Source organism: Microtus pennsylvanicus, chromosome 11, assembly GCF_037038515.1.
Source record: "Microtus pennsylvanicus isolate mMicPen1 chromosome 11, mMicPen1.hap1, whole genome shotgun sequence".
In the NCBI taxonomy this organism is placed as follows: Eukaryota; Metazoa; Chordata; class Mammalia; order Rodentia; family Cricetidae; genus Microtus; species Microtus pennsylvanicus.
This window is the reverse complement of record NC_134589.1, coordinates 89,354,290-89,606,719: the sequence shown is the minus strand read 5'-3', so window position 1 is coordinate 89,606,719 and position 252,430 is coordinate 89,354,290. Positions and strand designations below refer to the sequence as shown.

At 46.8% G+C, this 252,430-nt stretch overlaps 14 protein-coding genes and 1 non-coding gene across 28 annotated transcripts; 6 read left to right on the top strand and 9 right to left on the bottom strand.

Moving 5' to 3' along the window:
* Window positions 1-15,848: 15,848 nt before the first annotated feature.
* Decr2 (2,4-dienoyl-CoA reductase 2) lies at window positions 15,849-23,279 on the bottom strand. 4 transcript variants are annotated; one of them, XM_075941422.1, is made up of 9 exons: window positions 22,883-23,279; window positions 21,863-21,931; window positions 20,949-21,000; window positions 20,306-20,441; window positions 18,125-18,249; window positions 17,960-18,053; window positions 17,677-17,781; window positions 16,945-17,162; window positions 15,849-16,615 (listed from the first exon to the last, which is right to left on the bottom strand). In XM_075941422.1, exons 1-8 carry the CDS (start codon window positions 23,230-23,232, stop codon window positions 16,945-16,947), a joined length of 1,149 nt encoding a protein of 382 aa, XP_075797537.1. In that variant the 5' UTR covers window positions 23,233-23,279; the 3' UTR covers window positions 15,849-16,615. The 4 variants fall into 4 exon arrangements, with proteins under 4 accessions (XP_075797537.1, XP_075797536.1, XP_075797538.1 ...); XM_075941421.1 differs by having other exon boundaries at window positions 15,861-16,632; XM_075941420.1 differs by having other exon boundaries at window positions 15,862-16,637; window positions 22,883-23,278.
* Window positions 23,280-24,542: 1,263 nt separating this feature from the next.
* Window positions 24,543-29,023, bottom strand: Nme4 (NME/NM23 nucleoside diphosphate kinase 4). The gene is made up of 5 exons (XM_075941419.1): window positions 28,808-29,023; window positions 27,391-27,524; window positions 26,940-27,041; window positions 26,697-26,809; window positions 24,543-25,056 (listed from the first exon to the last, which is right to left on the bottom strand). Exons 1-5 carry the CDS (start codon window positions 28,890-28,892, stop codon window positions 24,933-24,935), a joined length of 558 nt encoding a protein of 185 aa, XP_075797534.1. The 5' UTR covers window positions 28,893-29,023; the 3' UTR covers window positions 24,543-24,932.
* Window positions 29,024-51,029: 22,006 nt separating this feature from the next.
* Window positions 51,030-51,160, top strand: LOC142832062 (small nucleolar RNA SNORA33). Its single transcript, XR_012907153.1, has one exon. It is a non-coding gene; the product is annotated as a small nucleolar RNA SNORA33 (small nucleolar RNA).
* An 11,401-nt stretch (window positions 51,161-62,561) lies between these two features.
* On the top strand, window positions 62,562-72,182 carry Pgap6 (post-GPI attachment to proteins 6). 3 transcript variants are annotated; one of them, XM_075941418.1, is made up of 13 exons: window positions 62,562-62,811; window positions 65,511-65,685; window positions 65,765-65,972; window positions 66,178-66,305; window positions 66,512-66,780; window positions 66,876-67,195; window positions 67,594-67,684; window positions 67,765-67,849; window positions 68,115-68,251; window positions 69,053-69,231; window positions 69,306-69,452; window positions 70,337-70,453; window positions 70,753-72,182. In XM_075941418.1, exons 1-13 carry the CDS (start codon window positions 62,700-62,702, stop codon window positions 71,047-71,049), a joined length of 2,265 nt encoding a protein of 754 aa, XP_075797533.1. In that variant the 5' UTR covers window positions 62,562-62,699; the 3' UTR covers window positions 71,050-72,182. The 3 variants fall into 3 exon arrangements, with proteins under 3 accessions (XP_075797533.1, XP_075797532.1, XP_075797531.1); XM_075941417.1 differs by having other exon boundaries at window positions 67,765-67,888; window positions 69,327-69,452; window positions 70,753-72,181; XM_075941416.1 differs by having other exon boundaries at window positions 67,765-67,888; window positions 70,753-72,180.
* A 108-nt stretch (window positions 72,183-72,290) lies between these two features.
* Mrpl28 (mitochondrial ribosomal protein L28) lies at window positions 72,291-75,426 on the top strand. Of its 2 annotated transcripts, XM_075941428.1 has the most exons (5): window positions 72,291-72,621; window positions 73,390-73,542; window positions 73,957-74,091; window positions 74,174-74,260; window positions 75,032-75,426. In XM_075941428.1, exons 1-5 carry the CDS (start codon window positions 72,334-72,336, stop codon window positions 75,140-75,142), a joined length of 774 nt encoding a protein of 257 aa, XP_075797543.1. In that variant the 5' UTR covers window positions 72,291-72,333; the 3' UTR covers window positions 75,143-75,426. The 2 variants fall into 2 exon arrangements, with proteins under 2 accessions (XP_075797543.1, XP_075797544.1); XM_075941429.1 differs by lacking the exon at window positions 73,390-73,542 and having other exon boundaries at window positions 75,032-75,285.
* A 5,148-nt stretch (window positions 75,427-80,574) lies between these two features.
* Window positions 80,575-144,879, top strand: Axin1 (axin 1). 3 transcript variants are annotated; one of them, XM_075941427.1, is made up of 11 exons: window positions 80,575-80,754; window positions 85,251-85,399; window positions 90,844-91,802; window positions 125,380-125,520; window positions 133,743-133,839; window positions 135,712-135,849; window positions 138,131-138,648; window positions 138,997-139,167; window positions 139,867-140,112; window positions 143,342-143,509; window positions 144,036-144,879. In XM_075941427.1, the coding sequence occupies exons 3-11, from the start codon at window positions 90,925-90,927 to the stop codon at window positions 144,160-144,162; spliced, it is 2,484 nt and encodes an 827-aa protein (XP_075797542.1). In that variant the 5' UTR covers window positions 80,575-80,754; window positions 85,251-85,399; window positions 90,844-90,924; the 3' UTR covers window positions 144,163-144,879. The 3 variants fall into 3 exon arrangements, with proteins under 3 accessions (XP_075797542.1, XP_075797540.1, XP_075797541.1); XM_075941425.1 differs by lacking the exons at window positions 80,575-80,754; window positions 85,251-85,399 and adding exons at window positions 86,899-87,255; window positions 141,963-142,070; XM_075941426.1 differs by lacking the exons at window positions 80,575-80,754; window positions 85,251-85,399 and adding an exon at window positions 86,899-87,255.
* Window positions 144,880-145,111: 232 nt separating this feature from the next.
* Pdia2 (protein disulfide isomerase family A member 2) lies at window positions 145,112-148,217 on the bottom strand. Its single transcript, XM_075941414.1, has 11 exons — window positions 147,995-148,217; window positions 147,166-147,372; window positions 146,924-147,057; window positions 146,710-146,847; window positions 146,521-146,637; window positions 146,288-146,413; window positions 146,021-146,218; window positions 145,811-145,931; window positions 145,550-145,731; window positions 145,337-145,441; window positions 145,112-145,239 (listed from the first exon to the last, which is right to left on the bottom strand). The coding sequence occupies exons 1-11, from the start codon at window positions 148,200-148,202 to the stop codon at window positions 145,195-145,197; spliced, it is 1,581 nt and encodes a 526-aa protein (XP_075797529.1). The 5' UTR covers window positions 148,203-148,217; the 3' UTR covers window positions 145,112-145,194.
* A 131-nt stretch (window positions 148,218-148,348) lies between these two features.
* On the bottom strand, window positions 148,349-150,477 carry Arhgdig (Rho GDP dissociation inhibitor gamma). The gene is made up of 6 exons (XM_075941415.1): window positions 150,153-150,477; window positions 149,359-149,538; window positions 149,182-149,265; window positions 148,914-148,990; window positions 148,773-148,836; window positions 148,349-148,695 (listed from the first exon to the last, which is right to left on the bottom strand). The coding sequence occupies exons 1-6, from the start codon at window positions 150,223-150,225 to the stop codon at window positions 148,496-148,498; spliced, it is 678 nt and encodes a 225-aa protein (XP_075797530.1). The 5' UTR covers window positions 150,226-150,477; the 3' UTR covers window positions 148,349-148,495.
* Window positions 150,478-151,442: 965 nt separating this feature from the next.
* On the top strand, window positions 151,443-159,989 carry Rgs11 (regulator of G protein signaling 11). 2 transcript variants are annotated; one of them, XM_075941413.1, is made up of 17 exons: window positions 151,443-151,629; window positions 151,874-151,970; window positions 152,040-152,090; window positions 152,169-152,275; window positions 152,833-152,884; window positions 152,989-153,047; window positions 153,550-153,626; window positions 153,744-153,825; window positions 154,308-154,376; window positions 155,920-155,943; window positions 156,018-156,079; window positions 156,175-156,288; window positions 156,381-156,496; window positions 156,623-156,710; window positions 156,789-156,927; window positions 159,002-159,084; window positions 159,171-159,989. In XM_075941413.1, exons 1-17 carry the CDS (start codon window positions 151,561-151,563, stop codon window positions 159,283-159,285), a joined length of 1,404 nt encoding a protein of 467 aa, XP_075797528.1. In that variant the 5' UTR covers window positions 151,443-151,560; the 3' UTR covers window positions 159,286-159,989. The 2 variants fall into 2 exon arrangements, with proteins under 2 accessions (XP_075797528.1, XP_075797527.1); XM_075941412.1 differs by having other exon boundaries at window positions 151,874-152,090.
* A 1,834-nt stretch (window positions 159,990-161,823) lies between these two features.
* Fam234a (family with sequence similarity 234 member A) lies at window positions 161,824-190,638 on the bottom strand. Of its 2 annotated transcripts, XM_075941409.1 has the most exons (13): window positions 190,414-190,638; window positions 172,224-172,335; window positions 169,599-169,895; window positions 167,622-167,738; window positions 167,103-167,297; window positions 166,255-166,385; window positions 165,124-165,256; window positions 164,748-164,877; window positions 164,226-164,366; window positions 163,857-163,932; window positions 163,516-163,671; window positions 162,982-163,084; window positions 161,824-162,893 (listed from the first exon to the last, which is right to left on the bottom strand). In XM_075941409.1, the coding sequence occupies exons 3-13, from the start codon at window positions 169,861-169,863 to the stop codon at window positions 162,682-162,684; spliced, it is 1,659 nt and encodes a 552-aa protein (XP_075797524.1). In that variant the 5' UTR covers window positions 169,864-169,895; window positions 172,224-172,335; window positions 190,414-190,638; the 3' UTR covers window positions 161,824-162,681. The 2 variants fall into 2 exon arrangements, with proteins under 2 accessions (XP_075797524.1, XP_075797525.1); XM_075941410.1 differs by lacking the exon at window positions 172,224-172,335 and having other exon boundaries at window positions 190,414-190,533.
* Window positions 190,639-196,244: 5,606 nt separating this feature from the next.
* Window positions 196,245-225,077, top strand: Luc7l (LUC7 like). 2 transcript variants are annotated; one of them, XM_075941408.1, is made up of 11 exons: window positions 196,260-196,425; window positions 197,310-197,380; window positions 198,340-198,434; window positions 202,755-202,853; window positions 208,394-208,504; window positions 209,647-209,790; window positions 214,844-215,020; window positions 216,934-217,022; window positions 218,722-218,751; window positions 219,325-219,492; window positions 220,853-225,077. In XM_075941408.1, the coding sequence occupies exons 4-11, from the start codon at window positions 202,758-202,760 to the stop codon at window positions 220,992-220,994; spliced, it is 957 nt and encodes a 318-aa protein (XP_075797523.1). In that variant the 5' UTR covers window positions 196,260-196,425; window positions 197,310-197,380; window positions 198,340-198,434; window positions 202,755-202,757; the 3' UTR covers window positions 220,995-225,077. The 2 variants fall into 2 exon arrangements, with proteins under 2 accessions (XP_075797522.1, XP_075797523.1); XM_075941407.1 differs by lacking the exon at window positions 197,310-197,380 and having other exon boundaries at window positions 196,245-196,425.
* A 4,094-nt stretch (window positions 225,078-229,171) lies between these two features.
* Window positions 229,172-230,153, bottom strand: LOC142859507 (hemoglobin subunit theta-1-like). 2 transcript variants are annotated; one of them, XM_075989674.1, is made up of 3 exons: window positions 229,836-230,153; window positions 229,521-229,725; window positions 229,172-229,409 (listed from the first exon to the last, which is right to left on the bottom strand). In XM_075989674.1, exons 1-3 carry the CDS (start codon window positions 229,928-229,930, stop codon window positions 229,281-229,283), a joined length of 429 nt encoding a protein of 142 aa, XP_075845789.1. In that variant the 5' UTR covers window positions 229,931-230,153; the 3' UTR covers window positions 229,172-229,280. The 2 variants fall into 2 exon arrangements, with proteins under 2 accessions (XP_075845789.1, XP_075845788.1); XM_075989673.1 differs by having other exon boundaries at window positions 229,521-229,936.
* Window positions 230,154-232,029: 1,876 nt separating this feature from the next.
* On the bottom strand, window positions 232,030-232,892 carry LOC142831384 (hemoglobin subunit alpha-like). Its single transcript, XM_075941406.1, has 3 exons — window positions 232,733-232,892; window positions 232,412-232,616; window positions 232,030-232,265 (listed from the first exon to the last, which is right to left on the bottom strand). Exons 1-3 carry the CDS (start codon window positions 232,825-232,827, stop codon window positions 232,137-232,139), a joined length of 429 nt encoding a protein of 142 aa, XP_075797521.1. The 5' UTR covers window positions 232,828-232,892; the 3' UTR covers window positions 232,030-232,136.
* Window positions 232,893-245,311: 12,419 nt separating this feature from the next.
* LOC142859506 (hemoglobin subunit theta-1-like) lies at window positions 245,312-246,054 on the bottom strand. Of its 2 annotated transcripts, XM_075989672.1 has the most exons (3): window positions 245,938-246,054; window positions 245,623-245,827; window positions 245,312-245,511 (listed from the first exon to the last, which is right to left on the bottom strand). In XM_075989672.1, the coding sequence occupies exons 1-3, from the start codon at window positions 246,030-246,032 to the stop codon at window positions 245,383-245,385; spliced, it is 429 nt and encodes a 142-aa protein (XP_075845787.1). In that variant the 5' UTR covers window positions 246,033-246,054; the 3' UTR covers window positions 245,312-245,382. The 2 variants fall into 2 exon arrangements, with proteins under 2 accessions (XP_075845787.1, XP_075845786.1); XM_075989671.1 differs by having other exon boundaries at window positions 245,623-246,054.
* A 2,727-nt stretch (window positions 246,055-248,781) lies between these two features.
* Window positions 248,782-249,638, bottom strand: LOC142831383 (hemoglobin subunit alpha). The gene is made up of 3 exons (XM_075941405.1): window positions 249,483-249,638; window positions 249,164-249,368; window positions 248,782-249,017 (listed from the first exon to the last, which is right to left on the bottom strand). Exons 1-3 carry the CDS (start codon window positions 249,575-249,577, stop codon window positions 248,889-248,891), a joined length of 429 nt encoding a protein of 142 aa, XP_075797520.1. The 5' UTR covers window positions 249,578-249,638; the 3' UTR covers window positions 248,782-248,888.
* Between the last annotated feature and the right edge of the window lie 2,792 nt (window positions 249,639-252,430).

Below are 252,430 nucleotides of genomic sequence, written 5' to 3'. Positions count from 1 at the left end.
CGGGCCGCCGCTCTGGGACGGGCAATGTTTCTGCTGCCTACTGCCGCGGGGATCTTGGAGCATTTTTAAAAAAGAACAACAAACACAAAGAAACCCTGTCTCAGAAAAAAAAATTAAGTTTTTGTACAGCCTTCTCCTCAGAGCAGAGCAACTGTCATCTTCATGAGAGCAGCTGTGTCAGCTTGCAAACCATCCATCTTCCATCGTCCATCGTGCTTGGCTTGCTGGCTGTTGCTGACATTTCATCTCCAATGAGGAGGAGGCCTGAGGGGAAGCCTTCTTCTGTGCTGGGAGCAGCAAGCCTAATAAACGCATTGGTTCTCTGTGGTGAACTGTGGTGGAATCCAGCTTTGGCTTGTCGTGGGAACCTTAGAAGGCTTAGATATTACCCTGCCACCACTGAGAGAAAGTCCTCGCACAAAAGGGGTTATTTATCAAAACATGGGCCGTTTACCAGTGACTACACCATTGAAAAATAATACCTTCTTTCTCTCCCTCAGGGAGCAGTGGGAATTGACAAGCCCCTGGCCCATCCATAGAATGTTGATGGGCACAATCTGTGCAGATAATCACAGCTGATCTGAGTCTGTGCACGCAGTGGTCAGGTCAGATCCGGAGAACAGCTTTCTACAGTACTCCTCCTCATCCTCTGGTTCTTAGACTCTTCCTGCCCTCTCCGCCGTATTTCTTGAACTTTGGAGGGGGTGAGATTTAGGGCTGAGCATTCAAAGGTAAGTTATCATCAACACTTTGACCAGTTAAGTGTCTCCAGTGACTACTATTTGCTGATAGATAAAGGAGGCTTCTTGAATCACTGCAGAGTGAGAACAGCACTTATCTGTGGGCATAGATGAAGGAAGTTTGACAGTCACGTGGCCATTTAGCAAAACAACAGAAGTGACTCCCCGCCACCCAACCCCAGGGCCCACAGCTACAGGCTTTATTTTGATTTTTGGGTTTGTTTGTTTGGTTGGTTGGTTGGTTTGGGTTTTGTGTGTGTATTTTGAAACAGGGTGTCACTACGTAGCTTTGGCTGTCCTAGAACTCATTATGTAGACCAGGCTGGCCTCAAACACACACTCAGAGATTCACCTGCCTCTGCCTCCTCGGTGCTGAAATCAAAGGTGTGCACCAATACGCCAACTTCAGCCACAGGCTTTAGACCAATTTATAGTACCGGATGTGAATTCCTTCCTGTGGGGTGGGTCTCAATTCCAATCAGAAAATAGTTGGTTATCCCCGCAACAGATTTGCCACAATTGTACTGGTGGGCCTATCTCATCTGTAGTATTCAGGACCCATGACTGAGAGAGACCACTCAGGACTTTCTCCCAAAGTAGCCTGCATAGACTTGCTGTTGTTACGAGAACTAGCCAGCATGGAAGACGCATCCACTCCATTCCAGCTTTACATCTCTCGGTCCTGGTTGCGTCTTCAACAAGGGGGTTCTTAGCATCTCGATCCTGTGAGTATTCAACTGCCTGTGTTGTTTGGATGCTTGGGGTTGGTCCTTGCTCTCATTTGTACTGGAACTAGAGATTACTCTAGATACCGGCTGGTTTCCTGTCAACCCGACAAGCTAGAGTCATCAGAGAGGATGGCGATTGGTTGAGGAATTGCCTGCAAGGGATCCAGCTGCAGGGTATTTTCTCAATTAGTGATTAATGGGGGAGGGCCCAGCTCGTGGTGAGTGGTACCGTCCCTGGGCTGGTGGTCCTGGGTTCTATAAGAGGGCAGGTTGAGCAAGCCAGAACAAGCAAACCAGTAAGCAGCTCCCCTCCATGGCCTCTGCATCACCTCCTGTCTCCAGGTTCCAGCCTTGCTTGAGTTCCTGTCCTGACTTTCTTTGGTAATGAACAGCAATGTGGAAGTGTAAGCCCAATAAACCCTTTCCTCTCCAACCTGCTGTTTGGTCAGGGGATTTCGTGGCGACAATAGAAACCATAAGACACTACTGGAATACTTAGGGTGTAAAATTATCAGCTGCCCTGCTGGCATAGTTAAGCACACCTGTAATCCCGTCTGCCTGTCTATCTTCCCCCTTCCCCCAGTCTGCCATGAGGTAAGAGTCTGTTTTGCTGCTGCTATGCTCTGCAGAGAGGAGAGCAAGGGACCAAACAACCCTGGGTTGAACCCTCTAAAAACATAACCCCAAATCTTCCCATCCTTAAGTTGTGTCTGTGAGGTATTCTCACAGAAATGAAAAAAAGTAACTCCTAGGGTATTGTGGTGGTTTGAATGGGAATGATCCCCCATAGGCTCATATGTTTGAATACCGGGTCCTTGGTTGGTGGAACTGTTTGGGAAGGATTGGGAGGTGTGGCCTTGTGAAAGGGGCTGTGTCTCTCTGCCTCATTGTTGCGCTCAAGATGTAAGCTCTCACTGCTGCTTCAGTGTATTCCTGCCTGTTTCATGCCTGCTGCCACGTTACCTGCCATGGTGGTAATGAAGTCTAACCCTCTGAAGCTGTGAGCCCCAAATTAAATACTTTCCTTTATACGTTGCCTTGCTCATCGTGTTTTATTGCAGCAATAAAAAAAAGTAAGACAGGTGTTTACCTTGTAGTTATCTGTTTTATTTGTACCTACATTGAGAAAACTTGTCTAAGGTGCTTGTTATAAATGTCTTTCTTCTTGGGGGATTGTGGGATGGCTCAGTGGGTAAGAGTACTTGTCACAAAACTTGGCAACCTATGTTAAATCCCCATGACCACATAGTGGAAGAAAAGAACTGACAGCTGCAAATTGTCCTCCACACACATCCCGTGACAGACACACGTGTGTGCACATACACAGAACACACAAGATAATAATGTAATGTTAGACTGTCATTCATTAGACAGAGGCAGGTGAGTCTCTAGGAGTTTGAAGTCAGCCTGGTGGTCTACATAGCAAGTTTTAGGCAAAGCAAGATTATGAAGCAAGTCTCTGCCCCCAAAACAAAAAATAAAAAAAATGCAAGTTTTATGTTTTTTGTTTGTTTTGTTTTGTTTTTTGAGACAGAGTCTCTCTCTACTGTCCTGGCTATATTATATAGTCCTGGCGGTATGCAGACCAGGCTGGCTCACAGAGATCTGCCTGCCTCTTTAAACAATATAATTTTTAGCCAGGTGGTGGTGGCACATGCCTTTAATCCCAGCACTCAGGAGGCAGAGGCAGGTGGATCTCTGTGAGTTTGAGGCCAGTCTGGTCAACAAGAGCTAGTTCCAGGACAGCTAGGACTGTTACACAGAGAAACCCTGACTTGGAAAAAGAAGTTACTTGGATTTACCAATTATATCAATAAATAAGAGCAGAGCTTTGTTGTAATAAGAGCGGTGGGCTACGTCCCCGGCACCCGGCTGCCCACACGGCTAGCTTTACCCGAAATAATTACACGGAAACTGTATTCTTTTAAACACCGCTTGGCCCATTAGTTCCAGCCTTTTCTCGGCTAACTCTCGCACCTGGACTAGCCCATTTCTAATAATCTGCTGTAGCCCACGAGCTGGCTTACCAGGAATGATCTTAACCTGCGTCTGTCTGGAGTGGAAGAACCATGTCGACTCCCTGACTCAGCTTCTTTCTCCCAGCATTCTGTTCTGTTTACTCCTCCCACCTATGTTTTAACCTATGAGGGCCAAACACTTTATTGCTTAACCAATGAAATCAACAGATAGAAAGATGACCCTCCTCCATCAGAGCTTTGGGTGCATTCAGTGGTAGAGAATATACTCGGCATGTATATTCTATGTTCAGTCACCAACAACATACACACAAGTAAAAAGCCAGCATATGGCCCACACTCAGCACAACATTCTGTTGATAATATGTTTTCAGGGCTGTTGACATGTTATCAGAATTCTATATATGTCCAGTTTACCACATGTTGTTCATATCTCTATAAGACTGTAAACAAATGATGCCTGACAAATACTTTTTTAAAAAATTTGTGTGGCCAGGCATGGTGGCACACGCCTTTGATCCCAACACTCTGGAGGCAGAGGCAGGCGGATCTCTACATGTTCAAGGCCAGCCTGGTCTACATGGCACCTTCCAGGCCAGTTAAGGGCTACATATTGAGTGCCTATCAATAAAAAGTAAATAAATGAATGTGTGTGTGTGTTTACATGCTACATACATGTGGGTTCCTCAAGTTCAGAAGAGGGTGTAGGATAGCCTGGCACTGAAGTTCCCAGTGAGCCACCTGAGTGGGTGATGGGAACTGAACTCAGGTCCTCGAGAAGAGCACAAGTACTCTTAGCCACACCATCTCTCCAACGTGAAATGCTTTTTATAATATTGACATCGTGTGTTTGACGAGCAACCGTAAGTGAGAAGTCAATTTTAGGTCCACCTGACACAGCCCTGGGGCCCCCAGCAGCCAAGGACACAGAGCCTGACATGTTTACTGATGTTTAATTTAGTTGGAAGGATTTTTTTTCTCACCTTTGAATTTGGCAAAGTACATTTCTTAGAGTAAAAATAGCGTGTGAGTTTGTAAAGCAGAGTTTAATTCCTCCTGACTCAGCCCGAGGAGTGGATGATTTTCTTATTTTAACATCTCATGCTGAAGTTGCTCACACCTGCCCCTGTCTCCCTGGGATGACAGTAACTCCAGCCCCCACATTTTCCACCCACCCCCGTGCCCCTCCCTCAGCACCCTTTCCCACACACACAGCCTGGGGCAGAGCTGCCTGCAGGAGAGGTGTATCCACAAATCACAAGTTCCTCTCAAGAGCACCAGTCAGTTTCTGCCCTGGCTGGAGAACGTTCCCATCCTCCTCATCTCCCAAATACCATGTAATTACATGTGCAAGGATTCTAAATTAATTCTTTTTGTTTGTTTTTTTAAAGCAGAGTCTTGCTATGTAGCCCTGACTGGCATGGTACTCTATGTTTAGCTCAGGCTGGCCTCAAAGGTCTCCCAAGTACTGGGAGTAAAGGCACCACCACACCTCATTTCATAGTCAATTTTATTATTTATTTATCTATATAATCTATTTATTTATTTACAGACAAGGTCTCAAGTAGCCCAGCTTGGCCTTGAACTGGCGACGTGGCTGAGAATAATCTCGAATGATCCTATTTCCTCCTTTGGAGATCTGGATCACAAGTGTGTACAGCCACGTCCAGCCATATTTCCTGTTTGTTCATATTTTTTTTTAGCTTTATTTCATGTGCATTGGTATAATGATGTCAGATTCTCTGGAACTGGAGTTACAGACACCTGCAAACTGTCACGTGGATGCTGGGAATTGAACCCGGGTCCTCTGGAAGAGCAGTCAGTACTCTTAACCACTGAGCCATCTTGCCAGCCCCAAGTCTTCATATTTTTAACAAATGTTCCTCCTGTTTTCTTTGGCTTCCATCTCACAGATGCATGTTGGCTTTCCATGCTTCCTTGGCGTCGGAGCAGGGGAACTGAGATCCATATGGTCACAAGAGAGGATGCAGAAGGAACACTGTATCCCTCCCTCAAAGCGAGGGCATAGCTTGTCAAGTGCCAGCGTGACTGAGGTCTGATTGAGGCTCTTCCATCCCAAACCTGGAGCTCTGCATCCTACACCTTCCCCGAGCTCTGATTTGTATAGTCCAGGGGCTATGAAGGATCCAGGGCTCTCCTTAGATCTACAGGAGTAGGGGAGCTCTGCCTGTATCCCCGTGAAAAACTGATCTATCCAGAAGACAGCTGGACAGGGGCCCACGCCCCGCTCACAGCTCTAGCCAGCCTGGGAAGTCCTGACGGTGGTCCACTTGTCCGGCGTTCTAGATGTTGCTGTGCACCCAGAACCTCAGCACAGAAGCAGGGACAGACAAGACGCCCATCACTGCCTGCCTACACACTCATTGGAGAGTTCACCAGGACAGAGCAGGTTTAATCTGTCCCACGGGAAGGATGGACTGACGCCGGGTTGATCCCACTGGCAAGAATAAGGCACTACCACAACTGTGAGCCAAATTAAAGCAAGCTTTATGAGATACTGGATGATGGACACTGACCAGACCCACACCTGGGTTTCCCAGAGTATGGCAGCAAATTACATTAGTCAGGGGCTTATAAAGGCAAAACCTACAAGGCTACATCTGTCCCGCCTTCATCCAAACAGGGCAAGCATACATCCTGACGTGCTTCCCACCTACCTGTGATCCACACATCCTCTGCAGGTGGGTCAACCAGGCTTGTTGACTAAATCAAAACCAAGTAGTTTTTTTTATCTTACCAGAACAACAGCTCCCAGCATTCCAGGAAGTTGTCTGTCCTTGGGCAGATGGGGCTTACCTATTAGAGGCATTTTTGTGTTACACGTTTCTTAAGCACAGTAATTTTTTTAATATTTATTTATTTATTAGGTATATAATAGTCTGTCTACATGTATGCTTGCAGGCCAGAAGAGGGCACCAGACCTCATTGCAGATGGTTGTGAGCCACCATGTGGTTGCTGGGAATTGAACTCAGGACCTTTGGAAGAGCAGGCAATGCTCCTAACCTCTGAGCCATCTCTCCAGCCCCAAGCACAGTAATTTAAACTTATCTCATGAGCTGTTAGAAGAATATTATTGGCCTTAAAATGTTATGGCTAAACCGGGCTGTGGTAGCGCCTGCCTTTAATCCCAGCACTCAGGGAGGCAGAGGCAGGTGAATCTCTGTGAGTTTGAGGTCAACCTAGTCTACAAAGTGAGTTCCAGGGCAGCCAGAGATACACAGAGAAACCCTGTCTCAAAGCCTAAAAGAAACAAAAAAAGTTATGGCTAACGTGGCTTTCTAGAAAATATCTTTATTTTTTTATATTTATATATTATGTATACAACATTCCTTCCTTGTATGCTTGTATGCCAGAAGAGGGCACCAGATCTCATTACAGATGGTTGTGAGCCACCATGTGGTTGCTGGGAATTGAACTCAGGACCTCTGGAAGAGCAGTCAGTGCTCTTAACCTCTGAGACATTTCTCCAGCCCCAGAAAATATATCTTTTTTTTTTTTTGGTTTGGTTTTTCAAGACTGGGGTTCTCTGTAGCTTTGGAGCCTGTCTCTTGTAGACCAGGTAGAAAATATCATTTTATCTTGTATCCCTTCCACTCAGTCAGTGAGCCCACATAGATACAGGCAGAGAGAAGATAAAAAAGTCAGATAATAATAAAAAGAACACTGGTTGCTTTTTCAAATGACCTGGGTTCAATTCCTAGCACCCACATGCTAACCTACTGTTAACTCCAATACCAGGGAGTCTGATGCTGTCTTCTGGCCTCTGTAGGTACTACATTCAGGCAACACATTCATACACTAAAATAAATTTAATCAAAAGCATTTAACGTTGAAGTGAAGAGGTCATCTTCAGGGGTCAACAAGATGGCTCAGTGGTAAAACCACTGCCAGACTCACAACCAGAGTGTGATCCCCGAAACCACACAAAGAAAGGCGAGAACTGACAGCACACCATTGTGGGATATTTGTACACTGTGTGAAGACACATTGCTGTGATTGGTTTAATAAAGAGCTGACCAGCCAAAGGCAGAGGTATAGGCAGGATTTCCAAGCAGAGCAAGAGGAAGTAGGAGAGGAATCTAGGTGCATGAGGGAAGCCAGGATACACAGAGAGGAAACAAGCTGCAGGATAGAAGAGAGGTAACACCATGTCATAAAACATAGATTAATATAAATGGGTTAATCAAAGTTGTAAGGGCTAGTTAGGAACAAGCCTAAGCTATAGGCTGAGTTTTCATAATTAATAAAAAATCTCTATGTCATTATTTGGAGCTGTCTGGCAGGACGGAGACAGACTCGTCACAGCACACAGCTGTCCTCTGAGCATGTGTGCTCCCTCCCCTCATGCACACACAGTAATATGGGCCACAAGATGGCTCAGCAGGTAAAGCCCACCAAACCTGCCTCCTGAATCCAATCCACAGGGTGGACGGAAAAAAACAAGTTTCAAAAGCTGTCCTCTGATTTCCACATGAGCACCCACACATATACATGCAAATAAATAACACAAATCTTTAAAAACCAAAAAAAAAAAATTTTTAATCCCAGCACTGGAGAAGCAGAGGTAGGCAGATCTCTGTGAGTTCGAGGCCAGTCTGGTCTACAGAGTGATTTCCAGGACAACCAGGGCTGTTTTACACAGAGAAACCCTGTCTCAAAAAAGAAAAAGAAAAGAAAACTCAGAGAGGTCACCTTCCCCCTGTCTCCCATGCTTCCGTGGCCCTGTCCTGGTAGACAGAGAGGAGGACCCAGAGCTTGGGAAAATCCCCCAATGAGAAAATGGATTCTGGTGCCAGATCTTGTAGCACACAGAAGCCACAGCTGGGTGCTCCAAGTTACCAAGGCAACAGAAATCAGTGGAAAGGAACCCCCTCCACATTAACACTGTTTATTTTGGGCAATTTTAAGGCTTCTGTTTTCAGGATAGGCAGAGATAAACACAGCCAGGCCTTCATTTGTAGTCTGTGGATAAGAAATCACCGGTACGGCTCAAACCAAGGCATAGCATGAATAAATACAGATTTGTTTATTTATTCAACAAATACAACCCGACAGGGTTTCTCTGGGTAGCCCTGGCTGTCCTGGAACTCCCTTTGTAAACCAGGCTGACCTCGAACTCACAGAGATCCACCTGCCTCTGTTTCTCGAGAGCTGAGTTTAAAGGTGTGTGTGCCCTCCCCCTACACATACTTTGTCCATTTTATTTTTATTATTTTTTAAATCTTTTTATGGCTTATTTAATTTTATTTTATGTGCATTGGTGTGAAGGTGTCAGATCCCCTGGAACTGGGTTTTCAGACAGTTGTGAGCTGCCATATGGGTGCTGGGAATTGAACCTGGGTCCTTGGGAAGAGCAGTCAAGTGCTCTTAACCACTGAGCCATCTCTCCAGCCCCCAGGTTGTCCATTTTAAGACAGGTTCTTAATTATGTAACCCTAGTGTCCAATAGTCAATTTGTTTTCTATTTTTGTTGTTGTTGTTGTTGTTTTTTAGTTTTTTGAGACGGGGTTTCTCTGTAGCTTTGGAGCCTGTCCCGGCACTAGCTCTGTAGACCAGGCTGGCCTCGAACTCACAGAGATCCTCCTGCCTCTGCCTCCCAAGTGCTGGGATTAAAGGCGTGCGCCTCCACCGCGCGGCTTCCAATAGTCAATTTGTAGCCAAGTTGGCGTTGAACTTGTGATAGCCATGCTAGTTCCAAGACAGCCAGGGCTACACAGAGAAGACTGCCTCAAAAACCAAACCAAAACAACAGCATTAAAAAACAAATGAACAGCTGGTCAGTAGTGGCACATGCCTTTAATTCCAGCACTCTGGAGGCAAAAAATAGAAGGATCTTTGTGAGTTCAAGGCCAGCCTGGTCTATGGAGCGAGTTCCAGGATAAGCTCCAAAGCTACAGAGAAACCCTGTCTTGAAAAAGCAAACAAATCCAAGATCCATGAAGCAGTTAATTGTGGATTTAGAACACACATGGTAGCAAAATTTTATAATCCTGGGACAAGGAGACTGAGGAAAAATCATGAATTCAAGGCCAGCCTGGGCTACATTGCAAGACCCTTCCTCAAACAAACATCATTCTCTGAAAGGCTCTGAATTATTTTTTTTTTTTTTGATTTTTCGAGACAGGGTTTCTCTGTGGTTTTGGAGCCTGTCCTGGAACTAGCTCTTGTAGACCAGGCTGGTCTCGAACTCACAGAGATCCGCCTGCCTCTGCCTCCCAAGTGCTGGGATTAAAGGCGTGCGCCACCACCGCCCGGCGGCTCTGAATTATTTTGTACTGGGGACCATCAAAGCCTTATGGACAGTGGGCAAGTGCTTTGCCTGTACCTCACGCCCAGCTCAGGAAGGGTATTTTTATGTGAACTAGGTCAGAAAGCTTTCTGGAGATGTTGAAGGGGATGTCTATACCTCCAGGACCTTCAGCTTCTACCTCTGATGTCTACAAGGGTGGTAAAGTTTCATCCTCTGAGGCTTGAGGTGTGGCTTAGTGGGCTAGCACTTGTCCAGCATGTGCCGGGCTCTGGATTTATTTCCTTCACACCACATACACACACACACACACGCATGCACGCATGCACACATGTGCACGCATGTGCACACACACAAAAACACACACAAAGCAGAAGATGCTTCATCGTTTGAAACTATGCATAAACAGAACAGGCAGGGCTGGAGAGATTAAGAGCACTGGCTGCTCTTCCAGAGGACCCGGGTTCAATTCCCAGCACCCACATGGGAACTCACAACTGCCTGTAACTCTAGTTCCAGGGAATCTGACACCTTCACACCAAAGCATATAAAATAAAATAAATCATTTGAAAAAAAAAGAAAAAGGCAGAGAGAGAGAGCTGCATTCACCCATCGCCTCAGGAATATTTCAGGAACAAACATTTAACTGCATAGAATATTTTAAATTCTTCTGGCAGCCAGGCCTAGTTGTAAAAACCAAAAAACAAAACAAAACAAAACAAAAAAACTGAGGCTGAGGAAAGAGAATTACAAGTTCAAGGCCAGTCTAGAGCACTGGTGAGATATGACTCAAAATAAGAAGTAAAAAAAAAAAGACCTAGGAGCATTGGAGAGATGGCTCAGTGGTTAAGTGCACTTGTTCAACCCAGCTTTTGTTCCCTGTACCTACATGGTGGTCATAACCACCTGTAACCTCAGTTCCAAGGGATCCAGTGTCCTCTTCTGGCCACCAGACATGCACATAAATACATGCAGGCAAAACACACTCACACATATACGTACATATGTATGTGTGTATATATATGTGATTAAATCAGTAAGAGCTGGGGCGAAGCTAAGCAGTAGTATGCTTGTCCAGCATGAATAAGTTCCTAGGTTCAACCCCTACTACCCCAAAATAATAAATAAAATTCTTCTGAAATTTTATTTTTGCCTTGTTGTTGTGTTGTTATTTTTTCTTACTCTGAAGCCCCAGCTGGCTTCAAATTTACCATCCTCCTAATTCAATGTCCTAAGTGCTGGGCCTGCGGGTACACACCATGACATTGTTAAGGGGTCTCAGAGATCGCTGACATGATCGTTGAAGATAATATAGTTCTTCACCAATTGCTATGTTGGAAAATATTTCCACAGGGTATAGCCAGGTCCATGAGTTGTAGATGGAGCTGCAGGCAGCCCTACTTTTTATCCCGCCCGGCTCCCGCATGGCTAGCTTTATACCCGAAATAACAACACACAAATTGTATTCATTTAAACACTGCCTGGCCCATTAGTTTCAGCCTCTTATTGCCTAATTCTCAATCTTGCTTTAACTAATATTTAGTAATCTGTGTAGCACCACAAGGTGGTGGCTTACCAGGAAAGTTTCAGCATGTCTGACCTGGCGGCTGGCTCCATGGCATCTGCCCTTGAGAGGAGAGGCATGGCATCTGCCTAACTTCCCTTCTTCCCAGCATTCTGTTCTGTTTACTCCACCCACTATGGGCTGGCCTATCAAATGGCCAAGGCAGTTTCTTTATTAACCAATGAAATCAACACAAAACAGAAGACCCTCCCACATCAGTGAGCTAGACGGGGTATGCTGGAGCTAATGCCACTACAAACCTGACCTTCTCAACCCGCTGTCTGCCTTTCTGATCTCGTCAATAGAAGAATGACCCCTGCTGAGAATGCCTGTGACCAAGGAAGTGCAGTCTGTTCCTCTGAGCCAAACTGAGCTCCATGCATGCAAGCAATTGACTCTGTAGAAAATGGTCTGAGCCAGGTGGTGGTAGTGCATGCCTTTAATCCCAGCACTTGGCGGATCTCTGAGTTCAAGGCCAACCTAGAAGGCAGCTTGAGTTCCAGGACAGACAGAGCTCCTCAGAGATACTTTGTCTCAAAAAAAAAGGAAAGGGCTGGAGAGATGGCTTAGTGGTTAAGAGCATTGCCTGCTCTTCCAAAGGTCCTGAGTTCAATTCCCAGCAGCCACATGATGGCTCACAACCACCTGTAATGAGGTCTGGTGCCCTCTTCTGGCATGCAGGCATACACGCAGACAGAATATTGTATACATAATAAATAAATAAGTAAATAAATAAATAAATATTAAAAAAAAAAGAAAGGGAGATGGCCTGGCTTTACGGTGCCTGCTCCATTGAAGGAACACTCACTAGAGAGCTGTATGACAGGGCCTTTAGACAGTTTCTATTTGGATAGGTGTGAACACACACACTTTTAATAATACTAGCACTTGGAGGGGAGATGCGGGCAGATCTCTATAAATTCCAGGCCAGCCAGGGCAAAGTACAGTCCTTGTCTAGCTGGGCGGTGGCAGCACCTGTCTTTAATCCCCGCACTTGGGAAGCAGAGGCAGGCGGATCTCTTTAAACTCAAGGTTAGCATGGTCCACAGAGTGAGCTCCAGGACAGCCAAGACTGTTACAGGGAGAAACGCTGTCTCAAACAAACAAACAAACAGAATTCTTATATGAAAATAAAATTAAATTTAGAACTAGAGGTGGCACATACTACAGTTGCAGGGACCCTGAGTTCAATTTCCAGCACCCATATTAGGTAGCTTTCAGCAGCTTGTAACCCCGTTCCAAGAGAGCCGATGTCTCTTTTGCACACACATTTGCACACGTTTTAAATTTTAAGACATTTAAATTTTTATTGTTTGTATGTGTGTGATGTGTGTATGGGCACGTGAACATTTGGAAGTCAGAGGTCATGTAAAGTCAGTTCCCGCCTTCCAGGTTTGTGTGGTTTACAAGGATCAAGACCTGGTCAGGCATTTCTCTGTGTGGCTCTGGCTGTCTGGAACTCACTCTGTAAAACAGGCTGGCTTTGAACTCACAATGATCTGCTACCTCTGCCTCCCAAGTGCTGGAATTAAAGGCATGTGCCACCACCACCCAGCTATTTCTGATTATTTCTTGTAATTGAACAAATAATAAGGTCAATTCTGGATCAGGAATAAGTTCAGCAGTTTCAATACATAAAACAACTCTGCATATTGACAGTCGGTAACTATATTAAGAAGTTTTGAAATTTTTCATAATACCCTGAGATTAGCATATAATTTTGAACAGAATCATAAAAGCTTTGAGCCACTTAAATTTCTTGATTTATAACCTAACTCTCCTGATTTGTTTGCATCGGTGTAGAATGTTGGGGCTCCAGATATTGGTGCTCCCTGTACAATGTGAGGAAGAACCCAATTGGCTCTTTTTATAAACTGAAATTTTTTGCTTTGGGGATATTTGTTGTTATTCTCTCTCAAGAAATCACTGCAAGCTCATTGCCAATGTTCATTTTTTTACCCACAAAGAGGAGTTTTTTTTTTTTAAGGAAATTTCAGCATTAGTAAAAAGGACTGGGACTTCTGTTGGGTCCATCCCTGTTAATTGACGAAGCTTCAATTTTTCTTTTTTAGAATCAATTCAGAAACCTTTTCTGCATAGATATTTAATTTTTGTTCTGTTTTTGTGCCAAAAATATCCATTCTGGAATATTATCTTCTCTTTGCACGAGTATCTCAGCAGGAGAATGGGTACAGGGCAGAATGACGAAGATACAGTCCAGTTCCGGATCCAAATGATCCACATGTGCATCTTGTAAGGTTTCAAACAGGCTCTTTAGTTCTTCCGTTGTTAATCCACTTGTGGTCTGTAGTCAGTTACTGTCTCCAAGTAATTTTTTGAAAATCATTCCTGCCGGGTGGTGGCAGCGCACGCCTTTAATCCCAGCACTTGGGAGGCAGAGCCAGGTGGATCTCTGTAAATTCGAGGTCAGCCTGGTCTACAGAGCTAGTTCCAGGACAGGCTCCAAAGCTACAGAGAAACCCTGTCTTGAAAAATCAAAAAATAAATAAATAAAAAGAAAGTCAATCCTGACTCTTCAGTCTTATGTCTGTATGGCATAGGGCCAAGGTGTGATGATCAAATCTAATCTGTCTTTCCACATCAACATAACGGTCCTCACCAAGGATTTGATCTTCGGAAATCTTATAACCTTAACACTACCTCACTGTTCGGTGACCCCTGCCTTCTTCTCTCCACCAGGTTCTCTACAGCAACTGAGGACCAGATTCCAATGCTGCTGTAACTAAATCTTTCCAGCCTTGCAGAATAATTCTGTTCTGAGTGACCCATGAATCTGACAACTGCTTCACAAAAGGTGGATGCATATCATATAAAACTACTGATTCCTTGGGCTGGAGAGATGGCTCAGACGTTAAGAGCACTGACTGCTCTTCCACAGGACTCAGGCTCAATTCCTAGCACCCACATGGCTGCTCATAACTGTCTGTAACTCCATTTCCAGGGGACCTGACACCCATGGAAAAACATCAATGTACATAAAATAAAAATAAATTTAAAAAAATCCAAGTGTTGACTTGGAAAAAAAATTAAAAAAACCAAACTATTGATTCCTTAAATCTCTTTAAATCTAACACTTCTTTGGAGCCTGTCCTGGAACTAGCTCTTGTAGACCAGGCTGGCTTCGAACTCACAGAGATCCGCCTGCCTCTGCCTCCCGAGTGCTGGGATTAAAGGCACGCGCCACCACTGTAGTACTCTTTTCCAAAGCCTGTATTTTATCAGTCAATTTCTCCTAATTGGCACAGTTATCAAACCACTCTTTTAATGATAAAATGTGAATTACCAGACTGATAATATTCATAACTGACATTATAACAATCCCATCAAAATTGTTTATCTCATCATTTATTTTTTTCTATTCTGCATCCCATCCATAACAGCAGTGAACAGGGTCCTAATTCCCTGCATTGTGATATTGCCAATCTTTAACATGGGAAAGGTTTTAAGATTGTCCTTCCCCCTTATTCTTTTACCTTTTTTAAAGTTTACTTGTTTATTTATTTAATAGTCTAGTTTACCGTTCAAAAGTTCCCTAGTATCTTACCTGTTGGGATGCTACTCCTCAGAGGGTTGGGCCGTGGACTTCCCTGGACGCATGAGTAGCATGAAGGTGTTTAGATGTAGTGACGATGTTTGAACACCAGGTGGAGCAGGTGCGGCGCGAAGATAGCTCAGGCTCAGTAAGCCGAAAGAATGCTCAGAGATGCTGGGCCAGACTCTACCCGGTTCTTGTGCAGAACCCCTGGGTGTGGGCATGAGGAGACACGCCAAGGGATGGATGCTCAAGGACTAGAACTTGCCCCAGCGCCTGTGGGAGCCGGGCAGAGTCAATTCGGGAGGACACCCAGTGGCTACAAGCGGCTAGACCATAGAGCAGGCAAGCGAAGAGAGCACCGGGGCCTCAGGGCAGGCTCCGGGCTAAGCGGCAAGTGCTGGGGGTGGGGTGGGCTGGTGGTGGTGGTGGATGCAGGGATGCTGGGAAAGCACACACAGGGAGCTCCGGGAAAGTGGGGAAGTACATGCGCGCCAGGAGCGCTGGAGCCATGGGATGCCCCACTTTGGGAACCAGATAATAAGAATTTCTTTATGGCCTATTAAAATGCAAAACGTTGTGCACAGATATTAAAAAACAAAAGAGGAACCTAAGCAAAATCACAAGCCGCTGTTTATACCCACTGTTACTTGCTTCCTCGAAACGTGGGCCTCTTTCTCAGTCAGACCCATCCCAATGAAAACCCAGTCTCTGGGACCAAATCGTTCCTCTCAATTGGCCAGCTGACCAGTGACAGAATCCCCCCTCCCCCAAAGATAGCCACAGTGCCACACTTCCCTCTGATCTGGAATCCCTTGGTAAGAAATCAGGAAGCTGTCAGGCGGTGGTAGTGGTGGTGTACACCTTTAATCCCAGCACACAGGAGACAGAAGCAGGCGGATCTCTGTGAGTTTGAGACCAGCCTGGTCTACAGAGATAGTTCCAGGACATCTAGGTTTGTTACACAGAGAAATCCCGTCTTGGAGGAAAAAAAGACAAAAAACACAGCTCCCTATTTCAGTGATAGAATTAAACTTTTAATTTTCTTTCTAGAAACTTACAAATTCCAAATGATAGATATTTTTATATTAAAAAGATTCTTCTTTTAAAAGATAACGCAATTTTCTCTGACAAAATCATAGGAACTCTTCAGACCCCATGAGCATTAGGCTAGGCTCACGACCTGGTCCCACCCACCCTGGGTGTGGGCTTTGGAGAGGAAAAGTATAACAGCTTGGTCACCAGAGTAAGGTTTAGATGGCTAGGATTTCCAAATTCACATTCAATATTTCTGCTGTGACTACAGGCCTCTGTGAGGAAGGAGGCAGTATTCCATGAAGAATACTGCCTTCTGGATACAATTTTAAAAATAAGCTGAGTGGTGGTGGTGCATGCCTTTAATCCCAGCACTTGGGAGGCAAAAGCAGGCAGATCTCTGTGGGTTCGAGGCCATCTAGTCCATAGAGTGAGTTCCAGGACAAGTTCCAAAGCTACAGAGAAATGCTGTCTTGAAACCCCCCCCCCCAAAAAAAAAAGAAAAAAGAAAAAAAAGAAAAGAAAAAACACAATGTTTGTGTGTCAAAACATGCATCCTGGGGCAGAGGATGTAGTCCATTTGATACAGTGTTGGTTTAGCAAACATGATACCTTGGGTGTGATCTTTAGCACTGCAAAAAGCAGGCGTGGTGGCTCTTTTCTAATTTTAACACTTGGGAGGTAGAGACAGGAGAATCAGAAGTGCAAAATCATCTTCATCTTCAGCTACATAGTGTGTTTGAAGATAGCCTGAGTTACAAGGGATCCTATCTTAAAAAGAAAGGAAAGAAAAGAAATTGTATCCCATTATGCACTCCTGTAACCTCCACACTCCAGAGACTATAGCAGCAAAATTGCAAGGCTAGAACCCTCCAAAAGGGAACAGATTAACCCTCTCTGAGGAAAACCCAGTGCCAGGAGCCCACTTCCTTCACAGCCTTGGAGACCGTCTCTGCCCACCAGACAGGTCCCCTCTGTGCAACAGAGGCAGGGTCCCAAGAAAACCTGCTGCACTTGACCCGGTAAACTGGGGGCATCCAAGGACATGCGGAACCCAAGAAGTGGGAATAGCTCGTTACCTAGAGCTTAGCAGAGGAAGATCCAAACTCTGCCAGTCCCTTGATGTCATTTGGGAATGTCATCCAGCTGCCACCATCAACCACCAACAAAATCCCTGAGACATAGGAAGCCAGAGGACTGGCCAGGTACAGCACGCTGTGGGCGATCTCCGTCTTGTTTCCAAGTCTTTGCAGAGGGCTTAAAAGACTCTTTAATTTCAAACTGTCCTGGGGGCCCCCTGGAAGGCAATATGAAGTGGGGACCCAGTCAGCCCCTAGAGCACAGTGTTCGCTGCTCCCCCAGTCAGCACTCTGCCCCACCCACATCTGGAAAAGGGAGTTGTTCTACCAGGACCTAGCAGAAGAGCAACAGAACCAGAGTGACACAGAATCCACAGGGGGGAGAGTGATACCTTCCAGGAAATGAGGGTATGGAGACCCTAAGAGGAGGCCAAGTTAGACAAGGGAGAAGGCCAAACATTTGGATAGCTTCTTGACTGGAATGAGACAAAATGTTTGTTGTTTTTGTTTGTTTGTTTTCCAAGAGAGGGTTTCTCTGTGTAGCCCTGGCCATCCTGGAACTCACTCTGTAGGCCAGGCTGTCCTCAAACTCTGAGATCTGCCTGCCTCTGCCTTCTGAGTGCTGGGATTAAAGGTGTGCAGCACCACTGCCTAGCTGAAGACAGAATGTTTTAAACCCTGCTACAATTCAAGAAGCTTTGATGGATGTCCCAAACTCCCAAAGAGACTTACCCAGTCGCCGGATCCCCTCGGTGCCACTGATGGGACCAGGAGCCAGGCTGTTGACACGGATATTCTGGGGACCCCACTCCACAGCCAAGTGTCGTGTCATAGCGTCTGCGTGGAAGAAATGCGCACAGGAGGGGAGATGGTCAGGCTGTGCTGCCTGCGAGGTGGCCTAAATGCCACAGGGAGCTCAGGATCAAGTCTAGCCTCTACAGTGCCCACAGCTAGGACCAAGTTCATGTGCAGATCATCAGCCTCCAGGAATCACCAAGAGGAAAATCGCTCATACCTACGGCTGCCTTGGCAGCGCCCGCATGGAGCTGTAGCACCTGGCCCCGCATACTGAGAGTGGCGGTAATGTTCACAATCACTCCTCCGTGGTCCTAAAACATGCAAGGGATGATGTTGAGTGGGTAACCACAGGAGGAAAGGCCCCTGCCAGAAGGATACCCACCCGGAAGAACTTCTCATAAACCACTCGCGACACATTGAAGGTGCCAATGGTGTCGATGTCAACCACAGTCCTAAAGGCATTGAAAGACAAGGCGCTGGCAGGGCACAGGAAATTTCCAGCTGCACCTGGAGAAGAGAAAGGGGAAAGCTGGTGGGTGTGGCCCTGAGAAGACAGGACGCTAGTGGGCAAGCCCTGTCAAGAGTACAGACAGGAGCCTGTTCGTTGTGGGCAATCAGAACGTGGAGACCTTCAAAGAGGTCTAAGCTGGCCAAGACAGGGCGCAGAGCACTTGAGGAAATTCTTGGGCAACAGGCACAGGATAGAAGAGTAGATGCCAAGAAGTTAAGTTCTAAAAGCAAGTTCGGAGACAGCACTTGGGGCAGAAGCAGAAGGATCAGGCGTTCAAGGGCAACTTCAAGTCCATAGTAAATCTAACCCCAGCCTGGGCTACAGGAAATTCTGTCTCACAAAAATAGATAGATAGTAGACCGGGGGCAGTGGTGACGCACGACTTTAATCCCAGCACTTGGGTGGCAGAAGCAGATGGATCTCTGTGAGTTTGAGGCCAGCCTGGTCGACAAGGCGAGTTCCAGAATAGCCAGAGCTAAATAGTGAAACCCTGTCTTGAAAACTAAAATAAATAAGTACAAAAAGAATTTAAAAATTAAAGAAAGATTTTTTAAAAGATTTATTTATTTATTGTGTATATAGTATTCTGCCTGTATGCCAGAAGAAAACACAAGATCTCATTACTGATGGTTGTAAGCCACCATGTGGTTGCTGGGAATTAAACTCAGGCAGTGCTCCTAACCACTGGGCCATCTATCCAGTCCCAATTTTTTTTTGTGTGTGTGTGTGTTTGTGAATGTGACCTTATTCGAAAATAGAGTCTTTAGCTGGCATGGTGCCCTAAGGCTTTAGTCTTGGTGGCACTTTGGAGGCAGAGTCAGGGGGAATCTCTGAGTTCAAGGCTAGCCTGGTCTACAGAGTGAGTTCCAGGACAGCCAGGGCTATACAGAGAAACCCTGTCTTAGGGGGAAAAAAAAGATTGAGCCGTAATATATGATAATAATATCAATTATTCAACAAATATAACATTTGAGTAATAGCAGATATTGTGAAGTGATTATACAGTTATGTAGTATTATACCTAAATTATTCTGTAAGGCTATGAAATCACCTTTTTTCTGGGCCAATGACAGTAACCAGGGCTTTTTACATGATGAGATCCATTCCCAACTCTATTACTTTGATTTAGTGTTTATTTATTTAGAGAAAGACAGGGTCTCTCTATGTAACTTTGGCTGTCCTGGAACTTATTATGTAGACCAGGCTGGCCTCAAAATTCTCTATGTTGACCAGGCTGGCCTCAGACTAAGAGATCTGCTTACATCTCTGCCAGAGTGCTCAGATTAAAGGCCTGTGCCACCATACATGGGGAGGCAGCCCCATACTTTTATAATGTTAACACTTATTATATATATATGTATATATATATATATACATATACATATATATATATACATAAACACACACACACACACAAAACGTGTGTGTGGGTGTGTGCGTGTGGTGTGTGTGGGTGTGCATGTGCCACGGCATTTATGTGGGGGTCAGGGGACAAATAATCTGTGGTAGTAAATACATTCTTTATTCTTTCCACCATGTGGGTCCCAGGAATATGATTGAGGTCTAAGCTACTGAGCCATCTCACCAACCCACTTTTGTTTGTTTGTTTTGTTCATCTTTTGTTTTTCCAAGACAGGGTTTCTCTGTGTAGCTTTGGAGCTTGTTCTGGAACTCCATTCTATAGACAAGGCTGGCCTTGAACTCACAGAGATCTGCTGGGATTAAAGGCGTGTGTCACTGCCACCCGGCTACCAGCCCGTTTTTTACAGTGGAAATCTCAGTACCTAAGAACACCCCTGAACTGTGACTTTCAGGTTCACAGGGCACCCGTGTAGATTAGGTTTACTGATCCACCATTCGGAAAGAGCAAAACTTGTCAGGCCAGAGCCTGCAGCCTGAGTCTTGCCTCCGGCAACTGTGAGGCCATAGTTGAGCCAGGACAAGCACCTAGGCTCTCTGGCACACCCCTGCCCCTGGCAACAGGGTTCTGGAGGTTCCAAGCAGCACTACCGACCTCTGAGAAGACTCTGACCTCACTTATTGCTGACTCACAGTTAATAAGGATGTCGATTTTGCCAAACTCCTTCAGTGCCTGGTCCACAGCAGTCATGACGGCTGGGGGAACTCGGACGTCCATAGACAGAGGGAGGCACCGCCTTCCAGTGGCAGCAACCAACTTTTCGGCAGCCTAGGCAGCAGAAAGCAAGAGGGTTGGCTAGCAGCCTCAGCCTGGAGAAGCAGCCTTCAGACCTCCCTGCCAACCAAGCCTTGGCTTGAAAACAGCCATCTCCTGGGCCATGACCCCTGGTGGACGTCGGTAAGACATCCCGAATTCTCTGTAACCTGTCATCTGTCCCAGATCCCACCATCTGCCTACCCTGTAGGCATTTCCCCTGGACCTACTGAAGAATTCTAAAACCATATTACTTCCAAAAACATGACCCAATAAGTACACTTTTGAAAAGGCAAAGGTATCTTTTTTTTTTTTTTTCGAGACAGGGTTTCTCTGTGGCTTTGGAGCCTGTCCTGGAACTAGCTCTTGTAGACCAGATTGGTCTCGAACAAGGCAAAGGTATCTATGAGGGTCCATTTTCACTGAGTTCCCTACACAAGAAGAAACAGATTTTGGTGGTTTTAGACCCTGGGCCTCAGGACTCTTCCCCACCCACGTTCAGAACCCCAGTCTTCCTCTCACCGAGGTCACTCTTGGCAGGCTCCTGCTGGCGATGACAGTGTGGCAGCCATGCCTGCAAAAGCAGATGGCAGCCTGAGGAGACAAGTAAGAGGGGCACACCCTGGGGGCGCCTACCAGGCAGAACTCTACAAGGAACACTCCGGAGAGCTTCTGAGGCCGAGGTATGAATCAAGGCTGAAACATGACTGGCAGGAGGCACAGGGACTCAGGCAGGGTTGGGTAATTCTGAAAGGACTGCTGGATACCATGGTTGCCCACTCCTAGGTTTCTGCGCTATGTCTCTGGCTTGGGGTATTCTGACCCAGATACCGTGTACATGGCAGAGAAGGTGTGGCGGGCTACTGGTGCCAATCCCAGACCTGTGCAGGGCCTGCTGGGGCACTGGCATGGAGGACAGAGAGCCCATTTTGAGAGAGGGAGCCTCATGGTGACAATGGGGACTACCCGCTACACAGGTTCCACAAAAACTACACTAACTTATCTAATCTTCATGATCAGATAACACACAGACCTTTGTTCTGCAGAGAAGGAATTGCATAAAGCCTCAAATAACAGGCCACTACCTGGAGTCAGAATCAATTCTTGTGGGATTCACTTCAGGTTGTGGAAAGGAGAGCACTGGGGAGTGCTGGAGAAGGGCTCTTCCGCCTCTGCCTCAGCCAGCTTCAGTAGCAAGTCCCTAAGCCTCTCCTGACGCCACAGACCTGTCCCAAGAGACACTCCGCCACCGCCACCGTAGCAGCCCCCTCACAGCCCGTGAAGCGCTGAGGCTAGTCACACAGTGTCACCCACCTCTAGGAGACTCCAAAGGTGCTGTCTTCCCCCCAGGGCAGCACGGAACCATTCCCCAAAATCCATTAGGGTCCAGTCAAAGGAAAGGAAAGTGGTAGGGAGGGTCCCAGAGCAGTGTGTACCTCATGAAAATCTCAGTGATCCGGAAGCCAATCCCAGAGCCACCACCCGTGATAAAGGCCACCTTGTCCCTTCATAAAAGGAAAATGTAGTCATTTTTAAGTTACTTATTTTGTCTCTATGAGTGTTTTGCCCATATGCCTACAGATGCTGTGGTCCTGTGTGAATGCTAGGGACCAAAGCTGAGTCTTCTGAAAGAGCCGTAAGTGCTCTGAGCCACTGAGCTATCTTTCTAGTCCTTAGAATCTACTTTAAAACCAATGTTTTAGCCGGATGGAGGATGCATGTTGGTAAGTTCAGTACTTGAGAGGTGGAGGCAGGGGAACCAGGAGTTGAAGGCCAGCATGAGCTACATGAGATTCTGCCTCAATAAAAAAATCACTGGCCAGGCAGTGGTGGTGCAGGCGTTTAATCCCAGAACTGGAGGCGCAGGGTAGTGGGGTGGGGTGGGGTGCAGAGACAGGCATTGATCATCTTCGTGAGTTGGAGGCCAGCCTGGTCTACAGAGTGAGTTTCAGGGCAGCCAGGTCTACACAGAGAAGCCCTGTCTAGAAAAACCAAAACTAAACAAATTAAGTAAATAAATAAATCAGTGTAAACAGAGGGTAAATGGGTAGCCAAAGGAGGACTTTGAGCCCATGGACATTCACCCAGTGCTGCTGTGAAAGGAATATGCTCCTGCAGAGGATGGAGTCTAACAGGTTTCGACGAAAATCCCTAGCCACAAATCTGCAATCTTTAAAGTCTTTTATTCTTGGCTAGAAGTTCGGGGCTGAAGGGGACTATTGAACCTAAAATGTCCTGTGTAGTAAGGTCTCAAGTGAGATGTTTTCAAAACGAACCGGCTTCCTCACTCAGTCCCTCATCCCATCCTTCCGGAACCCCAAGAAACTTCACGTCTATGATCGTCCAGAAGTAGGGTACTGAGCACCCGACCTCTGTGCTGTCGCATCAGCAGCAGTTCCATTCTGACCCTTGTTCCCCAACCCCGGATCGCTCCCTGGTTCCCTGCTTTAGCTCACTGGAGAAGGTCCGGGCAGAAGAGGTGGTGGTAGTCAGAAAGACAATCGTCTTCCTCAACGTCGGGCGGCTGCTGGGCCATGACGCTGGGTGCCGGCTGGAGTGGCGAGGGCAGTAAAACCGGGAACCAGATCCTACCTTCCAACGCTGGCTGCGAACTGCGCTCTGCAAGCGGCTCGCTCCGCCCAGAGCCCAGAAACATCCAGGACCAGAGTCCCACCCCCGCGTCACCCCGCCCACCGGGCTCTCCCTGCAAGGAGGCCCCGCCCACAAGGAGGCAACTGGTCCCTCCACGCCTTCCTATCCCCGCCCTCCAGCTCTTCCGATTCCACCCGGCGGACACCCCACCCATGGTGGCGCGCGGCCTGCTGGGACTGTGGGCGGAGGCGCTGACGCAGTGTGCTGCTCCGGCCTGTTAACCCGCCCGCCCCCCCCCCGCCCTCCGCTCGAGTCCTTTCCTAGTTGGACGTCTGTGCGGCCGCTTAATCCAAAAACCCAGGCTCGCTAGACGGTGTGGTTTCAGCTGTGGAAGTCGGAACTCCTGACGTGCACCGCTCTGCCGCTTGGACACTCCCTCCCAGTGCGAGAGGATGGGGAGCCTGCAAAGCCAATAGTTCCCTCGCGTGGCTCGTCCGGGTGAAAAAAATCCCAGAGTGACCCTCTTGGTGGCTGGCAAGGATCCAGATTGTCGTGAAGCTGCTCAGGCAGACCGGTGCTGAGAACCCAGGACTGGGTTCCATCGTCAAGATTTCGAAAAGTGAAATGACTTGTCAGCTAGCCTCCGAAGCGGTCATGTGTATCAGCTACTTGTGTTAGCCACTTCAGGATCCGGGGTGAGATGTGACGTGCTGTATCAAGCAGCAGTCGCTGTCACAGACCACACCAGGTCTGGCGTGCAGGTTGCTCTCTAGTGCCTGGATTGCATTGAGAGAAAGATGAGAGTAGCCGCTGAAGTATAAGCCTCTGCTGTTCCGACCACAGGAGACCTGACACAATACCCACAAGGACTGGGACCCCTACCCACAGGCTCCGTGCCTTGAAGAGGCCCTAGGCCCCACCTATCCCTTGCCACCACCGTCTCTCAAAAGAATCACACCATACAGGCAGAAGCTGCAACAATGCCAGCCAAGGAACTCCGTTTGGATTCTTGATCTCCTGGCCTCACACTCTTGCCTGGCTCATATATTTACCAAAGTTAAGGGCTCCTCATGGGAGAGTAAAACTATAACCTTCAAGCCTACTGTTTACACCATGTATTTAAAAAAAGCACTCATTAGGGTGCTGGAATAAAGCAGTTTTCTCCAGCTATGACTACTGGGCATCATGGAGCAGGCATTGCCGTGGTGACCTATAAGATGCTGGGCCCTGCAGTCATATCAGTAAAATAAGGAGAATACAGTGGTAGCTAGGAATGGGGTAGCGGACCCTTGCCTTAGATTCCCCACTCAGTTCTCCTTCCTACTCTCGGGGGTCTTGGGACAGGTTTGCTAGAGTATTTAAGAGGTAGGTTAACTGAAAGCAAGATTCTACCATGCAGTTTCCTTGATGTCATTACCCCTGTAGGGTGGGACTTTGTTGTGGTTCAGCTGTTCTCAAGTCATGCATGCTTCTGCAGCTAACCCCTCACCGTCATCCATGTCTCTGTCAGTGCAGTAAACTCACAGGTTCGCCAAGGCAGGAATGGATGGAGTTGTTATTCTTTCTTCACATCTCCCCAAGCAAGGGCACACAATGCTGAGATAGCAGAAATAAGCATACCATTCCCATTTAAAGCAGAAGATTTTAATGTCTCTTCTCTGGGGCAGGCAAAATCACCTCTGACAATGTCCAAAAGGTTGTCTGGCACTTAGGTATAGAAGGATATGATCCAATATTGTGCTGGCTTAGGATACAAGGCACATAAAGTTGAGGCTTGGACTCCTCTGGTCTGGAGTTGGACAAAAGGTGGACAGGGTGTGGTTTTGAAGATGGGAAGGGTATGGGCTTGGGTTCTTGTTGGCAGAGGTAGTTGGTCATGGATGAACCGTGAAGAACAGTGGGCAGTTCAAACCCTCAGGCTGGGCTGCAGCTGCTGTGGTGACCGCCATCTGCCCAGTTCAACAGTTCGCTGCTCTGAAACCACAGCTGGATCTCCCTCTGGGCACCCTCCACAGAATCGCTAGCATGAATGACATTCCTGTGGGAGGAGGAAAAGCATGCCTATGCTTCAGTGAGAGGGGTCCCAGGGACAATTCACCTCCAGCCTCCTGCCCTGTCAGGGAACAAGGTGACCGTACAGAAGAGAAAGGAATGGGCTATGGTGCCATGGTCTGTAATACCAGCATTGGAGGAGCTGAGACAGGAGGACAGTCTCGAGTTCTAGGCCAGACTGATTACAGAGGGAGACCCCGTCTCAGAAAGGAAAAGAGAGGGGGCTGGAGCGGTGGCTCAGCAGTGAAGAGTGCATTCTCTTGCAGAGAACCTGAGTTTGGTTCCCAGTACCCAAACAGGGCAGCTTCAAACTATCCATAACTCCAGCTCCAGGGCATCTTAAGACACCCTCTTCTGGCTTACACAGACATTGCAGACACATGCACAGACATTCATACACACACACACACACACACAAAGAAGGAAGATGAGAGATACAGCTCAGTTGACAGAGGGCTTGTCTAGCATGCAGAAAGCCCTGATTTTGATCCCCAGCTCCACATAAACCAGGCATGGCAGTGCATGTCTGTACTTGGGAGGTAGAGGCAGGAAGATTACAAGTTCATGGTCATCGTCAGCAAGAGGATCAGTTTGAGACCAGCCTGGATTACAAGATATCCTATTTGAAAAGAAAAAAAGAGGGAAAGGAGGAAGGAAAAGTGGGTGGGCAGTAACAGGGGCTGGAAATTTATATCTAGCCTGGCTTTGGTTTCTTGCAAGCTCAGAAGCCAGGCTATACACCAGCTTCCGAGAGTTGCCTTTTCCTACCGGTCATCAGAGCCAACCCCTTATGGTTGTTGACCAAAACAGAATACTAAACACCCAGTAAACACCCTGTGTGATTGTAGATGCCTTTAATCCCAGCACTCAGAAGGCAGAGGCAGGTGGATCTCTGTGAGGCCAGCCTAATCTACAAAGTGAGTTTCAGCAAGCCAGGGCTACACAGAGAAACCCTGTCTGGAAAGAAAAAGAGTTAGGGAAAAAGGTTTAATCAGACAAGGCAGCATACTGTAAGTTAACACTCAGGTTGGTAGAGGCCTGAAGATAAAGAGTTCAAGACACCTGAACTACTTAATAACCTCAAAGCTAGCTTGGCCTACCTGACAATTAATCAATCAATCAATCAATCTTATAGTAAACACCCAACTATCAAAAACTTTCAGCCCAGCAAGACACCCAGTTCTCAAGAATCTGTCTTCCTTTGCTCCCCTTCCCCCCCCCCCCAAAAAAAAAACCCCAAGGTTTCTCTTGTGTAGCCCTGGCTGTCTTGGAATTCACTCTGTACACCAGGCTGGTCTTGCACTCAGAGATCCACCTGCCTCTGCCTCCTGAGTACTGCACGCTCCCCCAGCTTCATGGCTCTGTCTTTTTTTTTTTTTTTTTTTTTTTTTTGGTTTTTCGAGACAGGATTTCTCTGTAGCTTTGGAGCCTGTCCTGGAACTCGCTCTGTAGACCAGTCTGGTCTCGAACTCACAGAGATCCGCCTGCCTCTGCCTCCCGAGTGCTGGGATTAAAGGCGTGCGCCAACACCGCCCAGCTCATGGCTCTGTCTTAAGTGCCAGCTGCCATCCTAAACTAGCCTTCTTTACCCTATATAGAGAGACAAGGGTGATGGGGCCTCCATACCTGCTGATGTGAACACTGAAGTCTCCCCTGATTGTCCCTGGGGCTGCCTCGGTTGAGTCAGTATGTCCTATCATGGTCCTTGAGATGTGGACCACATTGTGCCCTTCCCAGACCTGCAACACAGACATGTGGGTTGGAGAGAAGTTGGAGAGCCCCAAATGGGCTCAATCCAAGCCCTTTCTTTTGCTTAGGGGAAGACACCCCCCCACACACACCCATTCCATTGCCCCTGCCCTGCTGTACCATGGCCACCACAGGCCCAGAGCTCATGTAGCTGATAAGGGCTGGGTAGAATGGCTTCCTCTGCAGGTCCCGGTAATGCTCAGCAAGGATGCTTTCTGGTGCCTGTGTGGAAAGAGGGGTAAGATAAACCCTTGGAGAGTAAAGTCTCAGTTAGTGTCCTGAGTTTGGGGCACCTTTCAGACACAGCTACGGAAGTTAGCTCCCAGAATGGTTAAGTCGGGCGATGGTGGCGCATGCCTTTAATCCCAGCACTCGGAAGGCAGAGGCAGGCGGATCTCTGTGAGTTTGAGACCAGCCTGGTTTACAGAGCTAGTTCCAGGACAGGCTCCAAAGCCACAAAGAAACCCTGTCTTGAAATACCGAAAAAAAAAAAAAAGAATGGTTAACTCCCAACCCTTGCAAGTGCCAGTGCTAGGAGACCCTAGTGACAACACCGGCCAAAGGCTGGTACCTGCAACATCTTCATCCCCACCAGCTTGAAGCCCCGCCTCTCAAAGCGGTGTATCACAGTCCCCACGAGCCTCCGCTGCACCCCATCTGGCTTCACAGCAACCAGGGTACGCTCCTGGGGCCAGGAAGGCCCTCCTGTAAAAAAGAAAGAAAAAGTCAGGGGTGAAGAGACTCCACATTCTCAGTTCTGTCCCACCTAGATCCCCAACAGAGCTCAGACAGCACAGGACTGGAAAGTGCCTGCCACCAAGTAGGAAGGTCTGGATGAACAAAAACGACCGGGAGCTGCCTTGGTAGTAGCAGAAGCTGCCCAGGGTGGAGACGATTTCCCCCAATAGGCTCAGATAACTTCAGGAGCAACCTGGCCTGTTAATGATGACTCGGGGGTGCCACACTGTGTGACCCCCAGGCCTGTACGCTAGGAGCTCACTGTGGAGAAATAGCATGAAACCAAGGATAGTTAGTGGACCACTTCCAGGTGGCCTGAGCGCTGCGGACCAAGGAATAGGAATTGAGGACTTTGATGGGGAGTAAATCACATTGCAGGAAAGGAACTCAGCTGCCAGGGGATTCAGGTTGCCTCTCAAGAGAACACTGTTCTGATTCTGTGACCCCCATGCCACTGCCAGGACATTGAGTGTCTCCTCCAAGATGAAATGATACTTTGTTTTGTTTTTTGTTTTTGAGACAAGGTTTCTCTGAGTGAACTGTAACTCACTCTGTAAATCAAGCTGGCCTCGGACTCAGAGATCCATCTGCCTCTGCCTCCTGAGTGCTGCGATTAAGGGCTTAAATTCTACTTTTGAGAGGGTCCTAGTCCCCAGTAGTCTCACAAAGTGTACCAAAGAAAGAGGAAACATCAAGTTAAGTTAGAAAGGAGGGACCAGGCTCTATCTTCAGGCCACAATGGGTGTCCACTACAACTCAACAGGCTGAATTATACCCGTTTGTTCTCCTACCAGAGGTAACGGGGGACCCTGCGAGATGACAGGGGACCCTGGGTAGCCCAGAGCTCTGCTGCCATGTATCTTGATGAGACTATTCAATTCCCAGGGTGCATTATCTGGCTCTCAGAAAGCACCCCATAAATGGATTGCAAGCGCAGGGACCCCAGGAAGTGGCCGGGTTGTCTTGGGCCTGCTCTGGGGTAGGTTGGCTTTCAATACCTTGGGAACAACGGCTCTGTGGAGAGAACGTGATCCCCACCCACCCACCCACACGCACAGACCCTTAGGAGCCACGAGTGTGCTAGTCTCCCAGCCTGGGCTTTGGCTTTCTTCTGCTAAAAGCCCTGACCCCTTTTGGGGGTTGCGCTGGCACGATCCTCCGGGACAAAACCAAGCCTTGGGCTGTCGCACGTGCGCAAACAAAGGCCGCGCGGAACCCATCCGCCCAGCTCCCCACGGTGCAGGACTCACCGGAACTGGGGCGCACTAGCAGGCCTGGAATGCGTGGCCCGCACAACAACGCCCGCAGCACGGCGCGCCCAAAGAGGCAGCCCATGGCGCGGGCCGGCGGGCACAGAACGCAGCGCGCTCAGGGCAGAAGGCGGTACCACGCTTCGGCCCGCCCCTCCGCCCCTCCACCCCAAGGGGCCCGGTGGGGCCCCTCACCCTGTTCCCCAAGAGCCGGCAGGATCCGAGCTTTAATCTCCGTTTAAAAAAAAAAAAAGAGGAGGAAACCGGGTAGGGTACAGTTCAGTGATAGAGCGCTTGACTGCCATGCGCAGAGCCTTGTGCTCGACCTCCTCAATACTGCGGGGGGGGGGGGGGGGGGGAACAAAAAAAGAAAAAAAAAATGAAACTGACCATTCTCTGTTTAGATTATACGCCTTTTCATAACGCACGAACGTTGTTATACTTCATGGAGAATAGCCCTCGTAAATACCAATTGGCTCTGTTTGGCTGGGTTTAGCAGTTGGACTACTTGTCAGTTCTGTTCCCTCCTTAACTTTTCAAACTATTTATAATTCCTGCTGTTGTCCCTGAGCTCCATATATAGCAGAGGCATGGTCTTCATGCCTCTCATGTCCCTGCTCTCCCAGACCAGACTCAAATTATTTATTCATGCATGATGATGATGATGATGGGGGGTTATTTCTTTTTTTTTTAAATATTTATTTATTATGTATACAATATTCTGTCTGTGTGCATGTCTGCAGGCCAGAAGAGGGCACCAGACCTCTTTTTTTTTAAGATTTATTTATTTATTTATTTATTTATTTATTTATTTATGTGCACAGTGTTCAGCCTCCATGTATGCCAGAAGAGGGCACCAGACCTCATTACAGATGGTTGTGAGCCACCATGTGGTTGCTGGGAATTGAACTCAGGACCTTTGGAAGAGCAGGCAATGCTCTTAACCACTGAGCCATCTCTCCAGCCCATGGGGGGGGTATTTCAAGACAAATTTTCTCTGTATAGATTTGGAGACCGTCCTGGAACTTATTGTATAGACCAGGCTGGCCTCGAACGTACAGAGATCCACCTGCCTCTGCCTCCTGAGTGCTGGTATTACAGGTATATGCTGCCGCCTCCTGGCTAATTTATTATTTTTTGAAACAGGATCTCAAAAACTGTCTGAACTTGGAAAAATATTCTGCTGGGACTAGAGAGATGATTCGGGGTTAAGAGCACTGGCTGACCTTCCAGAAGTGTAGGGTTTGATTCTCAGTAGCTCACAACCATCTGTAACTCCAGATCTAGGAGATCTGACACCCTTCTCTGGCCTCCTTAGAGGCCAGGCACACAGGTAGTGTGTCCAGGTAAAATATACACAGGCAAAATACCTTTACACATAAACCAAATAAACAAAAGAAAAAAGTTCTGTTATAGCTAGGTTCAAGAACTGCCTGGATGCATAGTAGGAATTTGTGTTAAAGACCTTACATTCAGTCCCAGCACTGATGGGAAAAAGACAAAACAGAGAGGAATAATGAGGTCTCTTTCTGTTGCCCAGGCTGACTCCAACTCCTGGGCTTAAGCTATCTTCTTGCTTCAGCCTCTGGCCCATACTACTCTTCCTGTCTCTCTGCCTTTAATTTAAGTACTTAGTCCATTAATATTTAAATTTTATTGCTATGTTTGGATTCATGTCTATTTATTTATTTATTTAGGGTTTTTGTTTGTTTGTTTTTAGCAAGGCAGAGCTCATGTATCCCAGGTTTTTTATTTCTCCATTTTATTATTATTATTTAACATGTTTTTCTCCTTTCTTTCTTTCTTTCTTTCTTCTTTCTTTTCCTTTTCTTTCTTTAGATAGGGTCTTATGGTGTACCTGGCTGGCCTGGAACTAGCTATGTAGACCAGGCTGGCTTCCAACTCACAGAGTTCCATCCAAGTACTGGATTAAAAGGATTGGCACTCGGGGCTGCAGAGATGAGTGCTCTTCCTCCAGAGGACATGAGTTCAATTCCCAGCAACCACATGGTGGCTCACAACCATCTGTAATGAAATCTGGCGCCCTCTTCTGGCCTATAGGCATACATGAAGGCAGAACTCTCTCTCTCTCTCTCTCTCTCTCTCTCTCTCTCTCTCTCTCTATATATATATATATATATATATATATATATATATATATATATGTGTGTGTGTGTGTGTGTGTGTGTGTGTATACATACACACACATATATATATATATATATACATATATTTAAAAGAAAACGCATGGGTGTTGGGGGCACATGTCTTTAATCCCAGCACTCAGGAGGCAGAGGCAGGTAAGTCTCTCTGAATTCAAGGCCAGCCTGTTGATAAGAGCTAGTTCCAGGACAGGCTCCAAAGCTATAGAGAGACCCTGTCTCAAAAAACCAACCAACCAACCAACCAGCCAAACAAATACATAAATAAAAACAAATTAAAGTAATAGTTAATAATCATCAACATCATCATCAATGCAGGTCTTGACTGGTTTTGAAAGCCAGCACTCCCAACATTAAGGGGTCTTTTAAATCCAAGGACTACAAAGTGAGCTTTAGGTTAATCTAGGCTACAGTTTAAGACTCATCTCAAAATTGGGTGGTGATGATGCAACACCTTTAATCCCAGCTAGTCTTCAATTCTTGTTGAAACGCTGAGGAAACTGGAGTCTGGTGTTGGCCAGTGATGGGAGCAGCAGCAACACCACCAAAAAGAGGAGGCAAGCAAGTGAGGAACCCAGGTCTTGTCCCTGATCTTTTTATATTTGCCCCTCCCTCAACTAAGGTGCAGCCTCTGGGGGAAGTTCTTTCCTGTCTGTTAATCCTTCCTGAAAGTGCCTCACAGACCAGACCAGTTTATCTCTTAGATAACTTGAGTGAATCCTATTACACTGACTACCAAGGGCAGTGGTGGCACACTCCTTTTAATCCCAGCAGTCTGGAGGCAGAAGCAGGTGGATCTCTGTGAGTCTGAGGCCAGCCTGGTCTAAAGAGCTAGTTCCAGGTAGGGCTATTACACAGAGAAACCCTGTCTTGAAAGACCAAAAAGAAAAAAAAAAAACCATGAAGTGGACAAATGAACTATCATGTCCTGAATGTTGGGTACTGATAAACCAGAAGATGGAAGGTGTAGACAACAGCCTCAAGTGAACATTCCTGTCTGTGATGAGCTTGGGGTAAGGTCCATTTGTGCCAGAACATGGGGCCAGACAAGTGTCTTTGCCCCATTCCAAGCAGTTCAGCGACAGGGGTCATCAAGCATCGTACTTTGGCTTGAAGGCTCCCTTTGGTACCTCCCACCAGTGTACTGACCTGGCAGATGGGAGCAGCTACCCTGGGTCCTCCTCATGGAAGCAGCCCTCATTCCCGAACACTTCCTGCAATAACTTTAGCAGGGGTGGAAAGAAGGCTAAAGGGAAATCAGAGTTCCACGAGAATAGGAAAGAGAAGCAGGGAGAAAAATATTGGATGAAATGCCTATATTTCTCGATTTTGAAAAAGGCACTAATCAACCAATTCAAACAGCCCAGTGAACTTTAAAAATCAGCATAGACAGATGACTCAGAAGTTAATAGCATTTCCTGCAGTGCACACTGGATCAGATTTCAGTACCTATAAGGTGCCTTACAACCCTCTATAACTTGATATCCTCTGGTCTCTGAGAACCCCTGCACATATGTGATGTACACAAATTCACACAGGTACAAACACATACAAATACATAAAGAATAAATTAAAGGGGCTGGAGAGATGGCTCGGCAGTAAAGAGCAATGGTTGCTCTTCCAGTGGACCCGGGTTCAATTCTCAGCACCTACATGGCAGCTCACGCTGTCTGCAACTCCAGTTCTAGAAGATCCAACACCTTCACACAGACGTACACACAGGCAAAACACCAATGCACATAAAATAATAAACAAATCTTTAAAAAATAATTTAAAAAAACAGCCAGGCAGTGGTGGCACACACCTTTAATCCCATCACTCAGGAGGCAGAGGCAGGAGGATCTCTGTGAGTTTGAAGCCAGTCTGCTCTACAAAGCAACTTCCAGGACAGCTAGACCTAAACAGTGAAACACTGTCTTGGAAAAAAATTGTAGGGACTCTAAGAAATCTGTCAGACTGCCAGCACTGCTGTAGCACTAGCTTCGTGGACTGAACGTTCTTAACACTTCTGGTCTGCAAATGACCCCATTGGATTCCCTAGATGATCCCTATTGTTTCCCAGATGACCCCTATTGGATTCCCTAGATGACCCCTATTGATTCCCTAGGTGACCCCTATTGGATTCCCTAGATGACCCCTATTGATTCCCTAGATGACTCCTATTGATTCCCTAGATGATCCCTATTGTTTCCCAGATGACTCCTATTGGATTCCCTAGATGATCCCTATTGATTCCCTAGATGACCCGTATTGATTCCCTAGTTGACCCCTATGGATTCCCTAGATGACCCCTATTGGATTCCCTAGGTGACCCCTATTGGATTCCTTAGCCCCATCACTTATAAGCCACTCTTATAACCCCCTTCTCTCACACACACATCCTGTTACATTTTTAGTTATTTACTTTTTGTGCATGTGTGTGTATGTGTGTATAAAGGCAGGAAAATTGGAGGACATTATGCACAGCTGAAGGTTATGGGACAACTTGTAGGAATTGCTTCTTCCACCATGTGGGTCCTGGAGATTGAACTCAGGCCTTTAGGCTTAGCAGCAAGTTCCTTTACTTGACCCCATCATACATCTCACCAGTTCTGTTCCTGCAGAGAACCCTAATAAAACTACACAAAATGGGAATGAATAAGGAGCATAAGGACTTGAGGTGTGGCTCAGTGGTGCATAAGACCCTAAATTTTGGGCTGGAGAGATGGCTCAGTGGTTAAGAGCATTGCCTGCTCTTCCAAAGGTCCTGAGTTCAATTCCCAGCAACCACATGGTGGCTCACAACCATCTGTAGTGAGGTCTGATACCCTCTTCTGGCCTGCAGGCATACACACACAGATAGAATATTGATTGCATAATAAATAAATAAATATTAAAAAAAAAAGAAAAAAAAGACCCTAAATTTTAACCTTAGAATGGAGGTGGAGAGAGATGGCTCAGAGGTTAAGAGCACTGACTGCTCTTCCATAGGTCCTGAGTTCAATTCCCAGCAACTATATGGTGGCTCACAACCATCTGTAATAAGATCTGGTGCCCTCTTCAGAGGTCCAGGCAGAACATTGAATATATAATAAGCAAATCTTTAAAAAAAATCTTATAACAAGCTGGGCGGTGGTGGCGCACACCTTTAATCCCAACACTCAGGAAGTAGAGGCAGGCGGATCTCTGTGAGTTCGAGGCCAGCCTAGTCTACAGAGCGAGTTCCAGGAAAGGCTCCAAAGCTACAGAGAAACTCTGTCTCAAAACACAAACAAACAAACAAATTATATACTAAACAACAATAAAATCCTAGTGATTTTGCAAAATTACTTTTTATTTTTGAAGAAAACATGTTTTTGCGAAAGAGAGAAAACATGTTTTTGTGAACTAGTCGTGACCCCACCCTGCCTGTTGACTAGAACGTTAGGTGTTTTCCAACAGCCTGCAGGTGCTTCCCTGTCCTTTGCCTGACCCAGAAACCGCCCATCCCGCCTTCAACATAACCAATCATAGTAAATGCCCTTAAAATGAGCCAATTCCTGCATTTGGCAAACAACCCACTATACCCCCCTCCCTGAATATGTGTTTTTTTGCCTTTAAAAGTAGCCTGTAATAGCAAGTTGGGGCTTATCTCCCTGGCACGGCTGAGAAGCCTGTTTGCGCAAACAAGAATAAATTTCCTCTTGCTTTTGCATCAACCGGACTGTGAGTGGTTTCTTGGGGTGACCCTCCTGAGGAGTTAGCAGCCCAGAGTTGGGGTCTAACATTATCAACATTTCAATCATATTTATACTTATAAATAAAACAAGTTGGACAGTGGTGGCACACATCTTTAATCCCAGCATTCAGGAGGCAGAGGCAGGCAGATCTCTGAGTTCAGGCCCAGCCTGGTCTACAGAGCGAGTTTCAGAACAGGACTGTTATACATTGGAAACCCTATGTGGCAAACAAAAAAGTAAATAAATAAAATAAATGGCAATGTGTCAAGACATGGTGATGGGGATTCAGATTTGCTAGATGAGCACAGACATGCAAATGAGAGCAGTGAGTATCTAAAAGTGAAGAGAGAATGGAGAAAGGGGCTGGTGAGAAGCCAGCTGAGTAAAGGCCTTTGCTGCCAGAGGATGCAAACCTAATGGCCTGAGTTCAGTCCTCAGAATCCACATAAAGCTGCAAGCTGGGAACTGACTCCACGTTGTCTAAGGGCCTCCACAGGTGTACTGTGCTGTACACAGTCATGTCCACGTCATGCACACATAAGCACACACCAACAATCACAATAGATAGAAGCCTAAGAATGATGTCATACAATTTTCAACTCAACGCTCTGGAGAGGCACGTAGCTCTCTGTGAGTTCGCAGCCATCGTGGTCTAAAGAGTTAGGCCCAGCCAGGGCTATGCAGTGAGACCCTTTGAGAGAGAGTGTTCAACCTTGTTTAGTACACCAGTCTTTAAGGTTGGTTAGAGTTTGACTCGGTTTAGAGCAATCCTCCTGCCTTAGTCTGCCAAGTGCTGGGATTGCAGGTATGTAGCATCACACCCAAGGCTATCAACCTCTTAGACAAGAGGAGTCTACGGAATGATTATGGGAGAAAAGAGCTAGGTAACCTACAGTTTCACACTGAAATCCTTCCCCTATGGGACTAGCATCTTGGGGACACTGGCTGCCCCTGTGCTGGAGCAAAATCAGAACCAGAATAATGTCCCACAGGCATGGAGGCAGGAATCACTTTACAGGGGAAAAAACTTCTGGATTCAGCTGAGCTCAGATCATAAGCGCTTTTAAACTGGAACTTTCTGTTATTTTGGTAAGTAAGTGATACCTGCATACCCCAGAGAGGTCTTCCCAGAAATGGGTTGTCTTACTTAGGGTTTCTAGTACTGTGAAGAGACACTGTAGTGTGCGCCAGTTCTACGGCACTATGCCTATAGTGCACCTGCATTATGAGATGGTTTGCCTCTACCTCCTGAGTGCTGGGATTAAAGGTGTGCGGCACCACCTTCTACCCTCAGACATGTTTAACAATCTAAAGTTAAAATTCTCTTCTGAGATTCATACAATCTCTTAACTGCAGTCTCCTATAAAATCAAAATCAAAAGTCAAATTACATATTTCTAACATATATTGGCACAGGATATATGATATATGTTACCATTCCAAAACATAGAGAAGGGAGCACAGTGAGAAAATAGCTGACCAAAAACAAGCCCGAAAATCATCCGGGCAAACAACCAAACTCTGCAACTCCATGTCTGATGTCAAGTGCTCTTCAGATCTCCAACTCATTTCAGCTTTGTTGACTGCAATACACTTCTTTTTCTTGGACTGGTTCCACTCCCTGTTAGCCTCTCTCTTCGGCAGGTATCCCATGGCTCTGGCATCTCTAACATATTGGTCACCAAGGCAATCCAGACTTCAACTTCATGGCTTCGCACAATGGCCTCTCTGGTGTCCATGTAGGAACACCCCTGCCATACATCTGAACTCAGTGGTTTTCCTTAGTTTCAGAGAGAAATCCCATAATGCCTTTGAAGAGCCACTATCCTTGACTCTAAAGCCAGAACCACATGGTCAAAGCTGCTGAGTTCTGTTGCTTACTGGGGCTGAAACATGGCTCCCTCATTTAATTACAGCATTCAGTTTCACCAATTTTTTTCCTTCCTTCCTTCCTTCCTTCCTTCCTTCCTTCCTTCCTTCCTTCCTTCTTTCCTTCCTATGAAGTTTCCCTGTGTAACAGTCCTAGTTGTCTTAGAACTCCCTCTGTAGACCAGGCTGGCCTTGAACTCACAGAGATCCATCTGGCTCTGCTTCCCAAGTGCTGGGATTAAAGGTGTACACCACAACGGCGTAGCCAATTTTCTGTATTCAATGGTTTTCTTCACTTCCCAAGTTTGGCTGTCCTGTTGATGTGGGAATCCCCTCTGTGTTCTGTGATTCCATTAATGAATAAAGAAACTGCCTTGGCCTGTTGATAGGACAGAACTTAGGTGGGGAAGACAGAAATGAATGCTGGGAGGAAGAAGGATGGAGTTAGAGAGCCGCCATGGATCCACCATGAGATAGACATGCTGAAACTTTGCTGATAGGCCACAACCTCATGGTGATACACAGACTAATAGAAATGGGTTAAATTAAGATGTAAGAGTTAGCCAATAAGAAGCTAGAGCTAATGGGCCAAGCAGTGGTTTAATTAAGACAGTTTCTGTGTGGGTTATTTTGGGGATAAGCTAGCTGGGTGGCCAGAAACAAACAAGTGGGCTATTCTCCTACAGATTGGCACCCACGTAGCCAGCTAAATCCACTTAAAACCTGAGAGAGTTTGAAAAGGAATTATAGACACAAAAATACAGAGTTTAGGGGGCTGGAGAGATGGCTCAGCGGTTAAGAGCATTGCCCGCTCTTCCAAAGGTCCTGAGTTCAATTCCCAGCAACCACATGGTGGCCCACAACCATCTGTAATGAGGTCTGGTACCCTCTTCTGGCTAACTGTATAAAAAAAAAAATACAGAGTTTAACACAGCTTCTTGCTGTTTGCTGGCAGTGTGCCACAGCTCCTTTAAGAGAGATTTTCCTGATTTAGCTGTAGCAGGAAAAAAGTGGCAGTTTTAAAATGCCAGCTTTCTGGGCCACTGCCAGCACAAGCTCTGACACTTTTGGGCAGGAGGTCCGGCTACAGAGCATTTGACTGCCGCAGCTTGCTTAAGGGCGGCATAGACCGGCTGTGTACCTAGAGATGTGTCACTGTGCATGTCTCTCAGAGGCAGCAATGAGCAGCTCCACCATGCTGGAATGTGCTGAGTAAGCATGCAGTACCGTATATATCATACTATTGGCACCAATTAAGTTTTAGACTGCAGCAAGCAGGCACTGCCATATTTCTCCTAATAATGTCGCAGCTTAAGTTTTAAGAAGCGCTTATCATTTTAAGAAGCACTTGTGGTCAGAAAATAATTACAGATATGAAATAAAGACAAATCCAGATAAAAAGATCTGTAAATGAGTCATAGTGTTGGATAAATGTATGTAGGCTTGGAAGAGAAAGGAAAAGAAATATAGAGAGTCATAAAGTTAATGCTTAAAAAAAAGGGTAAAATCTCTAAAGAGACAGAGTACAGATAGTCATAGATTAAAAGGAGTAAGAAAAATAAGTCATGTAAAGATGAAAAATTCACAGAGTCTGGATTGTATATATTGTTGTGTTTTCCTTGATTTTTTTTTGACTGTGAAGGAGCTAAGTACGAAGAGACATTTTATTGTATGGGCTGCTTTGTTAAACCAGCATGTATATTATAAAGGTATCTTGACTTCAGAATTTGTGTCTAAAGATAAGTTGCTTTGGAAAAGAGATTCTTCTTTTATTTCCACAGAGGATGAGAACCTGTGGATTGCTTTCAGACTGGTGTGGTTTGATAGGCCACGCCCTCCTGAAACGTTGCCATGAACACCCTCAAAAAATTACTTCACTGAACTGCTGACTGAAATGAAACTAGCACATAGGATACACCATGAAAGACCTGATTAACAACTCCCCCAAACAGCAGGAAGTAGTATGGACAGAACTATGTCCATGTTCCCAAATATTGTCAGGAGCCATTTCAGGCTTCTCCTTTCTCACGTCTCACAGGGCCTTGAGGTGGAAATCTTGAGACAGAAAACTTAAAGTTAACTGAGACATTGTGTGCTGACCTTGTTGATTCAAGCTTCAGACAGCACCTCAGAGTGTCTTCTTTGTTTGCTGCTTATCACTAACAGCAGGTGCTCCAGCCACTGACCTTGCAACTGCCCAGCTTAGCTGCCTGGCCACCGAGCCCCTCCTTTCCTTCCCTCCTTTCCCCTTTCCTCAGTTCCTCCTTTCCTTCCCTCCTTTCCCTTTTCCTCAGTTCCCCCCGCCCGAGCTCCTCACTGAGGAGTATATAAGATGTAAAACTTGCTTCAATAAAGGGGATGCCTTGACAAGGAATACTGTTGGCGTCCATTTCTCTCTCCCCCCATGTCTTTCAGATAGTGCCTCTTCAAGACCCTGGAGTAACTTAAGACCTGCTGGGCGGGTCAAGTGGCTCCCGAACAGGGACTTGAAGCACGGCCTCCTATCCGGCGATGGAGCACACCCCGGGACCAGGAGAAAAAAGGAGATTCTGCAGCTGTAGGACTCGGACAGATTTGCAGGACAAGGTAGGTGCAGGATCATTGTCGCCCCATAGACACGGGCATTTTCAAAGGAATAGAAATTCAGACAAGAATTTAAGCAATCATTCAGGGAGAGAGTAATAAGAGTTAAAAAGAAAGATTTAATAAACTTCTTGTGTTTTATTGATGAGAAATGCCCTTGGTTGATGTTGACAGGGCCAGGAATTCACCCCCAGGCATGGGGCAAGCATTTGGTAAACAGGAGATCCTGAATGAGCTCATTTTTATGTCTGTTTGTGTATTGTGTTTCTGTTTCTGTGTAATTGTGAATCAGTAATTTAAAAATTGTACCTGCACAGGGTGTGTATTGAAACAGGACCAAGAGAGGGGACAGATGTGTCCCAGACCTCTGGCCCTGAGCCCTGAAAGACGTTTCATGGGCATTTGTGAGAGGGAGGAATGACCAGGTCGCTTGCCCTAGTCCCTGGGGGAGTCGTGATCCTCCATCTGTATTTTTAGATCTGCTGCTGCGCGGCTTCTGATTTTGAGTCTATGTCTGTCTATTTGTTCTTGTGATTTTCAGTTCTGCACCAGAGTGGTGGTGAGAGCACCAGCTTCTGGATTTGAGTTTGTGTTTGTCTCTTTGTGTTTTTGTTCTTTTTTTTTTTTTTTGGTTTTTTGAGACAGGGTTTCTCTGTGGTTTTGGAGCCTGTCCTGGAACTAGCTCTTGTAGACCAGGCTGGTCTCAAACTCACAGAGATCCGCCTGCCTCTGCCTCTGTATTTTTGTTCTTGTGTATCAGTTTGTCTTTGATAAAATGGGACAACAATTAACTACCCCTTTAGCCCTGACTTTAGGACATTGGAAGGAGGTTAAAGATCAAGCTCATAATTAATCTGTAAAAATCCAGAAGAAACGCTGGCAGACGTTCTGTTCCTCAGAATGGCCCTCTTTTGAGGTGAGCTGGCCGAGGGACTGGACATTTAACTTGGATACTATCTTACAGGTCAAGGAAAAAATCTTCCAAACCTGCCCACATGGCCACCCAGACCAGGTTCCCTACATTGTTACCTGGGAAAGCTAAATTTTTATACTGTGGTGCCTAAAAATATAAAACTACTGGGGATGCTTTATTAAAAACCTAGTTTTTCTTGGGACTGAATAACTGTTCATAAAAATTATACTTCCAAAGCAAAGCTCCATGTGGAGCACAGGAACCTGTGACATCTCCCACACTTGTCTCCCAGGGGCAAGCAGCAGGACTGTCTCCATGGGTGTCAGGAAGGACTTGGGGCATACAATGGTATTTCCCAAACAGGATACAGAAGCAAGATTTAGGTGCCACCTTCACCATTATGCTAAGGTAGAGAACCAAGTACTATCTGACCAGGGCCTGCTGCTGCTGGCTGGACTAAGCTACTCTCCCTGCTTCTTTGCCAGCACCTCCCACCACCAGCCAGGGACTATTCAGCCTTGTGTGGGGAGCCTTTTTCTTGCTAAATAGTACTGACCCCAGCTTGACACAATCTTGCTGGCTATGCCTGTCAGCAGGATCTCCCTATTATGAGAAAATAGCCTCATCCGGCAGTTTCAACAATATCACCTCTCATATGTCCTGTAGATGGGGGCAACAAAAAAGTTAACTTTAACAAAAGTATGTTTGGGGACTCCAACCCCTCAATATCAGTACCTGTGTAACCTAACTCTCCCAGATCCCAAGAGGACAGGAAACTGGTACCTGGTGCCCTCTATTGATCTATGATGAGCCTACAACATTGGTTTAACCCCTGTATCTCTGATGATACTGCTAATTTCTGTGTATTGATCCAATTAGTCCCCCGAATTTACTAATATCCCAGGATTGGAATATTTGACCAAATAAGAGGGGAAATGTAGAACTTTAAGAAAAATCTAAAGCCATTTCTGACGACTCTCAGTACTTCCCCACCTCCCCTGGGAACCAAGGACATAACAAATATACTTGCACGTACTGAGATGTTGGGAACTTTCCATCTCCCTGAATAGGGGCAAGATAACCCTTAGGTGTTGACTCAGTTCCTGATGTTATGACTTAGTCCCTGGGAAGGGGCAAAGTGACCTTCAGAAGTTTCCCTTTACTTCATCTGATCTGGCAACCACTCTCCAGCTAATTATTGGTAATAGCCTTTTTGAATAAGCCAATCATAATAGTTAAAGAACAACCCCCTGCCATACGGAGCAGAAGCTGCCAGTCAGGTTTGCAAGAAGGAAACTAGTCTCAAAAAACTACAGCTTCAGGACAGTAAAAGGAAGGTAAATATGCTTTTTTTCCATTTTAAAATTTTGCTTCTGGTAAAAAATCTTTAATTTGTAGGCATATAAATTTTTATCCAAGGTAGGTTAATTTCAATACTATGGTTCTAAAGAAAAGTTTTAAAATCAAAGATTGTAATACATTCAGAGGATTTTAAAAATTGTTTAGACTATCCTGAGTTCTTATCTTTTACTTATAAGTTGAGGATTGTTCTTTCGAGTTCTATGAGAAATATTGCTATAATTTTTAATGGGCATTTACACTGAATCTCTAGATTGCTTTCAGTGAGATTGTCATTTTTGCTGTGTTTCTTCTATTTTCCCAAGAAAATAGAAGATCTTTTTATTTTCTAATGTCTTAAATTTTTTCTTCTTAAAAGAGTTAAAGTTCTTGTCATACAAATTTTTCCATTTGTACTGTCTGCTCCTGTGTGGGAGTCGAGTTGTCTCAGCTTAAACTCCTTTCCTGCTGCCAGGTATTGCTTCAGGGTGGACTGCTGAGACTCGGACCTCTTACTAAATTTATCAAGGGCCAGAGTTATACGCTAACAGAGATAATGGTTAAAAATAAAAAACAAGCCGGGCGATGGTGGCGCACGCCTTTAATCCCAGCACTCGGGAGGCAGAGGCAGGCGGATCTCTGTGCGTTCGAGACCAGCCTGGTCTACAGAGCTAGTTCCAGGACAGGCTCCAAAGCCACAGAGAAACCCTGTCTCGAAAAACCAAAAAATAAAAAAAAATAAAAAACAGTTCCCCCTTCATAAGCAGGGATGACAGGACCCAAACTTCTGTCCTGCTTGCTTAGAGTTACTCCAAGATATTTTGTGGTATTCATGGGTATTTAAAAAGGAGAATGTCTCATTTATCCTAGGTGTAAAAGAGATACATTTGGGTTGTTTTCAAAATCTGGCTATGATAAAGTTATTCTGCTATAAGCATAGCTGAGCACAGGTCCTTATGGTATGGTTAAACAACTTTTGTATTTAGGCCCAAAAGGGGTATTGCTGAGTTTTAAGGTAGATATTTGCCTAATTTTAAAAAATAAAGATACTATGATCCAAAAGTGGCTATGCCAGTTTTCACTTCCAGCAATGGAGTTTTTTCTTTACCCACATTCTCTTAAGCGTAAATTGTCAAACAATATTTTTAATCTTGGTCATTTTTACAAGGATAAGATAAAATCTCAAAGTTTTAATTTGTATTTCTCTGATGGCTAAAAAATGTTATGTTTGAGCATTTTTTTAAAGATTTATTTATTTTATGTATGAGTGCTCTATCGACTTTAGGCCAGAAGTGGGCATCAGATCCCACTATAGATGGTTGTGAGCCATCATGTGGTTGCTGGGAATTGAACTCAGGACCGCTAGAAGAGCAGCCAATGCTCTTAATTGCTGAGCCATCTCTCCAGCCCCTGTTTGAGCATTTTTTAAGTGTCTCTCAGTCATTTTTAAGTTTGTCTGTTGAGAGTTTTCAGTTTATGTCTGTAACATATATTTTTATTGGATTAATTTTTTGATACTAATTTCCTGAGTTCTTCATATGTTTTTAAAATCGGCTTATGATAAGTACAGATCTTTTCCCACTCTATAGTCTTGTTATACAAAAGTTTCTCAGTTTAGGAGATCTAATTGTTTCTCCCAATGTTTATGCCACTGAGGCTATGTTTAAGATGTGGCAAATGTACTTCTAAGTTTTTCTCTATGAGGTTCAATGTAATTTTTACATGCTGAGGCCTTTGACTTATTTAAACTTGAGTTTTGTACATGGAGATGGATACGGATCTATTTTTATTCTTCTACATGTTGATGTCTAATAAGGCCAACATCATTAGTTAAAATGCTTCCTTTTTCCATTTTCCTATCTGCAAGGCAGACTTGAAACTTAAGAGAAAAATAGCTTACAAACTTTTAATTAGATATACAATGGTTAAAACCCTAGTTATTATATTTTTATGAGAGATATTGAGCCACTAGGTAAAATTCTTACAAAAAACAATGAGCCAATTTCCAATAGAGAGCTTAAAAAAACTGCCTAACAGGTACTCAAGCAGGTAAAGTATAAATCAACAGGTAAAGTAAACAATAATCAACAAGTACAGTATATTAATTATGATTCAACTATGGCAAATATTGTATTAAATATAAAACTTATTCTACAACAGTTTTATGAAAAAGCAAAATGCTGAGCCGGGCGATGGTGGCACACGCCTTTAATCCCAGCATTTGGGAGGCAGAGGCAGGCGGATCTCTGTGAGTTCGAGACCAGCCTGGTCTACAGAGCTAGTTCCAGGACAGGCTCCAAAGCCACAGAGAAACCCTGTCTCGAAAAACCAAAAAAAAAAAAAAAAAAAAAAGCAAAATGCTGTTTATGGCTAAACATTCCCAGTTTCGCCAATTAAGATATTAAACTCTTCACTTAAAACAGTAGCCTGTCTGGTACAAAAGGGCAGGATAAAATCTGGGAGATGGCTTAACAAAATATTGACTATGATCAATGTTTCTTATACTAAACAACAGATTCATTAATAATTTTAAGATTGATTCCTGGACAATTGCGTTTGCTCAATTCAAAGGCCAGAATAATAATTTTTTCCCAGATGATCATTGCTACAATTCACACAACTGTATTTTGCTAATGTTATAGCTAAAAATCCCTTAAAGGATTTTATGCTAAATTTTACAAAAAGCTCTTCCAATAAAAGAACTACATATATAATTAATAATAATAATTTAAAAAATATATTTATGGAGCATACCAAGGCTCCTTTAAAACAACTTATAAAAGTTGCAAACAGATCCTGGTACAAACAGATCTGCCATGATGACACCAAGCTGACCTTTACTAAGGCAAGGTGGAAAAGCCCTTGCAATGCATTAATGAAAAAACCCGGCCTACATATATTAGGGGTCGAGGATATGTTTGTGCTTTTTTTTTTTCACAGAAAGAAAATAAAAGCTAAACCTGATGATGTCTTTAGCTGCAAACATCCCATAAAGGAGTTCCAAAAACGAGTTGAGGAGGAGTCCTTGATCCATCTTCCCTGCCCCCACAGAGAGAAATGCCTGGTGGCTGGCCTGCTACACTGCTCTGAGGGTGTAGTTCTGCCTCCAAAGCGTCCAAGGAGACCCTGCTGGGATGGTTGCCAAAATGTGCTTCCAGTAGCTGGGTCCGGCTTGCCTCGCCCAGGAATTCCACCTGCCCTGAGACACTTTGGAGCTAACATGCAGACTAAACATCTGACTGTTTTAATCTTTGGGACACAAAACTCATTTTGATTAAAATATTAACCCCTCTTCACTTAAGGGGAAGATCGGGGTTTTAACTGTTGCTCAGAGACTAGAACTGATGATGTTTGATAACAACAATGTCTGTCATTGTACACTTACTGGAATTGACCTAACGGTATTTGTAACTGCTTATAGATGTTGGAAAAAGTTTGACACACCCTGTAAAATGTTTGGGTTTAATGTATATGATAAAAATTTTTAGATTTTGGGGCTGGAGAGATGGCTCAGTGGTTAAGAGCATTGCCTGCTCTTCCAAAGGTCCTGAGTTCAATTCCCAGCAACCACATGGTGGCTCACAACTATCTGTAATGGGGTCTGGTGCCCTCTTCTGGCATACACACAGGCAGAATATTATATACATAATAAATAAATAAATATTTTTAAAAAATTTTAGATTTTGACCCCTTCTCTAACCTTACTAACCCACCTCTTCAACCCTGGAACCCTTGGAGCAGGATCTTTGATAGAAAAAACAATATGTTAAAACATGTCTCATGACTCTCTGGCCCTCCCTCCTAAAAAAGCTCCTCACAATCTTTTCATTTATGATTCATGCAGAGGCCCAATGACGGGAATATTGTGGAGCCCTCCCCTGAACAGCACAACATACAGAGGTCATACAGGCCGGCTCAACAGGGCATGATGTCAGGGGAACAAGGATTGCCCTCCACATAGCCTAAGCCAGGGACCCTGTGGTCAAAGGTCAAAGACCTGCTTACTTTGGTCTTGCTGAGGAATGACAAAAAAAGGGGGGGGGGAGCATATGTCAGGAGCCATTTCAGGCTTCTCTTTTCTCACGTCTCACAGGGCCTTGAGGTGGAAATCTTGAGACAGAAAACTTAAAGTTAACTGAGACATTGTGTGCTGACCTTGGTGATTCAAGCTTCAGACAGCACCTCAGAGTGTCTTCTTTGTTTGCTGCTTATCACTAACAGCAGGTGCTCTAGCCACTGACCTTGCAACTGCCCAGCTTAGCTGCCTGGCCACCGAGCCCCTCCTTTCCTTCCCCCCTTTCCCCCTTCCTCAGTTCCCCCCTGCCCAAGCTCCTCACTGAGGAGTATATAAGACATGAAACTTGCTTCAATAAAGGGGATGCCTTGACAAGGAATACTGCTTGGCATCTGTTTCTCTCTCCCCCCACGTCTTTCAGATAGTGCCTCTTCAAGACCCTGGAGTAACTTAGGACCTGCTGGGCGTGTCAAAATATTGTCTATAAATGTTTGTTTACAATTAAAGGGGGATATGTGTTATATATATATATACATACATATATATACATACATATATATATATGAATAATTTGCATTGGTATAGCTCTTGGTTTATTGATACAAATTTAAGATCAATTTTGCTATATGTGCATGTATTTCTGATCTTAAGTAAGGTATTGTGTTTGTGTAGCTCATTTAAAAATGTAATGTAGGCCGGGCGGTGGTGGCGCACGCCTTTAATCCCAGCACTTGGGAGGCAGAGGCAGGCGGATCTCTGTGAGTTCGAGACCAGCCTGGTCTACAGAGCTAGTTCCAGGACAGGCTCCAAAGCCACAGAGAAACCCTGTCTCGAAAAACCAAAAAAAAAAATGTAATGTATAATTAAGAAATATAAGGGAGCTGGGCGTTGGTGGCTCACGCCTTTAATCTCAGCACTCGGGAGGCAGAGGCAGGCGGATCTCTGTGAGTTTGAGACCAGCCTGGTCTACAGAGCTAGTTCCAGGACAGGCTCCAAAGCCGCAGAGAAACCCTGTCTCGAAAAAAAAAAAAAAAAAAAAAAGGGTTTTTTGGTTTTTGTTTTTTTGGGTTTTTTTTGTTTTGTTTTGTTTTCGAGACAAGGTTTCTCTGTAGCTTTGGTGCCTGTCCTGGAACTAGCTCTTGTAGACCAGGCTGGTCTCGAACTCACAGAGATCTGCCTGCCTCTGCCCCCTGAGTGCTGGGATTAAAGGCGTGTGCCACCACTGCCCAGCTCAAGAAATATAAGTTAATAGATACTTATATATAATAGTCAAGCTTATAGTCGTGTTAGTTAGATTTTCTAGGTGTATAGAGATATATTTCCATTAGATAGGTATTCTTCAAATCTTTTAGAGACCTTCAGAATATGGCATTTAAAATGTTTTAATAACTTAGGACTTTTCATGACAATGAGACATGTCTGCTCCTGGCAGCACAAACTACTTCAAGAGGAAGATGGGCATCAAAGAGGCTCCTTATGGAGTTGGTTAGTCATTTAGGCAAAAAACTGCTCTTTCATTGACTGCTGAACTGGACAAGTAGGACCCACTGAGTAATGGCTGTTGGACTTGTCTAAAGGTGAGATGGTCCTTTAGGGTTCTTGCTACACAAAAGAGTCTGCTAGACATTCTGCAGGACACAGAAGAAAATGTCTGAAAACTGCCAATATAGGTGGAACTGTCTTTGAAATTTCCTGCTTCATGGAAAAGTCTGCTGGATATTATGGTCCTGTAGGCTGAAGATGGATGTCCCAATGATACAGAAGAACTTTGGGTGACTGTCCAGGCAATGAGATTTTTCTGTCAATTCTAGAGTTTTGAAAGTTGCTTACAATGTACCTTCTGTTTACTTAGGTAATGTTATATCCTTCTGGAGTCTTTGATGGGGTTGAAGAATTTATAGTTACAGTTAAGTTTTACTTAGTTATGATAAAAGATAAAGTAAATAGAAATATTGTAACTGTAATTCTTGCTTGATAACTGTTTTGTTATATGTAATTTTACTATGTTAAAGTTAAAACCTTCCTTTTTATTTAAGCAGAAAAGGCGAGGTGATGTGGCAGTCCCCTCTGTGTGCTGTGATTACCATTAATGAATAAAGAAACTGCCTTGGCCTCTTGATAGGACAGAACTTAGGTAGGTGGGGAAGACAGAAATGAATGCTGGGAGAAAGAAGGACGGAGTTAGAGAGCTGCCAAGGATGTGCTGCCAGAGATAGACATGCTGAAACATTGCTGACAGGCCACAACCTCGTGGTGATACACAGATTAATAGAAATGGGTTAAATTAAGAAGCTAGAGGTAATGGGCCAAATATTGATTTAATTAATACAGTTTCTGTATGGTTATTTCAGGGCTAAGCTAGCCAGGCAGCTGGGAACAAACAAGCGGGCCCTCCTCCTACATCCTGTAACTTGATCTGTAGACCAGATCTCTCAAGTTAGGTCTCTCAGACTCAGAGATCTGCCAGCTTCTCCTTTCTGAGTACTGGGATTAAAGGCACTCACCACCATGCGTAGATTTATGCTGCTCTTTATTTTCCCAAATTGGAAGTTGAGCTGCGTGGGGTCTTGTCCTGAGATCACTACTCCCTATATTCCATTTCTTAATCTGTTTATCTCTTTGAACACAGGGCATAGTTGCATTCTACTCCCTTTGCCCCCTTTCTCCTTAATCTGTACATTTTTTTTCTTGTTTTTTTTTTTCGAGACCGGGTTTCTCTGTAGCTTTGGTGCCCATCCCGGAACTAGGTCTTGTAGACCAGGCTGGCCTCAAACTTCCAGAGATCCACCTGCCTCTGCCTCCCGAGTGCTGGGATTAAAGGCGTGGGCTACCACCGCCCGGCAATCTGTACATTTTGTGCTTTTACTTGTTCAGTTCGCTCCTTTTCACTATAGATCTTCATTAGATTTATAATGAATAAATAACTGGGCAGTGGTAGCACAGGCCTTTAATCCCAGCACTCAGAAGTCAGAGGCAGGCAGATCTCTGTGAGTTCAAGGCCAGTCTGGTCTATAGAGCAAGTTCCAGGACAGGCAACAAAGCTACACAGAGAAACCGTGTCTCGAAACTCCCCCCCCCAAAAAAAAAAACCAAAAAACAAAATAAGACAAAACAAAATGTGTATAGTTAACACCAACAACCACATGACAGAGACTATACTAGGATGTTTTGAGAGTTCCTCTGCCAATGGAATTAATCCAAAACTCTTTAGCCACAAGCAGACACTTTGGACAGCGCAAAAAGCAACCAATTCACCAAACTATCACAAGAATGATCTTTAGACAACATACTAAAAGTCTTCTCCTCTGGAACCTCTTGACCCAGGCTCTCACAGTTCAAATCCCCCTTAGCACCATTGTCTTCAGTGGTCCTACTAGTATGGACCATTGAGCAGCACTTAAAAGCATTCCACTGCTTTCTTAACACAAACTCTCAAAGTTCAAATTTTTCCAAACAAAAACATGGTCAGGCCTATCATAGCAATACCCCACGCCTGGTACCAATTTCTTAGTTAGGCTTTTTCTTCCTTCCTTCCTTCCTTCCTTCCTTCCTTCCTTCCTTCCTTCCTGCCAGCCTGCCTGCCTGCCTTTCTTTCTGTCTTTTTTGATTTTTCGAGGCAGGGTTTCTCTGTAGCTTTGAGCCTGTCCTGGAACTAGCTCTTGTAGACCAGGCTGGCCTCAAACTCACAAAAATCTGCCTGCCTCTGCCTCCCGAGTGCTGGGATTAAAGGCTTGCGCCACCACCGCCCAGCATATAGTTAGGCTTTCTACTGCTGTGAAGAAACACTATGACCAATGACCATGGCAACTTTTATAAAGGAAAACATTTAATTGGGACTGGCTTGCAGTTTTAGGAGCTAGTGGATTATCGTCATGGTAGCATGCAGGCAGACATGATAATGAAGAACAGCTGGGAGTTCTACTTTTTTTCTTTTTTAGAATTTATGTATTTGACTGGAGAGATGGCTTAGAGGTTAAGAGCAATGGTTGATCTTCCAGATGCCCTAAGTTAAATTCCCAACAGCCACATGGTGGCTCACAACCATTTATAATGAGAACTGGTGCCCTCTTCTGGCAAGCAGGCATACATGCAGGCAGAACACTGTTTTTAAAAAGATTTATGTATTTATTTTATATATATGAATGCTCTATTGACTTCATGCCAAAAGAGGGCATCAAATCCCACTATAGATGGTTGTGAGCTACCATATGGTTGCTGGGAATTGAACTCAGGATCTCTAGAAGAGGACCAAGTGCTCTTAACCACTGAGTCATCTCTCCAGCCCCCGAGTTGTACATCTTGATCCACAGGAAGCAGAAGTAGCTGTGTGCCATAATGGGCATAGTTTAAGCATATATGACACCTCAACACCCACTCCACACAGTGACGAACTTCCTCCAACAAGGCTATACCTGTAAGGCCATATTATACAGGCCCATAGTCTATACTGTATGGCGGCCAGACTTTCAGGCCACAGTTTGCACCTGTCACACAGAAGGTGGTCACCAGCCTTTCCAGACAAACTGACACTATCCTAAACAAAGGGTCAGGATATGCTAATGTCGCTATCTCCTTTGTAATTTGGGAGGTCACCTGGGAAAGAGGTGTTAATTCAGTCTATGAGACAGAGCAGGCATAGATGGGAAGATGTGACAAAATGGGCATAGGAAGGTGTGGACGTGACCACAGTCATTCTCCCGGCTACCTAGGAAACATAATGCTAATGAGCTTCCCCCTCAGTTTACGTTTTGGTATAAAAGCTGTTTGTTTGGAGAATAAACGCAGATGATTTTCAGGATGAGAATTAAGGACTTCATGAGGGATCCCTGAAAACTCCCTCCCGATAAGGTCATATGAATTATGTCTTTATTCTCATGCCTTCCTGCTGGTCCGAGAGATAATTTGTGGTCCAGGCTGGTCTTGGACCATGACAGATACCCACTCCTACTAGGTCATATCTCCTAAGAGTGCCATTCCCTATGAGTCAAGTGCTCAAACACGTGAGTCCACGGGGGCCATACCTACTCAAACCACCACATGGGTACTTTTTGGGTTTTTTAAAAAGATTTATTTTATTCATATGAGTGCTTTGCCTATACATATGTCCATGTGCCACATGCATGCCTGGTGCTCAAGAAAGTGTAAGTCTCCACGTTCGTGCCGAGAATCCAATCAAGGTCTTTCAAAAGAACAAATATGCCGGGCGGTGGTAGCGCATGCCTTTAATCCCAGCACTTGGGAGGCAGAGGCAGGTGGATCTTTGTGAGATTGAGGCCAGCCTGGTCTACAAGAGCTAGTTCCAGGACAGGCTCCAAAGCTACAGAGAAACCCGTCTTGGAAAAAAAACAAACAAATAACTGCTCTTAACCATGGAACCAACTCCAACCCAGAAATGGGTTCTTTTAAGAGCTCCAGTAGGAAGCCTAGCGAGATGGCTCAGGGGTTAGGAGCACTGGCTGCTCGTTCAGAGGCCCTGGGTTTGACTCCCAGCACCTGCATGCTGGCTAACTGTCTTTATCTCCGGTTCCAGGGAATCCAATGCCATCTTCTTGCCTCCACTATCACCAGGCACTAGATATACATGTAGGCAAAATATCCATACATATTAAATAAAACACAAAAAGAAAGAAAAGAAGAAAGAAAGAGAACCAGCCAATTAATCTGCTTATCTCAGTGTGTTTCTGCAGAAATTTAGAAAATGCAGGCACTAGTGATGCTGTGTTGCAAGCCTTAAGGACAGCTGAAATCTTTAATATCCCTGAAAATGCCTACAGTATTATAAAGCTGGGAAGCACTTAAGACTGAATTATTTATAGTTAGAAGAACTTAATATTGAATAAATAATTTGCATCTATTTTTTTTTTTTTTTGGAGACAGGGTTTCTCTGTGGCTTTGGTTCCTGTCCTGGAACTAGCTCTTGTAGACCAGGCTGGTCTCGAATTCACAGAGATCCGCCTGCCTCTGCCTCCCAAGTGCTGGGATTAAAGGCGTGCGCCACCACCGCCCGGCTGCATCTAATTTTTTAAGAAAAAATGTGCGATAGGTAAGTGTGATACAAACTGCGGGAGTTTGAATGTAACTGACCTCCACGATCTCGCAGGGAGTGGCACTAGCAGGAGGTGTGGCTTTGTCGGGGTGGGTGTAGATTTGGAGGAAGTGTGTCACTGTGGGGCGAACTTTGAGGTCAAGCCTTGCTCAGTGTGGCTTTTTGTTTTGTTTTGCGAGACAGGGTTTCTCTGTAACTAGCTTTGTAAACCAGGCTGGCCTCGAACTCACAGAGATCCGCCTGCCTCTGCCTGTGAGTGCTGAGATTAAAGTCGTGTGCCACCACTGCCAAGCTACAGTGCAACTTTCAATCAACCTCCTGTTGCCTGCAAGATGTAGGACTCCTAGCTACCTCTCCAGTACCACGTCTGCTGTATGTCACCATGCTCCCCACCATGTTGATGATGAACTGAACCTCTGAACTGTAAGTTAGACTCTCCAATGAAATATTTTCTTTAAAGATGTGGTCTGGGCTGGAGAAATGGCTCAGAGGTTAAGAGCACTGGCTGATCCTCCAGAGGTTCTGAGTTCAATTCCTAGCAACCACATGGTGGCTCACAACCATCTATGAGATCTGGTGCCCTCTTCTGGCGGGCAGGCATACATGCAGGCAGAACATTGTATACATAATAAATGAATAAATTTAAAAAAAAAAAAAGAAAGCTGGAGAGACCTTAGACCTTGCTTTTTTGTTTCGTTTTGTTTTTCAAACAGGGTCTCACTGTGTAGTTCTGGCTCTCCTGAAACTCAGAGATTCAGATCTGCCTACCTCATCCTCCCAGGGGGCTGAGATTAAAATCACTTACCAACCATGTATGACAAAAAAAAAAAAAGAGCCAGACGGTGGTGGTACATGCCCTTAATCCCAGCACTCTGAAGGCAGAGGCAGGCGGATCTCTGTGAGTTTGAGGCCAGCCTGGTCTTGCAGGACAGGTTCCAAAGCCACAGAGAAATCCTATCTTGAAAAAACAAAAATCAACAACAACAAAAAGAAAAGCTAATAGAAGAATCTTTTAAAAAACCGGATGGTGAATCCCAGCACTCGGGAGGCAGAGGCAGGTGGATCTCTGTGAGTTTGAGACCAGCCTGGTCTACAAGAGCTAGTTCCAGGACAGGCTCCAAAACCACAGAGAAACCCTGTCTCGAAAAACAAAACAAAACAAAAAAAAAAAAAAAAAAAAAACGGATGGTGATGGCACAAGCCTTTAATCCCAGCATTCCAGAGGCAGAGGCAGGCAGATCTCTGTGAGTTCGGGGCCAGCCTGGTCTACAAGAGCTAGTTCCAGGGGCTGGAGAGATGGCTCAGATGTTAAGAGCATTGCCTGCTCTTCCAAAGGTTCTGAGTTCAATTCCCAGCAACCACATGGTGGCTCACAACCATCCGTAATGAGGTCTGGTGCCCTCTTCTGGCCTGCAGACATACACACAGACAGAATATTGTATACATAATAAATAAATAAAATGTTAAAAAAAAAAGCTAGTTCCAGAGCAGGCTCCAAAGTTACAGAGAAACCCTGCCTCTAAAAAAAACAAAAAAATATAAAATAAAATAAAGTGTTGTAGCAGAGTAGGGCATCCTCTGTGGTGGAAATCTCTGTGCTTAGAAGGGGGGCGGGCAGCGGGAAAGGGTCTGAAAAGCTAGCTCAGTGGTTAAGTATTTGCTGTGCAACCAGGAGGACCTGAGTTCATATCCTACCATCCACACACCAGGCCAGCTATTGTCTAATGTGTGCCAGTAATCCCAATGCTCTCTGAAGCTTGCTGACTGCCAGGGGAGAAAAAGAGCAGCAAGACCAGGACACACCCATGCACACACACACACACTTCAGAGGTATGGAGTAGAGAACACCTACACTTTTCTCTGTCCTCCATGCTGGCACACAGGTGCCTATACCCGCACACAAGCACATCTAACACACACATTCAGGAATTGAGGGGAGGAAGCAGTTTCTAAAAACAGAATAATCTGGGGCCAGTGAGATGGCTTAGCAGGGAAAGGCCTTGCAAGCTTGACAACCTGAGTTTCATCCTCTGACCTTGCATGAACGTGGAAGGAGAGAACCAAGCCTACAGAGTTGTCCTCTGATTACCACGTGCACTCTAAGACACATTCACCCCACCCATGGTGCATATATGAACGATGAAATGATTTAAGTCAGTCTTGTCATTTGAGTGCATGTGTGTCTGTATATGTGTGTGGGTATGTGCATGCCATGAGAGACCAGAGGAGTCTGAGCTCCATGGAACTGGAATCACAGCGATGAGCTGCCCAGCGCGGATTCTGGGGATTGAACACTGGTCCCTTTGCAACAGCAGCATGTGCTGTTAGCTACTGAGGCATCTCTCCGGCCCATAATGAACAATTTTTAAATTCTTTTTCATCAATATGACACAATATATATATTTCATATTTTCTTCTCAGAAAATGATCTTTTTTATGAAATAATAGACAGTATTTGGGTTTGGATGAATACGTTTGTTTTAGTAAAGCTAAGATTCAGAAATTTTTCTTATCTGTTTTGGAAATAGTCTCACAGTTACAGCCCAGGCTGGCCCTGAACTCTCAGCAGTTCTCCTGCCTCAGCCTCCTGAACACAATAGCCACAGGCATGAGCCAGAATGGCCACCGAGATTCAGAGATCTTATGCTGGTGAAGTAGGATAGGGCTAAAAAGATCAATTATTAGACACTGATTATTGGTTTATTTAGTGATTTACTTAAAGCCCTGCTTGTACTGCCTGTTTGCTAACTTCATTTGCTCCCTGGCACAGGATGGCCTGGAGACACAGCTGAAGCTATGGGCTGTTGCTCTTAACAAGCTGTTGAGAGCCGTGCACGCTTCTGTGAAATGTTTCTTGCTAGCCCGCCTCACCTTGTGGTTTTATTTATTTATTTATTTTTAAAGATTTGTTTATTGTGTATTCAGTGTTCTGCCTGCATGTATGCCTGCAGGTCATGAGAGGGCACCAGATCTCATTACAGTTGGCTGTGAGCCACCATGTGGTTGCTGAGAATTGAACCCAGGACCTCTGGAAGAGCAGCCAGTGCTCTTAACCTCTGAGCCATCTCTCCAGCCCCACCTTGTGGTTTTATAGTATAAAATGAGAGTGGAAACTGGACATGGGACCGAGGCCTTTCTGGAGCTATCCTGGCTTTCATCGACCAATGACATCCACTCTCTTTGGTACTTATTTCAGAAAGATTCCTGTGACACTGAAGAAACTGTTTCTGTTTATGAAACCTCAACATCTCAGCAGCCCTGGGATAATCCTAATTCATGCTAACGAGCTAGGGCACTGTGGAGGGAGAGGGCTATAGAGATAATATCTGCCCTCCCTTCTTGCTTCCAGGTCACCCAGAATATGGCTGGTGGCCTTGAATATCCCCTGGTTCCCTTACAGGGGCAGTCACGAGAGAGCTGTCTTCCTTTCCTTTTGCTCCACAGGGCAGGTTCAGGAGCTTGGAGTCATCCCTAAAATCAAAGCTCTACAATGCTTCTCCCTCTTGTTATTTGGTTCAAGTCAAACTAGAGAGGCCTTCTATTTCTCCTCCCTCCTCTTCCCTCTTCCCTTCTTCCTTTGCCCCCCCTTTTTCCTCCCCCCTTCTTCCCTCTCCTCCCTCCTTTCCTTTCTTTTGATACTGGAGGTTTTGTGCATACAAGCAGAGGACATTATGACCGAACTACTTCTTAGCTCTGGATCGGAATCTTTTGTTGTTGAGCTTTTGAAATCTGTACCCGAAGCATGGGGAGTCAGACTGAAGAGCACATTGTCTGGGAGAGCAGACACTGCGCTAGAGAGGGGGTCTACGGGTTCCCAGTCAGCCTGGAAGTAGGGCAGATTCATGTTTTTCAGCAACCAGATCCTACCAATGTAGCAATTCTTTGTCCAAAAGATCCTCAGATAGAGCGAAGAGTTTCACAAACATACCAAGTGTGGGTGCACACCTATACCCATGTAATGGGGGTACGAGCCCAGGGTCATCTGTCTAGGGGTCTGGCTCTTTCCCTGGGGTCATCTATCTAGGGGTTTGGGTTCTTTCACTAAGGTCAGCTGTCTAAGGGTTCGGGCTCTCTCCCAGAGGTGAACAGACAATTGGACACTCTAGAACAGAAGAAGTAGGGACTCAGAGAAAGCAAAACTTGGTGACTGAAGCAAGCAGTGAGCACTCCGGGGGGGGGAGTCTCTGAAGCATGGGGTCCCAGGGCTGCACCTCCTATAAAGCCCTGGGTCCTCCCCTCTTCTGGGTCTCCCTACTTCATTCTCATTTCCCCTTTGCCTTTCTCCTCTCCTGTCCCTTCATTTCCACCACCTGGACGGAGGCGTCATGGACAGATAACTGAGTTCCAACTGTTATATGAGGATGCTCTGTGCTCCTCTGCCCTCTGCCCTAACTCCTCACAGTCTCCTCTTCTGGGATAAGTTTAGATTTCTGTCTGAAGGGAAAAGGGCAGTGACTGATCTGTAGTTTTCAGGCTGTGCGTGTTGGAATTAGGGGCCCTGAGAAAGGCATTCTCTTAGAGGTTGGAAGATGGCAGGGCCCAGGAGCATGGTTATAGTAGGTTCCATGTGGACCACCATTTAGTGATTTCATGGCTTCAAAGTGCTGACACCCGATACTGCAGTTGAGGAGGTAAGGACAGACAACAAGGGCAATTGAAGACTAGAATCAGAAGTCCTAGGAGAAGCTGGGCAGTGGTGGCACACACCATTAATCCCAGCACTCAGGAGGCAGAGGCAGGTGGATCTCTATGAGACCCCTCTGTTATGGCTTAAAATAAAATGCTGCAGGTTCCCCAAGGGGTGCAGCGGCAGAAATGCCGCAGGTCCCCGAGTGGCAGCAGTGGGCAGCAGGCCATGAGACCACAGTGGGCCACGAAAGCAGCCGGGTCCCAGGCAGGGAGCCGCGTGGCGGGTGAGTGACCTGGGCAGGGCAGCCCTGGCGGGTGAGAGACAGATGGATAGGCATGCCATGCAGAGTGAAGGAGAGAGGGAGTAAGGGGGAAGAGGAGAGAGAGAGAGAGAGAGAGAGAGAAAGAGAGAGAGAGAGAGAGAGAGAGAGGAGAGAGAGAGACGGGGTAAGGGGAGAGGAGCCACAGCAGCAGCTACCTCTGGGAGAGAGACAGAAAAGGAGGGGAGACTCAGACTACAGGCAGGAAAGAAGATCTAGAAGATCTGCCTGCCTTGCGGGGGAAATTGGCAGGGCTTGTCTCTGAAAGAGACAGAACAGACCATTACACCCTCCTAGTCTAAGCATAAGTTTTATAGTATTTGATAGAAAAACTTGATTTTGATATTTCTTAGGGTTCCCACTATGATAAGTGTAACAGGCTCTTTTCTTTTTTTCTGTAAGACAGGGTTTTTCTGTGTAGCCCTGGGTGCCTGAGTGTCATGGCCAAGACTAGCCTCAAACTTGAACTCAGAGATGCACCTGCCTCTAGTGCTAGGATTATTAGCATTCATTTTGTTTCATTGACCTTGGATTGGACTCTGGTTTGATTACACAAACAGGTATCTATTCACTATTCACAGCCCTGAGGAGCCACTATCACCCCATTTCTTTCCCCTTGAAGGCCAAACAAAGGTCAAAAGAATCATTGTCCTAAACCTGCAGTCACCTCAGATTCAGAAACAGCGAGGCTTTGCCAGCAGCCAGACGTCCATTTCTAGATCCTCTTCCCGGTAGTGTGTATTGAGGGGGAATTCCCGTAAGGCATTAAGGGCCACCTGCAGAGGATGAATCTGGGAGGGGTGTCCTGAGATAGGGAGTGTTACCTGTGAAGAAGAAACTGCGTCCTGTGCAGATGATTTTGTTGGAACCGGTTTGGTTCTTTTAAGCAAAGGTGGTGATTAACAGAGCAGACAGCGATTAACACCTTTAAAAACCATCTTAATTTTTTTTTGTTTTATTTTTTCGAGACAGGGTTTCTCTGTAGCTTTGGTGCCTGTCCTGGAACTAGCTGTTGTAGACCAGGCTGGCCTCGAACTCACAGAGATCCGCCTGCCTCTGCCTCCCGAGTGCTCTTAATTTTTAATTATATGTGGTTCCCAAGTGCCAACAGAAACCAGAAGAAAGGGTTGGCTGGTGTTACAGGCAATTGTGACCCCCCCCAGTACAGGGGCTGGGACCTGAAATTGTGTCCTTTGCAAGAGCAGTACACACTCTGAAACACCAGGGCTGGCCGCCTCTCTTGCTCCGATGAACAACTTATCAGAACACCCTTCTCGACTGAAGTTGAGACAATGATGGTAGACCTGCTCTTGGACTAAAATGGCTTAATTATGTATATCTCTTGGCCCCAGTTTGAATTCTTCTATTTATCCCTGAAGTTAATATCAGTACCCTGAAATGACCCTGGGGTCACTGGGCCCCTTTACCTGCTCTGATTAAATTGCCTCTGTTTATCACCATTATATTGTTATTATTTTATTATTATTTTTGATAAAAAGGTCTCCTTGTGTAGCCCTGGCTAGTCTGGAACTTGCTTTGTAGACCTGAATAACCTTGAATTTACTGAGAACTGTTGTCTTTGGCTCCTAAGTGAGAGGATTAAAGGGATACAACGCACACCCATGACTGGCCTTCATCTTTTTTTTCCTTTTTCTTTTTTTCATTTTTTTGGTATTTTGAGACAGGGTTTCTCTGCAGCTTTGGTGTCTGTCCTGGAACTAGCTCTTGTAGACCAGGTTGGCCTCGAACTCACAAAGATCTGCCTGCCTCTGCCTCCCAAGTGCTGGGATTAAAGGCATGCGCCACCACCGCCCAGCTCTTTTTTTTTAAAGACTTAAACTTATTTTTTTTTAATTTTATGTGTATGGGTGTTTTGTCTGAATGAATGTATGTGTCCCAGGTGTATGCAGTGCCCAAAGGGGCCAGAAGCCAGTGTCAAATCTGGAGTGACAGATGGTTGTGAGCTGACATTTGGGTGCTAGAAACTGAAATCAGGCCCATTGCAAGAGCATGAAGTGCTTTTAACTTCCGAGCTATTTCTCCTGCTTGATTGTTCATCTTTTTAAGCTGCTGGAACAGGCCTTTTGCCTTAAAACTCTGGTTGCAAGGTAGTTCACAGTCCTGCAGAAAACTGTGCAGTGTGTGTTGATTTAGAGGCCAACATGACAAAGTACATTTTTGCATTTACGGTTCGCTAACCGCAAGTGCAATAGAGCTACATTTCCTGGTAGAGTTCCTGCCATTGCTCAGCTATTACTCAGCAGAGGCCCTGAAACTCCAGTCCTGGGCTGAGTGTCCTTCTACAACTCTATAACGTGGGCACCAGAGGGAGTTCTGCAGTCTCTTTCCCACCTGTAAGGCAGAGTAACCCTCCTCCACAGGGACACACTAAGGGAGGGCTTTGGAGTAGACAGAGAGAGATGAGGTGGTTCTAAACCCAGTCTGGGTCAGTCAATAGAACAAGCTATGGTACTGATTTATCTGCTGCCCATGAGGATTGTGGGTAACTTCAGCAGGCGCTGAGCAGCACACTGAAAACACAGCTCAGCAAAACTCCCAAATGACCTCTTGAAGTTGAGAACTGCCTGGGAACCCCCTGCAGCTGGGGTTAGAAGGACTCAGCCTGGAATCCAGAGCAACAAAGGGTGTTTTTTCCTCTGTGACCAACACCCTTCACCTGCCCTTCTTTGGCCTTCAATGCCTGGTTGCCCGCACCCTTAGCTCCCCCCCCTGCCAACTAAGTAAACATTCAAAAATTAAAGCAGGCACGGTCTAGTCTTCTGTTCCCTGTCACCTGTTTCCTTTCCCTAAGTGCCCAGCAGGGTGGCCAGATGCCAACTTCTTTCACAGACTTTCCAGGTAGGCATGAAACATTTTTAAATATTTTATTTATATGGGAGTGGCCTGGGGGGGGATCAGGAAGGAGCCCTCTGATGTGGGTGCTGGGAAGTGAACGTCAGTTCTCTAGAAGAGCAGCAAAGGCTCTTAAACCATGGGCTATCTTTCCAACCCAAGCTGTGAATTTCCCTACCCAGTTTTCTTTTTTTTTTCTTTTCTTTCTTTTTTTGTTTTTGTGGTTTTTCGAGACAGGGTTTCTCTGTGGTTTTGGAGCCTGTCCTGGAACTAGCTCTTGTAGACCAGGCTAGTCTCGAACTCACAGAGATCCGCCTGCCTCTGTCTACCCAGTTTTCTTTTTTCCCTTGGAGACAAGGTTTCTGTGAAGCCTTGTCTGTTCTAGAACTCACCCTATAGACCAGGCCGTCCTTGCCTCTGTCTCCTGCTGGTTTTAAGGCAGGTGCTACCATTGACCTACCCCCCCAACCCAAATTTTACCAAAACAGTTTTCCAAACACTGTTCTACCCATGCTCATTCTTTTTCTGTCTTCTTTCAAGGTTTTATTTATCTTTTTAATATTTTTAATTTTTGGTTTCTCTATGTAACAGCTCTGGCTGTCCTGGAACTTGCTTTGTAGACCAGGCTGACCTCGAACTCACAGAGATCTGCCTGTCTCTGCCTCCCCAGTGCTGGGATTAAAGGCGTGTGCCAGGGCAGTCCTACCCATTTTTTTTCTAAGCTAAAATTTCTGTATATGGTAGGTTATTCCCAAACATCACACAGTATTTTATTTTATTTTATTTTTTTGTGGGAGGTGGAGAGTTGTTGAGACAGACTTTCTCTGTGGTTCCTGGCTATCCTGGAACTCCCTCGGTGAAACAGACTGGCCTTGAAGCCTCTGCAGTTCCTGCTGCTGGGGATAAAGGTGTGGTCCACAGCACACCACCAGTTCCACCCTAATGACCAATTATATGCGCATCTACCGGAATAAGAGTGGGCACACGGCGGTGGAAACAGGCAGGGCAAACGGTAGGAAATACAGAGTCTGGCTGCTGGCTTTGGCTATTTCTAGAGTCCAGATGCTCCCTGGGGACATCCCTAATCTGGGTCCCATCTTCCCTTAAAGATCAGGCGTTTTGATCTTTGCTTTGTTTGGCAAAAGGATAAAAATGGCTTCACTATTTAACACAAAAGGAGGTCCGTTCTTCTAATTGCATCATAGTTTAGGAATTCTGTAGCGCCTTGGTCCTTATCCTTTTCTATGAGAAGGCTGGTGATACTGACATAGGGAGCACTTTATGATTGTCCTTTGAAGAATTGGCAGCAACCTGTGCTGCATAATTTGTATATAAATTTCATACATATATAAATTTATATATATATAATATATCAACATATAATTATATTTTTACCCAAGACAGGGTTTCTCTAGGTAGCCCTGGCTTTCCTGGAACTCTCTGTAAACCACATTGGCCTTGAAATCAGAGATCGGCCAGCCTCTGCCTTCCTACTGCTGGGATAAAGGTGTGGTCCATCACACCTGGCCATTTCTCATGTAACCACCAGTTCCACTCAATGTGGGTACTTCACGATTCTACGCCCAAACCCTAATGACCAATTATAGGTGCATCTACCGGAATAAGAGTGGGCACATGGCAGTGAAAACAGGCAGGGCAAACGATAGGAAATACAGAGTCTGGCCGCTGGCTTTGGCTATTTTTAGAGTCCAGATGCTCCCTGGGGACATCCCTAATCTGGGCCCCGTCTTCCCTTAAAGATCAGGACGTTTTGATCTTTGCTTTGTTTGGCAAAAGGATAAAAATGGCTTCACTGTTTAACACTGGAGGAGGCGCTGTTCTTCTAATTTGCATAATGTTTTAGGAATTCTGTAGCACCTTGGTCTTTATCATTTTCTATGAGAAGGCTGGTGATGGTGACATAGGGAGTACTTTACTAGCATCCGTAGCCCAGGCTGGCTTTGAACTCATGGCAATTTTCTTCTTTCAGCCTGGTCAGTACTGGGAGTTCAGTAGAGAGACACCACACTCAGTTTTCACGACTGCCCTTGGAAGAATTGGCTGCAACCTGCACTGCATAATTTAATTTATATATGTTATATAAACTTTATAAATATATAGATTTATATTTATAAAATCTCAATATAATATATATTTTTACCCCAAGACCGGGTTTCTCTGTGTAGCCCTGACTTTCTCGGAACTCACTCTGTAAACCAGGCTGGCCTTGAACTCAGAGATCTACCTGTCTCTGCCTCCTCTAAGGTGCGTGCCACCACCTCCTGGCTTGTATATATTCTTTAAAGCAGTTTGACTTGCTTCATCGGATGCCTACGTAGAAAAGCCTTCTCTTCCTTATGATTGCTTCCCCAAGTTCTTCTGTAGGGCTTTCAGTTTGCAACAATATCTGTAAGATGTTTGGAATATATTCCTTTGGTACCCAGAGGAGTGCATCCAATACTGACAAGAAACTCAGTTATCCAATTCTCAGGGGTGCAAAAAGAACACCTCCCTCTTCCATTTAGTCATTTATACCTTTGCCGCAGTGTGTGGTTACGGTGGATTGAGGAGGGGGGGACTTCGGGCAGCTGGAGGTTCAGTTCAAGTCAAGGTCAGCGTGCACCTTCCTGGGACGCTAATTCTGGCTTACTTATTACTGGGCTCGTACTACAGCCCTCCGGATTCAACATCCTACGGGTTCCAGTTCACACCTATGCTACCCTATGTTCCTTCGTTTTGCGTGGCCCCTCTGATCCGTTCCCATGTCTTGAATAATTCTGTCTCCTGCCCCCAAATGAGTCAAATGTAACTCTTCTGTAGTGCCCCAAGCCTTCGACAAGACTACTTAATCCATGAATCCTATGGCGCCTCCCCTACAAGTTTTCCCCACCTCCAATGCCTTGAGACTCCAGTCCTATGCTCTCTTACGTCCCGCAAGACCCCTCTGCCCTGACTCCACCCGAGTCCCATGTAGGTATCCCTCTCCTCCGTATCTCATCTTGTGTCCAGCGTGACCTTTGTGTCCCCTTTGCCCCGCGCGACCTTTGTCTTGTGTCCCACCTCATCCTGTGTCTACCACGTGACACCTGCCCTCTGTACCCCAAAGAGTTCTACAGGACCCTCCATCCTGTTCTTCCCATCCCTTGTCCCCTCAAGATGTGTGATCGCCCATCAGTCCGTGCCCCCCCCCCCAAAGGCGACCTTCCTGGGCCCCTGCTGCCCAACTCCCCTCTGGCCAAGGTGACGCGGTCCCGCACCCTCAGGGACCTAGACCGCCAGCCGGTTCCCTGCGGGGCGGGGCGGGGCCTCGGAGGCGGAAGTGCCCGGGGCGCTGGCTGCAGGTCTGGCCGAGCCATGGGAGCTCTGGACAGAGGCAGCGGCGCTGGCCGCAGAGGCGGCGGGGGCTGCCCAGGCGGGGGCGAGCGGCGCGGGACGCGGGCGGGGTAGCGCGGGCCGAGCGCGGAGTCATGGGCCGGGTTGGGGCCGGGGGCGCGGCGCGGGCTGTAGCGCCGCTGCTGTTGCTGCTGCTGCTCCTCGCTCGGCCCCCGCCTGCCGCCGCCGGCGACAGCAAGAAGAGCGGTGAGCCCGCACGGGCCTAAGGCGCCATCCGAGGCGCGGGCCGGGGGCAGGGGAAGCGGTGTGTGTGGGGGGGGTCCCGGGGCGGATTGTGACTCACGGGGGGCACCTGTGCGCTCACCTGGCGCGACGATGTATCTCTGTTCTCACTCTGGTTTGCGCCCCCTGTGGGGCGTCCGGGGCTAAGAAATCCCCACGCTTGCTTTTCTGTCTCCGGGCCCGCCGAGTTCGCTCACTTGCAGTGTACCCTCCCGGTCCCTTTCTCCTGTGCTTGGGGTAGCGATTGTGGCACCTAAGAGCTGGGAGGTAGAGGAACTTATCAATGAAGAATAGCTGAACCGTGGTGGGGCAAGGGCCATCATTTGTTCTGGTAGAAGGGAAGAACTGGAGAAAGTTGGCCAGACTCTGTACTAGGGGTCCAGCCAGCATTTTGTTCCTATTCCAGTCCCAGGAAGGTCACTCTTGATTACTGGCTTTGCTTCTCACCGATTATACTGTATTGCTGGCTGGCCCTAGAGATACTGGCTGACCAGAATGGATGTAACAAAAGGGGTCCTTCTTCTAGGGGAGTTTTCCAGCTACTCTTTGCATTTCTGCTCTCTAAGCCGGTACATCTTGGACTGTGGCTTGCTAGATCTTTGACCCTCTGGGCTGTGCTTGAGGCAGGACTGGTGGACAGTGAGACTCTAGACATTTGGAAATGGGCAAGATGGGTACCTGTCCAGTATTGCCTGAAACTCCCCAGTCCTTTGTGCTACCTGATGTTCCTGAGACAGTTCCTGTCTCTCTCGTCCCACTTTCCGATTCCACCCCTCCTGATCCCCACGCTTCTCTGAAGTACTGCTCCTCCGAGAGGTGCCTGGAGCAGACGAGAGTTTGTTCAGTTGGCCCTCTCCATCCTTCCAATTGTTGCTTGGGGCTCACCCTATCATGCCAATTGTCCAGGTCCAATACATTCAACAAAATAAGTGAGTGTTTCATCAAGGCAGCCTGGAGGGGTTGTTTAAATATGAGTATTTGGTACCTGGTCTTAAGGCAACCTTGAGTAGGTCTCATCTAAGTATTCAAACATCACAAATGTCAGCTCTATTCCAAGTGACCTTCCTCACAAAGGCTTCGTGGGGCCCGAAGACTTTTCCCTTAGCAGGCCAGCACATTGTAGGGTGACCTCTCTCACCTGGCTTCCTCAGAGGTCACAGTCCTAGGGGTGAGGACTCTGTCCTGCCTCAGCTGGGAAAGTAATATTCTGCCTCTCTGTTTTTCTCTGCTCCATTGCCGTGTCACCACCTTAGGGCCCTCAGCAGCTCCTGGTACTCAGGCCTCAACCTGATGAATGGGGCCTGCAGGTCCCTGAGAGCTAGGAATTTACTGAGGGAGCCTCACTCTGCCCTGCCCCCATGCCAGGCTCCTTGGCAGCTCCCTTAGCTTCCTTCCATCAGGCTGCTATCTTTTCTCCAGGTGCCTCTGTTGGGAGGAGTCACATGGCTGGCAAGAAAGCCAGCTGCTCACCTGACTCCCTTCTCCCCTCTCCTGGGGGAGCCAGGCAGGCACCACTTTCACAGTGGGGCAAAGGGAGGCTTTCTGAGTGGGAAGGATGCCAACAGTACTGTGTTTCTCTTAAAGCACTTTATTACTCATTAACCTCAAAGGGACAGCAGTCTACCTTAGCCTATCCGTAGGGATACCCAAGATCGGACAGGCACAAAGCCTGAGCTGGCACTAGGTAAGGGGTAGGAGCCTGGAAGGGTTCTTATAGGGCCTGAGGCCATGTGGTGCCCTAGTCTGGGAGCTTTATCTGTCTGGTTGTCTGCTTTGTCTTTGTCCCACCAAGCGTGGGTATGTGCCCTGAGGGCAGTTGGTGGTGCCAGCCATTTGGAACTGAGAAGCCATCTGGCCCTTGTTGTCTGTTTCTTAAGAGACAGGGTTCCTCTGTAACAGTCCTGGCTGTCCTGGAACTTGCTTTTTAGACCAGGCTGTCCTCAAACTCACAGGGATCTACCTGCCTCTGCCTCGCAATTACTGAGATTAAAGGCGTGCACCACCTCTGCCTGGCTGTTCCTTGGTTCTTATGGCTGTCCAGGCTTCTGGACAGAAGTCCCTCATCATGGTCTTTTTCTGAGTAGGGATCTGGCTGTGTCCTAAGTCATAACCGATTGGAGAGGCAACTACCTTCTGGACCAAGCCTCCCTACCTGCCCATGTGGTTAGGAGAGGTTCACAGGAGGTGAGGTGGGAGGGAGGAGCCTTTGCGATGGTCCAGTGATCAAGGCAGACATCAGTGTGTGTGTGTGTGTGTGTGGGAGGGGGTGGGACCACCTTCCTGACTACCCCCTGTTGTGTTGCAGTCTCCATCTCTTGGCCAGGATGCAGCAGGATATAATGCAAGGGGTGGAGCTAACTAACCAACAGAAAGAAAGAGAGCTTACCGGCCCTGGGTGGGTCCATCTGAAGGTGGTGGGTGCTAGGGGCTACTGACTTCAGTGTTGGCAGGATGCTGCCATGTGAGAAGGCAAAGTCCCTGGTAAATAGACAGTGGCCACCTAGGGAAAGGAGGCAGAGGAATAACTTCACTGTTAGGAGAAACTTGAGATTATTGCAGACGACATCTAGGTGCCAGAAGGTGTTTTCTGCCTTGGCTAAGGTTGACGTATGAGTGACAAAGTCATCTGCCCTACCTACCTGACTGTTACCTTTTCCTTATAGAGGCTGGGCTGGTATCTGAGCACTTCTCTCAGGCCCCACAGAAGCTGTCCTTCTACAGCTGGTATGGCAGCACCCGGCTCTTCCACTTCCGCGTGCCCCCAGACACAGTGCTGCTTCGCTGGCTACTGCACGTGTCCCAGAGCGGTCCCTCATGCACTGACGTAGAGATCACGGTGTAGGTACCCAGTGTTCTGTCCCTAGCACCCATGCCTGGCTAAAATCCTGTCCCTGACCCTTGACCTGATCTCTTCCAGGCATTTCCGCTATGGCGCCCCTCCTGTCATCAACCCGCTGGGCACTAGCTTCCCTGATAACACCTTGAGCCAGGCCTCCTTCCACATCAGGGCATTGCTGAGCACCATGCTACTGGGCAACACCTCTGTCAACATCTCTCACCCAGCCCCTGGGGACTGGTTCGTGGTGGCTCACCTCCCTCCCTCATCCCAGAAGATAGAGGTGAAGGTGAGGGAGCTGACTTCCTGGGATGAAGGCCAAACCCCCTGATGCATGGAGGACCACCAACCTCTTGTCCACCTCTGAGGCAGACCTTACTGTTCTCTTAGCTACCCGACTCTGGGTTCAACCCTGTTTCCCCTCAAAGCTCTTCTCCTTTGGCCTACATCCTGCATTCTCTGACCCCATCACTCCCTGCCTTGTTTTCTCCCAGGGCTCTGTTCCTACCTGTGCCTACTTCTTCCAGCCTGATATGCTGGCCATGAGGGTGGTTGAAGTCTCCATCCTAGAGCCTGATGTCCCCCTCCCACAGACGCTGCTCTCCCATGCCAGCTACCTCAAGTGAGTGGAGATGGGGAGGTCAAGCCTGGCCTGTAGCCCCAAGCTTTGGGTCTAGAGCGGGGGTAGTGCCACTGTCTCATCCTGCAGGTGAGAAGGCTGTACCTTAGAGACATGTTGGGAAGAGAGCCAGATACTTTCCCTAAGCAGATTAGAGGAAGTAAGTTCACAATATGAGCTAGTGAGTCTGAGTCACCACCTTGCCACAGGATCTTTGTCCCTGACTACACCCAGGAGCTTCGGTTGGACCTGCAGGGCTGTGTGTCCAGTGTGAGCCCCGGCTGCCCAGTGCGTCTCACAGTGGGTGCATCCACCCTGCCTAGAAACTTCCAAAAGGTGCTGAGTTGCACTGGCCTCACTCCGTCCTGCTATTTGCTGCTGTCCTCACCACCCTGGAGCCGGTGGCTACAAGTGACAGTTGAGAACCTGGCAGGACCTCATGTGTCAGTGGTCTTCAATGTTGAAGCTGCCTTTACAGGTGGGCTACATGGGAGGGAGGGGTGGACTGGCTCTGCTTACCTCCCCCCAAAACTCCAGACTTTCCTCTGGCTGAGGCCCTTGTCCTCTTGACAGTGTGCAGGCCATGGAGTGTGACCTTCCATCGTCTTATGCAAAACAACCCAAACCAGAGCCAGGACACCTCTATGGGCCGACTGTCCCAAAGCCCTGCCCACTGGGAACTGGGCAGGAGTGGTGGCGTAGGCAGTGCCCCCTCCTGTCTCCTGAACTATCCAGTCATGAGAGAAGACACGGACGTGGTGTCTGTACACTTCCAACCCCTGAATGGGGCCTTCGTGATGGTGCATGCAAACATACCTTCTGTAATGCGGCTCCGTCTTGACACAGGCATGGACAGCGGGGGCTCTCTCGTCATCAGTCTGAGGGCTAACCAGGTATCCTCTGGAAGCCCACCGAAGCAGTCTACAGTTGCTTGTGACCTGGGCTTATCTCGGGGTACAGAGTAACATCAGCATTGAGACTGGGATGGGGTGGCCTTTCAGGCCCTAGCGTGATACCAGCAGCATGGGCCAGAAGGGGATCCATTGGAGTAGTGTCCCTGTCAGAAGTTACCATAATTTTGTTTGTGCAAATTGGCAGGGGAATTGCTAGAACCAGAGACAACTGAAGGGAATTTAGACCATGATCAAGCAACCTTGAGCTAGCCGGAGGTTCCCTCCCCACCTCCCCACATAATAAATATTCATCATGACTGAGCTAACATGCAAGGTGGGCAGGCGAGATACCTTTTTAGGGGTTGACAGTGGCTAATCTGTGCTATTTCCCCTTCCAGACAGAGATCACAAATGGTACCTCGGTAGCAGCTTGTTTGAACGCTGGCTCGCCCTTTCTCAGCTTCAACACTTCACTCAAATGCACCACAGGTATTCTGGGCAGGCACTCTTGGTGGAGAGACTGACTGTCCCCTCTAGCCACCTCTGACAGGCCCTCCTACCCCGTGCAGCCTTCTTCCAGGGCCATTCCATGTTTCTGAGTGCCTCATCTCACATGGCCAACCTCATCATTCCCTACCCGGAGACAGACAACTGGTACCTCTCCTTGCAGCTTGTGTGCCCTGAGAGTTCTGAGTATGTGAATCTGGGCCTGGGCACCGTGACATGGGCTGGTAGCAGTGAAGGGAAGCATCTGTGTCTTAGGAGGGGTTTTCCTTTTCTACCCCCCAACAGCGCTAGTGGGGAAAATGAGTGTCTCAGCTGTTGGAGCCTGGAGGGCTTAGCACTGGGCTTGGGAGTCCTGGTGGTGGAAGAACCAGCAGAGCACTGCAACCAGCCCGCTCAGGCCCTTCCTTTGCAGGGAATGTGAACAGGCCGTAGCTCGTGTGGAAACCATCTTGTATCTGGTGCCCTGTTTGAATGACTGTGGGCCTTATGGCCAGTGCCTCCTGCTCCGTAGATACGGCTATCTGTATGCAGGCTGCAGCTGCAAAGCAGGTGAGAATAATGTGCAGAGCAAATCTCCCTCCCCTTTCTTCCCATGCTCCCCGTGTTCCCCGTGGTCTCCCCACCCCCACCCCACTCCAGGCATATGGACACTGAGGCATTTGCGGGGGAGGTGTTGCCTCCTGACCTTGGCATTGCTTGCCCTTGACTGCACACTACAACTGTTGCCCTTGCCTGTGCTTGTCTATGCCTAAAGCTGCTCACACTTTTCTTGTGACTACATGCTGGTCCACACTTTTCATGGCAGTTCCTGCATATTCATACTTGCTCCCATCTGTCCCTGCTTGCCACATTCGTCCTTACATGTCCACATATCTCTATATCTGTCCCTGCCAACTCATATCTATTCATACCTGCCCCTACCTACTCATACTTGCCCATTCATCCTTCTCCAAGCTCATGCCCACTCACAACTGGGCGTACTTGCTCTCACTTGCCAGTATCTACACACACTTGTCCATACCTGTTTCCCACTGCCCATGACTACCTGCGAGAGCTATGCTTCTCCTTACTTCTTCACACTTGCCCAGACCTGCTGTGAGTGCGCACGCTTGTCCAATGTCCGCATGCATCTTCCACATTCGACCCAGCTTGCCCACAGCTGTCCCCACTTGCCCATGCCTGCCCACTGTCTCTGCCAGTCCCTGTCGGTACCAATTTCCTCCTACCATGCCTGTGGATTCCATTAGGCTTGTGTCTATACCTCCTCCGTCTGGGTGAGGATGAGGCCTGAGAGTTCGGAAGCCGACTATCTGCTTCCAGCACACATGCAGGTATTGTGTGGCCCCCTAGGTTGGCGTGGGTGGAGCTGCACTGACAACAGCACAGCCCAGACTGTGGCCCAGCAGAGGGCAGCCGCGCTCCTGCTCACGCTCAGCAACCTCATGTTCCTGGCCCCCATTGCTGTGTCCCTGCACCGGTCCTTCCTGGTTGAGGCCTCTGTCTACTTTTACACCATGTTCTTCTCCACGGTAGGGTTGGCCCTAATCCCTTGGGGAAGTTGGGTGGGGTGGTCAGGGCTGCTGCTCACCGCTGTACCTCACAGTTCTACCACGCCTGTGACCAGCCGGGGGAGGCAGTGTTGTGTATCCTCAGCTATGACACACTCCAGTACTGCGACTTTCTGGGCTCGGGGGCGTCCACCTGGGTGACCATTCTTTGCATGGCCCGTCTGAAGACAATCCTGAAACAGGTGAGTGGCTTCTGACGCCAAGCCTGGGTCCAGGGAAGTAGAGGCCCTCACACACAGTATGTGGAGTGACAAAGAGGGACGAAACAGAAAGGGCTGGGAGCCATCTCAAATGATAACTAGCCACTCTTGGGGGAAGTCATGGAAAGCTGTGGGGGAAAGGTGTGCTCATCCGAGGACTCCAGGAAGGAGGATGGGGGTTCAGGACCCTAAGCTCAAAGAGGAGCCAGGCCATGCCTCCCTGAAAAGCCCCAACCATGCTCCTGGGGTCCTTGTTCTAGGGCACTCTGGGGACTTTATGCAGCAGCTGGACAGTGGAGATGACTCTGGCACTAGTGAACTATGTCCACTGTCTGCAGGCTGGGTACTCGCCAGGGGCATGCTTAGAAGCTCCACGATTATATGGAAAAAGTAGACAAGGAATATTCTGAAGAATCCTGCAGACTGAGTGCTAAGCATATGAACTGCCCCCTGGCTGTGGGCAGATGTGTTGATGGAGACTTAGGTTTGGGTCCTCTCCAAGGGAGCATCTAAGGTCATCCTGATAAGAGACTCTGGAAGGCTTGGTATGCAAGATCATGCGAGTATGGTCAAGACTGCCCATTAGGGGCGTTCATCACCACCTAGTCCTCAGAAGGTTCTGTGTTCACCTTTGGACTCAGTAAAGGCGCTAGAGGAAGGACACTTCCCTCTCAGGTGGCTAAGCGGGAATAGATCAAAATCGTCAAAACCTGCCAATAACTCCAAGAGGAGCAGTCAGAATGGTGAGAAACTGATAGTGGGTACCCAGCATACTTGACCACCAGTACTTTTGTCTTATGCCGTCATAGATGAGTTTAGCCAAAGGCTTCCCATGACCCCACAAACCATCCCCGTGTCTCTCCCAGGTCCTGTTTGTCCTGGGCACGCTGGTCATCGCCATGTCCTTGCAGATGGATCGCAGGGGCATCTGGAACTTGATGGGACCCTGCCTCTTTGCCTTTGTGATCATGGCCTCCATGTGGGTAAGGAACAGGGCCCATAGGTTCTTCTGTTTAGTCTTAGCAAGAAGAGAACTAGGCCCTCAATTTTGGTTATGATCCCAGTTTTGCTAGAAGGGCTCCAAAACTCCACACCTGCTCAGAGCTAGTAACAGCCACCCATAGAGCCCCAGAGTGGCTGTGCGCCTGAGGTCTTGACCTGAGGACCGCTAGCCATGCGTCTGTATGCAGTTTTGCTGCCTAGACCTAGATAGACTCTGTAACTCCTGGGAACTGTAGTTGCACTCGGCCGGCACTGACATTCTTGTGGCTATTCACTCCAGATGTATCGCTGTGGGCACCGGCGTCAGTGCTACCCCACCTCGTGGCAGCGCTGGGTCTTCTACCTCCTGCCTGGCATCTCCATGGCCTCTGTAGGTATCGCCATCTACACTTCCATGATGACCAGTGAGAATTACTACTACACGCACAGCATTTGGCACATGCTATTGGCTGGTAGTGCGGCTTTCCTCCTGCCACCACCAGAGGAGCCGGCCGAGCCGTGGGCTTGCTTGCACAAGTTCCCTTGTCACTATCAGATCTGCAGGAATGATCGGGATGAGCTGTACACAGTGACGTGATGTGGCTGGCTCAAGGACACCTGATACTCTGATGACCTCTTCAGCTAGGGCAGGAACAAGAGAGGTGCTTATCTAGCCCGACCAGGTTTCCACCTGAATAAAATTGTCCTGCGACCCTTGGCTTCTTTTCCCAGCGGAGAGGACTCCTCCATCCCTAAATCTTTGTGGCTGCTGCCACTGTCCTCTGTAGGTCCCAGCTGCTTTTACCTGGAGACCGCAGGTACCATTTGTGGGCAGATCACTATGTTAAGGTTGAAGATAGAGATAAGGGATCCCTATTGTCCCATTTGCTTGTGAAGCTGTAATGTGAGACATACAAGGCAAGGACTGAGTCCACAGAGACCACTGTCCCTAACAGCATGTACCATCCTGCCTTAGCATGGGGATGCCCTGTTGCTGCCATTGCTGTGGATGAGTCCAAGAGCTGATAAGGCCCTGGGGGGGGGGGGACATGCACTGTCCCTCATTCTCTGTTGGAGCCACAGATCCTGAGAAGAACCTGGAGTGGCAGGATACTCAGCTGTATGAGGAGTGGCCCCAGAAGGCACACACTACCCTCTTATGTGCCCTCCTCATCCTAAAGGTCCCGCCTAGGTCCTAGTCTAGTGAGCACTAATTTGTGTTGTCCCTAGGATGTTGACCCCCTACTGAATCAGCTGAGGCTTCAGGAGAGTTTCTGGAGCCCTGGCACAATCTTTCTGGAGCCTCCTGGGGGCTCTAAACTGATTGGTGCAGTGGTCCTGTTCCACTGCTCTGTGGCCTTGGACCTTCTGTCCTGGTTTTGTCGGGATATGGACTTTCTGGGCTGCTCCCCCAGCTACTGACACCCTTTATTTGGCCACCAAAGCACACTTCAGCCCCTGAAAGGGGAAACATGTATATACTGTTGGGGGGAAGTGGTAAAATGTTAAACTGTTCTATGAAGGCATATTTTTATGTAATTGATTAATTTAATAATCTATAATGATTTTTCAAACCAAACGAGTGTTTTACGTTTTTTTCTTGCGTCCCTGGAGGGAAAGGGAGGCTGGACCCCATTTCTAACAGACCTGCCAAAGATTCTAGGGAACTCCCGGGCTGCACTTGGTAGAAGGTACCTTAAACCATTGCTGTCTTAGATAATTTTCCACGGTCCCTAAAGAAGGCTGCGGCAAAGGGACTGTTTTAGATGGATGGGCATTGCTACCAATCGGCAGTGAGCAAAGGTACGCCTTCGGCGACGCTCTTCCGGATCCGGTTCCGGCGGACGCGAGCGCGCAACTTTCAGAGGTAGAGGGTCACGCAATGCCTCTGCACAAGTATCCTGTGTACCTGTGGCAGAAGCTGCGGCTGCGGCAGGGCATCTATGCGCGCTTGCCCGCCCATTTCTTGCGCTCGCTGGAAGAAGAACGAACACCCACCCCGGTACACTACAGACCTCACGGAGTCAAGTTCAAGATCAACCCGAAGAACGGGCAGCGCGAGCGAGTTGAGGACGTACCCATTTCAGTTCACTACCCCCCAGAGTCCCAGCAGGGGCTATGGGGTGGAGAGGGCCTGATTTTGGGCTACAGATATGCCAACAACGACAAGGTGGGTGCGGGCTGTTATGCGTGCTGTGTTGGGCAGGCTCTGCTCCGGGTGCTGCGGACCGTCTGCCTGGCTGACATAAGCGCTTGGCTTACGGATCATTGCTAACAAGTGGAGCGGCGAGAATTTGGAAAAAAACTCCAATGACAGCGTCAAGTGGGGTCCTGAAGTGGGGTGGTCCTGGTCAGTTAGCCATCAAGATTAAGGATGGAGGGGGGCTGCGACGGAACGGGGTGATTGCCTAGCTTATTTGAGGTCTTGGGTTCAAATCCCTAGCACCACAGAGATGAAAGGACAGATAGATTTGACGCTTGTGCTGAAGAGGAGGGAGAGGTGAAATCTGGTTGTCCTCTGCCAGTTTTTATGAGCATTTGCCTCATTCTTGTGACAGGAGATAAAATGATAAACTGAGATGTTTGGATTCAGGCAGCTTACAAAGTCCGGAGCCTGGAATCGATCATTCTGGTGGAACGCTACTCCTAGCTAAGTGTTGTGGGAGGAGAGTGTTTAACGCCTTCCAGGATGCCACTCGCTGGCCTGTGGCAGGTGTTCAGTTGTGCCAGCATCTGGAACACATACAAGCAGACAATCTATGTGATCGTCCAGGTCCAGCCCCAGGAGCCCTGCCTAGCAGCAGCGGTTCTGTGAAGCCTCCGAGGAGGGGAGAGGGCAAGCTCCCATAGCCCAGCTCCCAGAAGGGTGTTTTGGGGCTCACTTGGTCTGTAGTGAAGCACCCCAGCAGTCATCAACAGGTCTCTCTTGCACACTCAGCTCTCGGCGAAGGTGAAGAAGGTGTGGAAGCCTCAGCTGTTCACTCGGGAGCTTTACAGTGAAATCCTGGACAAGAAATTCACCGTGACTGTGACCATGAGGACCCTGGATCTCATTGATGAGGCCTACGGGTTCGACTTCTATATTCTCAAGGCAAGCAGGGGTTAGTGCACTACAGTCTTGTCAGTCAAGGGAGGTGCAGAGCAGAATGTATGGGGTGTGTGTGTGTGTATGTGTGTGTGTATATGTACGTGTGTGTGTGGTGGGGGGAAGTACATGGCACCCAGGCTACCCATTACAAGTCTTAGCAAAACACAGTGGGCCCGCTTGCTCTTTGGTGCAGCCCCAGTGGAAGCTTCCTGCCTTCAGGAAGGTCACTTGTGAATGGTTGTTCCACTGCTTACTCTGCTCTTGGCATTTGGCATTGTCTTGGGCTTGACCCATAAAGGCTTTCTTGCTGGTGCTGATTCCAATGCCTGATCTGCTCTGGTCTAGCTTAGGGTTATCAGCTGGTAGGGTGGGTGGGACCCTGCTATAGCACCTGGCCCTATGTGAATCTTCTGCTAGACCCCAAAGGAAGACCTGTGTTCCAAGTTTGGCATGGACCTGAAGCGAGGGATGCTGCTGAGGCTTGCTCGCCAGGACCCCCAGTTACACCCTGACGACCCCGAACGGAGACTAGCCATCTATGAGAAGTACAAGGTCAGAGTTTCCCCATCCTGCTCACTGCCTGAGCCTTCTGGCCTGGCCCGCGCTTCACCGAGCCTTTCTTCTGCTTGCTCAGAGTTTTGTCATCCCGGAGGCAGAAGCTGAGTGGGTTGGCCTGACGCTGGAGGAGGCTGTGGAGAAGCAGAGGCTCCTGGAGGAAAAGGTGAGCACCTGGGAACTGGCCACTGAGGTTGAGTAATGGGGGGCTGCTTTGGACAGAGACTAGCATTTGGGGACTGCCGCACCTAAATGATGCTGTATATTTGGCTCCTGCCACTTTGACAAAGCATGGCATGATTCCTCTCCTTAAGTCCTTTTTTTTCTTCCCCTGGATGTTTAGGGACCTTTGGCACTGGGTGTTTACTTGGCCACTCAGCATCTCCTAGGATCTTCCTTTTGTGTCATGTTTCCCAGAAAAGTCTAGAGCCTGTGGTAGCCATCAGGACAGGGAAGCCAGATTCACAGGAAGCCTGTGATTCTTGGTGTCAAGAGAAAGCAATCCTGTTCTGGTGGTTAGGCTCTCTGCCCTCTAGGATGGCAAGCAGTCTTTGTTTGTTTGTTTGTTTGTTTTTTGGTTTTTCGAGACAGGGTTTCTCTGTAGCTTTAGAGCCTGGCCTGGAACTAGCTCTATAGACCAGGAAACCTCAAACTCACAGAGATCCAACTGTCTCTGCCTCCCTAGTGCTGGGATTAAAGACGTGCACCACCACCACCCTGCTTATTTTTTTTTTGTTGTTTTTTTTTTTCCCTCAAGACTGAGTATCTGTAACCCTGGCTGTCCTGGAACACAAACAGTCTTATATGACTTTGGCTGTCTCCAGCTCTCCCATACCCCATTTTCTCCCCATGTTCAGCTAGAAGCGGCTGGCTACCACCCTCCCTAGCACTCCATCTCTGGGCTTCATTGAGCCTTACCATGACCTTTCCCCTTCAGGACCCTGTACCCCTGTTCAAGGTCTACGTAGAGGAGCTGGTCCAGCGGCTTCAGGAACAGGTTCTGTCCAGGCCAGCAGTGGTGCAGAAGAGAGCTGGTGACCGCGCCTGAACTCCGGGCTCAGCCTTCCCTGTGGGCTTTTAGCACCGTGGACACAGTTGGGGTGGGCACAAGGACCACCTGTGGACAGTGGGTGAACCCTGCTTGGCATGTGCTGACCACACAGCTCCTGTAGAAGACTGTTCAGAGAACCCTGTGTGCCAGGACTTTTGGCGGCCTGGAGTGGAGCTCATGCCTGTCCAAGCTGGTCAAGTACTTACAGCATTGTTGTTCTTGGGCTTGGAATAAGTCCGAGGCAGTCTGAGCCACAGTAAAGTGTGCTGGTTTGCGTGGGAGTCTGTAGTCCTTCTGTGTGTTCTCGGCCGGCCTGGTCATTCCCCTGTCACAGGAACCCAGGGGGACTATTTGCACTGTCCAGCTGTAGCTGTTGGCCCTGCTGAGCTGTGGAGACTGAGGTCCCCTGTGTTGCTTAACTTCCTTAGAGAAGAGGTCCCTCATGGTTGAGGCATCAAGTGTACAGCAAGATGGAGCTGCTTCTCTCCCAGTGTACATCCCTAGCTGTTCCGGAATGTTATCCAGGGCACAGGAAGGTAGTCTGGGGCCTGGCACAGGCCTCTGCAATATGTCCTGCAGAGCTAAAGGGGAATGCTTCCTGCGTTTAGAGCTTCAGTGATTCAGGAAATGGGGCTACGTGGGCTTAAAGGCCATGACTTCAGCATCCCCATACTTAACTGCTCCCCTCTACCTGGTGGTTGGGGCTGTGGCTTCGGGTTGGAAGGTAGGCCAATGACTTTGGGGCCTCTTTTGCCATGAGAGCTGGTGGCTCAAAGGCAGCAACACTGAAACCTATTCCTTTCTCTGGGGAAGACAGGGAGGGTCTCCTCAGCTGTGTGTGGAGGAAGATGCGGTGGTAGTGGGAGCTGAGTTCCCAGAGCACCATACCTAGCTGCTATAAAAGGGAACATTAACTACTTGCTTGACCTGGGCCTGGCCACTGGCTGTAGGACAATGGGATCCTCTGAGGGGGAGCAATAGGAGTGCTGGTGCTTGATTGTGTTCATTATGCCCAGTCCAAAACTGGCATGGAACCATTCTGCCAGCGTAAGAGGGCCTGCACAGAGAGTCATGAGGATCAGGGCTTGCCTTGGGGTCAGAGCCCAAGGGGTGCACTTCAGGTTTACTGTTTATTCTGGCCTCTGCCCCTGCGTAGGTGTAGCACATACTACTCTTGCTCTGTGTATAGTTCTTTTTTCTTTTTTTAAAAGATTTTATTTATTATGTATACAGTGTTCTGCCTGCTTGTATACCTGCTATCCAGAAGAGGGCACCAGACCCCATTACAGATGGTTGTGAGCCACCATGCGGTTGTTGGGAATTAAACTCAGGACCTTTGGAAGAGCAAGCAGTGCTCTTAACCTCTGAGCCATCTCTCCAGCCCCTGTGTATAATTCTTAGATTAAAAAGTTTTAATTACTTCTATTTAGTGTGCATGTGTGCTTGCATGTGCCCATGGCATGGATGTGGAGGTCAGGGGATAACCTGTGGGAGTTGATTTTTTTCTTTCTACCATGTGGGTTCTAGGGTTCAAAGTCAGGACATTAAGCTTGATGGCAAGTATCTTTCCTGGCTCTGCCATCTCGCTGACTGTAATTTAAATTTTTTTTTAGCTAGGCAGTGGTGACACACGCCTTTAATCCTAGCACTCAGAAGGCAGAGGCAGGCAGATCTCTGTGAGTTTGAGGTCAGCCTGATCTACAGAGTGAGTTCCAGGATAATTAGGGCTGTAACATAGAGAAGCCCTGTCTTGGGAAAAAAACAAAACAAAAAAAAAAAACAGTAAATAAATCATTTATTTTTTAGCAGCCGAGCAGTGGTGGTATTTGCCTTTAATCCCAGTACTTGGGAGGCAGTCAGGTGTATTTCTATGAGTTCAAGGCCAGCCTGGTCTACAGAGCTAGTTCCAGAACAGCCAGGGCTATACAGAGAAACTCTGTGTCCAAATATATATATGTAAATATGTATGTGTGTGTATATTGTGTTTGTATGTGTATATATATTAAACCTAAAGCAAACAATACTCGGACAGCTATGCCTTGGTGAACCCACAAGGCCTTACCTAGTAGTTAAAATTATTAGTGTGGTTCCCACATCACTGGCTTTAAATTTGAGTCTCCTAAATTAAACTAATCTCTTCCAGGTAGGACTAGGTCCTTGTTGGGTGTGTAGTTGTTGTCCTCACTGTCTGACTTGGTTCAGCTAGCTACCTGTCTGATTATCTCCTTTCTCACTGCCAAGGCCTGGGTCAAGCAGGACCTGTGTGAGTTTTTCTGTTGCTTATTCTTTTGGAGACAAAGTCCCACTAAGTAGCCCAGGTTGGCCTTGAATTCCAGATCCTCACGTCTTGTCTCTTCCAAGGGCTGGAATTGTAGATGTTCTACACCCTTAGGCTGGGCTGGGTCCTGTGGGATTTCTTGTTTTTTGTTTCCTGGGGCCTCAAGAGACCTGTAGCTGCCTTGAGGGATATAGTCAGAATAGGTCGGGTGCCAGACTCAACTCTGGCCCCGCCTGCCAGTTGGGAATTGTGTTCCAGGCAAGTGATCATATGCCAAATACGGTGACTCTTGAGGATATGGTTCTGGACCAGGGATTGGGGTTACTGAGAAACTGCTCAGGCTGGCCATCGGTGTATCAGGTGCTGAGTATGGCCTGAACAAGTCACTGTTAGTCTCTGCTACTGAAGTCTAAGGCTGTTCCATTTTCCTATAGAAGGCCAGGCAGAACTGAGGTGCACTCTAGTGTGGCCCTGGCCTTGATTCTCAGAATAGCCCATTGTAATGGAGTGTGGTGTTTATTTCTTCCTCACATCCTCACAAATAACTTTGTTTTACTTTTGCTTTTTTTTTGTTGTGTTGTTGCTGTTTTTTTTGTTTTTGTTTTTGTTTTTAAGACAGGGTCTCACTTTAGCCCAGGAAGGCTTTGAATTTGAGGCAAGCTTAATGCCTCACCCTCTTGAGTTCTGAGGTTATAGATGTGAGCCATGCCCACCTTTACAAACATTTTGAGTTAGAAAACTGATGATGCTCCATAGCAAATGATTGACTTATCTCCTCCCCCAGTAAAATGAGTCAGGTAGGTCCCAAACAGACCACTGTCCCGCCTTCTGGGTGTGATGAGGGGTTCCAGCTTGCTGCAGGATGGGGGTGGGGGAACATGGAGTGTCCCTGCTCACACATGCACGCACATACACACTGAGTCAAGCCTGTGTTAGTAATACAAACCACACATGGAATAGGGACTGAGATGCAAGCCGTGGGAAACTGGGAAATAGCTCTCCGCCCATTTCCTTGCCTCTTACGAGTCCTGAACCTCCACTTCAGCTGCCTTAGCCGTTCTCCCTGGTTCTTTCTGTACCCCAGGAACCATCCTGTCCGTCTGCTTGTGTCTCAGATCCTGCACTGGGTGTGTGTGTGTGGGGGGTAGTAAGACTAACCTGCAAAAGGCAGGGGTAACTCCCTGCCATGTTTTATGACAACAGGCTGAGGGCAGCCTTCATGTCAAAAGGACTGTAGCTGGCCGTGGTGACAAAGGCAGGAGGCTGTCCTGTTGCTGCTGTGACTCCTCACTGCTGCTGTTCCTGCACACGGGCTGGGCAGTGGAGACCTGAGCAGCTGTGACTTCATCATTCCATTTAGAGATGAGACCAAGTCTGGAAAGGACCTCTGGCACTCACAGGTGGAATGACATGAGGTGACCCAGCCCAGAGCTCTTCCTGTCTTGTCTGAGAGTCTCACCTGTATGCTGAATTGTGCAGAGGTATTTAGGGAGGAGGGGTGGGTGGGCAGGCCCTGAGGGGTTGGTTAGATACCTTTGACCCTGTTCTGTGCCCGGTCAGCACTCTGAGCCCAGGAAGCCACTGGAGGTTCACTCTGATTTCACCCCTGCCTGTGCATGTCAGTCTACCTATCTGCCTTGGTCTGTGCTAACACTATGGCTTCCTGGCAACTTGAACCCTTCCTGCCCTGCAAACACAGGTCAGGTTGTATAGTGCCCAGATCTTTTGTCCATTCTGAGCCAACCTAAGCTGGATCGCTGGACCAGAAGAGCTCAGCCAGCAGGAGGAGCTCCCACATCACCCCAGCTCACCTGCTGCAGCTCACGTCAATCTCCTTAGGTTCACACTGTGTTGTAGAATGGACTCTTTCCCACAGCCAGCTGGCCCAGGCTGCCTTCCCATTCATCACTCATACCCTGCCCATTGATGAGACTTTTCTACTGCTGGTCTCCAACGTGGTAAGGAGACCCTTCGAGTTCAGATACTATCCTGTGTCAGCAGCTCAGGAGACACTAACCTGACTTGTGTGAAGCAGTTGAGCCATGAACCATGCTGGGACTGGTCACTGAGTTACTATTCCAAGCTTGGATGCCTAAGACCAGCCCTGGTTGTTCTCAGCCGTGGATGTAAGAACTACTCCACCCATGTTTCAGGTTCTCTTGACCCTTTGATCTCTCTAGTCTTGGCAGGGCACTTTTCATTGGCCGCTTAGGTTCCTGGGACCTGCCAGGCTTTGGCGTTCTATCCTGGAAACCCTGAGGGTGTGGTCTGGCTTTACCTAGGAAGTGAGATGCAGTCTGAGAGTTCTCAAGAGACCTTTGCAGGGCTCTTAGCCAGACATTGCTATTCCCAGGGCTGTTTGAACAGACTAGGCTCTTTCTGAATGTCACAGAACTGGGATGTTGGTAACTTCAAGGTTTCTCAGAGGCCTCTAACCAGGATGGCCAGTCCATCGAGGGGTGATACAGCATACTCTTGCTGAGAATCTCTGTTCTTGGGGTATCCTTAAATGTGTTGCTGGCGACTATTATTAGTTAGGTCTGGGGGTACATTGTTTTCCAGAAGGCCCTGTACCCAGAGAAGGGTTCCAGAATTTTTCCAAGTAAAAATGTAGAGAGATTTGTAAGCAGAGATAGTGTTGACAAACTTCCATCTGAGGTAGGCCAAAAGCTTGGATCTTTTGACCTAGAACTGGGTGGGGTTCTCCCTGTTCTTCCTCCCATTGCCTACCATTCCCCGCTTCTCAATGTTTTGTTTTGTTTTTTAACCAGTGTAGGACTGGCCTTCAGCCCCTGGGGCAAGCCTGACCTGAAGTCCTTTTTTTAGTAGGAGCTCCAAATATCATTTGTACCTCAGCTAGGAAATCGAGTAGGACATGTTACATCTCAGGAAAGGCCATGAGGTGGACAGAGACCCCTTCACACGGGACATGTATGAAACATATAACAAAAATGCTTAATAGCTAGTGTGGGGACAGTTACTATATAGCCACTCCCAGTGCCCCTCTGAAGGGACACTGGCATGGGACCACTGGTAGCACTGCCTGCTCCCTCTGCAGATAGGAGTGGCTTGGGGGGTGGCGGTGTCTAAAGGGGCTGGTTGCCATGGCTACCATAGGGTTCTGAGGCCCGTCATCTGGTCCTTGCCTCAGCCAATAGGCGGCAGGAGCCTGAGCTGCAGCCTAGAGTCACGCTTCTGCCTCCCAGCCACACAGTGGCCAAGAGCAGGGACCCGCTTCCTGGAGTGGCTGAAAGTGCTCGGACGGACAGCCAAGCCCATCATGGCGGACAGCGGGACAGTGGGGCGCGATCAGGCACTTGGAGCCAGGCAGGTGAGGTAAGCCAGGCGGGTGGACGGATGAATGGAAGAATGGGTGGACAGGTGGATGTAGGTGGTCCTTGTAGCCCATTGTTCTTGTGGTTGTGGCCCTGCCCTCAGCCCACCCACCCTCAGCACACACACACTCTCCCACCGAACCTTCACTTTGGATCTTCACCCCACATGGTCTGTAGAAGGGTCAAGGGAGGAGACAAAAGAAAGACTTAGAGCAGAATGGAGCCACACCACACCACCACGGGCCCGAAAACCGCCTTGGTTGGTCTCTCATGTCAGATTCACACAGGCGGCTTCAAAGACCCCCTGACTAGCCCAGGCCCTTGGTGTCCTGACTACCATGCCTGGGCTCGGCGACAAGCCGCTTCAAATCGGCACGGTTTAAGGAGCAATTTTTTTTCAATAAGGGGAAAAAAGAAGCAACAGAAAAAAAAAATGTCCACCTATAACAGGGGGAGCAGCCAGCCCAGATAGATCAGAAGCACAAAATCCCATTACTCGGGACTTCAGAGCACAGCCCTGCACAGGCAGCTGCGATTAAGAGCTTGTCAATGGAGTCCCCTTCGGAGATCAAAGGGGCATGCCCGTGAGAGAGTGTGAGTGTGTGTGTGCCTGTGTGTGTGTGTGTGCGCGCGCGCGCGCGTGCGTGTGTGTACATATGTGTGCATGTGTATTGGAGCACATGCTGTGAGGTGACAGCGGAGGGGCCATGTGCCACAGCACAGAAGAGCCTGGTGTATCACCTGCCTCCTGTGGCCACCCTCCATGTTGCTTCTGTCCTTGCTACTATGTATGACATGCGTGAATGCATTGGGTGCCAGGCCAGGCACAGGAGAGGCCTGGTCCCTAATACATCCTCTGGGAGGCAGTCCTGGATAGACCTAGTCCCCGTTTCTGGGCCTCCACCTTTTACTTGCATCCTGTTCCTTCCCCTAAGTCTACCCGCAAGGAGCCTGCAGGAGCTGGGAAGCCATGCTGGGCCATGGCAATGCTGTGTGTGAGGATGGGCTGTGGCTGGGTATATTACTACTGCAGCCGGGTCCTGCTGCCCATAGGCCATGAACTCTCAGCTGGCTTGGTAAATGCATCCCGGGGGTTGAAAGCTGCTGTCGATGTGATTGGTAGCTTGTTAGGTAAACTCTGAGAGGCAAATCTTTTAATCCACTGTGGCTAATCCAGTGCACTTTTGTTTGCCAAGACAGATTCTGCAGCAACAAAGGGGCTGGAGGGACCCCAGCATACATAATCACATACTTAGAACTTGGCCGCTGCTGCCCACAAGGTTCCTAGGCAGCAGAGAGAGACATCTCAGGACAGCAGTGTAGAGGGTGGGTGGTTGAAGGAGGGGCCTAAATAGGCCGAAGGTGTGGGCCACTAGCCTCCCTAGGTGATATACCTTTTCACCTTTTCACCTGTCAGGATGTCCCCTAGCCACCTGCTGGATGGGTGGCTTCCAGCCACTGGGACTGTGCAAGTTTGTGGGGGTCACTGAGCTGAGTCAGACAGAAGGAAAACCAATACCCAATACAAGGTGCAGGAGTACCTGGGAACAGAAAGGCTTGTGAAGATGTGATGGGAAACTGGGAAGGATGACACAGGACATCCGGGGAGGGAACAGGAGGTAATGTGTGTCCAATATAGGAAGAGGAAGGGACCTGAGGCTGTGTGGGGAAGTATGAACGAGCACTCCGGAGTATCTTCAGGATCTGTCTCCGCTGCCTACTCTGGGAAACAGAGCTGAGGTTAGGGAGCACCAGGCTCCTTCCTCTTTCTAAGGTGTATACTAGGTCACAGCAGTGGACTTCCTCCTGCTACCTAGTTTATCCACGCAGAGTTGTACATGGAGCACTGAGAGGTCCTCACTTTGTCAAGGACATTCCACTCAGACACAGCAGGGACTCAAGTCTGCAGAGTAGCTGGTGCCATTCCTGAGTTCCTTAGTTGGGGAAGGTGTTGGGCTTGGTGGCAGGCTGCCTTCCCCTTCTGGGTCCTAGGGCTGGGGACTTAGACTCCCCACCCTCCATGCCTTACTGCTGACCCTGATCATCGACTTGGTGTCTATATTCACCTTTGCCCAGATGCTCTCAGACAAGTGGGATAGAGCCCACGAGAACAGCAGTGTGGATGACTCCCCTTAGGACAGTAGGGAGTCATATCCCAATAAGAAGGTGCCAATAGTATCCTGGAAGGGTTCCGTCATGCCTGTTTACACTTCTTTCCTGCCTTACTGGCCCTTGACTCCTGGAGGCTGCATCCTGAGGCCCTAGACTGGAGTGAGCACAGGAAATGGTATGCTGGGCCAGGTCTGCTGGAGGGAGGAGGGCATGGCCATGAGTACCGCTGGAGGCTAACCCAGGGGATAAGCATGATACCACCTGACTGGGCCGGGACATAGAATAACCCAGAGGGTACAAACTGACCCCAGTGTCCATCTCTGAAGAGACCATGCTAGCAAGGCAGAGTGATTCATTCTCTACTCCTCTGGGGATGAGTGCTCCTTACCTGGGAGGGGAAGGCAGATACTCAGCTGAAACAGCATTCTGAAGCAGGGCCCATCAGAACCCTCCATTGTGATGGTGGCTGGCGAATAACCCATTATTTAGAAGTGTCAACAGTGGTTAGCACAGCGGCCATGTTGAACCATATCATTTAGGACAGTTGTGCTCCTGTGGGCAAAATACAAACAGCAAGAGTAAAGCAACATGCTAGTTCAGAGCACATCACAGGAGTGATACAAGGGGGGGAAGAACCTGGGGCCAGCAAAATGGCTCCGGAGGTACAGGAGCTTGCTGCTGAGACTGATGACCTGAGTTCAGTCCTGGGGACCCACATTCAGAAGAAGAGAACCAACTTCCAAAGTTGTACTCTGACCTCTACATATAGGCCCCGAACATCTTATGCCCATGCGCATATAAACAAGCAAACAAATAAATGAACAAACAAATCCGTCAAGGGTCTTGCCAGTGCCAAGGTGGCTTCTGGTACAGTTAAGGCCTCCTGAAGCCCTAGACTGGAGTGAGCACAGGAACACACAAGCTAACACTGCCCATGGACAAGCAGTTGCATCCTTCAGGAGCTCACTTGGCTATTATGTTGTTCCTGTGGCTTGTTGTACATTGATGCCAACTGAAAGGTGGCAGCCACTACAGAGTTGTCGAGGCTTCCATGTAATTGTAATGGTAATGTTACTGTAGCACATTCATGAAGAATAAAGAATAAAGTAAAACTCATGCAGGACATACTGACACTTTCACTCCTGTATTTCTAGTACTTGGAAAGCTAGTACTTGGGCAGGAGGATCGCAAGTTCAAGGCCAGCCTGTACTATACAATGAGACTGTTTTGGAAGGGACGTGGGAGGAACCCTTTGATAATTCTGCTTCCTACCAGGGGCCTATATGAGTCTTCTTTGATAGACTCTTATTCCTCCTGCCTTCACAGACACATGTACTGTGACAGAAGAATTAGCATCTGTGTTTGTGGTACTGCAGTTTTTCTCCTCACTGCTGGGTCTCAAGCTCCTGTCCTCCATTAGGCAGAGAGGCCCTGGCCACCCCACCTCCACCCCAGCCCTCCAGCCCCAATCTTAGAAATGGTGGGAAAAGATGTGTGGGATGAGACAGAGGCCAGGATTGGGCTTAAGGCAGGAAAGCAGCTGGCCAACGGGGAGGGACCTGGGCCACCCAAGTCCTCTGAGCATTCTGAGCCATTTTGGCTATAGATGGCTGCCTTATTCCAGAATTGTAAATGAACCATTTAAAATTACATGTCTTCATTCTCCCTACTGGGAACTCAGTTGCCACGCCACCACTACCTGCTATACCTTTGCACTGGTAGAGGGGGTAAGGGACAGACAGCTGGAAACCAGCTGAGCCTGAGACTCCCCTCTTCCCCGAGAATTGGCTATCAGAATGGTCCCTTCTTGTTCTTTCTTCCTGAGCTGGGCATGAGCAGTGGCCATTCATTTCTGTAGTTGGCCCTGCCATGTATCACCGGGCCAGACACCGCAACACACATGCCAGCTGGTGCCAGATGACTTTCTTTGTATCTCTGTTCATAAACATGTTCCTCAATCATAGGGGCAAATAAAGGCTTCAAAAAAACATGTAGAGTATTTCTATGTCTACAGTGGAGAAAGTAATTTCTGCTCATGAGTTTGTTTTAAACCCTCTTTGGTTCCTGAGAAGAAGCCCGAACAAATGCCATGAAAGTTAAGTTAAAGCAGCTAGTGGAAATTCTGGGTGGACTGCCCCTGTGTATAGGAGGGCACCTATCTCTCAGAAGCAAGATTCCCAAGTGTTGTCCTCTGTTTCCTCACTGCAGGAATTCCCTCAAGGTCTCTATCATTTAGCCCTTGCTGGAATTCCCTCCTCTGGTCTACCCTCCTTAACATCCACCCCCTATCTGAAATTCTTCCTCCATGGCCACCCCACAGCCCACCTTAGCAGGCTGTTCATTTCCTCCAGGCTTCCTGATTCCCTTCCTGTCCCTGCAGGGCAGGGGCCCCGAGGAGCTGGAGGCCCGAGGCTCCTATTCTGGTCCCAGGGCTTGGGGATACCCACCACCGTGGGCTAGCAGGAGGATGGACGTGGACTTGATCCCGAGAGCCTGGCCTGGCCGCAGCAACAGCTCTACAGAATCAAGGCAAGCGTTGGGGCCCGGGTTTGGGAGTGGGGAGGCACTCCAATACCAAGGATACCTATGCTCAATCAGTGGCCCTAACTGTTTCTTCTAATGATCTGAGGCTGAAAGGTCTGGGGCAGGGGCTGCAAGGGGCCCTGGACCCTAGCTGGGACTGTGTTACTTGGGCACGTGTGAGCATGGAACCTGCTGCTGGGACCTGAATGGGGCTATGCTGGCTTAGCTGTACGGCACTGTCTATATCCCAGCCCCTGCCCGGAGGCTCAGTGATGGGTCTAGGATGCGAATTTGGTAGGCCAGGTTACTCTAGTTGCTATAGTTTAAGGGGTCCCTTCTCTATACATAGCAACCCCGAGCATTAGCACTATGCTAAGTCCTCCCCAGAGGCAGGAGGCAGGGTTAGAATCACCTCACGCAGCTGTGTGGAAGATGGTCCATGGGTTCAGAAGTCTTAAGCCTGGGAGCCATGAAGGATAAAGGACAGGCAAGGAGGGTGAACAGTGTCTAGGAGAAAGCACGGTAGTGGCATTAGTAATAGCATTGTGCACAGTGAAGATGCAGATGGCCAACTGCAGATGCAGCCCGGATAGGTGGTGTGGGGCGCCAACAGGAGAGGTTCTGAAGGAATGTGGGCGCCAGGAGTCCTTGGCCAGGGTGAGCCCTGGGTGGGTGTGCGCTGAGCCTGAGATGCAACCTCCTGTTGGCAAAATGGACTTCCTGAGAGGTGTGGGAAGCTCATCTGTGGGAGTCCGGATCAGCATGGTAGATGACATTCGCAAGGGCGATAATACGTCCTTCCCTTGGGGAGTGGCTGGCAGAAGGTTGAGGCCTGAACAATACCTTCCAGTTGTGCTGATCCTGACAGGGTAGTACCCCAGAGAAGTTGTAGGGGCTGCTGCCAAGTAGCGAGCTGGGCATCTATGCGCCTGATGCTGTGGCTTTGTGTCCTGAAGCCTGTGGTGAGGCAACATGGAGTTGGCCTGTTGGTTTTGCAGACTCAGGTCCGTAACCTCAGTGAGAGAAGTCTTAGAGACAGGATGTTTGTGTAAGTGTGTGAAGGGCGTCCGGATACCCAGAAGCCCTTTCAGGATTGCACCTGCGACTGGGCGTGTTAGTTCAGACTTGGGCGCTCTGTCCTCGGTGCACTAGTCCAGGGCTTGGTGATGGCCATAGTTGTTGAGCGCGCCCAGGGCTAAGTTTCCCATGCCACCTTTCGGGACAAGCTATAGTCGCCGTCCCATTGGGCGTCTTCCCAGACTAAGTCCCAGCAGTTCTCTTGGCCCACGCCCCGCCTCTACCACAGCAAGACCCTAACTGGCTCCTGTTTTCCACTCTGACTCTAGCTGCAGCCCCGCCTCCCGTTCAAGATCCTGCCCCTTACTCTTCTGGTCCTCTGCCTCCCATCCCGCCCCACGCCGCGGTCCTGCCTCCACACTGAGGCTCCGCCCACAAACCTCCCCGCCCCACACCGCGGCCCCGCCCCCGCACTTCCGGGCGGCGCCGGCGGGGGCGCTCGGGCCTGGGCTTCAGCGGTCTGGGCTCAGGCTCCCGGCTCAGGGAAGCGCTTGCGGCCGTTGCGGCCGCCGCCGCCGCCGCCGCAGGAGCCCGCTGGGATAGGGCTGGAGCTTCCTTCTAGAGCGGGCCGGTGAGAGTGAGCAGCCGGGGCTTGGCGGCGCTCTGCGGCCTGCCTCGCGCCTCCTCCGGGCCACGGGTCGCCGAGCTGCCGCCGCTGCCGCGATGGGGGTCCCCCAGGGCCGCGCCCCCGCCGTGGCCGGCCCGCCGAGCCGCCGCTGAGCGCATGGGCCTCGCCAGGCCAGGAGCCAGGCCCCGGGCCGCGCCTCCATAGCCGCCGCGCGCTGGTGAGTAGTGGGAGCCGGCGGGCGCGCTCCTGTGGCGCGGAGGCCTGCTGCCCGGGGCTGCGGGAGTAGGCCGCGCTAGGCCGGCGGACCCGGACCCGGAAGAGAGGGGCGCGCGGGTTGCGGGCGGGAGGCGTGTCGGAGCGCGGCCCGCGATGTGCGAGGTTGTGCTCTGCGCGGGGAGACCAGAGCTCCAAGGGGAAGCCGAGTAGGAGAGGTGCAGGCTCCGCAGTACGTGTAGAGGCGTGGGGGCTGCGTGATATGCTAGGCATGTGGGGTGAATGACTTTAGTGGCCGATGTGCCAGGGAAGGAAGGGGTGATAGTAGGGCACGGGGATAGTAGGCCTATGTGAACAGGACGAGGGAGTAAAGAAGACCAAGGATTCTAAGAATGATCTTCAGCTGGATGTGTCTCTGCTGAGTGTGGTGTGCTTGGGGTTGTTCACGGGTCTGGGACACGTTTAGGATGTGGGTGAGTTGGTGTTGAAGAGGTGCTGGTGGCAGACTGTGTGTGTCCTCCCTTTGCGTCATCCCCCAACCGCTGCAAAAAAGTAAAGGAAAGTAGGGATGAGTAAGAGAGCAAGGAGGGCACTCGGGGACTCTGCTGTGGTTCGACTTGCCAGACACCCTGTTGTCCAGGTGTCCCTTTCTTGTCTGGATGATGCCTTACTTACCCTCTCCCCCAAAACAAAGCAAATCCCCCAAAACCAAAACCCAGAGCTGCACATTTTTAGTTGGGCATGAAGACAATATAGAGAAAAAAAAATCCACCAGCCTTGGATTTTTTTCAGCTCATCTCCTGGATAACTTATAAAGGGTTCTCACAATGTGTGAGCTCCTAACTTTACTCTCAGACTAGTGGAGAACATGGAGTCCAGTGTTACCTGAGAGAGGCAGCCCTAGCTGGTTTCAATTTTAGACCATAGCTTCAGGGATTTTGTTTGATATCTCAGCAGGTGTTGACTTGTCCTGCATCTTTCAGAGAAACAAAGTGGGTTATGATGGCCCCTAAGACTTTATGTGATGGAGGACTGGAGTAAATAGGAAATTATAGCCCTGACCTCTCAAGAATTTAATCAGTGGATAGTTGGTATAATGCTAGTCACGTTATTACTTCCACATTCAGTCTAAATCATAAGCTTGGAAGTTATGCTTGAGTATAATAATATATACACACATACCCAGGGCTGTGTGTTTTGACAGTGTCAAAGGGAATTTTATATATGATATCAGAATTGTGGAGTCACTTTATAGGTGGTGGTTACATATTTGAGGCCATATTTGGTGCTACGGGTGTTGGACTCTTACTGAATTTTCATAGCTACTTTATGTGTGGTATTTCTGTGTGTGCCTTAAATGCTAGCTGTCCTCTGTGGGAACCCAGGGATTATTAGAAATTGGGCTGTTGCTAGCGTTAGTAATTTGTGGGAATGCTCATGTACTTCCAGAGACAGGTGGCCAGGGATGCAGGCCCTTTTTCCTGTGGTGATAGCCTAGATAAGAACATGATAGGCATGATGGTCTAGTGTGGTATGTCAGACATCCATTGTGCTTACTGCATGGAGACAGCTCCCAGAAAGTGACTGAGGTTAAAGAAAGGTGTGGGGAACTCTGAACAGCAGGAGACCACAGTCATAGGGGCTGTGACCTTAAGAAACAGGCTGGTCCTGCTGAGGCTGAGATTATAACCTACCTAAGAAGTCATTAGCTGTAGAAATGTCATAATTGTGACCCACCTTTTATTTGTACATGCCTCTTCCTTCAAGCTATTAGTAATCTAGTCATCAGCATTGTTAGCAGTTAAAGTGTGTATTGTGTGAGAATGAACACAAGATGGATTTCATGGACGTCAGGGCTCAGCACTATGGAGTGGTGACCAGGGAGAGCCACTCCCTTATTTTTAGTTGTAGATGTACATTGTGCTGTTTTTGTTTTGTGAGAGTCTCTTGTATCCCAGACTGGTCTCCAACTCTTATGTAGCCAAGAATAACTTTGAGTTCCTGATCTCCTGCTTCTTCCTCCTTTCAAAGGTGTGCACTGCCACTCAGTTTTTTGTTTTGTTTTGTTTCCAAGACGGATTTCTCAGTGTAGTTTTGGCTGTCCTGGAACTTGCTCTGGAGACCAAACTGGCCTCTAACTTATAGAGATCCACCTGCCTCTGCCTCCCGAGTGCTGGAATTAAAGGCGTGCGCCGCCACTGCCTGGCTACCATTCTATTTTATGCAGTATTGGGGGTGTGGAGATAGAACCCGCACCTTAGCTTTCTAAGGTAACACACTACCATCTAAACTACATCCCCAGCCCATGACCTTGATCTCTTGATTAAGATCTTGAACTCTTCACCTTGCAAGTTCTGGGGTTCCAGATGTATGCCAGTACATTGGCTTTATTTATTTATTAAGTTAGGTTCTCATTTTGTAGTCTAGGCTAGCTTTGACTCAGGATGATTCTTCCATTTTGTACCCTCTGGCTTGTTTAGTGTTCTGGACATCCTACTCTGCCAATATGCCTCTCTCCAGCTCACTTTTAGTGGGTATGTTTGGGACAAGGCCGACTGTTGTTATCTCCCCCTTTGAATAGGTTGAGAGGCATTGCTAGAGCTCAGGCTCCCATGGGATGTGGCAAAAAGGACCGAAGATCATAGCAGAGGTTCTTATCTAAATATGAACAGGTTTGGTTCCTTCTGCTTACTGTACACAGCAATAAAAACTATAGTTCTCTAATCTCTAAGAGTGTAGATTGTATAGTTTTCATCTGGTGGATCTAAACTGTATTTCCTGTATGCTTCTTTAGCAGAAGTGTTTACAATTTATTTATTTATTTATTGTACTTTTTCTGCCTCTCTTAAGTTCCTAGTCTGATTTGTTATCAGAAGGGAATCTCCTAAGAGAGAAATTAGCAGCCAAGTACAGTTTTTTGGATCTCTAAAGTTGTCCATGTTGATGATGCACAGAGAGATGCCTCTGTATGTGGACTGTGTCCTTCCATCTCTGTCCATGGTGTGGAAGGTGATCTCTTAGCTGTGGAGAGCAGGGAGGACATCTTGCTATATGATTGCTCATGTTATGAGACATGTCCAGGATGAAAAGTGATAGAGCAGACAGGTAATACAGAGACTGTTAACTTGGAATGTGCCTGTCCACCTGAGGATCTGTAATGTGCCTCGTTGTTTCTTAGTGTCACTAGGGCAAGTGAAGTTATTGTCTTCACGTGTGAGGGACCAGCTCACTGATGCTGGCAAATGGGGACAGAGTTACCCTTTCTTCTTCCAGCTTTCCTGTCCACTGGACAGTTATTTCTTTAGCCAGGATGGGTGATCTTCAGGCCTCACCACTGAAGGGCATCCCTTGAAGGGCAGCTGACCTCTGTGATCCAGGCTTTCACATAGTGTGAGAGGCATTCTTGTAAAGGTTTCCAGGAATTGTCTTAATGATAGAGCAAAACTTCTGGCCAAAATATATCTCTGCTGGAAGCCTGCACTGAGTCTCTGCTCCAAGTGGGAGTGGGAGGGCGTCACTGCACATCTCAAGAGAACCTCTGGTGTCCATGGACCACCTTTCCTAATCCTTGTCCTCTTAATGGTTTCAACAGGACAGATTGATTCCCTTGGGAGCTGTAAGTACTGAGGTATTAGGGTGCAGCGCTCATTGTTCACTGACGCAGAGTCCCAAAATGAATGTCCAGGAGCAGGGTTTCCCCTTGGACCTCGGAGCAAGTTTCACCGAAGATGCCCCTCGGCCCCCAGTGCCTGGAGAAGAGGGAGAACTGGTATCTACTGATTCGAGGCCTGTCAACCATAATTTCTGCTCTGGGAAAGGTGCCAGCACTAAAAGTGAGACCTCGACAGCTACCCCAAGACGTTCAGATCTGGATCTGGGATATGAGCCTGAGGGCAGTGCCTCCCCCACCCCACCATACTTGAGGTGGGCTGAGTCATTGCATTCCTTACTGGATGACCAAGATGGGATCAGCCTGTTCAGGACTTTCCTGAAGCAGGAGGGCTGTGCTGACTTGCTGGACTTCTGGTTTGCCTGCAGTGGCTTCAGGAAGCTTGAGCCCTGTGACTCAAATGAGGAGAAGAGGCTGAAGCTGGCAAGAGCCATCTACCGAAAGTACATCCTGGATAGCAATGGCATTGTGTCCAGACAAACCAAGCCAGCTACTAAAAGCTTCATAAAGGACTGTGTCATGAAGCAGCAGATTGATCCTGCCATGTTTGACCAGGCACAGACAGAAATCCAGTCCACCATGGAAGAGAATACCTACCCTTCCTTCCTTAAGTCTGACATTTATTTGGAATACACAAGGACAGGCTCAGAGAGTCCGAAGGTTTGCAGTGACCAGAGCTCAGGGTCTGGGACAGGGAAGGGCATGTCTGGATACCTGCCTACTTTGAATGAGGATGAAGAATGGAAATGTGACCAAGATGCAGATGAGGATGATGGCCGAGACTCTGTCCCCCCCAGCAGGCTCACCCAGAAGCTGCTATTGGAGACTGCTGCCCCGAGGGCCCCCTCAAGTAGACGGTACAGCGAAGGCAGAGAGCTCAGGTGAGTTCGGCACAAGGTGTCCATTTTCTATACACACCTCGGAGACCTGGCAAAGGAGCAAGGGAAAGGTGGTAACATGTGGCCTTGTTTTCAACCCCAACTGAAAACTCTACTGCTGCTGTTGTTGAATTATGGTTTTATTTCCTAAATAGATGCCGTCATACTTGTCATTAGATATCTTTTTATATTTGCGGAGTTGAGAATACAATGAACAGGACTTGCTAGATGTAATCCTACCTACTTGGGAAGCTGAGGCAGGAGAATCAAGAATTGTGTGTTAGTCTGGGCAACTGGTAGAGATTCAAAATGAAAAGGTGTGGAGGCTTATTGGAGTTTCTGCATAGCATGCTGGAAACCCTCCTGTAGTTCTCTCCTTAGTAACACTTGTACTATGAAACATATGGCTTTGTGAATTATTAGAAGCATGGAAATTCTTAATGTTTTTTTTTTTTTTTTTTGGTTTTTCGAGACAGGGTTTCTCTGTAGCTTTGGTGCCAATCCCAGAACTAGCTCTTGTAGACCAGGCTGGCCTCGAACTCCCAGAGATCCGCCTGCCTCTGCCTCCCGAGTGCTGGGATTAAAGGCGTGTGCCACCACCGCCCGGCGAAATTCTTAATGTTTAAACTTTACCCCGAGCATAAAATTCATGTCTTCTTGAGCATAGGAGAAGGACCTGATTGGAGACAAAGACTCTAACACTTAATAATGGGAGGGGAATACATTCAAACGCATAGAAGATTCTAATTGCTTTCTTTTAACTTTAGACTTATTTTATTTCATGTGTATGAGTGTTTTACATCTGTGTATATATACCACATGTGTGCCTGGTGTCCACAGAAGTCAGAAGAGAATTTCCGATCCCTTGAGACTGGAGTTAACAGATACTTGCCAGCCACCATGTGGGTGCTGGGATTCAAACTAAGACCCTCTAGAAAGACAAGTGCTCTTAACAGCTAAACCACCTCTCCAAACCCCACCCTCCTACACCTTGCTATTTTAATCTTTAGGATTCCTCCTGAAGAATGAGACAGTAGTGAGGCAGTTTCTGTGTAGTCAGTTGTTGGAGGGGTCAGAAACTCCTGATGTCTGTGCTTGGAATTCCAGAACTGGACATTTCCCCTCCACATATCAGCCCAAGGGTGCAACTTGAGGAACAGCAACAGTGCTCCCAAATGACTATAGCTTTGAAACTTGTTTTTTCACCTTTCTGTTTAATTTTTTTTTAATATTTACTAACGCACGTGTGTGTGTATGTGTGTATCACGCGCGCACCTCCAGTATGGTGGGGTTGGGGAGGGGTGTGTGTGTGTGTGTGTGTGTATGTGTAGGTATGCACGGGCCTCCAGTATGGTGGGGTGGGGAGGCATTGCCCTAAGGCTCATATTTGTGGAATATGTACGCATTTGTGGGGGTCACTTCTTATGGTTCTAGGGGTTAAACTCAGTCATTAGTATTGGTGGCAACCTCCTTACCTGCTTACCTGCCTTGCCAACCCAAGCTTTACCATTTTTTGAATTCAGTATCATGGTTATAGGAGGCTTGTTTGGTTGGTGCTTGTTTTACTGTGGGCGTAGTTTCCTGCTTATCCACTCCCCCCAAGCTGATGGCTAGAGACTTAGCTCATCATTGATCGCAACATGAAGACTTTTCCCACCTGCTGAGCTGGTTGTTGGTTGGGGTTCAGAACCCAGCTGAGTCTGGTGGCACAGGGATCCAATCAGGTGGATTGTCAAGAAAGCAGGTTCATTGAACTGTAAAGAAAAGCTACTTGAGACTTTGTCTTCAAAAAGACAAAAACAAAAAACAGTAAAAATTATGGGTATAGCTGGGTGATGGTGCTGCATGCCTTTTATCCCAATACTCAAGAAGCAGAAGCAGCTGGATCTTTTTTTTTTTTTTTTTGATTTTTCGGGACAGGGTTTCTCCATAGCTTTTGGTTCCTGTCCTGGAACTAGCTCTTGTAGACCAGGCTGGCCTCGAACTCACAGAGATCCGCCTGCCTCTGCCTCCCGAGTGCTGGGATTAAAGGCGTGCGCTACCACCGCCCGGCCAGGTGGATCTTTGAATTGGAGTTCAGCCTAGTCTATAGAGAAAGTTCCAGGACAGATGTGGTGGCACACACCTTTAACCCTGTCAGGGGAGGTAAAGGCAGACAGATCTCTGAGTTTGAGATCAGCCTGGTCTACAGAGGGAGAAACCAAAATTGGTCACTTATAAAGCTACAGAACTAACACTTCTTTAGTTTAGTGACACAGTTCAAAGTAGACTGTTGAACTGTGTTATTTTATTCATTGTCATTAACCAAGTGTTATTTACTTAGCAAGGTCTTCCTTCCCCCAATACAGGGTTTCTCTCTGTATCCCTGGCTGTCCTGGAACTTGTTCTGTAGATCAGGCTGGCCTTGAACTCAAGAGATACATCTGCCCTGCCTCCTGAATGCTGTTATTAAAGGCATACACCACCACAGGCCAACTATTTAGCAAGATTTTACAGGAATTTTTTTTTTGAGACAGGGTCTTATGCATCCTAGGTTGGCCTAAAAGTTTCCCTTTGAGCCAGGTGGTGGTGGCGTGCGCCTTTAATCCCAGCACTCGGGAGGCAGAGGCAGAAGAGGCAGGCAGATCTCTGAGAGTTCGAGGCCAGCCTGGCCTACAAGAGCTAGTTTAAAGAGCATTGGTTGTTCTTCCAGAGGTCCTGAGTTCAATTCCCAGCAACCACATGGTGGCTCACAACCATCTATAATAGGATCTGATGTCCTCTTCTAGTGTACAGGCATACATGTAGACCACTCATACATAAAATATAAATAAGTTTTTTTTTTGTTGTTGTTGTTGTTTTAAAGAGCTAGTTCCAGGAGAGGCCTCAAAGCTACAGAGAACCCCTGTCTCGGAGAACAAAAACAAAACAAAAATTCCCTCTATAGCTGAGAATGACTTGAGCTTCCTGTCCTCCTCCTCCACTCTAGAATTCTGGGATTACAGGAATGCACCACCAATTTATGCAGTCAAGGTTGAATTTGAGGCAATGGGTGTTGACAGATTTTTGACCAACTGTACTACATTCTTAGCAGTTGATTTATTTATTTATTTATTTATTTATTTTTTTTGGTTTTTCGAGACAGGGTTTCTCTGTAGCTTTGGAACCTGTCCTGGAACTCGCTCTGTAGACCAGGCTGGTCTCGAACTCACAGAGATCCGCCTGCCTCTGCCTCCCGAGTGCTAGGATTAAAGGCGTGCGCCACCATCGCCCGGCAGTTGATTTATTTTTTGAGGCAAGATCTCCTATAGCCCTCAGTCTAGCTGTGTAGTTGATGATGACTTTGAATTATTTATTCTCCTTTCAAGTGTTGAAATTACTGGCAAACTCCCCCACCTCATTTCCAACATGTTTTTTTTTTTTTTGCTGTTGTTGACTGTGGTATTTGTTCATGTTTTTTATTTACAATGTTAATGACCTAATTCAAAGCCTTATGCATTAGAGACAAGTTTATCAATAAATGACTTCCCTTCAACATTGTAATTTAGATACATTCTGCTTGTCGTGCAAGGGGCTATAGTTAGGAAGCACAAGGCGGGGAATAAGAAAATCCAACCCAACCACACACTGGGATTAAATTTTGACTGAATTGGCTACTGTTTCATGTGCTTTGAACAGAAATTCAACTTTTCTTTTTTTTTCTTTTCCTCCTTTGCTCTCTCCCTCCCTCCCACTTTCCTCTCCCCCCTTTTTTCTTTTTCTCTTAAGATAGGATCTCACGCCGGGTGGTGGTGGCACACGCCTTTAATCCCAGCACTCGGGAGGCAGAGGCAGGCGGATCTCTGTGAGTTTGAGACCAGCCTGGTCTACAAGAGCTAGTTCCAGGACAGGCTCCAAAACCACAGAGAAACCCTGTCTCAAAAAACCAAAAAAAAAAAAAAAAAAAAAAAAAAAAAAAAGATAGGATCTCACTATATAGTCCTTTCAAATTTAGACTCTGTAGACCAGGTTGGCCTCAAACTCCCAGAGATCCTCCTACTTCTGCCTCCCTAGTGCTGGTACTAAAAGATGTGCCACCACACCTGACTAGCACTTTCCTTTATGGTTCAGTGAACTTGCTTTCTTGACAACCCATTTGGTTGGATCCCGTGTGATGGAGGTGGAGGTGGATGCCTTGTGAACGTGTGCTCTAGCTACCCTTGTTTACTTGCGTTTCCCATAGCAATGAAGGAAGATTATTCATTGGCTCGTAGTGGGGAACATTGATGCTGCTATGTCCTGCTGGACCTTGAATGTTTAGAGCAGCGGTTTTCAACTTGTGAGTCATGACCTCTTGGGTTGTCAAATGACCCTTTCACAGGGATCACATGGCATTAGCAAAATTAAAGTTATTAAGTAGCAACGAAAATTCTATGCTTGGGTGTCACCATAACACGAGGAACTGTAGTAAAATCGCAGTGTTAGGATGGTTGAGAACCATTGGCTTAGAGCCTAATGAGGTACAAGTAGGACAATCCTGTAAGCAAAATGGGGCACCTTACCTAGACAGCATGACTATTTCCCAGTAGAGGGAGAGGAGTCCTCCGAAGGAAAATTGGGCTGATGAGAATTAGGAAAAGAAAAGTTGATGTTGAATAGATATGACTAGCAAGTGTTCACTAGGGAAGGAGGCCTCAGAACTGAATCTTGCTGAGTGATAACTTGTTTGTGAATGGCATGTTAGTGAGATACAAAGATCCAGAAATAGTGTAGCATGATACCAACAGACTTGGGTCACTGACCGCCTTGCCTTGTGTCTCTGATTTGGTGCTCTGCTGTGCTTTTGTTGGTGGCCATTCTGCCTTGACAGGAGTTGCCATTCCTGTGTGTCAGTGCATGTGCATAGTGATTTTCATATAGATGACTTGAAGCTTGGTTCTTTCAAAACTGAGAAGGCATGGTGCTCTCAGCTGAAACCAAGAGACACACTACTCTTGATTGGATTTTGAGTTTATTATACTTATGCAGGCACTGTGAGCTCTTAGGCCTAAGTGTCCCAGCACACTTTCGGCATTTGCTTTGCTTCCTCTCAATTTTTCTCTTTCTAATTTACCCTCTGTATTGGAGACTGAACCTAAACCACTGAGCTATGTACTCAGATCTCTCCTCTCTCTCTCTTTAATTTTGAGATGGTTCAGTGGGTAAAGGCACTTGCCACTCATCCTGGCACCAGAGTTTGATCCCTGGAACCTGTGTAAAATTGGAAAGAGAGAACTGACAGTAAAAGTTGTTCTTTGACCTCTACACACATGGTATACATACACCTCTTCTCAATAATAATAAATGAAAAATTCAAAGACTAGAATAAATTTGAGATGGTGTCACTAAGTTGCTCAGGCTGACCTTGAATTTGTGATCCTTTTCCCTTAGTCTCTTGAGCAGCTGGGATTACAGGTTTGGGCCACCAGGTCCTGGACCTCTGTTAATTCTTGAAGAAGACCTTTCTGTTTATTGCCTGTTGTGTGTGAATTTTGGACCTAACTTAGATTGGTTCATTACCTGCCCGTCTGCTCTCCTGTTCTTCCTTCCTTCCCAGTGCTGAGACTTACATCTGAGAAATAGGGCATGTTAGGTTGATGCTCTGCCACTGGGCTACATACATTCTTAGCTTGATTTTTTTTCTTTTGGCTCTTTGGGTTTTTTTTAGATAAGGTTTCTCTGTGTAGCTCTGGCTATCCTGGATAGTTCAGTAGACCAGACTGACCTTCAGTTTGGAGATCTGCCTGCCACTGCATCCTGAGTGCTGGGGTTAAAGGCATGCACCACCATCACCTGAAAATACCAGTACTTTTTAAAATTGTTTTTGTTTGTTTGTTTTTGTCCTTTTGAAAACAAGATCTCTCGTGTAGCCTAGACTGGCCTAGAACTTGCTATGTAGCCAAGGCTGGTCTTGAACTTCTTTCTCTCCTTCATCTTCCAAATCTTGAGATTTCAGGTATGTGTTCCTACACCTGGCCTCCTCTATTGTTACTTGTGTGTGTGTATGCAGTGTGTGGGGTGAGGCAGTGCCTACAGAGCCAGAGGGAGTTAGATACTCTGGAAATGGAGTTACAGAAAATTTTGTGAGCTACCTTACTTGGGTGTTGGGAACTGAACTTCATTCCTCTGTGAGAGCAGTATGGGCTCTTAACCCTGGAGTCATCTTCCCAGTCTCCTTTTTCTTTACTCCCTCCCTTTCTTTCTCTCTCTCTTCCTTTCACAGGGTCTCACCTCACTGCGCCTAGCCAACCTGAAACTCACTATGTAGACCAGGCTGGCCTTGAACTCACGGAGATCCACTTGCCTCTGCTTCCCCAGTGCTGCGATTAAAGGTGTACACCACACTGGATCCCTTTATTTCTTTTTGAGACAGGATCTTACTCTTTTGTTTTGTTTTTTGTTTTTTTGAGACAGGGTTTCTCTGTGTAGCCCTGGCTGTCTCACTTTGTAGATCAGACTGGCCTTGAACTCAGAGAGATCCACCTGCTTCTGCTTCCCAAACGCTGGGATTAAAGGTACGCACCACCACACCTGGCACTCTTTTTAGTTTATTTTTATTTTATGTGCATTAGTGTTTTGCCTGAATTATATCTGTATGAGGATGTTGGGTCCCCTGGAACTTGAGTTACAGATGGCTGTGAGCTGCCATGTTGGTGCTGGGAATTAAACCCGGGTCCTCTGGAAGGCAGTCAGTGTGCTCTTAACTGCTGAGCCATCTCTTGAGCTTCCTGCCATTTCTCAAGCCCTCCTGTTAGCCAAGTGGTCTTGAACTCAGCAATCCTATCTCATCCTCCCAAGTACTGGAATATTAAGTGTCTCCATATCCACTTACCAATAGTTTGTTATTGTTGTTTCATTTTATTTATGTCTTTGTGTTTGTGTATATGTGCACATGTGAAGGTCAGAGGACAACTTGCAAGAGTCTGTTCTCTCCCTCTACCACATGGATCCTGGGAATTGAACTCAGATTGGCATCCCTGGCAGCTAAGCTAGCTCCTTTACTCAAAGACTTGACAGCTACGGTGTTTTTGCATTGTTTTGTTTTAATTTTCATTTTTTTATTGTTTTTATTGAGGTATATATTTTTTCCTCTCCCTTTCCCTCCCCTCCCCTTCCCTTCCCTTCTACTCTTCCCATGGTCCACATGCTCCCAATTTACTCAGGAGATCCTGTTTTTTTTCTACTTTCCATGTAGATTAGATCCATGTATGTCTCTCTTAGGGTCCTCATTGTTGTTTAGGTTCTCTGGGATTGTGAATTGTAGGCTGGTTTTTCTTTGCTTTATGTCTAAAAGCCACTTAAGAGTGAGTACATATGATATTTGTCTTTCTGGGTTTGAGTTACTCACTCAGTACGATACTTTCCAGATCCATCCGTTTGTCCACAAATTTCCAGATGTCATTATTGTTTTCTCCTGTGTATAAATGTATACATTTATACACATTCTTCATTGTATAAATGCACCATATTTTCCTTATCCATTCTTTAGTCAAGGGGCATTTAGGTTGTTTTCAGGTTCTGGCTATAACAAACAATGCTGTCGTGAACATAGTTAAGCACATGTTCTTGTGGTAGGGTTGAATATCCTTTGAGTATATACCAAAAGTGGTTTTGCTGAGTCTTGAGGTAGGTTGTTTCCTAATTTTCTGAGGAATTGCCATACTGATATCCAAAGGGGCTGTACCAGCTTGCACTCCCACTAGCAATGCAGGAGTGTTCCCTTTACCCCACAACCTCTCCAGCATAAGTTGTCATTAGTGTTTTTGATCTTGGCCGTTCTTTTTTTTTTTAATTAATTTATTTATTATGTATACAATATTCTGTCTGTGTATATGCCTGAAGGGCAGAAGAGGGCACCAAACCCCATTACAGATGGTTGTGAGCCACCATGTGGTTGCTGGGAATTGAACTCATGACCTTTGGAAGAGCAGGCAATGCTCTTAACCTCTGAGCCATCTCTCCAGCCCCGATCTTGGGCGTTCTTATAGGTGTAAGATGGAATCTCACTCAGAGTTGTTTTGATTTGTATTTCTCTGATGACTAAGGATGTTGAGCATTTCCTTAAGTGTCTTTCAGCTATTTTAGATTCCTTTGTTGAGAGTTTTCTGTTTAGGTCTGTACCCTATTTTTGTATTGGATTATTTGTTCTTTTGATGATCACTCTTTTGAGTTCTTTGTATATTTTGGAGATCAGTCCTCTGTCCATTGTGGGGTTGGTGAAATTCTTTTCCCATTCCGTAGACTGCCGATTTGTCTTGTTGACCATGTCCTTTGCTTTACAGAAGCTTCTCAGTTTCAGGAGGTCCTGTTGTGCTCTCAGTGTCTGTGCTGCTGGGGTTATATTTAGGAAGTAGTCTCCTGTGCCAGTGCATTCAAGCATACTTCTCACTTTCTTCTGTAAGGTTCAGTGTGGTTGGTTTTATGTTGAGGTCTTTGATCCATTTGGACTTGAGTTTTGTGCATGGTGATAGAAATGGGTCTATGTTCATTCTTCTACATGCTGCTATCCAGTTAAGCCAGCACCATTTGTTGAATATGCTTTCTTTTTTCCATTTTATATTTTTTGCTTGTCAAAAAATCAGGTGTTCATAGGTGTGTGGATTGATATCTGGGTCTTCAATTTGGTTCCATTAGTCCTCCTGTCTGTTTTTATGCCAGTACCAGGCTGTTTTTAGTTCTGTAGCTCTGTAGTAGAGTTTGAAGTCAGGGATTGTGATGCCTCCAGAAGTTCCTTTTTGTACAGGATTGTTTTGGCTGTCCTGGGTTTTTGCTTTTCCATATGAAGTTGAGTATTGTTCTTTCAAGGTCTGTGAAGAATTTTGCTGGGCATTGATTTTCATTTTTTAGACTTACTGTTTTATGTGTTTGTGTGTGGGCGTAAGTGTATGAATGTATACCACATGTAGGAAGGTACTCTCAGAGGTCAGAAGAGGGTATAGAATTTTTTGGAACTAGAATTAACAGATGCTTGTGAGCCTGATGTACCATCTCTGCAGCCCCATAGTTTTAACAGGTAGGAATTAGGATCCTGGCAGTTTGGCTCTTAGGCCCAGGTATCGTGACACATTAACTGGCAGGCATGGGTATTACTCTCCTTGGTAGGTTAGCCTGACCCACAAGTGTCATTTGAAATTGGTCTGGGTTTCATTTGTCAGGTCTTAATGAGCAGGTTTGAGCCATTTGGCTGCTAGTTTTAACCTCAACTTCCCAAATGCTCTCTTTCATACATGTTTGCTACTTTTAGCATTCTTGTTATTTGTGTCCTTTGCTGTACATAGTAGAGTCTCCTAGATATTTTCCTATGTCTTTCTGGGCCAGCCCAGTAGTATACTCCTGGTCAGGCTTGGTTGCTGGTACCATTGACATTGAGTGGACTTTGGATGCCATTAACAGCGAGAGCTTGGCTGGGTTCCTGCCACACAGCCCTCTCCACTCAGAAAACAGATCTTTTAGACACGATGACCAGCCCTTGCTCTCCAGCCCTCTTGGAGTTTGCTTGAGGAACTGTTACACCTGTCAGTTTATTGACTGTTTCTGGTGATGGCTTAAGAAGTCAATAACAAGCCGGGCGGTGGTGGTGCACTCATGTAATCCCAGCACTTGGGAGGCAGAGACAGGCGGATCTCTGTGAGTTCGAGGCCAGCCTGGTCTACCAAGGGAGTTCCAGGACAGGCTCCAAAGCTACAGAGAAACCCTGTCTCGAAAAACAAAACAAAACAAAAAAAAGAAGTCAATAACAAAACAAAAAAAGAAAAAAGAAATTGTAAGAGGAAGCACCCAATAGGTGCAAAGTTCCGAAGGTTAGTTTTGCATCATGATTTGAGGCTCCAGTGAGAGCATCTAGTTTCACTTGATCTTAGCCAAAAGGCTAAGAAGCTATGAGAGATTTATTTAGTTTCAGAGGAAGGTGTAGTCTTCTAAGCCTGAATTCTTTTTTTTTAAGATTTATTTATTAATTATGTATACAGCGTTCTGCCTGCATGTACACCTGCAGGCCAGAAGAGGGCACCAAGTATCATTATAGATGCTTGTGAGCCACCATGTGGTTGCTGGGAATTGAACTCAGGACCTCTGGAAGAGCAGTCAGTGCTCTTAACCTTTGAGCCATCTCTCCAGCCCCTGAGCCTGAATTTGAAGACACAGGTACAAAGATGTCTTAGACTAACTTGACCTATGGTACTGTCTGTTCATGGTTATTTGTGGCAAAGACAGTTCATATTTTAGTCTGGCCTCCTTGCAGCCCTTCTGTATTCTCTTGCTGTTGCCTTTGGGCATGGGGCTGAGGGAGACAGCAAGTTCCCATTGCCATTCCTATCATTTTCCAGATGTCTGGATGGTTCTCTGAAGTGAACTCCCCTTCCCCCTCCCCCCCCCAGACAGGTGTAGACCAGGCTAGCCATGAACTCACTGAGATCTGCCTGGCCTGCCTTTGCTTCCCAAGTGCTGAGATTATAGGCGTGGGCTATAATGAACTCTTATTAGATGACCTCATAATGAGAAAACTGGAGACTCTTCTAGACAGTTTTAGTATACAGATTTGCGTTATCAGGATGAGACTCTGATCCTGAGTGACTGGGTAGCTTTCTGGGCCCTTTTGGAACCCATATTTCTCCCTGGGTTGTTACTAAGAAATACTTGGTATGGAGGTCAATGAGTAGCCCTGATGTTAAGTTCTCATGGGATATACACTTTATTTGATCCAGATCCAAAAACTGTTTTTTTTTTTTTTTAATTTTTGTTTTTGGGGATTTTGTTTTGTTTGTTTGAGGTTTTCAAGACAGGGTTTCTCTGTAGCTTTGGAGTCTGTCTCTGTAGATCAGGCTGGCCTCGAACTCAGAGATCCACCTGTCTCTGCCTCCCGAGTGCCAGGATTAAAGGTGTGTGCCAACACTGCCCGACCCCCAAAAAGTTTTTATAGTAATTAATTTTAGTTTATGTGCATTAGTGTCAGATCCCCTGGAACTGGAGTTACAGACAGTTGTGAGCTGCCATGTGAGTTCTGGGAACTAAACCTGGGTCCTCTGAAAGAGTAGCCAGTTCTGTGCTCTTAACCAATGAGCCATCTCTCCAGCCCAGATCCTGGAACTTTGTAGAACAAATTGGCCTCAAACTCACAGGGATCTACCTGCCTCTACCTTCTGAGAGTTGGGATTAAAGTCTGACAGTGTATTCTCTTTAATTGCTGAGCCATCCCATCCCTTCACTCCCTCTCCCTCAACCTAAGTGTTGTTATTATTTGTGTATGCATGCACACATGGTGTGTGTATGTCAAAGAACAGCTTTCTGGAGTCAGTTCTTCCCAGCATTGTGTGACTCTGGGGGTTTGAACTTAGATTGCCAGGCTTGTTCCATAAGTACCTTTACTAACCGAGTCATCTAGGCAGCACTCAAACAATGTGTTTTTTGTTTGTGGATATTCAATGAAAATGTAAAAATCATTTCTGAGCTAGTAAGTAGAACTACCTTTTCCCTTTAAATTGTTTTGATGTGCTTACACTTTTAATCCCAGCAGAGACAGAAGGATTTCTGAGTTCAAGGCCAGCCTGGTCTACACTGAGGGAGCCTGTCTTTTTTTTTTTCTTTTTCTTTTTTCTTCTTTTGAAGTAGAGTTTCTCTGTGTAACAGCCCTGGATTCTGTTCTGGAAGTAATTCACGCTCTGTAGACCAGGCTGGCCTCAGACTCACAGAAATCTGCCTGTCTCTGCTTCCAGAGTGCTGGAATTAAAAGTGTGGGCCACTATGCCTGGCTTGAGAAAGTCAAATAAAGAGAGGGAGAGAGAACGTTAGTTTTGTTTGGGGATGGTGAGATGAATCAGTAGTTAAGAGAGACTGCCTCTGAGCCTGAGGATCTGAGATCTGAGTTCCATCCCTGGGATCCACATAGTAATAGAGAGAAATGACGTCTATGAGTTGTTCTTTTTGATATCTGCAAACACACGATGGCACACACTCACCCACATACAAATAAATAAAAATGTAATAATAATAAGGAATTAGGTTCATGGTGAATTTTGAAACTTTAGCTTAAGCTGGGGGTGATGGTGGTACATGCCCTTAGTCTCAGTGGACTATGTGAGACCAGCCTGGTCTATAAATTGAGTTCTGGGATAGCCAGGGCTACCCGTAGAAATTCTGTCTTGAAAAACCAAAAAAGAAAGAAATTCTAGCTTAATAAGCTCCCAGACTGTAGTTTGTGGAATTGACTTCCTTCTTACTGTGTTGTGACAGTGGAGAATTTGCAGGACTTGCCTATTAAATGGAGAGATGAAATAAGGACCTGTAGAATGAGGTGTCGTGGAGAAGCCATAGATAATGAGTGGCAGGTGCTCAGATTCCCACCAGATACCTGTGGGTTTCAGTCTCTCTACCTGGGCATTTAGCCTCCTGAAGAAAACTTCTGTTAGATACTGTAGACACCTGTGGATTGCACATGATGAGGATGACACATTGAGAATTCCAACACTAGGTCTTCCTCTGCCCAACTTGTTCTTTTAAGCTTTTTTATATCAAAAGTGGCAGGATCATCCATGCCTCACCTACCCTCATCAGTCAACAGTAGCCCTGGTCCTACTATGTACAGAGGTGTTGATTCAAATCTCTCCTTGCTCTTCTCACTGCTCTCCTGCTGGGTCACCACAGGAGCCCTCTGACAAAGTTCTGCTTTCACAATTTCACAGCATTTTTTTTTCCCTTGAGACAGAGTTTCTCTGTGTTGCTATGGCTATCCTGGAAGTCACTGTGTAGACCAGGCTGGCCTCGAACTGAGAGATCCAACTGTCTCTGCCTCTCAAGAGCTAGGATTAAAGGCGTGCGCCCTCACCGTGACCCAGCTGGCAGAGCAGTTCATGAAAATACCATCTCTTCTACCAATGCTGCAGAGACATCCTATGAGCCCTAATGTGCCCACCATACTATCTGTATATGTACATGCCTGTCAAGAGGTGGCCTTCCCTGCTTTTGCCCTACAAAGCTCTACAGTCTGACAGAACTCCATGGTATTCATGAAGTGCTGTGGGTAGAAGTCAGACAGAGAGATGGGGATCAGCTCCAGTCCTGAACTCCTAGGCCTTGTGATGCTGTACATACTACTGCTTTGTGGGTTTATGAATGGGAAGCACTGACAGACAACACAGAATTGAACATTTTATGAAGCTGTCTGTGTAAACCATGTTAGCTTGGCTTTTACCCACAGCAGTGTTTAAAGAGAGCAAGGTTTATGTATTCAGCACAATTTGTTGGAGTGTGTGCATTTCATTGTGGCATCAATATGGTCTCTCCTGGAGGTCAGATGCTTGGTGACTCTGTCATTGTGTCAATGTGGGAGTCAGTTGTGAAAATTCAAGTTTGGACTGAGTGTGGTGGCACATGATTTAATCCCAACACTCAGGAGGCAGAGGCAGGTGGATCTGTAAGTTCAAGGCCCGCCTGGTCTATAGAGCAAATTCCAGGACAGCCGGGGCTCTTACACAGAGAAACCTTGTCTCAAAAAAGAAAAAAAGAAAAAGAAAATTCAAGTTTGGCCTGTGCTTTCTGATGCTGTCAATTTTTCTACAGTCTGGATTTCATATATATTAGTTTACCCTGCAGCTCTTGGTTGTGGCTGAGTTATGGGAGTTGGTTAATCTGATCCTGACAGTTCTTCTTCAACCCTGTCCAGTCTAAGGCTCTGTGACCTTGTGTGGGAGGAAATAGCTTTGCTTTTCCCACTGTATCTCACCAGTAAGAACCCACTATTTGTGAGTCATAGAGCCCTCTTAGAGTCAAGAATTTCAAAAAATGTGGGGCTGGAGAGATGACTCAGCAGTTAAGAGCACTGACTGCTCTACCAGAGGTCCTGAGTTCAATTCCCAGCAACCACATGGTGGCTCACAACCATCTATAATGAGATCTGGTGCCCTCTTCTGGGGAGCAGGTACGCATGCAGGCAGAACACTGTAAACATAATAAATAAATTTTTTTAAAAAGTTAAAAAAAAAATTCAAAAAGTGTGTGATAATTCCAAAAAGTATGTGATCTACAGAAGCATTCAGGATTCAGGTGTCTCTTCAGTTGCTTCTGTGGGTTATGCAGCTATCTGACATTAAATATGGGTAGCTTCCTACCCAGCCAGGCATGGTGACACACACCTTTAATCTCAGCACTCAGGAAGTAGATGCAGGGGAATCTACTTCCTAGTGAGTTTGAGGCCAGTTTGGGCTACAAAGCAAGTTCCAGGACAGCCAGAGCTGCTACACAGAGAAAACCTGTCTTGAAAAACAAAACAATTAAAAAAAAAAACCCAAATCTGAGCTAGTCCCCTAGTACTTAAGCATCTTTTTGTGGTGCTAGACATTTTACGCATGGGTCAAAGCCGTTGTCTTCCCCATCTCTACACCCCAGTCCCAGCCTTCTATATAAGTGTCATTGGCAAGCCTAGAAAATGAGTGCAGGGGCCTGGAGAGATGGCTCAGAGGTTAAGAGCACTAACTAATGGCATCAGATCCCATTAGAGATGGTTGTGAGCCACCATGTGTTTGCTGGGATTTGAACTCAGGACCTCTCGAAGAGCAGCCAGTGCTCTTAACTGCTGAGCCATCTCTCTAGCCCTATTTCTCAAATATGTGTTTATAATTTAAAAGTATGTTTTTTTTTCTTCTGTGTGTGTATGTTTGCATGTGTCTGCATGCATGTAGAGTCCTGAGATTGATATCGAGAGTCTTGATTGGTTTTTAACCTTACTCATTGAGGCTCAATCTCTCAGTTGAACCCAGAGTTTGCCAGTACAGCTAGTTTGACTAGCCAGCTTCTCTAAGGATCCCCTGTCTCTGCCTTCGAAACACTAAGAATATAGGCAGTCTGTTACATCCACTTGACATTTACATATGCTCTGGCGATCTGAACTTTTTCTCTCACTTTTGTGAACAAATGCTTTAACTTTTGAGCTATTTCCCCAGTATAAAAAGTACATTCTTAAAAAAATTCAGAAGACTGAGAGATGGCTCTTCCAGAGGACCTGGGATCAATTCCCAGCTCTCACAGCTTACAATATTTGTAACTCCAGTTCTAGGGGGATCTGATGCCCTCTTTTGGCCTCTATGAACACCAGGCATGCACATGATGCTCAGACATATATGTAGGCAAGATGCCCATATACATGAAATAAAATAAAGGTTAATGACTTAGATATAACTTTAATGTCATCCTAGCACTTGGGAGACTGAGACAGTATTGCTTCCTGCTCAAGACTACACTGGTCAACAGAGTGACACCCTGTCTTAAAAAGTTAAAACTAGGGGCTGGAGAGATAGCTCAGAGGTTAAGAGCACTGGCTGCTCTTCCAGAGGTCCTGAGTTCAATTCCCAGCAACCACATGGTGGCTCACAACCATCTGTACTGAGATCTGGCGCCCTCTTCTGGCATGTGGGCATACATCGAGGCAGAATGTTGTATACATAATAAATAAATAAATCTTTAAAAAAAAGTCAAAACTAAACAAACAAAAAGTTACAGGAGGCCTGTATTTTATTAAATTTATTCATTCATTTATTCATTTTGTGCATGCACCCATCCTCTACATTTTATGTATCTTACTCCCTCCTCTCCTCTACCACACATACAACACAGAGTTTCTCTATGTAGCCCTGACTGTCCTGAAACTCATTATGTAGACCAGTCTGGCCTCAGAGATTAGCTTACCTCTGCCTTCTGAGTTCTGGGATTAAAGAAGTATAATACCACTGCTGTTGAGACAGGATCTTTATTTAGTTTGGCTGTCCTGGAATTTGTTAAGTAGATTAGCCTGGCCTCAGATTTACAGGGATCCTCCCACCGCTAACCACCACCCGACTTGAAGTTATGTGTTTTTAACAGCATTAATACAATACTTACGTTTTTAAAAACCTAAGTACCTTTTTATATTTAAATTAAAAGAGTATGGTGATGCATGCCTTTAATCCCAGCACTATGTAGGCAGAAGTAGGTAGATCTCTGAGTTCGAGGCCAGACTGGTCTACAGAGAATTCCAGGACAGCCAAGGTTATACAGAGAAACCCTGTCTCAAAAAACAAAACAAACAAAAATTTAAAGGAATAACTTGCCAAGGTGGTGAGTAGTGTGTATGCCTTTAATCTCAGCTCTAGGGAAGCAGATGCAGTTGGATCTTTGTGAATCTAAGACTGGTCTGGTGTACATAGTGAGACCTGTCTCTAAATAAAGAATTTAAAAGTAAGACATTCAATACTTGAAAAAAGTATAGATTTTACACACACACACAGATGAGATTTATTTTTATTTATGTGTGTGACTATGCCAGAGAATAAAAGATACATGACTATAGGTGCCTGTTGAGGCCAGAGAGAATGTCAGATACTCAGGAACTAGAGTTATAGGTGTTGTGAACTATCTAATGTGGGTGCTGGGAACTGAGCTTGAGTCTTCTGTAAGAGCAGTGACTGCTCTTTAGTTGCTGAGCCATTTTTTCCCAGCCACTATAAAATGTTTATTCTGATACTAAGCACACTAGCATGAGTCTGGAGAGATGACTCAGTGATTGAGAGCACTGGCTGCTTTTACAGATAATCCAGGTTCCTTTCCATCACCAGTAGCTCACAACTTCTGTAACTCCAGTCCCAGGGTATCCAACTCCCTTTTCTGGTCTCCATTGGCACCAGGCTCTCAAGTAGCACACAAACATACTCACACACAGAACACCCATACATATTTTATAAAATAAAAGCAACAAAATACGTCAGCATTATATTCTTAGAAAAAATACAAACAGGATATATTACAAATTTATGTGCCAATAACTTTAGTTCACATCATACAAAAAGCAGTAGTTTAATCAACACACACAAGCTTTTGTAGGTTCTAAACTGAAGGATTTTTTTCTTTTTATTTCTCTTTAGAATCCTTCACACCTGTGACTCTTGCCTGTGACTCTGACACTTTCTTGCCTTTCTTTTGAGAGGTAAACTATATTAAAGCAGTGATAGCAAATATTAATAGACCAGTTGTTTAATTATGAATCGTTTCAATTTTGCTAAATAGTGACTAAAACTCTTCTCTCTCTCTCTCTCTCTCTCTCTCTCTCTCTCTCTCTCTCTCTCTCTCTCTCTCTCTCTCTTTTTCTTGATAAAACTGTGCTGCCTGGCTATTGGCTGGACTTTTTGTATTTGGTTCATTCATCAGAGATTGAACTGAAATTAAGATAGAAGATGTATTATATGTTGGAATTCATAAGCTTTGAAGACTATGTAAGCCTGTTACCATGGGTGTACACAATTGCATAAAACATATTTGGATTAAAAAAAAACCTAATAGTTCTGCTGGATGGTAGCTCACACCTTTAGTCCCAGCACTGGGGAGGCAGAGGCAAGCAGATATCTGTGAGTTTGAGGCCAGCCAGGTCTGCAGAGTGAGTTCCAAGGCAGCCAGGACACAGTAATCTTGTCTTGAAAAATCAAAACAAACAAAAACCTACCTAATAATTGTTTATTTGGTTATTCTTTAGAAATTCTATTATTACTTTAGAAAGTGTTGCTTTATAGAGCGTCTCTTCTGTTCCAAGTATAGCTGCACTCCACTGAATGATATTTTTAGATAGGGCACTACAGACCCCCCACAGGTGGGTCCTCTCTCCATTGCTTAAAATCCCTTAAGAACATGCTTTATTCAGATTAGAACTGGCATACTGTGTAGTTGCCTCATGGTTAGTCTGAAAGAAGTCCTCTACATTTACCATCCCACCACCCAGTGGTCAGATCACTGGGTCTTCACTGTTTCTGAGACTATATAAGCAACCCTTAGACTTTTATTTATTTATTTTGTTTTTTTAGAGGCAGGGTTTCTCTGTGTAGCCCTGACTGTCCTGGAATTCACCAGGCTGGCCTTGAACTCACAGAGATCCACCTGCCTCTGCCTCCCAAGTGCTGGGATTAAAGACGTGCTCCACTACTGCCCGGCTTCAGATTTTTTTTTTAATTAAAATATTATTATTTGGGCTGGAGAGATGGCTCAACAGTTAATACTGGCTGTTCTTCCAGAAAACCCAGCTTCAATTCCCAGCACCCACATGGCAGCTCACAACTGTCTGTAACTCCAGTTGCAGGGGATCTGGCACCCTTACTCAGACTTACATACAGGCAAAACATCAATGCACATAAAAATAAATAAATCCTTAAAAAATAATATTTTAGCCAGGTGGTGGTGGTGCACACCTTTAATCCCAACACGGGGGAGGCAGAGGCAGGTGGATCTCTGAGTTCAAAGCCACCTGGTCTACTGAGCGAGTTCCAGGACAGCCAGGGCTGTTACACAGAGAAACTGTGATTTTATGTGTATGAGCATTTTGTTACATGTATGTTTGTGCACCATGTATATGTGGATGCTAGGAATCTAACCCCGGGGTCTCTGGAAGAGTAGTCAGTGCTTTAACCTCTGAACCATTGCTCTCTAAGATTTTAATTTTAGTTATTTATTTAAAATTGTCTCTGTATATGTGTGCATACCCAAGGAGGTCTAAGGTGTTAGATCTCTAGAGGTGGAGTTACAGGTGGTTTTGAGCCACTTGACATAGGTTCTGGGAATACACTGTAGTCCTCTGCAAGAGCAGTAAGAGTTCTTTACTGCTAAGTCATCTTTCTAGCTCTCCCCTTTTAAAATTTATTTTAATGTATAGGTGTTTTGCCTGCATGTATGCATACACATAAAATCTGTGAGTGCCTGGTGCCTTTGCGAGCCTGAGAGCATCGGATTCCCCTGGAACTGGAGTTATAATTTCCATGTGGGTGCCGGGAAAATTGAATTTCGGTTCTTTACAAGAATAAGTGCTCAGCCGGGCGGTGGTGGCGCACGCCTTTAATCCCAGCACTCGGGAGGCAGAGGCAGGCGGATCTCTGTGAGTTCGAGACCAGCCTGGTCTACAAGAGCTAGTTCCAGGACAGGCTCCAACCCTGTCTCGAAAAACCAAAAAATAAATAAATAAATAAATAAATAAGTGCTTTAAACTGCTGAGCCATTTTTCTAGTCTCTTTGTGAAACTTCTTAACATTCTTCACTAGTTTAAAGTGTACTATGCACTATAATACATAAGTGATAAACTAGTTTTCCCTGAAGACCTGTTTCCCAAAGCCTTCTGTGTTCCTACTCTAGCTTAAAGAGTTCCCTTAGCCGGGCGATGGTGGCGCACGCCTTTAATCCCAGCACTCGGGAGGCAGAGGCAGGTGGATCTCTGTGACCAGCCTGGTCTACAGAGCTAGTTCCAGGACAGGCTCCAAAGCCACAGAGAAACCCTGTCTCGAAAAACCAAAAAAAAAAAAAAGAGTTCCCTTAGCATTTTGTGGTTCTGAGTACTAGGTGCTGTGTTGCCTTGGTTTGTGGTAGTGTGTGTGGTATCCAGAATTGTGGTCTGGGTGCACAGTGTTAGCAGTTTGGGTGGTCCTGGATGCTGTGTTCTTGAGACACTGTGTTATGCTGTGCTGTGGTCATTGCTGTGGTACTACTGGGTATTGGGTTAGTAATATGTGTGTGATACTACTGATGTTCTGTGCAAAGTTATCAAACCTGTTTTCTTTTTTGGTTTTTTAAGACAGGATTTCTTTGTGTAGTCCTGCTGTCCTGGAACTTGCTTTGCAGGCTGGCCTCAAACTCACAGAGATCCACCTGCCTCTGCCTCCCGAGTGCTAGGATTAAATAAAGGCATGTACCACTACTGCCCGGTTGTCAAACATTTTTTGTGGAGCCTAGTTAAGGAGGGTTTAATTGGGTGGAAAGGCTCTCAGGTTTTTGCCTTTTTGCTGGAGTTGATCTAAACCATTCTGTGGTTATGACTTGTTTTCCCAGGATGGTGTGTAGTGATAGGAGCGGCAGGCTATGTTCCTGTCACCCGGCCGCCCGCACGGCTAGCTTATACCGAAATAATTGCAAGGAAACTGTAATCTTTTAAACATTGCCTGGCCCATTAGTTCCAGCCTCTTATTGGCTAGCTCTTACATATTGATCTAACCCATTTTTAATATTCTGTGTAGCACCACGAGCTGGCTTACCAGGAAAGATCTTAACCTGCGTCTGTCTGGAGTGGGAGAATCATGGCAACTGCCTGACTCGGCTTCTTTCTCCCAGAATTCTGTTCAGTCTACTCCACCTACCTAATTTTCTGTCCTATCAGGGCCAAGGCAGTCTCTTTATTTAACCAATGAAATTAACACAAAACAGAAGACTCTCCCCCATCAATGGTGATGGTTTTTTGTTTTGTTTTGTTTTTGCAAAGTCTTGCTATGTGGCCCAGATTAGCCTGGGACTCAAGCTCTGTCCAGGCTGGCCTCAAACTTAACAGAGATCATCTTGATTCCACCTGAATAATATTACATATGTCAGCTACCACACTTGGCTTTCTTGTTTTCTTTAAGGTGCTGGGTATTGAATCTGGGGCCATATACGTGCTTAATAGGCACTCTTCCACTGAGCTGCATGCCTACCTTACTTACTGCCTTACCCGTAGGATCTTCTTGAATGTGTTCTTTGTTGTTAGCATTCTCTCATAATATTGCAGGCTTTTCCCTCTGAGGCTTCTCTCACTGCGAAGAAGAAACTTGTCTTTCAGTTATGGGTTGTTTTGATAATATGTTCTCTCTGTCATGGTTTTTTTTGATACTTTTGTTCCTTTTCATTTTCACTATTTAGAGAGCTTGAATTATAGATCCTGGACCCTATATTATGATATCTTCCACCTTTTTTTTTTTTGAGGTAGTGCCTTTTTTTTCTGGCCCTGGTTAGCCTGAAACTCACTGTGTATCCCAGGCTGGTCTTGGTCTTCCAGCAATCGTCCTCTCTCTGACTCTTGAGTATTAGAATTACAAGTTTATACCACCATACCTGGGTTTTAAAACATTTTTTTAAACATGAGAATTCAGAGGAAAAGACGTGTGACAAGCCAGTTAGAGGAGGTCTGGTGTGACACCCATGGAAACATGAAGTTGGTGGTGAAAGGTCATTTGTCATAGAAGTTTTTTTATGAGGTGCCTGTGACTGAAAATTGCATCCCTCTCAGGAACATAGTGTCTCTACATGAGACACAACTGAAGCCTTGGTGTATATGTGTTGTATGTGTGTGCTTCCCATTCTTGTACAACTCAGGGTTTCTTACCTCATTCTCTTGAGGACCTTTGCTCATCATAAGAAAATTGGGCCTAGGGGCTGGAGAGATAGCTCAGTGGTTAAGAGCACTAGCTGTTGTTCCAGAGGTCCTGAGTTTAATTCCCAGCAACCACATGGTGGCTCACAATCATCTGTAATGAGATCTAGCGCCCTCTTCTGGCGTGCGGGCATACATGGAGGCAGAATGTGTATACATAATAAATAAATAAATCTTAAAAGAAAAAAGAAAAAGAAAAGAGGGCTAGATGGAGAGATGGCTCAGAGATTAAGAGCATTGCCTGCTCTTCCAAAGGTCCTGAGTTCAATTCCCAGGAACCACATGGTGGCTCACAACCATCTGTAATGGGGTCTGGTACCCTCTTCTGGCCTTCAGGCATACACACAGACAGAATATTGTATACATAATAAATAAATAAATATTTAAAAAACTAAACGTGAAAAGAAAAGAAAATTGGGCTTAGCCATTGTGTTGCACAAATTTAATCCTAGTAGTTGCGAGGCAGAGGCAGCCAATCTCTATGAGTTTGAGGTACATGTAGTGGATAATACAGATTTTAATCTCACTGCTGAATTAAAAACTAGATTATGTATATATTAAGATAAATCTAGAGGAATCCAGGCCATATGGTGTTATCTCTGGCTGCTAAGGATAGAAACCTCTTTACTTTCACTTTTCCTTTTATGCCGCAAATGTATGTCTTTTGTGCATCTCTTAACATCAAAGTCAAAACTATGGGCTACTGTATGCCAAGAGGAATTTGAAGGAGAAAGCTCTGTACAACCACACATAGATAGGACTTGCTAGTGAGGGCTCAAAAGCTGTGAAGTCTGAAAACTAGAGACCCCTTTTCTTTCTGCTTGGACCTGAGTGATTACACAGCTTCCATCAGATTTCCTCAAGATCCTTACATGAAAGCCTGGACACATTAAAGGGTTTCAGAATACTTCTTTAGGTGTACAAAAATCTGATAAAGAAGCACTCTAACTGATGAAGTGAGGTTTAAATAGTGGGATTTTTAAAAAGTGGGATGGCTGTGTATTGGTGTAAACTTTTGTTTTTTGAGATAGGATCTCTCTGTATGTAGTAAGTAGCTCTGGCTGTTCTGGAACTTGCTCTGTAGACCATGCTGGCCTTGAACTCATGGTGATCTCTCTTCCTCTATCTTCTGAATGCTGGGATTAAAGGGGTGCACCACCATTGCCTGACTGCTACCTGTATTTTATCGGTTTAGTTATTTGTGTGTGTGTGCGCGCGCGTGCGTGTGTGTGCGTGTACACATATGTCATGCATGGCCCATATTTGACATTAGAGAACAACTTGCATTAGTCATTCTTTCCTGCCACATGTGTTTAATGATTAAGTAGATTGGCAGCAGGCACTTTACCATCTAAGCTATTTTGCATGCTCAGTAGCAGTTACTTTAAGTATTTGCTGATTTGATCAACACTGGAATGTGTAGAAATTGGGGTAGAGAGGATACGATGTCAGACATGGCTCTCACTTCCCCCCTTTCTCTTCTGTAGAACCATAGTAGAATTACCAGTACTTTGAGCTCATGGATCTGTTGTTCTGACTTCAGAATCTTTTGCATGTGTGGTTTAGCTGTGACCAGTAGCCAACCTCACCCCTTTCTCCTTCCAACTGACATGTGGGATACTGGGCCAGAGATAGTGTAGTCTATGTTGAGGTTCTTCTGCTTTGCAAGCTGAACCCTTCCCAAGCATTGTGAGTATTATTCACTAAGATGCTCAGAAGTCCTACAGAGTCTGCCATTGTCCCTCCCTTCTTCCTTTACTTTTTAAATTTTAGGTAGCATGCCGGGCGGTGGTGGCGCACGCTTTTAATCCCAGCACTTGGGAGGCAGAGGCAGGCGGATCTCTGTGAGTTCGAGGCCAGCCTGGACTACAAGAGCTAGTTCCAGGACAGGAACCAAAAGCTACAGAGAAACCCTGTCTCGAAAAACAAAAAAAAAACAAAAAACAAATAAATTTTAGGTAGCATCTTTCCATGTAACTATAGCTTACCTGGAACTCTCTGTGTAGACCAGACTGGCATTAGCCCACAGAGATCATCCTGCCTTTGCCTCCCAAGTGCTGTAATTAAAGGCCATGCTACCCACCTTGCTGACCATTGTCGTTTCTGCTTTATAAGGAATAAACGGTGACTCGGTGGTTAACAAAAAATTGGGACAGAATTCTTCAAGGTCACTTTTGTTGGGCAAGTTGTAATCATCCCATCTACTGTATTTGTATCAATGCAGAGTATGTCGGCCATGTACCCTCTTTGCCCCTACTTCTTGATTATAAAGAACATTTGATGCTGTTCAAAGGGGGTGTATCAGCAAATTATAAGAATAAACATAATGCCTTCTGGGGATTAAGCCCATGTGATCAACCTCCTAAACAGATGAGAAGTGCACATTCCTTGTCTCCTAGTGACTTATTCTCCCATCTTTTCATGTCTTAATATCCTGTGGGGTTTATGGAGCTTCAGTTAGTGGTACCCAGCTCAATCATGCTGCAAAGTAGGTCCACAATTAATGGCAGGCTTCTAATGTCACCTGCACCTGCCTCCAAGGGTTCTAACATCTGACTGACTGAGGTACTTACTGGTGGAGGGTGCCGGTGATTGTGATCCTCACAGGTGGATGTAGAGGCTGAGTTCCTGATTTTACATGAAGGAGATGAAGAGATTTTGGTAGCTGCTGGTGACTGATGTGTATTGCAGTTCACAGGATATTCTTCGCTTTAGGTGCAGAGGTGAGGCACTTGTTTTGTAAGTAGCTGTATGTATGTAGTATGGATATGTCCAAGATCTTGTGTGTAGGCCGGTGTTTTCCATTTTATACAGATGGTAAATAGAGTGAGGGATATTCCCTCTCACCCTTTTGGTACCTTCTTCACTGGATCTTCTGTAGTTCTGAAGCCTAGTGTGAAACGTTACAACTCTTGGAAGAGAAGTTATCTTGTGAAACTAGTCTCTTGTCCCCAAAGGGAATGTGTATGTAGTGAAAGGTACATTGGTGTCAATGTCATGGTGATCTAATAAGATGGACACAATCAGAATCCAGACATGTCATTGCCTTTCATGAATGGGTATGCATCATAACATGAATGGGTGGTAGATATCGTCCATAGGTAGACAAGATCAAGATATCAACAGCATGCTTTTTTGTTTTGTTTTGCTTTTGCCTTTTTTTGTTTCTCTGTGTATCCTTTCTGATTTTCTTGATTCAGGGTTTCCCTGTGTAGCCTTGGCTGTCCTGGAACTGTTTTGTAGAACAGGCTAACCTTAAACACACAGAGATCTGCCTGCCTCTGCCTCCCGAGTGTTGAGATTAAAGTCATGCACCAACATGTCTGGCACCAGCATGCTCTTTTCTGTGAGTAGATATGCCTTTCAGCATTGGTGTCATGCTGTCATTCATGAGTGAATAGTGTTGGGACATTAATGATATGCTGTAATGTCTTCTGTTCTTGGATGTTAGTTGCCTTCATATATCTGGGACCCTGGGTGTAGGACCCAAGAGTAAGTGTTATCTCTTTGTTATGGTGGGGCCACAGCTTGTCTGAGTTATTATATGGGTATAATGGGAATAATGGTTCTGCACCTGGGAGAAGAATGCTCATTATTTCTGGTTGTGCACCTTATATGTGTTGTTGGCTGTTCTCAGGGTGTTGAAGGTGCGAATGCAGCTGAGGGTCATCTCTTACCAAAGTCAAATATAGATCTAGGTTCAGGCAGAAGTTAGTCTGTAAATGATAAAGACAGTGCCTGTAGGTAGTGGGGCATGGTCGGTCTGTTCCCTGTTTGGCTTCAAGACTTGCTCCTGCACTGCGCTAAGACACAGTCCTCACCAATGCTGTCTGAGCTTCAAGGATGTCACAAAGAGCCAACAATTATTAGAGGAACTCACCCAGTTTGAGTTGTGTCTCTTGGATGTAGGTGACCAAAGACAGGACTGGGCGTGGGGGTCCTAAGAGACCATCTCCTTCAGCCTACAGTCATCTGTTCAACCCAGTATGCTCCCCCTCTCCCGTTTAATGTAGATTTGCCCCTAAGGAGCTGGGGAAGTAGGAACAAGCCCTTTGAGAGAATGTATTTGCTGGCTCTTGGCCTCTGACCATTTGGGCAACAAGGTTAGCCTGGCAGGAAGGACTCCATTGAAGCAGAATTCTGGCCAAGACTATTGGGAGAGGAGCTGAAAGCCTCTGACACTCAGGAGTATTCTGCCACAACAAATTAAAACCAGTAAAGCTCCTGCCTCTACCTGTGGGTATTAGGTTACTTCCTCAGAGTTCTCACTCTCAGCACTGGAGAAAAGAAAGGAAGAACAAAACCAAAACCAAACAAATAACCAGTGCTTCAAGCTGGGCCTGGTGGTAGTACATACCTCTTAGGAGACTGAGGCAGAAGGATAAATGTGAGTTGGAGGCTAGTTTGGGATGCATAGTGAAGCCTTGCCTCAAACAAAAACAAGGGGCTAAAGACATGGCTCAGCTGTTAAAAAAAGAGTATTGACTGCTATTCTAGAGGACCTGGGTTAAATTCCAAGTACCTACATATCAACTCATAACCATTTAAAACTCCAGTTCTAGGGAATTGACATCCCTTTCTGACTTCTTCAGACACCAGCTTTCGTGTAGTACACAGGCTTGCATGCAGGCAAAACACCCATACACGTAAATATAAATAATTATTTAAAAATTTAAAAATGTATGTGTACGCATCTCTTCACATGTCTAAGTCCCCTGGCACTGCCTTTTTTGTTTTGTTTTGTTTTGAGACTAAATCTCTGTTTGTAACCCTGGCTACCCTGGAAGTCATTATGTAGACTGGACCAGTCTGACCTTGCACTCACATAAATCCTTCTATCTGTACCTTCTGAGTGCTCTGATTAAAGGCATATGCCACCATGCTCAATTCTATCCCTGACATTTTCTGTGTGTGCAGTGAGTGATGAGCCTCAGGTCCTCATGCTTGCACAGCAGTCATTTTATAATTGAACTGTCTCCTTAGCCCAAGATAAGTATTTTCATTGACCCATGTTAGAAATTTTCCTAGGAAGCCTAAAGGGCATTTAGACACCAAGTAGCTTCTAGCTGGGAGACAAATGAACCACGATTGGAGATGCCATAACAATGTCGAATATGGGTTTGTTTTCTAACACCCACATCATAGCTGCTTGCACCTTCAGTTTCAGGAGTTACAGTGCCCTCTCCAGCCTCTGTAGGCACCAGGCATACACACGGTACACATACATAAATGATTATGATGGGTCCAGTCTGGGTTGGCTACAGGTGACCAGAGTACTTCTCGCAGTGGCCTGGATGCCAGCTGATATTTGATGCTACAGGGGTGAGAAAGAAGCACTGAGTGCCCAGGAGACCAGGGTAGCACGCCAGGGCATGTTGCTGGTCTGAGGTGTTGCAGAGGCCAAGTGAGTAGAATGCTGGAGCATCACTGTGGTTCTGAAAACATCCAGGAGCTACAGGAGTTGACCTGATATGAAATATGAGATATAAATTAAAGTTCATTCTTTGTGTGTCTACATGTCTAGGTGCCATGGCATCATTTATTGAAAAAGACTGCGTTTTCTCCATCCATTTGTTTTTGTACTTTTCTCAGGAGTAAGTTGGGCATGTTTGCATGGATCCCATTAGGTTTTTATTTTGAGAACTTAGAAAAGTACAGAGGGGGCCTGGAGAGATGGCTCAGATGTTAAGAGCATTGCCTGCTTTTCCAAAGGTCCTGAGTTCAATTCCCAGCAACTACATGGTGGCTCACAACCATCTGTAATGAGGTCTGGTGCCCTCTTCTGGCCTGCAGGCATACACACAGACAGAATATTGTATACATAATAAATAAATAATTATTAAAAAAAAAGAAAAGTCCAGAGACCTGTCTATAGTGATGCACACCTGCAAACCACCCCCCCCCCGGCCACACACACACTTGTAGGTGGATTAGGAGTTTAAAGGTCATCCTTAGCTACAAAGCAAATTTAAGGTCAGCCTGGGCTATATAAAATCCTGCCTCGGGCTGGAGAGATAGCTCAGAGGTTAAGAGCACTGGCTGCTCTTCCAGAGGTCCTGAGTTCAGTTCCCAGCAACCACATGGTGGTTCACAACCATCTGTACTGAGATCTGGCGCCCTCCTCTGGCGTGCGGGCATACATGGAGGCAGAATGTTGTATACATAATAAATAAATAAATCTTTAAAAAAAAATAAAATCCTGCTTCAAACACCCAAAAAATAGCAGGGTAGTGGCGGTGCATACCTTTAATACCCTTTAATCCCAGTACCCAGGAAACAGAAGCAGATCTCTGAATTTGAGGTCAGCCTGGTCTATAGGGTGAGTTCCAGGACAGCCAGGGCTACACAGAGAAACCCTGTCTTGAAAAACAAAAAAGCAACAAAATAAAAATAATAAATAACTAGGAAGAAAAAAAAAGCTGTAGAACTTTGAAAGGGGAATTTGAGGAGCCTCATGTGCTTTCTGTCTTTGTGCAGATGCACAAGTGCATGCACACCTGTTTTCAGGCATACCCAGTCCTCCTCTTTCTGGTTTCCAGCAATTCTAGGGATGGTCCTTCCACCTCTCTGTGACATTCTCTTGCACATCATTGACAGAGCATTCCTTATCACATCAGACAAATGGTCTGTGCTTTCAGTAGACCAGCTAGATGACTGACAGATTGATTCCTTGGAGCTAGTGCTGACGTATAGAAGTTTTAGATGGTGTGGGCAACTGGTAGCTCCCCTCCTCCCTTTGTTCTCTGTCATCTGAGTTCTTTCCTTCTCTTTGGACCTTAGGGATTGTATATACAGTAGTTACGGTCTTCATTGAATTGTGCGGAACACAGGCTTACCACACATGTGAAATACACACCTGGGACTGTAGAAAGGGAAGGGAGGTAGGGTGGTTGTGCACCAGGCTGTGGAGTGGGATGGGAGGCAATTGAATATGCTCAAGGAATTCGCCACCCTACTGGACTGTTCTGTTACTAAATAGAACAATGTTGACAGTCTGGAGGGCAGAGAGCAAATCAGAAAACTAACAAGTTTAAATTTTAATCTTTTGTCCTTATACTTTTTTCTTTTCTTTTTATTTCGTTTGTTTATTTATTTATTTTGTTTTTTGAGACAGGGCTTCTCTGTGTCGCTTTGGAGCCTTTCCTGGAACTTGCTCTGTAGAACAGGTTGACCTTGAGCTCACAGAAATTTGCCTTCCTCTGCCTCCCCTAGTGCCGGGATGAAAGGATGAGTCACTATCACCAGGCATTCTTTTTTTTTTCTCTTCTCTTCTCTTCTCTTCTCTTCTCTTCTCTTCTCTTCTCTTCTCTTCTCTTCTCTTCTCTTCTCTTCTCATCTGGTTTTTTCCATCAGTAACTGTCCTGGAACTCTCTCTGTAGACCAGATTGGCCTTGAACTCATAGATATCCACCTGCCTCTGCCTCCCTAAAGTTGGGATTAAAGGTATGCACCACCACTGCCCGGCTTATACTTTTCTTTTCTTAAAGATAGGGTGTCACTATATAGATTTGGTTAGCCTGGAACTCTGAATATAGATCATGCAGGCCTCCCTCAGTTTGTTGTAATTCTCCTATATCAGCCTCTTTTTGACTTGCTGGCATTACAGTCATGTGCCACCATGTGGCTTAATATTCTTAGTAGTTTTCAGCCAAATTCAAGAATGATTTAGCGTTAAGCAACATTCTGAGTTTTACTTCTGTGGTTGTGTGGTCGTGACAGTATTGGTTGACATAACTGTGCTGATTTTAAACTTAGAGGATAAAAGTGTTTTTGAAAAATGTTTCTGCACACTTCAGCAAAGAGCATAAAGTCATAGGCTGACCTGATCCATGGGGATAAGGGGCTGACCCAGATATCATGGCAGATACATGGTGCTGATTCCAAAGAGCTGGTTTCTCAAGCACCTAGTAGCCTCTTGGCAATTAACATACATCCCAGGTTGAGATTGCTGGTCTTGCCTTTCTCTGACCAGCCATGGCCCGTTAATGCCCAGTGCAAATAATTTGGGGCTGCAATGTGTTGAACAGAATGCTCTCTGACTGACAGATGGGTTCATTTTCTTAGCACTGCTGTCGCCCCTTGTATCCTTGCACTTCAAGAATGAGATGAGTGGGGCTGGAGAGATGGCTCAGAGGGTAAGAGCACTGGCTGCTCTTCCAGAGGTCCTGAGTTCAATTCCCAGCAACCACTTGATGGCTCACAGCCATCTGTAATGTAATGAGACCTGGTGCCTTCCTTGCCAGCAATACATTGTATGCTTAATAAATAAATAAATCTTAAAAAAAAAAAGAATGAGATGAGTGTTGGGATACACCGCTCTTACAAAATGTCACCTTCCTTCCTGAGTTTAGATGCTGGGCCTTCTGAAGTATAGGGACAAAGGATCAGGGTATGCCTTTTAAGGTCGAATGCTGTCTGGCCCACATATCCTAGGGTATAATAGTTTGGAATTCTGAGGTGCCCATCTAGCACATTGAAGGGCCCTTGCACAATTGATGGAGTTAGAATTTTCTCAAAGTTTCTGTTCACCTGGCAAATGGATGTCCAAAAGGAGGCCTAGTCCCTTAGATTTGGGTTTTCCTTCTACACCACGCTATGGTACAGAGTGCCTGGCAGTCAAGCATAGCCCATGACTTACCACTCAATGGAAGGGCTCTAACCCTAGGATCCAGTGTTCAAACAGCTGAACCTCTCAAATGCCCCCATCCTTGTTATTTCCTAATTTGCTGCCCTCAGGTGCTCTTGAGTGGTGCTGTTGAGGCCATCGCTGTATAGCCATGGCTGGCCAGGAATGCTATATCAATGATTCTCAACTTGTGGGTTGCAACCTATTTGACAAACTTCTTTTTTTTTTAAGATTTATTTATTAATTATGTATACAGCATTCTACCTGCATGTGTCCCTACAGGCCAGAAGAGGGCACCAGATCTCATTACAGATGGTTGTGAGCCATCATGTGGTTGCTGGGAATTGAACTCAGAACCTCTGGAAGAACAGTCAGTGCTCTTAACCTCTGAGCCATCTCTCCAGCCCCTTTGACAAGCTTCTATCTCAAAATGTTTACATTACACTTCCTAACAGTAGCAAAATTACAGTTATGAGTAGCAATGAAATAATTTTATGGTTGGGGTCAGCACAACATGAGGAACTGTAAAGGGTTACAGCATTAGGAAAGTGAGAACCACACTACTCTATATATACCCAGAATTCACCTTTGCCTCCCAAGTGCTGAAGTTAAAGGGATTCACCACATGCTCAGCTGAGGGCCAACCTTAAATAAGAGAATTGGCAGGAGACGCTACAGACTAATGGTTCTCAACCTTCCTAATGCTGTGACCATGTAATGCAGTTCCTCATGGGTGACCCCCAACCATAAAATTATTTTCATTGCTACTTGTAATTTTGCCACTGTTAGGAATCAAATGAAAATATATGATACGGGGGCTGGACAGATGGCTCAGCGGTTAAGAGCATTGTGTGCTCTTCCAAAGGTCCTGAGTTCAATTCCCAGCAATCACATGGTGGCTCACAACCATCTGTAATGAGCTCTGGTGCCCTCTTCTGGTCTTCAGGCATACACGCAGAAAGAATATTGCATACATAATAAATAAATAAATATAATATTTTTAAGAATATGTGATACGCTGAATATCTGATAGGGGGACCTTTGTGTGGAGGGATCATTTGACCCCAAAGGGATTGTGACTCACAGGTTTAGAACTACTGTTACAGATGTACAAGTGCTACAGGGTTAGTCTCAGTACAGCAATGTGGAATCCACATTCCTGTGTTACAAGTGAGGTTGGGGGCTGGAGAGATGGCTTAGTGATTAAGAGCACTAGCTGTTGTTCTTCCAGAGGTCCTGAGTTCAATTCCCAGCAACCACATGGTGGCTCACAACCATCTGTAATGAGATCTAGCACCCACTTCTGGCGTGCGGGCATACATGGAGGCAGAATGTTGTATACATAATAAATAAATCTTTTTTTTTTAAAGAAGTGAGGTTAGGATGTGGCCAAGGGTAGCGTTTAATTACCTATTATGTAGTATTTACTGCTAACAACTGGCCATCCATTGTGGGGTCAGCATCAGCTAAGTTTTATTTGTGCATATCTCCAATTCTGATAAAAATCAAAGAAAAATTTAAAACAGCTGTTAGAGGCCAGGGCACTAACTTAGTCGATAATGGACTTGTCATGCAAATTTGATGACTTGAGATTGATTCCCATCACTCACAGAAGCAGCCAGCTATAATAATCAACCCTCAGGAGATGGAGACAGGATCCTTGGGGCAGGCTGGCTCGATAGCCATTTTCCTGAAGAACACCCTTAAGGTTGATCTCTGACTTCCACTTGCACCTTTTCAAACACAGATACACACACACAATGGTATTGGAAGCCTTGATGGTAACAGATAGATGTAATCCCAGCATTTGAGGAGCTAAGGCAGAGGGAATGTGAATTGGAGGCCAACCTGAGCCTCTTCTTAAAACACAAGCAGAGCTGGGCGGTGGTGGCGTACTCCTTTAATCCCAGCACTAGGGAGGCAGAGGCAGGCGGATCTCTATGAGTTCGAGGCCAGCCTGGTCTGCAAGAGTTAGTTCCAGGACAGGCTGCGAAGCAACACAGAGAAACCCTGTCTCGGGGGAAAAAAACCACAAGCAGAAAATTAATGGAAGCTGGCTATGATATATCATGTTATATGCTTGGGAAAGCAGAGGCACAATCTCTGCAATTTCAAGATCAGCCAGTAATAAATCTTGCCTCAAAAAAAAATCTTTTAATGGTTTTAAATAATAATAGAATACTGTGTCTATAACCTAAAATGAAAAGGTCTGTCTGCACAATGCAAAAAGTTATAAGGATCAGGTATGATGGTACAATTCTATAATCTCAACTACTCAGGAAGACTGAGGCAGGATCATGCATTCAAGGGATCAGGATAAGAGGGCTTGGAATGTCAGAAAAAGTATATTGGAGCTGGAGAGATGGCCCATCAGTTAAAAGCACCGGCTCTTCCAGATACCCAGGTTAAATTCCCAGCACCCATATGGCGGCTCACAACTGTCTATAACACCAGTTCCAGAGGATACAATGCCCTCACACAGATACACATGCAGGCAAAACACCAATGAACATAAAATAAATTATTTTTTGAAAAAAGAAAAAGTATGTTTAAGGAGAAAATATTTTGTATGAATATATTATATAGGTAGGTACTAATATGTATGTATATTAATAGTAAAAATAGTTGGAGGACTAGAGAAATGATTCATTGGTTAAGAGCCCTAGCTGCTCTTGCAACAGACCCTGGTTCTGTTCCTAGCACCTAAACATCAACTCATAACCGTCCATAACTCCAGTTCCAGGAGATCCAGTGTCCTCTTCTGGCTTCCATGAGCACCAGGCATGCACATAGTACACTTATATGCATGCAGGCTAAACACTCATACGGTATTTTGTTTGTTTCTGTTTTTTTTAAACATGATTTCTTTGTGTAGCCCTGGCTATTCTGATACTAGCTCCATGTTGGCATCGAATTCATAGAGATCCACTTGTCTCTGCCTCCCGAATGCTGGGATAAAGGCATGCACAGCCACCACTTGGCAATCTTTTTTTAATTTGAGACAGTCTTTATAGTCCTGGCTGTCAAGAAACTCAGTATGTAGACAAGGCTGGCTTCAAACTCATAAGAAATCCACCTGCCTCTGCTTCCCAAATTCTGGACTTAAAGGCACATGGCACTATGCCCAGCTAAAATAATTTTGTAATTTGAAAACCGTTGTGAATTTATAAATCACATAGTAGGCAAGGACCAAATGCCAGAAAGAGATGAGAAAAGCAAACGACAAGTACCCAAAAGTATCTTTAGAGAAAATGCAGATTAAGTATATTGTGTTTTGACCAATTGTATAGCAATAACTGGATTCTGTTAGCCCTAGTAGTGGTGCTTTGACCCATCTCCCCATGACTACCCAGCAGCAGATTTCATCTGTGTGTTCTGTCCATGGGCTATGCCTGGAGCCTAGGGACCTAAGTTAGAGTCTTGGTGGCTCTGGCTGGCTGCTTCAGAAATACCTATTGGCATGGGCCAGAAGTGGGTTACTTTGTAGCTATAACAGGGATCATGGATCCTTTCTGGTTGTACTCTTAGGAGAAAGAGATGTTATTCTGCCTATGTATACTTTAATGCCTTTTAAAAAAAACGTAGTAAACATCTGGAAAGATGCCCATAGCTTAGACCCTTTTTAATCCTTTATTTCAAATTGAGAAGAATGGAATGAGAAGAGCAACGAGATGGAGACAGGACTTTTTTGCTCTGTTTTTCTCTGAATTTTTCATGTGGTAATCCAGAAAACTACAGTGGAGACTATTGCTCTGCTGCCACTCATGTGTCTTTCTTATTCACAGGTATGGATCTTGGAGGGAGCCCGTCAACCCCTACTATGTCAACTCTGGCTATGCCCTGGCCCCAGCCACCAGCGCCAATGACAGTGAACAGCAGAGCCTGTCCAGTGATGCTGACACCCTATCCCTTACGGACAGTAGCGTGTAAGTCCAAAACTTGCTGACTGTATGCTTCAGTGCTCTTTGCTTACCCCACTGGCTGGTCCTTACTGATTGATTCTTGTAGTAATAATGGCGGCGGGGCTGCGTCCCCAGCACCCCAGCCGCCTGCTCGGCTAGCTTTTGCCCCGAAATAACAACACACAAACTGTATTCATTTAAACACTGCTTGGCCCTTTAACTTTAGCCCTTACTGGCTAATTCTGATATACCGATCAACCCATCTCTAATAATCTGTGAGCACCGGTCTTACCGGGAAGATTCTAGGTCGGAGCTTCATCGCGTGTGTCTGCCTGGGAGCGGAGCATGGCGTCTCTCTGAGGCGTCTTCTCCAGAGAGGAGAGCTGTCGAGTCTGAGCTCACTTCCTCTTCCTCCCAGCATTCTGTTCTGTTTACTCCTCCCACCTATCTCCTAACCAATGAGAGCCAAGCAGTTTCTTTTTATTTAACCAATGACCTTCCTCCGTCACATTCTTGTAAAGCTTGACTTGAGTGTCCCCAAGGAACAAACACTAAGCTGGCCATGGTATCTTATATTTGCAAGCCCAGAACTTGTGATGCTGAAGCTGGAGAATTGTCATGATTGCAAACCAACCTGATCTATAGAATGAGGCTGTTAAAACAGAAACCCTAAAGAAAGAGGACAGACTGCCCTGTGAGTTACAGTATCCTTCAAAAACTAGCCCAAGGGCCAAGGTGTAATTAATTCAATGGCAGCCCTGGGTTTAATCCCTAGCACAACAGCAGCAAAATTGTTTAAAAATCCTGGAAAACTAGGTGGTAGTGGCACACGCCTTTATTCCCAGCACTCCCAAGGTAGAGGCAGGTGAATATCTTGGAGTTCAAGGCCAGCCCTGGTCTACAGAGAAGGTTACAGGACAGGCTCTAAAGCTACTGAGAAACCCTGTCTTGAAAAACAAACAAAAAATCCTGGTACGGAGCCGGGTGGTGGTGGCCCACGCCTTTAATCACAGCATTTGGGAGGGAGAGACTAGTGGATCTTTTTAGTTCAAGGCCAGCCTTGTCTACAGAGTTCTAGGACAGCTAGGACTGTTGCACAGAGAAACCCTGTATCAAAAGACAAAAACAAAACCAAAAAAAATCCTGGAACGGAATCCAAGCTAGAGTTGAAGTTTGTATTAGTTCTCTCTCCTAGAGGCCAAGCAGCTTTTAAGAGCAGAGGACTCAGAGAAACTGGAGGTTCATCCTCTACAGAGGATAGATTTCACTGGGAAGATGGGCCCAGGTAACAGGCAGCCTTCTCTCCAGGCAGGACTGGAGACAGTCCTGGGATCCATCAGGTTATATGAATGTGTTTCTTGCCCATGTTGTTCTGCCTTGGACTCTATTATATATACAATGTTCTGTCTGCATGTATGCTTACATACCATAAAAGGGCACCAGATCTCATTATAGATAGTTGTGAGCCACCGTGTGGTTGCTGGGAATTGAACTCAGGACCCCTGGAAGAGCAGCCAATGCTCTTAACCGCTGAGCCATCTCTCCAACCCCATGCATCTTGATATATCGTGAATAGTCCTGGGGAGCTGGGGAGACTGTATTCTGTGCTAAGACCAGTTCCCTGAGTGTCTGAGTTCCAAGCCATGGAGAGGCAGATCTGAGCCTCCACTTCCCTGATACTATGATCACAACTTAGGAGCTTGTTTTTTCTAATGTGGTCACATTCCCGGAAGTCCTTGTGGGAATAGACCTGTCATGAACCACCTCCTGCCGGTGGCTTTTTGGAGCTCAGGTGCATATTAAGTAATTAAATTAAGTAATTTAATGGCATAAAACATTTTGTTGAGTTAACCCTTCAGCCTGGAGTTTCTTGGAGTTCTAACTCAGTCACGCTTAGTCCAGGTTTGCCCCATTCCTTGGGCTCCCTCCAAAAGCACCCTAGTGTTGGATTAAGTCTTTGCTTATTACAGTGACCAGGAGCAAGTCTTCTAATCGCCACTAGATGTCCCTATTTCATGACTGCGCAGGGTTCCCAACAGGGTTCTTGGCCTAGCTCAGCAGTTCTGCTCTACCTGTGTGTCTCTTTGCGTGAAAGCTGGGAAATTGGTAGGTATAAATTAGAAGGAAGGAGAGTGCTCACCAATGGTATATATGGGGGTGTGTGTGTGTGTGTGTGTGTGTGTGTGTGTGTGTGTGTGTGTGTGTGTAGAAGCCAGAGGTCAGCACTAGGTGTTTTCCAGTGTTGATCTCCAGGCACACTCCTTTAATCCCAGCATCTGGGAGGCAGAGGCAAGTAGAGCTCTGTGAGTGTGAGGCCAGCTGGTCTACAGAGTGAGTTCCAGGACAGCCAGAGCTACATATTGAGACCCTGTCTTTAAAAAGGGGGATAAGCCGGGCGGTGGTGGCGCACACCTTTAATCCCAGCACTTGGGAGGCAGAGGCAGGCGGATCTCTGTGAGTTTGAGACCAGCCTGGTCTACAAGAGCTAGTTCCAGGACAGGCTCCAAAACCACAGAGAAACCCTGTCTCGAAAAACAAAACAAAACAAAAAAACAAACAAAGTATAAAAAGGGGGATAAATACACACACACACACACTGTGTTATATGTTCTGCCTGCATGTTTGGTTTTGGGGGATGTTTGGCATTTTGTTTTTTTGTTGTTGTTGTTGTTTTGTTTTTGTTTTTTTGTTTTTGATTTTTAAGACAGCGCTTCTCTGTGTGACAGTTCTGGCTATCCTGGAACTCAATGTGTAGACCAGGCTGTCCTTGAACTCACAGGATCTGCCTGCCTGCTTCTGTCCCTGAGTGCTGAAATTAAAGACGTGCAGCACCACCAGCCGGCTTGCATTTATGTATTTGTACAATGTGTGTGTCTAGTGCCCAGGAGGACAGATGAGGGTGTAAGATATCCTAGACCTAGAGTGGTTTTGAGCTACCATGTAGATGCTAGGTCCTCTGGAAGAACAAATGCTCTTAACCACAGAGCTGACTCCACAGCTCCCTAAAATTTTAAAAAATTTATTATGAGTGTGAAAAAAAGAATGTAGGTGTGTGTGTGTGTGTGCGCGCGCGCGCATTATAGCACATGTGGAGATCAGAGAGCAACTATAGAGTGGTTTTTGGTTTTCTCCTATTACCTTGTGGGATCCAGGAATTGAATTTCAATTATCAAGCCTACACACCTATTGTATTCCCAAACGACCTCTACCCACTGAACAATCTTGTTGACACTAAACCTGGAGGTCACTTATTCAGTAAAATTAGCTGAGCAGTGAGCATCAGGGACCTTCCAATGCTAGGACTGTAGGCATACACTTCCGTGCCCAGCTTTGTTTTATTTTTTAAGTGGATGCTGGGGAATCATGTTGTTGTAGCAAGTACTTTACAGCTGATCTAGCTCCCCAGCTCCCCACTTTCCACTATTGTGTGTCTGTGTAGTTGTGTAGTTTTACTTTTTGTTTTCATTTATATAAGTGAGCATTTCTTAGAGAAACTTAGCAGCATAGCAGGCCACATAATCTGGTTTCACTGTCATCTCATTTCTGTGTTCTAATCTAGACACTTCAATCACTTTTCACCCCCCCGCAGAAGATTCTGATTAAACAAATGCAGCACTGAAGACATAACTGTTAGCAGTTTACCAAATCTAATGGCTTAATTATAAAGGAGAATATTCCCTAAATATTTTAGACAGTTCACAAAAACTGAATAACATTGATACCAACAGGAGTCACGTGTCCTCCTACCAGATATCTCCCCCAGATAGAATTTCTGTGTTAACCCTAGCTGTCCCAAAGCTCACTCTGTAGACCAGTCTGACCTCTCAAAGATCCTCCTGCCTCTGCCTCCTGAGTGCTGGAACTAAATGCTTGAACCACCACTAACCGGCTGAAACCAGTTTCTAACTATCTATTATATAAAAGTCTTAGGGTTACAAGGAATAGCTTTCAGAGTACTTACGATAGCTGCTTTGGGACTATAGCATTTCTAATTACGTTCTAGCTTCCCAACCCTAGAATGTAAATTGTTTTAAGTAACATATTTTTAAAGCAACAGTATTTTTTAAAGTAAGCTTATTAAAGAATGATTTTTGTTATTGTTGTTTATTGGTGTGTCAAATCATGCCTAGATAGTAGTGAGGGGCCTAATAACCTGTTTGGTTGGTTAGTTGGGGTTTTTTTTGTTTGTTTGTTTTGTGCTTTTAATTTTTTCATTCATTTTATATACCAGCCACAATTCCGTTCCCACCCCCTACTCCCTCCCACCCCCCTCCACTTCCCATTGAAGGTAAGGCCTGCCACGGGGAGTCTACAAAGCCTGGTACATTCAGTTGTGACAGGACTAAGCCCCCCCCCCATTCAAGGCTGAGCAAAGGCATCCCACCATAGGGAAATATAAATATGCCCAGGGGGCCCTCAAGTAGACAAAGCTACACAACTGTCTCCCAAATGCACAGGGCCTAGTTGGGTCCCATGCAGGCTCCACAGCTGACCATCTAGAGTTCCCAGGAGGTTGGCTCATCAGTTCTCTGCAGATTTCCTCATCTGATCTTGACCTGTCCCTCTTCTAAAACTTGTTGAATGAGTAAATTCCACACTGATTTTGCTAAATTATTTGCTACAGGCATTATAGAAATACATGGTTTGTTTAGAGTTATATTAATTCATAATTAACAACTAATAACAAATTTGAGCTGAGGTAGTGGTAGTGCATGTCTTTAATCCCAGTACTTGGGAGGCAGAGGCAGGGCTACACAGAGAAACCCTATCTTGAAAATTAAAAAACAACAAAAAGAAAGAAAAAAACAAGTTTGAAGCACATGATACTATTTTAGGATGAGAAAGCATTTACAAGAAAATAAGGTTAGAGACTGGAGCGAAGGCTCAGTGGTTAAGAGTACCAGCTGCTCTTTGAGAGGACCTGGGTTCAATTCCCACCACCCACATGGCAGTTCACAACTGTCTATGACTCCAGGGGATTCTGCATCCTCACTAAGACATACATGTAGCAAAATACAAATGAAAATAAATAAGCTTGTGACTAGGATGTAGCTCAGTGGTAGAGTGCTTGCGTAGAAGGCTAGATTCAAGCCTCAGTGCAAAACTACATGCATGCATGCGTACGTACGTACATACATACATACATACATACATACATACATACATACATACATTGGGGGAAATAAAGAAGGCTGTAAGTTTGAAATTTTGCTGCTGAAAATTCTGTCTTTATCCAAGAAGTCTGTAGTAGTTTTTAGGGCTCACTCTAGAAGCCAAATTAACATCTCAGCAATCCATTCTGGCTGAGAGAGGTACACCAGCTCCAGGCCAGAAGGACAGAGCCAGAGATGCAGCCAGCAGGAGGAGTATTGTGGAAGCCCATTTGTCTAGGACTGAGGTACTTCATCCTAATTCTGTTTCCTCCTTCCATCTCCACACCAACTTCTCTGTCCCCAGCACAGATAGACCACTTGCTAGGCTAGGCACTCACCTCCATGTCTCTTTCACTACACTTACTGAATGTAGTTTTAGAGGATGGTCCCCTTTATGTTCATGGTTTTTGTTGTTTGTTTTATGTTTTGGAGACAAGGTCTTTCTGTGTGGCCCTGACTGTCCTGGAACTCACTGTGTAGACCAGGGTTGCCTCAACTTACCAAAATCTGCCTGCCTCTGCCTCCGGAGTGCTGGAATTAAAGGCGTGTGCTACCACTCCCGGCTTGTACCAGTTTTGTGGCTGGTTCTTTTCATTTGCCTGCCCTTAAACATTCCTCCAACACATGACTTTTTAAAATAGAGCATGCCATCTTCTGCTGCTCGGAACTGAGTTTGGCCAGTGCCATGTGGCATATATTGGACTGTTTCCTTTTCTACTCCAGTAATCATGTGGTAGTGATACCAGGATGGACTTTGTCTCTTTGTGTTTTGTTATATCTGAGGAATGTCTCATTTAATTCTCTCTTAATTAATTAATTTTGAGACAGGGTCTTACTCTGTAGCCCATGCTGGCCTGGAACTCACTGTGAAGACCAGGCCGGCTTTGAATTTAGAGATCCACTACCTCTGCCTCCTTAGTGCTGAGATTAAAAGTGTGTATACTTGGCTATATTTCGATTTTGAATCTTTGAATGTTGACATTTTCAGCAACACTCTTTTCCTGAAGTCCTTTGTGACCTCTCACTGCCAGAGTAGTTGCCATCATAGCCCCATCAGAAGAGGACCGCAGTTGTGTCTGTAGCACCTGGTCCTCCTCGTCCTATGGAACTCATAAGACTTAACCTCCAGCATAACCTTTTCTGCAGCCTCTGAATATTTTCTTAAGAAAAGAACATGTTGGGGCTAAAGAGGTGGCTCAGTGGTTAAGAGCATTGAACTTCTCTTCCAGAGGACCTGGGTTCAATTCCCAGTACCCACATGGCGCTCACAACTGTCTGTAATTACAGTTCCAGGGGACCCCACACATGGTAAAAAACACTTATATATAAAATAAAAAAAGAGAAAAGATCATATTATCAAAATGGAGACACTTAAAATACATGTAGATGGTTTTTGTTTTAGGGGTAAGATAGATCCTCATGTAAACAAGGCTGGCTTCCACTTCCCAAGTGCCAAGGCTATAGGCATGTACCACTCTACCCAGCTAATGCAATGCTTGCGTTAGACCCATGGCTTCGTGCATGCTAAGCAAACACTCTGTCAGCTGAGCTATGTCCACAGCCCCAAGCATAGGCAATTTTTCTTTGATAATCTGTTCATCTTAGATTTTATTGGGAGACTTAAGAAATTAGTATACAAAACTACCACCTGTATTTAAACATACATCTGAGGCAAAAAATGAAATGATGTTTCTCACTATACCTTTTGGGATAGCTTATGAGTTTCTCACGTTGGAGCCGTAATTGGATCATACAACTGTTCAACAAGGTGTTTCCTAATACGATGACACCCATCTTTAGATGTAGTGGGTTTTTTTTTTTTTGGTTTTTTTTTTTTTTGGTTTTTCGAGACAGGGTTTCTCTGTGGCTTTGGAGCCTGTCCTGGAACTAGCTCTGTAGACCAGGCTGGTCTCGAACTCACAGAGATCCACCTGCCTCTTTAGATGTAGTTTTTGAGGACAAGCCTAATCCGCAGAGGCTGGGATTTTAAAGTGTTGTGTCTAAGTATAGAAGAAACAGGTTTCAGCTGTTGGCTTTAGGCCACCTACTATCTTGAGTGCCTGGGAATCCAAGTCATAAGAATTTTAAACTCCCATTCCTCTATTCTCTATGTCCCCTTTGCATATGTAAAAGGAAAAACACTGTAATACTACCCTCTTGCCCAAGCACCTGGGAAGGTTGCCAGGGTAATCCTCTGATGGGGATGTGTCTTTTCTGCTGTCAAGCATAGTATGGTTGGGGTTCCGCTGTCCTTGATGACTTCCCACCTCCCCCAGAGGGGCAGGATACACAGATCACACACCTTAACTGCCCTGTGGACTCTTTGATTAGCAAGATAATTTAAAAACCTATCCTATTTGCCATGGAGATTGCAGTCTTCCCACCCACCTGTTTTCATGTAACTAGAGAACTGTAGTGAGAAGACCCAGCACTTTGATTTGTCAGCCTGTCTTTTCTGATTTGCTAGTTCCATTTGTTGCCATGATTGATTCCTAGAGCACTTTCTAGAACTATGGGATAGAGGCTGGGCAGTTTCACAAGATGTTGGATTTGTTGTCTATCTCAAATAAGCAAGAGTCTGGCCTTTTAGTGACCTTAGTCCTTGGATTTATGGCTGCTAAAGGCTGTTTATAGTTGGCCTTACATGTTTGCTTTGCTCTTCTAAAAGACTCACAGTGGCCTGGGTTCAGTCCCCAGAATCTACACATGTGCTGTGGTACATATACTTACCCATATACATGCATAAACTATATACATGGTGTGTGTGTAATAAAAATTTTTAATGTGAAAATGATTCTTAGCTATCAAACTTTCAGACTTTATAGACTCAGAGATAAATAAAGTAAGGGCAGCTGATCTTCATTGAAATGTTGATAAAATAGTAGCTAGAAGAATATTTTATGACTGAGTTCCTGGGCTTTTTTATATATGAATTTTATGTGTGTGTGTCATGAAGTGCATGTAAGTAACATATATGCATGCACATGGGATATATCATTGCTATCAGTAATGCCCATGGGCTGGTAAGTATATGGTACTCTGCTGTATCTTATTTTCTACTTGAGCTAATGGCTATATCTTTTGTCTATTCAGGGATGGAATCCCCCCATACAGGATCCGTAAGCAGCACCGAAGGGAGATGCAGGAGAGTGTCCAAGTTAATGGGCGGGTGCCTCTACCTCACATTCCTGTAAGTCCCACATATTCAGCAACACTATACCTTCTCTCCAGATGCCTAACTGGTTTCCTACACAGAGTTGGCCACCATGGCACCAATCAGTAGGAGAGATACTTGGTAGGCTTCTTAGGACCACAGCTTACCACTGGGCACAGCAGACAGTCTGTCTGAGTGATGTTGAGCTGAGAGATAACCATCAGAGTAGATAGTCTATGGTAGCTCCCAAATCTTGAACCGCTTCTTTTGCTCAGTAACAGGAAGTGACTTCCAGTTAGCACCCACCCTTCCCTGTATGGTTTCCCTGTAAAGTCAGATGTTCTTCTGTAGTAGTTCTGAGAAGATGGATTTCTACTTGTGACCCAGCCCTGGACATTGCAAGTCACCTGATCCCAGGGTATGTTAGATATCCATTCACAGGCTTTACTACTGAAGGAACTTGTCCTTTTTGTGGCTGAGCCGTGGGTGCTGCCGTGTAGACATCTTGGCTCAGAAGCTGCCTCAGCATTGCCTCTTGGGTAATACAGTAGCTTGTCCTGAGCCTGTTGACTCTGTGTTTGAGTAGGCATTTATAGCTCTCTCTACTTGCACTGACCACTAGTGGCACACAGAACAATTATTGTTCCTTCTGGCACACAGGCTTTGGGCAGAAAACTTGTAGGAGAACTTGGGGAGCTTGTAGCAGTGTTCTCCACCCATACCCGTGTAGGGAGGACGGGCAATTCAGAGCATCACACAGACATCGGCATTTGTTTTGATTCATTTTATTATTTTGAGACAGCAACTATGTAGCTCTGGCTTACCTTGAGCTCACTGTGTAGACCAGGGTGATCTTGAACTCACAGAAATCCACTTGTTTCTCCTGGGCACTGGGATTGAAGATATGCACCATCACACCCAGCCTCATCAGAATTTCTTAGTTGGAGTCTTTTAGCTTTTTGACTGCACCTTCAGTTCCCAAGTTAGGAAAGATTCATTTGTGATTGGAAAATCGTGTTCATTTTACATATGATGTATTTTGTGTCTCCCATTGCTGTAACAGAGCCTAGAATCCCAACCCTCCTGAGTGCAATTCTACTCTGATTACACTCAGCCATGCATCAGGACCAGGCACTGCTCCATCCAGGATTTCCTTTGAACTAGTGTATGCTGTGGGACTAGCCTGCTTCAGAACCAGAAGTTCACCCTAGGAGTTTTTAGTGACTGGTGCTGTACTTACTCAGCTTGATCCTGTGTTCCTAGTGCTGTTTACACTGAACCTCAGGAATTCCCCACCTTATGTCATGAATGTTTTTCTGTGACGAGTTGTGAATATTTAGTGTAGGGCATGTTGGTCAAGGTACTGACCACTATCTGTCTGGGAGCATGTATACCTGCTCACTCAGGGGTGCCACAACCTACGCATACCAGGACCATGCCCAGGCCTCCAGTAATTTAGTTGTGAGTGGCTAGAGAGAAGTCCACGTCTTCAGGTCAGTGCTCAGTGAAGGAAGAAAGGGAGCCAATGAGGATGTTAGTGTCTCTGTAAAAGGGAACCATAAATACCTGCTTTAAAATAGATGTAACCAGCAAGGTTACATAGTGGATAGATATACCTGCCTCCAAGCTTGATGATCTATGTTCTATCTGTAGAACCTACCTGGTGAAAGGGGAGAATAGAACCAACTCCTGCAAGTTATCCTCTGATCTCTACGTAGTGCCATTGTGCACATATCTACCATGTGCATGCTCACATATTCAAACAAATAAATGTATAAGAACTTTAAAATAACTAAGATCCAGTTTTCCTGTACACATCCTCTTACTAGGCTGTCACTGTGCTGCTCTATAAAGGATGCAGGACCGTCCTGTGAAGGCAACCCTACTGACTATTGTGTCTCTCTCCAGCGCACTTACCGAATGCCAAAGGAGATCCGGGTAGAACCACAGAAATTTGCTGAAGAGCTTATTCATCGTCTAGAGGCTGTCCAACGCACTCGAGAAGCTGAAGAGAAGCTGGAAGAACGGCTGAAGCGTGTACGGATGGTGAGTGGACTATATGCTTAGAACCGTGTCAAGGCCACTATTTCCTGTGGCTTGGAAGTCCTGCACTTAGGGTAGCCTCCATTCTGAAATGTTCTACTCAGCCTGCTTCTTACTATTTCTGGAGCCCACCTGCCTTTCTGTTCAGCACCTTGTTCCTCTCTCTTTTACTATGAACTGAGCTTAGTGTTTCCCCCAGCAATCTCTTCCTGCCAGGAGATGCCTAGGAGGAAGTTCCCAAGGCTCCCAACATTTGAAGAAGACAGGAAACTGACAAAACGGCTATGTGCCTAGCCTTGGCAGGTGGCAGGAACTGAGCTAAGGCACAATGGACCTATGGTAGTAGGCAGGCTGGGCAGGTGCCGGGCTCCTGCTCACTTAGGGGACACTACAGAGTATAGTAACTGTAATGGCTTCCTTGGGGCTCATTTTGGCTCATTGAGAAACCACTAACCACTATTTTGTTTATTTGGTTTGGTTTCAAAAGAGACAGGGTGGTGCATTCCCTTAATCCCAGTGCTGGGATTCCATTAATCCCAGCACTCCAGTGGCAGAGGCAGGCGAATCTCTGTGAGTTCAAGGCCAGCCTGGTTTACAAGAGCTAGTTCCAGGATAGGCATCAAAGCTACACAAAGAAACCCTGTCTCGAAAAAAAATAAAACAAAAATTTAGGGGGGGGGGGGAGTTCTCTCTATAGCCCTGGCTGTCCTGGAATTCACTCTGTAGATGAGGTTTGCTTCAAAGTCAGAGATCCACCTGCCTCTGCCTCCCATTAAAGGCGCCTGGCTAAGAAACCACTGCTTTTGTATATATTTTTGTTTTTTCTATGCTACTATAGAAAGACCTTCTTTATGTAGGGCCATGGCCTACCTATATGTGTCCTTCATTCTCCAGTGTTTTATGATAAACAGTTTAACACTTGCAAATTCAAGCCTGCCCTCCCTCCCTCTATACCTCCCTTCTTCTTTCCTTCCTAAGACACAGTCTTACTGTAGCCTGCCTGACCTGGTATTCACTATGCAGCCCAGGATGGTCTCTTGCAGCAATACTCTTGTTTAAGCCACCCAGATGCTGGCTTACAAGTGTGTGCCAATGCCTGGCTAAGATCAAACATTTTTATTTATGCAGGTTTTCATACTGGAAGTTCTAGAGTATAATGTTCAACTGTGGAGTATTTCTCTGTTACTTTACCTGATGTTTTTATTTGACATATGGAACCCAACCCTCTCCAAACTCAGAGCCCCAGTCTAGGCCCATCCCTACCCTCTCAGACTCCTTGTAAACTGTGTGCATTGTCTAAGAGTTACATCCTTAGCAGCAGATCTACATACTACTGTAGACACAGGGCTAATGGTGGCACCAGTTATAATCTTCACAGACTGGAGACTTAAGATTAAAAACAAACGGGCTTAAAATAATTTCTTTTTAATAACAAAACTGAGGAAATAAAATTCTGAGAAGGTCTGGAGAAATGGACAGATTCATGAAGACTGGAGTTCAGCCAGGCGGTAGTGGTGCATGCCTTTAATTCCAGCACTTGGGAGGCAGAGGCAGGGGGATCTCTGAGTTCGAGGCCAGCCTGGTCTATAGAGCAAGTTCCAGGACAGGCTCCAAAACTACACAAAGAAACACTGTCTCTCGAACAACCCTTCCCCCGCACCTCCAAAAGAAAATACTGGAGTTCAGATCCCAGTATCCATGAAACAAGATGGGAATCTACATAAGCCTATAACCCCAACTGGCAGGGGCAAGGGATAGAAACTGAGGCTCACCACAAATCCTACATTTTATTGCAACATATGAGGAATTGGTAAGAAAGGCTGGGTCATCCTTATGTAATGGTGCATACCTTTAATCCCAGCATCTAGGAGGTAGAGGAAGGTGAATCTCCGTGAGTTCAAGGCCAGCCAGGTCTACACAGTGAGTTCTAGGACAACCAGTAGCCCTGTCTCAAAAAACCAAGAGAGAGAACAAAAACAAAAACCTTCATTTACTGAGTCATAAAACTAAATCTATGCAGTGCCTTCTCAGTGGTCACAACTGACACCAGACCTTTAATCCCCCTCAACCTGTTTTTTCCTTGCCTGATAAGAACAGGTTGATGGGATCAGTTCAGGTTCCCAGGGCCTTTTGAAATTCAAGCACAGGGTATCCAGGAGTCAACACCTTTCCTTAGTTTGACTACATTGAAGTTAGGAAAGTCCTTGACTTGACTGTCAGGATTGTGGCTCACTTCCAGATCTATCCTCATTCTTGTCCTGACAATGCCGCTGTTTCTCCACAGGAAGAAGAAGGGGAGGATGGTGAATTGCCTTCTGGCCCCATGGCTAGTCACAAACTACCTTCTGTCCCAGCCTGGCACCATTTCCCACCCCGCTATGTGGATATGAGCTGCTCTGGACTGCGGGATGCTCATGAGGAGAATCCTGAGAGCATCCTGGATGAGCATGTGCAAAGGGTCATGAGGACACCTGGCTGCCAGTCACCTGGTCCAGGCCACCGTTCTCCCGATAATGGGCATGTAGCCAAGACTGCAGTACTAGGTGGTGTAGCCTCCGGGCACGGAAAGCACGTTCCTAAGTTGGGGTTGAAGCTTGATACAGCTGGCTTGCACCACCATAGGCATGTCCACCACCATGTTCACCATAATTCAGCTAGACCCAAGGAGCAAATGGAGGCTGAAGCTGCCCGCAGGGTCCAGAGCAACTTCTCATGGGGCCCAGAAACACATGGTCATGCCAAGCCCCGCAGCTATTCAGAGAGCACAGGCACCACCCCCAGTGCTGGAGACTTGGCCTTTGGGTGAGTCTTGACCCAGCCCTTTCACATGTTTCCTGTGTGGCCTTGTATCCAAGTTGTGGTCCAGAGGGGCCATGGCTCTATGGTGACTTGATCCTCCCTGATAAAAAACATATGGCACCAGGGTCAGGGGCCAGACAGGCTCCAGGCATTGCTATGACTGGGTGAGGAGGGGTGGTGGGTTTGTCTTGGGCTATGGTCAGCATGACTCCTACCATATCAAAGCAGACCCCAGACCCTAGACATCTGACCTTCACAGAGATCACTGCCTTCACAGTGGGTTACAGGCCCTCTTGTTGTGCTTGAAAGTTTAGGAAACAGCAAGTGACTTCATATATATTGATCTCACAGTGGTAAAGCTAGTACATCCTCCAAAAGAAACACCAAGAAGACTGAGTCTGGGAAGAATGCCAGTGCAGAGGTACCCAGTACCACAGAGGATGCAGAGAAGAACCAGAAGATCATGCAGTGGATCATTGAGGGGGAGAAGGAGATCAGTAGACATCGGAAGGCAGGCCATGGGTAAGTACACTACAGGGGCCTGTTCCCTAGCAACTAGCCACCTGTCTTGTTGCCAACACCCTTGCTTTTAGGAGTTTATTTTTGGCTACAAGGTCAGATGACTCCACCTAAGTCCCTGTCACCTATGAACTTACATAAGTGGCAGCTATGGGAGAGTCTTCTGCCTTTTTTACACCTACTTTCTTCAATTCTAAGGGTTTGAGACAGCTCAGGCCCATCGTGACCTCTCTGCATATCTCTCATCCATCTTGTCTCGTATTACTGTGTGTTTGCACATATTCCTGGCTCCACAGGGAGCAGGTGCCATCCCTGTGGTCCTCTGTATAACCCATTTCCTCAGTCCCAGACTACCCTAATGTGCTGCCTGCCCTCAACATACTCTGGAACACATATTGTAGGAGGGAACCCTTACGTTTTCCTCTGACATCCTTACAAAGACACGTACATGTGTGTTCATTCTCACACACAAAATTAATGTAATAAAATTTTCAAAAAGTAAGAACTAGAATGCAGCTCAGTGACATCACAGCATGAGCAAACTCCTGGTTCAATTTCAAATTACACAAAAAAAAGAACACTCTTCAAGAAGGAAAGAGTGAACTGTACGGGATCAGAGGAGACCCATGTGACTCCTGTAATTGGGTGGACATACTTTGTTGCTTCCACTGCTTATGCAGTCACTTGCCTTTGTCCCCCAAGGTCTTCTGGGATGAGGAAGCAGCAAGCCCATGAGAGCTCCAGGCCCTTGTCTATTGAGCGTCCTGGAGCCGTGCACCCCTGGGTCAGTGCTCAGCTCCGGAACTCTGTCCAACCGTCTCATCTTTTCATCCAAGATCCCACAATGCCACCCAATCCCGCCCCTAACCCCCTGACCCAGCTGGAAGAGGCCCGCAGGCGTTTAGAGGAAGAGGAGAAGAGAGCCAACAAACTGCCCTCCAAGCAGAGGTAGGCTCACGTGGTGTAGGTGACCTTACATGGCCCTAAGGCTCTTATAAGGCCCTTGAGGTAAGACACCCATTCTGGACTGCTTCTTCACTGAGAACCACAGAGGTAGCCCTGCTGCAGGACAGAGGCTATGAGGTGAATGTTCTCACCAGCACTTGGTCAGATGGACAACAGCTTTTGGGCATGCTCAGCTTAGTGGTGAATTCCTGACCATCTCTGATGACAGCCACACAAAGCACAGCCACAGGGAGAATGATGGACAATTCTGAAGCACAGACAGTTATAAAAGGATTTGTCTGGAGTGATCACAATATTGACCCCTTCACCATCACCGTTCAGCAAGCCTGTTCTGTTCCTTAGGGAATATATTCTGCTTAAACTCAAAAGATTTCTCTTTGGGTAGCAGTGTTCTTGGGAGCTAGAACATGCCTTCTAGAAACCTTTTATTTCGGCTTTCAGTCAGTTACTTGGACATTCTGACTCATTGGAATTCTCAAATGGTAATAATCTCCATCAAGGCTTAGAATCTGTTTCTTACCCAGTCCCTGGAACTATGGTTACACAAAGACCACTTGCCCTTTGAAACTATCGGCCCCATTATTAACTTAGGTTGTATAGATTCTGGGGTCTGACCTCACTTCTGAGGGTTCTCTTTCCCTGGGATGCTACGACTCATGACCAGCAGACTCTGCACTTGTGGTCTCTAATAGGATCAGGCTATAGTTTCCCTGGAAGCTTAGACATGTCCCCGCTCACTGAAAATCTCTACAGACCCATACCAAGCTCTGAACCTATTCTAACTTTGGTTCTAAAAGAAGTTGTAGCTACCTTGAACACAAGGGGCCACTTTGCCACCTGCTGTAAGCCATGTTATGCATTTGTGCTGCCTGTTCTGTGTAGGAAGTGTTCCTCCTGGTGCTGAAATAGTGTGTGTATCTGGCAGGGGTCGAGTCAGTGGAGGAGGATGTCATGTGGGATCTGCTAGGACTAATGCCCTCAGTGGTCTGGGAAGGGTGCTCTCAGTAGCGAAGTGTTCCTAAGAGGCAGGATTTTCTTGTGGAGTAGGGTACTTTGAGAGTTAGGATTCTCTTGTGTCACAGAGGTTGCATCTGTTCATCCTACCATTACCTGGCAAGCCCCACATGATGGTAACAGTTGTGGTTTTCTCCTGGCAAGTAGCATCAGCTAAACCCTTCTGGTTTGAGTTTTGGGGTATGAGAACACTATCACCACACACACATATATCAGGTCTTAACTGCTGCCTCCAAAATCTTCATGTGTGAGGAAATTGAATGTGTTGAGTCTGTTTGTCTGGAATTTTATAAGCAAATGTAGATGTATGAGGTGAAAGCCCCAGGCCATGGAAGGTCCTGGAAAGGTAGACGAGAGTAAAGTCACTGTTAGGTACCCATAGTGGCATACCCACATAGAGGACTTGCTTGGAAAAGGTTTGCTTTGCAGAGATTCTGGGGCATGCCTCAGTCGTGTCAACAGCTCCCCAAGGTACAGTATAACCACTGCTGCTGTTTATGTCTGGTATCATGATGAAGTCTGTGTAGAAAGAGCCACATCCCTGAGAGATGTACTGGCAGGCCCTCTCCAAGAATTTCTAGCCTGGGGAAGACATCTGTACAGGGGGTGAAGAGAGCCTGTAGCACTGAGACGAGCAGTACTCCAGAGTGTATTCTAAAGAACAGACTGGCATTGATCCTGTGTCTAGACACTTAGGGCAGGACCTCTGATATGTGAGTGGGAGTTCTTGGTAGCTAGTTCCTGCTGCTCACCCTGTCTGTGCTCACTGTCCACAACACTGGCTGAGCCCCATCCTCTTGATGCGGGTTGTTCCCTAGGTATGTGCAGGCAGTCATGCAGCGGGGACGCACCTGTGTCAGGCCAGCATGTGCACCGGTGCTGAGTGTGGTACCAGCCGTGTCGGACTTGGAACTCTCCGAGACAGAGTACGTGCGCCCTGTGGGTCCTCCTGGTTCTGCCCAGCCCAGCCCAGGCCAAATCCCAAAGTGGAGCACCTTTTTTGATAGGCTTTATCACTGAGCCAGGAAACATCAGGGCTGGAGAAAGGCCTGCTGGGGCTTCCCTTCCTGTCTCCCAATAGAGAAGATCATGCCTATTCGGTGTAGGGACATGATCCCTATACCTGTGTGTGGTCCATGCAGGCACCACAGCTTGCCTTTCATCTTGTCTTTACTCTTCCTGAGCTCCTGAGATAGGTTTGGGGACTGGTGGGTCAACCACCATTCTATACAGGATCAGGTCCACAGTCCTAGTCCCCTTGAAGTAGCACCAGGAGCATGAGCCAAGTTTATAGTAGGATCTAGGTGGTGTGACTACAGCCAAGACTTAGGCTCTGCACGTCTCGCTGCCACGGCCACATGTAGGTTAGGGACATTTCTGACTAAGCCCTTTCTGTGATTTTACTCAAGACAGGAAGATGAGGATCCCCCTTGGGCCTTGCTGCTGACCCAGCCCAAACTCCATTACCCACAACTCATAAGAGAGAGGGTATCCTGAGCTTAGGGCTCTACAGATGGCCCAGATCTCCCCAGTTCTACCTTCCCTTCAGAGTTTCAAAAGCCCACTGCTAGAAAGAGGTCTAAGAACTGGACAGTCCCACAACCAGAATGGCCCCAGGTATCTTACTTGGTCAAGGAAAAGCACTGGCATGGGTAAGGCCAGCTATGGAAGCTTCTGGGTTCCATTGAAAGGTATAGGAACATAGGAGCAGACTCGGAGCAGCTACACAGCATGTATAGGACCTGAGCAAGAAACAGCTCAAGCCTCCAGTCTGCTTTGGAGATCCTGGTCCTGAAACACTTCCCTTCCAGATCTGTTCAGCCCTGATTGGTCCATCCTTGAGAGTTTGGAGAGGTTGGGACTTGTCAGGGTCTAGGGACCGACTCCCTTATAACCTTGGTGGTGGGGCTTTGTGAACTGAGGACCTGACTTGGTCATTGTGGGTGTCTGTGCTGCTTTGTATAGCCTGGAGGGAAGTGCTTTTCTTAGAGCTTGACCTTTAGCTCATTTCCTAGTGAGTGATTTACACAGGACTGACATCCAGATTTTGGGTAGGTGGGTGGCAAGGTAAATACCACATTGCTGAGTGAGGTACTGACCCTGGGATGTCTTGTCCTCTGTTTATAAATGGTGCCTTTGAGGTACTCTGTGTGACCTTGGCCTGAGCCCACTACTTACCATTCTCTTTCTGTCCCAGGACAAAATCACAGAGAAAGGCAGGTGGCGGGAGTGCACCACCATGTGACAGCATCGTTGTTGCCTACTATTTCTGTGGAGAGCCCATCCCCTACCGGACCCTAGTGCGGGGCCGTGCTGTCACCCTGGGCCAGTTCAAGGAGCTGCTAACCAAAAAGGGGAGCTACAGGTGAGAAAAGCTGCAGCCTTAAAGCACACTTGCCCAGCATGCTTATGGGTTTAGTGTAGAAGGAAAGAGTTTTCTGTCCTACTGGTCTTTTATCTTTCCCTTCACCCCCCCCCCTTCTATCAGCCATGGTTGCTGCTTACTGCCCTATTTAGGGCACATCAGGATTGGGTGGCATCAGGACCCTGCCTCAAAGCTGGACTGGCCCTCTGTTCTAGCCTCAGACCTCTTCCTCCATGTCAGCCAACTCTAAACTCCAGTAGAAAGATTGCTGATACCTGAGAGACTGAGTCCTACTTGTATCAGCCCATGTGGATGGCAGGACTTCTGCTCTTCCTGGATTATAATCCCATCAGCACCTCCACACCCACCAGAAGCCAGGATTGGGGCTCCCAGGGGTTTTCTAGCAATTCTCAACATGATGTTAACTTAGCCCTTTCAGTGGTCCCAGCTCTACCCTAAGTGTGGCATTCCTCTCCTGGAGCTGGAGCTGGGTTTTCTCACTGTCTCCACAATTTTCTGCTCCTAGATACTACTTTAAGAAAGTGAGTGACGAGTTTGACTGTGGTGTGGTATTTGAAGAAGTGCGGGAGGACGAGGCAATCTTGCCTGTCTTTGAAGAGAAGATCATTGGCAAGGTGGAAAAGGTGGACTGAGCACTGGGCAACACACCCAGGTTACACCATCACTAAGGTGCACAGCCATCGGCCAGTGGGCAGCCGTGTCCTCAGGAGCCTGATGTGGGGAACAGCACAAGATTGTGTCACAAGCTCTTGGTGTGGGGGCTCAGGTGTCTGCCATACCTCTGTCCCTCTGGGTCTGGGAAGGAGGGGGTTCCTACTGAGTGGTTCCATGGGGTTCTCTGTTTTGCTTTTCAAAAAGGAAAGCCCCACCTACCCCCATATCACCCCCTGAAGCAATACCAGGAGCCATCTCATGACCCTCAGCAGCTCTTGCTTCTGAATGCAGACTGACCCAGGGATACCTTTACCTGGGCTTGTATTCCTGTGTCCTCCTCTCCCTCTGGGACCTATCCACTGCACCTGGCTGGGCTCAGGCCAAGGAGCAGGGGATCCTTTGGGGGCCTCTGTATATTGTACATGTCACTGAGTGCCTTCAACATGCTGTCTCTTGCCTGCCACTGTGTGAATCTGGTGGCTGAGTACCTCAGGCCCCTTTGCCTGTTTCCAGCCACCAGCTTGGTTCAGCAGGGGGCGGGGTCTGGTCCCTTCTAAGTGTCCATGTAAATATGTATATTTCTCAGGCCAGGGCCAGCAGGGGGTACCCTGAGCCCATTTTTCATGCGATGACTTGTACAATTATCTTTTCAAAGGTACTTGGATAATAATGAAATAAAACAGTTTTTGAACTGCTTTGGGTCTGTGATATATACTGTCTGCTGCCAATGGGGCAGGGCCAAGGGATGTGCTGCCCTCAAGCCAAGCAGTGGAGGCAACCCTGTATGCGTTACCCCTTCTTGCCCAGGCAAGCCTCAAAGTCAGGAGCACAAGAGAAAGGTCGGATCCCATGAGGTACTGAATTAGAGGTAAGCACCAGGGACCAGGCTAGGGAAACCAGCCAGCCCTGCTCATGAACCACACAAAGTCTGGGAAAACATTTTTATTCATAGTGCACATCTCCCCCCAGCGCTGGAGAACACCACTCCCTGGAATGCAGTGTGCAAATGGCTACAGCTCCTCCTTGGGCCCCACGGTGGAATTGGCTTGTATTTCCTAGAATGGATCACAGAAGCCCAGTTCAGACCTGCCTCTGCCCATGCTGCTGGGAGAGAACCTACTGAGGGACTGGAATCCTGAATGGAGTACCCACTGGGTTGGAGACTGCAGGCTCCTTGGGCTCCTCGGGCAGGTCACCTCCACTGTCCAGGAACTTGGAGAATGTCTCTAGGTCCCTGGTGCTTTTGTATTCTATCACCTGAGGAGAAAGAGAAGGACCTGAGGGCATGCTCACCAGCCACAAACTGATGCTAGCCAAGCCAGCTATGGAGTAGTAGTTCACTCCCCACCCCATCCATCCCTTCACCTTCCGGTCTGGCCCTGCCGGGAAGAACTTGAGGGTGGGATAGCCATGCACAGAGAAGGCCTCCAGCTCATTAGCTGTAGCATCGAATTCAGCAATGACAATGTCCTCACGATCTTTGTACTTCTCTGCCAGTGCCTCCCAGGCTGGAGCCATCTCCTTGCAGTGGCTGCACCATGGGGCATCTGGGGGAGGAGTCAGGCTTGGCTAGCTGACACCCCTGCCTCCCACCAGCCTGCCACCTTCCCCCTCTTCAGCACTCACAGAACTTGACAAACACACTCTTGGTTTCATCAAAAGCCACCTGCTCAAAATTCTTGCCCACAAGAGTCTTGACTGGCCGCTGGTCCCAGTCAGGGGGTATCTCCTGGCTCATCAGGTAGGGCTAGGGAAGCAAGCAGGCTTTCACTGGGGTCTTATGTAGGGTTAAGGTTGTAGGGCTACTTCTCCTTCCTACCTCTAAGAGCTACAGACCTTGACTTCCCCATGGAGGACTGCCTGGCAGAAGGCAGCTACAGAAGCGGCAGTGATGGGCGCCACACCTGAAGGTGCATACTTCTTGGTGGTCTCAATATTGATCAGGCGCAGGGTTGGGGCTTCCTCCGCCTTGAGGCCAAAATACTTTAGCACATGGTCGTTGTCAGCCGCCACATCCACCATCACGAACAACACCTACCAAAAGTCATACCACGTTGGGATCTCCCTTAGCCCTACCACTCTTCCCTCCTGGCCCCCCAGTACCTGCCCCCGGAATGGGGGAGCTGCCTCTCTGAATTCTGTCAGCAGCTCCCTGTGCTGAGCTAGTGTCTGGTTCACAAAAAGCAGCAGATGGTTGAGGATCTTGGCTGCAAAGATCTTCGGTGATGTCTGATGGGGTAGAAAACTCATAACTTCACTGGACCTCTGTTCAAGGTCCCCCAGCCCAAGGTTTCCGCACCCCACCCTACCTCACTGTGACCTATAGCTTTACTTGCCTGGCTGTTGAACTCTGTGACCAGGTGCATGCTGTGTGTGATGAGGAAGCGAGACAGGTCCGCCAGGTCCAGGCCAGTGTCCTTGTCCACTGGGAAGTCGGCCCTACCTTCGTCAAACTGGACACCAGCAAGGTTAGCAGGAGATATGGCCCTGACCCCAAACCAACCCTGTCCTCAGCCCTAACCCACCTTCTTGAAAAGGACCACAGTATCCTTGGTGAGGCCAAACTTCTGAAAGAGCCGTGACTGGTCAGTGAGGCCAAAGGTTATGTCCAGGGCATCTCTGGCCAAAGCCAGGAAGGTGGCCACATCCTCTTTCTGTAAGTCCTACAGACCCAGCCCTGTGAGAATGGTGGGTACCACCAGTGCTGTTCCCGTAGCCTGTCCACCCCTCCCAGTTTACCTGAAAGAAGCCAATGGCCACCACATCCCATTTGTCTATCAGTGCCTGGACACCTTCCTCATCTTCCAGATGTGTGGCACTGGGCCCTACTCGCCGCCTCAGCCACTCAGCAATGCCCTCAGCCTTCTGGGGTCCTACAGAGATATCCCCACTTCAGACTGGACTTCTGCCCCACCCATCCCTAGGCCACACCCACTCCTCATCGATGACCTTGCCCACCACCAGCCATACCCACCTCATACCTACATATTCTTCAGGGTTTGTGCGGTTTCCATTCTGGAAGAACTTGAGTGTAGGGTACCCTACCACGCCAAACTCCTTGGTCAGCTCTGGTTCTGCAGGCCCGTCCACCTTGGCCAAGGTGACAGGAGCTGACTCAGCTGCCAGCAGGGCAGCTGCCTTGCTGTACTCAGGAGCTAGTGCCTTGCAGTGACCACACCATGGGGCATCTGGGGGATGAGGCTGTGAGTACATCAGTCCTCAACAGCCCCAGCTGCAGCCCAGGACCAACAGGAAGCATGTTCTGTTCATCTCCTCCCTCAGGCCCACCCTAGGCGTTGATCACAACCACACCCGGGTGCCAGACCCCAGAGACTCCTAGGGCCCAGGCACAGTGAGGTTGGGGAGAGTTTGGGAAGAATCCTGCTTCCTGTCTCCAGGGCCACATGCAGCTGCTTTCTAAAGCCTGCCAGCTAAGAATGGCTTTGACATTTGTAAAGGGTTATAAGGAACCACAGACACATATGCCACAGGATATGGCATGAGCACCCAAACTGGACACTGCCCCCACAGAAGGACCGGTGACCAGTCATTTGGAATAGAGGCCCCAAAGGTAGTAACATCCGTATGTGGCCATGGCTTGACAGAGGAGAGGATTCTGGGCATCACATGTCCTCCAGCTGCTACTGCTCTTCCACCACACCTTGCCACCCAGACCAGACCACCACCAAGCCCAGCTCAACATCAGGGCCTCCGTCCAGGCACCCTCTCGCCAGAAAGGCCAAGTCTAGGAAGTAGACGCCTGAACTCGTAGGCCCCCAAGGTCCCCAAACAGCTGGCTGAAGCACTCACAAAACTCCACCATCAGGGCTGGATGCTCCTGTAGTGCCTGGCTCAGGGTGTTGTGGCTCAGGACCAAGATCCCATCATCCGTGGGGACTTCTTCCCCAGTGGACTCCTCAGGGAGCACCTCTGAAGGGCCCTCAGGTTCCTGTCCCTGTCCCCATGGGCCTGAGACACCCAGCAGGAGCAGCAACACTGGCAGGAGCCGACCATCCATGGCGTGCTGAGCCCTGAAGGCTGGAGTAGATAAAGGGACTGGGGACCAAGCAGCAACAGCCACGTGGCACCTGGCTGGGTCTCAGAGAAGATAAAGTGTGAAAGGCCCCTTAGGGGCGGAGATAGGCAGAAAGAGGCAACACGAGGGCAGCGAGACAGGGTAACATTTAATGGGCACCAGGCAGGGGGACACAGCAGAGTGAGGGACATCTGATCACCAACTGGGAGGTCTAGGGGATGCTTGCAGGTCCTTCTGCAACTGACAGAAACTGGGAACACAGGCCCCAAGGAGGTTCAGTCCTTCCAGTCCTGGCAGACGTGGAGGCACCACTCCCAGGACAGGTGGTCAAGCCTGTCATCATCAGTGAAGAGGGACCTGACCACGTAGAGGCCACGTGCCAATGCGCCCCTTGGTGCTTCCTCCACTGTCGTCACAAATTCATACTCCTGGGCCCGGGGGCCATAGCTGCCCACCATGAAGATGGCCTTGTCCACTGCAGAAGGAAGGTAGTCAGGAGCCACCCCTCTGCCCACCTCTCCCAGCCTACAGCTGCCCTCCACACTATCTCACCACGTAGTCCCCGACGGTAGGTGTGATGCAGACATTTGAGGCCACTGACAATCTCCTTGTTGACCTGGGGGAAAGGAGAATGTTAGGAGCCTTCTCTGGAAGGCTGGGACACGGCTGGCCCCCTACTGCAGCTGCCCTCACCTTGAAGGTGACCTTCACCTTGTATTCAATGCCCTCCTTCAGGACAAACACCTGGTTTTTCAGGGCAGCCAGGTCTCCTGTCAGAAAAATAACAGGTACACTCTAAATTTCCAAGATGTGCAAGACCCTGCCCCAGGAATGTCTATGTAGGGACTGGTGGTGCCCATGACGTCTGTGGCAGTGCACCCAAGGAAGTAGGATTCTGCACAGGGTCGAGTCTAGGATCGTCTTCATCCAAAGATGGGCTCTGGTCTGCAGAGGGGGTTACCTGTAAGGTCCATGACGAGAGGCCCTGGAGCCTGATCAGACAGCAGCGTCAGCCTGGTCACCTGCACGTTGGGCAGGCTGGGGTCTGAGGAGAAACAGCATCCACAGGGTACCCTGCTGGCCCCACCTTCCCCCACCCCCTGCTTGCGACCCCCCACATCCAGGCCCCAGGCCATACCCACAACGGGTGGCAGGGGCCCCAGCAGCGCCTGCTTGTACTTGACCAGGCTCACGTCCTCAGGGTCCAGCTGCCAGATTGCCAGCATGCTCTTCTTCCCAGGGGCCTGGTACTCTGGTACAGTTTCGTCCAGCACCTCATCTGTTGGGACTGACTCCCCCTCCTTGTCAGCCAAGAGGACTGGGAGTAGGGGAAGGGATTTAAGCACCTGCCACCTGCTGACTGGGACCCACACTCTCACCAGGTGTGCCTCCCCCTGCCCAGTGGAGCTGAGTCCCTAGAAGTCTCTAGGCTTGGTCTCCTCAGGAGGGGCTCTGGTGACTGGAAGAGATTCCTAACAGACCCTGGAGAGACCAGTTTGTTTCTGATTAGCCTTAAAGAGAGTGGCCCTGGGGAACTCTAGGGGCTCCCCAGTTCTGTGCTCTTCTCATAATGTCCTAGGCCCCTGCGGTGGTGCCCCAAACTAGGGGTCTCCATATCCGCTTTAGGTGTCTTGGGCAGGAGTCTCACTGAGATGCTGCCTACTGCCCTCCAACCTTAGGATTGCCTCTCACCGGAAGGAGCCCCAGCCCCACCTACGGGAGAGGCCGCAGCCTCCGGGCTGGACACACTCCTTTCCTCCTGGCTCCCTTCCCCAGAAGGGTCTGCGTGAACTGAAGTCCCACGCCCGGCCAGAATCCACGCCACGAGGTCCCCACGAACCCCCCAAAGTTGCCGCGGGGACTGACCCCCCAACCGCACGGCTCTCTTGCTGCCCCCGGCGCACGTGGCCGCCTCCCGGCCGGGCCACTCACCTCGGGCGCACAGCGCCAGCCGGAGCAGTTCCAGCAGCTGCGCCCCCAGCTCGCACGCGTCCAGGCCCAGCATGGTAGCCGCGGCCCGCCGCGGAGCCGCCGCCCGCTCGGCTCAGCCCCGGCGCGACTGCGGTGAGCTCATCCCGGCCGGGAGCGCCCCCCGCGCCCAGCGCCGCGCCCGCGCCGCGCGCCCCCAGCCGCTCCGCGGACCCCGCGCAGCCCGCAGAGACGCGCGTGTCGTCCGCACCGCGCCGGAACCCCGTCGTCCCTGCCGCGCCCCGCGCCGGGACGCGTCGCCAGGGACCCAGGGCCGCCCCACCCCCTCGGGGAGTCTGGTCCCCCGGGATCCCCTAGGCGGGGCGTGCCGGCCAGGGACGCCAAGTGGAACAGGTGCGACGCCCCCACGTCCCTGGACTCCCATTATCAGCAGGCGGCGCAGGGCACACCTGGAGCCCCGCAACCCTCCACCTGCTCCCTCCTTCTTGTCTGGGCAAAGGGGACTCCCAGGGCCTATTAGCCTCCAGCTGGGCCACACCCTGTTGGTTCTGGGCGCCCACACACTGAAGTGCAGTCTGGGCCACACAGAGTCAAGGATCCCTTAAAGCTTATTGGTGCAGACTGTGAATGTGGGGTGGGGGATGTGTTTGTGGGGACCTGGGACTCAGGCAATTCTGCAGGTTCCTATGACCGGGAAAAGAAAGGATGCTGAAGAAACAGAAAGTGGGTGCTGAGAGATTTTTTTAATCTTGACATCCAGAGGAGCTCTAGGGATGGGAGGGGATGTTGGTTAGCCAAGGCAGATGGCTGGTGAGCTGGGCCTTCAGCTGAAGACTGCAGAACTAAAGGCCTGGATTTGAGTAAGGAAGTTGTTGGAAGGAGTGTTTTTCCTCTCTGGAGAGAACCAGGGATCAACCCACCTTTGCTTTTCTGAGTAGCAGGGACCATGAACGCTGAAGCACTGGGCTAGTGGTCACACTGCCTACTACCTTTCCAAAGCAAAACCCTTCAAGAAGGCCCAGGATTCCAGGGAGACCCACCCCTGCCCTGCAGGGAGTGTGTAGTGTTAGACACTGAAATTACTTGTCCTTAGCTGGGGATGGCTTCAGCGGCCAGCAGCCTGAAACCTCCAGAGAATGCCTAATCATCCAGGGAGGACTGCTGTCCTTTGGTCAGCCTGACCTTATGTGTAGGTAAAGCAGGGGACAGGAGAAGGCTGGGACCACCAGACCAAGGCAGGTTCCTTGCTTGGCAGGTATCTGAGGTTTCAGGCTGCCCCCACGGCAGGCTATCCCAAGTCACAGCCTGAGAGAGCTCCGTTGACTTGGTCGTGCGGGAACCTGTGCTCACACGGTTAACCTTGGCGGGAGGGGCCGGCAAGAGGCGGGGCGTCTCCTCTAGGACATCCGCCATGGCCACGGTTGCGGGCTGCACACCCCACGGCCGGTCCTCCCGCACGCAGAGGCCACATCTCAGCAAGGTGCGTCCTTGGCCTGTGGGCATAAGGTTTGGCAGGAGGGGGTCGCGGAACGCGGCAGGAGAGGTGGGTGAAGAGCACTGGGGAGACCCGGGAAAGCACTGGGAGTTCAGAATAACAGCACTGGGTGGCCCTGGTCCGGGCCTTTGCTGCTTCAGTTTGTTATCCCCGCGCGGTGGCCTGGGGATCCTGGGGGCAACTGCGCGCGATCTGAGTTATTACCCCCACCTCCCGCGCTCGCTCTCAGATGGAGCGGGTGATCGTGAGTATGCAGGACCCTGACCAGGGCGTGAAGATGCGGAGCCAGCGCCTTTTGATCACCGCCATTCCCCACGCGGTAGCGGGTGAGACTCGTGGACACCCTGGGGGAGCAGGGCGCCGCGGTCTCCGCCCACTTCGCCTCTCCCGTGCAGGCAGAGATGTCGTGGAATGGCTGGTTCAGAAGTTCTGCATCTCCGAGGAGGGTGAGAGTCAAGGCACACCGCGAATCGGGGGGTGTGGAGGGGGAGGCTGGATGAGCGCTTAGTTTTCGTTCTCGTCAGAGGCCCTGCACCTGGGCACACTCCTGGCTCAGCATGGCTACATCTACCCACTGCGTGAGTCCCGAGACTTGACGCTCCGGCCCGATGAGACGCCCTACAGGTTCCAGGTCAGGCCCAGGGTAGCAGGGTGCACCGCCACCAGGGGAGGTGTGGGGCTTACTGGGGTTGGAGCGGGAACATTGAGACATACTAGACAGGACCCACACCCTCCCCCAAAAGATCTGGACAGAAGCAAGTCAAGGGAGCTTCAACTTTCTAGGGCAGCAGCAGCCATGCAAAGGGCAATGTGCGGAGCATTCAGCTGGAGTCCAGCAGCAGGTCCCAGCCTTGAAAGATAATCTGCTGATGTTAGGGGCCCTGCACCTCCCTCCATGTGTGAGTCCAGGCCACCCCACGCTCAGACCGTGACCACATCCTTGGGTTATCAGGCTCCACTTCTTCCCCAGTCAGCTGGGGAGGTGTTCAGAGTCACAGAAGCGGTCCCTTTACAAGACCCCAAGGAACAAAGTGGCCTCTGCTCAAGGTAGAAAGAATGGGCAGTGGTCAGCGGGAGCTTCCAGATCAGGATGCACCCTCTGAGGAGCCATAGCTAGGAACCATAAAGTAGCAGGGAGTAACTGGGAGAGAGATGAGAAGGTCTTGGACATCATTTTCCCTGCACAAGACACCCTACTTCTGGACAAGCACTCTGTGGCCAGCTGCTGAGCTGGACTATGGTGAGTGGGATGGCTAGAAATCCAGTCTGGGAACTGGGTACCAGGGCAGTGCCATAGGGTTTAGACCCTGATGGCTCCTGTGCACTATGTCCCTATCCTTCCAGCCATCTACCTGGCTAAGAAGAACATCCAAAAACAAGGGGCCCTGGTGGACTACGAGAAGGTGGGACCTCCAGAAGACTAAGGACTTCTAGCACAAGGCATACAGCCAAGGCCACTAGACAATGCACCTCTACTCAGCCCCTGCCGACTTACTGGGAAGCCCTCATTCCTCTAGGGGAGGCTTAAGGTTCCCAGAAGGGAAGGCAGCCCCAGTTTAGAATTCCCATGGGAGCCGGGCGGTGGTGGCGCACGCCTTTAATCCCAGCACTCGGGAGGCAGAGGCAGGCGGATCTCTGTGAGTTCGAGACCAGCCTGGTCTACAGAGCTAGTTCCAGGACAGGCTCCAAAACCACAGAGAAACTCTGTCTCGAAAAACCAAAAGAAAAAAAGTTAGAATTCCCATGGGGTGAGCTGGTTTCTGTACCAGGTGGACAGACACACCCACACACACACCATTTACACTAAATCCCTGCAGTGTCCCTGGGAGCTGGGGTCTATGTTCTAGAGCTAGGCCTGGGTGTGGGTTACCCACTTTACCCACTGAATACCCTACTGCCCTCCAGGAACATTATGCCCAGCTGCACAAGAAGATCAACCATGCCTGGGATCTAGTAGTGATGCAGGCTCGAGAGCAGCTGCGGTGAGACACCAAACCACAGCTAGTGGGACACTGAGCTCAGAGTGTTCAGGATGGCGAGCTGGGCACTGGCAGCCCCGGGGCTCTGTGTGGGGATCAACTTCCTTTCACCTCTCCCAGGGCAGCAAAGCAGCGCAGGAAGGGAGACAGGCTGGTCATTTCGTGTCAGGAGCAGACATACTGGCTGGTGAACAGGCCCCCTGTGAGTCCGCGTGTGGTGAGGGCAGAGTTCTCCTGGTTGTCAAAAAGGGTCTGTGTATGTTGCTAAAAAGTTCTCTCAAAACTGTCTACTTAGGTTGGTGTATTTCAGGGTCTGGGCAGTGACAGGCAGTTTGTTGCTTCTTGGTTGAGAATATATAGGTGACATGGTTAGGTTTGAGGCTGCCTCTTGTCCGGACCACAGAACAAGTCAGCTTCACTAGTGTATGGGAGACACACAAGCACTAACGCGGGACCAAGGTGGGGCTGAGCCCAGCTACAGCAGAGGGACTGGGTTTCGGGTGGCAGTGCCTGGGAATCTGAGGTCCTAGCATATGGCTTGAGGTCTGCCTACTATCTGAGTCAGGGTGGGCAGAGAGATGGGATTCAAAACCATGTCTGGACTCAGTTTCCACACCAAAGAATAAAGGGTGTTGAAGACTGTCAGGAGTAGGGGGCTTAGCACCCCATTTCATCCTTCTGCAGCCTGGGGCACCAAACATTCTGGAGCAGGGTCCTGAGAGGCGCTCTTACAACTCCAGCCAAGTACAGATGGTAAGAGCCTCATATTCAGCCCCAGCACCCCCACTCCCTGCTGCTTTAACGCTAACACACGCTCTTCCACTTAACCCGCATCAGAGATCATTGCTCTGCTCATCCATCTGTTTATCCTTTGATCCACCCCAAATGGACCTGACGCGGCAATGCCAAGGTCCCTGTTTCTCGCTGTGCCTGGTCTCAGTTCTGCCTGCGCTCCACCTCAGGCTCCCTTAGTAACTTTGTCCTTCTCCTTTCTCCCACCTGCTGCCTGGGTGCAAGTAAGTGGTGTCCCGGGGGAGAGGAGTGGGGGAGGCTCTTCCCCCAGGCTGAAACAGCATCAGGGTTCCCAGGGAGGTGAAAGGATAACAGACAAGGCTATGGCTTGGGGGACCTGGGTCCCCAGGCACCTCCCTCCAAAGCCTCTGGTAACATCCAACCTGGAGGAGGTGGGACCCAGTACAGACAGGTCCTAAGAATGCAGCAGCAGCAGGCAGCGAGGCGTCAGTCACCCCCACCTAAACCACATTCTAGAGCAGATCCTGTTTTTCACAGCACCTGGCTAACTCAGCCCCTAACCTTTTTTTCCGTTTAAAGCAGAGAGACTAGGATGAATGTTGGAAGCCAGGGGCTCATCCACCCCAGCCCCCGGGCCCAGTGTGGCTAAGGAGTTGGGAATAGTTGGCCAGTCTATTGCATGGCTCCTTCAGTCAGCCACACAGAGCTGCCTAGATGTGCCGTGACTTAGTTAAACCCGGCTCCCCTGAGAAGGATTGCTCAGTATACATGTTTTCAGGAAGACTTTAAAGACCAGGCATGGTGGTATGTGCTGTTACTTTCAGCACTTGACAAGCAGAGGCAGGTGGATCTCTGTGAGTTCAAGGGCAGCCTGGTCTACACAGCAAGTTCCAGGACAGGCAGGGCTACAGAAAGAGACACTGTCTCAAAACAAACAGCCAGGCACGAGGGCTCACGTCTTTAGTCCTTGCACTTGGGAGGCAGAGGCAGGTAGATGTCTATGTTCAAGGCCAGCCTGGTCTACAAAGGGAGTTCCAGGGCAGTCCAGCCAGCCAGGTCTATTACACAGAGAAATCCTGTCTTGAAAAAAACGAACCAAAACAAACAACAAACAAACAAAGCATGATGGCAGACGCCTCTAATCATCCTGCTTGGGAGGTGAAGGCAGAAGGACCAGAAGTATAAGGGCATCCTCAACTACACCGTGAGTTCAAGGCCAGCATGAACCAAAGAAAACCCTGTCGAAACAACAAAAAGACCTCAAGTCATCAGAAAGCATGACAGCTTACTAACAAGTGAAGGCTTTCTAGGTAGCTGGGCTTAGGGTTTGGTAGAGCATCAGAGTCTCTAGATAAAGGCTGTCGAGGCCTCCCCTAGGGCTAGAGCTACGAGGAAGGGACTCCAAAAGTTGGGGGCAGGTCTGAGCCACTCTTTGCTGCATCCTTGTGGGGCAAAGTCTCAGCCCTGGTTGGTGGCATAGAAGGATTCCTGAACCCCAGAAGGCTGCCTTGTAACTCAAGCCTCCCCTGTCTTCCAGACCTAGAGCTCGGATTTTTATAAGTGTGAGGTAGGTCCTAGAAACTTGGGGGGTAGGGACGCTCCTCCCCTACCACAGGTCCTGACTCAGCTCTGGTGTCTTAGATCGAGCGCTTCAGGAAGGCATTGGGCAGGAACCGGGTGAAGTCTTCTGTCTGCCTCGAGGCGTGAGTGAGGAGCAGCAAGGGACCCTCCCAACCCAGACCCTTTGTAGAGCTCCTTGTCCCTAAGGCTATCCTGCACCGGTCCCTGGAACCCCCAGGTACCTGAAGTTCAGCAGCCAGCATGGCCCGCACGATCCCATCTTGTCAGGATGCCTGCCCAGCAACCCTTGGATCACAGATGATGTCACCTACTGGGCCATGAATGCGCCCAAGTAAGCCCTGGGTGTTCGGGTAGTCAATCACTCCCAGACTGTTAGCAGGATCAGCAGCCCACTCTCTCTTGCTCTGCCCTCTCCCCTCCCAGGGTGGCTGCCCCCACAAAGCTCCGTGTGGAGCGATGGAGCTTCAGCTTCCGAGAGCTCCTGGATGACCCCGTGGGGCGTGGCCACTTCATGGACTTTCTCCAGAAGGAGTTCAGCGGTGAGGAGCCTACCTTCCTGCTATAGGCACCCTCGAGGTGGGGAGACCACTGCCTGGGACCGTGCCCCAGGCTTTCTCTAGCCTTCTCAGTGGGACCCCTAACTCTGATTGCTGCCCTGTCCTCAGCGGAAAACCTCAGCTTCTGGGAGGCTTGTGAGGAGCTGCGCTTTGGCAGGCAGGCCCAGGTCCCTGCCCTGGTGGATGCTGTCTACCAGTAAGTGTGTGGGAGGGGAAGCTAGTTGGCCATGGCTCAGGCCCAGCATGGGCCTGCTCTGTGCCATCTGTGTCCCAGGCAGTTCCTGGCCCCTGGAGCTGCCCGCTGGGTCAACATTGACAGCCGGACAATGGAGTGGACCCTGGAGGGGATGCGCCAGCCTCACCGCTATGTCCTCGATGCGGCCCAGCTGCATATCTACATGCTCATGAAGAAGGTGGGCACATCCTGGTGTCGCTGCTGTCACAACCCTGCCTGCGTTGCCTTCAGTTCTGTTGGCTTCATAAGGAGTGAGCACAGCCTGTGCAGCTCACTGCCGTGGTTTCAGTAAACCAGCGTGGTGGCATTCAGACCCCACCATTGCCTGCTGTCTTTTGCCTGGGCGTCCGTTCCCCACCCCACCCGTTTGTGTACTCTCTGGTCATCTAGTGGTATAGATGGAGTCAAAGCTCGATTCTTTACAGTGCTGATCAGTTTTATTTTTTTATTTTTTGGTTTTTCAAGACAGGGTTTCTCTGTGGTTTTGGAGCCTGTCCTGGAACTAGCTCTTGTAGACCAGGCTGGTCTCGAACTCACAGAGATCCGCCTGCCTCTGCCTCCCAAGTGCTGGGATTAAAGGCGTGCGCCACCACCGCCCAGCCAGTGCTGATCAGTTTTAAAACAATTACCTGGGTCCTTAGTATGTGTTCAGAGGGGTTAGCAAGTTTTTTGGTTTGTCTTGAGTCAGGGTCTCACTCTATAATCTCTAACTATGTATATATGTCCAGCTTGCCTTTGACTTGTAGGCGAGCCTCCTGCCTCAGCCTCCTGATGCCATTTAATACTATAATAAATAAATAGATTTCTTAGGGCATGGTGTCGCAAACCTTTAATCCTGGCACTAGGGAATCAGAGGCAGGTGGATCTCTGTAAATTCAAGGCCAGCCTGATCTACATAGTGAGATCCTGTCTCAAAAACAAAAACACATGGATTTCAACATATTTAATAAGTTTCAGGCCAGGCAGTGGTGGCGCACACCTTTAATCCCAGCACTCGGGAGGCAGAGGCAGGCAGATCTCTGTGAGTTTGAGGCCAGCCTGGTCTACAAGAGCTAGTTCCAGGACAGGCTCTAAAGCTACAGAGAAACCCTGTCTCGAAAAACCAAAAAAGAAAAAAAAAAGTTTCAACCTGTAACAATTGATTATCATCATCATCCTTGTCATTAGAGCCAGTCTCCTGTAGTGCAGACTGGCCTTGAATTTGCTATGGATGACTCTGAACTCCTGATCCTTCTGTTTCCCCCTAGACTGCTAGGATTTCAGGCATCCATCATCATACCATTAAAAAAACATCATTTTCTCAAAAAACAAAACAAGCAAACAAAACAAAAAAACCAAAAAACCAAAATCTAGGTGTGGTGGTGCACAGCTTTAACCCCAGCACTTGGGAGGCAGAGGCAGGTGGATTTCTGGGATCTCTGAATTTGAGGCTAACCTGGTCTATAAAGTGAGTTCCAGGGCAGTCAGGGCTACACAGAGAAACCCTGATTTGTGAGTTCTCCCACTTGAACTCAAGCTGACACTCCTGGCCTGGTCATCTTAATGATCATTCAGTGACACCCAGCCCTTGTTGGCCTCCTGCTCTCTGGTGTGTGTTTTGAGATGTGTCTTTTTTTTTTTTTTTTTTTGAGTCAGGGCCTTTCTATGTAGCTCTGGTTGTCTTGGGACTCACTATGTAGACTAGGCTGGCCTTGAACTCAGAGATCCACCTGCCCCTGCGTCCTGAGTGCTAATGGCATGTACCACCACACCTGGCCTTAGTGTGGGTTTTTGTAGTTTTTCTCTATTTTTCTAGTGCTCTGCCCTTTAAAGGACGATTCTTTCTTTATAACCTCACTATGTAGCCCAGGCTATCCATGAACTCATGCTCCTCCTCCCTTTGCCTCCCAAGGGTTGGGATTACAGGTGTGAGCCATCAAGCCTGGCTCCGCTGTGCAGTTACAACCCAGCATTCTTGCCCTGCCTCTACAGAGAGGTGGGAGCACTCTGGCTCCTCATCCCTGGCTGGAGATACTGGTTCATCCCTCCATGTGTGAATACGGTGCCTCTTGCCATGTTTCGCAGTCTGGTGGCCCCACCAGATGGGTGACAGGTCTCTCTAGGTCTTGTTCTGGGCTAGTGTTGGATGGTTGCCCCCACCCCCAGCACCCTGTCCTGAATGGCCTATGAGCAAGAAGATGGCTAGCCCCAGAAATGCCTGACTGGACCTGGCTAGGAAGTGGAAGAGTCAGACAGGATACTGTCTCCTGCAGGACTCCTACCCGAGGTTCCTGAAGTCTGACATATACAAGGGCCTGCTGGAGGAAGCTGTGATTCCACTGGAGACGAAGCGCCGGTGAGCCATGCCACCACCCAAACCCACGGAGCAGGGAGGACCCTGCAGAAAGACGACCCGGGTCCTCAGCACTTTCTTATCCCCAGGGCATTCCCATTCTTGCGGAAACCTCTGCACTCAAGCCCCAGCCCTGTTCTTCAATCTACCCCTGAGGAGCCTGCAGTGACCAGCACCCCTGCAGGTGGCAACGGGGAGCAGTAATTGGATATTGCCAGTCACCTCACTTTACTTGTGGGGTCATGCTCTCCTGGACATTGGGCCCCCAGCACTGGTATCGCCCTGTGTAGAGACCCTAGCCTAACCATAAGGCCCTTGGGCCTCCACTAAGGAAATCCTCCCCTGCCTAGGAGGGACTGGTCCAGACACTGATTCCTAGTGAAGAGATTTCATTGGCTGAACCCTACCAAGACAGGACTTATTCCTAGAAGGTAATTCTCAGAGTTTCTGGTATTCTGTCATCTTAAGTTCAAGACTAGGTAGCCATCTCTTCTCTAGAATGTCAAGTTGGTGACCCATGAAGAGATACTGGCCTCCGGTTATGCCATCCTATTCAGGAGGGCTCCAACACTGTGTGGGTTCCTTGTTCTGCTGGAGCTTCTTAGTAGACAGTATCTGCAGGTACCACATTCACCACTGTACATGGCTTCTCTCCCACCCGTCTTACCAGATCTGTAGAAAGGCAACTCCACGCTGCTGTCCTGATTGTGATGCTCCCAGAACCCCTAGGGAAGGTCTTTGCCAAGGAACAGTCTCCCTCTCCAGGCTGCCCCAAGCTGCTAGCATTGCCATCCCTGCCCCAGAACTAGAAACAGATGCCTCCTTCTGCCATGCAGCTCCCACCAGGGTTGTCCCCCAGTCTCTGCTCACAATTCATTTCTACAGAAATAAAAGATTCAAGCCCTTGCATGTGATGTGTGGCATTGTAGTGTAAGCATGTAAGCATGTCATATACTGGTGTGTGTGAAGAGCAGGGGGCGGGGATCAAGGGTGTGGTTCTGGTATAAAAAGCAGCTGGAGAGATGGCTCAGTGTTTAAGAGCATTGCCTGCTCTTCCAAAGGTTCTGAGTTCAATTCCCAGCAACCACATGGTGGCTCACAGCCATCTGTAATGAGATCTGGTGCCCTCTTCTGGCCTGCACGCAGGCAGAATATTGTCTACATAATAAATAAATAAATATTAAAAAAAAAAAGCTGGGCAGTAGTGGCACATGCCTTTAATCCCAGCACTTGGGAGGCAGAGGCAGGCGGATCTCTGTAGGTTCGAGACCAGCCTAGTCTACAAGAGCTAGTTCCAGGACAGGCTCCAAAACCACAGAGAAACCCTGTCTCGAAAAACAAAACAAAACAAAACAAAACAAAAAAAGCAGCCACAACAGGTCTGGCAGAATGATTCAGTGGGTAAAGGTGCTTGCTGTCAAGCCTGATGACCCGAGTTCAATCCCCAGGACCTACGTGGTAGAGAGAACCAATTCCCAGGCCATCTTATCTCTACCGTGGAGGGTGCCCATTGTGCTTGGGCTGCTGAGTGGCCCAGTCCCCTCAGGCTTCGGTGGTCTCAGTTGGCAGCCCTGAGGCCCTTGGTTGCATGAGTGCAAGAGAAAGCCAGAAACTTGTCAAAGAAGGTGTGAGCAGACAGGATGCTGCCATCTGTCCAGTGTCCCCTAGAGAAGGTATGCCCAGCTGCAGGAGACACAACCCAAAGCAAGCCCAGGGACCCTAAGAAACCTTGGGCAGGCTAGAGGGGAAACTGCCTGGTCCCTTAATGATCATAAACCACTGATCAACAGCCACTAGGTGGCCTTCGGGGAGCAGGGTAGAGAGTACAACCCAGCCTGACTGGTGTCTGCCCTTTGACCCTGCACCTCATCCTGTGCAGTGGAGAGCCTGGCTCCTGAAATCTGGAGGTACACCCTTCTCCCCCATCGCCATTTCTTCTCTGAGTGATATGTGTGCTGAGTTACCTTTACTTCTCAGGGTGAGGGACCAATTTCCTGCCTTGAAAACACCTATCCATCACCCTCAGCCTTGAAAACACCTATCCATCACCCTCAGCCTTGAAAACACCTATCCATCACCCTCAGCCTTGAAAACACCTATCCATCACCCTCAGCCTTGAAAACACCTATCCATCACCCTCAGCCTTGAAAACACCTATCCATCACCCTCAGCCTTGAAAACACCTATCCATCACCCTCAGCCTTGAAAACACCTATCCATCACCCTCAGCCTTGAAAACACCCATCCATCACCCTCAGCCTTGAAAACACCTATCCATCACCCTCAGCCCTCGTGCTGACACCTCAGGCTTTTGTGCACGCGCACACTTAAGATTTTTGAACATGAGCAGTTATGAGAACAAGTTTATGTTTAGCAAACTCCAAGGTTCTCAGAAGAACTGATACTCTCAGGTCAAGCCCTGAAACCCTTCCAGGTCCTCTTGTGTAGTGACAGCCAGAGCTGACCTGATCTTCCATTTCATTACACTGCATAGCAGAACACAGAGGACACGATGCTAGGGTAGAGATGCCTGCCGAGACAGCGGGAGCCGCGGTCCTGGTGACCATCCTAGAGGCTGTGCGGCCTACAGGCTTGTTCCCATCGGGCAGGCCTGTGGAGAGCTCTCATTTTAACTGCCCTCTTGGCTCCGAGACCTGGCAATTCCTGGTAATGACTTAGAATAATCCCTTTGTGTATTGCAAGCAGAGAGACATCCAGACAGACTGCAGGCTCACAATGAGCTCCTGGGGCTTTCCCCCATCAGTGCAAATCATTTATTATGTTGTTTTCCATGGTGGCTAGGGTCATGGGACTGCTTTGGCTACAGAGCTAGGGATCTGGTCTGAGCAGAGCTGTTCTGTTGCCCTTGGGCCTCAGGAGCAACAAGGCACAAGGTGAGACCTGTATCAGGTAAGCACCAGAGAGCAGGAAAAGGGACACACCTTTGCAAACAGCAGGTCCAGTGTACTGAAGAAGAGACAGACTCAACGTGTATTCCAGAGGTCCCTCAAGTGCACCCACAGGCTCCAGTCCAGACCCCTTCTGCTGGGAAAAAACTCTTGCTGCTCAGGAGACATGCTCCTTTCTGCTTTGGGAAAGCAGCTCAGAGACTCAGGTTCTAGCTGTAGCCCTGAAGTCGCCCAGGGCCTACCACCCTCTGAGCTCTGTGACTCCTGAGAGACAGTGCAGACAAGGGGAGAGCCAGGCTGGAAGGAGAGGGACGGACAGACACCACAGGCAGGGGCACCCCACAGCAGTGGCTTTTTCAGTGGAGTGTGAGAAGGTGCAGAGGCACTAAGTGGGGGGCTTCCTGAAGGGCTGGCTTGGCCCATATTGGCCCAGAGAGACCACAGGGAGGCCTACTGGCCTTGACCAGATCACATGAGTCACACAGTGAGACCTCTGAGGGAGGACATGGTATAGGCAGAAGACTGGAGGAGCCCCCAACATCCTTGGGTAGAGCTGGTAAGGCCATAGTTCTCAGAAGGCCAGAAAGACCAGGGCAAGCAGTGAGGCCAGCATGGAGGCTGAGGGTAGGCCAACTTTCCAGGAGGCTTTGTTTTCACAGTTGGAGTCTCCATCTGCTCCAGCCGCCACCACCTACACCTCACTTCGGTACCGCAGGCGGGAGAAGCGGTCGCGGATAGCCTGGTCGCTGTCTGAGCTGCCGCTGCCAAGGTGGACCACTCTGCTGCCAGGAACGAGGTCTCGCACTTTGTGTTTGGTCACAGAGACCAGGCCAGGCATGTCTGAGCTTGCTGGGCCTGTCAGGAGCACGTAGGCAGCATGGCGACTTGGCTCGAACAGGATGGCTGTGGGGGACAGTCAGTGGTGCTCAGGGCTGGCCAGAGCAAACTAGCACAGGGAAGGGCCGGACCCAGTGCCCGAGCCCATGCTCACCATCAAAGGCCACGATGTTGGCAGTCACGTTGGCTAGCTCCAGCAGGATGCCAGGCAGGGTGGGGTGGAACATGTATAGGCTGTGCTGCATGTCTTGGGGACCCTGAAGTGAGAACACAGTGCGCCTGACCTGCTGCACCCAGGCCACCGCCACGTCTAAGTGCACAGCCCTCAAGTTACCTTCAAAAGCGGTTATCCATGTGTTATCCCTATTTAGACTATGTCTACCAGGGTCCCCCAGAAAGCCACTTCCTGTTCCATGAATATCTGCTAGCCCCTGCTTCCCCCACCTGGACCTGGTCCTTCCTGGTGTTTATAAGCACCTGCCTCCCCAATTACAGGTCCACCCCATCTCCAAGATCCTTCTCTTGTAGCTCCAAGGCACATCATGATACCTCCTTCTTGGCCTGGACCCCCTTTCTACAGGTCTGCGCTCATGCAGTGGACTGCTGGTGGTCCAGTCCCTGGCAGCTTCCAGGGGGATCTGGCACCAGATCCCAACAAGTAGTATTCCCTGAACATATGACCCTGTACCATCTCATCGGCGCTGCCAAGCTCATGGAGGCCCCAGAAGAAGAAGGCTGAGCGGTGGTCTGCTGTCATCAGGCTTGTGGATGGTGGGCCCCCAGGTAGGCTTGGGAGGTGCTGGCTCCACAGCATAGACCCAGTACTGAGGTCCAGAAGTAGGATCTGGGGAGGGAGAGGACACTACTGGCAGCCCCAGCTTGCTCAGCCATGCCAGCCGTAAAGGCTGCTCTCTGAATCACCTCCCCATCTGAGGGCAGCAGCCTGGGGCTCAGCACTGTCTGCTTTCACAGTTTGTCATCAGCTGTTGGCAAGGTAGATGCCCAATCCACACAGGAAGCCCAGCCTACCTGTCTATCAATACTGGTTCCATTTTCAATGACCACAGCCAAAGTGTCTGGTTTGTAGTGGCCAAGGACGGGTTTTCTGGAAGGATTAAGGAAAAGGACATCACAGAAGGTCTTGGTACAGGAATCTGAGATGAAATGTCCATGGCCGCAGCTCCTGGGTTGGATGGGGCTACCCATATCTAGACCCGGGATGACCAGCAGCTTCAGAGGCCCCTCCAGTGACAAGGACAGATCCGAGGACAGCAAGGCCTCTAACAGAATCACACAGGCCTTCCAGTCCACTGTACACGCCCCCTGACAGTCAGCAGGACACACTGAGGTCCTCAGCAGGCATGCACCCCTCCCACGCTCAGCAGCAACTGCACATACCTCAGAACCTGAGTTGCACCAAGGGTCCACTTGGGCACCAGATCTTGTCCATCCAGCAGCATACAGGTCTCAGAGCTCACAAGCAGCACGTCCTGGCCAGCTTTCCCTGGGACATTCATCAGGTAGCGAACTGCTCCAGAGCTAGACGAGGAGAGTGGAGGTGGTGGGGGGAGCATATGGGTCCTGCCTCACCAAGACAGGCCTGTTGGGATTCTTCCCTCAGGCCCCCATGGTATATCTCCATGTTTCTCAGTTCCCTAGCTTGGAAGTATAAATGAGATGCTGTTTGTGGAACAAGGATGATCTCCCCATTCAATATTTTTCTCTACTACTGGGGGATGAAAGCTAGCCAAGCACACTATCACGGAGCCACCCCGGCCTTCTCAGTTTTTACTCTGCTTTTGCTTGCCCGTTTTTCAGTTCCAGAGACATGGCGGTCTAACAGTACTTCAAGGTTCTAGTTTGGTTGTCCTGTGCTCCACACAAGGTTGTCCCTAACTGAGACCTGTGTGTCAGACAAACCTGGGCAGAAGCCTCCGGTGGGCAGAGCTATTAAGTATATTCTCCCAGTAGGAGTCTTCCTTAAACTGGCCATCTCTCCCAGTGATTCTCTCATAGAGACCCTTCACAGAGACGCCGCAGAGAGCACTTGCTGTTCAAAACACAGAAGGACACAGTCACCATGGGGACCAGGTACACCCATCAGTCCCACCTCCGGAACCACACCCAGTCTAGCCTTTGGGCTTCCTGATTGTTGCTTGTCAGCTTACGAACCGGAGTGGCCACAAGATGGCCAGTCACCAATTTACATGCTCCTTGATCTAGCCCAGAACCCAGTGTTCTGTCTAGCATCACTCCAGGAGAAAAGCCCATCCCAAGAATGTGGCATCCAACATACCACAGGGCAGGAGAATATAGTGAGCACCCGTTCTGGTCACATGGAGGAGGGCGCCACCGTCTCCATCCACACCCAGGCTGTCTCTGTGGCCAATCTGGTACCCGGTGCTGCCTGAATAGATAGCCCCGCTGACCTGAAGTAACAAAGAACAGTAGGGAAAAGGAAGAACCTGCTCCATGGGAGGGCAGGGGAGCTTTAGGGAGTTACAGAGAAGGTGGTAAACACTCTTTGGGTCTGGGGGAAAAGTACTTTGAGGAGAGTGACCAACAGGGAGCATGTGTGATTGTGCTGCACAGCCTGCTGGGAAGTATGGGAGCTGTAGGTCATGGAGCTGCAGGCTCATGCCAACCCATACATAAGCCATGTGCGTTCTGCCACCCATGGGGAAGCCAGTAAGTTCCTGTAGAGATGGAGCCTCCCAGGATGCTGCACGTGTGGACCCCAGGATGCTGCACGTGTGGACCCCAGGATGCTGCATGTGTGGACCTCAGATGCTGCATGTGTGGACCCCAGGATGCTGCACTGTGGACCTCAGGATGCTGCATGTGTGGACCTCAGGATGCTGCATGTGTGGACCTCAGGATGCTGCATGTGTGGACCTCAGGATGCTGCATGTGTGGACCTCAGATGCTGCACGTGTGGACCCCAGGATGCTGCACGTGTGGACCCCAGGATGCTGCATGTGTGGACCTCAGATGCTGCATGTGTGGACCCCAGGATGCTGCACTGTGGACCTCAGGATGCTGCATGTGTGGACCTCAGGATGCTGCATGTGTGGACCTCAGGATGCTGCATGTGTGGACCTCAGGATGCTGCATGTGTGGACCTCAGATGCTGCACGTGTGGACCCCAGGATGCTGCATGTGTGGACCTCAGATGCTGCATGTGTGGACCCCAGGATGCTGCATGTGTGGACCTCAGGATGCTGCATGTGTGGACCCCAGGATGCTGCATGTGTGGACCTCAGATGCTGCATGTGTGGACCTCGGATGCTGGATGTGTGGACCTCAGGATACAGAGCCCTGGGAGAACCCCCTGCTGGGTGGTCACAGAAATTCTCTCTAGGGAAAAGTGGAAGAGGAAGAAAAGGGAGTAAGTGGGCCTGGGGTACTTGAGAACTACGCTTATCACCTCGTGCCCCTCCCGAGCGAGGATCAGTAGGTCTGGGGCGCCATCACCATCAACATCGGGCACCTGGAGCAGGGGGCTCAATACAGAAGCATTTCCACCCAAATTGCTGGAGTGGCTCCACAGGGTTTCCCCTAAAACCAAACACACAGAGGCTCCAATCATCTTGACGAGCCAATGATAGACTTACATGAGCCATTCTTGGCAGCCCACTTAGATACAGGAGTGTGTACAAGTGCTCTGAAATGTTGCAGAACAAGCACACACAGATGAGGGAGAAGATACTAGAAGATACTAGATAGCCTCTTGAAAAGGCAGCTGGGTACCACGGCTCAGGCCTGTAATGTCAGCATTAGGAAGCTGACCTAGGAGGTTTGCTGCAAGTGAAAAGCCAGCCTGGGATACAGGTCAGTCTGGACTACATAGTATGACCTTGCAAAAAACTGCAACATCATGGAGCAGGAGGATGGCTCAATGGTTAAAGCACTTGCTACACAAGTGTGATGGCCAGAGTTCAGATCCCCAGACGCTCACATAAAAGTTGGGTGTGTCTTTCTTCCTCTGGCCTGTTACATTAAGGCTCGGAGACTTGTTCTAGGAGAGCGGCATCAGTAGGCTCAGTCCGGCCCTCTAAGCCACCAGGAGCCAAGGCTGACCACTATTCCCTCATAGCAGGTGACACTAGTTGTCTGTTAGCATCCACAGCAAGATGCAAACTGTGTTTGCAAAGACACAAGGGCAACACGGCAGAGCAGCTGAAAGAGTTGACACCACTGGCTTCCAAGTGGTCACACCCTCATTTGAAAGGTTCCTACCCACTCAGCAACCCCCAGGAGAGAGCCAGGGCTGACCTGTGAATAAGCTGACCGCAATGAAAGAACCTAGTCTTCCCACAAGGATACAGGCAGAAGAAGACACCTCACTGTCCGACGTTAGTGGTACGGCACACTTTACAAGGGCGATATCTTGGGCCACAGGTCTCTCCCAGAGCACGCTGCCATTGGCCCCGGACACAGCAGCCACAAAGGCACAAGGAGTGGAAAAGCCTGGAGGGGAGAGGGGACAACCATTTGGTCAGTCTCAGACAGTGTTCTGCCACCTCCTGGCTCCCTTATTCTGTGTCTCAGCCACATGACTGAGCCCATTTCCCTTACTTCCCCTTAGACCAGAGTCTCAGAAGGCACTGGGGTTGGCCCCAGGTGGAGTGAGGGAACTGAAAGCCTTATCGAGCCTATTCTATTAGAAAGAAAAAAGGATGGGGTGGTTCCCTGAATCCCCTCCACTCGAATGCTCCAAATAAAAAGGTGGTGTGGACAAAGAGCCTTCATCCCATGGGGTGGGGGCTCCTTGTTAAAAGGAACAGGAATTACCTTCATCGGCACAGGATCTGGTGAAATTGTTACTGCTGTTGGTGTTTTTATAAAGAAAGAGAACGTCCTGGATCTTGTCCCTGTTTACGTCTCCCGTAGCCAGAAAGTCATACGGGACTGAAAAAGAAAGTCACAGACTATGCTCCGCGGGTCATGCCTGTCTTTGGGAAGGTCAAGTTGAATGCTCTGTGTGGTTTGGTGCTCCCAACGTACAACTTGCCACTGGGAGGTACTCCCCCTCCCCAGATAAGAGCAGGATCTTCCTCACTAAGACAAGCAGTTTCTTCAGAGGCAGGCAGATCTCTGTGAGTTTGAGGCCAGAATGATCTACACAGAGAGTTCCAGGACAGCCAAGGCTAAAAGAAAGACCTTGTCTCAAAAAGAAACAAACAAACAAACAAAGTAGAAAAAAAAATCTGAGTATCTGTACAGAAGACAGTCCTCAAGACCAGCATGGGATTCAGTCACACTCCACCCTTGTTAGTCCCTGTATCTCCGTCATCAAGGGTTCAAGTGAGAAGCTCTACGCTTAAAACCAAACCATAAGAGGTTGAATTTGGGCATTTATCATACTCAAAATGGATCAGACTCCTAGACAGAATTAGAACTAGAAAATATAGGCCTGGTGTGATGGTTCACACCTTTAATCTCAGCACTAAGGAGTAAAAGTAAGCCAATCTCTGCAAGTTCGAGGCCAGTCTGGTCTACAGTGCTAGTTCCAGGACATCCAAGACTACACAGAGAAACCCTGTCTCAAAAAAAAAAAAAGTGGGTGAAGGATTTCACAGCCATCTCTCCTAAGATGTCCAAGTGATGAACAGGCACATGCGAAGACGTTCAATGTGGCTACTTATCAACCAAGAGCAGTTTTCTGCATGAGAACTGGGAGCAGGAGGTTTAGGATGAGTTCATAGCCTCAGTGACATAACACGTCTGAGGCCAGCCTAGGCAATATAGTACATTCTAGGCCAGCAACAGTTCCATAGCCAGAACTTGTCTAAACAGCAGTGGCTGGAGTGGACAGCTCATTACTGATCCTCAGCTGTTGCAGAGGATCTTCCAGAGGCAGAGGCCAGCCTGGTCTACAGACTGAGTTCCAGGACAATCAAGGCTACCCAAAGAAACCCTGTCTGGAAAAACAAAAAACACAACAACCAAAAAGACAAAAAGAAAGAAATACATTCATTAAAAGAACAAGACGGGCTGGAAAGATGGCTCAGTAGTTAAAGAGCAGTGGCTGCTCTTCCAGAGGTCCTGAGTTCAATTCCCAGCAACCACATGGTGGCTCACAACCATCTATAATGAGATCTGATGCCCTCTTCTGGCCTGCAGTCCTAATGGAAGACAGAACACTCATATGCATAAATAAATAAGTCTTAAAAAAAAAAAGCAAGACTTGGGGAAGTAAGGATGCAGCTCAGGTGGTAGAGTGAGTTCCTAGCATTCATGGAGCCCCGGGTTCAGTCTCCTGGACCACAGGTATGGGAGCACACTCCCATAATCCTAGCAGTTAGGGTGTGAGGCAGGAGTTTAAGACCAGCCCAGCTCCACCGTACGTCTGAAGCCATCCTGAGGTTAAATGAGAACTTGTCTCTAAACAAACAAACAAACAAATAAAACTAAAAATGGAAAGGCTCTTCTGCTGCTTTTCATAAGGGCTAATTCATGGGGCAGATATAAACTGTGATTTGGTTTCCCACCCGGAGCACCTCGGGACACCTCCACATCTGCTGTTCCCTGCAGCGGAGTCACTGAACTGTTTCCATTAATCAGCCAATAAGCCTCCTTTTTCTTACCTACCTGACCAGGGCAGTGCTTCTGGTTCCAATAGAGGCTCCTAACATCTCCAAGTTCAGAGGCAAACCCAGCAGCCACTCAGGGCTGACTGCCAAAGACCACCAGGCTCCCATTTGTAACAGCGCCGGCCCAAGAGGGGTCTGGAACCCTGCTGGGGAAAGAGGCCCCTGGCAGGCTCACCTGCAGCGTTGTAGTCAAGCCTCCACATTCCCTGAGACGAGGGTCGGTCTGGACATGGGATGATGAAAGAGACGACAAACACCACGAAGAGACAGATAAACAAGGAAAGGAAAAATGCCACCGTGCGGCACCGGGACAGGCGGGACTGCTGAGGCTTGCTCTTCAAGTTCTCGCTTTTCGATTGGTTTCCCAGGTTTTCCTGTGGTTTTCTGTCCTCATTCTTCAAGGGGTGGATTTCAGCTTCTAGATCCTTGTTATCGCCCATTCTGAGCACATTCCAGAGCTTAACGATGGTCACTGCGCGGGAGAAGAAATGGGTACGGTCAGCAGTTCCATGAGCTGCTCACCATCTCGCTCAGTTTGTGTTCTGATTCTTAGGCATTGGTTACAGTTGCCACTCTGGACCACCAGCCCAAGAAAAAAGGACATGAATTTTTGGACTGTCCACAACACATGCTACCTAAGACGTCAATACAACAGGAAAAGGCAGGTTGGTTGTACAAACCAGCAAACCAGCAGCCAGTATATTTGTCCTCTAACACCAGGGCTTCACTAGGGGACACGGTGACCAGAACCAATGACAATAAACCCACGCATGACATTCATTAACCAAGCTCCCCCTGCTCACTTGTCAGACACACAGGTGGGAAAGGGGATGTGTGACAGTCGGATGCGGCCAACATTCTCACAAACGGACTCCCAAGAGATCCGTGGGAAGGCAGTTTTCTCTGAACTGAAAGATTCTCTCCAGGAAGTAGTGGGAGGCACAGTGGAACCTGAAAGATTCTGGAAGGACCCTTCCCAGCTTCACGGAAAGAGAAACAGCTCCTGGGAGGGAGACTGACCAGCCAAGTGCTCAGGGGAATCTCAGATCCAGAGGGTCTACCAAGCAGTGCAAAGAGAGAGCTCCTGGTCAGAGCTTCCTGAGGTAGGGTGCTACCTGAGTTAGGGTGCTTTCAGCTGCTTTGGGGTCTTCTCTGCTCCTGCAAGTGACCCTCACCCACATTCTTGTTAGTAAACACCCCCCCCCAAAATTTATCGGTTCACCAAGCTGGACTTTGTTCTGTCATGGGTTCCCATTCTGGGGTGAGTCGATGCCTTCCCAGGAAAAGTCTGCCACATAAGATCTAGACACTGGCTACTCTTCCATAGGACCCTGGTTTGATTCTAAGCACCCACATGGCAGCTCACAACGGTCCATAACTCTAGTTCCATGGGATCTGATGCTTTCTTCTGGATTCCGCAGGCATTGCACACACATGCTTTATGGACATACATGCAGGCAAAACACCCATACACATTAAAAATAAATTACACCCATACACATTAAAAATAAATTACACCCATACACATTAAAAATAAATTACACCCATACACATTAAAAATAAGTTAATTAATTAAAAAAAAAGATCTAGATTCCAACTTCAGAGAAACTTTTGTTGTTGTTGTTGAGACAGGTTCTTACAAGTTCTGGCTGACTGGGAACTTACTACGGGAGACTAGATTTACCCTGAACTCACAGAGATCCACCTGCCTGTGCCTCCCCCACTACCAACTTAAAACAATCTTAAATGAGCAGGGAGTGGCGGTGCACGCCTTTAATCCCAGCACCTGGGAGGCGGAGGCAGGCGGATCTCTGGCATCTCTGAGTATGAGGCCAGCCTGGTTTACAGACTGAGTTCCAGGACAGCCAGGGTTACATAGAGAAACCATCTCAAACTTTGGTCCTCTGGAAGGGCAGCAAGTTCTTTTAACTGCTGAGCCACCTCTCCAGCCCATGGTGTTTTTTTGTGTTTGTTTGTTTTGTTGTAGTTGTTGTTGTTCGCTTGTTTTTTGAGGTAGGGTCTAACTATGCACCCCAGGCTGGCCTCAAGCTCACAATCTCCTCAGTTTATGGCTACAGTCATGTGCCAGCATGCTGTCTCTTCTACCACAAACGAAGGTCAGAAGAGGTATTCCTATCAAAGGTAATGAGTCGGCCAAGGGAAAATCAAACATTGAGTCATCCAGGCCCCACATTAAGCCCAAGCCCCTGAGGTGGGTGGGGCAGCACAGCCGGGCTGTACGGGAGAGGTAACCAGGGGAAAAGTCAGCAGTGCACCTGGCAGGGGGCAGCAGCAAGGTGCAAGGTGCCGGGCGATGCCAGGCATAAAGAGAAGCCAAGCTGCAGCAAGCCCAGCGCTGCAGACACAAGGAAGGGACATCTGAATGTCTAAAGCACAACTGTTTGTGGCAAGGCAAGGAGAACCGAATGAGAAGCCACCTGCTAGCATTTTTGATCCTATCTTTAGAGCTCTGGAAGCCCTAAAGTCTAATTACGGGAAACTCCAGCCTGAGCCGAGCAGCCATCATTACCTGTTGGAAACCAGAGAATCTTTTGGTGCTGTGCAGGCAAGCACCTCTGAGCTTCATATTTCAAGTCAGGTGTGGTGGCTCACACCTGTCATACTGACATTTGGGAAGCTGGGATAGGAGGACTGTCCCGGTAGAAGGCCAGACTGAGCTACAGAACAAGACCCCGTCTCAACAACAGCAGAAACCTTCACCCACTGGGCATAAGGCAGGGTCCTAGGAGTTTGAAAACACAGCCCATCTGCCCTTAAGGTCCACATTTCCCAGACCTACCTGGCGGTGGGGGCACCTGAGGGCCTGTTCAATAGCAGAATCTCCTGGCCAGCAGCTGGGGCATCTGATCACTGGTCGCGGATGGTCTTCGCCTCCATAAGCCCAGGCAGACCTAAGGGTTTGTAAAGCCTTCAGTAAATGCACTTCAGGTCACCAATGACTGCAGCTGGTCCTGCCACAGCTATCTACACTCTCCACACTCGGGTGCCTACACAATGCTGGTCCCAGACCCCATACTGTCTAATAATTGCCCCTTAGGCGGGGGTCTGAGTCAGAGTCAGGACTAATGTTCTCCTAGAGGCTCCCAGGGGCAGCCAGGTGGAGGAGGAGTGCGGAGAACCTGCCCTTGTTTGTCTGTCTCATTAGCTACCACTAATTCAGCCACTGTGGCTCATCGAATCAGAGGACGGCCACAGTGCTCCTCACTCCCAAGTGGAGCCTCATCTTACTGCCAACCAGGAGAGGTGCAGAGAGAAGAGAACACTGCCTCGATCCGTGTAGAGAGCGTTCTTCTTTTGGGCAAATCTCAGGAGACTTAGTTGATCTAAGTACAGGTCTCAGGCTATTAAACTAGTGTCCAGCCGTCTGTGTGTCTGTCTGGGGACTGGACTTGCACCTAAACACTGAGCTACAGCATCATCCTGCTTTTCCTTTTATTTATTTAATTTGTTTTGTTTTGTGTTTTTGGAGTTGGTGGTAGTTTTGAGACAGGGTTGGTCTCACTATGAAATCCCGACTGGCCAGAATATCACTATATAGACCAGGCTGGCCCCAAACCCATCTGCCTGCCTCCCAAGTGCTGGGTTAAAGGCAGGTGCCACGACATCTGGCATTCTTTTGTATTTTGAGACAAAGTCTCATGTAGTCTAGGGTGGTCTTGAACTCACTTATGTGCCAGAGGTGACCCTGAACTCATCTTGCGTCCACGCCCCACGTGCTGGGAACACAGGAGTGAGCTGCCATGCACGCCCAGTCTATGCAGTCAGAGAGCCAGCCCAGGCCTCGTGTTCACTAGTGCACGCTACCATCCGAGCTACAGCCCCAGCTCCTGTTCTCCTTTTCTTAGTCATTCTCAAATTCCTAAGCCGCATGGACACCTCAACCTAAGAACAAAGGACCACGTAAAGCACTACAAGTTAGCTTGGTTTTCTGTTTATTTATTTTAATTTTTTTGTTTTTTTTTTTTGTTTTTTTTTTTTTTAGTTTTTTGAGACAGGGTTTCTCTGTAGCTTTGGAGCCTGTCCTGGCACTAGCTCTTGTAGACCAGGCTGGCCTCAAACTCCCAGAGACCCGCCTGCCTCTGCCTCCCGGCTTATTTTAATTTTTGAAATCAGCCTAAGTGACTCAGCATTTAAAAATGTTGCTGTCCAATCGTGAGGACTGAGTTCAGATCTGAGCACTCACGGTGGCTGGATCATTAATGCCTGTAAGTCCAGGTTCGCAGGTTTGATTCTCTCCTGCCTCCATCTGCATCTACACACATGTGTTCATACATTCACACAGATAACATACACACAGACACACGCACAAGAATAAAATAAATTATCCAGGCGGTGGTGGCACACACCTTTAATCCCAGCACTCGGGAGGCAGAGACAGGTGAATCTCTGTAAATTCGAGGCCAGTCTGGTCTACAGAGTGAGTTCCAGGACAGGCTCCAAAGCTACAGAGAAACCCTGTCTCAAAAAAACCGTAAATAAATAAATAAATGTGTGTTTAAAAAGGTCAGTAATATGTGGACATGGAGGCGCACTCCTGCAACCTAGTACTTTGGTGGTGAAGAAAGAAGATCAGAACGCAAAGTTACCTTCAGCTACATGTTAGATTTAAGGCCTGGCTTGGTTACATGCACCTGTACCCCCCGAAAAACCTCAGTAATGAACACATCTAATACAATCTTTGGAAGGCAAAAGAGGACAAATCTTAGGAGCAGAAGCATGCTACCAGTTTCTTACTGTCCTTTCAGAATAGCCCACGCATCTATGGAGATATGGCAAGGATACCTCCAGAAGGCCATTTTATAACTACGACCAGGAAAACAAAAGCTGGCCTGGCGGCACAAGTAAAAGTAAACAAAGTAAAATGAACGGAGTAGCTACGCTATAAAGGTGATCTCTCAAAGCTAAAGGAGCAGCAAACTCTTTATTCTTATGCTTAGCCGTTCATTCCTTCGTTCCTTCATTGTGAGCAGGCGCACGTGTATGTGTCCGCGTGAGTTCAGTCAAAAGACAACTTGCAGGAGTTGGTTCTCTCCTTCCCAGCAGAATTGAACTTAGGTCGGTAAGCTGAGCAGCAAAAGCCCTTCCCACAGCCATCCTATCACCCCGGGAATGGGAAGAGTTAATATACTTCGTGATTTATCATATGACATCACACCAGATGGGTCACCTGTGGCGGGAATGGAGCACTGCCAGTTTCTGTGAATGGCTTTCGTTGCTGTTTTGAAACATGGCTTCATGTAGTCCTGGATGGCCTCAAACTCACCACATGGTCAAAGCCGGCCTTGAACTCTAGTATTGGGAGTACAGGTGTACACCACTACGTCTGGGGATTTTGTTTTGTTTATTTGGGTTTGGATCTCACTATGCAGTCCAGGCTGGCTTGAACTTGTGATCTTCCTGCCTCTGCCTCCCAGGCACCAGGATATCACAGGTGTACATCACTCCCCCAGCGAGTTATCTGTTTTCTGATTTGGAGCCCAGTGGAAAAAAAAAAAAAACCTGCCCAGGCTCCCATCTCTGCCACAGGCTTAGAAGTAGTGAGTGGACACCACGAATGCTCCTGAGTGCTGGGTTAGCTAGGTCATCAGGTCATCAGGTCGTCAGGTCGTCAGGTCGTCAGGTCATCAGGTCGTCAGGTCATCAGGTCATCAGGTCATGGGAACAACTTGTGGGAATCAGTTCTTGCCTTGTTTCTTTTTTGTTTGTTTGTTTGTTTGTTTGTTTTTTCAAGACAAGATGTCTCTGTGTAGCTTTGGAGCCAGTCCTGGAACTCACTCTGTAGACCAGGCTGTCCTCGAACTCACAGAAAACAGAGGCCTAAGAAAGTGGGAATCACTCACTTGTTGCCCATCGTCCAGGAAGCAGCAGAGGCTGTGAATGAGCCATCTCCAGATTCCCAGGCCAAAGCCAAACCTTTGGAGAAGACTATTGGGTGAAGTGAGGATGGCCTGGGAACCCACCAGATCAGGAGACTGGGGATGGAGAGTGAAGGACACCCTATTTTATTTACTTGTGATACTAGAGACTGGTTTCCTGCATAAGAGCCAAGTGAACTCCACTGAGCTACATCCATTGTCCTTAATTTATTTTCTTTTTAAGTAAATAATAGGTTGGAGAGGTTCCATGGCTAAGAGCACTGGCTGCTATCCAGAAGACCTAGGTTCAATTTCCAGCACCCACATGCTGGCCCAGAACTATCTGTAACTCCAATCCCAGGGAGTCTGATGCCCTCTCCTGGCTTCCATAGGTACTGCATCCATGCAGTACACAGACATATATGCAGGCAAAACACCCATACAGAATAAAATAAAGCATAAAATTTAAAAAGATACATAAATGAATAAATCATTGATGACCCAGACAATGCATGTCTGCAATCCTAACTGACGGGTGTGGGGGAAATGACCAGGAGTGCAACATCAACACCATCTTTACATAGCAAGTCTGTAATGAGACCTGTGTCAAAGGAAACAAAGGGCCCAGGGGAAGGGGCCTGCACATAGACGCACTGGAAGTGTGGCCTGCAGAAAGAGACAGAGTACATGGCTGGCATGCTGCAAGCCCAGGCCTTAATCCTGGTGTTGCCACCAAAAGAAACAGCGATGATTCTGTTACTCAGTTTCCATCTACCGCTGAGGTGAATGTGAGCAGCCGCAGAGGGGCGGTCAAGACTGGCAGACATGGGGACCGTTTGGGCACAGCCTTGTAAACAAAGACCTAGAACTTCACCTCGACGTTTCTCCATCAGTTACTCAAGCGCTGTGCTAGGCATCTGGTGTGGAAGCATTGGTGAGGCTGCTGAAAACACCATAAGCAGCTTTTCCAGAAAATCCTGATTCGACAGAAAAGAGCACTAAAGATTCGCCCTAGTCAAGATTATGCGATAAAATGGCTGTAGGAAGTAGTGCAGAAATGGTTCTTTTTTTTTTTCCCTCGAGACAGGGTTTCTCAGTGTAGCTCTGACTATACTGGAACTTGTTCTGTAGATTAGGTTGGCCTCAAAATCACAGAGCTCCGCCTGCCTGTGCTCTGCCAGAGCTCCTGAGTGCTGGGATTAAAGGTGCAGGCTCGAAATGGTTCCATCTAAAAGGGTGAGAGAACTCGGGCGTGGCTGACTCACGTGATCCCAGCACTAGTTAAGCCTGGGCAGAAGTTCAAGGCTATGCTCGTCGACTAATGAGTTTAAGGTTAACTAAATACGTAAGACCCAGTCTGGAAAATTCAGGAAAAGCCAGGTGTGGTGGCTCATGCCTTATATCTCAACATCCAGAAAGCAGAGGCAGGTAGACCTCTGTGGGTCAAGGGCCAGCTCCTCTATATAGGGCTCTATATAACCCTTGAGCTGCCTGAGAGGCTGTCTCAAAAAAGAAAAGAATGGGAACTGGGTAGGCAGTCAAGGACTGGAGCTGACCCGCTGACCCTCAGGTCTGTGGAGAGCCTGAGCAGGCTGGTGAGCTTTGTGACCCGGCACTAGGGAGGCGGAGTCAGGTGGGAGGGAGGCGGAGTCAGATGGATGGGAGGCGGAGTCAGGTGGAAGGGAGGCGGAGTCAGGTGGAACCTGAGACTCTGGCTAGCCAGCCACGTCAAAATGGAGCCCACCAAGTCCCAGCCAAAGTCTTCAAAGAGGTGAACAGTTCCTGAAGAATGACGCCTGGTCTCCAAGCATGCACACACATGAACACATATGAGCCACACAGAAGGGTAAAACCGTGCTGTGGCTCACGCAGCCAGGTGGAGGCAGGTTTGAGAAACACTCTAATGCCTTATCACTTTGATATCTGCTTCCTTCCTTCCTTCCTTCCTTCCTTCCTTCCTTCCTTCCTTCCTTCCCTCCCTCCCTCCCTCCCTCCCTCCCTCCCTCCCTCCCTCCTTCCTTCCTTCCTTCCTTCCTTCCTTCCTTCCTTCTTCTTTGGGGAGGGGGTTTCAAGGCAGGGTTTCTCTGTAGCTTTGGAACTTGTAGTGAAACTCACTCTGTAGCCCAGGATGGCCTCAAACTCAGAGATCTGCCTGCCTCTGCCTCCCAAGTGCTGGGACTAAAAGTGTACGCCACCACTGCTGGGCCAGGAGATGCTTTTAAGAGACAGCTCAGCAGTTAAGAGCACCTGATGCTCTTGTAGAGAACCCCAGTTCAGTTTCCAGCACCCATATGGTGCCTAACAACTATACCTCCAGTTCAGGGAATCCACAACTCTCTTCTGACCTCCTTGGGCAATGCATGTGTGTGGGTCACAGACATACATGCAGGCAAAACACTCATACACATACATAATTATTAAAACACTCATACACATTATTAAATTATTAAAACACTCATACACATTATTAAATTATTAAAAACTTTAAAACTGGGCTGGAGAGACGGCTCAGAAGTTAAGAGCACTGGCTGTTCTTCCAGAGGTCCTGAGTTCAGTTCCCAGCAACCACATGGTGACTTACAACCACCTATATAGTGAGATCAAGTACCCCTTTCTGGCGTGCAGGCAGAAAACTATATAACAAAAAAAATTTAAAGTCAGGTGGTGGCGGCGGCATATGCCTTTAATCCCAGCACTTGGGAGGCAGAGGCAGAGGCAGAGGCAGATAGATCTCAGTGAGTTCAAGGCCAGCCTGATCTAAGAGCCAGTTCCAGAACAGCCAAGGCTGTTACACAGAGAATCCCTGTCTTGAAAAAAACAAACAAAAAAAATTGAAATCATATTTTATGTGGATGAGTGTCTTGCCTGTATGTAGTGTATGCATTGCACACCCTTGGAGGCCAGAGATGGTGTTGGGGCCTCTGGAACTGGAGCTACAGAGGGTTGCTAACTGCCATGTGGGTGCTGGAAATCAAACTTGGGTCTTCTGGGAAAGCATATGCTGTTTTGAATGATGGGGTCATCTCTCCAGTCCTATTTTTCTTTTTAATTAAAAAACAAAAGTAGATAGAAAAAAAATAGAAACAAAAAAAGGAGTTCTCTTCTACTGTGGCTTCTAGGGATTGAACACAGGTTGCCAGGCTTATATGACAAGTACTTTTACTTGCTGAGCAATCTTTTTACATTTTTCTTTTTTTGGTAAAGGTGCTCCTGTTAAGTTAGACTAGTCTGGAGTTGCTTATGTACTCAGGGTGACCTTAAGCTCCTGATCCTCCTAAGAGCTGCAATTAAAGGCACACCCACTAAGACCGGTTGAACTTTCCATTTCTAAATATTGTCTTCAGAGAACATTTTATAAGTGGATCATGGTATGCGAACTTTGAAGTTGTTTTTTTCCACTCAGTATGACGAGGTCCACCCAAGTTGTCACAGATATTATCAGTCTCTTCCCGTTCTGGGCTGAGCAGCCCATGTGTGGATGCTGCAGTTTGAACAGAGGCATACTAGAGGATATTTGAGTTGTTTCTACTTTGAGCTAGTACAAAAGAAGTCACAGCATATATACACATGTCAACCCTGGGTTTCTAAGTCCGAAAGAGCTAAAGAACTTTGTTTAAGTTCTGAAGAACTACCCACTTGGTCACAGGCCTCCTGCGGTGACCATTGGCCACGCCCCAAGGCCACAGTCCTCACCCCAGACAAAGGCTGGCTTCACAGGGCTGTTTTTATATTGGAATCCAGAACAAATGATCCACAGAAGGGAGATAGTAAATTCTACTGGGAAGCCTTTGGAAATTTGAAGGCATCCCGTGGAAAATAGCCAGTAGACAGAAACCTTGGTAGGTACTCAAGGGTAAAGCAAAGGAACTGAGAGTAGGCAGGATGGCCCAGTGGGTAAAGGCACTTGCTGTGTATGCCATGTGCCCGGAGAACTGAGTTCAATCCCTGGAAGTGAAAGGAAAGAAAAACTGACTTCACAAAACGTATTTTCTGACCTCCATGTGTAAGCCAGGGAATTTATGCTCCCCCTACACAGACACAGACACAGACACACACACACACACACACACACACACACACACACACAGAGTCATAATAAATAACAAGAACTTAACTAGCTTGCCTTCTAATTATTTTTTAAATTTAGTTATTTGTTTGCATTTTATGTACATTAGTGTTCTGCCTGTATGTATGTCTGTGTGAGAGTATCAGATCCCCTGGAAGTGGAGTTACAGACAGCTGTGAGCTGCCATGTGGGTGCTGGGAATTGAACCTGGGTTCTTTGTTTCTTGTTTTTGTTGCTTATTTATTATATATATATTTATTATATATATTCACTTTCCAAGAGACAGTGCCAGATCTCACTACAGATGGTTGTGATCCACCATATGGTTGCTGGGAATTGAACTCAGGGCCTTTGATGGCTCTGTCTGCACATATGCCTGCACTCCAGAAGAGGGCATCAGATTCCATTATAGATGGTTATGGGCTACTATGTGTTGCTGGGAATTGAACTCAGGACCTCTGGAAGAGAAGCCAGTGCTTTAACCCCTCAGCCATCTCTCCATCCCGCTTAAAAGTCTCTGCTGTCCGGGTGCTGGGATTAAAGGTGTATGCCACCAACACCAGTCTTAATTTTTTTTTTTAATTTTATGTGTATAAGTGTTTTACCTGCATGTATGTCTATATACAACATGCTTGCTTGATGCCCACAGAGACTAGAAGAGGGCATTGGATCCCCTTGGAATTGGAGTTGCAATGGTGGTGAGCTGCCCTGTGGGTGCTGGGAACTGAACGCAGGTCCTCTGCAAGGACAGCAAGTATTCTCCATCATCAAGCCGTCGCTCCAGTTCCACTGTAATCTTTCTTTATAGACTCCTGTTCTGACAGAACCAAGCCCTGGGGAAGACTGTGGGCCCAAATCAAATAAAAATAATGTCATTTATCCCCAAAGTGCACCTGAGCCAGACAGAAGAGATGACAGTTTCCTTCTCCCTCAGTAAAAGACAGTGTTCTATGCCCGGTGCTTGTTTCCCCGGGAATCACAGCCTACACTGAATCTCTGTGAGCAGATTGCACAGCTCCCCTGGGCATCTGCTTCTGCGGGACAAGACTTCCCATGCAGCCTGGGGTAAGAGGTAAGGTATAGCAGGGCAGGGCGTGTCTCTTCCGAGGTACGAACTGGCATCCTGATCGTAAGGCTGGCACATCAGTGTCACCTAGAGTGAAGGTTTATGCAGCTGGACCTGCGCGAAGACGGTAAAAGCTGGCAGGCTGATGAGACCAAGCTGGCCTCCAACTAACACACACTGTGCAACAAATAACTTTCTGTATAGGACAACGTTCGGTCCGGTCTGTGAGACCATTACCATCCAAGCGCGGGGAGCCAAGACACTACATGATTTTTACAATAGCTTTTGAATGCATCATTAGTTCAAAATAAAACACAAATAACAAAAGGAGGTGGGCAGGGCGGTGGTGGCGCACGCCTTTAATCCCAGCACTCGGGAGGCAGAGGCAGGGGGATCTCTGTGAGTCTGAGGCCAACCTGGTCTACAAGAGCTAGTTCCAGGACAGGCTCCAAAGCTACAAAGAAACCCTGTCTTGAAAAACCAAAAAAAAAAAAGTGAAGTCAGAGGTTCAAACAAGTTCAGGAGGGAGAACCAGCTCCCTTGGCGCCTTAGCCAACGCCTTCAAGCCCCCAGTTCTATGAAACTGCTTTTCTCCAAAGACAGGAACCTTTTGTTTGGCTTTGCTTGTGGATGGAAGAATATCATTACTGGAGGAGTTTTTCAGTAACTTAGGGACATACTCCAAGAACAGCCTAGCCACTGGCCTGTTGCAGCTGTTTCAGCAGAATTACTGGCTTCTTGAAGCCACCGCTGCAATCACTTCCCTTTTCAGAGTGGATAAAAACCATACAGCCTAAGTCATCAAAACTGAGATTACCAAATCCTCAGAGCAGAGAGCAAAGGCCACAGTCACCGAGGATCACGTAGGCCAGACCACAGTGACAGCCTAAACACCAAAGGGACAGATGGCCCATCCTCTCATTGCTAAGCACTCTCCACACAGGGCTTAATGCCTTACTGCAGAACGGGTGAGTGCAGGCTTAACTTGGAAAGGAAAGTCCAAAAATACTGTTGTGAAATTCCTTCATGGCACCCATAGGATCCCTAGGAAGAATATTCTGGGGACTCTACTCAGACATCAACAAAAAAGGTAGTTATTAAAGGCCCCAAGAGCAACAAACCAAAGCCAGGCAGTTCATATTTCACACAGGCAGCATGAGGCTGGTTCAGAAATTTGCTCGGCACTACCAGAAAGGTATTAACGTTTTCATTTGCTGTGGTCATTAAAAATACCTGGAGCAACAGACAAAGCATTACAAGGCCTGGCTGCCAAGGAAACCGAGCTTGGCACCGTCCCTGCCACACTGCGGCAATTACACTAACAACCAGAGTCAGTACATTTGGTCATTAGAAAAACAAGACCAGGCACGGTGGTAAACACTTGGAACCCCAGCAGTTGGGAGAGGGAGGCAGGAAGCACCAAGGATCAGGATCAGCCTTGGCTACATAGCAAGTTCAGGGTCTAACAGAGGTACCTTGCATTTAAAATGAAAACAATCCCCAAAGAATTCCATTTTAGAATTGGGACCAAATTTCTCATAATTTCTTAAATGACTTCTGGCACTTTTAATCATGCATTTATACAAAATAAAAACATCATCCAACTCAGAAAGTTCTGAAGATGCTGTCTTGTGCAGTATTGAATATTTGAGCTAACTTTATTTATTGAGACAGAGTCTCTACATTACCCTGGCTGTCCTGGAACTCGCTCTGTAGACCCGGCTAGTCTCAAATTCAGAGATCCTCCTTCGTCTGCCTCCCAAGTGCTGCGGTTAAAGGTGTGCACCACCACACTGGCTACTTATTTATTTTTGAGACAGGGTCTCACTGTGTATCCCTGGCTGGCCTCCAACTCACTCTGCAGACCAGGCTGGCCGAGACATCATGACATCACAGAGAGTCCACCTGCCTCCATCTCCCAAGCTCTGGGATTAAAGGCGTGTGGCGCCACCCCCAGCCTCAGCCTAACTTTAATTCTTAGGAAAGATAAACAAACACATCATTGGCCGGGCGATGGTGGCGCACGCCTTTAATCCCAGCACTCGGGAGGCAGAGGCAGGCGGATCTGTGAGTTCGAGACCAGCCTGGTCTACAAGAGCTAGTTCCAGGACAGGCTCCAAAGCCACAGAGAAACCCTGTCTCGAAAAAACCAAAAAAAAAACAAAAAAACAAAAAAAACACATCATTCTCACTAGTATGCAAATCTACCTGCATTTTAATAAGTGGCAAAAATACATGTAAACCAAAAAACTGTTTTAAAATAAACTTCTTAGTAATTTATTGTTAAGCCTGGAGAGATGGCTCAACATTTAAGAACACTTGTTGCTATTCCAGAGGACCCAGGTTCAATTGCTAGGACCCAGGTTCAATTGCTTGCCCCCACATGACAGCTCACAAATCTATAACTCCAGTTCCAAGGGACCCAATACTGCTTCTGACCTCCATGGGCACCAGAAACTCGGTGGTGCCCAAACATACACACAGAAAAAGCACTTGTATACAGAAAATAAATAAATAAATAAATAAATAAATAAGGTGGAGAACTGAGAAAGTTACCTGATGTCAATTTAGCCTCCCAATGCACACTCATGAACATGTACAAACACACATATACACACATACACGCACACACACAAGTTTTGCAGCACCAGGGATTGGGGATTGAAACTAAGACTTTTTTTTTAAAGATTTATTTATTTATTCTTTATGTATACAACATTCTGCCTCCATGTATGCCCGCATGCCAGAAGCGGGTGCCAGATCTTATTACAGATGGTTGTGAGCCACCATGTGGTTGCTGGGAATTGAACTCAGGATCTCTGGAAGAGCAGCCAGTGCTCTTAACCACTGAGCCATCTCTCCAGCCCTGAAACTAAGGCTTTATGTACGCCAAAAAGGCAAACATCTAATAGGTTATATCCCAACCCTATGATATATATCATTGTTGGGGGGAGACAAAACAAAAGATAGCTTGAAGCAAGACAACGCCTTTGATAGTTTTTCAGACAGATTGTCCCCTGGCTCCACGGACTATCAGGAAATTAGACACTCATTCTCTGTTCCATGGGCTGCCACACCTGTCCTCCAGTAGCATGCAGACTATCATGACCTGAGTGAAAACGCTGATTGTGGGGAAAGAACAATAAAATTGTGCCAGAGCTTGTGTAGTTCATAAACACAGTGGATGCAGAAAGGAAATGAAATACGCTTCCTCTAAGGGCTCTGAGTTTCTGAGTCAGAGACAATTAAAAATAAAAACGAATCTGATTATGTTTGCTTCAAATTTATGGGAGGTTTGAAATCCCCAGGATGGGCAGAGCAAATAATTTGCAATGGCAGTTCTACTGATCTGAAAGCAAAGGGTCATATATACATATACATAAACACAATCACATATATATATGTGTGTGTGTATATATATATATATTATATATATTCCTAGCACCTTATCAAAAATCTAAGTGTTGTGGTGTGTGTGTGTGCTATTGTGCATGTGTATCCATGCATGTGAAGGCCAGAGGTCAACATGGAGTCTACCTTCTGGGAATCCAAACTCAATTTCTCATTCTTTCACAGCAAGTCCTCTACTGTGACAAGGCCCCTTTTCTTTTCTGCACAGGCTGGCTTGGAACTTACCCTGAATTCCTCATCTTTTTGCCTCTACCTCCCAGGTGCTGGAATTATAGGCCCACACCACCATGGCAAACTCATTCTTTTAAGCAAAAGTTCTATGAATAAAGGAAGTTAGCCAAAAAGATCTAGCATTCAAAATTAAGCATTTTGATATAAAACACAGTTTATACATATATGTTTGTGTACCACATTTGTGCCTGGTGCCCACAGAAATCAGAAAAGAGTATTAGATCCCCTGTAACTGGAGTTACAGAAGGCTATGAGCTGTCACACAGGGGCTGGGAATCGAACTGGGTCCTTTCAAGAGCACCCTGTGCTCTTAACTGCTGAGCCATCTAACCCATGAGCCATTATCTCCAGCTGTTTTGAGACAGGGTTTCTCTGTGCAGCCCTGGCTGTCCCGGAACTCGCTGTGTAGACCAGGCTGGCACTGAACTCAGATATTCAGCTGGCTCTGCCTCCCAAGGGCTGAGTGCTGGGAATTAAAGATGTGTGCACCACTGCCTGGCTCCACTTTCTGTCTTCACATGTGTTCAGCTTGTGTCCTTCTTGGGAACTTCCTGATACTCATCATCTAACTATTCTCTCTCTCTCTCTCTCTCTCTCTCTCTCTCTCTCTCTCTCTCTCTCTCTCTCTCTCTCACACACACACACACACACACACACACACACACACGAGAGAGAGAGAGAGAGAGAGAGAGAGAGAGAGAGAGAGAGAGAGAGAGAGAGAACCTGAATCTACCCCTTCATTCATTTGTCAAGTCCCAGCTTGAGAAGCATAAAGTCCTAGAAAAGTTCAGTTTGTTAGAAAAGTTTGGTTTGACCCTTGTTAATCTCTTCTTGCCCCAGAAACTCAGTATATTTCTTTCATAACTTGTGTGTGTGGTACATCTCCAACTCAAAGCATTCTCTGCGTGCTCATCTTCTGCCAGATCAATTTTATGACACTGTCCCAAAAAGCACACACAGTGAACACTCAAATATAACTGAAATGGGCACAAGTTGTTTTTGTTTGTTTGTTTTTGTTTTTCAAGACAGGGTTTCTCTGTGTGGTTTTGGAAACTGTCCTAGAACTCACTCTGTAAACCAGGTTGGCCTCGAACTTACAGAGATCCACCTACCTCTGCCTCCCCAGTGCTGGGATTAAAGAAAGGCGTGTGCCCCCACTGCCCCTGGCTTGGGCCAATTTTTTTCACCCCTGAGACAGGGTTTCTCTGTCTGTAACCTTGGAGCCTGTCCTGGAACTAGCTCTTGTAGACCAGGCTGGCCTCGAACTCACAGAGATCTGCCTGCCTCTGCCTCCCTAGTGCTGGGATTAAAGGAGTGAGCCACCATCACCCAGCTCGGCACAAGATTTTAAGGAGCATGTCTCTGGACAAAAAGATGAGTATAACAACTCGGTCTCCTTGTTCCAGATCCTAAGTTTATTCCTGACCTACCATCACCAACCAATCTTACAACAAGAGTGAACAAAAGCTTGTCCCTAATATATATATATATATATATATATATATATATATATATATATATTAGGCTGGAGAGATGGCTCAGTGGTTAAGAGTACTGCCTGCTCTTCCAAAGGTCCTGAGTTCAATTCCCAGCAACCACATGGTGGCTCACAACCATCTGTAATTAGGTTTGGTGCCCTCTTCTGGCCTGTAGGCATACAAGCAGACAGAATACTGTATACATAATAATAAGTAAATATTTAAAATATATATATTTACATATACGGGCATGACCGTACATCAGTAATTAAAGGACTCAGGAGGCTAAAGCAGGGCATCACAGTGAGCTGAAATTCAGCCTTTTTTGGTTTTGTATTCAGCCTGGGCTATATACAAGAACAAAAACAGGAACAAACAAGAACAAAATCAGGCAGTGGTGGCAAATGCCTTTAATCTCAGCATTCAGGAGGCAGAGGCAGGAAGATCTCTGAGTTCAAAGCCAGCCTGGTCTACAAGAGCTAGTTCCAGGACAGTTAGGGCTGTAACACAGAGAAGCCCTGTCTCAAATAAACAAAACACAAGAACAAGGTGGGCATGGTTCTGAATACCTTTAATCCCAGCAGTTGGGAGGCAGGAGCAGGTGGATTTGAGTTCAAGGCTGGCCTCAAACTCAGAGAGTTCTAGAGCAGGCAAGGCTACATAGAGAAACCTGTCTCAAAACCACCCCCACCCCCCAAAAAAAGAACAAAAGAAAGTCTTTTACACTGCATGGCCTGCACCACCTCCAAGACTGGTCCCTGTAGTCTAACTGGGTTCAAATATGAGATGTTTGAGACAGACGCCCACAACAACCAACCAGGCAGCACCGGGTTTTCCAGCTGAGCCAAGCAGATGTGAGACAAAGATAGTTATAGTGTTCTGTTGTTTACAGCGAACACTACTGACTCTCTCCACAAAGCGGAATCTCAACACAAAGAACAGAGGCACAATAATTTCTCAAAGTGGAACAAATCTTAAGGTCATGGTTCCCTGACTAAGACAAAAACTATCACAGTGTACACAGACCATATTCAGCTCAGAAGGAAATCGGTCTCAGGTAAGTCTTACAGATTAGCCCAAGGGATAAACTTTTTTCCTGAAGTCTAGATTAGACTTATTTCCTGCAATTCCCCTATGAATCTGTATTATTCCTTTTCACCCCTACATTTAGTAGGGGACTATTAAGGTAAATTATAACTTTAATTTGCAAAAATTTACTTGAAGTTTTGCATCAATTCTTATCGCTATTTTTGTTGTTGTCTGTTTCTGGATTTTTTTAAAATTTTGTTTGTTTTTTACACGGGGTCTTATTACCCAGGCTGGCCTTCAATGTGCTATCTAGCTGATCTTGAACTTCTGATTCGTGTGCCTGTGACTCTCAAATTCTAAGATTACAGGCTTGTGCCACCATGCCTGACTGCCACATCATTTTTTTAAGACTTTCTTAATGGACACATCTATACATTCACAGACAAATAGAGAACACCAGCTCTGTGAATCAACTACCAAGACTGAGTGAGGTCAACAGAAAACCAACTGTTTTCACCAATGAACTAACACACGACTCCTGCATGCTCAACCTATGACCATTCTAAAACGTATTCCACTTCAGAGATAAATCACATGAGTGGTCAGCACCTACTTTCTGATTATTTAGTTAGGAGTCAGCATTTTTGTACATGTTATAGTCTAAAAACCTAAGTTCCATGAAGGTGCTTACAAATGAGATTGGGAGCGCATCACACCAAGAGCGTGGGTTTCAAGATCAATTTTGAGTGAGATGTGTGGTAAACTTCAGGACACTTAAGAAACCCTGTAGAGCCTAACTCACCTATCTTGTTGATCTAGTCCCTCCCTTTTATATTTTTCCTTTCATTTCATTTTATTTAATGAGTGTGTATATGTGTATGGGCACATGCATGCCACTGACAGCATTTGTGGGAGTCAGAGAACAACTTGCAGGAGCTGGTTCTCTCCTTACACCATGTGAGACCCAGGAATCCAACTCAGATCAGCAGACTTGGGGGCAGGTGTCTTTACAGGTTGAGCCATCTCAACAGCCCCAGGTCCTCCTCATGGCGACCGCTTAGGTTGTATTTTAAAACTTCTCACAGTGATTTCTGGAGCCCTCTCAGATGTTCCAAAAATATCTCCTGGTCGTGTTACGAGTCTAGAATGAGTCATGACCACTTCAGAACAAAGTCAAAACCTTGGTTAACACCAGGTCCTTCCATCCCTGGCTCCTGTCTGCCTGCCACCCTTCCCGCGTCTCACAGCCACAATCTGTCCCCATCACACTGTTGTTCTGCACTTGCCCCCACATCTGCCCCTCTTCCTCTACCTGCTCCTACAATGCAAGTAGAAAACAGATGTGCCAAAAACCCACCAGGACACTTCCCGTGATGCTTTATACCACGGTGGCTTAGGGTTCCCCTCTGGGTTCTCGTGACAGAGATTTCCAGAAATTTAACACACACTTATTGTTACTGCTCACCCTGTCCAAGGACAAAGCAGAGTGGTGGCCGGCAGAAAATACACATAAGCGTGCACATGTCTGAATGAATGTCTAATCTTTAATATGACCATCAGCCTCTCTTGGGAGAGTCACTTACTAACACGTGAGTTCATTAACCATTAAAAAAAAAGAAAGAAATCTATAGCTTGCAGGATCAGGTGGCTTTAAATGCCAACTGTAAACACGGGACACCAATCAGAAGTGACAACACTTGTGCCTTTTTTCTTTTCTTTTTTCTTTTTCTTTGTCTTTTTGAGACAGAGTTTCTCTGTGTAGCTTTTGGATCCTGTCCTGGAATTCACTCTGTAGACCAGGCTGGCCTGGAACTCACAGACATCCGCCTGCCTCTGCCTCCTGAGTGCTGGAACTAAAGGTGTGCGCCAATACCACCTGGCCCTGTGCCTTCTTTTTAGTACTGTGACCGTATTTTTCTCTAGTTAAGTCCACCGCAATGGTTTTGTTTGTTTATTTGTTATTTTTCGAGACAGGGTTTCTCTATGTATCTCTGGCTGTCCTGGAACTTGCTCTGCAGACCAGGCTGGCCTCAAACTCACAGAGATCCTCCTATCTCTGCATCCTGAGCGCTGCAATTAAAGGTGTACGCCACCACTGCCCAGCTGACCGCCTCAATTTTCTACAGGGAAATCTGCTTTCCCAAGTGCTCAACATCATCCTGGTGACTGAACACTTCTCTTCCCTTGGAAAAGCCCCGTCCCAAGACCAACTGTCTAGTCAGTCATTCTCACATGAAAGCCGTGTGAATGTTCGGTGTGGAACTCCAGCTTTAATTAGAGGAATGAGTAGGCGCTCTCTTCCCATAGGTGTGGTTAGCAGCATGGTTTTAAAATACAATCACAAGGGGCTAGAGAGTTGGCTCAGAAGTTAAGAGCATTTGCTGTTCTTGCAGAAGATCCAGGATCAACCCCAGCACCCACATGGTAGTTCACAAACATCTGTAACTTCTGGTGAATCCAATGACCTCTTTGGACCTCCACAGGCACCAAACATGATCACAGTGCACAAACATACTGGAATGGCAACACACACACTTCCAGCACCGGAGGACTGGAGAAGAGGATCCCTGGAGCCCCTACTCCTACAAGTTGTCTTCTCTGATACGCACCCCCCCGCACCCCCCCACATGCACACATACACACACACACACACGCACACATACACACACACGCACACATACACACACGCACACATACACACACACGCACACATACACACACGCACACATACACACACACACACACACACACACACACACAAATTTCACAAACTCTTTGCTGTACCTATTCCCAGAATGTGGAGGGGGTGTTAGACTTCAAAACTGAGTCACAAAAAGTACAGTAGTTCCTATCACACCCCCACCCCCATTTCCCTTATGAGGGAAGACAGCTACCAATAGAAAACAGGAAAGATTCCAGGGGCATCGATAACACTAGCCACTGGCCTTTTGAGTCAGTTGTCTTGGATTTAGATCCCCTCAACCTAGTGAGAGCCATCGGGCCATCATCACCTACGTCTGGTTCGCAGCCCACACAAAGTGCTGACTCGTAAATGTTGTTTTATTTTGTGCATTTAGTTGGACAAGACCTCATGTTGTAGCCTAGGCTGACCTCAAACTCAGAATTCTTAGGTCTTATCCTCAACTTCCGTATTCGAGGTATGCACCACCACACCTAGCATAAAGATTGTTTTAATCCATTAAATTTTGTGTTTCTTTGTTACAAAGCAATTGATAAGCAGCACAAGGAGGCAATTGGAAGGGGGAGTGAGAAAAATGCCAGTATGGAAGAAACAACGGCCCAGCACCCGAAATGCTCAAGCAGGAACATTGCTTCCAGTTCAAGGCAGCAGGAGGAGGCGGTGATCAGATTAAAGAAACAAGCAGCCGGGAGAACTGTGAGGGTGAAGAATGAAGACATCCCCATCACCATCCATGACGTTACCCACCACATTGCCTTGGCCCTGAACTTGAAGAATATAAACTGATTCTCACTATTGCCCTGCTGAGAGGGACAGAATTTAAGGAACTACACGAGACTAGCAGATGTCCTCCTGAGCCCAGGGTCTCTCAGGTAGGTCACTCCCTGTCGCTCTGGGTCAGCACTGCGCCCTCCAGGGAACACACAAGTGAACACAGATTTGTTTCGGCGAGTTCCGCGCGCCCGGAGGTGCCAGGCCCCTTGTATGACCCTGCTACTCTGGGAGCTCAGGCGGGGCCGACCCGAGCAGTGCGCCGCTCTCCAGGTGGCCGGACCGGCTCCAGGCCCCCACTAGCTCCTGGCAATCGAACGCAGCCGGCTTCGGCCCGAAAGAGGTCGCGAGTGAGAGTTACCTAGTTGGCTCTCGACCTGCTCTCAGACGCGTCCGGGAGATCCTGCTCCTCAGCAAGTGGTCCTGGACTGCCAGAGCTGGCTCAACTGCGGTCCCTGGAGTCCGGGATCCACATTCCAAGCAGCCGGGGTGGAGAGCACTGGAGCAGAAGGACGGACTGCGTAGGAGAGCGGCGCCCTTCCCCAGCCGCCCCGGGCCCGCCCCGGCCTGGAGGGCAGCGTGCCACGCCCCCACAGGGCCCGCCCCAGACCTGCCCTGCAGCAAGCCCCGCCCCAAAGAGGCTATGGTTTCCTCCTTAGTTCCACCCCACCAGCGCTGTGCGTCACTTCCTGTCGGCGGAAGGGGCGTACCAGCGTGACCTAGTCAAGCTACCTGAGTTAATTGCTTAGCAACGTGAATGTGGCGTCCGGTGTTGCTCCTTTCCAGCAAAGAGCCCACTAGTGCTGGAGCCGAGCATTTTGACATGGTACTGTTATGATAGCTTGGGTCTCATGTTGCAATACTGACCCCAGAAAACTGTGAAGGGAGACATTGGTCACCTGACCAGAAGGAGACCCTCTCTAAGGGTTCTTTTTTCTAGACCGCAAATCGTTCCGTGCACCTACTGTCCGCGGCATTTTCTTCCCTCTACGCACAGGCACGCACACCCAGACACGGGGAGGTCAAAGAACAACTCTGCAGTTGGTTCTCTTCTTCCACCTTTATGTGGGTTCCTGAGATCAAACGAAGGTTGCAAGGCTTGCACAATTGCTTAGCAAGGACCTTTACCCACTGAGTCTTCTTATCTCTATTGTTTTTGCGATAGGGTCTAATATAGCTCAGACTGGCCTTGAACTTGAAATCCTTATTCTGAAATATGCCTCCTGCCATCACAGGCATGTGACATTACACTATTCCACTGGTTTTATGCAGTGCTATTGTTAATCTAACTCATGGCTTTGTTCTTGGTAGGTAATGCACTCTACCAATTCAGGTACATCTCTAACTTCCTTTTTGTTTGTTTCTTTTTTTCTTTTTCTTTCTTTTTTCTTTTTAAAGGTGGAGTTGTCATTTACCCCTGGTGGCCTTGCATTTTTGCTTATTTATTTATTTTGGTTGTGTTTTTCAAGGCAAGTTTCTCTGTGTAGCCCTGGCTGCCCTGAAACTTGCTTTGTAGACTAGGCTGGCCTCAAACTTAGAGATCTGCCTATCTCTGCCTCCTGAATGCTGGAATTAAAGGTGTGTGTCACCACTACCTGACTAGCTTTTTTTTTTCTCTGTTTTTTTTTCGAGACAGGGTTTCTCTGTGTAACAGCCCTGGTTTTCCTGGAACTCCCTTTATAGACCAGGCTGACCTCAAACTCAGAGATCCACCTGCCTCTGCTTCCGGGGGGCTAGGATTAAAGGTGTGTGCCACCACTGCCCAGCTGCCTTGTCCTAGTGCATGTTAGGTAAACATTCTATCACTGAGCTATATCCCCAGCCCCCAATGCATTTAAAGTTGTTAATCTACTCATTGCTGATGGTGCAGCCTCACTACTATGGTAGTTGTTTGGATTGGGGAGAGCTGTCCTGCCAGATTCCTGGGATCTCATCTAAGAAAGGGTTAATGCTCAATATGTGCCTTCAGTTAAAGTAAAGGAGACAGACAGACACAAAATGAAGGCAGAAATACTAGGCTCTTAGCCTATTTTCATTTATCCTGTGGGCCCAAGTGAGGAGTCAAAACATTTTAACAGCCGGTTGTGGTGGCGCACGCCGGTAGGATTTGCTGAAGGAGGCAGAGGCAGGAGGATCACGAGTTCGAGGCCAGCCTGGGCTACACATTTAAAAAAAAACATTTTAACAAAAATAGCTGATATGGGCTTGTTGTAGTATGTCTCTAAGTGCCACTGCCCCTAAATATCTTGTTGCTCAAATTTGTCAAAAAATTTGTTGTTTGATTTTATTTTTATTTTTTATGGTTTATTTTAACTTTATTTTATGTGCATTGGTGTGAAGGTGTCAGATCCCCTACAACTGAATCTTCAGACAGTTGTGAGCTGCCATGTGGGTGCTGGGAATTGAACCCGGGTCCTGTGGAAGAGCAGTCAGTGCTTTTAACCACTGAGCTATCTCTCCAGCCCCTTTATTTTTATTTTTCAAATATTTTATTTTTAGTTATGTGTATGTCAGGGGAGAGAATATGTGTGTCACTGCATGTGCTTCCAAGGCCAGATGAGGGTGTCCAATTTCCTGGAGCTAGGGTTTCAGGAAGTTGTGGACAGTGGACGTGGGTGCTAGGAACCAGACTCTGGCTCTCTGCAGGAACAGTGTGCTCTTCTTACTACAGAACCACATCTTCAGCCACTTGTTTGGCTTTGACACTTACCGGTAATTTGCCAACACAAAGACATAGCTCTTGCCTAGAAAGGGATAAGAGATTTTTGTTCTTAAGTCAAATATGCAAGTGCCCATGGCACAGGAAAATAGAATCAGGTCGCCCCTTGTCTTAGTTAGGGTTTTGTTGCTGTGAAGAGATCCATGAACACAGCAACTTTTTATAAAGGAAAACATTTTATTGGGGCTGTGTGAGAGCCAAAGTTACATTTTAAGTTTTAATTAGTATGCCTTGGAGATCCATGAAACAACAACAAAAAATTGCCTCTGACTTGCAAGCCCCTTGCCCCAGGACAGACAGTCCCTGATATGCTGGAAGCTATTGTTTATGGGAGATAATGAGCCACCTGTTTTCACTCCCTTGGTTTGACCATTCTGCACCAAATGTGCTGGATCACAGGTGGGCAGGAGGTTCAGAGGCAGAAATATGCCAAGATGTATGCTTGCCCCTGGTTGCATGTAGGCTGGAAGACATAAGTCAGGATGTATGCTTGTTCCTGATTGGACCTGATGGGAAATACTTAAGCTGCTGCAAAACCTGATTGGGGCCATCTGCTGGACACCCAAAGATGGACCTGGCCAGAATCCATACATCTGGCCAGTATTTCATTAAAACTTGCTTCAAATTGTTGGGCCAAAAGTATCTCAGGGCCTGTACCTCAAGGCCTATAGGACAGAGAAAAGCCTGGCTCGAGTTTGAGGGAACTGAGTGAGGATGAGACAGCAAAATCTAGGTAGATGCCCCTCAGCTAGAGGGAGGGCTTGACTGTCTCTCATTGGCTGGAGGTACACCCACATCACACGATGTCACTTAAGCTATTTAAGCTGACGCTCACAGTAATAAACTTAGTTTCTGCTTTGACTTGACTCCCTATCACGTCTGATTGTCCTGTGTCGTGGGGCCGTGGAATGGTACTCACCTTTCCCTGGGGAATAAGGAGGCTAAGGAGGCCTGGCACAAATTTGGCTTTAAATTGTGGTAGTGGTCTTATTCTCGACCAGCGGGATTAACACCTGGCTCACAGTTCAGAGGTTTAGTCCGTTATCATCATGGTGGGGAGCATGACGGCCTGCAGGGTGGCATGCAGGCTGACATTATGCCAAAGGTAGCTGAGACTCCTACATCTGGATTGGCAGGCAACAGGAAGAGCAAGTAAGACACTGTCCTGGCTTGAGCATCTGAGACCTCAAAACCTGACCCAGTGACAGACTTTCTCCAACACCTCACCTACACCAACAAGGTCACATCTCCTAATGGTACCACTTCCCATGAGCCTATGGGGCGCCATTTTCTTTCAAACCATCATGTCTCAACATTCCTGCTGAATACCGTGCCCCAATGTGGGAAAGATTTTATGAAGTTTTAATTTGTATTCTTTTTCTTTTCGGACAGGGTTTCTCTACATAACTGCAGCTGTACTGGAAGTCACTCTGTAGACCAGGCTGGCCTTGAGTACACAGATGTAGTTCAATTGTCTTTGGGCCACCAACCAGCTCCCAAATAAAGACATGGAGACTTATTATTATTTTTTTTTATTTTTGAGACAGGGTTTCTCTGTAGCTTTTTGTTTCCTGTCCTGGAACTAGCTTTTCTAGACCAGGCTGGCCTCGAACTCACAGAGATCTGCCTGCCTCTGCCTCCCGAGTGCTGGGATTAAAGGCGTGCGCCATCACCGCCCGGCTTGGAGACTTATTATTAATTATGAATGCTTGGACTTAGCTTAGACTTGTCCCACTAGCTCTTCTAACTAATTTTACCTGTTTCTATTCATCTACATTTTGTCTCAGAGCTTTTTTTTTTTTTTAAAAAATCTTTCTTTCATTCTCTGTGTCCTTTATAGCTCATGATAATTTGGCTCCAGATCAGCAACATTCTAACGCTCCATTTTCTTTCCTTCCTTCTTTCCTTCTTTCCTTCTTTCCTTCCTTCCTTCCTTCCTTCCTTCCTTCCTTCCTTCCTTCCTTCCTTCCTTCCTTCTCTTTCTTTCTAGACAAGGGTTCATATAGTCCAGGCTGGCCTTGAACTATGTAGTTAAAGATGAACTTGAACTTTTGATCCTCCTGCCCCTACCTCCCAATTGCTATAATAACATGTGAACACCACTATGTCTGGTTTTATGCTGTGCAGGGGGTAGAACCCAGGGCACACTAGGCAAGCACACTATCAGCCAAGCCACATCCTCAGTCCCTCCCCTTTTTCCTTTCATACAGCCATAACCAGTAAATTGGCCTTGTAGAATCGTTAGCATAGGTGTGGGCTTTTCTGGAAACTTGAATTCACATCATCTATCACCTAGTGTAAGATCAGACTGGGGTGTTATGAGTGATGGACCAGAGCAAAGACTGGTTAATCAGCCATGCCTTTGGAGGAAAAAAAAAAGTTCGTTGAGAGACGAGAGAGGAAACAACAGTATCGGAATAGAGCCATTTGTGTCATCCCTCTCAAAAGCAAGTGAGCAGAGCCAACGGAAATCATTAACAAGGGAGATGTAGACTGGAGAAATGGCTCAGGGGTTAAGAGAACTTGCTGTTCCTGCACAGGATTCGGATTTAGTCTCCAGTACCCAGATGGAAGCTCACAAACATTTAAACTCCAGTTCCATGGGAATTGGAATATATAATAATATAAATACTGTACTATTGCGAGTCTTTGTGAAGTGGAAACTCCTACCACATAAATATTCAGAGAAAGAGAGAACTCTTTAATACATATATGGGCTAGTTCCTCAAAAAGGTCTAGTCTCAGCCAGGCGGTGGTGGCACACGCCTTTAATCCCAGCACTTGGGAGGCAGAGGCAGGTGGATCTCTGTGAGTTCGAGACCAGCCTGGTCTACAAGAGCTAGTTCCAGGACAGGCTCCAAAACCACAGAGAAACCCTGTCTCGAAAAACCAAAAAAAAAAAAGAAAAAAGTCTAGTTTCGTTTTTTTTTTTTTTTGTTTTTTTTTGTTTTTTCGAGACAGGGTTTCTCTGTGGCTTTGGAGCCTATCCTGGAACTAGCTCTGTAGACCAGGCTGGTCTCGAACTCACAGAGATCCGCCTGCCTCTGCCTCCCGAGTGCTGGGATTAAAGGCGTGCGCCACCACCGCCCGGCAAAAAGTCTAGTTTCATGCTGGAAAATTTTACAGTTTATATAGGGTAAGCAGCATTGTCACAAATTTGTCTACCATCCTAGGGTGGGTGGTCTTTTCATTCTTGTCTCAAAAGAAATCTTTAGCTTAAACTTTATGGATCCAAAGAGAAACCCTGTGTCTAAAAACCAAAAAGGGAAAGGAAGGAAGGAAGGAAGGAAGGAAGAAAAAAAGAAAGAAAGAAAGACAGACAGACAACAGAATTTGATGTTTTAGGGATCAGGGTTGGAGTTTTAATTTAGCCTTTAGGACAATTTGTGGCCGCCCCACCTAGCGACTCTGGTTTTTTCGAACTACATTTCCCGGCAGGCCCTCCAACATCGTTGACGAACTTCCTCCCAGCATTCCCCGCGGCGGGAAAGCGCCGAGCGGGCTTCAGGCCGACTGGACCATCTTTCGCTGCCGCTGTTCCCGCTGCTGCCGTTGAGTTGTGAGAAGCTTCGCGGCCGTCCCCACTGGCCACCATGTCCGCCCAAGCGCAGATGCGGGCCCTGCTGGACCAGCTCATGGGCACGGCTCGGGACGGTGAGTCTGAGCGGCCGTCCAGGCTCTGGGCGGGGGCGGGAGTAAGGCGAGGCCGCCTGGCATCCTGAGGCGAGGGCCGTGACATTGTGCGCCTGCGCGGGGCGCCATTCCTTTTTCCCCCCTACTCGCCGACCCCAGGCGCTGGGCCTTTGTCTGATCCGCTTGGCTTGCGAGGCTGCTGCGGCCGCCGTGTCCTTCTCGTCCGGGCGGCCTCCTTTCTGAGAGTCCGATCCGACGGTGGGGCTCTGTCCCCCTCCCATTTTCCGTCATGCGAATTCCTCTTGGTCGGCACCGCGGTTCGGCGCCGCCCGGCGTACTGGAGCGTCGGCGGAGGGCTGGAACCAGCGCGGCTCCCGGGCGCTGGCTGCCGTGTGGCAGAATTCCTCTGATACTCCTCGGAGGAGAGGCGACCCCCGAGGAGCTGGACGGGTTTCGAAAACCCCGGGCGTTCCTGCTCCATACGGTCACAAGGGGAGCCGTAAATGAGCATTTCTAACGTGGGTTCCTCCGTGCACTTTCCTAGTCTTCCCACCCCTCACTCCCCAGCCTTCCAGACTAGCCCTGGTTTTAGTCAGCTCTTGGCATTCTTTAGGTAGGTGTGTAGGGAGGCGTGCAAGATCACGGTGGTGTCTCAGGAGAAAGCAGTTGCATCCCAGCAAAGCTAGATCCCTGCTGTGGTTGGTGTTTTCATTTTTACTAAAGTAATGAAGTTGTAATTTCACACTGGCACATTTCGCAGGGCTGTGCAGATTCTTTGCACCTTATTTCATAGGTCAATAAGTGCTTTTAGCTTTCTTTGTATGTTGAGTTGCTTTTGAATTGCTTCCCATATTTTTATTTCATACAAACTGAACAATTGTGGCCCCTCTATTTTATTTATAAAGGTTCAGTGTATCTTTGCCTGCCTACATCAATCTGCAAGGGAGTTGCAGAAAAGCCTCATGTTCATCGAGCCGTGAGTCACAACCAATTTCTAAGCTGTTATAACAAAAAAGTGTTTGCTTTTTTTCCACAAGTAACTTTAAAAGTGTAGTTTAGAAAGAAAACATTTTCAGTAAAAAGACACTACATTAATCCTGGATGCTTGCAAATCCTGAAATATATTCCTCCTTGACTATTACACAGCACTGTGTCCTCTACACAGATTAGCCTTAAAATTTGTCACATACCACTTTGCCTTTACTTTTATGTATCATTCCCCCTGACTTCCTTACTGCAGGTGTGGGCAAGAAAACTTTTCCTTTAAAACTTTTCAACAGCGGGCATAAAATTCTGCAGCTGAGTTCTTGAAGAATGCAGATGGGTACAGTATGTGTTGGAGTTCACAGTGTGTATTGACTAACCTGATTCCTTTTTGCTTTCTTTGGTATTGTCTTGTTAAAAGTGACTCCCAGGTGCCAACTTCCCTTTGTAAGGGTGGGGATGAAAGGGGCATAACAAGAAAAGGTCTAGAGATATTTAAGAGTCAGTGATAGAGCTTGAAAACTTCCTCCTTCCTCTTGGCAGTTTTCTATAATAAAACACTGCCTGTTTGACTGCAACAAAAAGATTAATAAATAGCTTTGTTTGGTGGGAATTGCCAGCTCTAAGTCATATGTGGTAGATTACCTGCTTCTTAGTTCTCATGCCCACACTGATTTGGGCTGATTCCTTTTGATACTCACTCTTATTTCTGACTCCTTGACTTAATGATGGAGTTAGATGTGATTAAGTGTGCGTCTTCATAAAATACTTAGCTTGAAAAAAATCTGCATTCCATTCCAATTGTCAGTATCTTTAGATCAGTTTCTTAGTGTGTGTGATGGGGGAATACAGAAATATTAGTCTGCAAATCATCTGAGTGTATTGTTTTGCCAGATAGCCTTGTGTAGTTAGTGAGATACTACTTTATTTAAAACCACAAATGAATTTCAGGAGATGAAACCAGACAGAGGGTCAAGTTTACAGATGACCGTGTCTGCAAGAGTCACCTTTTGGATTGCTGCCCCCATGACATCCTTGCTGGGACGGTAGGTGCATTCCAGAACCTTATGGATTACTCAGGGTGGGGTGGGACAGTAGATGTAATATTTTTCTTTAACCCAAGAGTAATGTTTTATTTTTTAAAATTACATAATAGGAGCTAGTGAGGTAGCTCAGTAGTTAAGAGCATTTGTTGCTCTTGTGGACGACCAGTGTTTGATTCCCAGTACTCACATGGTGGCTTATTAGCATCTGTAACTCCATTTCCAGAGGATCTGACTGACAGCCACTTCTAAATGTGGGGCAGCTACATTCATGTGCACATAACCCCTACACAGGCACATACATAATTTTAAAATAATCAAAATAAACCTTAAAAATTAATGTTTAAGAAAACAACTTTTAGGATTAGAATTGCTGAAACCCCCACTTTATTCTGTGTATAAAGAGGGGGCTGGAGAGCTGGCTCAGAGACTAAAAGCATTGACTGCTCTGGTGCCCTCTTCTGGCATGCAAGCATACATGGAAGGAATGTTGTATACATAATAAATAAATAAATCTTTTTTTTTAAATGAGTTACAGGGCTGGAGAGATGGCTCAGTGGTTAAGAGCACTCACTGATTGTCTTTCTAGAGGACCCAGGCTCAATTTCTAGGACCCATACAGTAGCTCACAGCTGTCTTAACTTCAGTTCCAGGGTCTTTTTGGGCAGCAGGCATGTACATGGTATACAGACATACATGCAGCCAAACTATCCATCCTTATACATAAAAATAAAATAAATAAAAATGTAAATAAATCACAGGAGAATTGGTGTCCATCTTTTTTTAAATATTTATTTATTTATTATGTATACAATATTCTGTCTGTGTGTATGCCTGCAGGCCAGAAGAGGGCACCAGAGCTCATTACATGTGGTTGTGAGCCACCATGTGGTTGCTGGGAATTGAACTCAGGACCTTTGGAAGAGCAGGCAATGCTATTAACTGCTGAGCCATCTCTCTAGCCCCCTGGAACATGCTTTATAGACCAGGCTTGCCTTGAACCTACTGAGGTCCACCTGCTTCTACCTTCCAAGTGCTGGGATAACAGGCATGCGCCACCACTGCCCAGCTCTTTTGAAGATTTTATTTTACTTAATTATGTATGCCTTCATGCTAGAAGAGGGCACCGGATCATATTACAGATGGTTGTGAGCCAACATGTGGTTGCTGGGAATTGAATTCAGGACCTTTAAAATAAGAGCAGCTAGTTCTCTTAACCTCTGAGCCATCTTTCCAGCTCCTACAGGAATGATTGTTTCCACGAATGAACTCAGACTGTCAAGTGGCTTTTCCTGCTGAGACATCTTTTCAGTCCCTAAAATAGAATAAAAATCAATGAGATCATATTGATTGCATTTTTTGTAAGTTTTTAAATTATTTTTTTGATTTATTTTTATTATGTATACAACATTCCTTCTATGTATGCTTGCATGCCAGAAGAGGGCACACCAGATCTCATTACAGATGGTTATGAGCCACGATGTGGTTGCTGGGAATTGAACTCAGGACCTCTGGAAGAGTAGTCAGTGCTCTTAACCTCTGAGCCATCTCTCCAGCCCATATTTTTGTAGCTCTTTGAAGAAATCTATACTGCCCAATTACTATAGTCTCTGAGCAGTACAGATAAATGCTAGTTTTGTAGGATGTGCTTTCATTTAAAATTAAGTTAAATGTCAGACTATAAACTGAAGAAAATCATCTGTTATATTTCAGCTACTTAGAGTGAAAGTGTTTTACAAAGGACCAGTTTAAGGCTTCATAGCTATTATGAAGAAAGTAAAAATCAACCACTCATTGTATGAATATTTGTGCGCAAGAAAACATTTCACAGTGAATCATGGATTTAAAAATTTTGTGTAGTTATATTTATGCACTCAATCAGATGCTGGAGGATAGTTTTACCATCTTATCTCTGGTCTCCTAGTCCCTTGAGACTTTCTTTTTCTTTTTTTGGTTTTGTTTTGTTTTGTTTTGAAACAAGGTTTCTCTGTGTAGCCCTGGCTGTTCTGGGACTTGTTCTGTAGACAGGCTATCCTCCAACTCACAGATCTGCCTGCTTTTGCTGCCTCCTGTGCTCCTGTGTTCTGGGATTATAGTGTACCTCACCACCACCTGGCACAGAGTTTTACTTAGTCTAAAGCTCATTGTACCCAGAGTTTATGGAGTTTTGACTGGGTTAGCAATCAGTAAAACAGTGCTGTGGTTACAGATATGTGTAATCATGCCTGGATAATTAAATGGGTGCTGGGTTCTGAACATTCATGTTTGAGCAGCAAGCATTCTTACCAATGGAGCCATCTCTCCTGCCAACCCTACCCACTTTTTGTGTATGAGTCAGGGTCATATGCTCACCTCAGAATCACAATGCAGTAGAATCTGGCCCTGAACTCCTGATCTTCCTACCTCTCCTTGTGATTTTGTTAACTTGCGCTTTGATTTAATGCCATAAGTTTTAGGACAAAAATTTTCTGTTGCTGTTTAGACAGCCAGAGCAGGAGATATCTGCACAGTCCTGTACTCAGGATTAACATAAACATTACAAACTGCAGTATGATTGTTTTACATGTGATTAGAATACATAATACATTGTGACTAGTCTTATTGACAGCACACCACTTACAGGGATAAAGCCTCAAAAACCAAAAAAATAAAAAAAAAAAAAAAAAAAGAAAATGTTGGCTTACAAAACAGTTACACAATAGCCCGGAATGGGATATAACAAAGGTTTATTTATTTGGGGATAAACTCAAAGTAAGGGTACCGATCTGCAGTCCTCTGCCTGCACTGGGAACTGGAACCGAATCCCCCAGCTAACAGAGTCCTGCACATGCTTTTTTGTCTGCATTTATGAGACCATATCCAAAGTGGGTCAGTATCTTAAAGCCTATTGGCTGAAGGAGTTCCCACAGCACTGCCCACTTTTGTCTAATACAAAACTATATATAAAGGAACAAATATCAGGTATCATCCAGGGAAAAGAAGAGGCAAAAGTATACATAAAAATTAGAATTACAACCAGCACCCACAACATCAAACAGGGAAACACATGTTAAATGTTTCAATAGTTATCCTATCTTAAAGAGTCAAAGTCTTATATTAAAAATGGCTAAGTCATGAGAGGAAAGTAACTATGACTATCTAGCCTTCAATCTCATCGAAGACTTGAGAAGGGAAATAATATTACTTGAGTACGCAGGAAGTACAATTAAGCAACTCGCAAAAGGTGCAGGAAATGACAGAGACAACCAGCTACCTGGGCAATCACCCAAAGTCTCATTTGTACCGTGGGACATCCAACTTTGACTAAGGCCTTGAGTATCTGACAGACTTTTTGCAGAGGCAGGAAAATTTGAAAAACTATCTTACCCTTTCTTGACAAGGTCTGGCAATCTTTTTGCTTGTATCCTGCTTGTCTAGTCTGGACATCGTGCATTTTGTCAGTGGTCGAGGCAGGGGCAGTTTTTTGCCCAAAGACCAGTTTTGCCAAGAAGAAAACAAGCTCCAAGTGGAGTGTCTGGTGTTGCCACAGCAAGAACAAAGAAGGAAAGAAAAATACAGGGACTGGAGAGGTGGCTCAGTGGTTAAGAGCATTTGCTGCTTTTATAGAGGATTCCAGTTCAGTTTCTAGCACCCACATGATGGTTTATAACTGTGTAATTTCAGTTCCAGGAGATCTGATTTGCCTTCTGACCTCTGAAGGCACCAGGCAAAACACTCACAAATAAATTTTTTTTCCCCGAAATGGGTTTTTCTATGTGTGGCTTTGGCTGTCCTGGAATTCGCTCTATAGACCAGGCTGGCCTTAAACTCAGAGATTCTCCTGCCTCTGCCACCTGAGTGTTGGGATTAAAGGCATGAGCCACCACTGCCCAGCTAAATAAATCTAAAAAATAAATTTAAAAAATGCATTTTTAGGATATATCTCGTTTCTTTTTTGTTTATGTGATACGATCTCGTTGCCCATGCTGACCTTGGACTTACTATGTAGCTGAAGGTGAAGTTAACTTTACATTCCTGACCCTCCTGCCAAGGGCACCGATTACAGAAATGTGTCAGTCAGTGTGCCTGGCTTTATTTCTTTTGTTGGAAACTAGGCTACGTAAGTCCAAGTTGGTCTTTAACTTACTACCCTGTTGCCCCTCAAACTCTTTAACTGTTGAGATTATCATATGCCATTACACTTGATCCATTTCTTATTTATTATCTGTAAAACTATATTGTTTACTTCAGTGAAAGTTGAAATGCTAAATCATATTAACTTCATGCTTACTATAATGAATAGGTGTTAATGTTTTAATTTTTTTTTTTTTTGATTTCCCACAGCGCATGGATTTAGGAGAATGTACCAAAATCCACGACTTGGCCCTCCGAGCAGATTATGAAATTGCAAGTAAAGAAAGAGACCTGTTTTTTGAATTAGATGTAAGATTTTTTTGGATGTTTATTTATCCATGCTACAAAGTATCAATTACTATTGAAAGTAGTGTAATGTCTGTGAGTTATAAAGCAAAGTAATTAAATAAGCACTTGTTAAGAATCTTAAGTTCTAGAACACAGCAGATGCCATCTTATGTGTGTGTGACTCCCAACTTATTGTATTGAATTTCATTTCATTGTTTGCTTTTTTTATGTGTCTATTATAATATATACTGATAGCACATGCTATGTATAGCAAAGGAAGATCTTGAACTCCTGAGCCTCTTTCTGAGAGCTGATATTACAAGGCCATATGCCATCATGATAGATTTGTATAGTGTTGGCAGTTGAACTCAAGATACCGTTATTTTTTCTACTGTGTAGTACTCCATTGTGTAATTGTACCACATTTTCCTTATCCATTCCTCGGTTGAGGGGCATTTAGGTTGTTTCCAGGTTCTGGCTATGACAAACAATGCTGCTATGAACATAGCTGAGCACATGTCCTTGTGGCACGATTGAGCATCCTTTGGATATATACCCAAAAGTGGTATTACTGGGTCTTGAGGAAGGTTGTTTCCTAATTTTCTGAGAAATCCTGTTCTCACATGTGGGGCCTCCAGCTCCACCGTCCCCTCCCTAAATTGGTTACAGTAACATGAGCAATACAGGCACAAAGTATTTTTTTTAAAAAAATTGTGTATGTGTATGTATGTGGGTATGTGTATATGAGTTCGGGTACCTGTGGAGGCCAGAGACATCAGATCCCTTTTATGTTGAAATTATCTGCGGTTGTGAGTCACCTGACAAACTTGGGTCTTTTTTTTAAGATTTATTTTATGTATGTGAGTGCTCTACACCATTATGTCTTCAGAAGAGGGCATCAGATCTCATTACAGATGGTTGTAAGCCACCATGTGGTTGCTGGGAATTGAGCTCAGAACCTCTGGAAGAACAGCCAGTGCTCTTAACCACTGAGCCATCTCTACAATTCCCCAAACTTGGATCTTATTCAAGAGCAGCTTTGGTTTTAACCACTGAGTCATCTCTCCAGTGCCACAAAGCACTTTTGGTTCTTTTTTGTGGTCATGTATTTGTAAATTCAGGAATGCATAGCTTGTCTATAAGTATACATACCTTCCTTGTCCTCTGGAGACAGCCAAAGAATCAGGTTAATATTACTGCTGCAGACATGCCTGGGTGATCTCCTTTTAGTCATATTTCAGAGCAGTTCCCAAAAGGGGCATGTCCTTGAGAAATTCTAGCAAAAGAGCAAGAGCGGGGGTGGGGGGTGGGGAGTGTTGGATGTTGTATTAATAGAAAATTGCTAGAATTATGTCACAGGTTTATTCAAACATTGCATGGAAGTTCTTTATATATATATATATATATATATATATATATATATATATATATATATATATATTTTGGATTGTTGTTATTTGATACAAGGTCTTGCAATGTAGCCATGGCTGTCCTAGATCTCACTAGGTAGACCAGGCTGGCCTTGAACTCACTATGTGAGTATCCCCTGAGCACTGGTATGGCAGGGGATGCATGCCCAACTTGCCTTCAAAAGGTTTAAAGCTCCTTTTTGGGGGGTTGGGGGTTGAGGGGTTCATGTAGCCAAGGCTAATTTCTTTTTATTTATTTATTTATTTTATTTATTTATTTATTTTTAGCTAAGGCTAATTTCAAACTTTCTTTGTAGCTATGGATTGATTCTCTCTCCGAAGTGTTAAAATTATAGACATTTACCTAAAGTTAAGTAGATACTTTTCTGTAAGAATAGTAAAGATGAGACTTTATCTATACTCCCAGCACTCAAGAGTTTAAAGCAAGAGGTTTGTGGTTATAGGCAGGCATAGCAAAGTTGAGAGCTAGCCAGGATACATAGTGTAACCCTATTTTCTGTTCTACCCCAAAACAAAGCAACCTAAAATGTAAAGCAAGTTACTTGAATTTACTGGTACTTTTGTATATTCTTTAATTTTTTTTTTTTTTTTTTTTGGTTTTTCGAGACAGGGTTTCTCTGTGGCTTTGGAGCCTGTCCTGGAACTAGCTCTGTAGACCAGGCTGGTCTCGAACTCACAGAGATCCGCCTGCCTCTGCCTCCTGAGTGCTGGGATTAAAGGCGTGCGCCACCATCGCCCGGCTTCTTTAATTTTTTTTTAATGTTTATTTTAATGTGTAGAAATATTTCATTTGCATTTATGTCTGTGGACCACATGCATACCTGGTGCCCATGAAAGCCAGACAGGGCATTAGACCCCCTAAAACTGGCGTTAGATAGTTAAGAACTGCCATGTGGCTACTGGAAACAGAACCTGAGTTCTCTGGAAGAGCAGCTGGTGCCCTTCACTGCTTGAGACATCTCTTCAACCCCCTACCCCCCTTTTTTCTTTTAGAAGCCTACTTACCTTCGTTACTCTTTTTGATGCTAGAATTAAAAATGTGTTGTACTATGCCTGCTCAACTTTGCTCTCTCTTGCTCTCTCTTTTTTAGAAAGACAGTGCTGGGAATTGAACTTGCCCTTAACACATACTGGGCAACACTTCATTGGTGAAGTGTTTTTACTCTGTCCTGTGGCCTTGTTTCTATCTAGGCTCTGAGCATGGAAGGAAGAGAGCATAGTTATTTGGGTATCATGCAGGGATGAATATGCCTGGGTGCTCTTAGAAGTTGGTTTCATTGTACCATTATGTGGGACCACTGTACACATTCTCGTAAAGGGTAGATTGTGATTAGAATCTGAGTTTTTGCCTGTGGTGGTGGCACATACCTTTAATCCCAACACTTGGGAGACAGAGAGGCAGATAGATCTTCGTGTTTGAGGCCAGTCTGGTTTACATTGTGAGTTCCAAGACAGCCAGGGCTGCATAGAGAAACTTTTTCTTGAAAACCACCCTCCAAAAAAAAAAAAAAGAATTTGAGTTTTAGACTCATCTTTTTCTGTTATGTAAATTTGTCCTTTTGTAACTAATCTACACTTGAAACACTTTGAAAGGAGAGAAAGGGACAGCAAAACAGACTTAGTTTTTAAAGAACATGCCTGTTTGAAGACACTCCATGATCTGGGTTGCTTGTTTTGTTGTGTAACCATTTCGTTTTTAGATTTTTAGACATTTGAGTCCATTACTTCTGTAGAAGGAGCTGCGGGCTGTGTTTCTGCCGCCCGGCTCCTGGTTGCCTGGCTAGCTTATGCTCCAAAATAAGGACACACAAACTGTATTCATATAAACACTGCTTGGCCCATTGCTATTAATGTGTGTAGCACCACGAGGTGCGCTTACCAGGAAGATTCTAGCCTACGCCCATCCTGGGTCGGAGCTTCACCGCGTCTGCCTCAGAGAGCAGAGCTATGGCGTCTGAGCTCACTTCCTCTTCCTCCCAGCATTCTGTTCTGTTTACTCTGCCTACCTATGTTCTAACCTATCAGGCTAAGCAGTTTCTTTATAAACCAATGACCTTCCTCTATCACATTACCATTGGACTAAGAATCTGCTTAAAATAGAGGCATTTTAGTTGATAAAGGTGTGGCTCTGCATGACTGCTTTGAGTGAGTCATTGATCTTCCCTATATATATAATGCTGAGTATACAGTAGGGGAGCACTACTTGAGTGGGCTTAAGGATACCTCAGGATCCTGTATTGGGGCTGTTATTCTGGGTAAGGACAGGTGACCAGCTCTTCATCTTTCCAGAGGTACAGTTTGCAACTGTGGTAGCAAACATAGGTCACACCCTTTCTCCTTTTCTTTCTCCCCTCCCTTCTTCCTTCCTCTTTTGGGGTAGAGCTTCACAGTGTATGTATCCTTGACTGCCTTGGAACTTGCTTTGTAGACCTGGCTAGCCTGCCTCTTGAGTGCTGGGATTAAAGGTGTTGGCTACACTGCCTGGCTGTCTCTTACTACTTTTTCTTTTACATACTAATCCCAGTTCCTCCCTCCCCTCCCCCCTTCCCCATCTGTTTCTCAGTGAGGGTGAGGCCTCTTACTATTTTTATGTGAGTTCTAGGACTCAGATTCAGTCTTTTTTTTTTTTTTAAGATTTATTTATTATGTATACAGTGTTCTGTCTGCATGTATGCCTGCACACCAGAAGAGAGCACCATATCCCATATCATTACAGATGGTTGTGAGCCACCACTTGGTTGTTGGGACTTGAACTCAGGACCTCTGGAAGAGTAGCCAGTGCTCTTAATCTCTGAGCCATCTCTTCAGCCCCAGATTCAGTCTTAATACTAACTTGCTTTCTCAACAAAGTCTTTATTATTCACTGAACCACCTTCACACTGAATTTCTCCTCTACGTGTGGGTTGCCTCTCTTTATTCTACAATATAGCCCCAAACTGGCCTCCAACTCATAATAATCTTCCTGCCTCAGCCTCCTGCTGTGTGCCTGTGAAGGCCAGAGGACAGCCTTGGTTGTTTTTTTGTAGGTGCTGCCCACTTGTCAATTTTTTTTTGTTTTTATTTTAACCTTTTTTTATATTTATTTGCTTGTATGTATATATACACACAATTATGGGAATGGGTTTTCTCTTTCCATCATGCAGGTTCCAAAAGAGTAAATTCAGATTAATCAGGTTTGGCCTCTAGTATGTTTACCCACTGAACTATCTTGCTAGCCCCTCACCTGTTATTTGAGACAGTGTTTCTCTGTCAGTGGCCTAGGATGTGCCAAGTAGATAAGACTGGCTGATGGAGAAGCCCAAGAGACCTACCTATCCCCACCTCCCCAATACTGGAATCATAAAGGCTCACTGCCACATGTAGATTTTGGAGGGATTGAACTCAGGTCCTTATGTTTGCATGACTAACACCTTACTAAGCAATTCCCTCAGTCCATTTTCTTGGTAATTTTAACAGAGAGTTGGAGATCTTTCTACAGATTTTGGAAATAAGTAAATGAGATAGCAATTTGGTTTAAGATGACTCTAATTATGTTAATTATGATAAATTTTTAAGCAGAGTATCAGCTCATGCTGTCCCTATAGATGCCATAGCAGAGATAGGAATTGCAATTTAATTTCTTTTTATTTATTTTTTATGAGGCCAGGTTTCATATGTAACCCTGGAACTCCCAGAGATGTGCCTATCTCTTCCTCCTGAGTGATGGGATTAAGGGCATGTGTCTGCCTGATATACATAGGGAGTATTTTAAGTCCAAAAGGACTACATAGTATGACTCTCAAAACAAAGAAAAAAACGTAAGCTTGTGTTCCTATTACATATATAGGTGCCAAGACTATGCAGTGTGCAAAGTGTGATGTGCACACCTCTCATCTAGCACTTTGGAGGCTAAGGGAAGAAGATTGTGAGTTCAAAGCCAGCCCAGAGTACATGGCAAGTTTTGGGCCAGCCTGATCTGTGGGACTTTATCTGGAGAAACTGGTCTGCAGGTGTAATTTAGAAGAGTTCCTTTCTAGCATACTTGTAGTTTTGGGTTTAATCTTAAGCACTTCTCTTCGCAAATAAAAGACATAACAATGACAAAAAAAACTATGCGGTATTGATCATAGTTGTTTGCTTTCTCCGAACTAGGCAATGGATCACTTAGAGTCCTTCATTGCAGAGTGTGATCGGAGAACTGAGCTTGCCAAGAAGAGGCTGGCAGAAACTCAGGAAGAGATCAGTGCGGAAGTTTCTGCAAAGGTATATTAAGTGACTGGTATAACTCTCTTTTTGTCTCACCCTCACACTAGTTGGGAATTCTGTGTAGATGGTGCTTTCTAAACTGATTGTTCCCAGTGGAGATGGACTGTGGCCAAGGCATTTGGAGCCTGCTTTCCTTTCTTTTCTTTGACCTCACAGAGATTTGCCTGCCTCTTGAATGCTGAGATTAAAGGCATACATCACAAGATGTGAGCCAGTACTAATTTACTGTGCATATTACTTCTTAACCTAGAAATGGATATGAAAATGCCTTCAATTTATCCTAGCTGCTGGTAAAGATACATAAACAGGTTCAATCAGTTGTACATTTGGAAAAATAAAACTTTTTTAAATCAAAAAAAGATGTGGCGGTGTGGCGCATGCTTTTAATCCCAGCACTTGGGAGGCAGAGGCAGGTCTCTATGAGTTTGAAGCTAGTCTGGTCTACAGAGTGAGTTTCAGGACAGCCAAGGCTACACAGAGAAACCCTGTCTTGAAAAAAACCTAAAAAAAAAAAAAAGAAAAGATGCATGTGTGCTGGGAAGTTCTAGTAATTAGATTATTTTGCTTGCAGCCTACGTTTGTATGTTAAACCTTGAATTTTACTACTCCTTCCCAGAGGACATAAAGAGACACAGAAAATAACCAACATGTTTTCGGGGAGGAGGCCTTTTGTTTTGAGGCAGTGTTTCTCTGTGTATCTTTGGAGCCTATCTTGTCCTGGAACTAGCTCTGTAGATAGACCAGGCTGGCCTTAAACTCACGGAGATCCACCTGCCTCTGCCTTCTGATTGCTGTGATTAAAGGTGTGCGCCACCAGTACCCAACTAACGTGTCAGTTCTAAAGTGAACGGCATGTGCTCCATTGCAAAACAAAAATACCATGCAATGGAGTAAATGGCTTGCTTAGAATCTGGTGTAATGATAGTAAGGCTGTCATAGTTTTGTTTTGAAGTGGTCTTTTGTGGTTTAGGATGACCTTGAACTGACATCCCCACTCCAAGCTTCCATCCAAAAGTTACTGAGTCTGGATATTTTCAGAGGAATAGGATAGGCATACAGCAAGAAGAAGAGAAATACTTATTTTCTTTGTAACTCAAGGTATTGATGTTTGGTGTTTTTATCTGATTTTCTGTCCTTAGGCAGAAAAAGTGCATGAGTTGAATGAAGAAATAGGAAAACTCCTTGCTAAAGCAGAGCAGCTAGGAGCTGAAGGAAATGTGGATGAATCTCAGAAGATCCTTATGGAAGTGGAGAAAGTTCGTGCAAAGAAAAAAGAAGCAGAGGTTGGTTGTTGCTTATTTTTGAGACATGGAACTTGGTTATCCTGGAACTTGGTATGCAGACTGTCCTTAAACTTTAAATCCTTAAAGATTTTCTTGCTTCTCCTTTCCAGGTACTGGGATTAAAGGCATGCATTTCTCAACGTCTATTTATTTATTTATTTATTTATTCATTCATTTATTTATTTGTGTGTGTGTGTCTGTGTCAGTATTTTGCTTACATATATGTGCGCTTTGTACATGTGTTCAATGTCTGGTACCCCTGGAGAGCAAAAGAGGGGATTGATTCCTCTGAAACTGGATTACCCATGTTTGTAAACTGCCGTGTGTGAGTGCTGGGAACCAAATCCAGGTTCTCTGGAATAGCAGCAATATCCCCCCCCCTCCAAAAAAAAATAGGGTTTCTCTGGGTAACATGCCTGGCTGTCCTGGAACTCACTTTGCAGACCAGGCTGGCCTCGATCCGCCTGACTCTTGAGTCCTGAGTGCTGGGATTAAATGCATGTACTATTAGCGCCCAGCTTTTTTTGTTTGCTTGTTTTTTTTGGCTTTTTGGGTTTTTTGAGACAGGGTTTCTCTGTGTAGCCCTGGCTGTTCTACAACTAGCTATGTAGACCAGGCTGATCTTGAACTCACAGGGAGCGTCCTGCCTGTGCCTCCTGAGTACTAGTATTAAAGGTGTGCAATATCACCACCCAGCTTTTGTTTTTTGTTTTTTAAACATGCTGTCTGACTTTATAGTCTTGGCTGACCATGAACTCCTTGTGCCACCAAGACTGGTCTGTAATTTTTTTTTTTTTGGTTTTTCGAGACAGGGTTTCTCTGCAGCTTTGGAGCCTGTCCTGGAACTAGCTCTTGTAGACCAGGCTGGTCTTGAACTCACAGAGATCCGCCTGCCTCTGCCTCCCGAGTGCTAGGATTAAAGGCGTGCGCACCACCGCCCGGCTGGTCTGTAATTTAAAGTAGTCCCTCTACCTGAGCCTCCCAGTTAAAATAATAATAAAAGTATAATAATTCCGGCATAATAAATACACCTATAATCCCAGTTCTTCACTGGGGAGTAGGGACAGGACACGGGACATGGATGACACACAGAATACAGACCAAAAAAAGGATGAGGAATTCAAAACCGGTCTTGACTACATAGTGAGTTTGAGGCCAATCTGGGCTTCAACAAGAAATGTAATGATAGGGAAGTAAGTGATGGTAATTCAGTAATGTTGAACATTTTACTATTAAACCATGTCTACATTCTTTTTATTCCACATAATAGTCTTTGTGACGACTGTAGTAAAAAGTTCACAGGTAGGGACAGAAATTTCCAAATTATCCTCTACAGCTCTCCCATTATCAGCACCCTCCCACCAGAGTCGTATGTTTATTGCCAAAATTTAGACATTGTCACCCCAAAGCTCATAGTTTACTTTTAGTATTGAATATTCTATGGGTATGAGAAAGTTAAAAGAACTTGTATCCATCTTTTATATAGCTTACCTAGACATTTGTTCCTAAAACTCCTTTTTGATCCATTTGTTAGGGTGTGTGTGCGCGCGCGCTGTGTCCATGGAGGATAGAAGATGGTGTCAGATTCCCTAGAACTGGAATTGCAGACAGTTGTGAGGTGTTGAGTTGGTGCTAGGAATCAAATCTGAATCCTCTGGAAGAACAACAAGTGCTTTTGACTTCTGAATGATCTTTCTAGGTCCTCCTCCTCCCATTGATATTGATGAAGATAGATTCATAAGAGAGATGACTTTGGGATGGTCTATAGGTAGGTTGGGGATAGCCTTCAAAGCTATAGCTTAGACCTTTAATAAAAGCAAAAAGTCCAGGGGTGGGGAGGAGATAAGAAAATGGTGTTTGGTGCATGGCTGGTGCCTGCTTAACTTTTAAGTATTATTGTGCCTCTTGTTCTTATAGCTGACCTGTATAGTGTCAGGGTTTTGTTGGGTGTTAGAGCAATGCTCATTGAACCGAGCAACAGGGGGAGAAGGTTGAGACCATCAGGATTATGCTTTTCTGTAGTTCTCCAAAAGTGATTGGAATTAAAGTTTGCAGCAAAGGTCGGATAGGCAGAACAGGCTAGTTCCGATCTAATGTCTCATACTCCCAGTGGACACTTACCCCACTTCTACTTGGTGGTGGCATTGTTTTGTTGTGTCTAAGCTTATGTAATTGCTTAGCTTGAAATACAAAAGAGATTTATAACACAGCTGAGATGTCTAGATAGAATTACCCTAAAAGACTGGAACCAGTGCTTGGACTGTACCTTCTACATAAGCTCCAAGTGTGACAGTTGGAAGTATCTTCTGATGACAAGTGCTCCCTAGGCTAGAGAGGAGGGATCTCTGCATCTTTTTTTTTTTTTTTTGTATTGCCTGCATGTATATCTGTGTGAGGGTATTGTTGGGTCCCCTGAAACCGGAGTTACAGACAGTTGTGAGCTGTCATATGGGTGCTGGGAATTGAACCTAGATCCTCTGGAAGAGCAGCCAGTGCTCTTAACCGCTGAGTTATATTTCCAGCCCTAAAGGGGGTCTATAGTCTCTTAGGACAGGTTGGGGAATCACGTCAGTTGATGAGTTCCTTCTGTGAAAGATGACGACGTGCAAGTGTAAGCCAGATAAAATAAACTTGTTTCTCTCCAACTTGCTTTTGGTCTTGGTGTTTTTTATAACCAAGTTAGTGATAGTAACTAAGAGAAGATTTTACTCAGTTTATTGCTACAGGCTTCCTTTTTTTTTTTTAATCTACACAGAACATATAAATGGTAGTTTCTCAGTTTTTTCTGAGTTTTCACATTAAATCCTTCTATAGTGGTGACCTTGCTTTTTGTTTTTTATTTTCATTTTTTGAGACAGGTTATCTCTACTTAACAGGCTGTCCTGGAACTCGCTTTAGACCAGGCTGTGTTCTAACTCTCAGAGATCCACCTGCCTCTACCTCTAGAGTGCTGAGATTAAAGATGTGCCACCATCACCTGGCTAGTAACCTTGTTCTTAATACATGGTGGCACGGGGGCACATTTACCTGGAAGAATTCCTGGTTAATGATGCATACATAAATGATCATTCTGTTTGGTTGGGGTTTTATTGTTGTTTGGTTGGTTTGCTTTTATTTCTATACAGGGTCTCACTTTGTAGGTCTTGCTGGCTTGGAACTCACAATGTAGACCAGGCTGGCTTTGTTCTTACAGAGATCTGTTGACCTCTTCTCTTCCTCTACCTCCTAAGTACTGTGATTAAAGGAGTAGGTCACCATACCCAGCTAAATGCCTTATTTTAACATCAGAACATGTTAGGGTTATTATAACCAGCGGTACGTGAGAGTGTATTTAAACTTGCATTTAATGTAAGCAGTTACATATGCATTCAAGCCTTTCCTTCCAAAATGAACAAAGAAGGGAGTAGTGGCACACACCTTTAAATCCAGCACTCAGAAGGCTGAGACAATTAACATCTCCACAAGTTCCAGATAAGGGCTGTATAAGTGTGATCAGTCTTTTTTTAAAAAATAGGACAAAGGAATGATTTTCTTCAGTATAGAATTTACAGCAGTGTTCTAACTGGAGTTCAAGTACCAGAAGCAGTGTGCCAAGCCTCTTTCCTTTTGTTTGATATATTTTACTTTGAGCAGAATGAGCGATTTTTTTTTCTATAAACATTTTAGTGTTTATGGAGGGTACATATGTGTTGGGTACTTTTCTCTTCAAGGAAAGTGTTAATGATGTGGCCTTTCAGAATATCTTTTAGACGTGCATTACGTATTTTCTGTATATCAGGACCCAGTTGCTGTGACTGTGCTAGTTTTTGTTTACTTTTTAAAAATATTTATTTTAGGGCTGGAGAGATGGCTCAGCGGTTAAGATCACTGACTACTTTTCCAGAGGTCCTGAGCTCAATTCCCAGCAATCGCATGGTGGCTCACAAACATCTAGAATGAGATCTGGTGCCCTCTTCAGGTCTGTAGGCACACGTGCAGGCAGAACACTGTATACATAATAAATAAAAATTAAAAAATATTTTAAATTGTGTGTGTATGTATCAATGTGAGTGTAAGTGGCTGAGGTAGCCTAGAGGCATTAGATCTTGTTTGAGTTAGAATTTTTGTAGGTTGTGAACTGCTTGACCTAGGTGCTGGGAATTGAACTCAGGTCTAATGCATGAGCAGTGTATATTCTTTAAAGCCATCTTTCCAACCCTATTTCAAAAAAATTATATATATATGTGGGGGGGTGGTATTTTGCCTACATGGATTCACTTGCTTGTGTTTAGTGCTCACAGAAGCCAGACGAAAGCACCAGAAAACATCCTGTATCTAGACTTATAGATGATTGCAATTTCCTGTGTAGATGCTGGGAACCAAACTACGGGCCTCTGAAAGAACAAGTGCTCTTAACTGCTGAGTCATCCCACTCCATCTTGTTTTTGTTTATTTCTGAAGTCTTCTCTTCCCTGCTTATCTTAGAACAGTCATTCTTTTTTTTTTAAAAAAAAATATTTATTTATTTATTTATTTATTTATTTATTTATTTATTTATTTATTTATTGTGTATGCCGTATTCTGCCTGCATATATGCACCAGATCTCATTACAGATGGTTGTGAGCCATCATGTGGTTGCTGGGAATTGAACTCAGGACCTCTGGAAGAGCAGTCAGTGCTCTTAACCACTGAGCCATCTCTCCAGCCCCCAGAACAGTCATTCTTATCTCCGTGATTTGAATGTTCCTTGTTGTTCTTGATAAGACATACATAAATGCTAGTTTTTTTAATTTATCTTTTTTCTCTTGAGATAATGTTTCTGTGTGTAGCTCTGGCTGTCCTGGAACTCAGAAAACCTCCTGCCACCAAATGTTAATTCTTTTAAAATAAACAACGAAATTGAAGTTCTTAATATACCTAAAGCTGAGCAATCTAGTTTTCATCATGATAAAATGTTGCCTATATTTCAGGTTGTTGCATTCTGGGGTCTGCATGGTGACAGTTTTGAAATGCCTCCACTTCATCTTTTATATTTTATTTGTTTGTTTGTCTGTTTTATCTGTCTAACCATAGGAAGAATATAGAAATTCTATGCCTGCATCCAGTTTTCAGCAGCAAAAGCTTCGTGTCTGTGAGGTTTGTTCGGCTTATCTTGGTCTCCATGACAATGACCGTCGTCTAGCAGACCACTTCGGGGGCAAGTTACACTTGGGGTTCATTCAGATCCGAGAGAAGCTTGATCAGTTGAGGGTATGTTGATAATATTCTTTCTGGTTTTTTTTGTACGACAGGATTGCTCTGTAACAGCTCTGACTGTACTGGAACTACTTTGTAGACCAGGCTAACTCTGAATTCAAAGATCCACCTGCCTCTGCCTCCCAAGTGCAGAGATTAAAGGAACGAGCCACAGCTTCCCTCCCCTTTTTTAAAAATTTACACTGTGTTCTGCTTGCATGTATACGTGCAGTCCAGAAGAGGGCACCAGATCTCTTTATGGCCTTGTCTATATTCTTTTTTGGGGGGGCAGTGGGAGAGGGTTTGGTTTTTTCGAGACAGGATTTCTCTGTGGCTTTGGAGCCTGTCCTGGAACTAGCTCTGTAGACCAGGCTGGTCTCGAACTCACAGAGATCCGCCTGCCTCTGCCTCCCGAGTGCTGGGATTAAAGGCGTGCGCCACCATCGCCCGGCCATTAAAATATTCTTAATATTGCAGTCTTTAGGAAGACTCAGAGGGTGAAGCATTCATCAGGAAGTAGACGTTCTAAGAAGGGCCCCACAGGTAGAAAAAGCCACCACCGCCCGGCCCTTGTCTATATTCTTTAAGTTGGATTTGAACATGTTTCTGGTTTTTTTTTGTTTGTTTGTTTGTTTTTTCAGGCAGGGTTTCTCTGTGTAGCCCTTGCTGTCCTGGAACTTGCTCTGTAGACCAAACTGGCATTGAATTCAAATAGATCTGCTTGGCTCTATCTAAGTGCTGGAATTAAAAGTGTCTCCACCACTGCCTAGCAGAAGATCAGAATTTTAAGATCATCTTCAGCTAACTGGGCAGTTTAAGATCCATCTGTTGAAACCTTGCCTTAACAAAAACATTTGCTTCTGCCTTTCCCAGTAGCATTTTAATGTACTACTTTGCATCTTTGCCAGTATGAGTTTGATATGCTGGTCATGTGAGGTGAATTGTAGATGTGGGGAAGGAAGTGATGCCACACCTAGGGGTCTATTCTCAGCCATACCTGCTTTAGGAAGGTGTGAAAAGAAACTGATAACCTGTATGCCTAGCTCAGATGAAGGATGACCCGAGTTGGAGGTGTAGAGGTGTGGTGATGGACAGGACAGTTTGCCTGGGCCTTCCTGTGTCCTCTCATCTAGAGGGTACTTGCTTTACTCACTGGGCATAGAGATTTTCTATGCTATCCCAGGCTCTAAGCAGGGAGGACTGGTAGGTTTTTGTATCATGGGGTATGACTTACTCTCCCTTTCAGGACTGTGTTTTCATCCACTCTGCCCAGATGGTGTATTACAGGATTTGTTAGTGTTAGTGGTGGGTTATAAAGGTTCTTAGCCCTTTTCAGCTGGCTTGAGTTGATGCTGATTTGATGGTAAAGTGTATCAGAGCCTTCTGGCTTCTGTCACATTTAGGATCAAGCCTGATGAATTGAATATGCAATTGTGCTGATGCACTTACCACATTAGAAGTGAGTTGCTTCTAGCTACCTAAGAGTTCCACTCCCAGCAGCAGCGTGTATGTTGTCTGACTCATGTTTCTTTTTTTATTACAATGCTTATAGAGAGGCTGTAGGATAAACAGCTAACTTGATGGTTTGGTTTGAAGCATTGTGATCAATTCCCTGTGACTTAAAAGTTCAGCCCTCCTTCGTAATTTGTAACCAAATGTATAAAATGATTTAATTTTTCTTTTTCATTTGTTCTGTTAGGGATATTTTGGTTTTTTTGAGCCAGGTGTCTCTGTAACAGCCCTAACTATCCTGAAATTAGCTCTTGTAGACCAGGCTAACCTAGAACTCACAGAGAGATTCACCTGCCTCTGTCTCCTGAGTACTGAGATTGTGTGTGCCACCACCGCCCGGCTTCCGTTAGTTTTAAAAATGAATATATTGTTTCCTAAAAGTTGTTGCTCCCCCCACCCATTTTTCATTTATTTAGAAAACTGTGGCTGAAAAGCAGGAAAAGAGAAATCAGGATCGCTTGAGGAGAAGAGAGGAGAGAGAGCGAGAGGAGCGGCTGAGCAGGAGGTAAGTGTGGGCCAGCCTTAGGAAACTGCTGTTTGCCATGTTGTGACCTGGAATAGTCAGTGTTTACCATACAAAGAATCGGGAGTTATTTACTTGTGTGTGTGTTTTTCTTTTTTTAATTTAGAGATAGGGTATCTTAGTGGTTCTATTGCTGTGAAGAGACACTGTGACCACGTTAACTCTTACAAAGGAAAATATTTGATTGTGGTTCACTTGCAGTTTAGAGGTTTAGTCAATTTATCATTGTGGTGGGAAGTAAGGCAGCATGCAGACAGACATGGTACTGGCAAAAGTGTTGAGGGTTTCTCTGTCTTGACCCACAGGCAGTAAGAAGTCTGAGACCCTGGGTGGTGTGTTGAGCATAGGAGACCTCAAAGCCAACCCTCCTGGTCCCCTTCTACACACACAGTGACAGACTTCTTCCAACAAGGCCATACTTCTTAATAGTGCCACTCCCTTTGGGGATACCACATAGGGCTGGCCTAGAATTTGCAGAGATGTGCCTGTGTCTGCCTTCTAATAGCTGAGATTAGGGCATGTGCCATCAACCTGGCTCTGGGGTGGCCTTTAAAAGAAAAATTATTACATCTATAACATACTCAGTCTGGTGAGGTATGACATTGATTTAAACAAGGGAGGAAGAAACTAGGGAGAGTTACTCTCCCCTCTTCCCCCCAAGACAGAGTTTTTGTGTTGACTTGGCTGTCCTGTAGCTAGCTCTGTAGACCAGGCTGTCCTCAAACTCACAGAGATGCACTTGCCTCTGCCTTCTGGGTACTAGGATTAAAGGTGTGGGCCACCCACCCCAGCCATCCTTGGACCCCACAGAGCCGGCTCTGACAGCTGGGCAAATAGGGACAGCTTCAGCAAATAGGGAAGGCAACAATGGATCTGCTGCTAAGCTGTAGTCTCATGGCAGTGCATTGCTATGGGAAAAATTCTCAGCTTTGAAGTGAAGGGGTGGAGGCTTTGTATGTCTCCTCCCCCTTTATTTTTTTGAATTGGTCACATGGGGCCACAGGACAGAGTTTCCTATAAGACATGTAGTTGGAATATGTTCCTGCTTGAGAAGCAGAGTGTTAAGGTGTTGAGCAAAAGCCTCCCCTGCCCCCCACACACCAGTGAGGTTCTGATTTTCGAGGCAGGAAGAGTGTGAGTGGTGTGATCTGGGCTAAGGTATTTGGGGTAGAACTGACTGGACCTGGGGTCGTGTGAGGAGGAGTGCAGCTGGCCTCGTGGTCTCTTTTCTTTTTGTTTTGTTGCTTATATATCCCTGGCTGTCATAAAACTTATTCTGTAGCCTCAGGCATCCGCCTGTCTTTTCTTCTCTGTGCTGAGATCAAAGGTGTGCACCCAGTACCGTGCTCAGTTGGCCTCTTGGTTTCTAATCTAGAATTTTCCCTTACCTTGGACAGGGAGGATGGAATGAGGAATAGGAGTAGAATTTGGCTATATTCAGTTTGAGGTACCTGAGACGTACTCAGATAGATGTATTGGATCTAATTTGAGTTGAAAGAAGAGATGAGAGCCAGAAGTAACTATGCTATCTTGAGGGACACTTTTTTTGTTTTTATAGGATCTTACTATGTTGCTTTGACTGGCCTAGAACTCTGTAGACCAGGCTGGCTTTAAACTCATAGTGATCCATCTGCCTCGGCTCCTTAGTGGTGGGATTAATGGTGTTTATTTTCCTGTTTAGGTCTGGATCAAGAACCCGCGATCGCAGGAGGTAGGTTTTCAGATCTATCACAGGGTTTTCAAGTTGAATACTTTCTTATGCAGAAACATTTAATAACTGATGTTTACAGCTTCACAACTTAGGTAGGCAAGATTGATTTGTGAAGAGCATTGCTTAGGATTTAGCACAACAGAAACACACATTCCATTACCACCACCACAAGGAAAGAAGGCCTGGAGCTTCTGCTGAGGCCTACAGACCAACTAGGAGTGTCTAAATCCTGTGTTTTGGTTTTTTGAGACATGTTTTCTCTGTGTATTCCTGACTTTGTAGACCAGTCTGGCCTCAATTTTAGAGACCTGTCTACTTGCCTTTGCCTCCCAAGTGCTGGAATAGGCATGCGCCACCACGTCTGGCCAAGTACTGTACTCTTTAGAGATATTATTTAGGGGAAAGCTTTTGCCATCAGACTAATTCAGGGGACTCTTTAGTCCAAAATTGTACATTTACGGGAGGAAAGAGAGAAATCCCAGGAAAGCTTAAAAGCCAAAAGATGCTAAGAGGAGAGAAATGGGAGGTTGACCTCAGTGATGTCTTGCTCTCAAAATCATCTGGATTTTCCAGGTCACGATCTCGGGATCGGCGACGGAGGCGATCTAGATCTACCTCCCGAGAGCGACGGAAGTTTTCCCGTTCCAGGTCCCGAGATAGACACCGGCGCCATCGCAGTCGTTCCCGGAGCCACAGCCGGGGCCACCGCCGGGCTTCCAGGGACCGGAGTACAAAATACAAGTAACTACTCTGACTTCCTCAGTAGCTGCAGCCAGGAACAAGCCTTTTCTCTTTGTGTTCCCAAGTCTGCTGGGGTCTGTCATGCTGGCCTTTTGGCCACTGCATCTGGTAGGGACAAGGTTGGGTTTATGGGAAGACAGGCTCTGGGTGACTAGCACCCTGTGTTGGTACCCTGAGAGATAGAGAGCGTCACCTAGTGCTTGGAATAGTATAAGGCTGTTGAGCTCTCATGGCCCTCTGGGTAGCACTGCACTTGGCTGGGCTTTTTGTACTTTAACTTGGTAAAGAGCAGCTAAGGTTTTTGTCTTAAAAAGGTTATGCTTACTTACCTCTCTTGTAATTTTGTTTTGTTTTGAGACCGGCCCTCACTTTGTAACCTGGGTTGGCTTGAACTCAAGGTCCTCCTGCTTCAGCCTCCCAAGTGGTGAAATGAAATGTGTATACCACCATGCTTGACATATGTGGTTTTTCCATTTTACTCTTTTTCCATTGTCTTTACATACTGCATCATACTCCACATGCATAACTTTATTGTATTCCCATTTGCTTTGTTTCTGTTACACCAAAAACTTTCCTTATTAAAGTCTTTCCTTTTATTTATTTATTTTTAAAGATTTATTTTTATTATGTGTATGTTAATGTATTGTGTCACAAATGTTAGTGTAAGTGTATATTGTGTGTGTGTGTATGTATGTGAGTGTTCGTACGTGTGTATTCTTACTGTTGGAGGACAAAACTTGTCTTGAATCCTCTAGAGCTGGAGTTACTGGTGATTCTGATGCCCTACAAATGGGTTCTCCACAAGAACATCATATCCTGACCTATTGCTCCACCCCCTTAAACTTTTCAAATGTTACTTTTTATCAGTTACTTTTAAGACCAAACCTCATCCTGTAGCACAGTCTGGCCTCTGACTTAATCACTGCTGTCTCACCTTCTTAAGTGTGAGGATTACAGGTATAAGCCACTATCCCTAAATCAAAGGGTTACCTTAATTTTTTTCTTTTTTCAATTATTATCTGTGTGATCAGTTAGATACAGATGGAATCAGGCTTGGTTGGCTGTCTTCTGGTATGTTAAGAGGCACATGAGCACCTGAGGCCAGGCAGCAGTGGAAGCAAGGGCAGGTGGATCTCTTGAGTTTAAGGCCTGGTCTATAGAGTGAATTCCAAGACAGCCACGGCTACTCAGAGAAACCCTGTCTTGAAACATCTCCCCCAGCCCATATAAAAAGGCACCTGAGCCTAGAAGGGAAATGGCCTTCTGTAGTCTAGGGCTGAGGGTCTACCTTAATGGTTCCTGTGCAGCCAGCCAGAAGGAGATGGCAGCCTCTGCTGAGCCTCTGGTTCCACTTTCCCAGGTTCTCCAGGGAGCGCTCATTGAGAGAGGAATCCTGGGAGTACGGGCGGAGTGAGCGAGGGCCCACTGACTGGAGGCTGGAGAGCTCCAATGGCAAGACTGCATCGCGGAGGTCGGAGGAGAAGGAGGCTGGCGAGATCTGAACCTGGCTCTGGCACTGTAAATAGTCTGACAAATGTTCAGCACAGCCTAAATTACCCTTTATATTTGCTGGATACAACTCATCTTTTGTAGTTAAAATTTCTATTGTTTGGCCCTAGCTGTGAGTTTCTAGAGTTGTTCAGAGCTGCTCCTGTGTTTGGGGTTATGTTGTATAGGAACAAATAAATTTGGCGGCTGCCTCGTGACAGCTGTGTTGGGGTGTGTGCTGTCCTCTACTCTAGAGGCACTTCACTAGGACCCTGCACCTGTGGAGATAAAGGCTGGTGCTGCCATTACCTTAGGAAATTGTCCAGATGTCTGACCACTTTAACTTTAGCATCCTGTGTGCCAGGGCACTCCAACACACTTAACTGAGCCAGATATTTGTGACTTCTCTGCCTGGCTCACATGCTGCGTCTCAGCTACTCAATGCAGACCATAGAGCCGGCTCTGGGTGTGAGGGGGCGGCCATACTGCACACTCATTTCCTTAGGGAGAGCTATAGCTATCGCAACCTTAGCTTAGGGAAGCAGTTCCACTTAGATGGAAAAAAGACATAGATGGCCTCTAACTGCCACTCAGGAGGTCCTTGGGAAAGGCTTGCGGCTTAGGTCAGGTATCTTGGGTGGTTTACTCTCAGGGTGGACTTATTGTCAACCCCTGAGTATATGTTGTTCACAGAGGACCAATGCCTTAAGACCAAAGTGAAACCTAAATAGAAAGGATATCTGAATAGGAGCTTCTTCCCTTCACTTCTCGGGGGGGGGGGGGCTAGAGTTTGTTTTCAGAAGGAGCTTTAGTTGGTTGTGTTAAACATAAAAGCTTCCCCTCTCCCTGCCATGCTTGTAAAAGTTTAGGTGCTGTCTTGAACTGTTGGTTTGATGGTCACACATAGGATCTTGAGATCTTGTAGTGTGGCTCCTGGTGCTGCCCTGGGTTCTCTTTTACAGAGGATGTGTGTGGGTACTTGCTATGCTGGTGTGTGAAACAGACTTTACCTTGTCAACTGTCTCCATACGAAAGAAGGTAGGGTGGAATATCTGTGAAGGACCCACTGGGTCTCAGTGCTATGCACAGGTGCCATTGTAGGTTTCATCTCTAGCCCCTTGGCCTTTAGGTGGGAATCAGTTTAGCTCTGCTCTGTTGTCTTCCTAGAGTAAAACTGTACCTGGTCCCAGGTGAAAATTTTGACTAGCTGTGGACTCTTACTAGGAACATTTTGCTTCCTGGACTCTTTGGGAGCTTACCTGGACAGTTCTCCTCAGAGCCAACATCAGCATGTCTGGTTTGGATCCTTTTCTGTCTACATATAAATTTGTATGTGGAGAAACAACTGTTTTGTTTTATCAGGGTGTAAAGTTACTAAAAACATTTCTGTGCCCTGGCCTTTGGTACCCACAGAGGATAATTTCTGGGCTCATGTGGCAGACTGCAGCTACTGGGGTACAGTAGGCAGACCCTCTGCATAAGTAGAATCCTTTGGGTGGTCAGTGTCCCTAGAGTTGCAGAAAGGCTGCTTGCTTCAGTCTCTTGTGAGGTTTTTGTTTGTTTGTTTTTTTTGGGTTGTGTGGGGGGAACAATCTTGCCCTGTTAATCATGCTATTGAACTTCAGGGCTCAAGATATTCGTGTTTCTGTTCCCAAATAGCTGGCACAGTTGACTGTGCCAACACATCTGGATGCTTTGTTTTATTGTTTTGTTTTGTGATTGTTGTTGGGTTTTTTGTTTGTTTTTCTAGACGGGGTTTATGTGAATATCCTGGAACCTATTTTACAGAACCAATTGGCCTCAAACTCAAAGATCTGCCTACCTTTGTCTCCTGATGTTTTGTTTTCTTAATTGGAATTTTCATGGAGAAAGGGAACTAGGACAGATGACCAGAGATTTGTTGTGTGTGTTTGTGGGGGTGGCTCAGGGCATTATGCAAAAAGTTATGGAATCTACTATATGCAACCTGAGGGCCCCAGGTACTGATTAGGTTCCAGGCCCAAGAATTTGAAGAACCAGTAGTTTTCATCCTGGCCCTTTGTGAAGCCCAACAACCAATACCATCCACAGGCCAGGGCATAGGAGAGAAGGTGGATGTCCAGCTCAGAAAGAGGATATATGCCCTTCTTGGATCCTGTTATTCTTTCCAGGTCCTTGGTGCATGGGTGATACCAGTGTATTGGGCAGGGAGGTCCTGTCTTTGGCTGGTGATTCTAATGCTTCTCAAATCCACACTTTTTCCCATGTCATATAATGTGTGTCATGCATGTGCTTTGGGGATGATTTTACAGGTTTTTTTTTTCTTGCTTATACAAGACATAGATTACTTTACAGGTTCTTGCACTTGTTCATACAGGACATAATTTGCCTTATGTTGAGTAAGAACTGAAGGACATGGATGTGCAGGACATATTCCTGTGCCTGGGACATAGCAAATAGGGCAGCAGGTTAAAATCAGGTTTCTGTGATGACCCTGATTGATTTTAAGGCAGGAAAAAGGCATTATCTTCTCTCTGAAATCAGATGAAAACAGGGTTTAGTAGCCCCTGGTCCCTTGACTACATGAGCAGCACTTGTACTGGGGACCCTATTTCTATCCTAGGTGGCCTATCAATGAATTAGGCCCAGCCAATATGTATCTGAAAAAAGTCAGGAGGATGAAAGTGAAGCATCCCTAGAGAGTGTCTGACCAAGGCTGCTCCTGCAGTTATAGAAACTGTGATACTGTTATTCTCTGAGGGATAAAAGCTGCAGGTATTTCCCAGAATAGCCAAATCTGGTCTCAATATTTGTGACGAATAACCCTAGGCCTGCCAGGTTAGAGGCCTCTTGAATCTCCTAATGTCCCATGGTCATTTTAACAGGTAAAAAGATTGGACCTTTATCATATTAACTTGGGGATCTGTGACTCTTGGTCCTTGATCCGTGTACTGGAAGGGTAAGCCCTTTGAACTCAGAGGATGTGAGAGAGAGGAGATGCAGGATATGCCTCCTTAGAGAACGCATCTCCGGTTCAGCAATACTTGTTTACCTTGATAGGGACCCCTCCAACAACAGCAGGGTCAGTCCGCCACTGGTTGTGAGCTTTATTCTGTAGTTTGGTCTTGGGATATATGAGCTCTGGATTCCAGAATTAGCTATGACCTGGGAGCTTTATGTTTCCCTGGGCTCCCAAGCCTTAGGTTTTTCCTACTTGGCATGCATTATTAGAATACACTGAATTTTAGTGTGTGTTTTATCTTTGTCAGTGCCCTCTTGAGTCGTTAAAACACTTCCTAGGGTCTGCTTACTGCTGAAATGAAAGCAATTGCTTCTCAGATAATTCAGTGGACAGCTGTTGGGTGTCTTGACTCCTAGCACATGTTCCTTTCAGAACAGTGACATTTGTGGAATGCCCGTGATGTGTTCCTGAGATGACAGCAAAATGCAACAAAGCTTTCTATATAAACCATCATTATAGCCATTTCTGATGTGTATGTCAGTGATGTTTATGTATCCACAGTATTAGTCATCATCACTGTTAGCAAGTTGCAGAATGTTTTCATCCAGACAGAAACTCCAGCCCACTCCCAAAACTATTCAGCTCCTTCCTGAAGCCCTTGGCAATCTGGAACCTGTTTTCTGTCCCTATAGTTTGCTTATTTGGATATTTCACAAACTTGGACTCATGCACTGTATGGCCTTTGGTGTGTTGGCTTCTGCTCAAGGTTTTTGCAAAACTCAGCGGCATGATGTAATCTCGTTACTTTTATGGGTAAAAAAAATTCCATTCTGAGTGTGAGCTACATGTTTTTACTCACTCTGATGGTTAATATCAACTTGATGGGTTTTAGAATCACCCCATGAATGTGTCTGTGAAGGTGTTTCCAGAGGTTTTAGTGAGAAGACCTACCCAGATATAGGCTGCATTATCCTATACTCTGAGGTCCAAGACTGAATAAAAAAGAGGAAAAGAGCTGAGCACCAGCCGTCATCTCTGCTTCCTGACTGCAGATGCAGTGTGACCAGCTGCCTTAAGTTCCTGCAACCGTGACTTCCCCACCACACAAGGACTGTACCCTTCTACTGTGAACCAAAATAAAACTGCTTCTCTCAGTTGCTTTTGTGAGGTCTTTTGTCACAGCATTGAGAAACCAATCTAATATACACTCACTTTCTAATTCTTACAGTGTGCTGCAGCTGGGATTATCACTGATGCTCTGCCATGACTATTTTCCAAAAATTTTTCATGGGCCCAGAGGAAAAGACACTGACTGCTATTTCTGTCCAGAATTCCTAATAATTCCTGACTTTGTAGTTCCTGGCTAGGTTCATTCCTACCCAGCATTTGTTTTTGTCTTTTTCTTTTGAGACAGCCTCACTATACAACCCTTGAAATCACAGAGGTCTGTCTCAACCCAGGGTTTTATAAGAGAACTGGGGATGTATTGATGCCAAGCCTGATACATCATACCCACACTCTGCTCTGCAAGGTGCGTGTGTGTCTAGGGGAGCATTTGGTTAAGCCTTCCAGCTCTCTCTCTAGCTTACATTGTGGTGGGTGCTGAGGTGGGCCATGTATATGTGTCTGCATGGTATGGAAGGTAGCAGTAATGAAAGATATTGTATTCCAGCAAATGTGTGTTGTACCCCGCTGGGAAACCCATGATAAAAGTAAATGTAGTCAGGACACAGGATTGTCCAGAAATCCTGGGCAGAAGTCTCTGCTTGACCCCTCTTCCCTACACTTCAACATCTCTCTGCTCCCTGCTCTTGTCTGACCTTGTGCCTCAGCACAAGTCCCAGCCTAGGGATATGCCCCATTCTAGACCCTAGAGGCATTGCTGCCAGTTGTGACCCCCTTGGGGATCATATATCAGATACCCTGTATATCAGATAATTAATTCACAACAGTAGCAAAATTACAGTTATGGAGTAGCAGCAAAATAATTTCATATCACCACAGTGTGCAAAACTATTAAAGAGTCACATTAGGAAGATTGAGAACCACTGCTTAGGTCCTAAAGGCTTCCATAAAACAGCACAAGTCGTGGCACCTGTGCAGATGCAGACAACCCAGGCACACAGGCTTCTTCCTACATAGGCTTTATTCAAAGACCAAGAAGTATGGATGCCAGGGAGGGAGGACAGCCAGGAGACTCCAGTTTATTAGTACTTGGAGGTCAGCACTGTTCACAGAGGCAAGGAATTTGTCTAGAGATGCCTGAACCACAGGGGTGGACTCAGCCTGAATGTGGCAAGCAAGGGTCACTGGCAGGCAGTGGCTCAGGAGCAGCTGCAGAGACAGGAAGTTTCAGATCCTGACTGTAGACACCTAGACACTGGGCTGAAAATTTTGAAACCACTGTACTCACTGCTCTGGGCTCAAGGGGTCCCACGCCCTTCCTGCTGGTCCTAGATCCTGCTCCCCACCCCTGAACACCTCCCACTGCCGCCTCCATCAGGTCCCAGCACATACTTTGAAGTTCACAGGTTATACACGCAGCTTGTGGGCCTGCAGGTCGATCAGAGCAGACAGGGCACCGGGCAAGTCATCCAGGTCTCTAACTGCTGTGGTCAGGGCGTCTTTAACTATTTTATTCACTAAACTGGGTGGGTGTCCATCATCTGGGGAGTCTATTGGCACCGTTCCAGTTCCTATGGATACTCTGTATTTATATGTCCCTGGAAAAACCACACTGGAGCCTTAGTGTCAGAAAATGGCAAGTCACCTGGGTCCTGGCCCTTCAGCTCAAGAGATGCACCAAGAAGGAAAGATACTGTGCTTTGGATTTCCCAGAAATACCCGGTGCTGTAGGTCTTCCAACAAGCTGACCTGCTTTCTGGGGTCTGTATTGGGAGGTCCTGGACTTGTCCAGCAAAAAAGGGGCAGGAATCAGAGTATTTCTGGCACTGTCTCTTCAGAAGTCTAGTTTGTGGTTGTGATCCTGGCCTAGGTAGTAACTGAGCTAAATGTCAAGCCAATAGCCTATTTTTATGTTTTTACTTTGCTTTTTGTTTGTTATTTTGTGTTACTAAAGATCAAACCTTTGCCTATCCAAGATAGGGGCCCAAGTCTTGAGTTCTATACCCTGGCCTGTCTTTTAGTGTGTGTGTGTGTGTGTGTGTGTGTGTGTGTGTGTGTGTGTGTGTGTGTGTGTGTTTTATAGGTGAGTGTGTATACAGCTCCGGGAGTTTTTTGTACCTAAGATTTCCCTGCCTCAGATTAGGAAGTAGCTCGGACCCAAATGAGTGCAGCCACCAACTCTTGTTGTGTTTGATCTGTGGCTGTAGGCTTAGATGGTACTGGGCAGTCTTGTTTATTCACAGCATGGAAAGCCCAGGAAACCTTGTGAGAGTATCCTTTTCATGTGAACCTGAAGGATCATGAGCCTGAGATGTAGCCAGTGGGCAGTAGTGATGGAGGAGGGTCATATGTCTATTGGTTAATAAAGTGCTTTGGCCCTTTTGATAGGACAGCAGCTTAGGTAGGTGGAGTAAACAGAACAGAATGCTGGGAAAAAGAAGCCAAGTCAGTGAGTCACCATGATTCTCTCACCTGATACAGACACAGGTTAAGATCTCTCTGGTAAGCCACCAGCTCGTGGTGCTACACAGATTATTTAAAATGGGTTAATCGAGATGTAAAAATTAGCCAATAAGAGACTAAAACTAATGGGCCTGGCAGTGTTTAAAAGAATACAGTTTACATGTAATTATTCTGGGTAAAGTTAGTTGTGCAGGAGCTGGGCGTCAGGAAGCGGCCCGCAGCTCCTTACAAGACAGTAGGTTAAAATCAGGTTTCTGCCACAGTCATGATGGATCTTAGGTAGCCAAAGAAACTTCGATCCCTCTTTGAAAACCAGTGAAGGCCGGGTTGGAGGTCCTATCGTCCCTTTTCTACATGACAGCCTACAGTGCAATCATCCTATCCCAAGCAGTTGAGTCTTGCACAGAATGCTTTAACCACAGCCTCCCTGATACCCGAAATTACACACCCACATACCCACATACCCTGGGCATGGCTGGGCTGAGCAGGCAGGAGTTCGTGACTGTGAGTTTCTCTGGCACAGTGCCCAGTGTGTCCTGGGCATCCATGCTCACCCTCATTGACCAGCATCTAAAGCTGTGATCTCCATGTATGGATCTAGGCAGGTGACTGCCTTGCAATAAGACTTGGCCCTGAGCAGAGTCTAGAAACAGACCAGAAGCCTAGGAGGAGGGCACAGTTTTCTGTCCTGACTGCCACTCTCTGTCCTGGCCACTGTCTCCAAATTACCACACAGAAACTAATATTACTTGTAAATGCTCGGCCAATAGCTCAGGTTGTTACTAGCTAACTCTTACATTTAGATTAACCTATGTCTACTAATCTATGTATTGTCACGTGGCTGGTGGCTTTACTTGTCCTCTAGCATGTCTTGCTTTCTGGGCAGCTCCTCACTCTGCCCTCCTTCTTCCCTACTTTCTCAGTTTGACTTTCCAGCCTGACTTCCTGCCCAGCCACCAGCCTGTCAGCTTCTTATTAGCAATGGCAATAGTAAATAGTCATAGTGTAGAAAAGGATTCTTCCACAGCACCCCGGGGAGGGTGATGCCTGGGAAATAGGGTTGTTTTTAACATTGTCCTTTATGCTGACCTGTGACCTTTGTACCTGTCACCCCTTTGAGACACAAAAGTGACCATTCTGCAACTGATGCGGCCAAGGCTAAAGGCATGCATTTGTGAGTAGGGGCCATAGATGCTCCAAGGTGGAGATGGCCTGAGGCTCCCCTGGTGCCTGGGGACTTGTGGAGGTACAGGCCCTCCAGCTGCAGGTGGTCTTCCTGCTACCACCTGGCTCTTTACTCTTCGCAGTGTGTTACACAGATCCTGTCTTCCTGCTCTAAAGATTGAATTCATCACTACCTGCCCGTATTTTCTCTGGCAGCTACACTTTCTACAGCGTAGAGCACTTCTGCATGCAGGAGGCCCCTCTTCCCACCTCCAACACAGAACACAGACAAAGGGTTAAATTAAAAAGAGTCTCTGTGGAGCCAGGTGTGGTGGGGCAGGCATGCTTTGTAATCCATGGTGGGTGGGCATAGGGCAAGGGGTAGGTTGGAGATGGGAGTTCAAAACCAGCCTAGTCTAAATTATGGATCTGAGAGGCCAGGCTGGGTTACACAAGACCATTAATCCTATCTCAAAACAAAAACAAAACAAACTAAAAACAAAACCACAATACAAAGACCTGCCCGCTTTCATGGGAGGTCTATGACTCCAGCTTGGCTGAAATTCCAGCCTCTTGGAACCTTGCTTTGGGATCCCAGGATTCATCCTCAGCGATATTTGGAGACCAGTGCCAAAGTCACAAGGCCCAGGAACTTGTCTAGGGAGGCGTGCATCATTGGGCTGAAGTCTCCAGGATAGTGTCGGGCAAGAGTCACCAGCAGACAGTGGCTGAAGAACTGGATTAGAGAAAGAATCGCCCCGCCTTGCTTTTATCTCTCCCTGACACCCAGACTTGAAGGCACCCTCCTCTGCAGCAGCCACCAGAGCAGCTCCGTCCCAGAACCCACCTGAAAGTTGGCGGGGTCTACGCGGAGCTTGTGAGCATGCAGGTCGCTGAGAGCAGAGAGAGAACCAGGCAGGTCGTCCAGGTGGTGGGCAGCGAGAGTCAGAGCATCAGCCACCTTTTGGCCATGGGCTTTAACCTGCCTAGAGCCGGGACTCAGGTCGAAGTGTGGGAAGTAGGTTTTGGTGGCAGGGAAAGCCATGAAGGTCCTGTGGGAAAACTGAGTTGGGTGCATCCTGGCCGGGAGGTGTAGAGAACCCGCCTTTGCCCGGCCGTCCATTGGAAGGTGAGCCCGAGGGCGCCCGACGGGGGCCCTTACCTCTCCAAGGCCTCGGTCGTGTAGATTCCAACATTGGTGCTCATCTTTTTCCATAGCGCGAGAACCAGAGCGCGCTCAGTCTGGGACAGAGACATCTTCACTGAGCTGTGTCCTCGATCTTGGCTTCCCGGCTGTGGGTAGATTCCCGGAAACCCAGGGTGCCGCCAGGGGGCGCCGCTGCGTTCGAGCTCGCCTAGGTGCTGGGTTTATCTTGGACTTACAGCCCTTTGTCCCCCTGAGCCCCAAAGCTCTATGGACAAATGTATCTAATATGTACTACCACATTACAATTTATGTGTATTTTGGCTCTGCCAATTTAACCTGCCTCCCGAGTCCTTAGGATATTTCATAGGTGTCCGTCCCTTTCTCATTCAGTAGTGAAAAGGATTTCTTCTTGGCTTAACTTTCCCTCGAGTAGTCCCCGTAGCCTTACTTGGGTCTACCTTAGTTTTCCCCTGGAGCACGTCTCTTTTTATTAAATTTCACGTAGTTCAATCTACATTTAAAGGGGCTGGAGAGATGTCTCAGCAGTTGAGAGCCCTGGCTGTTTTCCCAGAGGACCTGGGTTTCATATCTACCACCTACAGGGCAGGTCACAATTGTGTGTAACTCCAGATCCAGCGGATATGAAGCCTGTTTCTGTCCTCCGCGGGCTGCAAGTGGTGGGCACACATTCATGCAGTCAAAACACCCATGCGGATAAATATAGAATATAACAAATTCAAATCTACCTTAAAAAGCCCTTTAAACTTGGTTGGTGGCAGAGGCACAGGTTAATCCCAGCACCCAGGAGTGAGAGGCAAAGAGATCTCTGTGAGTTCAAGACCATCCCGGTCTACATAGGCATTTCAGACCAGCTGGAATTACATAATGAGATCCTGGCTCTACACTCCCTTCCCCCCCAATGCATTCCTTTTTAATAAATTCCAAATTTATTAAAATTTAAAAATATATTCTTCTTAGAGTTACAATAATAAAGTGGATGAGAAGTAATATATGCCTGGATCCCAGGACAAGTTCCTTTGGGGACAATAACTTTATGGATGCCTATACTGTGTCAATGATGATAGCAAGGGTAGTGGCTCACTCACTTGGTGCTCTGTGTCAGTCTACACTAAATGTGTGTGTCTGTGTGTGGATATGCTCTACCTCCCAAGTTCTGGGATTGCAGTCACATGCCACAAAGCCCCATGTATTCTGCTGTCTTTGATGTGTACAAGTCACTGATCTTATGTCATTTCCAATGTTATGCAGTCATCCCTTATACCCATTTCTTGAATTTTTCCTCACCTAAATAGAGCCTCCAGCCCCCTAGCGTTAGTTGTCCAACCCTTCCTAAAGCCCCTGCCAACCGGGAGGGTGTTTGCTGTCCCTATAGATTTGCTCACTTTGATATTTTACAAACATAAAATCATGTGCTGTGTGGTCTTTGCTTCATTGCTTCTTCTGCTCAACATTTTCTTTCTTTCCTCCCTCTGCTGCAGGCCATGAACATCATTTTTTTTTTTTTGCTCAGTCACTAAAGAAATTACTCTTTAGTGTCCATGGCTGAAGAATATTCTACTGTGAGGTAAATGGGTGCAAAGCCTGTCCCAATGATTAAGTTTTCACCTCTTTATGGTCCTCAGACATGACTGCCCAAAGTGTAGACATGAGGTGTGGCCACCTACCCAGACTTGTGTCTGCAGTGGCACCATTCAAACACCCCCCACCCCCAGTTTCATTTTTGTTTCTGATCTTCAAAGGGAGTCTAAGGGGTGGGTGAATGAGGATTCAATATCACTCTGAAAAAAGGGAGGACTGGAGCAGTCACCTGATGGGGAGTCCTGGAAATTCTGGTTGTGTGTGTGTGTGTGTGTGTCTGTGTGTGTGTCTGTGTGTCTGTGTGTGTAATGAAAGGTAGCAGTAGGGAGGACATCGTAGTCCAGCAAATTCATGTTGAACCCGGTGGGATACCCAGGGTAAGAGTAACCCAGCCAGGGACTGCAAAACAAGAGGTTGTCCAGAGACCCTGGGCAGGAGACTCTGCTTGCCCCTCTTCCCTCCACTTCTCCTTCTTTTTCCTCCCTAGTCTAGTCTGGCATTCTGCCTCAGCACAGGGGACCTGATTCCCAGGCTGGGCATATGACCTCCCCCAGGCTTCCCCGTGTCAGTCGGGCACCTGTGCAGATGCAGACAACCCAGGCACACAGGCTTCTTCCTACTTAGGCTTTATTCAAAGACCAAGAGGTACAGGTGCAAGGGAGGGGAGACTGCCTGTCCAGAAGGCAAGCCTGGCAGGAGACGCCCTGAAGCTCCAGTTTAACGGTACTTGGAGGTCAGCACGGTGCTCACAGAGGCAAAGAATTTGTCCAGAGAGGCGTGCACTGCAGGGGTGAAGTCGGCAGGAATGTGGTTGGCCAGGGTCACCTGCAGGCAGTGGCTCAGGAGCTGTGGAGACAGGAAGTTTCAGACCATGGAGTAGACACCTAGTCCCCTTGTCATGAGGGGCCCCATGACCTCCTTGCTTGTCCCAGATGCTGCCCTATCAGCCGCCGCTCCCCCCATTGCTGCCACCATTCAGCCCCAGCCCATACCTTGAAGTTGACAGGGTCCACACGCAGCTTGTGGGCGTGCAGGTCACTCAGATCAGACAGAGCACCGGGCAGGTCATCCAGGTGTTCAACTGCTTTGGTCAGGGCATCGGCAACTTTCTTGCCGTGGGCCTTGACCTGGGCAGAGCCGTGGCTCACATCGAAGTGAGGGAAGTAGGTCTTGGTGGTGGGGTATGCCACGAACATCCTGTGAGAAGAAGGTGGGGGGAGGAGTTGAGGTCACAGGAAAGCACAGTTAAGGGCTGTCCTCTGTGCACCCTGTCTGCTTTGGATTCCATGGCCCTTACAGAGCAGAGGTCTCACCTCTCCAGGGCCTCGGCGCCATATTCACCAGCGTGGCCGCCAATCTTGCCCCAGGCAGTCTTGATGTTGCTCTTGTCGGTCCCAGAGAGCACCATGATGAATTTCTTATGTGTCTGTCAGAATCCGGAGTGTGTTGAACTTGCAGCTGCTGCTCTTATATACCTGCTGTGTCTGGGACACGCCCTTGGGGTGGCCCTCATTGGCTGACTAGGGTGGTTCACTGCAGAGCAAAGCAGGCAGGGGGTGCCCGGAGTTGGGGAGATGGTGATAGGCTTCCACTGCCTGTAGACAATCCTTATCACCCATTGGGGTGCTCCTTGATAACTTCCTTTGCCTTCAGTGATGGGTTTTTGGGAAAGAGGTAAGAGTCCCAAAGCCTTGTGCAGAGAAGGCAGTTACTCAGACCAGCCTGAGCAGTGCCCACTCCTCCACCTTGCTCTGGGTCCCAGCTTCTCACTCTCCTTCCTAACCCACACACTCCCTGCTCTGCCCCACACTCTTCTTTTGGGAACAAGAAGGGTAGATGCTGGGGTCCCACAGAGAAACCCTCTCCCTGTCTTTTCTCCCTCCTCCCTCTCGTCCCTTTGTCTACTCTCTCCTCTCCTGGCTCCTCCTGGCTTTTCTTTTCCCTCTCTCCTTTTCCTCCTTTTGTGTGAACAAGTTTTGCTCTGATGACCAGGCTGACCTGGATCCTCTGGCTCAAGTCACTCCCCTGGTCAGCCTTCTAAGTGCAGGGAACTGCAGGAACAGGGCACCAGACTCTCTGACTTGCATCTCAGCTGCCCAGGGCTCCCATGGATGCAAAGGAAAGATGCTGAGAGCTGACTTTGGTGTTGTACAGGAGGAACCTCGGGTCCTAGCAGGCTGAGGCAGGAGGCTTGCTTGATCCCAGGAATTCAACGTCAGTCTCTGCAAAGAGAGACCCCATCTTTCTAATATGAGCAAACAATAGCAAAGAAGCTGGGGTGTAACTGGATGGCAAAATGTTTACCCAGTTTGAAGAAGGTTCTGGATTCAGTTCTAGCACTGCAGAAATAAATGTATGATAACACAGAGCATGAAGCAATAGCCAACTGAAACTCCTGGGCTCAGTTCCAACTTTTTTGACTTGGGGTGAGGGTGACTGAGCATAGGAACTGACTTCTTACTAGAATAACAGAAAACTAGCTGTGAAGTCTTAATGGCCTCCATTTCTTCTTTCTTTTTTTCTTATTCTTTCTGATTTTTTATCTTCCCCCCTTCCTTTATTATTTCTCTTCTTCTGTGTGTGAGTGTGTATGTGTGTGTGTTTCTAAACAAGTGTTTTGTGGTGATCTTTGTTTTGTGCTTAGGGGGTATGGGTCAAATGATATTACAAAAAGGTGGCATGTATTATTAGGACTTCCTGGGAGCTGGAGAGATGGCTAGTAGGTTAAGAGAACTGACTGATGTTCTGGAGGTCCTGAGTTCAATTTCCAGCAACCACATGACGGCTCACACCCATCTATAATGAGATCTGGTGCCCAGAGCACTATATACATAATAAATAAATTTAAAAATAAATAAATAAATCTTTTTTAAAAAAGACTTCTTTCTCTGTCTCCTGGGAGGACTTCTTGAAGGCTAGTCTTCCCCAGGATATCTCTTCAACTCTTTCTTATGCTATCCTCCTCTAGTGCAGGTACAGAAAGATCCTGGGCCAAGGCAGTAGGTCCATGCTCTCTGTCGACATGTCAGGGATATAAAAGTTCAAGTGTACACACTTCTTGTTTAGACCAAGAGTTGCGGGTGTGGACAGGCATGAGGGCCTGGTGCTGCAGCTCTGAGGTTCTAGTGTTTGGAGATCAGCACTGTACTCACAAGAGCAAATAGCTTGTCGGTGTTGTCCTGACCCCAGCCTCAGATTTAGATGCTTCGTCCTCTTTCCTGCTCCCCTCCCTCCAGACAGGTGTCTGGGAAGATGCAGGGTCCTATTCCCTGCGGCACAGAAGTTCAGCCTTTGGCAGAACTGCCCCCTGGCATGCTTCCTTCTCTTTCCCAAGCTTCACAGCTCTTGGCTCTGAGGACAGAAAAGATAAGATGCTGGGGACTTAGAGGCATATGGGATGCTTGACACTTGTGTGTAAGGTGCCCCTCTGTAGGTACCATTTCAGTCTCTCCTCCCTGAGATCCTCAAAGGGTAAGTCTTAGACTTAGGGAGCATGGAAATTCCTCTGTTCTTTTCTCCTTTCTCCTCCTCCGCCCTTCTCCTCCTCTCATTCCCCCTCCCCTCCCCTTCTTCTCTTTACCTTTCCTCCCTTCTCCATCCTCCTTCCTCCCTTCTTTCTTCTTTCCTCTCTTCATCCCTCCTTCCCTCCAGATATGTCTTTGTTTAGACTTAATGAAGGCTCAGTCCCAGACTTCTTCAGCCTTTCTCTGGGTGGAGAGATACGACCTAGACTGTCTCCCATTGATAACACAGCAGGGTGTGAATGCTTTGATCGACTTTAGCTTATTTCCTAGGTGATTTCCTTTTTTTTAAATATTTGTTTGTTTGTTTGTTTATTTATTTATTTATTATGTATACAATATTCTGTCTGTGTGTATGTATGTCTGCAGGCCAGAAGAGGGCACCTTATTACAGATGGTTGTGAGCCACCATGTGGTTGCCGGGAATTGAACTCAGGACCTTTGGAAGAGCAGGCAATGCTCTTAACCACTGAGCCATCTCTCCAGCCCCCCCCTAGGTGATTTCCTACATGTGAATAAAAATGAAGGCTGGAGAGATGGCAGAGGGAAGGGAAATTCCTCCAGGGAGGGTTCTGTAGGGAAACCAGTGCTCAGACTCCCTTCAGAGCAACTGCATCTGGCTACAACCTGCTGCTTAGCTGGTCTCTCTGCTAGACCACAGCTACTCAAACCATCCTTCCCCAGCCTGGGTTTGCACAGGCTGTTAGAATCTGAGCAATTGAAGGAGGGAGTAGACAAGCATATATACTCAGTGTTTTGTTTGATTTTAATTTTTTTTTCGAGACAGATTTTTTTCTGTGTAACAGCCCTAGCTGTCCTAGAACTAGCTCTTGTAGACCAGGCTGGCATCAAACTCACAGAGATCTGCCTGCCTCTGCCCCCTGAGTGGAGGGATTAAAGGCGTGCGCCACTTCTCTCTGGCACTATATTTGATTTTTTTAAGACTGGATCTTACTCTTCTGGAACCTGCTCTGTAGACCAAGCTGGCCTTGAAATGACAGAGATCTCTCTGCCTTTGCTTTGATTAAAACCATGCAACACCACACCAGTCCCACATACTCACTTTTTTAAATATTTATTTATTTATTATGTATACAATATTCTGTCTGTGTGTATGCCTGGAGGCCCGAAGAGGGCATGAGACCCCATTACAGATGGTTGTGAGCCACCATGTAGTTGCTGGGAATTGAACTCAGGACCTTTGGAAGAGCATGCAATGCTCTTAACCTCTGAGCCATCTCTCCAGCCCCCCACATACTCGCTTTTGAGAAGATTTCTTTCTTGCCATTTGTTTCTGTAGTGCCCTTTACTAATTTTAGAGACATTTATTCCTTTTTTTAGTTTTATTTATTTTTATTTTATGTGCATTGGTGTTTTTCCATGGGTGTCAGTTTTCTTGGAACTGAAATTACAGAAAGTTGTGAGTAGTCATGTGGGTGCTGGGAATTGATTCTGGGCAATCAGTGCCCCCAACCACTGATCCACCTCACCAGTCCCTAGAGATTATTTTTATTTAATTAAAAAATATATATAGTCGAGTGTGGTAGTTTAAATGTAATTGGCCCCCATAATCTCATAGGAAGTGGCACTCTTAGGAGGTGTGACTTTGTTGGAAGGGGCATGGCCTTGTGTTGTGGAGGGAGTGTGTCACTGTAGGGGCAGGCTTTGAGGTTTCCTGTGTTCAGGATACTGCCTAGAGTCTCGTTCCACTTCCTGTGGCCATCTGGCCAAGATGTAACCAGCACCACATCTGCCTGCACACTGCCATACTCCCTGCCCTGATGATAATAGGTTGAACCTCTGAACTCTAAGATATCCACCCCAAATAAATGTTTTCTTTTTTTTTTAATTATAAACTGATTGGCCTAATATCTCAGGCTTCTCTTATTTTCTTTTATAACTTATATTAACCCATAATTCTTGTCTATGTTGGCCATGTGGCTTTGTACCTTTTTTGGCAAGGCAGTCACAGTTTGCTTCCCAGCAGCTAAGTCACTACTCAAATGTTTTCATTATAAGAGTTGCCATAGTCATAGCGTCTCTTCACAGCAACAGAAAGTGTAAGATGGCTGAGGTGTGCTGGCGCAAGGTTTAAAGCCCAGCCAACGGGGAGGCAGAGGCAAGCAGATCTCAGTTAGTTCAAGGTTAGTTCCAGGACAGCCAGGCAGTTACAGAGAGAAATCCTATCCTATATATGAGGCTGGATATTTAACTCAGCTGTTTAGAGCAGTCCTTGCTCTTGCGGAGGTCTTGGGTTCAGTTTCTAACACCTATACGGTGGCTCATAACCATCTGTAACTACAGTTCCAGGGGATCTGATACCCTCTTCTGACCATGGTCTCCAGGCACAAATGTGGTACACAGATGTGTCCATGCAGGCAAAACATTCATACTCATAAAAACATTAAAATATTATTAAAGTATTTCTTTGTATTTTTTTATTTCAAGACAGCGTTTCTCTCTATAACAGCCAAGGCAGTCCTGGGCCTTGTTCTGCAGACCAGGCTGTCCTGGAACTCAGAGAACCTCCTGCCTCAGCCTCCAAAGTGCTGGAATTAAAGGAATGTGCCATCATCACCCAGCATTTAAATTAATTTTTTAATTATTTTTATTCTTGTATATATTTCTATGTGCCTGTATGAAGTGTCCACGTTTGGTGTAGGAGATCCTTCTGTTTGTGTGTTGCTTTCATTGGTTAATTAATAAAGAAACTGCTTGGCCTGATAGGGCAGAACTTAGGTAGGTGTCGTAGACAGAACTGAATGGTGGAAAGAAGGGCAGACAGAGAGCCGCCATAGAGTTTCCTGGTCAGACATGCTGAATCTTTCCCGGTAAGCCATGACCTCATGGTGATATACAGATTATTAGAAATGGGTTAAAATAAGATGTGAGAATTAGCCAATAAGACGCCAGAGATAATGGGCCAGGCAGTGATTTAAATGAATACAGTTTCTGTGTGGTTATTTCAGTTGTAAGCTATCCAGGCAGCTGGAACAAAGTGTCTCCTGCTCCCTACTACAGTTTGGCTGCCCAACGTGGCCAGCTAAGTCCACGTAAAACCTGAGAGGGCTTTAAAAAGTAATTCTAGATGAAAAAATAAAATATATAGAGAGTTTAACACAGCTTGCTGTTTGCTGGTGCATGCCACAGTTACTTTAAGAGACATTTTCCTGACTCAGCAGCAGTAGCAGGAAAAAAAAGCCACACGTTTTAAAAACGTGGCTTCCTGGGCTGTGCCGCCAGTACAAACGCCAGCTATTAAGTATTTCAATGGCATTTGTGGGCCCAGGTGTTTCTACGCCCACTTGGGGTTGAGAGCATGCCCGTGGCTCTGCTCTTCCTTCCTGGGAAGAAGGCAGGATCAGTCTACTAGGCTTGGGCAGGCAGGAGAGCATGGCAGATTCCTGCCGCCATACACAGAGATGTTTCCAGGCTGCACAGTGCTCTGCGTGGCAGATTTGGCTATAACTCAGATAAAAAGAATTTATGTGCTGCACGCTCATTCTCACAGTTAAAGTGCTGAGTGCGGCTCCGACCTGGCGCCCCTAGAGCTAGCAGAAATAGTACGTCCACCATTTTAAAATTGGAGAGAGGTGGAGCCAACATCCAAAGCAGCTGCAACCAAGCTGCTTAGCATTTTAAAAGCTCTTCAAGACAGTAGAGAATTAAAGGCAATGCAATAGGACAGATTCAAACATAAAAAACCTCTAAATGGGTCATAATGTAAGATAAACATACATAGGCTTGGGAGAGAGAAGAAAAAGAGTATAAAAAGTCATAAAATAAAGTTAATACTTTAAAAAAAGGAGTAAAGTCTTTAAAGAGACAGAGTACAAATAGTCATAGATTAAAATAAGTAAAGAAAAATAAGCCACATAAAAATAGAAAATTCACAGAGAGTATGGATTCTGTATATTATTGTGTTTTTAAGTTTTTGACTCTGAAGGAGCTAAGTACAGAGAGACGTTTCATTGTATGGGCTGCTAGGCTAAACCACCATGTATATTATAAAAGTATTATGAGCTGGGCGGTGGTGGCGCACGCCTTTAATCCCAACACTCGGGAGGCAGAGGCAGGTGGATCTCTGTGAGTTCGAGGCCAGCCTGGTCTACAAGAGCTAGTTCCAGGACAGGAACCAAAAAGCTACAGAGAAACCCTGTCTCAAAAAATCAAAAAAAAAAGTATTATGACTTCAAAATTTGGGTCTAAGGATATAGTGTTTTAGAAAAGAGGATCTTCTTTTGTTTTCACAGAAGATGAGATCCTGTGGTTTGCTTCTAGACCAATATGGTATGATAGACCACGCCCTCCTAAAAGGTCGCCGTAAACACTCTCAGAAAATTACTTCACTCAATTGCTGACTCAGATGAACCTAGCACATAGGATATACCATGAAGGACCTGATTAACAGTGCCCCCATACAGCAGGAAGAAGTTTGGAGAGAAATAACTATGTCCATATTCCCAAATATTGTTTATAACTGTTTACATTTAAAGGGGGATATGATATAGATATGAATAATTTGCATTGGTATGAATCTTGCTTTATTGATATAAATTTAAGGTCAATCTTGTTATATGTATATTTCTGCTCTCAATTAAGGTATTGTAATTGTGTAGTTCATTTTAAAATGTAATGTATAATTAGGAAATATAGGTTGTTAATGGATAGTCAAGCTTGTAGTCATGTTAGTTAGATTCTTTAGTTATATAGAGATATATTTCAGTTAGATAGGCATTCTTCATATCTTTCAAAGACTACAGAATATGACATTTAAAATGTTTTAATAATTTTGTACTTTTCATGACAATGAGTCACACCTGCTCCTGGCAGCACCAAACTACTTCCTGAACAAGATTAGCCATTTGGGCAAGAAACTGCTCTTGTCTGGACTGATGCATCAACTAGACATGAAGAACCCACAGAGAAAGGACTGCTGAACTTGCCTAATGGTGAGATGATCCTTCAGGGTTTCTGATTCATGAAAGAGTCTGTGAGACATTCTGTAGAACACAGAAAAAAAGTGACCGAACTGTCTTTGGAATTTCCTGCTTCATGGAAAAGTCTGCTGGATACTATAGGCATGTAGGCTGAAGATGGATGCCCCAATGGTACAAAATAACTTTGGGTGACTGTACAGGCAGCAAGATGTCTCTGTCATTTCTAGTTTTGGAAGTTGCTTACTTCTTGTTTATTTAGGTAATATAATATCCTTCTGGAGTCTTTGATAGAGTTGAAGAATAAATAGATAGTTATAGTTTTCCTTTGTTATGGTAAAAGATAAAATAGAGGGGCTGGAGAGATGGCTCAGTGGTTAAGAGCACTGACTATTCTTCCAGAGGTCCTGAGTTCAATTCCCAGCAACCACATCTGTACTGAGATCTGGTGTCCTCTTCTTGTCTGCAGGCATATATGCAGGCAGAACACTGTATACACAATAAATAAATAAATAAATATTTTTTTAAAAGATAAAAAAGATATAAATAATGTAACTGTAATTCTTGCTTGATAACTGTTTTCTTACATGTAATTTTACTTATTAAAGTTAAAGCCTTCCTTTCATTTTTAAACAGAAAAGGGGAAATGGTGTAGGAGGTCCTTTTGTTTGTGTGTTGCTTTCATTTAATTAATAAAGAAACTACTTTGCCTGATAGGACAGAACTTAGGTAGGCAGAGAAGACAGAACTGAATTCTGGGAGGAAGAAAGCTGAGTGAGAGAGCCGCCATGGAGACGCCATAGGTGTCCAGCCTGAGAAGGACGCTGGTTAGAATCTTGCTGGTAAGCCACAATCATGTGGCGATACAAAGATGAACAGAAATGGGTTAAATTAAGATGTAAGAATTAGCCAATAAGAAGTTAGAGCTAATAGGCCAGGCAGTGTTTAAATGAATGTAGTTTCTGTGTGATTATTTCATGTGTAAGCTAGCTGGGCGGCCAGGATGGAACAAAGCTCCCCCCCCCCCCCCCGCTCCCTACAACATATGGAAGCCAAAGGTATCAGATCTTTTTGCTTGCATGTATTCCTGCATGAGGATATTGCATCCCCCGGAATTGGAGTTCCAGACAGTTGTGAGCTGCCACGTTTGTCTGGGAATTGATCCCACATCCTTTGGAAGAGCAGCCAGTGCTCTTATCCACTGAGCCATCTACCCAAGCTATCAAATCTCATTCCAACTGAGCTTTCAGGTTCTCGAGAGCTTCCTGATGTGGATACTGAGAATCTGCCTGGGTCCTGGGTAGGAGCAGAACATGTTCATAGTTGCGAACCCATCACTCCAGCCTTATTTGCTTGTTTCTTCCCTTACTTTGAATTTGGCAAGGCCTCACCATGGGTCCTCACTGACCTGGTACCCACTATGTAGAACAGGCTGGTTTTGAACTTGCAGAGATCCACCTGCCTCAGTCTCCAGAACACTGAGGTTAAAAGACTTATTCCACCGTACATCGTTCTATGATTTTTGTTTAGTTTTGTCGTTTTGTTTTTGTTTGTCTATTTAAAAATTTGTAATAGGCAGAGTTACAGAGATAGCTCAGCATTTAGGAGAATTGACTGCTTTCCACAGGACCTGGGTTTGACATCCAGAACTCACATAGCAATTCACAACCATCTGTAACTCCAGTTCCAGGAGATCTAAGCCCCTCTTCTGTGCTCCAAGGACACTGCATGCACATGATATGCAATAGACAAACAAAACACCATACAAGTAAAAAACAAAACAAAACTCTATCAATCAATCAATCCATTTATCTATCTATCTATAGATATAGCTGGGCATAGAGGCACACACCTCTAATTCTAGTGCTGGAAAACAGAGACAGGTGGGTCTCTAAGTTTGAAGCCAGCCTGGTCTATATGGTGAGTTCCAGGTCAGCCAGAGCTAATTATAAGAAATAGGTATCAGTCTAAGTGTTCGTCTGTGCACATGTGAAAGCCTATGGAGTTCTGAGGGGACATGGGGTCAGTGCCTTTGAATCTGGAGTTATAGGTGGCTATTGAGCAGCTGATGTTCAATTCTGGGAGCTGAACCCAGGTCCTCTGCAACAGCTGTCCATGTTCTTCACTGCTGAACCATCTCTCCAACACCCTCTCCTGCCATTTTGACTCTGTGATTATCTAAGTGCGTTTGTGCTACAGACACAACTGTATCTCTGTGTAGATGAGTTCAGACACTTGCTTAGATGAATGTGGTCGTATAATTCCCCACTGCTGGTTAGGAGTCTCAGTTAATTGTATTTTATTCACTAAACTGTGTGGGTGTCCATCTTTTGGGGAGTCTCTTGGTGCCATTCCAGTTCCTATGGATACTCTGTATTTATATGTCCCTGGAAAAACCACACTTGAGCCTTAGTGTCAGAAAATGGGAACAGTCACCTGGGTACCGGCGCTGGGGACCCACAGCTCAAGAGATGCACCAAGAAGGAAAGATACTGTGCTTTGAATTTCCCAGAAATACCCGGTGCTGAGGCCAGCCTAGCCTCTCTCTCCCAACAAGCTGCTCTACTCTCTGGGGGTCAGTGTATTGGCAGGTCCTGGACTTGTCCAGCTGAAAAAGGCACGAATTAGAGAGCATTTCTGGCACTGTCTCTGTGTCTTCAGCAGTCTAGTTTGTGGTTGTGAGCCTGGCCTAGGTAATGCCTGAGCTAAATGTCCAGCCAACAGCCTATTGTTATGTTTTTACTTTGCTTTTTGTTTGTTTGTTATTTTGTGCTACTAAAGATCAAACCTTTGCCTATGCAAGATAGGGACCCCATTTCTGAGTTCTATCCCCAGGCCTGTCTTTATGTGTGTGTGTATGTGTGTGTTTCTGTTTCAAAGGTGAGTGTGTTTACAGCTCCAGGAGTTTTTGTACCTAAGATTTCCCTGACTCATGTTAGGAAGTAGCTCGAATCCAATGTTTTGATCTGTGGCTGTAGGTTTAGCTGGTACTGGTCAGTCTTGTTTCTTCACAGCATGGAAAGCCCTAGGATTTGCTCCCTGTGACCTGGGTGGCCAGGAAACCTTCTGACAGGATCAATTCCATGTGAACCTGAAGGACCATGAGCCAGGGGCCAATGATCTTCATACTGCCTCATGTCAGAGTGCCCAAGGCCATGGCACAAGACATGGAAGGGTTCCTGCTGGCCTGGTACTAGAGAGTTAGCAAGCACTGCCCCCCTTTACCGCCCCTACCTGTGTGTGTGTGTCTGCTGCTAGTCATAACCCACCCACACACTCGGCCATACCTGGCCTAGCTATGGAGTTAGCACCCAGCCAGAATCCATCCTGTGTGTTGTAGATGTGAATCTTGTTGTAGAGTATCCCGTGGATACAAAGCCCATGAAAGTCTTGGTTGGGGCAGTGGGCAAAATGGCGTTACCTCCTGAATCAGTTATTTGCACTTAGCATTATAATTTTGGAATCTTCATTCAGATTTTTTTGAGCATATGGACACCTACTAGATAAAGTGTAAATATAGGGAAAAATAAAAATGCCATGGGTTGAGGGAAAGCTTTAGTCCAGCGAGGCGGGGACTCCTGAGGCCGCAAAGGCTCAAAGTGTCTCTGAGTCTTCATTTCAAGGACCCACACGAACCCACACATCTGTGCTGCAACATCCACGAAACACAGATGTCCAGGTTAAGAAAATCTGACCCTTTTCTTCTTCCTGGCCCCTGGTGGATGGGCGAGCACCAGTATTGTTCTAGGAAGTGTCACTATGGGTGCCAGTTCAAATGCTTCTGTTTTGGTCCTTCCCAGACATTCTAGAAACAGTTCTTCCTCAGCCTCCTGCGTCTACCCGGCCCAGCAGTCTCAGGTATGACTAACCATTATGTGTCTATGGTTTGTTCTTGATGTAGTTCCGCTGTCAGCATTTCCCCCATGTCACAGAATGTGTGTCCTGCATGTGCTTTGGGAGATGACGTCACTGTGTCTTCTGTTTATTAATTCAGGAGTTTCCCTTATGTCGAATAAGAACTAAAAGACTGAGAGACTTAGAAAACCAGTGAAGGCCAGGTTGGAGGTCCTCTCGTCCCTTTTCTACATGACAGCCTACAGTGCAATCACCTCATCCCAGGCAGTTGACTCTTGCACAGAATGCTTTAACCACAGCCTCCCTGATACCCGAAATTACACACCCACATACCCACATACCCTGGGCATGGCTGGGCTGAGCAGGCAGGAGTTCGTGACTGTGAGTTTCTCTGGCACAGTGCCCAGTGTGTCCTGGGCATCCATGCTCACCCTCATTGACCAGCATCTAAAGCTGTGATCTCCATGTATGGATCTAGGCAGGTGACTGCCTTGCAATAAGACTTGGCCCTGAGCAGAGTCTAGAAACAGACCAGAAGCCTAGGAGGAGGGCACAGTTTTCTGTCCTGACTGCCACTCTCTGTCCTGGCCACTGTCTCCAAATTACCACACAGAAACTAATATTACTTGTAAATGCTCAGCCAATAGCTCAGGTTGTTACCAGCTAACTCTTACATTTAGATTAACCTATGTCTACTAATCTATGTATTGTCACGTGGCTGGTGGCTTTACTTGTCCTCTAGCATGTCTTGCTTTCTGGGCAGCTGGCTGGTGTCTCCTCACTCTGCCCTCCTTCTTCCCTACTTTCTCAGTTTGACTTTCCAGCCTGACTTCCTGCCCAGCTACCAGCCTGTCAGCTTTTTATTAGCAATGGCAATAGTAAATAGTCATAGTGTAGAAAAGGATTCTTCCACAGCACCCCGGGGAGGGTGATGCCTGGGAAATAGGGTTGTTTTTAACATTGTCCTTTATGCTGACCTGTGACCTTTGTACCTGTCACCCCTTTGAGACACAAACGTGACCATTCTGCAACTGATGCGGCCAAGGCTAAAGGCATGCATTTGTGAGTAGGGGCCATAGATGCTCCAAGGTGGAGATAGCCTGAGGCTCCCCTGGTGCCTGGAGACGTGTGGAGGTACAGGCCCTCCAGCTGCAGGTGGTCTTCCTGCTACCACCCGGCTCTTTACTCTTCGCAGTGTGTTACACAGATCCTGTCTTCCTGCTCTAAAGATTGAATTCATCACTACCTGCCCGTATTTTCTCTGGCAGCTACACTTTCTACAGCGTAGAGCACTTCTGCATGCAGGAGGCCCCTCTTCCCACCTCCAACACAGAACACAGACAAAGGGTTAAATAAAAAAAAGAGTCTCTGTGGAGCCAGGTGTGGTGGGGCAGGCATGCTTTGTAATCCATGGTGGGTGGGCATAGGGCAAGGGGTAGGTTGGAGATGGGAGTTCAAAACCAGCCTAGTCTAAATTATGGATCTGAGAGGCCAGGCTGGGTTACACAAGACCATTAAACCTATCTCAAAACAAACTAAAAACAAAACCACAATACAAAGACCTGCCCGCTTTCACGAGAGGTCTATGACTCCAGCTTGGCTGAAATTCCAGCCTCTTGGAACCTTGCTTTGGGATCCCAGGATTCATCCTCAGCGATATTTGGAGACCAGTGCCAAAGTCACAAGGCCCAGGAACTTGTCTAGGGAGGCGTGCATCATTGGGCTGAAGTCTCCAGGATAGTGTCGGGCAAGAGTCACCAGCAGACAGTGGCTGAAGAACTGGATTAGAGAAAGAATCGCCCCGCCTTGCTTTTATCTCTCCCTGACACCCAGACTTGAAGGCACCCTCCTCTGCAGCAGCCACCAGAGCAGCTCCGTCCCAGAACCCACCTGAAAGTTGGCGGGGTCTACGCGGAGCTTGTGAGCATGCAGGTCGCTGAGAGCAGAGAGAGAACCAGGCAGGTCGTCCAGGTGGTGGGCAGCGAGAGTCAGAGCATCAGCCACCTTTTGGCCATGGGCTTTAACCTGCCTAGAGCCGGGACTCAGGTCGAAGTGTGGGAAGTAGGTTTTGGTGGCAGGGAAAGCCATGAAGGTCCTGTGGGAAAACTGAGTAGGGTGCATCCTGGCCGGGAGGTGTAGAGAACCCGCCTTTGCCCGGCCGTCCATTGGAAGGTGAGCCCGAGGGCGCCCGACGGGGGCCCTTACCTCTCCAAGGCCTCGGTCGTGTAGATTCCAACATTGGTGCTCATCTTTTTCCATAGCGCGAGAACCAGAGCGCGCTCAGTCTGGGACAGAGACATCTTCACTGAGCTGTGTCCTCGATCTTGGCTTCCCGGCTGTGGGTAGATTCCCGGAAACCCAGGGTGCCGCCAGGGGGCGCCGCTGCATTCGAGCTCGCCTAGGTGCTGGGTTTATCTCGGACTTACAGCCCTTTGTCCCCCTGAGCCCCAAAGCTCTATGGACAAATGTATCTAATATGTACTACCACATTACAATTTATGTGTATTTTGGCTCTGCCAATTTAACCTGCCTCCCGAGTCCTTAGGATATTTCATAGGTGTCCGTCCCTTTCTCATTCAGTAGTGAAAAGGATTTCTTCTTGGCGTAACTTTCCCTCGAGTAGTCCCCATAGCCTTACTTGGGTCTACCTTAGTTTTCCCCTGGAGCACGTCTCTTTTTATTAAATTTCACTTAGTTCAATCTACATTTAAAGGGGCTGGAGAGATGTCTCAGCAGTTGAGAGCCCTGGCTGTTTTCCCGGAGGACCTGGGTTTCATATCTACCACCTACAGGGCAGGTCACAATTGTGTGTAACTCCAGATCCAGCGGATATGAAGCCTGTTTCTGTCCTCCGCGGGCTGCAAGTGGTGCGCACACATTCATGCAGTCAAAACACCCATGCGGATATATATAAAATATAACAAATTCAAATTTACCTAAAAAAGCCCTTTAAACCTGGTGTGGTGGCAGAGGCACGGGTTAATTCCAGCACCCAGGAGTGAGAGGCAAAGAGATCTCTGTGAGTTCAAGACCATCCCGGTCTACATAGGCATTTCAGACCAGCCGAAACTACATAATGAAATCCTGGCTCTACACTCCCTTCCCCCTCAATGCAATCCCTTTTAATAAATTCCAAATTTATTAAAATTTAAAAATATATTCTTCTTAGAGTTACAATAATGAAGTGGACGAGAAGTAATATATGCCTGGATCCCAGGACAAGTTCTTTTGGGGACAATAACTTTATGGATGCCTATACTGTATCAATGATGATAGCAAGGGTAGTGGCTCACTCACTTGGTGCTCTGTGTCAGTCTACACTAAATGTGTGTGTCTGTGTGTGGATATGCTCTACCTCCCAAGTTCTGGGATTGCAGTCACGTGCCACAAAGCCCCATGTATTCTGCTGTCTTTGATGTGTACAAGTCACTGATCTTATGTCATTTCCAATGTTATGCAGTCATCCCTTATACCCATTTCTTGAATTTTTCCTCACCTAAATAGAGCCTCCAGCCCCCTAGCGTTAGTTGTCCAACCCTTCCTAAAGCCCCTGCCAACCGGGAGGGTGTTTGCTGTCCCTATAGATTTGCTCACTTTGATATTTTACAAACATAAAATCATGTGCTGTGTGGTCTTTGCTTCATTGCTTCTTCTGCTCAACATTTTTTTTTATCTCACTCACATAATATACAAAATTTACTCTTTGGTGTCCATGGCTGAAGAATATTCTATTGTGAGGTACAGACATAGCTCTGTTGATAGAATGTTTGTGCAATACATGCATATGCATGCATGTATGTATACATTTGTGCATGAATGTGTGTATATAGTATCACATATATATGAACTTATCCATCCCTGAGTTCAGTTCCCAAGCACTGCACAGACTGGACATGAAGGCACACATTTTAAATCTCAGCACTCAGGAGTTAGAAGCAAGAGGATCAGGAGCTCAAGGTCGTCTGTGGCTACATAAGGTATTTTAGTCCAGCCTTGGCTACATGAAGCCCTAAAAAGAGAAAAAAAGAAACCGAAGGAAGGATAGGAGGAAACAAGCAATGAAGAAAAGGAGAGCAGACATTTTTGGGTGTAGGCCACCTGTTGCCTACCATCACGGTCGTGGGAGGGCGCTCCATTTTTAGCTGTTGTCTAGTAGGGCCCACCCTGATGTACAAGGAGTATTAAGGACATCACTACCTGAGAGGGCCTGAGATAGGAATTCCTAAAACATGATTTCTTGATTCGGAGAGAAAAGCCAGAGCTGTCAGCAGAGGGCTTGGATGGACTGCTGCCAAGCCTGCTGCTGCTCCAGGCTCAGAGCCTGCTCTGTAGGAGAAGGCTTGTGTGTGTGGACACACTCGCTTGTGCTCCATTGCCTCTGAACTTGTCTCTACTGTGGAGAGGGGCGTCAGGGCGGGGCTGGGAAATGAGTGCCAAGCCTGTCCCAGTGATTAAGTTTTAACCTCTTTATGGTCCTCAGACATGACTGCCCAAAGTGTAGACATGAGGTGTGGCCACCTACACAGACTTGTGTCTGCAGTGGCACCATTCAAACACCATCCCCCCCAGTTTCATTTTTGTTTCTGATCTTCAAAGGGAGTCTAAGGGGTGGGTGAATGAGGATTCAATATCACTCTGAAAAAAGGGAGGACTGGAGCAGTCACCTGATGGGGAGTCCTGGAAATTCTGGTCGTGTGTGTGTGTGTGTGTGTGTGTCTGTGTGTGTCTGTGTGTGTCTGTGTGTCTGTGTGTGTAATGAAAGGTAGCAGTAGGGAGGACATCGTAGTCCAGCAAATTCATGTTGAACCCGGTGGGAAACCCAGGGTAAGAGTAACCCAGACAGGGACTGCAGAACAAGAAGTTGTCCAGAGACCCTGGGCAGGAGACTCTGCTTGCCTCTCTTCCCTCCACTTCTCCTTCTTTTTCCTCCCTAGTCTAGTCTGGCATTCTGCCTCAGCACAGGGGACTTGAGTCCCAGGCTGGGCATATGACCTCCCCCAGGCTTCCCCGTGTCAGTTGGGCAGATGCAGACAACCCAGGCACACAGGCTTCTTCCTACTTAGGCTTTATTCAAAGACCAAGAGGTACAGGTGCAAGGGAGGGGAGACTGCCTGTCCAGAAGGCAAGCCTGGCAGGAGACGCCCTGAAGCTCCAGTTTAACGGTACTTGGAGGTCAGCACGGTGCTCACAGAGGCAAGGAATTTGTCCAGAGAGGCGTGCACTGCAGGGGTGAAGTCGGCAGGAATGTGGTTGGCCAGGGTCACCAGCAGGCAGTGGCTCAGGAGCTGTGGAGACAGGAAGTTTCAGACCATGGAGTAGACACCTAGTCCCCTTGTCATGAGGGGCCCCATGACCTCCTTGCTTGCCCCAGATGCTGTCCTATCAGCCGCCGCTCCCCACATTGCTGCCACCATTCAGCCCCAGCCCATACCTTGAAGTTGACAGGGTCCACACGCAGCTTGTGGGCGTGCAGGTCGCTCAGAGCAGACAGGGCACCGGGCAGGTCATCCAGGTGTCCAACTGCGGTGGTCAGGGCATCAGCGACTTTCTTGCCGTGGGCCTTGACCTGGGCAGAGCCGTGGCTCACATCGAAGTGAGGGAAGTAGGTCTTGGTGGTGGGGTATGCCACGAACATCCTGTGGGATGAAGGTGGGAGGAGGAGTTGAGGTCACAGGAAAGCAGTTAAGGGCTGTCCTCTGTGCACCCTGTCTGCTTTGGATTCCATGGCCCTTACAGAGCAGAGGTCTCACCTCTCCAGGGCCTCGGCGCCATATTCACCAGCGTGGCCGCCAATCTTGCCCCAGGCAGTCTTGATGTTGCTCTTGTCGTCCCCAGAGAGCACCATGGTGATTCCTTCCTGAGTCTGTCAGAATCAGAAGTGTGTTGGACCTGCAACAAGCAGCACTTAAATACCTGCTGTGTCTGGGACACGCCCTTGGGGCGGCCCTCATTGGCTGACTAGGGTGGTTCACTGCAGAGCAAGGCAGGCAGGGGGCGCCCGAGGTTGGGGAGATAGTAATAGGCTTCCACTGCCTGTAGGAAATCCTGATCACCCTATGTGGTGCTTCTTGATCATTTTCTTTGTCTTCAAAGATGTGTGTTTAAGAAAGAATTAGGGTCCCAAAGCCTTGTGCAGAGAAGGCAGTTACTCAGACCAGCCTGAGCAGTGCCCACTCCTCCACCTTGCTCTGGGTCCCAGCTTCTCACTCTCCTTCCTAACCCACACACTCCCTGCTCTGCCCCACACTCTTCTTTTGGGAACAAGAAGGGTAGATGCTGGGCACCCACAGAGGAGCCCTTTCTCCCTGTATTTTCTCCCTCATCTCTCTCGTCCCTTTGTCTACTCTCTCCTCTCCTGGCTCCTCCTTTCTTTTCTTTTCCCTCTCTCTCCTTTTCCTCCTTTTGTGTGAACAAGTTTTGCTCTGATGACCAGGCTGACCTGGATCCTCTGGCTCAAGTCAACCCCCTGGTCAGCCTTCTAAGTGCAGGGAACTGCAGGAACAGGGCACCAGACTCTCTGACTTGCATCTCAGCTGCCCAGGGCTCCCATGGATGCAAAGGAAAGATGCTGAGAGCTGACTTTGGTGTTGCACAGGAGGAACTTCGGATCCTAGCAGGCTGAGGCAGGAGGCTTGTTTGATCCCAGGAATTCAAGGTCAGTCTCTGCAAAGAGAGACCCCATCTTTCTAATATGAGCAAACAATAACAAACAAGCTGGGGTGTAACTGGATGGCAGAATGTTTACCCAGTTTGAAGAAGGTTCTGGATTCAGTCCCAGCACTGCAAAAATAATTGAATACAGAGCATGAGGCTGTGTCCAGTTGAAACTTCTGGTCTCAGTTCCAACTTCTTTGACTTGGGGTGAGGATGACTGAGCAGAGGGACTGACTTCCTACTGGAATAACACAGAAGTGTTTGTGAAGTTTAAATGACTGTCCATGTCTTCTCTCCTCTTCTCCTCTCTCCTCTCCTCTCCTCTCCTCTCTCTTTCTTCCTTTTCTTCTTTCTTGCTCTCATTTCTTTCCTCTCCTTCTCCCTTTTCTATTTTCCCCTTCTGACTTGAGACAGGTGGCCATGCAGCCCACTGGCCTTCAAAGCTCACACAGATCGCTAAGGCCAGATGAACACTTTTCTTTTCTGTGCTTCCACTGATCTTGAATGTATGACCTTCCTGCTTACACCTCTCAAATTATGGGGTTACAGTTTGCACCAAAACACCTAGCTTAGTTTTTTTTTTTCAAGCTGAGCCTGTCCTTGATTTAGTTATTCCCCTACCTCAGTCTCCGCAGTAGCTGGGACCACTACCCTAATGATGTGTTCTGCTGTGATCTGTGTTGCATGTTCAGCTGCTATTGGTCAGTGACATTTCCAGGGAGAAAGCACATCTCAGAACCTTCCTTCTCAGTCCCCCGAGACAACCAGCCTCGGGACGCTGGCTTTTCCCAGGCTTTGGGACCGGTTCCAGGGCCCTTCTCTCTGGATGCTCACACTGACTCCCCTCCACCACTGCAGCTTCAGAAAAGTCCTTGGGCCAAGACAGTAGAAACATGGCCGCTGCTAGCATGTCCGTGACAGAGAGAACCCGGACACATAGGTTGCCACTCAGACTGATTTTATTCAGACCAGGGCATGCAGGTGTGGAATGGAAGGAGAGGGAAGAGAACAGGGGTCGGTCCCCAAGGTTCTGATTTAACCTTATCTAGAGGCTTGTTCCTGGCTACAAGTCTCAAAAGCTGTCCCGAACAAAAAGCCACCTCAAGAGAGATTTTAGCTAGGTGGAGGCTGGTGTCATCGGATGCCATGAAAAGAGCTACCATCGGTCATCTGTCATCCAGGCCGTGCAGAGCCCCCAACTTCATTTCCTGAAACCCTTGGGGTTGGTTTCATGTCCTGGGACCTCTGCCCCTTTATCTTTCTGAGCCCTGCCTGCTTGCTGACTCTGAAGTTGGCCTGGGACACACACAGCTCAGTCCACTCAGGACTGCCAGGAGCCCAGAGAAGCTGTTCATTTGGTCCTCTGCATGGCTCAGCACATGGGCTCGCTTCTTGCCTCGGGTCTTGACCCGGACAGAGTCAGGGTTCTGGGTGTAGTCAGGGAAGTAGGTCTTGAGGGAGTTATTGAGCAGCCTGTGAAGAGAAGCGGTGGTAGTGGGTAAAGGGGCTTGGGAATGGCTAGGGAGAGTTCAGTTAGAGACTGTAAATAGGACTGAGGGGTGGCTTTCACTGTTCAACCCAGAAGCTAGTGCTGGGGAGAGGGTAGGAGAGTCCTCATCTCTGTAGGGTCTCCTAATGATAATCTGCCTTACGCTTTTTAACCTTGACCCAGATAGCCCCCATGTTGGTCACCTTATCATCAACAGAGAGAACTATGGATTCTTTCTGAGTCCGCGTCTGAGCCAGACTGCTGGATCTGGCGAGCCCTGTGCATTTGTGTGGTGTTGAGGAGACTGTGGAAGGGTGTGAGGGCAGCCAGGCTCCGCGGTGAGCTCATTCATCTGAGGAGGCTCTTTTCTGGGGAAATGCAGATGGGAGGGGTAAGGGCTCTGCTCTCAGGGCTGCTTTAAGTCTTGCAGTACTGTACGGGCAGAGACCAGGCTCTACATGCTGTAAATCGTGTCTCGTGGTTCTTGCACAGTTTCTAGAAGCTGCTAAATGCACAGCCCATCCTTTATGGGGCCCAGACTGAGGCTGGCCTGGG

Coding starts and splice junctions, on each gene's coding strand:
- Pdia2 (XM_075941414.1), bottom strand. CDS start 148,202: ATGGATGGTCGGCTCCTGCCAGTGTTGCTGCTCCTGCTGGGTGTCTCA. Junction 147,373..147,994: donor AGCCCTGATGGTGGAGTTTT/GTGAGTGCTTCA, acceptor CTCATCCCCCAG/ATGCCCCATGGTGTGGTCAC. Junction 147,058..147,165: donor AAACCCTGAAGAATATGTAG/GTATGAGGTGGG, acceptor ATATCTCTGTAG/GACCCCAGAAGGCTGAGGGC.
- Pgap6 (XM_075941416.1), top strand. CDS start 62,700: ATGGGCCGGGTTGGGGCCGGGGGCGCGGCGCGGGCTGTAGCGCCGCTG. Junction 66,306..66,511: donor TCCCATGCCAGCTACCTCAA/GTGAGTGGAGAT, acceptor ACCTTGCCACAG/GATCTTTGTCCCTGACTACA. Junction 69,232..69,305: donor ACACCATGTTCTTCTCCACG/GTAGGGTTGGCC, acceptor TGTACCTCACAG/TTCTACCACGCCTGTGACCA.
- LOC142859507 (XM_075989673.1), bottom strand. CDS start 229,889: ATGGAAAAAGATGAGCACCAATGTTGGAATCTACACGACCGAGGCCTT. Junction 229,410..229,520: donor TAGACCCCGCCAACTTTCAG/GTGGGTTCTGGG, acceptor TCTCTAATCCAG/TTCTTCAGCCACTGTCTGCT.
- LOC142831383 (XM_075941405.1), bottom strand. CDS start 249,577: ATGGTGCTCTCTGGGGACGACAAGAGCAACATCAAGACTGCCTGGGGC. Junction 249,369..249,482: donor GGCGCCGAGGCCCTGGAGAG/GTGAGACCTCTG, acceptor TTCATCCCACAG/GATGTTCGTGGCATACCCCA. Junction 249,018..249,163: donor TGGACCCTGTCAACTTCAAG/GTATGGGCTGGG, acceptor CTGTCTCCACAG/CTCCTGAGCCACTGCCTGCT.
- Nme4 (XM_075941419.1), bottom strand. CDS start 28,892: ATGGGCTGCCTCTTTGGGCGCGCCGTGCTGCGGGCGTTGTTGTGCGGG. Junction 27,525..28,807: donor GCTAGTGCGCCCCAGTTCCG/GTGAGTCCTGCA, acceptor TCTTTTTTACAG/GAGGGCCTTCCTGGCCCCAG. Junction 25,057..26,696: donor TTCAGTGTTCACATCAGCAG/GTATGGAGGCCC, acceptor CTCCTCCCACAG/GAATGTCATTCATGCTAGCG.
- LOC142831384 (XM_075941406.1), bottom strand. CDS start 232,827: ATGGTGCTCTCTGGGACCGACAAGAGCAACATCAAGACTGCCTGGGGC. Junction 232,617..232,732: donor GGCGCCGAGGCCCTGGAGAG/GTGAGACCTCTG, acceptor TTCTTCTCACAG/GATGTTCGTGGCATACCCCA. Junction 232,266..232,411: donor TGGACCCTGTCAACTTCAAG/GTATGGGCTGGG, acceptor CTGTCTCCACAG/CTCCTGAGCCACTGCCTGCA.
- Mrpl28 (XM_075941428.1), top strand. CDS start 72,334: ATGCCTCTGCACAAGTATCCTGTGTACCTGTGGCAGAAGCTGCGGCTG. Junction 73,543..73,956: donor TCGACTTCTATATTCTCAAG/GCAAGCAGGGGT, acceptor ATCTTCTGCTAG/ACCCCAAAGGAAGACCTGTG. Junction 74,261..75,031: donor AGAGGCTCCTGGAGGAAAAG/GTGAGCACCTGG, acceptor TTTCCCCTTCAG/GACCCTGTACCCCTGTTCAA.
- Decr2 (XM_075941422.1), bottom strand. CDS start 23,232: ATGGGTGGGGTGTCCGCCGGGTGGAATCGGAAGAGCTGGAGGGCGGGG. Junction 18,250..20,305: donor AATCGACATCCTTATTAACT/GTGAGTCAGCAA, acceptor TCTCTTCTCCAG/GTGCAGCTGGAAATTTCCTG. Junction 18,054..18,124: donor TTTATGAGAAGTTCTTCCGG/GTGGGTATCCTT, acceptor TGCATGTTTTAG/GACCACGGAGGAGTGATTGT.
- Axin1 (XM_075941425.1), top strand. CDS start 90,925: ATGAATGTCCAGGAGCAGGGTTTCCCCTTGGACCTCGGAGCAAGTTTC. Junction 139,168..139,866: donor CATCGGAAGGCAGGCCATGG/GTAAGTACACTA, acceptor TTGTCCCCCAAG/GTCTTCTGGGATGAGGAAGC. Junction 142,071..143,341: donor TTGGAACTCTCCGAGACAGA/GTACGTGCGCCC, acceptor TTTCTGTCCCAG/GACAAAATCACAGAGAAAGG.
- Fam234a (XM_075941409.1), bottom strand. CDS start 169,863: ATGGGCGATAACAAGGATCTAGAAGCTGAAATCCACCCCTTGAAGAAT. Junction 167,739..169,598: donor GCTTGACTACAACGCTGCAG/GTGAGCCTGCCA, acceptor TTTCTTTTTCAG/TCCCGTATGACTTTCTGGCT. Junction 164,878..165,123: donor CTATATTCTCCTGCCCTGTG/GTATGTTGGATG, acceptor TGTTTTGAACAG/CAAGTGCTCTCTGCGGCGTC.
- Rgs11 (XM_075941412.1), top strand. CDS start 151,561: ATGGCCACGGTTGCGGGCTGCACACCCCACGGCCGGTCCTCCCGCACG. Junction 156,497..156,622: donor TCTCCAGAAGGAGTTCAGCG/GTGAGGAGCCTA, acceptor CCCTGTCCTCAG/CGGAAAACCTCAGCTTCTGG. Junction 159,085..159,170: donor CCACTGGAGACGAAGCGCCG/GTGAGCCATGCC, acceptor TCTTATCCCCAG/GGCATTCCCATTCTTGCGGA.
- Luc7l (XM_075941407.1), top strand. CDS start 196,365: ATGTCCGCCCAAGCGCAGATGCGGGCCCTGCTGGACCAGCTCATGGGC. Junction 196,426..198,339: donor CATGGGCACGGCTCGGGACG/GTGAGTCTGAGC, acceptor AATGAATTTCAG/GAGATGAAACCAGACAGAGG. Junction 198,435..202,754: donor ATGACATCCTTGCTGGGACG/GTAGGTGCATTC, acceptor GATTTCCCACAG/CGCATGGATTTAGGAGAATG.
- LOC142859506 (XM_075989671.1), bottom strand. CDS start 245,991: ATGGAAAAAGATGAGCACCAATGTTGGAATCTACACGACCGAGGCCTT. Junction 245,512..245,622: donor TAGACCCCGCCAACTTTCAG/GTGGGTTCTGGG, acceptor TCTCTAATCCAG/TTCTTCAGCCACTGTCTGCT.
- Arhgdig (XM_075941415.1), bottom strand. CDS start 150,225: ATGCTGGGCCTGGACGCGTGCGAGCTGGGGGCGCAGCTGCTGGAACTG. Junction 149,539..150,152: donor GCTGGCGCTGTGCGCCCGAG/GTGAGTGGCCCG, acceptor CCCTACTCCCAG/TCCTCTTGGCTGACAAGGAG. Junction 149,266..149,358: donor GCCCCTGCCACCCGTTGTGG/GTATGGCCTGGG, acceptor GTTTCTCCTCAG/ACCCCAGCCTGCCCAACGTG.